General features: G+C 37.3%; 1 protein-coding gene across 3 annotated transcripts; it reads left to right on the top strand.

Annotated features, from left to right (window-relative positions):
* Positions 1–116,253: 116,253 nt before the first annotated feature.
* TRPC6 (transient receptor potential cation channel subfamily C member 6) lies at positions 116,254–236,155 on the top strand. 3 transcript variants are annotated; one of them, XM_004283348.4, is made up of 13 exons: positions 116,256–116,848; positions 182,242–183,016; positions 204,817–205,002; positions 206,890–207,054; positions 212,791–213,007; positions 218,954–219,187; positions 221,677–221,941; positions 223,181–223,376; positions 224,177–224,380; positions 226,031–226,105; positions 233,416–233,499; positions 234,964–235,039; positions 235,737–236,155. In XM_004283348.4, exons 1-13 carry the CDS (start codon positions 116,679–116,681, stop codon positions 235,886–235,888), a joined length of 2,799 nt encoding a protein of 932 aa, XP_004283396.1. In that variant the 5' UTR covers positions 116,256–116,678; the 3' UTR covers positions 235,889–236,155. The 3 variants fall into 3 exon arrangements, with proteins under 3 accessions (XP_033267980.1, XP_033267981.1, XP_004283396.1); XM_033412089.2 differs by lacking the exons at positions 233,416–233,499; positions 234,964–235,039; positions 235,737–236,155 and adding an exon at positions 231,631–233,391 and having other exon boundaries at positions 116,254–116,848; XM_033412090.2 differs by lacking the exons at positions 233,416–233,499; positions 234,964–235,039; positions 235,737–236,155 and adding an exon at positions 226,801–227,518 and having other exon boundaries at positions 116,254–116,848.
* Positions 236,156–288,358: the final 52,203 nt, after the last annotated feature.

Below are 288,358 nucleotides of genomic sequence, written 5' to 3'. Positions count from 1 at the left end.
ACAACAACAAAACCCCCAAAAAGTTAGTAGAAGAAAAAAAATCATAAAGATCAGAGCAGAAATAAACGAAATAGAAACAAAGAAAACAATAGCAAAGATCAATAAAACTCATAGCTGGTTCTTTGAGAAGATAAACAAAATTGATAAACCTTTAGCCAGACTCATCAAGAAAAGGAGGGAGAGCACTCAAATCCATGAAATTAGGAATGAAGAAGGAGAAGTTACAACAGATGCCACAGTAATAGAAAGGGTCATAAGAGACTACTACAAGCAACTATATGCCAATGAAATGGACAACCTGGAAGAAATGGACAAATTCTTAGAAAGGTACAACCTTCCCAGACTGAACAAGAAAGAAATAGAAAATATGAACAGACAAATCACAAGTAATGAAATTGAAACTGTGATTCAAAATCTTCCAACAAACAAAGGTCCAGGACCAGATGGCTTCACAGGTGAATTCTATCAAACATTTAGAGAAGAGCTAACTCCCATCCTTCTCAAACTCTTCCAAAGATTGCATAGGAAGGAACACACCTAAACTCATTTTATGAGGACACCATCACTCTGATACCAAAACCAGAGAAACCAAAGAAAGTCTCCACAAAATACTAGCAAACCAAATGCAACAACACATTAAATGGATCATACACCATTAAATGGATCAAGTGGGATTTATCCCAGGGATGAAAGGATCCTTCAATATTCGCATATCAATCAATGTGATACATCATATTAACAAACTGAAGAGTAAAAACGATATGATCGTCACAATAGATGAAGAAAAAGCTGTTTCTCCCTCTGCTATATTTTGGAAGAGTTTGAGAAGTTTAGGTGTTAGCTCTTCTCTAAATGTTTGAAAGAATTTGTCTGTGAAGCCATCTGGTCCTGGGATTTTGTTTGTTGGAAGATTTTTAATCACAGTTTCAATTTCAGTGCTTCTGATTGGTCTGTTTATATTTTCTATTTCTTCCTGGTTCAGTCTTGGAAGATTGTGCTTTTCTAAGAATTTGTGCATTTCTTCCAGGTTGTCCGTTTCATCGGCATATAGTTGCTTGTAGTAATTTCTCCTGATCCTTTGTATTTCTGCCTTGTCAGTTGTTACTTCTTTTTCATCTCTAATTCTATTGATTTGATGAGTCTGGCTAATTCTTTTTTTCTTGATGAGTCTGGCTAACGGTTTATGAATTTTATTTATCTTCTCAAAGAACCAGCTTTTTGTTTTATTGAACTTTGCTATCGTTTCCTTCATTTCTTTTTCATTTATTTCTGATCTGATCTTTATTATTTCTTTCCTTCTGCTAACTTTTGGGGGTTTTTTTGTTCTTCTTTCTCTAATTGCTTTAGGTGTAAGGTTAGGTTGTTTATTCGAGGTGTTTCTTGTTTCTTGAGGTAGGATTGTTTTGCTATAATCTTCTCTCTTAGAACTGCTTTTGTTGCATCCCATAGGTTTTGGGTTGTCATTGTCGTTTGTTTCTAGGCATTTTTTGATTTCCTCTTTCATTTCTTCAGTGACCTCTTGGTTATTTAGTAGTGTATTGTTTAGCCTCCATGTGTTTGTATTTTTTACAGATTTTTTTCCTGTAATTGTTATCTAGTCTCATACTGTAGTGGTCAGAAAAGAGACTTGATATGATTTCAGTTTTCTTATATTTACCAAGCCTTGATTTGTGGCCCAAGGTGTGATCTATCCTGGAGAATGTTCCATGAGCACTTGAGAAGAAAATGTATTCTGTTGTTTTTGATGGAATGTCCTATAAATATGAATTAAGTCCATCTTGTTTAATGTACCACTTAAAGCTTCTGTTTCCTTATTTATTCTCATTCTGGATATCTCCATTGGTGAATGTGGGGTGTTAAAGTCCCCTACTATGATTGTGTTACTGTCAATTTCCCCTTTTATGGCTGTTAGCATTTGCTTTATGAATTGAGGTGCTCCTATGTTGGGTGCATAAATATTTACATTTTTTATATCTTCTTCTTTGATTGATCCCTTGATCATTATGTAGTGTCCTTCTTTGTCTCTTGTAATAGTCTTTATTTTAAAGTCTTTTTTGTCTGACATGAGAATTGCTACTCCAGCTTTCTTTTGATTTCCAATTTGCATGGAGTATCTTTTTCCATCCCCTCACTTTCAGTCTGTATGTGTCCCTATGTCTGAAGTGGGTCTCTTGTAGACCACATATATACAGGTCTTGTTTTTGTATCCATTCAGCCAATCTATGTCTTTTGGTGGGAGCATTTAGTCCATTTACATTTAATATAGTTATCAATAGGTATATTCCTATTACCATTTTCTTAATTGTTTGGGGTTTGTTATCGTAAGCCTTTTCCTTCTCTTGTTTCCTGCCTAGAGTAGTTCCTTTAGCATTTGTTGTAAAGCTTGTTTGATGGTGCTGTATTCTCTTAGCTTTTGCTTGTTTGGAAAGATTTTAATTTTCTGTCTAATCTGAATGAGATCCTTGCTGGATAGAGTAATCTCGGTTGTAGGTTTTTCCCTTTCTTCACTTTAAATATGTCCTGCCACTCCCTTCTGGCTTGCAGAGTTTCTGCTGAAAGGTCAGCTGCTAACCTTATGGAGATTCCCTTGTATATTTGTTGCTTTTCCCTTGTTGCTTTTAATATGCTTTCTTTGTATTTAATTTTTGATAGTTTGATTAATATGTATCTTGGCATGTTTCTCCATGGATTTATCCTGTATGGGACTCTCTGTGCTTTCTGGACTTGATTGACTGTTTTCTTTCCTATATTAGGGAAATTTTCAACTATAATCTCTTAAAAATATTTCTCAGTTGTTTTTTTTTTTCTCTTCTTCTTCTGGGACCCCTATAATTTGAACATTGGTACATTTAATGTTGTTCCAGAGATCTCTGAGACTGTCCTCAGTTCTTTTCATTCTTTTTTCTTTATTCTGCTCTGTGGTAGTTATTTCCACTATTTTATCTTCCAGGTCACTTATCTGTTCTTCTGTCTCTGTTATTCTGCTATTGATTCCTTCTAGAAAAATTTTAATTTTATTTATTGTGTTTTTCATCATTGTTTGCTCTTTCATTCTTCTAGGTCCTTGTTTAACGTTTCTTATATTTTCCATTCTATTTGCAAGATTTTGGATCATCTTTATTATCATTACTCTGAATTCTGAATTCAGAAATTATCTAAGGCCAGGATAAGAATGACTGTAAAAAAGAAGGTGAAGAATTTCTGAAGTTTACACAGAGTAAATTCATGTTCCCAATAGCCAGACTGAAGAAAACTCATAATGTATCTGGCATTGGGTTAAATGCTCATTAAGCATTTTTACCTCAGTAATATCCAAATAACCCTTAGACTTAAGATTCCTTTGGTTCCACCTAACAAACCTTAATAGCAACGTTGACATTTGTTTGTTTCCAAATAATTTTACTGGGTTCCAGAAGAATACTAAAAATATTTCAAGAAATAAAAAAATTTCACACCTAAAAATGTAAAACTCATAGGGTCTGCCATTCAGTAAAAACAAATATTTGTTATGCAGAGAAGCAGGAAAATAGAATCCATAATGAGAAGAAAATGAGCTCAATAAAAATAGACCCAGAAATGATGCAGACAGTAGAATTATTAGATAAGGACATTAAAGCGCCTATTACAAAACACTATATCAAAAAAGGTAGAGCAAAGCATAGCATGTTAATGAAAGGCATAGAAGATACACCCCTCCAAATGACAAAAAAAAATCCCTTCTGGCAATGACACATACAATAGCTAAGAAGAAAAATATACTGGGCAATATTAATAGCAGATTAGACAATTCAGAAGAAAAAGCTAGTGAATTTCAAGTCATAGTGGTAGAAATCATCTCAGATTAAACAGAGAAAGAAAAAAGACTAAAAATAAATGAAGAAGAGCAACAAGAAACTGTGGGATAACATTAAGCTGCCTAAGATATGTGTAACTAGGGAACTCCAGGAGAGAAGAATTTGGGGAGTGGCAATAAAAAACAACAGAAGAGATAGTGGCTGAAATTTTTCAAAATTTGTGTAAACTATAAACACATAGATCGTCAAAACTCAGCAAACCACAAACATAGGAAACTTGAAGAAAAAACACCAAGATACATCATAATAAATTGATTAAAGCTGGTAATAAAAAGAAACTCTTAAAAACAGCCAGAAGAAAAAAGACACATTATAAAAGAAAGAAAAAAGATAAAAAGACAGCTGACTTCTCATCAGAAACCAGGCCATCAAGGACACATTTGATCAATATCTTTAAAGGTGTGAGGGGAATTAAACTGTCACACATTGGATCAATATCTTTAAAGATGTGAAGGGAATTAATCTGTCAACTTAGTATTCTATCCTCAGCAAAAATAACCTCTAAAAAATGAGGGTGAAATAAAGCCTTTTTCAGAAATACAAAAAGTACAACAATTTAACACCAGCAGACCTGCACTATAAGAATATCCTTCAGGCAAAGTGAAATGATGCCAGATGGTAATCTGAATCTACACACAGAACTGAAGAGTGCTGATAATGGTAAATATATGAGTAAATAAAAGAGACTTTTCATTATTTAAAAAATAACTTTAAAGATATTTTAACTGTTTAAAGCAAAATTGTAACAATGTATTGTAGATTTATAACACATATAGAAGTAGAATGACAGTAGCACAAAGGTCAGAACTGGTGAAATGGAAGTAAACTGCTACAAGATATCTATACTATAGTTAAAATAGAATAATATCACTTGATAGTAGACTGATAATTTGAAGGTATATACTATTACCCCTACAGAGACCACTTTTAAAAAAAAAGGAGTATCTAACAAGGTAATAAATAAACTAAAATGTAATATATTAATTTTCTATTATGTGTAACAATTATCACAAATTTAACAGGTTAAACAACATGTATTTATTATCTCAGCTTCTGTGGGTCAGGACTCCAGGCATGGCTTAGCTTGGTCCTTTGCTGAGGATCTCATGTGGCTGAAATTCAAAGGTTTGTCTTGGATTCATTCTAGTCTGGAGGTATGAGTAGGGAAGATCTGTTTCCAAGCTCATGCAGGCTATAAGCAGAATTAATTTTATTGTGTTTGCATGACTGAGGTCTTTTTTTATTGTTGTTGTTGCTAGTAAACAGTCAGGGACTACTCTCAACTCCTAGGGCTGCCCTCAGGTCTTTGCTATGTTGTCCTCACTAGCCATCCCATATCATGGGAACTTAAGTCATCAAGGTCAGCAGGAGAATCTCTGACTTCTAATCTCCCTTTTCAAGGAAGGACTGGACTCTTTTTAAAAGGTTCACCAAGGATAATATCCTTTTAGATTAGCTCAAAGTCAACTGATCAGGGGACTTAATTACAGAAAAATTTCTTCATCTTTGCCATATAATGTAACCTAATAATTGGAGTAAAATTCCATCATATTCACAAGTCCTGTCCAATTCAAGGGTAGAGGAATAGACAGGGTGTATAAACCAGGGATAACAATCTTGGAAGACATCTTAGAATTGTGCCTGCCACATGGAACAATAAAGAAGACTTAAAAAAAAAGTACATGGTTAACTTTTGGGCTTCCCTGGTGGTGCAGTGGTTGAGAGTCCGCCTGCTGATGCAGGGGACACGGGTTCGTGACCCGGTCTGTGAAGATCCCACATGCTGCAGAGTGGCTGGGCCCGTGAGCCATGGCTGCTGAGCCTGCGTGTCCGGAGCCTGTGCTCTGCAATGGGAGAAGCCACAACAGTGAGAGGCCCATGTACCACAAAAAAAAAAAAAAAAAGAAGACTCAACAAATGTTAAAGAGGGCAGAAAAAGGAAAAAGTGAACACAGAAGAGTTGGGACAAATGTAAAGCAAAGAGCAAGATAGTAGATTTAAATTGAATAATATGATTTAATAATCATATTAAATTTAAATGGTCTAAACACCAAAATTAAATGGCAGAGACTTTTAGGTTGGATAAAGAAACTGGCAGGCTATGTGCTGTCTATAAGAAACCCATTTAAAATATAAACACACAAATAGATCAAAAGTAAAAGAATAGAAAAAGATAAACCATCCTAAGACTAAGCAAAAGGAAAGCTGGACTGGCTATATTTATAACAAAGTCAATTTCAGAATCTTACTAACAATAAATAAGGTCTATTGAAAATGATTAAAGGGTAACTTCATCCAGGGGACATAGCAGTCTTAATTGTTTCTATGTTAATAACAAACTTTTAAAATACATAAAGCAACAATGTTCTAACTGAAAGGAGAAATAGATTCCAAATGTAGCTGAAGAATCAACACCCATATCTCAACAAATAGTACAAATAAAAAGAATTCAGTAAACGAACAGAAGCCTTGAACAACACTACTGATCAGTGTGACCTAATTGACATTTTAGAAACATGCTAACCAGTAACAGCAGGATACTGAATAGTATCCAGTATACTGGATAATTACTTGTGGATGGCTGTCTTATGAATTGTAGTATGTTTCTCAGCATCCTTGGCCTTTACCCACTGAATGCTAACAGTACATTTCCCTCAGTTATAACAAGCAAAAATGTCTCCAGGCTTTGTCAAATATTCTCTCAGGGGCAAAATCACCTCCAGTTGAAAGTCCCTGATTTAGGAGTTAGTTCTATCATGAAATGTATATTTAGGGGAAAAAATGGCTAGCTAGTTTTCTGATGAAGGCAGCTCCTGGATCACAGTTTTCACACACTGTCTTGATAAAATTAGTGGGGATTCAAGAATTTATTAGCAGTCTTCTCATTTTCATTTCAAAATGTGGGCTTGGGCTTTGGTTTATTCATGAATCTTCATTAATATGTTAGTTAGAAATTGACAAATGGTGAATCAGCACTCCTAGTTTTGTGCCATTATTCATCCATATAATTTAACAAGTGTTAATAAAAGTAATTTCTATCAGCTAGTCACTGTTCTAGCATTGGGAATGTATTAAAGAACAAATTAATGCTCTTGCCTTAATAGAACTCACATTCTGGTAGAGGAATAAAACAATAAATAGACAAGCAAACAAACATACAGTGTGTTACATGGTCATAGAACTATGGAGATAAAACAGGATAAGAAAGACAAGGAGTAGGGAAAGTGTTCAGGGATAGTGAATGTAGTAAAATGACAGCTGAGCAGAGGACCTGAAAGAAATAAGAAAATGAGTAATGTAATGTGTTTCCATTTCAAGTAGAAGGACAAATAATTGCAAAGACCTTGAGGCAAAGCTTGCTTTGCTAGGAAGAGCAATGAGATTGGTGTAGAAGAAGCAAAGTGAGTCAGAGAGTGGCAAAGGTGGTTAGAGGAGTAGCAGAGGGGCTAGATCTCAAACAGCCTCTAGGTCACTGTAAGGATTTTTCCTTTGAGTGAAATGGAAAGCCATTTGAAAGTTTTCAGTGAGACACTACAAATATTGTAAAAGAATCATTTTGTTGGCTAGGTTGAGCCTAGACTGTATGGGAACAAGGTGAGAAGCTGAAAGACCAGTTAGGAGACTGTTGTAATATTCCAGGTGAGTCATGATGGTGACTCTGACCACAGTGGAAGCAAGGAGGATGGTAAGAAGTGTTGGATTTTGGAGTTTTTTTAGAGACCCAGCAAAAAGGATTTCTTGTCAAGATGTGGGGTATGAAAAAAGGAGAGGAGTCAAGGATAACTGAGAATTTTAGCCTGTGAAATGGGAAGAATTGAGCTGGAGCTATCATTTACTGATGTAGGGAAGATGGCAGAATGATCATGCATTTGGAGACAGGTTAAATTTGAGATGCCTTTTAGGAATTTATGTGAAAATGTCATGAGCCCCTGGCTACAATAATTTGGAATTTAAAAAAGAAGTCTGATCCAGAGAGGTAAATTTGAGAGTCATCAATGTTTAGCTGATATTTTATTATTTATTTTCCAGTTTTATTGAGTTATAATTGACATAAAATGTATTCATTTGTGTATAACATAATGACTTGATATATACATATATTGCAAAATGATCACCACAATAAGTTGAGTTAACATCTATCACCTCACATAGTTACTTTTTTTTTTTTTTTGAGGTACGCAGGCCTCTCACTGTTGTGGCCTCTTCTGTTGTGGAGCACAGGCTCCAGACGCACAGGCTCAGTGGCCATGGCTCACAGGCCTAGCTGCTCCACGGCATGTGGGACCTTCCAGACCTGGGCACGAACCCATGTCCCCTGCATCGGCAGGCGGACTCTCAACCACTGTGCCACCAGGGAAGCCCCATAGTTACATTTTTTTTCCTATGATGACAACTTTAAAAATCTACTCTCTTAGCAACTTTCAAATGTACAATACAGGATTGTTAATTAAAGTCATCATGCTGTATAGTACATGTCCAGAACTTATCTTACAACTGGAAGTTTGTACATTTTGACTACCTTCACCCATTTCTCCCATCATCACCACCCCAACCCCCCATCTCTGGCAACAGCTAATCTGTTCTCTGTTCCTATGAGTTTGGTTTTTATAGGTTCCACATATACATGAGAGCATACAGTATTTGTCTGAATTATTTCACTTAGAATAATGCCCTCAATGTCTATACATGTTGTCAAATATTATAATATTTACTTTTTTAATGCCTGAACAATATCTGTATATACTACATCCTTATTCATCCATCAGTAGGCACTTAGGTTTTTTCCATGTCTTGGTTATTGTTAATAATGCTGCAATGAACATGGGAGTGCAGATATCTCTTTGAGATAGGGATTTTGTTTTCTTTAGCTAAACACCCAAAAGTGGGATTGTTAGATCTTATGGTAGTTCCATTTTTGATTTTTTGAGGAACCTCCATTCTGTTTTCCATAGTGGCTGATATTTACATTTTCAACAGCAGTGTACAAGGGTTCCCTTTTACCCACAACTTTCTCAACACTTACCTCTTAAGTGTTGATGACAGTCATTCTAACAGGTGTGAGGTGGTATCTCATTGTGGTTTTGATTTTCATTTTTAATAGTTCATATTTTAAAAGCCTTTAAACTGGTTATTTTAAAACTATAAGGGGATGGGTATAGGTAGAGAAGTCAAGAGGCCCTAGGGATGAGCCCTGGGCCAGGTCAATACATAAAGGTTGGATTGATGAGTATACTGTTTTACTATTACTGATGAAACAAATTACCACAAATTTAGTGGCTTAAAAAACACTAATTTATTCTTTTATAGTTCTGGAGATGTGAAATGTAAAATCAAGGTTTCATCAGGGCTTCAAATGGCATTCTTTTTGGAGGTTGCAGGGGAGAGTCTGTTTCCTTGCCATTTTTTTTTTTTATCTTCTAAAGGTCATCTGCTTTTCTTGGCTCACCCTTCTTTGCATTACTCCAACCTTTTGCTTCCATCATCACATCACTTACTACTGACTCTGATCCTCCTGTTTCTCTTATAAGAACCCTTGTGATTACATTGGACCCACTTGGATAATCCAGGATAATCTCTCTGCCTCAAGATCCTTAACTCAATCACATCAACAAAGCCCTTTTAACCATGTATGGTAACATAGTCATAGGTTCCCACTGTTAGGACATGGTTACCTTTGAGGAACCAATATTCAACTTCCCACAAGTAGGAACCAGAAGATAAAGTCAAAGGAAGCATCATCTTGTGAGGTAGACAGAGAACAGAGGAATGTGTTCTGGAATGAGGTGAAGACAGTTCTTCAAGGAGAAAGGAATGATCACTCTGTTATATGCACTCATTGATCCAGGAAAATGCAGATGAGAATTGACTTTTAGATTTAACCTAATGGAAATCATTGCTGACACTGACAAGAACTACGTTAGTGGAAATGTGGAGGATGAAAGCCTGACTGGAGTAGAATCAGAAGACGGAGCAGGCCCAGCTTCATGGGTATAAGATCTGTACAGTCCCTTAAGGCCCCACTCTTAGATGAGTCTCACATTTGGATTAATGTTCTACTGTCACTGTCTGGTAATTCTTAATTTTGAAAAAGGGGTCCTCACATTTTCATTTTGCACTGAACACAGCAAATTATGTAGCTGATCCTGCAATGGATGAAAAAGAATTGGAAACAGTGGTTATGGATAAATCTGTCAAGGAATTTTATGGAAATGAGGTCAGAAAAATGGAGCCAGAGGAGGAAGTGGAGTCAAGGGAGAATTTTTAAACTTAAGATGGCTGCTTTCTAGTTTGGTGCATCTTATGTAACAACAGAGTTAGGGCTGATCAGGAATGATTGTCCCTATTGCCAGATGTCCCACATGTGGTTTTAGCTGAGTTTACAGCATGATTTCATGGATCCCTGCATAGGAAAACACACCTATGCTTCCTCGGCTCACCATCATTATTTTTCCATTGGGTTGGTGGTTTCATGCAGGAAGGATCAAAACCTTATAAAATTAAACTCCAACATATCTTCTTAATCTATCAAGCTCATGTCACTCTGAACTCTGGTATATGAGATTAATTTTCCAGGCTTTGTTCTTCACAGAGCCATGGTCTTCTAGAAGCATTTGCAAATTGACTTTTATCAGGATTTGCTCTAGCATCTTCCCAGGCATACCAGTTAATCTGACTCAGGGCCAGAGTCATTGATTGCTGTCCTCAGGAAAGACACACTGTTGGCATTTGTCCAAGATTCAGGCATTGTTTCCCCCTATGCATCATAGTCACTGGAAATAAATTTCACTGTGAAGGCCTGATGACCACACTTAACAAATAACCATCCAAAGAGCTTACACTAAGCAGCCAAACCTATCAACTCTCCCTTCTACCAAGTAAGTAAAGGCCTTATGAAGCAATCTAACCTTGATCATTATAGATTGGAAGTTTTCAGAAATCCCCAAGATGAATGCTATTGAAACTATTAACTGGAAAAGAAAAACTGCCAGTTTTTCAAACCATCTTTAATACTTATCTACAATTATTTTACTTATTGGAGCAAATTATCTTTTGTATAACAGCTTCAATTTTGCCCAGGGATAATTCTTCAATGAACTCCATATTAGCAATTTATAAAATTTAAATAAAATAGTGCCATCTTATATTCGGAAGTTTCCAATTTATACAGGACTTCCTTTTCTTTCCCCTTAAATTGACAGCATTACAGTGCTTCCCCTAGGTATTTATTCAATTAGTTCCTGAAAGTTTGCAGGTGACAAGGGCAGACGGATGAAACAGTGGACAGATGGATGGAAGGACAGGTGTCAGGATAATTTTAAAAAACACTTTACTCTTATTAATTGTTTCCTTTAAAATTTTTAATTGAAGTATAGTTGACATACAATATTACATGTTTCAGTAGCATAAAAGTGATTTGAGGATTACATAAATTACAAATTGATCATCATGACAAGTCTAGTAACCATCTGTCACCATACAAAATTATTACAAAGTATAGTATTGTTGACTATATTGTCTATACAGTGCATTGCATCCTCATGACTTATTTATTTCATAACTGGAAGTTTGTACTCTTGATCTTCCTATCTATTTCGCCCAACCCACTTCCATGCTTCCCTCTGGCAAGCACCAGTTTGTTCTCTGTATCTATGAATCTGTTTCTATTTTGTTTTGTGTGTTTGTTTGGATTTTTAGATTCCACATGAAAGTAAAATTATATGGTATTTATCTTTTTCTGTCTGACTTATTTCACTTAACATAATACCCTTCAGATCCATTGATGTTGCAAATGGCAAGATTTAATTCCATTTTTTAATGCCTGAGTAATGTTCCATTTTATACATATACCACATCTTCTTTATCCATTAATCTATCAATGAACACTTAGGTTGCTTTCATTTCTTGGCTATTGTAAATAATGCTGCAATAAATATAGGGGTGCTTCCATTTCATGGCTATTGTAAATAATGCTGCAATAAACATAGGGATGCATATATGCTTTTGAATTAGTGATTTTAATTTTCTTCAGCTAAAAACACAGGAGTGGAATTGCTTGATCATATGATAGTTCTCTTTTTTTTGAGGAATCTCCATATGCTTTCCATAGTAGCTGCACCAATTTACATTCCCACCAACAGTGCATAAAGTTTCCCTTTTCTCCACATCCTTGCCAACACTTTTTATTTGTGGCCTTTTTGATTATAGCCATTCTGAGAGGTGTGAGGTGATAGCTCATGAGGGTTTGTTTTACATTTCCCTGATGATTAGTAATGTCGAGCATCTTTTCATGTGCTGGTTGGCCATCTGTATGTCTCCTTCAGAAAAATATTTATTAATTTTCTCTGCCTATTTTTTTTTTGTTTGTTTTGTTTTGTTTGTTTGTTTTGCGGTACACGGGCCTCTCACTGCTGCGGCCTCTCCTGTTGCGGAGCACAGGCTCCGGACGCGCAGGCTCAGCGGTCATGGCTCACGGGCCCAGCCGCTCCATGGCATGTGGGTTCTTCCCAGACGGGGGCACGAATCCATGTCCCCTGCATCGGCAGGCGGACTCTCAGCCACTGTGCCACCAGGGAAGCCCTCTGCCTATTTTTAAATCAAGTTTTTTTTTTTTTTTTTGATTTTGAGTTGTGTGAATTCTTTATATATATTGGATATTAACCCCTTATTAGATTTATCATTTGAAAATATCTTCTCTCCCATTCAGTAGGCTGCCTTTTTGTTTTGTTGAGAGTTTCCTTTTTTGGCAAAAACTTTTTAGTTTGATGTAGACTCATTTGTTACCCTTGCCTGGGGAAGATAGAACCAAAAACACATAACTAAGTTTGTTGTCAAAGAGTATACCACCTATACTAGAATTCTTATGCTTTCAGGTCTTACATTTGAATCTTTAATCCATTTTGAGTTTACTTTTGTATATGGTGTAAGAAAGTGGTCCAGTTTCATTCTTTTGCATGTAGCTGTCCAGTTTTCCTAACCCCATTTATTGAAGAGACTATATTTTCCCCATTGTATATTCTTGACTCCTTTGTTGTAAATTAATTGACCATATAAGTATAAGTTTATTTCTGGGCTCTCTATTCTGTTCTATTGATCTATGTTTTTGTGTCAATACTTTACAGTTTTGATTACTGTTGCTCAGCAGTGTAATTTTAAATCAAGGAGTGTGGTACCTCCAGCTTTGTTCTTCTTTCTCAAAATTGCTTTAGCTGTTTGGGGTCTTTTGTTTTTCCACACAAATTTTAGAATTATTTGTTCTAGTACTGTGAAAATGCCATTGGCATTTTGATATGGATTGCATTGTTCCATAGATTACCTTGGTTAGTATGGTCACTTTAACAGTATTAATTCTTCTAATCCATGAGCATTATATATCTTTCCATTTGTTTGGTCATCTTCAATTTATTTCATCAACGATGAATAGTTTTCAGTGTATAGGTCTTTCACCTCCTTGGTTAAATTTATTCATAGTATTTTATTCTTTTAATGCAATTGTAAATGGGGTTGTTAGTTTCTTTTTCTGATAGTTTATTAATGTGTAGATATGCATCAGATTTCTGTTATATTGATTTTGTACGCTGTGACTTGAATACATTTATTAATGTGTTCTAATAGATTTTGAACTCTTTAGGGTTTTCTATAAATAGTATCATGTCATCTGCAAATAATGACAGTTTTACTTCTTCCCTTCCAATTTATATACATGCCTTTATCTCTTTTTCTTGTCTAATTGCTGTGGTTATGACTTCCAATACTCCTCATGTTTTGCTTTTTCCAAAATTTTTCATGTAGTTGATTTCTAGTCTCATACTGTTGTGGTGGGAAAAGATGCTTGACAAGATTTCTATCTTGTAAAATTTATTGAGACTTGTTTTGTGGCTTAGCATGTGATTTATCCTGGAGAATGTTTCATGTGCACTTGAAAATAATGTGTGTTCTGCTGCTTTTGGATTGAATGTTCTATATATATCTATTAAACTTATCTGATCTAATGTGTTGTGGTTACCATGGGTTCATATATAAAAACCTATTTATATAGCAGTCTATTTTAAGTTAAAGTTCACTTACATTCAAATGCATTCTAAAAGCACTACATTTTTATTTCCCTGCACCATGTTTTATGTTTTGACGTCATATTTTATGTCTTTTTACTTTTTGTATCACTTAATTATTTTACATATACATAATTTTACTACTTTTGTCTTTTGACCTTCATACTAGCTTTATAGGTAGTTGATCTTTACTATATGTTTGCCTTAACCAGTGAGATATTTTCTTTCATAATATTCTTGTTTTAAAAAACCTCTGTTTAAAGAAATCTCTTTAACATGCCTTGTAAGGTGCCAAATTTCTTTCAGCTTATGCTTTTTATCTCTCTTTCAATTCTGAATGATAGCCTTGCCAGGCAGAGTATTATTGTTTGTAATTTTTTTTTTCATTCAGCACTTTGAAAGTATTATGCAATTCCTTATGGCCTATAAAGTTTCTACTGAAACATCAGCTGATAGTCTTATAGGGGTTTCTTCATATGTAACTAAAAATTTTTTCTTGCTGCTTTGAAGTCTGTCTCTTTAACTTTTGACATATTAATTATAATGTGTCTTGTTGTGTGTCTCTTTGTTTTCATCTTGTTTGGGACTCTCTGTGCTTCCTGTACTTGAATATCTGTTTCCCTTGGCAGACTGGAGAATTTTTAGTCATTATTTCTTCAAATAGATTCTCTGTCTCTTCTCTCTCTCTTCTTCTGGGATGCCCCTATAATTCAAATGTTAGTATGCTTGATGTTCCAGAGGGCACTGAAACTTTCATCATTTTCTTGACTGTTTTTTTCTTTTGCTGTTCTGATTGTGTGGTTTTCACTACTCTCTCTTCTAGATAGCTGAACTGTTAATCTGTCTCCTCTCTGGTGTATTTTTTATTTCAGTTATTGTATTTTCATTTATGACTGACTTTTTATATTTTCTCTCTCTTTGTTGAAGTTCTTACTGGGGTCATCCATTCTTCTGAGTTTGGTGAGCATATTTAAGACTTTTAATTTGATTTTTTTCTAATAACTTGCTTATATTTGTTACATTTAGTTCTTTTTAGGATGTTTGTCTTTTTCTTTCATTTGGAAGGTATCCCTTTGTCTCCTAATTTTGTGTAACTGTGTTTGTTTCTATGTAATGAGTATATCAGCTATGTCTCCCAGTTTTAAAAGAGTGGCCTCAGGTAGAAGGTGTCTGTGAAGCCCAGAGGCAAAATTCCCACCCTGTTCACCAGAGTCAGGTGCTCCAGGGGTATCCCCAGTGTGGGCTGCATGCACACTCCTATTGTAGTTGTGTTGCAATTGCTGTGAGTGTGCTTTGCGGAAGCATTGGCTCCCAGGCTGGCTGGCTGCAAGGCCCAATTGCAACTGCTATGAACACTTTGCTGGGTGGGGCTGGTTCCTGGTCCAGCTGTGTATGAGGTCAGCCATGGTTGCTGTGTGTGTGCTGGTGTGTGGGGCTGGCCCCTTGGAGTGGGAACCACTTTGGAGGCAAGTAGTGCTGGCAAACACCACTTGCCATGTGAGGCCAAGTTGGACCCCTAGGAGCTCCAGAGCGGTGCCAGTGTCAGCTGGATTTGCCTGCTGGGTAGGGTGGGGTGGAAACTATTTTGGAAGAGCTGGCTGGGCAGGTCACATGGTGTTAGGTAGGTTGATTGAGAGTGACAGAAATAGTATCTGCACTGGGCCAGCTAGGTGGAAGGAAAGTTTAAGAAAATTGGTGCCCACCAGCATTTCCTACCCTGGAGAAAAATTCCAACAGATCCCTGTTCCTCTGGCTCATGCCCTAATATTAGTCAATGAATCTTCTTTTTGAATGGCCCAGGTGCTTTTCAAGCTGCTGTCTCTTTTCTGGGACTCAGAGTGAGTGAGTTTGTACAGACTCACTCCCTTCAAGAGTGGGAATCTTGGTTTCCCACAGCCTTCTGGGTCTCCTGGATGTAAGTCTGCTGGTTTTCAGAGCCAGACATTACAGGAGTTCATTTTCCTGGTATAAGTTCCCTTGTCTTGGGAACCCAATGTGGGACTTGAACCATTAACTCCTCTGGGGGGAACTCCATGGTTGTGAAATCATTCCCACTTGTGAGTTGCTGCATCAAGGGTGTGGGTTCTGACTAGACCACATCTTTGCCCCTCCTACATCTCTTGATCTGGCCTTCTCTTTATATCTTTAGTTGTATAAAATCTGTTCTGCTAATCTTCAAGTCATTCTCAGAGATATTTAATCTATATGTAGTTGTAGTTTTGATGTGTCCACAGGAAGAAGTGAGCTCAGGATCTTCTTACTGTGCCACCTTGATCTGGACCTGGTCTCAAGAAAATTGGATCAGACTTTTCATTGATCTACTCAGTTGTTCCTTACCAATTATATACAGTAACACAAGGTTAGAAAATATAATTCTTGCAAGCAAGCTGCTTACATTTTAATTAGAGAGACAGATAAATGGACAAGAAATGCCCACATATTGTGGGAGGTAGAATGTAATCAAAGCCTGAGACTTTGGGATCCTTCCTTTCCTTCCTAGCTTTTCTTAATCTTAAGTCTCTTCATGGTGCTCAGACTTCTCTCCTTGGTTTACTTTCTTTCTCTTATATTTTCCATCCTTACCACCCTTCCATCTACACTTACCTGCTTCCATATTTATTCTTAATTGATAACAAACCATTCCTAATATGTGAGTAAATGAATAGGCTGCCCTTCTTACACAACATTGCTAAAAATTTTAAGTTTAGTTATGATTCTAAAGAGGTATTTTCTTCTCCAACTTTCACTTAAAAATAAACTTTGAGTGACAACTCCAGACATTTTACTAGGCAAATGTGGCACCCTAAAAAAAATCATAGTCATCTAGGGCCAATTAATATCTGCTTTGGGGGAATATACAATTTATAATAATTTCTTAACTTATATAAGATTTTGAAGTTTCATGAATGTTTTCAGGTATGATTTATCATTTGATATTTATATCAAGCTTATAAAAACTAATTCATTTTAATTTATAGATGAGGAAGCAAAGGACCAGGCCAGAGTCACACAGCTAGTAAATAATAGAATTTCAACCACATCTACTTGCAATTTTCAAATCTAGTGCTTTTTCCAAGATTTTTACTGCTTCTCCAATTCCAAAGGCCAGGTTTCTGAAAGTGCTAGTATTTGACTTGAGTGAAAGGAACGAAGGAAGAAAGAAAGAAAGTAATGTAGGGAAGGAGTGAAAAGAAGAGTGAAGGGAGGAAGGAGAGAAAAGAAGAAAGGAAAGAGTGAAGAAAGGAAGGAAGGAAAGAAGAAGAGAGGGAAATGAAGGAAGAAAAGAGGAAGGAAAGAAGGTAATATAATGTAAGAATATCAATTAAGGTACAGGCGGGAGTTGAGTCAGCCGACTGAAGATGCCCTATGTCAAGTGTGGTACCCAAGAGGATGTAAGTTTTTTCCATAGACTCTTCTCTTATTGCTTTTCCCAGCAGCAAGTCAAAAGTAAGAGAATTCAGTAAGTTAAAATAGATGGCTAAGTACAGAATTTCCCTTGTCATATTGAAGCTTGAGTTAATAAATTAGAAAAGTAACAGCTGTAGAGGCATCTGTAGTTTCATAAGTTTAAGATCTCTAAAGCAGTACGGCATATTTATCAGATGATTAGCTAGGTAGAGACTTTATAAAAGATTACCTCTCTGCTGTTTGATGATCTTTGATTAAGGTAGAACAGCTTTAGTTCTGAAAGATAAAATTAACTTAAAGTAGGCTTAATATATTATTCATATCTATAAAAAGAACAGATCAGAGGTAGAAAAATTTAGTGATTTGGGTACTATAAGGAAGCTATTTTTTTTAACATCTTTATTGGGGTATAATTGCTTTACAATGGTGTGTCAGTTTCTGCTTTATAACAAAGCGAATCAGTTATACATATACATATGTTCCCATATCTCTTCCCTCTTGCGTCTCCCTCCCTCCCACCCTCCCCATCCCACCCCTCCAGGCTGTCACAAAGCACCGAGCCAATATCCCTGTGCCATGCGGCTGCTTCCCACTAGCTATCTACCCTACTACGTTTGTTAGTGTGTATATGTCCATGACTCTCTCGCGCCCTGTCACAGCTCACCCTTCCCCCTCCCCGTAACCTCAAGTCCGTTCTCTAGGAGGTGTGCGTCTTTATTCCTGCCTTACCCTTAGGTTCTTCATGACATTTTTCTTTTCTTAAATTCCATATATATGTGTTAGCATACGGTATTTGTCTTTTTCTTTCTGACTTACTTCACTCTGTATGACAGACTCTAGGTCTATCCACCTCATTACAAATAGCTCAATTTCGTTTCTTTTTATGGCTGAGTAATATTCCATTGTATATAGGTGCCACATCTTCTTTATCCATTCATCCGATGATGGGCACTTAGGTTGTTTCCATCTCCGGGCAATGGTAAATAGAGCTGCAATGAACATTTTGGTACATGACTCTTTTTGAATTTTGGTTTTCTCAGGGTATATGCCCAGTAGTGGGATTGCTGGGTCATATGGTAGTTCTATTTGTAGTTTTTTAAGGAACCTCCATACTGTTCTCCATAGTGGCTGAACCAATTCACATTCACACCAGCAGTGCAAGAGTGTTCCCTTTTCTCACACCCTCTCCAGCATTTATTGTTTCTAGATTTTTTGATGATGGCCATTCTGACTGGTGTGAGATGATATCTCATTGTAGTTCTGATTTGCATTTCTCTAATGATTAATGATGTTGAGCATTCTTTCATGTGTTTGTTGGCAGTCTGTATATCTTCTTTGGAGAAATGTCTATTTAGGTCTTCTGCCCATTTTTGGATTGGGTTGTTTGTTTTTTTGTTATTGAGCTGCATGAGCTGCTTGTAAATTTTGGAGATTAATCCTTTGTCGGTTGCTTAATTTGCAAATATTTTCTCCCATTCTGAGAGTTGTCTTTTGGTCTTGTTTATGGTTTCCTTTGCTGTGCAAAAGCTTTGAAGTTTCATTAGGTCCCATTTGTTTATTTTTGTTTTTATTTCCATTACTCTAGGAGGTGGGTCAGAAAGGATCTTGCTGTGATTTATGTCATAGAGTGTTCTGCCTATGTTTTCCTCTAAGAGTTTGATAGTTTCTGGTCTTATATTTAGGTCTTTAATCCATTTTGATCTTATTTTTGTGTATGGTGTTAGGGAGTGATCTAATCTCATACTTTTACATGTACCTGTCCAGTTTTCCCAGCACCACTTATTGAAGAGGCTGTCCTTTCTCCACTGTACATTCCTGCCACCTTTATCAAAGATAAGGTGTCCATATGTGCATGGGTTTATCTCTGGACTTTCTATCCTGTTCCATTGATCTATCTTTCTGTTTTTGTGCCAGTACCATACCGTCTTGATAACTATAGCTTTGTAGTATAGTCTGAAGTCAGGGAGCCTGATTCCTCCAGTTCCCTCTTTCGTTCTCAAGATTGCTTTGGCTATTTGGGGTCTTTTGTGTTTCCATACAAATTGCAAAATTTTTTGTTCTAGTTCTGTGAAAAATGCCAGTGGTAGTTTGATAGGGATTGCATTGAATCTATAGATTGCTTTGGGTAGTAGAGTCAATTTCACAATGTTGATTCTTCCAATCCAAGAACATGGTATATCTCTCCATCTATTTGTATCATCTTTAATTTCTTTCATCAGTGTCTTATAATTTTCTGCATACGGGTCTTTTGTCACCTTAGGTAGGTTTATTCCTAGATATTTTATTCTTTTTGTTGCAATGGTAAATGGGTGTGTTTTCTTGATTTCACTTTCAGATTTTTCATCATTAGTATATAGGAATGCCAGAGATTTCTGTGCATTAATTTTGTATCCTGCTACTTTACCAAATTCATTGATTAGCTCTAGTAGTTTTCTGGTAGCATCTTTAGGGTTCTCTATGTATAGGATCATGTCATCTGCAAACAGTGACAGCTTTACTTCTTCTTTTCCGATTTGGATTCCTTTTATTTCCTTTTCTTCTCTGATTGCTGTGGCTAAAACTTCCAAAACTATGTTGAATAAGAGTGCTGAGAGTGGGCAACCTTGTCTTGTTCCTGATCTTTGTGGAAATGCTTTCAGTTTTTCACCATTGAGGATGATGTTGGCTGTGGGTGTGTCATATATGGCCTTTATTATGTTGAGGAAAGTTCCCTCTATGCCTACTTTATGCAGGGTTTTTATCATAAATTGGTGTTGAATTTTGTCAAAAGCTTTCTCTGCATCTATTGAGATGATCATATGGTTTTTCTCCTTCAATTTGTTAATATGGTTTATCACATTGATAGATTTGCGTATATTGAAGAATCCTTGCATTCCTGGAATAAACCCCACTTGATCATGGTGTATGATCCTTTTAAGGTGCTGTTGGATTCTGTTTGCTAGTATTTTGTTGAGGATTTTTGCATCTATGTTCATCAGTGATATTGGCCTGTAGTTTTCTTTCTTTGTGACATCCTTGTCTGGTTTTGGTGTCAAGGTGATGGTGGCTTCTTAGAAGGAGTTTGGGAGTGTTCCTCCCTCTGCTATATTTTGAAAGAGCTTGAGAAGGATAGGTGTTAGCTCTTCTCTAAATGTTTGATAGAATTCGCCTGTGAAGCCATCTGGTCCTGGGCTTTTGTTTGTTGGAAGATTTTTAATCACAGTTTCAATTTCAGTGCTTGTGATTGGTCTGTTCATATTTTCTATTTCTTCCTGATTCAGTCTTGGCAGGTTGTGCATTTCTAAGAATTTGTCCATTTCCTCCTGATTGTCCATTTTATTGGCATAGAGTTGCTTGTAGTAATCTGTCATGATCTCTTTTATTTCTGCAGTGTCAGTTGTTACCTCTCCTTTTTCATTTCTAATTCTATTGATTTGAGTCTTCTCCCTTTTTTTCTTGATGAGTCTGGCTAGTGGTTTATCTATTTTGTTTATCTTCTCAAAGAACCAGCTTTTAGTTTTATTGATCTTTGCTATTGTTTCCTTCATTTCTTTTTCATTTATTTCTGATCTGATCTTTATGATTTCTTTCCTTCTGCTAGCTTTGGGGTTTTTTCCGTTCTTCTTTCTCTAGTTGCTTGAGGTGCAAGGTTAGGTTGTTTATTTGAGATGTTTCCTGCTTCTTAAGGTGGGCTTGTATTGTTACAAACTTCCCCCTTAGAACTGCTTTTGCTGCATCCCATAGGTTTTGGGCCATTGTGTCTCCATTGTCATTTGTTTCTAGGTATTTTTTGATTTCCTCTTTGATTTCTTCAGTGATCACTTCATTATTAAGTAGTGTATTGTTTAGCCTCCATGTGTTTGTATTTTTTACAGATCTTTTCCTGTAATTGATATCTAGTCTCATGGCGTTGTGGTCAGAAAAGATACTTGATACAATTTCAATTTTCTTAAATTTACCAAGGCTTGATTTGTGACCCAAGATATGATCTATCCTGGAGAACGTTCTATGGGCACTTGAGAAAAATGTGTATTCTGTTGTTTTTGGATGGAGTGTCCTATAAATATCAATTAAGTCCATCTTGTTTAATGTATCAATTAAAGCTTGTGTTTCCTTATTTATTTTCATTTTGGATGATCTGTCCATGGGTGAAAGTGGAGTGTTTAAGTCCCCTACTATGAATGTGTTACTGTCGATTTCCCCTTTTATGGCTGTTAGTATTTGCCTTATGTATTGAGGTGCTTCTATGTTGGGTGCATAAATATTTACAATTATTATATCTTCTTCTTGGATCGATCCCTTGATCATTATGTAGTGTCCTTCTTTGTCTCTTTTAATAGTCCTTATTTTAAAGTCTATTTTTTCTGATATGAGAATTGCTACTCCAGCTTTCTTTTGGTTTCCATTTGCATGGAATATCTTTTTCCATCCCCTTACTTTCAGTCTGTATGTGTCTCTAGGTCTGAAGTGGGTCTCTTGTAGACAGCATATATAAGGGTCTTGTTTTTGTATCCATTCAGCTAATCTGTGTCTTTTGGTGGGAGCATTTAGTCCATTTACATTTAGGGTAATTATCGATATGTATGTTCCTATTCCCATTTTCTAAATTGTTTTGGGTTCGTTATTATAGGTCTTTTCCTTCTCTTGTGTTTCTTGTCTAGAGAAGATCCTTTAGCATTTGTTGTAAAGCTGGTTTGGTGGTGCTGAACTCTCTCAGCTTTTGCTTGTCTGTAAAGGTTTTAATTTCTCCATCAAATCTGAATGAGATCCTTGCTGCTTAGAGTAGTCTTGGCTGCAGGTTTTTCTCCTTCATCACTTTCAGTATGTCCTGCCACTCCCTTCTGGCTTGTAGGGTTTGTGCTGAGAGATCAGCTGTTAACCTTATGGGGATTCCCTTATGTGTTATTTGTTGTTTTTCCCTTGCTGCTTTTAATATGCTTTCTTTGTATTTAATTTTTGACAGTTTGATTAATATGTGTCTTGGCATGTTGCTCCTTGTATTTATCCTGTATGGGACTCTCTGTGCTTCCTGGACTTGATTAAGTATTTCCTTTCCCATATTAGGGAAGTTTTCAACTATAATCTCTTCAAATATTTTCTCAGTCCCTTTCTTTTTCTCTTCTTCTTCTGGAACCCCTATAATTCAAATGTTGGTGCGTTTAATGTTGTCCCAGAGGTCTCTGAGACTGTCCTCAGTTCTTTTCATTCTTTTTTCTTTATTCTGCTCTGCAGTAGTTATTTCCACTATTTTATCTTCCAGGTCACTTATCCGTTCTTCTGCCTCAGTTATTCTGCGATTGATCCCATCTAGAGTACTTTTAATTTCATTTATTGTGTTGTTCATCGTTGCTTGTTTCATCTTTAGTTCTTCTAGGTCCTTGTTAACTGATTCTTGCATTTTGTCCATTCTATTGTCCATTCTATCTCCAAGATTTCGGATCAACCTTACTATCATTATTCTGAATTCTTTTTCAGGTAGACTGCCTATTTCCTCTTCATTTGTTAGGTCTGGTGCATTTTTATCTTGCTCCTTTATCTGCTGTGTGTTTTTCTGTCTTCTCATTTTGCTTATCTTACTGTGCTTGGGGTCTCCTTTTTGCAGGCTGCAGGTTCGTAGTTCCTGCTGTTTTTGATGTCTGTCTCCAGTGGCTAAGGTTGGTTCAGTGGGTTGTGTAGGCTTCCTGGTGGAGGGGACTAGTGCCTGTGTTGTGGTGGATGAGGCTGGATCTTGTCTCTCTAGTGGGCAGGTTCACGTCTGGTGGTGTGTTTTGGGGTGTCTGTGCCCTTATTATGATTTTAGGCAGCCTCTCTGCTAATGGGTGGGGTTGTGTTCCTGTTTTGCTAGTTGTTTGGCATAGGTTCTCCAGCACTGTGGCTTGCTGGTCGTTGAGTGAAGCTGGGTGCTGGTGTTAAGATGGAGGTCTCTGGGAGATTTTCGCCGTTTGATATTATGTGGAGCTGGGAGGTCTCTTGTTGACCAGTGTCCTGAAGTTGGCTCTCCTACCTCAGAGGCAGAGCCCTGCCTCCTGGCTGGAGCACCAAGAGCTTTTCATCCACACGGCTCAGGATAAAAGGGAGAAAAAGTAAAGGGAATTAGTAGAAGTATGAGGAAAGAAAGAAGGAAAGGAGGGTAGGAAGGAAGGAAGAAAGAAAGAAAGAAGCAAAGAAGGAAAGAAGGCAAGAAGGAAAGAAAGGAGGGAGGGAGGGAGGGAGGAAGGAAGGAAGGAGGGAAAGAAGGAAAAAAGACAGAAAGAAAGAATATACAGTAAAAATAAAATAAAGTATAATAAAGTTATTGAATTTAAAAATTCTTATTTAGAAAAAAAAAAGGGACGGATAGAACCTTAGGACAAATGTTGGAAGCAAAGCTATACAGACAAAATCTTACACATAAGCATACACATACACCCTCACTAAAAGAGGTAAATGGAGAAAAATCATAAATCTTGCTGTCAGAGACCACCTCCTCAATTTGGGATGATTCGTTGTCTAAAGGAGGGAAGGAAGGAAGGAAAGAAAGAAAGAAAGAAAGAAGGTAAAGTATAATAACGTTATTAAAATTAATTGATTATTAAGAAAAAAAATTAAAAAAAAAAAACATGGACGGATAGAACCCTAGGACAAACGGTGGAAGCAAGACTATACAGACAAGATCTCACACAGAAGCATACACATACACATTCACAAAAAGAGGAAAAGGGAAAAAATCATAGGTCTTCCTCCTAAAGTCCACTTCCTTAATTTGGGATGATTGGTTGTCTATTCAGGTATTCCACAGATGCAGGGTATATCAAGTTGATTGTGGACCTTTAATCCGCTGTTTCTGAGGCTGCTGGGAGAGATTTCCCTTTCTCTTCTTTGTTCTCACAGCTCCCAGGGCTCAGCTTTGGATTTGGCCCTGCCACTGCGTGTAGGTCGGTGGAGGGCGTCTGTTTTTTGCTCAGACAGGACGGGGTTAAAAGAGCCGCTGATTGGGGGCTCTGGCGCACTCAGGCCGGCGGGGAGGGAGGGGCACGGAGTGCGGGGCGGGCCTGCGGTGGCAAAGGCCGGCGTGACTTTGCACTAGCCTGAGGCGCGCTGTGCGTTCTCCCGGGGAAGTTGTCCCTGGATCCCGGGAACCTGGCAGTGGCGGGCTGCACAGGCTCCGCGGAAGAGGGGTGTGGAGAGTGACCTGGGCTCGCACACAGGCCCCTCGGTGGCGGCAGCAGCAGCCCTAGCGTCTCCCGCCCGTCTCTGGGGTCCGCGCTTTTAGCCGCGGCTCGCGCCCGTCTCCGGAGTTCCCTCAAGCAGCGTTCTTAAACCCCTCTCCTCACGCACCAGGAAACAAAGAGGGAAGAAAAAGTCTCTTGCCTCTTCCGCGGGTGCAGACTTTTCCCCGGACTCTCTCCCGGCTAGCCGTGGTGCACTAACCCCTTCAGGCTATGTTCAAGCCGCCAACCCCAGTCCTCTCCCTGCGCTCCGTCCGAAACCGAAACCCGAGCCTCAGAGCCTCAGCTCGCAGCCCCGCCCACCCCGGCGGGTGAGCAGACAAGCCTCTCGGACTGGTGAGTGCCAGTCGGCACCGATCCTCTGTGCGGGAATCTCCCCGCTTTGCCCTCCGCACGCGTTGCTGTGCACTCCTCCGCGGCTCCGAAGCTCCCCCCTCCGCCCCCCGCAGTCTCTGCCCACGAAGGGGCTTCCTAGTGTGTGCAAACTTTTCCTCCTTCACAGCTCCCTCCCACTGGTGCAGGTGCCGTCCCTATTCTTTTGTCTCTGTTTTTTCTTTTTTTTTCTTTTGCCCTACCCAGGTACGTGGGGAGTTTCTTGCCTTTTGGGAGGTCTGAGGTCTTCTGCCAGCGTTCAGTAGGTGTTCTGTAGGAGTTGTTCCACGTGTAGATGTATTTCAGGTGTATCTGTGGGGAGGAAGGTGATCTCCGCGTCTTACTCTTCCGCCATCTTCCTAGATCCCTAAAGCCAGGAAGCTATTTTTGATTAAACCCGCCCCCACTAGTATCTCTCCTTTCTTGTTTTCCATATTAATTATTGAATCTACTTTATAGATTTCATCATTTTGCTTGTAGTTTACTGTGGTAATCTTATTTCCCTTCTGGATATTTATCTTGCTATCAGTGACATGTCAAATACTTTTTAAAATGAATTCCTGATAATATTTAGCAGAATAATTGCATAAAGAAATTCAGAAGTACCCATTTTAATTAAAATAGCTTGAAAATTTTATCAAACGGATAACTTTCTTTAAGAAAAAATCAAATAAAATCTCCTACTTTATTCTCTTTCTTATATAAGGAGATGATTTCAAATAAAGCTATCCACAAGAGTTGTCTTCAACCATCTCATCTTCTTCATAGAATGCTGCATACAGTGAAATCTCTTTAAACTAATATTGCTATTTCAAATAATTAGAACCTAGAAAAGGTGTGATTCTTAGTTAATTTTCCCTACAGTTCTTTAATAAAAATATTTTTTTTAAATGTATAGATCAAGGAAGGTATATTTCATATTGGTACAATACTGAATCTTACAAACCATGGATATGGTACCTCTTTCCATTTATTAAGTCTTCTCTAATTTCTCTCATGTCTAGTAGTTTTGTTTGTAGAGAGTTTGCACATCTCGTGTTAAATTTATTCTGGGTATTTGATGTATTTTAAAGCTATTTTAAAACTTATAAGTATACAGTTTTTATTTTCCAAATTTTGCTTATATTTAGAAATAAATTTGATGTTTATTTTAATATTGTGTACAGAAACATTGCTGAAATTACCAATTAATTTTACTAGTTTTCCTAAATTATATCATACACAAACAATGACAATTTTTTCCTTCTATTCCAATACTTTTCCTATTTATTTATTTAACCCCAATGCAGTGGCCAAGATCCCCAGAAAAATGATGAATCGTGGTGGTGATAGTGACATTCTTATCTCATTCATCTCAAAGGGCAGCTTTCAATAGTTAACCATTAAATGGGATGTTTGCTAGGGGTTTTGTTGGTATCTTTTATCAAATTGAGGAAGTTTCCTTCTATCTCTAGCTGCTAAGAGTTTTTTTATCATGATAAGGTATTGGACTTTATCAAATACCTTTTATGAATCTATTTTTAAAAATATTTTATTGAAGTATAGTTGATTTACAATGTTGTATTAGTTTCAGGTATACAGCAAAGTGAATCAGTTATACATATACATATAGCCATTCTTTTTCAGATTTCTTTTCCCCATAAAAATATTGATAATTTAAATCTACTTAAGTCTAAGTTTGTATTATTTTTTCTTGAATTTTCGTCAATATATTTTCTTGAAATATGTTTTGGATATGGTCAGCATTGCTGTCAGGCTAAGAAAATTAAGCAAAATGTTCTTTTCCTCCAAAGTGGTATATTCTCTTCATAATAAGTTACAATGTGTGGAATAGTTATTGTACTTCATAGTGATAAAGAAACTAGTGACTTGAATGGTCATACTTCCTCTTAAAATGAGAAAATTTAGTCAAGTAATATTTAATCATCTTGCTGATACCTTAAATGTATGGGAAATGTCCACTGTAGGAAAGCAATACTTTGAACATTTACATTTTTCATATATTTTTATGAAAATAGAAGCTTAAAAGAAAATTTATCAACTTGGATTTAATTCTAGATCCAAGTTGATAAACAGACACATATTTCAGGTGTAACTTGGAACCACTGAAAGGAATAGTTGCGTTTGTCCAAAAACATCTGAAATAATTAACTTAGTTATTTATTTTTTCAACATTGTCTTGTCCAAAATTATTTATCATTGCTTTGCTTTCAAGATGTTTCTTTTTCTGTCCTAAGAGAAAGAAAACATCATTCTGTACAATGCACCTAATACATTACACAAGCATACAATGTAAACATTTTTAGCATTTCTCCATTTTAGGCAACCTATCTTTCTAAGGCTAATTTATCTTATAAGCTGAAGAGTACATTCATTTTAACCCGGTAAGGTTTCCACTCTAGGTAGAAATACTGGATCATAAATTTAAAAATTATTAGCTATCAGAACATTTTTAAAAATCAAACTTCTGTTTAGCATTAGTTCAGTGGACCAAGAGGTAAGAGCTATGGGCTTCTGTTCTCCACACCCTGTGGTGTGACATGATGACAGTGTGACCTGGTTACCTGATTTCACTAAGACATGAAGCCTCTTCCTGTACCTGTGACCATGACATCACAGTTCCATCCTCCATCTCTTGTTTGTTCTCATTGTGATTAGTCCAACATGCTTTCAAGACAGCTCTCTTAAATTCAACCCAAACTACCAGACTACATAAAGTGTATCTTGTGTCTTAAACAATTTAATCTGCTGAATAAACAGCGGGTAAATTTTATCCTTGTGCCTGGATGAAATCTTTGTCTCAGGCAGGCCCAATACTGTTCTGGAACCTTGAGGTAGTGTCAGTAACCCTGGGTGAAGAGTTCTGGGGTCAGAAAACTGTGTGTTATTCTCTGGCACCTCACATGGGCATGCAGCTTCTTTTGTGCTGTTGTGTCTTGGTGAAAACGTTAATGTTAACATCCTGTTTCACTGCTTCACCACAGCTGTCAGGACTGATAAAGGTGACAAACTAGAGCAGGTGGGTAATGAGAGGTAGAGAGTTTCAGCTTCATGTGCTCCTTGAATCTTGAATTTGACTTAGAGGTTCTTTTTGACTCTGCTTCAAACCCCAGCTTCTTCTCAGTCCATGACTCTCTTCCTATTTCCCTGAATTCCATTTTACTTTTCCACTGTGGTGCAGGGCAGGTACCAGTTGTATTCTCTGGATAGCCAAAACAATTGACTCAATTTTTATTTTATTGTATTAAAATTTTTTCTTTCAATTTTCAGATTCAATATATTCTATGTTCCTAGCTGTTTGGGAAATCAAAGGCTCTTAAGACACGGACTATGCCCTTCAGATTCTTACAATGTAGTTTGTCTATTTATTCAACACAACTTTGCCAGATGTTTTATTGAAGAGTAATATATTTATATGAGAAAACACAAAATATGACATAATTTAAGTCATAAAATATTTGGTACTCTTGTCAGTGGCTATGGAAGATGAGTGAGAAGAGTGTAATGTAATGGAAAGAGCACACTATCTAGCCTAAAACTTTGTTAATGAAAGAATGATCCACATGGATCAGCAATGCCGGTGCTACCAGGAGCTTGTTAGAAATGCAGACTCTCAGAACCCAACCTATACTTACCAAATTAGAATCTGCATCTTAACAAATCTTCAATTAAGCTTGGAAAAGCACTGCTCAAGAACAATTGAATTAATTATTACTTACATGTTTAGTCTATAATATATTTTCTTCCAAACTGTGAAACCCTGAATTTTTTTTCTTTTTTAAATTTTTTATTTTTTAAAATTTTTACTCAAGTATAGTTGATTTACAATGTTGTGTTAATTTCTGCTGTATAGTAAAGTGATTCAGTTATATCTATATATACATTCTTTTTTTTTTTTATCTTTATTGGAGTATAATTGCTTTACAATGGTATGTTAGTTTCAGCTTCACAACAAAATGAATCAGTTATATATATACATATGTTCCCATATCTCTTCCTGCTTGCGTCTCCCTCCCTCCCACACTCCCTATCCCACTCCTCCAGGCGGTCACAAAGCACCGAGCTGATCTCCCTGTGCTATGCGGCTGCTTCCCACTAGCTATCTACCTTACGTTTGGTAGTGTATATATGTCCATGCCTCTCTCTCGCTTTGTCACCGTTTACCCTTCCCCCTCCCCATAGCCTCAAGTCCATTCTCTAGTAAGTCTGTGTCTTTATTCCTGTTTCACCCCTAGGTTTTTCATGACATTTTTTTTCTTAAATTCCATATATATGTGTTAGCATACGGTATTTGTCTCTCTCTTTCTGACTTACTTCACTCTGTATGACAGACTCTAGGTCTATCCACCTCATTATAAATGGCTCAATTTCATCTCTTTTTATATATACATTCTTTTTTTAATATTCTTTTCCATTATGGTTTATCACAGGATATTGAATATAGTTCTCTGTGCTACACAATAGGACCTTGTTGTTTATCCTTTCTAGATATAATAGTTTACATCTGCTAACCCCAATCTCCCACTCCATCCCTCCCCCAACCCCCTCCCTGTTGGCAACCATATGTCTGTGAGTCTGTTTCTGTTTCATAGATAGGTTCATTTGTGTCATTTTTTAGATTCCACATATAAGTGATATCATATGGTATTTGTCTTTCTCTTTCTGACTTACTTCCTTTAATACGATAATCTCTAGTTGTATCCATGTTGCTGCAAATGACATTATTTCATTCTTTTTTATAGCTGAGTAGTATTCCATGGTACAATATATATGTACCACATCTTCTTTATCCATTCATCTGTTGATAGACATTTAGGTTATTTCCATGTCTTGGATATTGTGAATAGTGCTGCTATGAACATAGGGGTGCATGTTTCCAAATGATCATGAGTATTGACATACTAAAGAGGTTGGTAGTAATGCAGGGGTGGCTTTGTTGAATTTTGTTTACACTATATTTTGCTTTCACAATGACTTTATTTATGTGTATGCAAGCATGTGCACATACACACACACAGAGAGATATATTTTTTCTGGGCTCTTAGGCCCACTGCTAAAAGCAGTAGTATGGAGTATCCATAATTACCATGTTTTTTGCATTAGATGTTATGGGAGATGAAAAGGTAAATAACATAGTCTCTTGACCCAGGGAAGAAGTCTTGTGGAGAAAAGATCTACCAGACATATGAATAAATAAATAAATGCAATGTTAGAGGAACAATAAAAAAGATGACATTAAAAATACTCCATGGATCTTGCATTTTAAAATCAATTCTACTAAGATATCATTTATATACAATAAAATGCAACCATTTTTAAAAAAGAACACTTGGATTTAAGTCTTTTTGGAGCCACTTATAAGTGAGCACAAATACCTCTCTGATGGCAATGATTAATATCAGTTTCACAGGCTCATAATAAGGTTAAATTGAAGATAATGCATGTGAAACCCCTTATAAATTATCAAGTAATACACACATCAAAGTTATCTGTATTTTCAGCAAAAGTTTTCATGGAAGTGTATAACTTTCACGATAATCTGTGTAATAAGCATGCAATCTGAATATCTCTTTTGGTCCCTGGCTTCTACTTAGCTAAACTTTCTCTCTCTCTCATAAGGACACATTATTTTTTTTTTGCAGTACGCAGGCCTCTGTCGGCACCTCTCATGTTGCAGAACACAGGCTCTGGACGCGCAGGCTCAGCGGCCATGGCTCACGGGCCTAGCCGCTCCGTGGCATGTGGGATCTTCCCAGACCGGGGCACGAACCTGTGTCCCCTGCATCGTCAGGTGGACTCTCAACCACTGCACCACCAGGGGAGCCCATAAGGACACATTTTTTAAACTACATTCCTGGGTTCTTTTCTGAGGTGTTTTTACTTCTGTTTTTGTTTTTTCCACTTTAGAACTCCTGAGCCATTCTACTTCTCCTGGAAGAGTCAGTAAGATCTTCTTTTAAAAAAACCCTTTATCAATTAAGACTTAACAATTAACTATTATCATTAATATAGACAATTATTTAATATAAAAAAATCATACTCAAAAGTGATCACATACTTAAGCTCAGGAAATAGAAGTAATCTCTCACAAAATATATGGGATTCTAATTTGTTAGAAATTCAGAAGCATGTGGAGATTTAATTTTTGTAATATTAATCTTGTATCCCATTGGAATGTTGGTACGAGGCAAACAATATCTGATTCAGTCTGCCAAGCTATTCCCCCTCCACTCCTCACTACATAATGTACTTCAAAGACACAAAACATTAACAATTCATACCATCACTTACAACTAAGATTGATGGTTAACCCAGTTCCAAAATATGGAGCAATTTCCTACTAACCACAAGGCTTAGAGGTCAGAATTAAGAGTTACAATTGCTGACCAAAGTATTTTTCCTTTCAAATAGTTTATTTCCAAAGAATCACATACAGAATATTTAAGGATTAACATACCAGTTTTTCTAGTTATTTGTTGCTTTTGGTAGGGTGGAAAGATGGAGGAAGAGGCAAAGACTGCCACGTTACAATGTGTTTGAGACAAGCTTGTAGTTGACACAATTTCTAGTTGAAAAAAATATTTTAAATTCAGATAATTAAGTTTCATGTCAAAAAGTTTATTGTAGTTGTAAATATTAAAATGACAACTAGTTCACATATTTTGTCTTCGTCTGGGACATAGTGGGGGTAATTGATATACTTAGAACTTGTACTTCTTAAAAAATTAGAGACATAATGCTCATTGTTATCATTCATGCCCCCCCCAAATATAACTTGTGGGAAAACATTGACTCACAAGCTGCTTTATTATCTAGAATTTATTCACTGTTTATTAACTCAAAAGGAAGTGAGTGCATCCCCATTGCCTCTGACTTTTTCTATGACATTTATGTTATCTAGTTATTATGACATAAAAAGCAACTATGTTCATATTATATAATGCATTTGATTGGGGTGACATTGTTAGGTGCTATCTATGTTTATTAAGTCATCTGCAATTTTTTCAATACCACTAAGTGATAGGTGAGGGCTAGCAAATTGGATTACTCATATTTGGAGAATCAAAGGATATATTTAATGTTTAATTTTTCTTAAGAGACATGTTTATTTAATCTAAATGTTATCCAATGACTTTCATAATTGCTTCCAAGATTTTTCTCTCTTTGGAACCTGAAATTTTACAACTATGTTAATTAATAACAATGTTTTGCAGTTCTGTGGCACCTTTTTGTCTGAGAATCTCAGTGTTTACTTAATGTTCATCATATCTTTGGGGAGATGTGATTCTGTGATGTTTTCTTTTCTACTTTTTTCTTTTTAAATACAAATAGTGCATTAATTCAAAGTCCCCACATTTTGTCCAGTAATTCATTTGTGTGGTACATTGTGCAAATAAAAAGAGGATCTCACTCAGCTGTTGTTCTCAGGGAGCCTGAATGGGCCCTAATTACTATCCTGCTTGTATTTGGTGAAGGTGCAACTGGAGTCATTAGTAAGCATGCAAAAGCATTTCATAGGCTTCTTGGAGGTAAAGATCATGCTTTTACCTTCTTTTATTTTTCACATCATAGGTATAACCAAAGTCACTGTGAACTCCAAATATACACATTCTACAGGATAATGGAATGATAAATTTGTAGGCTAAGATGAACTACAGTCATGCAGAACTTTGAGAACTACAGATTAAGGCTAGATTCCTTGTGTTAGCAACCTATTGTTGCATAAAAAATTACCACAAATGCAGAGGCTTCAAACAACACACATTTATTATCTTATAACATCTGTGGGTACAAAGTTTTGGGACAACTTAACTGAGTTCTCTGCTTAGTATCTCAAAAAACTTCAACCAAAGTGTTAGCTGGGCTATGTTCACATCTGGAGGCTGACGGGGGATAAATTCACTTCCAAGCTTACTCATGTTGTCAAAAGATTTCATTTCCTTTTGGTTGTAGGACTGAGGACCCTGGCTAGTTGCTGGCTGTTGGATGGAGATCACTTCCAGAACCTAGAGACCACTCTCAGCTCCTTGCCAGGTGGGCCTTCCAATATGGCCACTTCTTCAAAGTTAGCTAGGAAACAGACTCTGGAGTGAATCTACTAACAAGGCACAGTCTTATAAATGTAATACAAACATAGGAGTGACATCCCTTCACCTTTGCCATTTTCTACTAGGTAGAAGCAAGTGAAAGGCTTTTCCCACACTCAATGGAAGACAATTGCACAAGGCCATGAGCATGAGGAGGTGGGGATTATAAGGACCACTGTAGAGTCTGCTCACACTACTCTTTAACCTGCCTATATTGACTGAGATTAGGGAAAGCTGCAGATATTGGGAAAGCTAAGTTAATAGTTACTAAAGCAAAATAGAACTTTATTTTTCTCTCATGTGTAAAAAGAGGAAGATAAATCCAGAAGAAGGCATGTCATGACTGATATGGCAGTCCCTCCTGTTCATCTCGGGCCTATACTCTCTCTTTGTCCTGTGCAATTTTTAATATATCTTTCAGTCACAGCTTCTAGTCTTAAGGTCACCTCATGGTTCAGTATGGTTATTGATACTTATAATCATCACCAGCATAAAGGAGTAAAAGTAGATGGAAAAAATGTTCAACCAGCTGAAACAATTCCCATAGCCTTCCTGTATAGTCCACAAAATAGTCCATCAATTTGGACAAACCTTACATATAGCTGAGGGTTACATATAGCTTAGTTACACAAAGCTGAAAGGGAGGTTGAAAAATGTAGTCTTTAAATGAAGCTACTGTTGCCCCAATTAAATCAGGGTTCTTTTACTAAAGAATAAAATAAGCATAGTTATCAGGTAGTAACTTGCTATTTCTGCCATGCTGGCATTGAAAGCTCCTTATAAGCTTGCCCTGACAAAATGTTGAACCTCACTGTCCAGTACTAACCTGTTATGGAAACCATGCACCTGGGTCTGCATTCAGCCACCACTAGACAGAGAAACTATGTTGATCTCTTCCTGTGCTAGTCCAGGTGTCTTCACCATGGAATGTTCCATACATTGACTCTCCCATCCTTGCCAGAGTTCCTGCATTGGTAACATGTGCAGTGAATCAATCAATAGTGCTTGGGCTGTGCTTTGTTTTGACTAATTCCATCCTTCATCTTCAACCCTTGGATCCCAAAGCTCTTGAGTTGGAATCCTGGCCTAGTGCCTGCCTCCTTTCTACTGTGTGATTTATTGTCTGCTCTGGAATCTGCATCATTGTGCACTGGCTTCATTTCAGGACACAGATCACTTCCTTTTGTGCCAGGTCCTTGTTTGGGTGAGTCATGTTCTCCATTCCCATGCTCTTCGTTACCATGCTATTCTGTCAGCTACAGCTGGGACTCACCCGAGTGTCTGCCATGTCTCATTGTCTGGGTATAGTTCACAGTTTATCTACCTGCAGCCTCAGCCTGCCACTCCTACAGCAATAATCCATGCCATGCCAGAGGTTGAACAGCTGGCAGTACTAGCCTAGGTGTGCGGTAGGTACTTGGTAAATATTTGAAATGGGTTTAATGAGTACTACATTTTAGGAGAAGATTCTTTGATCTTACTAATGCCAGCTTCCCTCACAAACTCAGGTTATGCTTTTTTCTTCTCCAAGAATATTCCAGTACAAGTCTAAAACCATTTAGGTCTCAGTCAATGGTCTTGGGACCTAACTTTGTCAATTCCCCAAATAATTTGGGTGGGAATCTCAATGAGTGGTGAAGTATTGGAGGTGGTAGTGTTTAGCGCTTTGAGTCCCCAGGAATATGGCTGCTGAGGTTGTGATTGTCAGGACAAAGGGAAGGGAAATCAGAATTCTGTTGAGCTGCCTGGGTCTGCTGCCCAACCTTTTCATTTCCCGTTGTCGCCTCAAATCTCCTTTCTTCTTACTCTTCTACCACTGTTACTGGAGATCCTACAAATGTTTTACTCCCGTCGAATTTCACTCTGTTATATGATTGCCTTAGTTTATCCCACTCTCCAAGTTCATCTCCCTGCCCCAATGTCTGACCCACATTGACCCATAGGTTTCTAGTATGAAATTGCAAGTATAGTGGCAAAAAATCTCACCCTCTCCACTCAAAACAGTTAGGACATCACAGTCTCAGTTTTAATTCACACTACAAATATTTATGAAACCTTGCCTTGTATAAGACACTGTTCTTGGGGTTTGGGAGACAAGGCTGAATGAAAGAATGTCTTAATCTCAAGTCATTTATGATCTAGAGAAAGACAGAAACAATGAACAGGGAAATGAATGGACAGACAGGAAAACATCACGTAATGATAAATGCATTGCAGGGAATTAAAATAAGCTATTGTATTAGTGAGTGACTTAGGTTTAAATAGTTAAGAAAGACCTCTGAAAAATTAAAATGTATGTTGGGAGAGACCTTCAAGATGACAGAGGAGTAAGATGGGGAGATCACCTTCCTCCCCACAAATAAATCAGAAATACATCTACATGAGGAACAACTCCTACAGAACACCTACTGAACACTGGCAGAAGACTTCAGACTTCCCAAAATATATATATATTTTTTTCCTTTTGCTCTTTTTGTGAGTGTGTGCTTCTTTGGGTGATTTTGCCTGTATAGCTTTGCTTTTACCATTTGTCCTAGGATTCTGTCTGTCCTTTTTTTTTTATAGTATAGTTTTTAGTGCTTGTTATCATTGGTGGATTTGTTTTTTGGTTTCGTTGCTCTCTTCTTTCTTTCTGTCTTATTTTTTTCCTTTTTTTTTTTTTTTGCGGTACACAGACCTCTCACTTTTGTGGCCTCTGCTGTTGTGGAGCACAGGTTCTGGACGTGCAGGCTCAGCGGCCATGGCTCACGGACCCAGCCACCCCGCAGCATGTGGCATCTTCCCAGATCAGGGCACGAACCCGTGTCCTCTGCATCAGCAGGCGGACTCTCAACCACTGTGCCACCAGGGAAGCCCTTTATTTTCCTTTTTTTTTTATAACTTTTTAATTTTTAATAATTTTTTCTTACTTTAATAACTTTCTTTTTTCTTTCTTTCTTTCTTTCTTTCTTTTTCTTTCTTTCTTTCTTTCTTTTCTTTCTTTCTTTCTTTCTTTCTTTCTTTCTTTCTTTCTTTCTTTCTTTCTTTCTTTCTTTCTTTCTTTCTTTCTTTCTTTTTCTTTCTCCCTTTTCTTCTGAGCCATCTGGCTGACAGGATCTTGGTGCTCAGGCCGGGTGTCAGACCTGTGCCTCTGAGGTGGGAGAGCTGAGTTAGGGACATTGGTCCACCAGAGACCTCCTGGCTCCATGTAATATAGAAAGGCAAAAGCTCTCCCAGAGATCTCCATCTCAATGCTAAGACCCAGCCCCACTCAACGACCAGCAAGCTACAGTGCTGGACACCCCATGCCAAACAGCTAACAAGACAGGAACACAACCCCACCCATTAGCAGAGAGGCTGCCTATAATCTTAATAAGGTCACAGACACCCCAAAACACACCACTGGACGCAGTTCTGCCCACCAGAAAGACTAGATCCAGCCTAATCCAACACAACACAGGCACCAGTCCCCTCTACCAGGAAGCCTACACAACCCACTGAATCAAACTTAGCCACTGGGGGCAGACACCAAAAACAACGAGAACTACAAACATGCAGCCTGCAAAAAGGAGACCACAAACACAGTATGTTAAGCAAAATGAGAAGAAAGAGAAACAGACAGCAGATGAAGAAGCAAGGTAAAAACCCACCAGACCAAACAAATGAGGAGGAAATAGGCAGTCTACCTGAAAAAGAATTCAGAGTAATGAAAGTAAAGATGATCCAAAATCTTGGAAATAGAATGGAGAAAATATAAAAAAAAAATTTAACAAGGACCTAGAAGAACTAAAGAGCAAACAAACTATGATAAACAACACAATAAATGAAGTTAAAAATTCTCTAGAAGGAATCAATTGCAGAATAACTGAGGAAAAAGAACGTATAAGTGACCTGGAAGATAAAATAGTGGAAATAATTACTGTAGAGGAGAATAAAGAAAAAAGAATGAACTGAGGACAGTCTCAGAGACCTCTGGGACAACATTAAATGCACCAACATTCAAATTAAAGGGGTCCCAGAAGAAGAAGAGAAAAAGAAAGTGACTGAGAAATACTCTGAAGAGATTATAGTTGAAAACTTCCCGAATATGGGAAAGGAAATAGTCAATCAAGTCCAGGAAGTGCAGAGAGTTCCACACAGGATAAATCCAAGGAGAAATAAGCCAAGACACATTTCAATCAAACCATCAACAATTAATCACAAAGAAAAAAATATTAAAAGCAGCAAGGGAAAAGCAACAAATAACATACAAGGGAATCCCCATAAGGTCAACAGCTGATCTTTCAGCAGAAACTCTGCAAGCCAGAAGGGACTGGCAGGACATATTTAAAGTGATGAAAGGGAAAAACCTACAATCAACATTACACTACCCAGCAAGGATCTCATTCAGATTAGACAGAGAAATTAAAAGATTTACAGGCAAGCAAAAGCTAAGAGAATACAGCACTACCAAACCAGCTTTACAACAAATGCTAAAGGAACTTCTCTAGAAAGGAAACACAAGAGAAGGAAAAGACTTCCAATAACAAACCCAAAACAATTAAGAAAATGGTAATAGGAACATACATATTGATAACTACCTTAAATGTAAATGGATTAAATGCTCCCACCAAAAGACATAGACTGGCTAAATGGATACAAAAATAAGACCTGTATATATGTGGTCTACAAGAGACCCACTTCAGACCTAGGGACGCATACAGACTGAAAGTGAGGGGATGGAAAAAGATACTCCATGCAAATGGAAATCAAAAGAAAGCTGGAGTAGCAATTCTCATATCAGACAAAAAAGACTTTAAAATAAAGACTATTACAAGAGACAAAGAAGGACACTACATAATGATCAAGGGATCAATCCAAGAAGATATAACAGTTGTAAATATTTATGCATCCCACATAGGAACACCTCAATTCATAAGGCAAATGCTAACATCCATAAAAGGGGAAATCAACAGTATTACTAACATAGTTGGGGACTTTAACACCCCACTTTCACCAATGGAGAGATCATCCAGAATGAGAAAAAATAAGGAAACACAAGCTTTAAGTGATACATTAAACAAGATGGAGTTAATTGATATTTATAGGACATTCCATCAAAAAACAACAGAATACAATTTCTTCACAAGTGCTCATGGAACATTCTGCTGGATAGATCACACCTTGAGTCACAAATCAAGCCTTGGTAAATTTAAGAAAACTGAAATTGTATCAAGTCTCTTTTCCGACCACAATGCTGTGAGACTAGATATCAATTACAGGAAAAAAATCTGTAAAAATTACAAACACATGGAGGCTAAACAATACACTACTAAATAACCAAGAGGTCACTGAAGAAATGAAAGAGGAAATCAAAAAATGCCTAGAAACAAACGACAATGACAACATGACAACCCAAAACCTATGGGATGCAGCAAAAGCATTTCTAAGAGAGAAGATTATAGCAAAATAATCCTACCTCAAGAAACACCTCGGAAAAGCAACCTAACCTTACACCTAAAGCAATTAGAGAAAGAAGAACAACAAAAAGACCCCCAAAAGTTAGCAGAAGGAAAGAAATAATAAAGATCAGATCAGAAATAAATGAAAAAGAAATGAAGGAAACGATAGCAAAGTTCAATAAAACAAAAAGCTGGTTCTTTGAGAAGATAAATAAAATTCATAAACCATTAGCCAGACTCATCAAGAAAAAAGAATTAGCTAGACTCATCAAATTAATAGAATTAGAAATGAAAAAGGAGAAGTAACAACTGACAAGGCAGAAATACAGAGGATCAGGAAAGATTACCACAAGCAACTATATGCCAGTAAAATGGACAACCTGGAAGAAATGCACAAATTCTTAGAAAAGCACAATCTTCCAAGATTGGACCAGGAAGAAATAGAAAATATAAACAGACCAATCAGAAGCACTGAAATTGAAACTGTGATTAAAAATCTTCCAACAAACAAAAGCCCAGGACCAGATGGCTTCACAGGCGAATTCTATCAAACGTTTAGAGAAGAGCTAACACGTAACCTTCTCAAACTATTCCAAAATATAGCAGAGGGAGGAACACTCCCAAACTCATTCTATGAGGCCACCATCACCTTGATACCAAAACAGACAAAGATGTCACAAAGAAATAAATCTATAGGCCAATATCACTGATGAACATAGATGCAAAGTTCCTCAACAAAATGCTAACAAACAGAATCCAACAGCACATTAAAAGGATCATACACCATGATCAAGTGAGGTTTATCCCAGGAATGCAAGGATTCTTCAATGTACACAAATCAATCAATGTGATAAATCATATTAACAAATTGAAGGAGAAAATCCATATGATTATCTCAATAGATGCAGAAAAGCTTTTGAGAAAATTCAAAACCCATTTATGATAAAAACCCTCCACAAAATAGGCATAGAAGGAACTTTCCTCAACATGATAAAGGCCATATATGACAAACCTACAGCCAACATCGTTTTCAATGGTTAAAAACTGAAACCATTTCCTCCAAGATTAGTAACAAGACAAGGTTGCCCACTCTCACCACTCTTATTCAACATAGTTTTGGAAGTTTTAGCCACAGCAATCAGAGAAGAAAAAGAAATAAAAGGAATCCGAATCAGAAAAGAAGAAGTAAAGCTGTCACTTTTTGCAGATGATATGATACTATACATAGAGAATCCTAAAGATGCTACCAGAAAACTACTAGAGCTAATCAATGAACTTGTTAAAGTAGCAGGATACAAAATTAATGCACAGAAATCTCCTGCATTCCTATACACTAAGGATGAAAAATCTGAAAGAGAAATTAAGGAAATACTCCCATTTATCATTGCAAGAAAAAGAATATAATATCTAGGAATAAACCTACCTAAGGTGACAAAAGACCTGTATGCAGAAAATTATAAGACACTGATGAAAGAAATTAAAGATGATACAAATAGATGGAGAGATATACCATGTTCTTGGATTGGAAGAATCAACATTGTGAAAATGACTATACTACCCAAAGCAATCTACTGATTCACTGCCATCTCTATCAAACTACCAATGGCATTTTCCACAGAGCTAGAACAAAATATTTCATAATTTGTATGGAAACACAAAAGATCCTGAAGAGCTAAAAAAATCTTGAGAATGGAAAATGGAGCTGGAGGAATCAGGCTCCTGGACATCAGGCTATACTACAAAGCTGTAGTAATCAAGACAGTATGGTACTGGCACAAAAACAGAAATATAGATGAATGGAACAGGATAGAAAGCCCAGAGATAAATCCATGCACATATGGTCACCTTATTTTTGATAAAGGAGGCAAGAATATACAATGGGGAAAAGACAGCTTCTTCAATAAGTGGGGCTGGGAAAATTAGACAACTACATGTAAAAGAATGAAGTTAGAACATTCCCTAACATCATATACAAAAAGAAACTCAAAATGGATTAAAGACCTAAATGTAAGGCCAGACACTATAAAACTCTTAGAGGAAAACATAAGCAGAACACCCTATGACATGGACCTAATGAAACTTCAAAGTTTTTGCACAGTAAAGGAAACCATAAACAAGATGAAAAGACAACCCTCAGAATGGGAGAAAATATCTGCAAGTGAAACAACTGACAAAGGATTAATCTCCAAAATATACAAGCAGCTCAATATCAAAAAAACAAACAACCCAATCCAAAAATGGGCAGAAGACCTAAATTGACATTTCTCCAAAGAAGATACACAGATTCCCAACAAACACATGAAAGGATGCACAACATCACTAATCATTAGAGAAATGCAACTCAAAACTGCAACAAGGTGTCACCTCACACCAGTCAGAATGGTCATCATCAAAAATTCTACAAACAATAAATGCTGGAGAGGGTGTGGAGAAAAGGAAACCCTCTTGCACCGTTGGTGGGAATATAAATTGATACAGCCACTCTGGAGAACAGTATGGAGTTTCCTTAAAAAATTTACAATAGAACTACCATACAACCCAGCAATCCCACTACTGGGCATATATCCTGAGAAAACCATAATTCAAAAAGAGTCATGTACCACAATGTTCATTGCAGCAGTATTTACAATAGCCAGGACATGGAAGCAACCTAAGTGTCCATCAACAGATGAATGGATAAAGAAGATGTGGCACATATATACAATGGAATATTACTCAGCCATAAAAAGAAATGAAATTGAGTTTTTTGTAGTGAGGTGGATGGACCTAGAGTCTGTCATACAGAGTGAAGTAAGTCAGAAAGAGAAAAACAAATACTGTATGCTAACACATATATATGGAATCTAAAAAAAAAAAAATCGTTCTGAAGAATGTAGGGGCTGGACAGGAATAAAGATGCAGACGTAGAGAATGGACTTGAGGACATGGGGAAGGGGAAGGGGAAGCTGAGATGAAGTGAGAGTGGCATGGACATATATACACTACCAAATATAAAATAGATAGCTAGTGGGAAGCAGCCACATTGCCCAGGGAGATCAGCTCGGTGATTTGTGACCACTTAGAGGGGTGGTTTAGGGAGGTTCGGAGGGAGAAACAATAGGGAGGAGATATGGGGATATAATATGTATAGTTGATTCACTTTGTTATAAATCAGAAACTAACACACCATTGTAAAGTAATTATACTCCAATAAAGATGTAAAAGAAAATAAAATATATACCAGTAATTATTTACAATAGAGAAGATATAGAAACAATCTGTCTGTTAACAGATGAATGGATTAAAAAAGTGTGGTATATATACAATGAAATAATATTCAGGCTTAAAAAGAAAGAAATCTTGCCCATTTTAACAACATGGAAGAAACTGGAGGGCATTATGCTAAGTGAAATGAGCAGACAGAGAAAGACAAATACTGTATGGTTTCATGTATATGTGGAATTTATCTTTTAAAAAAGTCAAACTCATAGAAACAGAACAGAATGGAGGTTGCTAGGGTTTGAGGGTGTGGTTGAAATAGGGAGAGCCTGGTCACAGTTTATAAACTTTCATTTATAAAATGAATAAATTATAAGATTTTAAGACAAAGAGAAAACTGTATGTGTGTTTGAATGTACGTACAAGTTTATACAGCAAAATGTTTATAATCACAGCCTCTAGGTGGTGAGGTTAAGGGTCATCTTTAAAAATTTGCTCTTCATGTGTTTTCTGGCTTTTTTCTTGCACTGTGTAAGATGTTTCCTACAATAAGAAAATAAAAGCAATACAAGTACATCATAAAATAGAGAAAAAGGAATACAGACAGGCTGCTTCTAAGCATTTCCTTTCTGCAGATAAATGCTGATGACCTTCACCATCACAGGGAGGAGCTGCTCTTACACTTATTTTGAGGCATCTAGATTAAGTACTACCTAAGACTAGATTTATTAGCAGTCCATCTGAACAAGATGGAGCCATGTGCAGTTTATAGTTTCAGGAAAAAGACACTTCAGACCAGCTAATGTGAGAAGAAAGTAACAGGCCACTGAAGATGTCTGCTTGTCACTGAGATAAAAATTCCTTCCCCAGTTACTTCTCTTTTGCCAGCTGTGCTAGGTGACCCAGTGCTTTGCTCATGAGACTTTCCATGTTCAATGGATTGTGGTGGAACAACAATTCACCCATGCAAAAAGCAGTTGTATGTTTCCAAAGAGGAGGATTATGCAAGTTCAAGAGAAAAATGAATTCTTATATTGTGCTGATCTCTTTTTTATATACATGCATATATTATAAGTATGCTCAATTTACTAAATAGTTATTATTATGAAGACATAATACTCCTTGCTGATTCTGAAAGAGGGAACCAGGCAAATTATTATATGAGTACATTTATCACATTTTTCCATTTTATTATACTTCTGGATAATTAATATTCTTCCTAGAACTGCAGTCAGTATGTACTGAAATACAATACACATTGTACTAAAATAACAATTTATAATTTTTTTCAATAAACAGAGATTCATTTCTATGTGTGTTACAAGCTACTTACTTCTTGAAGTTGGATCCAAAGCCCTTAGAGTAAGAATGTACCTTAGAAATCATCTTGTTCCAGTAGTGGCAGAGGCGCTTATCTCAGGAATTTGAGAATATCAAAAAGCAGGAAAAAAAACTGTAAAGTATATAACCCTTAAAGCAGGAAAACTTCACTGGATGGGATGTACTTTAATAAGGCTTTTTCTCTGAGGGAAGTCTCTAGTCTGAAAGGCACAAAGCAGCTGGAAATAAGCAGAAGGCTATTTTGTTACTGACTAGAGATACCCGAGGATAGAGTTGAGGGCTGACAGAGGGGCTGGGAACTGAGTGAGGGAATCCTGGTAAGAAGCAAACCACAGAAGGAAGAGCCTCAAAATCTGTGTATAAATTCCCCTCAAATCCCCTAACATAGGGGAGATGCTCAGGTGCCCTACAAAAAGTAACAGTGGAAAGGTTGAAAGAAATGTCAGTTGCTGCCCTCCACTGTGGAGACAGAGTTTAGAATTTGAGTCTGGCCATGTTGGAGGGCTTGGTAAACTCAGGCTATTCATGGAAACCCCACAAGTTTCATGACATTGGAGTAAAGACTATGTGCCAGATCTAAAGAGTTCACCCTAGGTCTGAGCATAAACCATGAGACCCACTCCCAAACGTATAAAACAAAGCCTCCACAAGCTTGATGTAATCAGCCAGTAATGTAACTGCCTGTTAGAACAAAAATAAACACCATCCAGAGGATGATAACAGAATCTAGAGTCTGTATCACCCACAATGCCTAGTACATATTAAAAATTAGTAGGTATGCAAAGAAACAGGAAAATGTGATGCATTGGTCAAGAGGAAAATGAGCCAAAAGAAACCAACCCTGATGACATAGATGTTTAAACTAGCAGACAAGAATTTTAAAGTGGCTCTTATAACTATGCAAACTAGAAGTTATCTATTTATTGTTTCTCAGTCCCAATTCTACCTTTCTTTGCCCTGCTTTGTGATATTGGAGCTAGAGTCTGTAAACATTTCTCTTTTGCCAGCTGGCACAGTGAAAAGCTTTGTTAAGAAAAGGTACTGAATGGGTCACTGCAGGAGGTAGAGGCTTCTCTTCCTGGTTATGGTATGCTTTTAACTTTTTAAAATTCTGGTTCCTGCTGCATGAGGCAGCCAGTAGAATGTGTGACACCCAGAAGGTGGCTTTCCCATGAGTTTTAGCAGCACCTCAGCAGGGAGCTTCCCACTTGTCTCTCCACTGGGCTGGCATCCCAGCAGGTAATTTCTTGCTTGCCTGAAATACATCATGAACTTTCCTGCCATTCAGTGGTCCAAAGACACACTCAATCTAATGATATATGAATCTCGGTTTTGTAGATGAAAGTGACTTATTCCCTATTTGTGCCTCAGCCTTAGCGGCAGTGGCTGCTCCCTATGTAGGTTATTTATATATTCTTTAGAATTCTTTTTATCTCTCAGTAGTTAATTCCCTGGAACTAGTTAATAATTCTTTTTATTATATTTTTCCTATTCAAATTATTGGTGTGTTTTCTACCTCCCGACTGGACCCTGAACTACAAAATATATTCAAAGTCCACACAAAATTGCCTAAAAATATGTTCAAAATGAATAGGATATCTCAGTAGAGTTTCTAGAACTAAAAAAATAAACTGACTAAAATATAAAATAGCTATAATAAATAATTAATGTATAAAATATCTATAATAAAAATTTATGGCATGGACATATTAACAGATTGAACATGACAAAATAATGTCTGAATTTAAAAATTGAATAATGTCTATATATTTCTCTGATGTACTTAAAAAACAGAGAATGAAAAAAAAAGTGACAGAGCTTTAGGGACCTGTGGAATACTGTCACAAAAATACAATATACATATAATTGTAGTCTCAGAAAGAGAGGAGAAAGGGAAAATTGGACAGAAAAATATTAAAAAAAAATAATGGCTGAAAAGTTCCCAATTTGGGAAAGCATATAAATCTATAGATTCAAGGAGTTCAGCAAACTCTAAAGTAGTTAAATATATATGATATCATTCTTAAGCATATCATTGTCAAATTGCTGAAATTTAATTATAGAAGCTCTTGAAATCAGACAAAGAAAAATGATAATTATATAAAGAGTACCAGTAATGTGAATGGCTGCTGTCCTCTCATCAGAACTAATGAAGACCAGAACACAGGAAACATCTTTAAAGTACTGAAAGAAGAAAAAAAAGTCAGCTCTGAATTCCTTCAGTAAAATATACTTCAAAAATATATAAAGATAAGTCGAAACAGATAAGAATTTTCTTAGGAAAAAAACAAAACAAAACTGAAAATTCTTCACCAGCAGCCCAGCACTACAAGGGGTACTAAAGAAATTTCTTTAGAAGAAAGTTATGCTACATGGAAAATCATGTTTACAGTTGGGAATGAAGAGCACTAGAAATTTTAAATATGTGGGTAAATGCAATAGAAACTGATTTTTCTCTTAATTTTTGTAAAGTACATACAATCAAGTAAAATAAAACAAAATTTATAATACATGCAGATATAAGATATATGAAAACAATAACACAAAGGAGATAGTGAACAGAATTACAATGTTTCAACATTCTTACATTTAAAAAAAAGCAGTACAATTTTAATTCTAAGTTAATGTGACAAGTTAAAATTGCCTAGTGTAATCCCTAGAGGTACAATTTTAAAAGAAGAGAGAGGTATACCTAAATAGTCAGAAGGAATTAAAATGCAATAATACAACTAGTAAATTAATCTTAAATAAGGAATGGAAGGGGAGAAAGCAGAGAGGCAAATATTGTAAAAAGGTAGACAAGCACAACCATGTAAACAATTATATTAACTGTAAATTAACTAAGCACTCCAGTTAAAAGGCAGAAGTTATCAGATTGCAGATTGCTTATCTTCAAAAAAAAGTAATATCTGACTTGTAGTAAATGTAAAAAGACAAGCATGTAGACTAAATGGGTTGGGAAAATATACCATTCAAAAAGTAAGTATATGAAAGCTGGTGTGACTATCTAAATATCAGCAAAGCAGACTTTAACACAAGGAATATTAACAAAGTGCATTTCATAATGATAAAAGAAAAACATATATGATTACATATATGATGTCAACAGGCAGACATCATATACATAAACACACACAGAAACACACATATAAAAAGAAGAGTTTCAAAATACATGAAGCAAAACTGACAGAACTAAAAGGGGGTATAGACAAATCCAAAATCAAAGTGGGGTATTGTACCACCCCCCTCTAATTAATAGGAGAACTGGATAATAGAACAGTAAGAATGTAGAATGTATTTAACAACATAATCAACCATCTTGACCAACTGACATTTTTAGACCAACTGATAGTTATAGAATAACTGAACAATACACATCCTTTCAGGTACACATAAAATGTACATCAGGATAGATTATATGTTGGACCATAAAAAAGTTCTCAATTAGCTAAAATTTATTGAATCTTACAGAGGATGTTCTTTGAGAAAAGTAAAATTAAATTAGAAATCAATAAAAATTAAATTATGGAAAAGGTCAATTATGGAGAAATTAGCAATAAATTTTGAAATATCCTATGGGTCAAAGAAAAAGAAACACTAGGAGAAATTAAAAATATTCCAACTTAAAGATAATAAAAGCAATATATAAAAATTGTTAGATGCAGCTAAAATTGCATTGAGTGAATTTTATAACTTTAAATGCTTATATCAGTCATTTTAAACTTGCTTTTTTAACCTTCCAAATTAAAAAGCTTCAAAAGATGTGCAAATTAAAAACCAATCAATCAGTAGAAAACAGATACACACATACATAAAATTAGCAAAACCTAATGTCCATCCTTTGAAGGGATTAATACATATTTTAAAAACCTAGTTTAGTTATATCAAGAAAGAAAGAAAAAAGAGAGAAAAACATATATCTCCTCTTTAATTCCTGGTATTAACAACTTAACTACCAATGTCACAGACCTAAAAAAGTAATGGAGGGACTAGCATAAATCACTATAACTTTGACAATAAATTGGATACTTTATTGAATTAGAAGAATTTCTTGGGAAAAAAAACTTTTCAAAATAGACACAAGATGAAACAGAAAATATGAACTATATTGTGGAGGTATAAATTATGGTACTTGACAAATTGGAAGGAGAGAGTAGTGAGTAAGAAGGAGGAATCAAACAGGATACCAGAGCCATTGACTCAAGCAGTTGTGTAGATTATAATGACATTTATTGTGAAGGAAGAGACTAGAGGAGAAATTGATTTTCTAGGGAAGTAGGAGCATGTATGATATGAGTTCAGCTTTGAACATATTAAGTGTGAGATTTCCCAAAAAATATACAAATAGGCAATTGTATATATAAGTTTGGAATACAGAGGAGAGGGTTGAGTGAGAATTGTAAACATGAGTGGAAATTAAAGCCACGGAAACAATATATTACCTAAAGAGGTAGTGGAATAGAGAAGATGGCTTAGGCTGGAGACCTGTGAACAACGCTTAGAGATAACAGGGGAGGAGTCTATAAAAGAGATAAAGAAAAAATAATCAGCAGATATGAAGAAAACCTAGAGTATAAAATCATAAAAACAAGGAGAGGATAGTGCTGAATTTTGTTTAATGCCTTTTCTGAATCTATTGACAAGATCATCAAAATAATTCTCCTTTGTATTGTTTCATGTGGTTAATAACATTTATTAAGATTTTAATGTTAAGCCAACTTGCATTCCTAGGGAATAACCATACTCAGTCACAATGGCTTTTTTTTTTTTAATATTAATGGGTTTTATTTGATAATGTTTGGTTAAGGATTTTTGCATCCGTATTCATTGTTCATGGTAGATATTGTTCTGTACTTTTCTTCTGTTGTCATGTATCTGGCAAGTTTTGTTATCAGTGTCATACTAGCACCGTAAAACCAGTTGAACAATGTGGCCTCATCCTGTTGTCTGAAATAATTTGTATAATATTAATACTCTTTCTTAGGTGTTTGATACATTTGAAACATCTAGGCCTATAGTTTTTTTCTTTGTTGGGAATTTTGATTAAAAAACATTCAGCATCAGATAGATATTAGGTTATCTCATAGTTTCTGTTGGCAGAAATATTGGTATGACTTAACTGGATGTCTCTGGCTCAAGTTCTGTCATGAAGTTATAGTTAGGCTGTTGACCAGGGTTACAGTCATTTCAGGACTTGACTGGAGCTGAAGGATTCACCTCTAAATCACTGATGGGGTTGTTGGTAAGCCTCAGTTCCTCATCGGCTGTTGGCAAGTTCCTTGTCACATGAACCTCTCAGGCTGCTTGAGTGTCCTCACAAGTGTTACCTAGCTTCCCCCAGAGCGAGCAATCCAAGAGACAGCAAGAGTGCACAAAAGAATTCCCAAGATGAGAGTCAGAGGCTTTTTGTAACCGAATCCCAGAACTGATATACCATCACTTCTGTTATATTCTATTCATTAGAAACAATTCACAAAGCCCTGCCCAAACGTAAGGGGAGGGGATCACACAAGGGCATGAATACCAAGAGGTGGGGATAATTGGAGGCCATTTTAGAAGTTGCCCACAATACTCATCATTTCACTCAGTAGTCGGCCTTAATCTTTAGGTGGCAGGTAGCCCTGAGTTCTGGGCAGTGAGGCGAATAATGCCCACAAATTTGTGTCATCGTTAAAGATGTCAGTAATGCTGATTAAGTGCCACCTCTGAAACAAACCTTATAATATACATCACTATAGAGTCATTACAGTTCAAGTGTTATTATAAATTTGGAAACACATTTAAATCATGGGCATAATCAAATTTGAGCCCAAAACTAACTTGTACTATCTAAATTCTTATACTGAAATAGATCTTCAAAGGCTTTAGAATGCATACAGGGATTATTTTTAAAAATCGCCTGACTATATGTTTACAAACAGGAGCTGTGAAAATACTTCTTGGAAAATAAACAAATTAAAGTAGAATATTTTGAATATGTACATAACTCACATTCCTTATCCTAATATTAGATATTAATAAAGAAAATGCTAATTCAATTTTTTTCTCAAAGAAATCAACTTTCTAAGCTAGTATCAGCTTAGTCAGTACTTAATAGATATTCAGTGTCAGCATCTTAGGTCTTAAATAAAGCCACTAAAATAAATACTCATGCCCTATTAATTTCATATTCAATGTCTGGGAATACTTTTAGTGAAGGATTAGATTACATAAGCAATGAGGTATGCTAGAAGTTCACAGTACAATGATAAAATTTGGAGTAAATAAGGAGAAGTCGACAGGGCGGGAACAATCAGAAATCAAGCCCATTTGTGTCCACCTGGTGGGGTGGGATAAGGAGGGTAGGAGGGAGACACAAGAGGGAGGGGATATGGGGATATATGTATAGTTGATTCACTTTGTTATACAGCAGAAACTAACACACCATTGTAAAGCAATTATACTCCAATAAAGATGTTTTTAAAAAAAAAAGAAAGAAAGAAATCAAGCTCAAATAAGTCATCACAAATTCAACTTATTTCTTGATTGGTCATGGACATCCAAGCCTGGGGTGCTGAATGGGGCAAGTTATGGCATTAGAAGTATGTGTGGAGTACTGCGCATGTCATTGCCAGATAGCAAGTTGGGTCATTCAGTGGAGGAGACCAGTGAGTGAGAATAGACAAGGTCTAGCCTTGGTGTCCTATACCTTCTGTAATGAATCTTTCTCAGACTTATTTGCTGGCCCCTTCTCTTTGGCTTAAACACAACTGTAATGCTTCAGGGCTGTGTTCTCTCTAGCCTCTGATTAACGTGGGGAATCTGTGTGTTCCTGGGTTGGTCTTCAGTGATGTTGGGTGAGGGATGATCATCCCTTGCACAAATAAGATCACTCTTGACTATATATGTATCTTCACTTTCTTAATATTGTCTTTTCATGAGCTCAAGCTATTAAAATTTAACTTAATAGAATATATCAAAATTTCTTTTAAAGTTAATTCTTTTTCTGTCATCTCTAAGAAATATTTGCCTATCCCCAAGGTCATAAAAACATTCTTTTTTGTCCCTTAGGGCTTTATAAATTTTACTAGTCTTCTTAAAGGAAAAAACTTTTGGCTTTATTGATGTTCATTTGTCTTCTATTTCATTCAATTCTTATTTTATCATTTTCTTCTTTCTAATTTCTTTGAATGTTATAGTTTTCCTTCTATCTTCATGAGATGAATATTTAGATCATGCATGCTAAGAGTTTCTTCTTGTCTGATAAGTTGCACTTAAGGCTATAAAATTTCCTCTAAGCACAGCTGTAGCTTAAGTCATGAGTTTTTCTTATTATCTATGTTTTTCTCGAATGTCAGTCCATTCTTATCTTTTAACGCCTGTATGGTTTTGATTGAATGACAGCCTCTGTGTGTAAAAATATCAAGAAAACATTTGAGGCTCTGGTAATGGTGTATTCACCCAGAAAGGATTTACTTTTTCTTCTAGCAGTCTGTTACATTAATGGCAGACCACTTTAATTCAATCAGGGATTAAGCTGATTTGAGGCTAGAATTTTGGCTCCGTGAGGGCTCAGATTATATCCAGTGTACTCTTACTCCTGTGGTACATAGTTCTTTATGTGTCTCCTCTAAGCCAAAAGTGTTCAGCAGCAACTCCCCACCTTGACAAGCCCTGAACTCCATTGATTTTTTTTCCCTTCACAGTCAGACCATTGAGAGCTTAAGCAATGCTTGTTTATCTCTATGCTGCCACTTGAGAACTGGCAAAATACCTAGAGGAGACCATCAGTATGAAGGTTTGGTTTACCTCTCCTTGCTACATTGGTCTTTGATACCTCGGCCACTCAGTGTTGATTGTTTTATTAGCATTCTTATGCCCTCAAACATATATTTTATCCACCTTTGTTAGTTGTTCTTATCTTTAAGATTAGTCTGATAATCTACCATATGCCAAAGCAGGATTCTCTACCAGTCTTCTGCAGAACAGCCAAAATAATGTTTTCAAATCATGGATCAGATCAGATCACTTTTCTAACTAAAGCCTTTTGAAAGCTTTTCAGGACACTTAGAATAAAACTCAAACACCTTACCGTAATCAACAAGACCTCACATGATCTGGCCCCTACATACCATGTATTCTCTTCTAACACTGTCTTCATCTTTTACTGTGTCTCACCTATCATGGTCATCTTTCTGTTCTCAAACACACCAAACTCCTACCTGTCTTGGAATTTTTTGTTCTTTTTTTTTTTTTTAACATCTTTATTGGGGTATAATTGCTCTACAATGGTGTGTTAGTTTCTGCTTTATAACAAAGTGAATCAGTTATACATATACATATGTTCCCATATCTCTTCCCTCCTGCGTCTTTTGTTCTTTTTGCCTGAACACTTCTACTCAAGAGGGTCACACGGATGATACCTCCTGTTATCCAGGACTCCACTCAAATGTCATCTCATCAAAAAGTCCCTTCCTTGACCAGCCAGGGCTATACAGTACAGTTCAAGGGGACATTATTCACATCATGGTCTGCTCAATGGCACTGGAGTTGAGCAGTGCACAGGCTGGTGCAGCGTTGTACATCCATCATGAATCACCCTGTCTAAAATTGCTCTCTACCATGCTTGAGCACAGAACTTTATCATTACCTGAAATAATGTTATTTATTCATTTACTTTATAGAATGTGTAGTTGCATGCTGCCACTCTTATCCCAAGAAGGCAGCGTCCTTGCCTTATTTTTCACTGCTATATTCACTGAGTTTAAACCTGGAACGTGGTTTGGCACTTCATATATATTTGTGTAATGAATACAGGTGGTAGGAGTGTCTTCATGCTGATCATAGGTTATAGATCTTGTCCCCCAGGTCTCGTTTGCTCTGCTCCTATAGGGGCTCAGTGGCTTACACTGGTTTCTTATAACAGATGCTAGGTGCTTAATACATATTTTTTGAATACAATTATTTTAAAGATTCATTAATTAAGATGGTATAGTATTCATGCAAGGATAGGTAAACAGAAATATAGAGCACAAGAATGCAGACAATTTCAAAAATTTTTATGTAATGAGAAACAAAATGAATGTTTTGTCAATTAATGGTACTGGAGAAATGGTAAATTCATATGGAAAAAAGTGATCCTTTACCCTCTAACTTACACCATACATAAAAATTTATTTTAGATGGGACATAAACTTTAATGTGAAAACAAGCTGTAGAATTCCTTGAGGAAAACAAGAGAATAGCTTTAAGACTTGGGGTATACAAAGATTTCCTAAACAGAAAACTAAAACACTAGGCATAAGAGAAAAATAATAAATTAGACACTATCAAAATTAAAAATCTACTAATCAAAAAACATCATTAAGAAAGTGAAAAGGCGGACTTCCCTGGTGGCACAGTGGTTAAGAATCCGCCTGCCAATTCTGGGGACACGTGTTCAAGCACTGGTCCGGGAAGATTGCACATGCCGCGGAGCAACTAAGCCCATGCGCCACAACTACTGAAGCCTGCATGCCTAGAGCCCATGCTCAGCAACAAGAGAAGCCACTGGAATGAGAAACCTACACACTGCCTTGAAGAGCAGCCCCCACTCGCCGCAACTAGAGAAAGCCCATGCACAGCAACGAAGACCCAATGCAGCCATAAATAAATTAATTAATTAAAAAAAAAAGAAAGAAAGTGAAAAGGCAAGACATAGGCTGGGAGTAGATATTCATAATTCATAAATCTGACAAGATCTTGTATCAAGACTATATAAGGAAAAATAAAGACAACCCTATTTTTTAAACACAAGCAAAATAAAATATCTCCAAAGCTGGTAAATGTATAAAAAGGTGATCAGCATAATTCATCATCAGGGAAATGTAAATTAAAACTGTAATATACCACCACACATTCTCCCAAAGGACTAAAATTTAAATGGCTGACAATACCAAGTGTACTTCCAAGAATTTTGAGCAGATAGAAAGCTTTTTAAAAAAATAATAGCCCAAACTGGAAACAATCCGAAATGGAGAATGGATAATGGTGTGAATACACTATAAACAGTTGACATATGCCACATCATAGAAGAATGTTAAAACATTTTGTTGAGTGAAAGAAGTCAAAAGAGTACATAGTATGTGATTTCTTTTGTACGAGAGTCAAGAACAGACAAAAATGATCTGTTAGGATTGATTGGGAAGGTACATAGGCAGTGATGAAAATGTTCTACATATATATATATATTTTTAAATTGGAGTGGTGGTTACATGAATGCCTACATAAGAAAAATTCATTGAACTATACAATTAAGAGTTGTGCGTTTTACTGCATGTAAATTATAGTTCATTAATAATTAGACTAAATAAAAAAGAGAAAATATGTATTGAATTGAGAAAAAGGAAATTGTTTACTACATAAAAAGTGCTCAACAAAGGCTGTAATATATTTTTCCTTTGGAACCACATCTCAGTTGATTTTAAGCACTTATTATTGCTGCATGTTGCTTTAAAGTAATGACATATGCTAAAGTAACATCATTTATATTCAGAATTTTGAGCCAAAATTTTAAACTCTTTTTAACTGAAGGAAGAAGGAAGCCATGATTTCTACCCTACAAACAACAGAAATTGTCCTAATGTCAGACTGTTGCAAATAGACTACACCATACTGTGGACAGCAGTTATGAACCTATAATAACAGCAAGGTGACCTTCCCTCTGGTTCTATGAGATAAACAGCTTAACATCCTAATAAGTTACACAAATACTTAGCAGCAAAAATGGGACATATTTATAAACCATGTTTTGTACATTTCACATATTTCCTTTTATGGTTTTCAAATTCTGTCATTTTCCTTCTCTCTGTACCTCTCATACTGACCCCCTACTTTTTAATTCTTAAGAGTTACACCATCATTCAAGACCTTGAACATTTCTCAGGGAGAGTGAAGATGATATAATAAAGAAGCATGATGACACTTTCTCCAATTATTATTTGATTTTACTTTTAATAATGGCATCCACAGATTCAGGGGCTTCTGCCGGGCCCAACTAAGCATATTATGACCCATGGTATTTAAACCAATTTCCCACTTTATTCTCCATCTTCATCAGGTGTCCTCCTTTAAGCCTTCATAATATTTTTGTCCCAACTCTTTTCTCCATCATTTTTCTCATAATCCCCTTTACAATTCAAGATAATGACTTCCTACTGCATTTTTTACTGGTGCCTTTCACTTAGCCTTTCTGGATTTGTATAGTATTCTGTGTTTAATATGTACCTACTGTCTTAAGATATGGTATAAATACAGGGTTACCTAATGTTCTGGATATTTCTGTTTGCTTTTCCATGTCTGCTCTCCAGCTTTGCCACTGGGCTCTGTGCCTTAGGAGACTGACTACTTTAACTGTATCACTCATATTCCTTCACTCTCTAGATTCTGGTTGGATTTTGCAGGTGACTTTTTTTGGCCATATATTAGTAAACAGGAATAGAGAGAAATGGGGGTATTTGTTCTGGGGGTATTATAGTGACTGCATTCCTTTATCTAAGGCCATGGTTATTGTCATATGACGCCTCTCCCACAACTATAAATTTTGCTGAGTTCTTTTAAAAGCTACCTCTCCTTACCCCTTCAAGCCAAAGGAGGGTAGAAGCATCCTGTGATTTCTAGTCCCAGGATTCTTCACCACTCCTTATGAGTTCCAGGACTTGCCTAAAACTCTTAAATAATTTTTTCATAAAAGTCTCTTTCCTTTCTTTTGGTGTGCTATCTCCCAAGACCGTGATTAATCTGTTTAATGTAAAACAAAAGAAAATGAGACTTGAATATGTGACCATCTCAGAAAACATGAGTTGTTTTCCTAAGTTTTAAAATAATTTATCTCTATTGCATTTCTAGAAGATGTGTATAGAGTGCAGCAGCAGCCTGGCAGCCTCATGGAACTCTGTCTAGCCTTTTTTTTTTTTTCCCCCGTTGCGGAGCACAGGCTCCGGACGCACAGGCTCAGCGGCCATGGCTCCGCGGCATGTGGGATCCGGACAGGGGTACGAACCTGCATCCCCTGCATCGGCAGGCGGACTCTCAACCACTGAGCCACCAGGGAAGCCCTAGCCTTTTTTTAAAAATGAGATTTACCTAGCTTGCAGCTTTGGGCTCCAGGTTCACTGGAGATTTGAATCACAGAGCCATGAAATCAGAACCAGAAGGGACTTCAGCTATCATCTAATAAAATACGATTTTTCAACCATATTAATTGGAAGCAGGTCGGATCCTAGGCTGTGGAACTAATGGAGGAGCTGAGCATATAAGATTTCAACATCCCTTGCAATGTTGAAATTTGCATGAGCAGCTCCCCTTTTGTCTGTCTTGCAGCTTGAGCTTTTATAAGTAGTTGGGTTTGAAATATGTCATTTAAGGTCAAATCCCTGAACACAAATATGGAAATAGTAAATAATATCTAGGATTATCTAATGATTACCATATATTGGGATAACTGCTTTACATTCATTATGCCATTTAATTATGACTACATTTCCCCCCCACACACACACCCCCTGAACAAAAAAAGTAAAGAAAGCTCACTCCAGACTGTGGGGATTTTACTGAATATGAGTATATAACTCTATGCTGTAATGTTTGGCCCTTTCAGTTGACAACTGTCAAGAGGTTAAGAATATGAAAAGGTACATACTGAGATATCCCAAGATGTCTCTAAAGCTTACTCACTGGAAATATTTTATTTCTCTAATTAAATTCATCCCTGAAACAGTATCCCTAGTTGAATTTTCTTCACAGTGAACTGACTTGTGATGAGGGTTTGCTTTCAATTAACATTTACTGAACATTCACTGAATATCCTCTATGTGTCAGATACTGTTCTTTCAGTGATAGAAAGATGAACAAGGCCAAGCCCTCAAAGAGTTCACAAATGTGAATAGCAACAAAGTGACCATGTGAATATGAAGTGTTATTCACATGAGCTAGGTCAACTGTAGCTCCTGAAGGACCCTTGGAAACCACCTAGTCCATCCTGCTCATTTTATACATTAAACCCAACTCTAAATGATGTCTGCAGTTCCCATGTCTTCTGAATTCATGGGCTCTTTAGTTTAATGTTAAAATTTAAATGGCTACAAGTCCTCATTCCTTGTATTGAAGGACTAGTGTGTCTTGCCAAATGTATACAATTTGTCAGGGATTTAAATTTTTATGGGTCCATTCCACTCCTATGTTTTTAAGAATGCTTGGTCTTATTCAAGTCTTTCTTTCTGCAATCATTCAGTCCTCTGTCTCTGAGATGTTCAAGAGATGGAGCATAGTTCCTCGTCTTTGATGTCTCTGAAGCATCACCCACACAAGGTTGTCAGCAGTTTTGAGTGTAAGGGAGTGGCACACTGCAGCATACCAAATCACATAAAATTTAATATTTAACATTATGGTTCATAAAAGTCACTCGGGCATTCCCTATGTGAGGAATCATGTGGAAGAAATAGTGTAATGAGCTAGTACTTGAAGAACAATAGGATTTATACATTTAAAAACTGGGGAGAAGGGCATTCCCTTCTCTAGAGGAAATGTTAGAAACAAAGGTAAGAATAGGGAGTGGGACATGAACAATGATCTTTCATGAAAACAACTTTCCGGATTGTCCACCACTATTCCTTCACATACGCTCTTAATCTGGCCACAAAAGAGGTTTTCACTGGCTTAGGGATAGTGGTTTGGCTAAATTGAGGATGCATGTATGAGTACTGTGGATGAAACTTGGGCAAGGTAGTTTGGGGGAAAATAAAGGAGAACTAGCCAAATTTAATTTTATTGTATTTGTTAGCTAGATGAAGGTTTTTTTGAACAGTGGAGTGTCATGACTAAGCCTGGCCTGTCCGGAGATTAATCTGGGGAATCTGGGATAATATGTGTGGTGAACTACAATGTGGAGAGGGTGAAGGGGGAAGCTAGTCATGGTAAACAATGGGATGTGCCCCAAAATTGGGGAAATGCTGCTGGGAGTGTTGTTCATAGACAGCCTTCAGTTGTCCAGCTTGCCATGGATTGGCTCAGCTACCTTGGCCAAGGTCAGGCCGCTAGCAGGATCAACTCCTATCCAATAACTACTTATGCAGGACTATAAAGGCTTGCATATCTTGTCCCAACTTGGTACAACTCAGAAGAGTCATCTTGGCTTCTGAGCTTCCCAAGGGGTAGGTGCTGAGCTCAGGCTGTTCTTGGACCTGACTGTTGCTTTACTTCTCTCTCTGTCCACTCCTGCTTCCTTCTTGTCCCTTCCACAGGTATTGATCCCAAGGAAAATTCTTAATAAATATCCTGTATCCTAAACTCCATCTCAGAGCCTGTTGTCCAGGGAAAACAATCTGTGACATTACTCAGGATATGATTACACTACTAGTCTAGATGACAGGCAATAAAGACATAAATTAGTGTCATTTGGAATAGAAAGGTCAGACATAAAGAAGTCAGCTCATCCATTGAATGGTTTTGCTATCATGTAGACATCACTGGGGATTCTGTAATTAGGATTCACTAGGACCAAATATATGTGACTGCAAAAATGATTCAGCCTAGTCCATCCAAAGTATATGTGAAAACATAATGAGTGAATAAATCAACATGTGAAACAGATGTGGCAAGTTCATTTATAGTTCCATGGATAGAGTGGGACCAGAAATACAGATTCTACTGTTTGGAGGGCTATAGTAATAAGACACAGAGAAGCTGACTGGCTGTCTTTGTTCTCGAATCTGATCCTGCTGTACTTGTATATACAAAAACTGTGATGAGTAAAGCAGTGCAGAACATTTTCAATGAGATATTTACTATGCTACAATTGCAAGTCCCATGAATGCTAATCAGGGATTTGAGATACCCTAAATAGGTGCATCTTATCACAGTCCACTGCCAGCTGGGAAACCTGAAATTGCCTTTTTTCCCAATTAAGTCACAAGCTTTATAAAAAGGTACACTGAAGCATCACCTAACCAGATCCAAATATTTGTAAGTGTGAAGCATCCAGGATTTTTTTTTTAAATCAACACTTTTATTTTATGATCTAGTTAAAAATAAAGCAAGATGATAAACAGAATTTACAGTAAATGAGCTTGTTCTGTTGTAATGTGTTTCTTCCTACTAAAGGTCGAGAGTAAATAAAACCTGACTAATTTTAAATATTTTAGTTGGGCACCAGCTAACTGGCTTTTTATCCTATTAAGGAAAGATAGTTCAGAGGATAGCATAATTTCTACACTGGTAGAGGCAGCTTTCTACCCTGAGTATGTCCATACCTCAGACATAATAGTTCTTAAAATATACTTAATACCCAAAAGAAATTCATTTTTGCTCAAGATGTTATCATCAAGGCCATGTTTATTAATTTCAAAAATATTTACTGAGTACTAAACATGTACCAAATACCATGCTAAACAGGGGGATTTAAGTTTATGAAAGAATAAAATCAGCTAAGAAGAGAGGGAGGAGGAAGGAGATGAGGAAGGAGGAAAAAAGAGAGAATGTCTAAAAAGAAGTAATTTTTGACAGTTTCAATGTTTCTGAGGGTTCAAATACAGTAAGAACCAAAAAGCACCCATTAGATTTGATACCTGGCTCATTATAAGTAACTTTTGAAAATTGGTTTCTGCAGTGAAGAGGCCAGAGTGTAGTGGTTTCATATTAAGGAAGAAAGTGAACACAGCAGGTTCTGAATAGCTTTCAGAGAACTTGGTGTAAAGCAAAGGAAAATGCTGGGGGTGACTTGGGGAGAGGAATCAATGTAGAGGAAGAAGATTTTTTCAGATGTGAGAGAACTGATCTATGCTGAGAGGAAAGAGCTATTAGAGAGGAAAATTTGGAAAATACAGGAGAGAGACAAGATAAATGATGAAGTGAGATCCCCCAGGAGGCCACCTGGGATAGGACTTTGAGGACAAGTGTTGGGATCAGGTTTGGACAACAACGGTAATAATAACAATGATGGTGACTATTAAGTATCGATCACTGCATGACACACCTGCCTCAGTATTACATATTATTTACTCTTCCCCTCAAAGCATTGTCAGATGTGTATAATTATTACTCCAGTTTTATAGCTGAGGAAAGTGAGACACAAAGAGGAGAGTGTAGATGCAGATGAGTTTTTAGTTGGGAGAAAGATATCAAGGTATTTATTGCTTGTAGACCTCACTTTGGTCCTAGAAAGCAGAAGCCAAGGAAATCTGCTGAGAATGAGGAGGAAGCTTACACAGTAAAAGACTGGAGTTGGATTTTGAAGGTTGGAAATAGTTGTGAAGGGGCTGAGAGTGAGCTCTACCTAGAAATCACAGGAAGCTCCCTGAGCAGAAATAGCTGAGGTTCAAGATCACAGATTTTCACTATTTGCAATTAATTTAGCTGTGAAACATTGGCTCCTAGAAGCCGAGGAGGTGAACATTTAGCATTGACACCAGGATCACAGTCTTTATCTGCACCACTAAGAACTTATAACATCGTGGAGGACATCAGTGTGCACATGCTAGCCCATAGAATACTCCATCATCAACGTTCCTTGACCCTCTCTATTCCAATTGCATTCCTGGCCACTTCATTTCATCCACTCACCCCATGGACGTTTCATGAAGTTTATTATGAAGCTTATTCACACAATATATCTACTGGCACCTCATTACTTCCAATAACTTAAATTCCCTATCTTCCCCCAAGCTATATGATTCTTCTTATCTCATTCTGTTCCCAGGTTTAATCATTTTATTAATTCATTGATGCCCTTCCAAGCTACTGCCTCCTACCTCCTTGCACATGCTCCTCCCTCTGTCTAGTATATACTTTTTTCTATATATATTTTTTTGCCTGACAAAAGCTGTTCCATATCAGCTTTTCCAGGAAGCCCTCCAAGTCCCCTCATCCCTAAGTTTATTTTTTAGTTATGTGTCTCCCCCTATGCTCCTTCCCAGCTCTGCACAACTCCTCACATCCTGCAAAGTGATGATTAGTTTATTTTCTGGTCTCCCATACAACTAAATGATCAGGCTCTTGAAGCCTGGGATTGTATTTTTGTTTAATGTCTGTATGCATGTAACCTTGCATAGTGACTTATAGTTTATTAAGTAATTCCTTAATAAACTCTTGAAAGATATAATCAGTTTCTTTTTCTTTTCTTTTTCTTTTTTTTTTTTTTTTTGCGGTATGCGGGCCTCTCACTGTTGTGGCCTCTCCCGTTGCGGAGCACAGGCTCCGGACGCACAGGCTCAGCGGCCATGGCTCATGGGCCTAGTCGCTCTGTGGCATGTGGGATCCTCCCAGACCAGGGCACGAACCCGTGTCCCCTGCATCGGCAGGCGGACTCTCAACCACTGCACCACCAGGGAAGCCCCAGACACCCATTCTTTTTGTAAGAATTTAATAAAACTGATTAATATACCAATTTTTAGTAACCTATACCAGTATTCAGACTCTTGATGCTGTGTTAATCCTTTTATTTGTGATTTCTTAAACAGTGATACATCACATGCAATTCCTGAGAAAGTATCTCAATATTAACATCAGTGATGATAGCACTGGACTGACAAAGTTATTATACTTCAAGGAAAGTTTTATTTTGTTTTTGGTTTTGTTTTGTTTTGTTTTATGCACTGGGTATCCAGTGCATAGTCTGCCTGATTTACCTTGTGTGGAGTACCATATACAGAAACTAGATTATGGGTTCATTATAAACAAATATAACTCAGGAACAGCCATGTGGAAGAGATGCATTAGGACAAGGTATGGGGAAAGTGTGTGGAGCTTCCATGCCTTTCCCTAATATGCCACTCTCCCAGCACCTCCACTGGTTCACCAACCTGGAAGCTTGGAAAGAGTTTTTTAAAAGGGAATTATCTTTAAATTCCAAAGCTTTGTGCTAAGTTTTGCAATTACAGAGAAATTATCTGTGAGATCCAACAGGGCTCAGCCTCACTCTCTGCATTTCTTCTCTCTTGGTGTTGCTCTCACATCTATCCTCAATGGAGATGAAACATTGTTTTCACCATTGATAGAGCATTTGCTATTTAGAAATGGTGATAAATAGTTGGTCTTTAAAAGTTAAGTTTCACCTATTGAAGAGTTGTTTAGCATTTTTAAGAATAAGTAAGAGTATAGGAGTAACAACGTAGTACAAAAGTTTGAAGAAGTTTAGAATTGCATCATTTAAATCTGGAAGTTTATGTTGCAGTTCTCACCTGATACGTCACTGCCTTGCTCCATAACTGATCTAGGTACAGAGCTCACAGGGTGGTGGTCCTTTTGACAAAAGAACAATCTGATTCTAATGTCACTGAGCTGCCTGCAGATGTCACTCAGAGATAAGACCAATGGCTCTGCACCTGTCTTACTCTCCTCTCTCTGGACAACTGTTCTCTCAAATAAAGGGGAAGAGAACTAACATTTTGTTGTCTATTATGTACCTGACCTTCTTCTAATTTATTTTATGTTATCTCATCTCATCTCATCCTCACATAGTACTACAATGTAGGCATTCCCTAAAATTTATAGACATGGAAAATGGGGGCTACCTACATTAATTAGAAATAGTGAGACACTCTGAAAAGGGCACAAGCTTTGAGTTCAAGCATTGGCCTTAACCATTTCCCAGATATTATCTGAGGCAAACTATTTACTCTCTCCAATCCCCAGTTTTTTAATATGTAAATAATGATAATAAATATCTCTCTTAGAGCATGATTTTGAGAGTTAAGGTAACATATAAAGCACTTAGCACAGTGCTAGGAACATAGGTATTACTACACAGATATATATTATTATGTTAAATTATTTACAGTATAACTTCTGTATGTATCTATTGCAGGAAAATCAAATATCTCTGGCACTTATTAACCTGGTCTTGAGCAGGTCATTTAAGTTCTGCAAGTTTCTGCTTCCTTAGTTGTAAGATGGAGATAATGTAGCTATTATAAAGATACAATGAGATGACTTGTATAAGAGTATTTGCAATAATAATATTTTAGTGTTTTCCACTAAAATTACCATAACTTCTACCACTCCTTCTATACCTAGTACTCATATTTCTATAACCATGCCAAGAGCTTTCTCCACATGATTTCATTTAAAGCTCACAAAACCTTTGATATAATGACCTTTATTATCCAGTATTTACAGATGAAGAAATTAAAGCTTAGTGAGTTTAAATCACTTTCTCAAGGTAACAGAGCTATTAAGTGGTAGAGTAACTTGGGACGTAAAGGCACTTTACAAAGTAGTTTGCCAGTAGAGACATGACATGGCAGTAGAAGTTAATTGTATCATGTGACAGAATGTTTAATACTCTCAGCAAGTATTTGGGAATTTTCTCAAGAATTCATACTGAAGCTTCTTACCTCTGAATTAACAGGAGCTGTGGGCAGTTATGATTATCCCAACATAACTCACCCTGGAAGGATATAGGTCCACTGCTAAGGCAGTAGAGGAAAACTTCACATACATGCCCAGAGCAATGGGGGCTCAGACATTGATGGAGGCAGTGTTAGGCACTGGAAAGAGCCCTGACTTTGTTCCACACACAAATGGACTAGAAATCAGCTTTACTATATTGTGGCTTTAGAAAGTTAGCATTCTATACCTCATTTTTCACTGTCTATAAATTAAGAATGACTGTACATTAATGACTTCATTAACTTGATAGTACAAAGAGTGACTCATAAGCCAGAAGATTTGCAAGAAAATAACTAGAAGGTCAGGGCATGTCTGCAAACCTTCACCAGGTATACGTCATTAAAATAATTGTTCATTGGTGTGGCCCACCTTATAATCCAAATATCCATCTTGAACTGGAACTTGGTTCATGAAAGGTAGAAGAGCCAACATGAAGGGGGAAACCCATACAAATTGTAATCCGAGGAATGGGAACAATACATAGAAATACTGGTTACTTAATAACCCTCACAAATGAAATGTGTCCAATCTGTTAGGATGAAGCATTACCTGAAAATATTCCTTGTTTTTGTATGTGTGTGTGTGTGTGTGTGTATCATTTTTTTTCTGCTTCATTAATATATTGGTACTTACTAACCCAAATCATTCTGGCATGCCCTTACTGCCGCCTCACAGAGTGGAGTGCAGAAGAGAGAGCCTTTTGAGAAGGAGCCTTCAAACAATACTAGAATAGCACTCACTCCCCTTGTTCTGAGTCAGAGTTAACAAAGGAACAACACAATTCACATTTAGATCTGCCTAAGGGGGAAAAGTGCATTGACAATAAAGTGTTCAGGTATTTTCTATCTCTAACACAGAGACTCTTCACAATTTTTCAATAGTTTCCCATGCTGCTTACCACAGGAAAAGAATGTGTTTGTCCTACATCTGTTGTCACTGTGGCAGCTGTTTTCCACTGGGTAACGCTAGCCTCTTGTGTATTTTGCCCAGCATGAGTCAGGTTCTCAGGGCTTGACCACCTTGAGGCACTGACGAAATATTTTCTCTGGGCCTATGAAGCAGAGGTATTTTCTCAGAAGATGCAGCTTCCCCCCACACATTAGCCTACTCTTACACAGAGAGCATGCACATTTTGGACAGGAGAAATAAATGTACTTGGAGAACTTCTTGGACCCTAAGGTTAGCATGTAAATGCCCAGAAATTTATAAGAAAATGTACTCTTAAAAGAAATCCATTTTGTGGCCCTAGGCAGGCCATGGGAAAGGTGACCTATGTCAGTACTTCCCATCATCCCTCCTGTGACCTTGTTCCTGCTTCTTGATTCCTCAGATCTGTGTAAACCTGACTGAATCCCAGTGTTGCAAGACAACTTCATAGCATAAATTCAAAATTCACCTGAATATTTTAGTCTGACTTAATAATTTTCCAACTCTAGAAGTAAGTGAACACTGAACACACTCAATGCACACATGTCCACGCTACATCTCAGGACAGGAGATGACCATCTGGATGAATTAGTGAAGACTTCTGTTTATGGAGCATTTCATAAGTTCAAATTCAGATGAGCACAAAGTAGACAGCATACTCATGGAAGCTCAGTTAGACACATTTTTCTCTTAAACACTGTCCCTCACTTATTAGTTTTCTTCTATCGGCTTGAGTTCACTTGTGTAAAATTCACTTTGAATTTACTTGCATAAAAACATGAGTAAAATACAACTTTTTGAAGACTCCCTAGAGGATACAGAAGAGGTTTACCTTACAAATCCCACAGTCAACAATTTAGAAGAAAAGACAACTGAAAGAAAGAAAGACTTTTTTCAAGTTCTTTCTTAGCCAGGGATCCTGGGACTAGAGGAAAGGGAGTGTTTTCTCTCTTTTCTTCAAGTAGCATCACTGACACCTCACTGATGCTTGTTTCCTTCCTTTCAGATTTTCCCTTGGGAATTTGAAATATTCCAGCCCTTTTGGAGGATTTCTTTGTCTCACCTCAAGAAACTTATAAGCAGATTGGCCTTGCTGTGTGAGAGATTCTTATACTAGGTCCTAAGGGACAAATTGCATTATTATTTATTATGTAACAATATGAAGAATATTCTTATTGTCATGTGATTGTGCAGTAACATTATGCTATAGAGTGAGGAAGTGTTTTTTTTTAATATTTAGGACAATTAAAAATAAAGATAAACCACAGACTTCTATTATTTATAGATTAGAGATCTATCTAGAAATAGTACTCTATACTCTTCTGTGGAATAACTGGTTAATTATAATCAATAATTGAAAAATTATTTAAATATCTAGTACACAATGTCATAATCAATTATCAATAGTGATTCTGAAAAGAAAAAATTACAATAGTTGTTAGTCTATGTTTTGGAAAAAAATTTAGCTGTACTGTATTTGAGAATGTTTCTCAGACAGAAGACATTTGATTAAGGTTAATCTATTTTGGCACTGGGATCACACCTTACATGTGGTCATATAAATGGTATAAATGGGATGGATGCTTGATAAGTTAGCATCCAACTGGGAAAAGAGAAACACTTTATCGCTTTCAAATAGATTACATTTAATACAAGAAATTGGTTATACAGGGGTAGAAGTGATTTTTTTAAAAAAAGCCAATAGGAGGTGCTGAGGCAACTTAGAGATTAGCAACAGCAGGAAGATAACAGAGAAATGATTCCAGACTCTAAAAGCAAGGGCTGTTTGGAAATTGCCAGAAGAAGATAGGAGTTACTGGTTGAGGCAGAAAACACAGCTTTTTAAGATCTTGAACTCTAGTGAAGATCTATCTGCTGCCAAATACCATAAGAAGAAGAGCGAGAGGGAGGGAAAACAACACCCTGGCTTATCCCTTCCTTCTGTCATCCTTTCTTCTACCAATGACACCAACTAGTCAAAATTACCATGAAACCAGAGGGAAGAGGTGCTAGGAAATGTAGCTCCCCATAACACAGAGTACAGGAAGGAAAAGGTAGGAAGTTAATCTAAGAGAAAATGGAGTGTTGACCTGCATTAATTCTATTTTGATAATCTGCATTTGTGCTAAGAGGAGGCTAATAAGGCATAAATTTTGTGAAAAGCATTTAGAGGGGACATAGACATTAACTTTTTCCATTGTCCTTCATCACTCTACCATGCTCTTCTTCATCACACCCATCCTTACTCTTTTACTTCCTTTCTTAAAGAAAAGCTGTCCTTACTTAATCCAAGTTTCATAAATCTAACTGCACTCAGATGCTGTATTACCATAATATATTTCATCTATTAATTCATGGATCCTCCTCTAACACCCTTCTCTCCCCCATTCTCCCACCTCTCTCTCTCTCACTTTTTCTTTTCAGCCAAGACTGTAAATATTTATACACACAACATCAGATAACTTAAACATACAAAGCAAATACTAACAGAACTGAAAGGAAAAGTAAACAAAAATACAATAATAGTAGGGGACTTCAATACTCCATTACATTAGATAGATCATCCAGACAGAAAACCCTAAGGAAACAGTGGATTTGAACAACACTATAGACAAAATGGGTCTAACAGACATAAACAAACATTCCATTCAACAGCGCCAAAATACACATTCTTCTCAAGTACACACAGAACATTCTCCAGGATAGACCACATGTAGAGTTTCAAAACAAATCTTAGCGAATTAAGAAGATTGAAATCATATTGTATCTTTTCTGATCACAGTGGAATGAAACTAGAAGTCAATAACGGGGAAAACTAGAAAATTCACAAACACCTGGAAATTGAACAACATGTTCCTGAAAAGCCAGTGTGTCAAAGAAGAAATCAAAAGGGGAATCTGAAAGTACCCTGAGACAGACAACAAAACAAAACAAAATAAAACATATCAAAACTTATGGTATGCAGCAAAAGTAGTTCTGAGAGGGAAATTTATAATGACAAATGCCTATATTAAGAAAAAGAAAGATATGAAATAAACAGCTTAACTTTATGCCTCATGGAATTAAAAAAGAACAAAGTAAGCCCACACTTAGCAGAAGGAAAGAAATAATAAAGAGTAGAGCAGAAATCAGTGAAATAGAAAATAGTGAAAGAATAAGAAAAAATCAAATTAAGCTTTTTTTTAAGATCAACAAAATTGACAAAATCTTAGCTAAACTACCCAAGAAAAAAAAGAGAAAGGACTCAGATAAAAGTAATAAAGAAAAAGGAGACATTACATTTGACACACAAAAATCAAAGGCTCATAGGAGGCTACACTGAACAATTATATGCCAACAAATTGGACAGAAGAAATGAATAAATTCCTAGAAATATACAGCATACCAAGTCTGAATCATGAATAAACAGAAAATCTAAACAGATTAATAATGAGTAAGGAGATTGAATCAGTAATCAAAACCCTCCCCCAAAATAAAAGCCAGTATCTGATGGTTTCGCTGGTGAATTCTAACAGATATTTAAAGAAGAATTAACTGAAATCCTTCTCAATTCTTCCAAAAAAATTAAAGAGGATGGAACACTCCCAAATTAATTATTATAAGACCAGATTACCATGATATAAAAGCAAAGATAAGGACACTACAGTAAAAACAACAAGAACCAAAGTCCTGTAACCCTGATGAATACAGATGCAAGTTACAAACCTATAACTCTGATGAATACAGATGCAAAAATTCCTAAGAAAATACTAAGAAACTGAATTTGACAGCACATTAAAAGGGTCATTCACTATAACCAAGACGAATTTATCCCTGGGATGAAAGGATGGTTCACTAACACAAATCAATAAATGTGATACCCAACATTAATAGAATGAAGGATAAAAATAATAGGTTCTCTCAATAGGCACAGAAAAAACTGTTTGACAGAAAGCAATACCTTTTCATGATAAAAACTCTCAACAAATTTGGTGTACAAGGAACACACCTCAATGTAATAAAGGTCATATATGATGATCCCACAGCTAATATCATATTCAATAGTGAAAAAATTAAAAGCTCTTCCTCCAAGATCAGAAACAAGACAAGGGTGTGCACTTTCACCACAACTATTCAACCTAGTATGGAAGTCCTAGACAGAGAAATTAAGCAAATAAATACATACATACAATTAGGTTAAAAAAAAATAAAAGGTATCCAAATAGGAAAGGAAGAAGTAAAATTGTCCTTGTTTGCAGATGACCTGATCTTGTATATAGAAAACACTAAATATTCCACCAGAAAAATTTTAGAACCAGAAATGTTAAGCAAATTCAGTGAACTTGCAGAATACAAAGTGAACATATAAAAATCAGTTTCATTTCTGTACACTAACCACAAACAACCTGAAGAAGAAATAAAGAAAATGATTCCATTTATAATAGCATCAAAAGAATAAAATACTCAGGAATAAATGTAACCAAGGAAATAAAAGATCTGTACAATCTTATCTGTAATATACTGATGAAAAAATTGAAGAATACACAAATAAATGGAAAGATAGCCCAGGTTCCTGGATTAGAAGAATTAATATTGTTAAAAAGTCCATACTACCCAAAGTGATCTACAGATCCAATCTAATAGTGAACAAAATGGCAGTTTTCACAGATATTTTAAAAATCATAAAATTCATATGGAAATACAGAGGATCCCAAATAGCCAAAGCTATCCTGAGAAAGAAGAACAAAGCTGGAATCATCACACTTCCTGATCTCAAACTACAGTGCAAAGCTATAATGATCAAAACAATATGGTACTGGCATAAAAATAGATACATAACCAAAAGAACAGTATTGGGAGATCAGAAATAAATCCATCCATACATGGTGAACTAATGTTTGACAAGGGAGCCAAGAATACTCAATATTAAAAAGACTCTTTTTAATAAATGGTATTGGGAAACTGGATATTCACATGCAAAAGAATGGAACTGGACCCCTATATCTTTCACCACAAAATTGAATTCTAAATGGATTAAAGACTTAAATGTAAGACCTGAAACTGTAAAACTCCTAGAAGAAAATGTAGGGAAGAAGATTCTTTCTTTCTTTCTTTTTTTAGGGAACACAATATTTTATTACTCAGATTCTATCTTTTTTTTTTTTTTTGCTGTGCCACGTGGTTTGTGGGATCTTACTTCCCTGACAAGCGATCAGAGGTCCCCTGCAGTGGAAGCATGCAGTCCTAACCACTGGACCACCAGGGATTCCCTGGAAGAAGTTTCCTGACTTTGGTTGTGGCAATGACACTTCAGATATAACGCTAAAGCAAAAATAAACAAGAAGATAGCAAAGATCAATAAAACTAAGAGCTGGTTCTTAGAGAAGCTAAACAAAATTGATAAGCCATTAGCCAGACTAACAAAGAAAAAAAGGGAGAAGACTCAAAAAACAGAATTAGAAATGAAAAAGGAGAAGTAACAACAGACAAGGCAGAAATACAAAGGATCAGGAGAGATTACTACAAGCAACTATATGCCAATAAAATGGAAAACCTAGAAGAAATAGACAAATTCTTAGAAAAGAAAAACCTTCCAAGACTGAACCAGGAATAAATAGAAAATATAAACAGACCAATTGCAAGCACTGAAATTGAAACTGTGATTAAAAATCTTCCAACAAATAAAAGCTCAAGAGCAGGTGGATTCACAGGCGAGTTCTACAAAATATTTAGAGAAGAGCTAACATCCATCCTTCTCAAACTATTCTAACATATAGCAGAGGGAGGAACACTCCCAAACTCATTCTATGAGGCCACGTTCATCCTGATACCAAAACCAGACAATGATGTCACACACACACAAAAAAAAACTACAAGCCAATATCACTGATGAACATAGATGCAAAAATCCTCAACAAAATACTAGTAAACAGAATCCAACAGCACATTAAAAGAATCATACACCATGATCAAGTGGGGTTTGTCCCAGGAATGCAAGGATTATTCAATATATGGAAATCAATCAATGTGATACACCATATTAACAAACTGAAGGATAAAAACCATATGATCATCTCAATAGATGCAGGAAAAGCTTTCAACATCCATTTATGATAAAAACTCTCCAGAAATTAGGCATAGAGGGAGCTTACCTCAACATAATAAAGGCATATATGACAAACCCACAGCCAACATCACTCTCAATGGTGAAACACTGAAACCATTTCCTGTAAGATTAGGAACAAGACAAGGTTGCCCACTCTCACTGCTATTATTCAAATGTAGTTTTAGAAGTTTTAGTCACAGCAATCAGAGAAGAAAAAGAAATAAAAGGAATCCAAATTGGAAAAGAAGTAAAACTGTCACTGTTTGCAGATGACATGATACTATACATAGAGAATCTTAAAGATGCCACCAGAAAACTACTAGAGCTAATCAATGAATTAGAGCTAATCACAGGAATCTCTTGCATTCCTATACACTAAGGATGAAAAATCTGAGAGAAATTAAGGAAACACTCCCATTTACCATTGCAACAAAAAGAATGAAATACCTAGGAAGAAACCTACCTAGGGAGACAAAAGACCTGTATGCAGAAAACTATAAGACACTGGTGAAAGAAATTTAAGATGATACAAACAGATGGAGAGATATACTATGCTCTTGTATTGGAAGAATCAATATTGTGAAAATGACTATACCGCCCAAAGAAATCTACAGATTCAATGCAATACTTATATTACCAATGGCATTTTTCACAGAACTAGAACAAAAAATTTCACAATTTGTGTGGAAACACAAAAGACCTCAAATTGCTAAAGCAATCTTGAGAAAGAAAAACGGAGCTGGAGGAATCAGGGTCCCAGACTTCAGACTATACTACAAAGCTACAGTAATCAAGACAATGTGGTACTGGCACAAAAACAGAAATATAGATCAATGGAACAGGAGAGAAAGCCCAGAGATAAACCCACGCACATATGGTCACCTTATCTTTGATAAAGGGGGCAAGAATATACAATGGAGAAAAGACAGCCTCATCAATAAGTGGGGCTGTGAAAACTGGACAGCTACATGTAAAAGAATGAAATTAGAATACTTCCTAACACCATACACAAAAATAAGCTCAAAATGGATTAAAGATCTAAATGTAAGGCCAGACAATATAAGACTCTTAGAGGAAAACATAGGCAGAACACTCTGTGACATAAATCACAGCAAGATTCTTTTTGACCCACCTCCTAGGGAAATAGAAATAAAAACAAAAATAAACAAAGGGAACCTATTGAAACTTAAAAGCTTTTGCACAGCAAAGGAAACCATAAACAAGATGAAAAGACAACCCTCAGAATGGGAGAAAATATTTGCAAATGAAGCAACTGACAAAGGATTAATCTCCAAAATATACAAGCAGCTCATGCAGCTCAATATCAAAAAACCAAACAACTCAATCCAAAAATGGGAAGAAGACCTAAACAGAAATTTCTCCAAAGAAGATATACAGATTGCCAACAAACACATGAAAGGATGCTCAACATCGTTAATCATTAGAGAAATGCAAATCAAAACAACCGTGAGATATCCCCCCACACCAGTCAGAATGGCCATCATCAAAAAAATCTAGAAACAATAAATGCTGGAGAGGGTGTGGAGAAAAGGGAACCCCCTTGCACTGTTGGTGGGAATGTAAATTGATACAGCCACTATGGGAACAGTATGGAGGTTCCTTAAGAAACTAAAAATAGATCTACCATATGACCCAGCAATCCCACTACTGGGCATATACGCTGAGCAAACCATAATTCAAAAAGAGTCATGTACCACAATGTTCATTGCAGCAGTATTTACAATAGCCAGGACATGGAAACAACCTAAGTGTCCATCAACAGATGAATGGATAAAGAATATGTGGCACATATATACAATGGAATATTACTCAGCCATAAAAAGAAATGAAATTGAGTTATTTGTAGTGAGGTGGATGGACCTAGAGTCTGTCATACAGAGTGAAGTAAGTCAGAAAGAGAAAAACAAATACTGTGTGCTAACACATATATATGGAATCTAAAAAAAAAAAAATGGTTCTGATGAACATAGAGTTAGGACAGGAATAAAGATACAGACTTAGAGAATGGACTTGAGGACACAGGGAGGGGAAAGTGTAAGCTGGGACGAAGTGAGAGAGTTGCATTGACAAATATACATTACCAAATGTAAAATAGATTGCTAGTGGGAAACAGCTGCATAGCACAGGGAGATAAGCTCGGTGCTTTGTGACCACCTAGAGGGGTGGGATAGGGAGGGTGGGAGGGAGATGCAAGGGAGAGAGGATATGGGAATATATGTTTATGTATAGCTGATTCACTTTGTTATACAGCAGAAACTAACACAACATTGTAAAGCAATTATACTCCAATAAAGAGGTTAAAAAATAAAATAAATAAATAAATACAATTTCACTGGAGATTGCAAACCTCCCCATTGAGGGAGAGATCCTGTCTCAGTCAGTTTACTAGTGAATGTTGAAAGAGGAGGAGAAAAAAATCGTTCTCCTCTAGATAGTAATGGTTAAAGAAAAAGGAACATAAGAGACATTTTTATGCTTATTTCATTTTAATGTGGTGATTCTGCCTTTGTCAATGGACTTTTTGGACTTTCCCTCATTTCACAAGAAAAGACATACTTCCTCCTAACTTCCTGAAAGTAAAGGTTATGGAATGTTCTAGAATGCTTATTCTAACTTTCTTCATGTGCCAAAGAAAACATAAATTATTTCTTTATTGATCTTGGCAGGAACACGGGAATAGCACCGCCCCCCCAACCGTCTCTACATTTATGATTCTCAAAATGTAGTGTGCAGAAATACAACCATGAAAGTTTATTAAAATGCAAATATTCTCATTCTGAGAATTCTCATTCAGTATTTGTGAATGAAACATGCTGAAGTCCAGGAATATGCATTTTTAGTAAGCTTTTCTCTGGATTGTTTTTCAGATGGTCCTTGGATTCCACTTTGAGAAACACTCAACATAGTGTCAAGCACCTGTACATAAATTTATAAATTCAAAGAAATAATAAACTCAGAAATAGCTTCAGAAAATAAAAATAAACAAGTTGGACCGCATCAAACTAAAAAGCTTTTACACAGCAAAAGAAACAACAAACTGAAAGGCCATCTATGGGACAAGGTATCCACTAACCATGTATCTGAAAAGAGATTAATGCCTAACACATATTAGAAGTTCACACAACTCAATATAATAACAAAAGAAAAATAATTAATTCTATTACAGATCTGAATTGGCAAAGAGTCTATGGGCAAAGGACCTGAATAGGCTCTTTTCCAGAGAAGACATACAAATGTCCAATAAGTACATGAAAAGTTGCTCAACATCAGTACTCATCAGGGAAATGCAAATCAAAACCACAATGAACTATCACCTCATGCTTGTTAGAAAGGGTATAGTAAAAAAGACAAGAGATAACAAGTGTGAAGAAAAGAGAACTTTTGTGCACTGTTGGTGGGAATGTAAATTGGTACAGCCATCATGGAAAACAGTATGCAGGTTCCCTGCAAAGTTAAAAATAGAACTACCAATATGAGCCAGCAATTCCACTACTGCGTATATATCTGCAATTATATGGAATCACCATTTCAAAGGGATATCTGTACCCCCATGTTCATTGCAGCATTATTCATAATAGTCAAGACATGGAAACAACCTAAGTGTCCATCATAGATAAATGTATAAAGAAGAGGTCATATATGTATACAATAGAATATTATTTTGCCATGAGAAAGAAGGAAATCCTGTCATTTGCAACAAAATGTATGGACCCTGAGGGCATTATAATAAGTAAAATAAGTCATACAGAGAAAGACAAATACTGTATGATCTCACTGTTATGTGGAATCTAAAAAAAGCTGCACATGTAGAAACAGAGAGTAAAATGGTGATTTCTAGGGACTGAGGGGTGAGGGAAATGAAGAGATTTAGGTCAAACAGCACAAACTTTCAGTTATAAGATGAATAAGTTCCTGGGATAAAAGATACAGCCTGGTGACTATAGTTAATAATACTGTATTGTATATTTGAAAGTTGCTATGAGACTAAAGCTTAAATGTTCTCATCATAATAAAAGCAACAGTGACAAAATGGTAATATGTAAGATAAAGAATGTGTTAACAAACTTTTGTGCTAAATATTCTGCTATATATGTGTGTGTATTAAATCATCACATTGTACACCTTACACAATATTATATGTCAATTATATTTCAATAAGCCAGGAGAAAAATAATTTTGCTGCTGAATTTGCTTTTATTGGCCTCTCTCTCCTTCATATTCTCTCTTTACTTGTAGCTGTGAAGCCAGTTCCTCTAAGTTTTCCTCTTTCTTCTGAAATGGGCAAAGGATAAATTTATTATCTTGATGGGAAGGAGACAAGAAGAGGAAGGCAAGGCCAAGTGGGGAAAATAATGGACTTTCTTTCTTGGAAAGAAGTCAGAAGGTAGGTCCCAACAACTCCAGTAATCTCTCAGGGCAAATCTTCTATTTTGTTCCAACTAAATGGATGCTAGTAACTATGAGATTCCTTGGAAATATGCAACATTTCCCTTGAAAAAGAAAGAAAATCTAATAAAAGGTCATATAGTTCCCAGTAGAGTGGATGCTGTCAGCCCCTAGCCTCAGGCCCAGCTACAAATCAGATACCATATGCAAGCTGTGCTCATAATGCGATGAAGCTGAGCTGGGTGTAATGTCACCCCTAGCAGTGGTTGTAAATTACTCAATTACTCAATCAGCATTATCGAGTCTTGTATAGCATTATGTCAAATGGCTAAAATATTGGGAGGAATTAAGTTCTTTGGTGTGAGTTTTAGTAACACTAACAATTGGCCACTCCCATGGAAGATAGTCTGTCCAATCTTTTGGGTTGCAGAATTTCTTCCTCTCTGCTAGGTCACTGGACTCGGCCAGTCATCTTGTACTGTACTTAAGCCAGCTGGCTGGGACTTGCATTCTTTTCTCATTCCTGCTGAGCTTTGTTTCTTTGGGCTCAGCTCTGTTATGAGTATTCAATGGTTCATCTCAGAAAGACATTATCCAGGGCATGTCTCTGCCATCTGGTTGCTATGTTTTTCTCTGCTCTGCCTTCCTAAAATCAAAACTTTCCTTTGTTTCTTGAACTTGAGGCTTTGCTACTTGATGAGAATCCTGGTAGTCACCTTTTCCTAGGGTCAAAAATTTCTAACCCTGGTGGTGTCTCCTCACTTCTGCTAATTCTTTCCTCCCTCATATGTCTTCCTTGGAAGAGAGAACATGGATGGGAGCAAGCAACCGAAATAGTTAAAGCATGCTCTTAGAAGACAGGTTTTCTGTGGCTGGAAACTGCTTATATAATTACTCAATAATTATTATCGAGTCTCTACTCACACTGTTCCCAACTGTGCCAAATATCTAGGAAGGAGACATAGGAAGGATACACATAGACCCAGACTCTAAAGAGTTTATGATCTAATTGAACAGATGTATAAACAAGTAATTAAACCTTAGTTCCAACCTGAACTCTGTCACTAACGGTGTGACTTTGAGACTTAAATAGATAAAGCACTTGTCTTTCCTATAGTATATGAATATAAATACATGGAGCAGGAATTGGAGCCCCAGAGAAGCTGCCCTTACCACTGGAGAAGGAGCCCTTGACACAGAGAGAGGGAAAAAAATACCCTGGTTTCTCCCTTCATTCTGTCCCCCAATCTTCAGGGAATGTCTCCCATTAGCTGAATCCTGCTGGAAGCCAGTTTACTCAGAACTGGGAAGTGAAGGTGGAAAAGTTTATCCTCCATTCCCTCACTCTCCCTTCAATAAAGCCAGGGAAAAAGATTTAAGGGCAAGCATGACATTGGCACAAGCACTTGCTGTAGGTGTAGTGTGTTGGGTGGGGTGGGGAGTAGGGTTAGGGATGTGTAGTGTATATGTGCTGGAGACAGAGGTGACACTGGTGGGGGACAGAAGTGCATGTGGGGGCCCTAGGAAGAGTAAGTCTAGGACAGTAGCCAGTGATCATGTTTAAGAAAACCAGATTGAAGTGATGGCAATAGGGAGTCATTGCTGATTACTGAGCGAGAGCAGCGACAAGATGTGTGATGTAGTGTCCAAGCCAGGGCCTTGCAAACACTGGTGACATTTAGAGCCAAATAGGTTTAGTACTTAAAATTTAAGTGGTGGCTAGTCTCAATAATCTACCTGCAGGTCTATCTGGGTAGTAAGAAATGGAAACCCATACTTTTTAAAAAAAGGATTCTGATTTTGTAGAGCAGTTTAAGTTCAAAACCTCATACTTTTCATGGCAATAGTTTAGGAATGCAAAGGAGACTCTCTCAAGAGTGTTCCTGATTTAGTCATAATTAAAATATACCTGAATTTACTCGGTAAATATAAGACAGGATTAAATGATTATTTACAGAAATTTTTACATGGCTGCTTTGAAAATTTATAGTATCATAAAATTCAGCTCTATTTCTAATGAATTTTCTTAGCTGTCTCTATGTAATATAAATCTGGCTATCTCAAATGATGGATCATGAAGCAGAAAAACCTGTGTGTTTCTTCCCACACAGTAAATTGGTAGCGGTGAGGTTCATACTAAAGAGTTTCTGGACTACTCTACAATGTTGTTTCCTTCCCATTTATCTTGCTTGCCCACTGGGCGCTGAGCTCCTCTGGGGCAAGATGTATCTTATTTTCTGATGCCCAGGACTTAGTGCAATGTCTGGCACACAGTAGGGTCCAAGTGCACATTTGACAATTTGCTCTCATTTAATCAACTGCAGAATATTCTTACCAATGAGGTCGCAAGAGGATACTGTTTCTGTCTCTTCTGTTTCTCTAAGGAATTGTCCAAATGGGACTTGAAGTAGTGCTTCTGACAAAGGGTGGACTCATTTTCCCCTCTCATGCCCTCTGATCTGTATTCAGATTTCCTCCGTACCATGTAAAACTAGTCTCTACTCATGCGAAATTAGCTTCTCTGACTTCAGCATTCACATTTGTGACCTCCCCATAGCTACATTCAGAGAGCTGTGAAGGTGAAAGAAAATCACATAGCTGGAAGTGAACAATGATGATTAAGCACTTACTATGAGCCTGGCACTGTCAGCCATTAATCTGCTAGAACACGAACTTATTCCCAGTGGGGTAAAACTTTGGACTGCTTTCCAGGTGATATGGAAGCCTCACTGAATTTGAAGCTACAGAGTTAACTTCAAGGAAGTTGGCTAGGTGTACTATAGCTGTTGAGCTAAGTATATGAGCACCACATGCATTCAACAATTCTTTTCTTCTATTTATTTGCCATGGCACAAAGTCCTACTGGTTCTTCCTCTGAAATATGCCTTACATTTCATCCCTTCTATCTATTCCCTTTGATACCATAGGCTCTCAACCCCATGCTGTATTACTGCAATAATTTCATTATCTCTTCAACATCTATATTTCTGTCCTTCCATTTCCATACATGCCTGCTAGATTTATCTTTCTGAATAATCTGCTGTAAATCTTACTTTGATTAGAATTGTGGTTATAAAGTTTAGGATTTCCAAGAGTGTTTCCAAGCAGTCTCAAAAATAGAACAAAATAAAAGCTAAAAACAAGTTTTCCCTTTTTTTGTGTGGTACGTGGGCTTCTCACTGTTGTGGCCTCTCCCGTTGCAGAGCACAGGCTCCGGACGCGCAGGCTCAGCGGCCATGGCTCACGGGCCCAGCCACTCCGCGGCATGTGGGATCCTCCCGGACCGGGGCACGAACCCATGTCCCCTGCATCAGCAGGCGGACTCTCAACCACTGCGCCACCAGGGAAGCCCTTTACTTTTTTATTTAACATTTTAATACAATGATTTTGAAAATAACAGTATAGACATCTTTCAGAATATAGGATATTACATCAATTTGGTAGTTTTTGTTTGATATAAAATGCATTAGTGCTCATATTTTTCTCTCCTGACTGAGATCATTAAAAAATTTACCATAGACCAGTATTCAAAAACACTAAAATATACGTGTCCTTTAACAAGTGTTTTGAACCAAAGGCAATCTCTAAAACCAACTCTAGTAAATAGTCGAGGAATTTGGGGGCTGGGAAGGCAGGATAAAGAAAGGGAATAATTTCTCCCATAAACTCCATTGAACTAGTCTTTTTCCCTTCCTATTTCCTCCCCACCTCTCTAACCTAAGTGACTGTCCCATTGTGCCACTCACTCCCTGGAAGATTTCCATCCATCATTATCCCTGATCACATACACCCTGCCTCACTCATCACTTAGACTGGGGTAAACAAAGATGGAAAGGCCACGTATCCCAGATCATGAACTTTAGATTCGAGTAACTCTGTGTTAGAAATCTCAGGTCTACAGCTTAACTGTATGACAGGAAAGTTTCTTAAAATATCAGGGTAAAAATGCCTAGTACACATGGTTCTTGATATATCAAAATTGCTCAATAATTTGTAGCTCATATTATAACTATTTTAGGACATGAGAACAGGAATCAAAAAGGTGAAAATATTGTTTCAAAGCTGTTTGTAGGTGCTTAGTCATGAACAAAAAATAATTAAAGATTCTGAGTCACCTTCTTTATTTTCTTTCTCTTGAGCCATTTTGTTGTTACTTTGTCTATTTTGTACAGAGCAGAAACTGTATTTCCTCTCACCAATATGCAGAGAATGAGTTCTGATTTTTCCTAACATCTATGTTAGTTGTCACAAGAGCTCTGACTTATTAATGGAATATGTCACATTATTTCAGAGAAACAAAAATTAACTTAAAATTCGCCCTTAACTGTTAATTCCATATATATATATATATATATATATATATATATATATATATGGCAAATCAAGGAGGATGGGAGCAGACAAATCCAGGAAATAAGGATCACAGGACTGCTGGGGGAACGTCCAATAAATCCTCAGAGGGAGGCTCAAAGGAAAGAGGTGCTGCTTAAGCAGAATAGTAAAGGTCACCCTTGCTTATTTTTGCTGTTTCAGGGAGAGAAGAAGCAGACTTAAATATATTCAAGGGATTAAAACAGAATGAAGTTGAGACTGTCTGGGTTATCTGACTGCTGGACTTTTTTAGTTCCACTGCATTCTAAATAGAGTCCATCTGTGCAAAGTGTTGAAAACACACACTGAGAAAGCAGAGGACATGGAACCACAAAGATGCCGTGGAAAACAAACCAAATTTAAGAGAGCTGAGATGCAGGGTTTATGTCCTTGAATATGTAAATATCACCTGTAAATGTCATAAAACAAGGTACATCCTGAGCTGGCACCTTATGAAAGTTAGTTTAACTCTCTTCCCGAAAAATCTGTGAATATGTGGACTTTTAAAACAAAATCTAAGAAAGCAAACATTACATTGAAACATAGCACCAAATTTCTATTTTATTTTATTTTAAAAAGTTTTATTGGAATATAGTTGCTTTACAATTTTGTGTTAGTTTCTATTGTACAGCAAAGTGAATCATCTATACCTATACATATATCCCCTCTCTTTTGGATTTCCTTCCCATTTAGGTCACCACAGAGCACTGAGTAGAGTGCCCTCTGCTATACAGTAGGTTCTCGTTAGTTATCTATTTTATACATAGTATCAATAGTGTATATATGTCAATCCCAATCTCCCAATTCATCCCACTCCCCCCTTTCCCCCTTGGTATCCATACTATTGTTCTCTACATCTGTGTCTTTATTTCTGCTTTGTAAATAAGGTGGTCTATACCAATTTTTTCAGATTCCATATATATGCGTTAATATACGATATTTGGTTTTCTCTTTCTGACTTACTTCACTCTGTATGACAGTCTCTAAGACCATCCATGTCTCTACAAATACCCAATTTCGTCTCTTTTTATGGCTGAGTAATACTCCATTGTATATACATGCCACATCTTCTTTATCCATTCCTCTGTTGATGGACATTTAAGTTGTTTCCATGTCCTGGCTATTGTAAAGAGTGCTGCAATGAACACTGGGGTGCATGTGTCTTTTTATTTTTTCGGTACGCAGGCCTCTCACTGCTGTGGCATCTCCCGCTGCAGAGCACAGGCTCCGGACACACAGGCTCAGCGGCCATGGCTCACGGGCCCAGCCGCTCCGTGGCATGTGGGATCCTCCTGGACCGGGGCACAAACCCGTGTCCCCTGCATCGGCAGGCGGACTCTCAACCACTGTGCCACCAGGAAAGCACCCATGTGTCTTTTTAAATTACGGTTTTCTCAGGGTATATGCCCAGTAGTGGGATTGCTGGGTCATATGGTAGTTCTATTTTTAGTTTTTAAAGGAACCTCCATACTGTTCTCCATAGTGGCTGTATCAATTTGCATTCCCACCAACAGTGCAAGAAGGTTCCCTTTTCTCCCCATCCTCTCAAGCATTTATTGTTTGTAGACTTTTTTTTTAACATCTTTATTGGGGTATAATTGCTTTACAATGGTGTGTTAGTTTCTGCTTTATAACAAAGTGAATCAGTTATACATATACATATGTTCCCATATGTCTTCCCTCTTGCATCTCTCTCCCTCCCACCCTCCCTATCCCACCCCTCCAGGCGGTCACAAAGCACCGAGCCAATATCCCTGTGCCATGCGGCTGCTTCCCACTAGCTATCTACCTTACTACGTTTGTTAGTGTGTATATGTCCATGCCACTCTCTCACTTTGTCACAGCTTACACTTCCCCCTCCCCATATCCTCAAGTCCATTCTCTAGTAGGTCTGTGTCTTTATTCATGTTTTACCCCTAGGTTCTTCATGACATTTTTTTTTCTTAAATTCCATATATATGTGTTAGCATACAGTATTTGTCTTTTTCTTTCTGACTTACTTCACTCTGTATGACAGACTCTAGGTCTATCCACCTCATTACAAATAGCTCAATTTCGTTTCTTTTTATGGCTGAGTAATATTCCATTGTATATATGTGCCACATCTTCTTTATCCATTCATCCGATGATGGGCATTTAGGTTGTTTCCATCTCCGGGCTATTGTAAATAGAGCTGCAATGAACATTTTGGTACATGACTCTTTTTGAATTGTGGTTTTCTCAGGGTATATACCCAGTAGTGGGATTGCTGGGTCATATGGTAGTTCTATTTGTAGTTTTTTAAGGAAACGCCATACTGTTCTCCATAGTGGCTGAACCAATTCACATTCACACCAGCAGTGCAAGAGTGTTCCCTTTTCTCCACACCCTCTCCAGCATTTATTGTTTCTAGATTTTTTGATGATGGCCATTCTGACTGGTGTGAGATGATATCTCATTGTAGTTTTGATTTGCATTTCTCTAATGATTAATGATGTTGAGCATTCTTTCACGTGTTTGTTGGCAATCTATATATCTTCTTTGGAGAAATGTCTATTTAGGTCTTCTGCCCATTTTTGGATTAGGTTGTTTGTTTTTTTGTTATTGAGCTGCATGAGCTGCTTGTAAATTCTGGAGATTAATCCTTTGTCAGCTGCTTCATTTGCAAATATTTTCTCCCATTCTGAGGGTTGTCTTTTGGTCTTGTTTATGGTTTCCTTTGCTGTGCAAAAACTTTGAAGTTTCATTAGGTCCCATTTGTTTATTTTTGTTTTTATTTCCATTACTCTAGGAGGTGGGTCAGAAAGGATCTTGCTGTGATTTATGTCACAGAGTGTTCTGCCTATGTTTTCCTCTAAGAATTTGATAGTTTCTGGCCTTACATTTAGGTCTTTAACCACTTTGAGATTATTTTTGTGTATGGTGTTAGGGAGTGATCTAATCTCATACTTTTACATATACCTGTCCAGTTTTCCCAGCACCACTTATTGAAGAGGCTGTCCTTTCTCCTCTGTACATTCCTGCCACCTTTATCAAAGATAAGGTGTCCATATGTGCATGGGTTTATCTCTGGGCTTTCTATCCTGTTCCATTGATCTATCCATTGATCTATCTTTCTGTTTTTGTGCCAGCACCATACTGTCTTGATTACTGTAGCTTTGTAGTATAGTCTGAAGTCAGGGAGCCTGATTCCTCAAGATTGCCTTGGCTATTCGGGGTCTTTAGTGTTTCCATACAAATTGCGAAATTTTTTGTTCTAGTTCTGTGAAAAAGGCCAGTGGTAGTTTGATAGGGATTGCATTGAATCTGTAGATTGCTTTGCGTAGTAGAGTCATTATCCCAATGTTGATTCTTCCAATCCAAAAACATGGTATATCTCTCCATCTATTTGTATCATCTTTAATTTCTTTCATCGGTGTCTTATAATTTTCTGCATACAGGTCTTTTGTCTCCTTAGGTAGGTTTATTCCTAGATATTTTATTCTTTTTGTTGCAATGGTAAATGGGAGTGTTTTCTTGATTTCACTTTCAGATTTTTCATCATTAGTATATAGGAATGCCAGATATTTCTGTGCATTAATTTTGTATCCTGCTACTTTACCAAATTCATTGATTAGCTCTAGTAGTTTTCTGGTAGCATCTTTAGGATTCTCTATGTATAGTATCATGTCATCTGCAAACAGTGACAGCTTTACTACTTCTTTTCTGATTTGGATTCCTTTTATTTCCTTTTCTTCACTGATTGCTGTGGCTAAAACTTCCAAAACTATGTTGAATAAGAGTGGTGAGAGTGGGCAACCTTGTCTTGTTCCTGATCTTAGTGGAAATGCTTTCAGTTTTTCACCATTGAGGATGATGTTGGCTGTGGGCTTGTCATATATGGCCTTTATTATGTTGAGGAAAGTTCCCTCTATGCCTACTTTCTGCAGGGTTTTTATCATAAATGGGTGTTGAATTTTGTCAAAAGCTTTCTCTGCATCTATTGAGATGATCATATGGTTTTTCTCCTTCAATTTGTTAATATGGTTTATCACATTGATAGATTCGAATGTTGGTAAGTTTAATGTTGTCCCAGAGGTCTCTGAGACTGTCCTCAGTTCTTTTCATTATTTTTTTTTTATTCTGCTCTGCAGTAGTTATTTCCACTATTTTATCTTCCAGGTCACTTATCCATTCTTCTGCCTCAGTTATTCTGCTATTGATCCCTTCTAGAGTATTTTTAATTTCATTTATTGTGTGGTTCATCGTTGCTTGTTTCATCTTTAGTTCTTCTAGGTCCTTGTTAAATGTTTCTTGCATTTTGTCTATTCTATTTCCAAGGTTTTAGATCATCTTTACTATCATTATTCTGAATTCTTTTTCAGGTAGACTGCCTATTTCCTCTTCATTTGTTAGGTCTGGTGGGTTTTTATCTTGCTCATTCATCTGCTGTGTGTTTTTCTGTCTTCTAATTTTGCTTATCTTACTGTGCTTGCAGACAAGCAAAAGCTGAGAGAGTTCAGCACCAGCAAACTAGCTTTAGAACAAATGCTAAAGGACCTTCTGTAGGCAAGAAACACAAGAGAAGGAAAAGAACCACAATAACAAACCCAAAAGAATTAAGAAAATGGGAATAGGAACATACATAGAGATAATTACCTTAAATGTAAATGGATTAAATGCTCCCACCAAAAGACACAGACTGGCTGAATGGATACAAAAACAAGACCCATATATATGCTGTCTACAAGATACCCACTTCAGACCTAGAGACACATACAGACTGAAACTGAGGGGATGGAAAAAGATATTCCATGCAAATGGAAACCAAAAGAAAGCTGGAGTAGCAATTCTCATATCAGACAAAATAGACTTTAAAATAAAGACTATTAGAAGAGACAAAGAAGGATACTACATAATGATCAAGGGATTGATCCAATAAGAATCTATAACAATTGTAAATATTTATGCACCCAACATAGGAGCACCTCAGTACATAAGGCAAATACTAACAGCCATAAAAGGGGAAATCGACAGTAACACATTAATAGTAGGGAACTTTAACACCCCACTTTCACCAATGGACAGATCATCCAAAATGAAAATAAATAATGAAACACAAGCTTTAATTGATACATTAAACAAGATGGACTTAATTGATATTTATAGGACACTCCATCCAAAAACAACAGAATACACAGTTTTCTCAAGTGCTCATGGAATATTCTCCAGGATAGATCATATCTTGGGTCACAAATCAAGCCTTGGTAAATTTAAGAAAATTGAAACTGTATCAAGTGTCTTTTCTGACTGCAACGCCATGAGACTAGATATCAATTACAGGAAAAGATCTGTAAAAAATACAAACACATGGAGGCTAAACAATACACTACTTAATAATGAAGTGATCACTGAAGAAATCAAAGAGAAAATAAAAAATACCTAGAAACAAATGACAGTGGAGACACAACGACCGAAAACCTATGGGATGCAGAAAAGCAGTTCTAAGGGGGAAGTTTATAGCAATACAAGCCCACCTTAAGGAACAGGAAACATCTCGAATAAACAACCTAACCTTGCACCTCAAGCAATTAGAGAAAGAAGAACAAAAAGAAACCCCAAAGTTAGCAGAAGGAAAGAAATCATAAAGATCAGATCAGAAATAAATGAAAAAGAAATGCAGGAAACGATAGCAAAGATAAATAAAACTAAAAGCTGGTTCTTTGAGAAGATAAACAAAATTGATAAACCACTAGCCAGACTCATCAAGAAAAAAAAGGGAGAAGACTCAAGTCAATAGAATTAGAAACGAAAAAGGAGAAGTAACAACTGACACTGCAGAAATACAAAAGATCATGAGAGATTACTGCAAGCAACTCTATGCCAATAAAATGGACAATCTGGAAGAAATGGACAAATTCTTAGAAATGCACAACGTGCCAAGACTGAATCAGGAAGAAATAGAAATATGAACAGACCAATCACAAGCACTGAAATTGGAACTGTGATTAAAAATCTTCCAACAGACAAAAGCCCAGGACCAGATGGCTTCACAGGCAAATTCTATCAAACATTTAGAGAAGAGCTAACACCTATCCTTCTCAAACTCTTCCAAAATATAGCAGAGGGAGGAACACTCCCAATATCATTCTACGAGGCCACCATCACCCTGATACCAATACCAGACAAGGATGTCACAAAGAAAGAAAACACAGGCCAATATCACTGATGAGCATAGATGCAAAAATCCTCAACAAAATACTAGCAAACGGAGTCCAACAGCACATTAAAAGGATCATACACCATGATCAGGTGGGGTTTATTCCAGGAATGCAAGGATCCTTCAATATATGCAAACCAATGAATGTGATACATCATATTAACAAAATGAAGGAGAAAAACCATATGATCATCTCAATAGATGCAGAGAAAGCTTTTGACAAAATTCAGCACCCATTTATGATAAAAACCCTGCAGAAAGTAGGCATAGAGGGAACTTTCCTCAACATAATAAAGGCCATATATGACACACCCACAGCCAACATCGTCCTCAATGGTGAAAAACTGAAAGCATTTCCACAAAGATCAGGAACAAGACAAGGTTGCCCACTCTCATCACTCTTATTCAACATAGTTTTGGAAGTTTTAGCCACAGCAGTCAGAGAAGAAAAAGAAATAAAAGGAATCCAAATCGGAAAAGAAGTAGTAAAGCTGTCACTGTTTGCAGATGACATGATACTATACATAGAGAATCCTAAAGATGCTACCAGAAAACTACTAGAGCTAATCAATGAATTTGGTAAAGTAGCAGGATACAAAATTAATGCACAGAAATCTCTGGCACTCCTATACACTAATGATGAAAAATCTGAAAGTGAAATCAAGAAAACATTTCCATTTACCATTGCAACAAAAATAATAAAATATCTGGGAATAAACCTACCTAAGGAGACAAAAGACCTGTATGCAGAAAATTATAAGACACTGATGAAAGAAATTAAAGATGATACAAGTAGGTGGAGAGATATACCATGTTCTTGGATAGGAAGAATCAACATTGTGAAAATGACTCTACTACGCAAAGCAATCTACAGATTCAATGCAATTCCTATCAAACAACCACTGGCATTTTTCACAGAACTAGAACAAAAAATTTCACCATTTTTATGGAAACTCAAAAGACCCCAAATTGCCAAAGCAGTCTTGAGAACGAAAAACGGAGCTGGAGGAATCAGGCTCCCTGACTTCAGACAATACTACAAGCTATAGTAATCAAGACAGTATGGTACTGGCACAAAAACAGAAATATAGATCAAAGGAACAGGATAGAAAGCCCAGAGATAAACCCACACACATATGGTCCCCTTATCTTTGATAAAGGAGGCAGGAATGTACAGTGGAGAAAGAACAGCCTCTTCATTAAGTGGTGCTGGGAAAACTGGACAGGTACATTTAAAAGTACGAGATTAGAACCCTCACAAAAATAAGACCCATACACAAAAATAAGCTCAAAATGGATTAAAGACCTAAATGTAAGGCCAGAAACTATCAAACTCTTAGAGGAAAACATAGGCATAACACTCTATGACATAAATCACAACAAGATCCTTTCTGACCCACCTCCTAGAGAAATGGAAATAAAAACAAAAATAAACAAATGGGACCTAATGAAACTTAAAAGCTTCTGCACAGCAAAGGAAACCATAAACAAGACGAAAAGACAACCGTCAGAAAGGGGGAAAATATTTGGAAATGAAGCAACTGACAAAGGATTAATCTCCAAAATTTACAAGCAGCTCATGCAACTCAATAATAAGAAAAACAAACAACCCAATCCAAAAATGGACAGAAGACCTAAATAGACATTTCTCCAAAGAAGATATACAGACTGCCAACAAACACACGAAAGAATGTTCAACATCATTAATCATTAGAGAAATGCAAATCAAAACTACAATGAGATATCATCTCACACCGGTCGGAATGAACATCATCAAAAAATGTAGAAACAATAAATGCTGGAGAGGGTGTGCAGAAAAGGGAACACTCTTGCACTGCTGGTGGGAATGTGAATTGGTACAGCCACTATGGAGAACAGTATGGAGGTTCCTTAAAAAACAAAAATAGAACTACCATATGACCCAGCAGTCCCATTACTGGGCATATACCCTGAGAAAACCGTAATTCAAAATGAGTCATGTACCAAAATGTTCATTGCAGCTCTATTTACAATAGCCAGAAGATGGAAACAACCCAAGTGTCCATCATCAGATGAATGGATAAATAAGATGTGGCACATATATACAATGGAATATTACTTAGCCATAAAAGGAAATGAAATTGAGTTATTTATAGTGAGGTGATGGACCTAGAGTCTCTCATACAGAGTGAAGTAAGTCAGAAAGAGAAAGACAAATACCGTATGCTAACACACATATATATGGAATCTAAGAAAAATAAAAATGTCATGAAGAACCTAGGGGTAAGACAGGAATAAAGACACAGACCTACGAGAGAATGGACTTGAGGATATGGGGAGGGGGAAGTGTAAGCTGTGACAAAGTGAGAGAGTGGCATGGACATATATACCGTACCAAACGTAAAATAGATAGCCAGTGGGAAGCAGCGGCATAGCACAGGGATATCAACTCGGTGCTTTGTGACCACCTAGAGGGGTGGGATAGGGAAGGTGGGAGGGAGGGAGACGAAAGAGGGAAGAGATATGGGGACATATGTATATGTATAACTGATTCACTTTGTTATAAAGCAGGAACTAACTCACCATTGTAAAGCAATTATACTCCAATAAAGATGTAAAAAAAAAAAAAAAAGAAATTTACAATTTGTATGGAAACAAAAAAGACCTCGAATAGCAAAAGCAATCTTTTTTTTTTTTAACATCTTTATTGGGGTATAATTGCTTTACAATGGTGTGTTAGTTTCTGCAGCAAAAGCAATCTTTAGAAAAAAAAAAAAAAACGACAAAAAAAAAACGGAGCTGGTGGAATCAGGCTCCCTGACTTCAGACTGTACTACAGGGCTGCAGTAATCAAGACAGTATGGTACTGGCACAAAAACAGAAATATAGATCAATGGAACAGGATAGAAAGCCCAGAGATAAACCCATGCATCTATGGTCACCTAATCTATGACAAAGGAAGCCAGAATATACAGTGGAGCAAAGACAGCCTCTTCAATAAGTGGTGCTGGGAAAACTGGACAGCTACATGTAAAAGAACGAAATTAGAACACTCCCTAACACCATACACAAAAATAACTCAAAATGGATTAAGGACCTAAATGTCAGGCCAGACACTGTAAAACTCTTAGAGGAAAACATAGGCAAATTGCTATTTTAAATCTATATTTTAGAGTCAAGAAGCTTTATCTAATAGAGTACTGATTTGTCCAATATCTAACCTGAGATATTTACATAATAGTATGTTTCTTTAAATGTATGTGTCCCATACATTATCAAAGTGACTGACAGTGAAGACTGGAATATGTGAGAAATACTGGTGGGTCATTCCCTCACCCAGGAGAAAAGTTGCAAAGTGTGAAAAACAAGTCTTAGGAGAAAGAGCTGGAGTGAAGGCAAAGAGAGACAATCACTTAGATCAGATAATTAGCTGAACTGAGATAGCTCATACTTATGACCTTTACTCTCCTGGAACTCTAGGTCATTTGGGTAAACAGTGGGATCCTAGGTCAAACCTGGTAAGAATGGAAGTGAGGGACTACAACTAGAAGAGGAACACAGAACTGTGAGCAGCTTAGAACACTGCACTGGAAACAAGTGAATGTTAAGCCCTCAAGGTAGTTGTGGGTGATGCAGAAAGGTAAGATGGGATTAGAAAGCATTTGTGATGTGCTTAGATCTACCCTGGATGGTTCCCCCTGGTGACTTGAAAGTACCATTACAGCATCTTCTCCATCATCTTCTGTTACTGATAGAGGAGTCACCTCACCAGACACTCATCCCTGCCTATGAGCCACTCAGGGCCATCCTTAAATCTTTTCCATCTCAAATCTTAACATATATCATCATGCTAAGATTTAGTTATGAAAAGAATGGATAAGAAAAACCTAAGCTAGAGGACTACAAAATGAAAATTTGTTGGAAAATTTCTGTGACATTTCTGTATTAGTAAAATGGGAATTTGAGGCTGTTGTTAAGGTAGGTTAGACCACTGAATTTCCTCTTACAGTGTATATGTAAAGGAAAATTAGGTTTTAAACATTTTTGTTTGGTAGTTGGTTTAATTATCAATTTCATTTTGCTCAAAAGGGCAATATAAAGGTAAGAATGACTTCTGGAAAACATTCTTAGCTTAGATCATACCATTTTAGAGTTATAAGGCTCTTAGAAATAAAGTAATCCAACATTTTAATTTTGTAGTGGAGAGAGAGAAGGCCCCAAAAGATGAAAGAGACTTAAACAAAGTCATAAAACCCATTCATTTATTCCTATTTTAATGGCCTATAATCTGCCAAGTATGTGTACCAGATAATGACAAAGAACACAGGTATTCTCTGCCCTACCTCAGTGGCCTTACTACTAAACTCCACGTTCTGGGTACACCTTGAAGGCCCTAGATCCTCCTGGTTACACCATCTTCTTCAGAGGAAAATGGTGCCAGGTTGTTCTTAATGTATAAAGAATCAACTAATTGCAATCTGCCTGCCTGGCTATTGGATTAAGTCAAAGGAAATCTATATCAGGTGGCACAGTCCAATTTGAAATGCCTGGACACTATCAAATTTGTTCTTCGGCAACGATAGATACTAGAAAAAAATAGGTGGATAGTGCAAGCTTTGTTGACCAGTTTGGAGAGCACTACACTCAGATTGGCTAAATGGAGATAAGGAGATTCCCTGATTTTGTCCCCGTAGTGAACGCAAGGTGAAACAATAATATACTATTGTCTGAAGGTACCACAGTTTATTTATCCATTCACTTACTGAAGTACATCTTGATTGCTTCTAAGTTTTGATAATTATGAAAAAACATGCACGTACAGGTTTTTGTGTGAACATAATTTTTCAACTTCTTTGGGTAAATGCCAAGGAGGAGGATTGCTGTATCACATGGTAAAATGTTTTTAAATTTGCATTTCCTTGATGACATATGATGTGGAGTACCTTTTCAGAGGCAAATGCTTATTTTCCATTTGTATATATTCTTGGGTGAGGTGTCTGTCTGTTAAGGTTTTTGGGTCATTTTTAAATTGGGCTATTTGTTTAAAAGTTGTTCGAGTTGGGCTTCCCTGGTGGTTCAGTGGTTGGGAGTCCGCCTGCCGATGCAGGGGACACGGCTTCGTGCCCCGGTCCGGGAGGATCCCACATGCCGCGGAGCGGCTAGGCCCGTGAGCCATGGCCGCTGAGCCTGCGCGTCTGGATCCTGTGCTCCGCAATGGGAGAGGCCACAGCTGTGAGAGGCCTGCGTACTGCAAAAAATTTTAAAAAAACAAAACAAAAAAAACAGTTCTTCGAGTTTTTCGGATAACAGTCCTTTATCAAATATGTCTTTTACAAATATTTTCCCCCAGTTTGTGGCTTGTCTTTTTATTCTTTTGATGATGTCTTTTGCAGAGCAGAGATTTTAAATTTTCATGAAGTCCAGCATATCAATTTTTTCTTTCATAGATCATGACATTGATGTTATATCTAAAAATTCATCACCAAACTCAAGGTCATCTAGATTTTCTCGTGCTATTTTCTATGAGTTTTATAGGTTTGTATTTTATATTTAGGTCTGTGATTCATTTAATTTTCATGCAGAATGAAAATTTTTGTTTAGATTTATTATCTTTTTTCATGCAGATGTCTAGTTGTTCCAGCAGCATCTGTTGAGAAGAACTTCTTTTCTCCATTGCTTTTGCCCCTTTGTCAAAGATCAACTGACTACATTAATATAAATCTATTTCTAGACTCCCTATTCTGTTCCATTGATCTATTTGTCAATTCTCTCATGATTACCATACTGTCTTGATTGTTACAGCTTTATAGTAAGTTTTGAAGTTGGGTAATATCAGTCCTCGAACTTTGTTCTTATCCTTCAATATTGATTTGGTTATTCTGAGTTTTTGCCTCTCTATATAAACTTTAGAATGTTTGCTGATAACCATAAAATAGCTTGCTGAGTTTTTCATTAGGATTGCATTGAATTTATAGATCAAGTTGGGAAGAAATGACATTTTGACACTATTGAGTCTTCCTATCCATGAGCATGGAGTATTTCTCCATTTATTTAGTTCTTTGATATCTTTAGTCAGTGCTTTGTAGTTTTCCTCATATAAATCTTGTACATATTTTGTTAGATTTATATCTAAGTATTTTTTTGAGGTGTGCTATTGTAAATGGTATTAGTTTCTTAACTTCAAATTTCACTTGTTCATTGCTGGTATACAGGAAAACGATTTTTGTATATTAACCTTGTATCCTGTAACCTTGCTCTAATTGTTTATTAACTACAAGTTTTGTGGTCAGTTCTTTGAGATTTTCTTCATAGATGACCATGTCATCTGCAAACAAAGACAGTTTTATTTCTCATCTTTATACCTTTTATTTCCTTTTGTTGTTTTATTGCATTAACTGGGACCTCAAAGTGATGTTGAAACGCATGGTGAGAGGGGATATCCTTGTCTTGTTCCTGATCTTAGTGGGAAAGATGTAATATTTTTCTACCATTAAGTATGATGTTAGCTGTAGGTTTTTTTGTAGATATTCTTTAACAAGTTGAGAAAGTTTCCCTCTATTCCTAGTTTACTGAAAGTTTTTATCCTGAATGGATATTGGTTTTTCTCAAATGCTTCTGCATCTATTAATGTGATCAAAAAATTTTTCTTTGTTAGCCAGTTTATGTGTTGAAATTACACTAATGATTTTGAATGTTGAACCAGTCTTGGATACCCTGGATAAATCCCACTTAGTCCTAGTGTATAATTCTTTTCATATATTGTTGAAATCAAGTTGGTAATATTTTGAGGATTTTTTTGTATCTATGTTCATGAGAGTTTGCTCTGTAGTTTTTTTTTCTTGAAATATCTTTGGTTTTTTCTACAATCTTCTGAAAGAGATTGTAGAGAATTGGTATAATTCATTTATGAAGTGTTTGATAGAATTCAACAGTGACCTATCTTGGCCTGTATATTTTGTTTAGGAAGGTTACTTATTACTTATTAAATTTCTTTATTAGATATAGGCCTATACATACTATCTATTTCTTCTCATATGAATTTTGGAAAATTGTGTCTTTCAAGGTTATCTACATTATCAAATTCATGGGCATAGAGTTATTTACAGTAGTTTTTTTTTTTTAGGTTGATAATATAACATTTACTAAAATAATGCTATGGGTTAATAGAAAAAAACAAGGACTCAAAGATTTAAAATGCAAGCTATGTAGAATCCCAACTAAAACCCAAAAGTATCTAATGTGTTCATACATTAGTTAACTAAAAGCCCAAGAAAGACAAGACACCCAATATAATAAAACACTCCAAAATGATTGGCATTTTTCAGTTAACAAAATTGTGGAGTTTTCATTTTTTATCCTTAATCAAGAAAAAAAATCCTTTTGAATGTTATATGACACATATAAAACTGGATAGAAAATATAAATGTGGAATAATGGATGTAAATAAATTATGTTGCATGTTTCTTATAGGCTATAGCTTGGTTATAGTACATACATAGCATGAAATTACTAAGATAATAAAGAATAGACAAAAATACATGTGAGCTGTATGGTAACATACAAGCAACACTCCATCTACACATTCTAAAAAATTACATAATACTGTCAGAAAAAATGTTCATAGTATTTTTTGATTATTCTTTTAATGTCCATGGGATCAGCAGTGATGTTCTCCCTTACATTTTATTTTTCTTTTCTTTTTTTTATTAAAATATAATTGACTTACAATATTATATTAGTTTTGGTGTACAACGTAGAGAGTCAATGTTTTTATAGAATATACTCTCTTTAAAGTTATTATAAAATATTGGTTATATACTCTGTGCTGTACAATATATCCTTGTATCTTATTTTATACATAGTATTTTGTATTTTTAATTCCCTACCTCTATTTTGCCCCTCCCCATCCCTCTCCCCACTGGTACCTACTAGTTTTTGCTCTGTGAGTCTGCTTCTGTTTTGTTATATTCATTCCTTTCTTATATTTTTTAGATACCATAAAAGTGATAACATACAGTATTGTCTTTCACCGTCTGACTTATTTCACTAAGCTTAATACCCTCTAGGTCCATCCACGTTGTTGCAAATAACAAAATTTCATCTTTTAAAAAATGACTAAGTAGTATTCAATTTTATATATACATACATATATATATCTGTGTGTATATATATATATATATATATATATATAATTTCTTCTTTATCCATTTATCTATAGATGGACACCTAGGTTACTTCCTTACCTTGGCCATTGTAAATAACACTGTGATGAACATTGGGGTGCATGTTTCTTTTCAAATTTTTGTTTTTGTTTTCTTCAGATATATACCAAGGAGTGGAATTGCTGAACTCTATGGTAGTTCTATTTTTAGTTCTTTGAGAAACCTCCGTACTGTTTTCCATAGTGGCTGCATCAATTTACATTCCCACCAACAGTGTACGAGGGTTCACTTTTCTCAGCATCCTCTCCAACATTTGTTATTTGTTCTTTTTGATGATAGCCATTCTGACAGGTATGAGGTGATATCTCATTGTGGTTTTGATTTGCATTTCCCTGATAATTAGCAAGGTTGAATATCTTTTTCATGATGATTATTTTTTATTGATTCATAGTTGCTGTACAATATTCTGCAAGTTATAGGTGTACAATATAGACATTCACAATTTTTAAACATTATACTCTATTTATAGTTATTATAAAATATTGGCTATATTCCCCCAGGTATACAGTATATCCCCGTAGCGTACTTTTACTTAGTAGTTTGTACCTCTTAATCCCCTATGCCTATATTTTTCCTCCCCCATCTCTCTCCCTGATGATAACCATGTTTGTTCTCTATATCTGTGAGTCTGCTTCTTTTGTGTTTATTCGATAGTTTGTTGTATGTTTTAGATTCCACATATAAATGATATCATACATTATTTGTCTTTCTCTGTCTTATGTCACATAATGCCCTCCAAGTCTATCAAGGTTGAACATGCTTTCATGTTGCAGTTGGCCATCTGTATAACTTCTTGAAAAATGTTTATTGTGGTTTTCTGCACATTTTTTAATCAAATTGTTTGGTTTTTTTGAAAATGGAGTTGTATGAACTCTTTACATATTTGGATATTAACCCCTATCAGACATAACATTTCCAAAAATTTTCTCCCATTCAGTAGGTTGTCTTTTCATTTTATCAATCGTTTCCTCTGGTGTGCAAAAGGATTTAAGTTTAACTATGATCCTTTTGTTTATTTTTACTTTTGTTTCCTTTGTCTGAGAAGACAGATCAGAAAATATTGCTATGACTTATGACAAAGAGTGTTCTGCCTATGTTTTCTTCTAAGAGTTTTATGGTTCCTGGTCTTACGTTTATGTCTTTAACCCATTTTGAGCTTACTTTTGTATATGGTGTCAGAAAATGTTCTAATTTCACTTTTTTACATGTAACTGTCAAGTTTTCCAAGCATCACTTATTGAAGAGACTGTTTTTCCCCATTGTATATTTTTGCATTCTTGTCACAGTTTATTTGACCATAAGTGCATGGATTCATTTCTGGGATCTCTGTTCTGATATAGTGACCTTTGTGTTTGTTTCTATGTCAGTACCATATGGGTTTGATTGCGTAGATTTATAGTCTGAAGCCAAGAAGCTAGATACATCCAGCTTTGTTCTTTTTTCTCAAGTTTGCTTTGGCTACTCAGGGACTTTTGTGGAGCCATATAAATTTTAGAATTATTTCTTCTAGTTCTGTGAAAAATGTCATGAATATTTTGATAGGGATGCATTAAATCTGTGATTGATTTGGGCAGTATGTACATTTAAAAAATATTAATTCTTCCATGAGCACAGGATATCTTTCCATTTATTTGCATCGCTTCCAGTTTCCTTCATCAATGTTTATAATTTTCAGAGTATAGGTCTTTCACTCTGTGGTTAAGTTTATTCCTAGGTATTTTATTCTTTTTGTCGTAATTCTAAATGGGATTTTTTTCTTACTTTCTCTTTCTGATAGTTCATTATTAGTGTATAGAAAAGCAGCAGATTTCTGTATAGTAATTTTGTATCCTGCAGTTTACTAAATTCATTTATTAGTTCTAATCATTTTTTAGTGGCAACTTTAGGGTTTTCTGTATATAGTATCATGTCATCTGCAAATACTGATAGTTTTACTTTTTCCCTTCTAATTTGGATGTCTTTTATTTCTTTTTATTATCTGATTGCTGTGGCTAAAACTTTCAATACTATGTTAAACAGAATTGGTGAGAGTGAGCATCTTTGTCTTGTTCTTGAATTTATCGGGAAGCCTTTCAACTTTTCACTGTTGAGTATGAAGTTGGCTGTGGGTTTGTCATAAATGGCTTTTATTATGTTGACATATGTTCCCTTTATAGCCACTCTGATGATAGTTTTTTATCATGAATGGATGTTGAATTTTGTTAAATGCTTTTTCCGTGTCTATTGAGATAATCATGTGATTTTTATCCCTCCTTTGTTAATGTGGTGTATCACGTTTATTCATTTGCAGATATTGAACTACTCTGCATCCCTGGAATAAATCTTACTAGATCATGGTGTATGATCCTTTCTATAGGTTGTTGAATAGAATTTGCTAATAATCCATTGAAGATTTTTGCATCTATGTTCATCAGAGATATTGCCCTTATAATATTCTTTTTTTGTAGTGCCTTTGTCTGTTTTTTTGGTATCAGGGTAACTGTAGCCTCATAGAATGAATTTGGGAGTGTTCCCTCCTCTTCAATTTTTTGGAATAGTTTGGGAAGAATAGGTATTACCTCTTCTTCGTATGTTTAGTAGAATTCTCCTTTGAAGCTGTGCAGTCCTGGGCTTTTGCTTGCTGGAATTTTAAAAATTACTGATTTGTTTCACTACTGGTGATTGGTCTGTTCATATTATCTATTTTTTCCTGACTCAGTTTTGAAGATTTTAGTTTTATAGGAATTTATCCATCTTTTCTAGATTGTCCAATTTGTTGACCTATAACTATTTTTAGTATTCTCTCATGAGTTTTTGTATCTCTGTGGTATCAGTTGTAATTTCTTTTATTTCATTTCTTATTTTGTTAATTTGAATCCTCTCTTTTTTTCTTGATGAGTCTGGACAGATGCTTATCAATTTTGTTTTTCTTTTCTAAAAACCAGTTCTTGGTTTCCTTAATCCCTTTCTTTCTTTCTTTTTCTTTCTTTCTTTCTTTCTTTCTTTCTTTCTTTCTTTCTTTCTTTCTTTCTTTCTTTCATCTTTCTTTCTTTCTTTCTTTCTTTCTTTCTTTCTTTCTTTCTTTCTTTCTTTCTTTCTTTCTTTCTTTCTTTCTTTTGGGGGGGCTCTATTTTATCTATTTCTGCTTCAATATGCATTATTTCCTTACTTCTGCTGACTGTGTTTGTTATTCTTTTTCTAATTCCTTTACATGGTAGGATAGAGTGTTTATTTGAGATTTTCCTTGTTTCTTGACGTAGGCTTGTATTGCTATGAACTTCCCTCTTAGAATTGCTTTTGTGCATCCCAATGATTTTGGAAAGTTATGTTTTTATTTTCATTTGTTTTGAGGTATTTTCTGATTTTCTCTTTGATTTCTTTATTGACCCATTTTTTTTTTAATAGCATGGTATTTAGTCTCCACACATTTGTGTTTTCCCCATTTTTCTTTCAGTAATTAATTTCTACCGTTTCATACCATTTCATACCATTGTGGTTGGAAAAGATGTTTAAATAATTTCTGTCCTCTTAAATTTGTTGAGGCTTGTTTTGCAGCCCAGCATGTGATCTATCTGGGAGAATGTTCTATGTGCACTTGAAAAGAATGTGCATTTTCCTGTTTTGGGGTGGAATGTCCTGTAGATATCTGTTAAGTCCAACTGGTCTAACATGTCATTTAAGACCATTCTTTTCTTATTAATTTTCTGTCTGAATGATCTGCCCATTGATGTAAATGGGGTGTTGAAGTCCTCTACTATTATTTTATTATTGTCAGTTTCTACCTTTATGTCTGTTAATATTTCCTTTATATATTTAGGAGCTCCTATAATAGGTGCATATATGTTAACAAATGTTATATCATCTTTTTGTATTAATTCCTTTATCATTATATAATGCCCTTCTTTGTCTTTTGTTATAGACTTTGTTTTAAAGTTTACATTGTCAGATATGAGTATTGCTACCTATGCTTTCTTGTCATTTACATTTGAATGAAATATCATTTTCTATCCCCTCACTTTCAGTCTGTACGTCACTTAGACAGCTGTCATTTCCTTCTAGTGTATTTTTCATTTCAGTTATTGTATTCTTCACCTGTTTGGTTCTTCTAATTTCTCACTCTGTTCATCTAATCTTCTCTTTAGTTCTTTGAACATCTTTATGATCCTAACCTCGAACTCTTTTTGGAGTAGAAACACTTAACTCTACTTAGCTCTTCTTTTGGGGCTGTCTTATTCTTTTGTTTGGAACATATTCATCTCTTGCCTCATTTTGCCTAAATTGTTGTTTGTAATTTCTATGTATTTGGTAAGTTTGTTATGTTTCATGATCTTGGAGAAGTGGCCTTTTGTAGGAGATATTCTATGTGTCCCACCAGTGCACTCCCTTCTGGTCACCAGGGCTATATGCTCTAGGAGTGCCCTCTACTTGTGCTGCATATTTCCTCCTGTTTTGTGAGGCTGACTGTTGGTGGTCTGGCTGGCATGGCCGGCCCCCAGTCTGGTTGGTTGCCAGGCCTTGTCTTGTGCAGAGACTGCTGGCCACTGATGGGAAGGTCCAGGTTATGAGGTTGCTCGCTGTGGGGCCCTGGGTGTTCTCAGGGCTAGTGCTGGCCTACTGGGACAAAGCTGGTTTATGGAGTGGGTGGTTGTGGACCTGGTGATCCAGTTTCAACCTGCTGGTGGGAAAGGGCAGTCCCTAACACAGTTGGCTGCAGAGTCTGCGGTGTCCCCAAACTGGTGCATACTGTCTGGTGGGTGAGGCTGATCCTGAGGCTAGTGTCAGTGCACTGCTGTGCAGAGCAGTCTGGGGGTCTCTGACTGCAGGGCCCTGGGGGGTCTCATGCACTAGTGCCAGTGTGCTGGTGTGTGGGGCCAGGTTCTGGGCCTTCTGGTGGACAGGGCAGTGTCCCAGGTTTGCTGTGGGTCCATGGGTTCTGAAGGCAGTAGCCCTGTTGGTGGGTAGGACCGTGTCTCTGCCCAGCTAGTTACTTGGACTGTGGTGTCACAGTACTGGTGGGCATCCGAGTAATAGACAGGCTGGTGGATGGTGCTGGGTCTCAATGCTAATAAGCTATCAGGAAGATTCCAAAATGGTACCTGTCAGCACCAGGGTCCACGTGGTAGAACAAGCTCACCCAAATGGTTGATCAGTGTCAATGTCCCCATGGTGAGCTCCAGTTGTCTCTTGACTCTCTGGGAGACTCTCCAATATCAGTAGGTGGGTCTGACCCAGGCTCCTTTCAAATTATTTCTTCTTCCTAGATCATGTGAGATTTTGTGTGTGCCCATTAAGAGTAGAGTCTCTGTCCCCCACAGTCCTCTGGCTCTCCTGAAAGGAAGCACCAATGGGCTTCAATGTTAAATGTTTTGGACGTTCATCTTTCTGGTGCAGGACCCCTAGGCTGGTGAACCCAGTGTGCAGGTTGGACCCCTTGCTCCTTGGGCAGAACCTCTATAATTGTAATTATCCTCCCATTTGTGGGTTGCCCACAGGGGGTATGGGTCTTGACTATATGCATCTCTGCTCCTCTTACTGTCTCATTGTGGTTCTTTATATTTTTAGTTGTAGAAGATCTTTTCTGCTATTCTTCCAGTTTTTCTCATCAATAAACCCTTCTCTAAATATTTGATATAATTTGCCAGTGAAGCTATCTGGTCCTGGGCTTTTGTTTGTTGGAAGATTTTAAATCACAATTTTAATTTCAGTGCTTGTGATTGGTCTGTTCATATTTTCTATTTCTTCCTGGTTCAGTTTTGGGAGATTGTACCTTTCTAAGAATTTGTCCATTTCTTCTAGGTTGTCCATTTTATTCCATATAGTTGCCTGTAGTAGTCTCTTATAATCCTTTGTATTTCTGTGGTGTCCATTGTAACTTCTTTTTCATTTCTAATTTTATTGATTTGAGCCCTCTCCCTTTTTTTCTTGATGAGTTTGGCTAAAGGTTTATCAATTTCATTTATCTTTTCAAAGAAACAGCTTTTAGTTTCATTGATCATTTTTATTATTTTCTTTGTTTCTATTTCATTTATTTCTGTTCTGATCTTTATGATTTCTTTCCTTCTACTAACTTTGGGTTTTGTTTGTTCTTCTTTCTTTAGTTGCTTTAGGTGTAAGGTTAGGTTGCTCATTTGGGATTTTTTCTTGTTTTATGTGGTAAGATTGTATTGCTATGAACTTCCATCTTAGAATTGCTTTTGCTATGTCCCATAGGTTTTGGATTGGTATGCTTTTATTTTCATTTGTCTCTAGGTATTTTTTGATTTCCTCTTTGATTTCTTCAGTGATCCATTGGTTGTTTAGTAACATATTGTTTAGCCTCCATGTGTCCATGTTTTACAGTTATTTTCTTGTAGTTTATTTCTAATCCACACCCTCTTTTTAAACATTTCTTACAAGGCAATTCTACTGCTAAAAAATTCCCTCAATTTTTGTTTGAGAAACTCTTCATTCTCCTTCGCTTTTTTTTTTTTTACATCTTTATTGGAGTATAATTGCTCTACAATGGTGTGTTAGTTTCTGCTTTTTAACAAAGTGAATCAGTTATACACATACATATGTTCCCATATCTTTTCCCTCTGCGTCTCCCTCCCTCCCACCCTACCTATCCCACCCCTCTAGGTGGTCACAAACCACCTAGCTGATCTCCTTGTGCTATGCGGCTGCTTCCCACTAGCTATCTATTTTACATTTGGTAGTGTACATATGTCCATGCCACTCTCTCGCTTTGTCACAGCTTACCCTTCCCCCTCCCCATATCCTCAAGTCCATTCTCTAGTAGGTCTGTGTCTTTATTCCTGTCTTACCCCTAGGTTCTTCATGACATTTTTTCCCCCTTAACTTCCATATATGTTAGCATATGGTATTTGTCTTTCTCTTTCTGACTTACTTCACTCTGTATGACAGACTCTAGGTCCATCCACCTCATTACAAATAGCTCAATTTCATTTCTTTTTATGGCTGAGTAAAATTCCATTATATATATATATATATATATATATATATATATATATATAAACTCTTCATTCTCCTTTGCTCTTGAAGGATAATTACACAGGGTACAGAATTCTAGATTGGTAGTTTTCTTCTCTCAATACTTTCCATATTTCACTCCACTCTTTTCTTGCTTGCATGATTTCTGAGGAGCTGGATATAGTTTTTATCTTTGTTCCTCTATAGATAAGGTAGTTTTTCCTCTGGCTCCTTTCTGTATTTTTAATTTATCTTTGATTTTCTGTAATACAAAAATCATATGACTAGATGTTGGGGTTTTTGTTTATTTGTTTGCATTTATCCTACTTGTTGTTCTCTGCAATTCCTGAATATGTAGTTTGATGTCTGACATTAATTTGGGGAAATTTTCAGTTGTTATTCTTTTAGATATTTCTTCTTTTTCTTCTGATATTCCAATACCACATATGTTACACTTTTTGTAATTGTCCCATAGTTCTTGCATATTCTGTTCTGACTTTTTTCAGTCTCTTTTCTCTTTGCTTTTCATTTTTTGGAGGTTCCTACTGAGATATGTTTAAGCACAGAGATTCTTTCCTCTGCTGTTTTCAGTTTACTAATAAGCCCATCAAAGGCATTCTTAATTTCTACTCTGGTGTTTTTGATCTCTAGCATTTCTTTCTGGTTCTTTCTTAGAATTTCTATCTCTCTGCTTATGTTGCCATATTGAAGCTGAATCTGGCCTCTGTACCACTGAATTAAATCTCAGAGAAAGAGTTTTGGGTGAAGTAGAAAATAATAATTTTATTGCTTTGCCAGGCAAAGGGGGCCACAACAGACTAATGTCCTCAAAATTGTATGTCCCAACCTGGAGGGGATAGTGAAAAGTTTTATAGGAATGGTTCAAAGAGGGCACTATCAGCTTGTGGATATTATTTTGATTGGCTGGTTGTGAGGTAAATGGGAGTCAGCATCATCGTGCTTGAGGGGCGCATACTGTTAATTTCACCCACCTGATGGGGGTTTCAGTATCTGCAAAACAGCTCTAAGATATTGTTATGTATATCCCTTGATGGGGAACCAGGACCTTGCCCCAAGGCTGCACTATTGTTTCCCTTGACTGTTTCCTTGTTTCCACATTCCCTTCCTTTCCTAATTAGCAATGGTTTGAACCTACTCCTTGGAACTCAGGGATGGCCATGGAGGCTGAATGAAGACTCTTTTCTGTAATCAAGAAATGGGGGACACAGAAAGGCTTTTGTACCCAGGAGCCCCACATGGTCCTGTTCAGTATCAATATTGCCTTATATTTATCCATTAGAGCCCTTAGCATAGTAAGCATATTTATTTCCTGGTCTGATAATTCCAATATCCCTGTCATATCTGAGTCTGGTTCTGATGCTTGCTCTGTCCCTTTAAACTTTTTTATTGTCTGTTAGTATGTCTTGCAATTTTTTTTCTTCATAGCTGGACATAGTGTACTGGGTAAGTAGAATGGTTGTAAGTAAGCCTTCAGCAATGTAGTGGTGAGATGTGGGGGAAGAGGGGAAGTGTTCTACAGTCCTGTCATTAGGTCTGAGTCTTTTAGTGAGCCTTTACCTCTGGAATGTGAACTTCACACAGGCTTCTCAGTTCTCCTCACTTCTTAGGCTTTCCATCCCCCCACTCAGGTGAGACAGGGATACCATATTCCAGTTCACTCCAGTCATCTCCCATATAGAGGCTAGAGGAGGTTGGAGTTGAGTATTTCCTTTTTTCCACATGGAAGACTAGATCCAACTGGAGTCAAGTATTTCCCTTCCCCCAGGTCAGTTAGGCTCTGATAAATCACCAGCAGATTAAACTCTGGTTAACTAGTTTCTCCTGAGGTCAGACCTTATTAAGAAGAAAAGAATGCTCTGGAATATTTAAAAAATGGTTTCCTTTCCACTTCCTCTGCAGGAAGCACTGGGGGGGTTTCTTCCATATTTACCGTGAGAACCTGATAGAGTTTCAGAAGGTAAAATTCACAAAAGTGTGGGGGCTTCCCAGTGATTGGCTTTCCTGAAGCTTGAATCTTGGATTTGAGAGGGTGATCAGGGATATCCAGACAAATAAAATTTAAAAGAATTTTTCCAAAACTGAACAAAACCAGGTTCTTAGTCTAACTTACAGATGTTTAATATACTCACAGAGTTTACATCCCTGTCTATTTCCACTACATATAGCAGGAGGCAGTAATCACCCTGGAGAGGGCCCACTGGAGGAAATGTTGTGTTATAAAAATAAACTTTCCACCTTTTTATTTTCTCAGTAACTGACAGAAACTGAGTTATCTTTGGAACATAAAGCCTTTTAAAATGTATTTCAGGAATATTTTGGTATCATTCAGCTGGGAAAAAACAAATTTTCTCTCTCCATATTTCCCTCCAATTCCCAGGGGGCTTCTAGGGCAGAATCACAGACTAAAAATAACTTAGACTAATTTAGGTTCTGTTAGGCAAGCTATTCATCCTGTTGTGCATAGCTGCTTTTTTTTTTTCCTTTTTGAACATTTAGTCATTCCATTAATGTTATGAAAGCATCTATGTGGTATGAACAAGACTGCTGTACATATTGAGTCACTTCCTTGAAAGTAATGCTCAGAATTCAACTTTTGTTGAGCATCTATATTTGTCTTTCCAACTGCATTTTGTTACACACTGTTACCACATTATAACCACAAATCCTTTATCATCTGCCTAGTTACTGAACAACATATTCAATTATGCAAACAAGTACATTCTCAACATCTAAATATTTTGGTTGTAACTGAAGAAAATTAAACAGTTTTATACATTTCCCTTTCTTTAATTTCTGGGTTTCATAGGTCACTGTATATTGAGTATTTGTGTCTAGATGTTTCTGTAGTTTTTCCCTGCACATATAAAGTTTATTTGAGTGAAGATACTTTCTTCATTTCTTCCTTGCACACTGTGATCATTATTCATTAATGTTTCATCCATGCTTAGGTTTCTTACTCATTATATCTTTCAAATTCTTCCTTGAAATTTTCTTCAATTTATCTAAAATATGTCTATCTCTATTTCTTCATATGGCTTTTTATGAACATCAGTTTGTGATTCTTTCAGTGTGTAGAATAGCTGTAAAGACTAATGGCAGGTGTGTACTTTCCATGGTTAAGTACTTTCTGGTTATGCACTCTCTTAACCATGTTTTAAGTTAATTATTCCATCTTTCAGCAACTTCTAAGTCTTGCCTCACTTCATCACCCTTGTCACCAACAAGTGTCAAGTTCCAGGGTGCCTTATATTTTGCTAAATTAATAAAGGGTAAAGTGGCTGAATTGATAAGACCCAAGGCATATTTTTAATGTGGCAAATAATCCTTGAGTACTAATAACATGCCAGGCATTATTATCAGGGCACTAAGAATTCATCAGTAAAGTAGAAAAGTCCCTGTACTCAAGGATCTCATAATCCAGTCAGGGAGACAGCCAATGAACAAATTAGCATTAGCTATAAAGAAAATTGGGAAAACAGGATAGAGAGTGATGTTCTGAATTTCTTTTTCATTGGATACACATTTTTAACTTCGATATTCAGGGAGGGCTTCTCTGATGAGGTAACAATTAAGCAGAAACATGAATGAAGGCAAGGAGTCAGCTGTGTAGGTATCTACAAGAAGGAGCATTTCAGATGGAGGGAGCAGGATGGCCAAAGGCTGGAAGGCAGAAGTGCTCTTGGCATGTTTGAAGAAGAACCAAGAAAGGAAGTGGAAATGCAGAACCACATTGGCCAGTCTCTGAAGTGATCATATCTGCTAATACTTCCTTGCCAAAGCAAGTAATACAGCCAACCTCAGAATCAAAGGATGAGAAAATTGACTCTGTCTCTTTAGCAGGAGAAATTACAAAGGTACATGGCAAAGGGCATAGACAGAAAAATGGATGAAAAATTGACATTATCAGGCTACATGGCAAAGGGCATAGACAGAAAAATGGATGAAAAATTGACATTATCAGGCTTCCCTGGCAGCGCAGTGGTTGAGAGTCCACCTGCCGATGCAGGGGACATGGGTTCGTGCCCCAGTCTGGGAAGATCCCACATGCTGCAGAGCGGCTGGGCCCGTGAGCCATGGCCGCTGAGCCTGTGCATCCGGAGCCTGTGCTCCGCAACGGGAGAGGCCACAAAAGTGAGAGGCCCACGTACCACAAAAAAAAAAAAAAAAAAAAAAAAAAAAATTGACATTATCTTAGGTAATCTTTACTCACACCCCTAATTATTCATTTAGAGTTAAAAAAAAAACAGGAATTAAGAGATGAATGATCTCTTGAGTGTTTTCCTTTAAATTACTAATACACCAAATAGCTTGTTTGATTTTTTAATATTAAATCCTCCTTACATTCTTAGGATAAAGTCAGTTTGTTCATGATGTACATGATATTTATGTATTTATGTTTTTGGTTTGCTTATATGTGTTTGGGCTTCTGGATGGACTTCTGGAGATACAATGCATAATAAGTGAGATTGGCCTGTAATTTTCTTTCTTACATTGCCCAGTTTGTTTTGATATTAAGACTATGTTGGTCCTATGAAAGTAATTGGAAAGTACCCTGTGTATAAGTTGGTTTCAGATTGGACTCATTGTTTCTTGAAATGTTTGGTAGAATTTTCCTATGAAGTCATTTGGTACTGTTTTCTTTATGGGACAGTTTTAAATGCTGATTCAATTCTTTAATACTATAGGACTAGTAAGAGTTCCTATTTCTTCTTGTGTTAGTTTTTTTTGTTTTGTTTTGTTTCATTTTGTTTTCTGCGGTACGCGGGCCTCTCACTCTTGTGGCCTCTCCCGTTGCGGAGCACAGGCTCCGGACGCGCAGGCTCAGCGGCCATGGCTCATGGGCCCAGCCGCTCCGCGGCATGTGGGATCTTCCTGGACCAGGGCACGAACCCGTGTCCCCTGCATCAGCAGGCGGACTCTCAACCACTGTGCCACCAGGGAAGCCCCTTGTGTTAGTTTTGATAAGTTGTATTTTTCAAGGATTTTGTAGCTTTCATATGGTTATAACTTTGTTAATAATATTTTTTTCCATTAGTGTCTGTAGGAGGTACAGTGATATTCCCTTTTACAATTCTGGAATTTCTTTTTTTGCCCTTTCTCTCCTTTCTTGATAAGTCTTGCATTATGTTTATCAATTTTATTAACTTTAAAAAGATTGGACTTTTTATTTTATATTTACATTGAATTTTTTCCCTTTATTTTCTGATCTCATTTATTTCCTTCTACTTTCTTTGGGATCATTTTGCTTCTGTTTTTATTACACCTTCGGATGGGTGCTTCAATCATTAATTTTTCATCACTCTCCTTTTGTCATATATGAATTTAAAGCTGAATTATCCTCTAAATGTTGCCTTAGCTTCATCTCTTAAACTATGAAATGTATTTGTGTTAGTAAGATAGGATGGGCTATTAATCCAAAAATCAGTGTCTCAGCATAGTGAAGATTTATTTTTCACTCATGTATGAGTCTAATGTGGGTCAAGTAGATCTCATGGGCCAGTCTCCAGGTAGTCACTGAAAAACCCAGGCTCCTTCCATCTTAACATATGCCAACCAAAACTCCTGCTCTGAGAGAGTCACTATGGACGAGAATTTAAGAGTAAGAGGGATTTATGGTTAGGTATTGAAGTGTCATACATAATTCCCACCTCTGTTCCATTGGTTAGTGTTCTAGTTACTGAAGCTGCATAACAAACTACCCCAAAACTTAGTAGCATGAAATCACCATTTTATTACGTTTACAGATTCTGTGGGTCAGGTATTCCCACAGGGTACATCAGGAATAGCTTGTCTCTGTTCCACAAAGTCTGGGGCCTCAGTTGGTAAAACTTGATGGCTGGGAGTCACTTCAAGGCTCAGGACTGAAATCATGGCTGTCTCCATGCATATGTCTGGGTGTTGATGCTGGTTGTCATCTGGGACTTTCAGCCAGAATACCTGCCTCTAGCCCTTCTACGTGGTCTGTGTTCTTCACAGCATGAAGGTCTCAAGGTATCTGGACTTCCAGTAGGGTCACTCCAAAGGCAAGTGACCCAAGAGAGTTAAGTGGAAACAGAAAGGCCTTTTCTTACCTTGCCTTGGAAGTTACTCATCATTGTTTTTGCTGCAGTCTAATGGTTATAAGTGAGTCATTAAAGTTTTTCCCAATTCAAGGGGAGGGGGCATAGGCCCCATATATCAATTGGAATAGTGTCAATTAATGTATAGAAATGTTTAGAACCCCCTCATAGTCAGTTACATGGCCCTTAAGTACAGAAGAATCTGACAAGTGTTACTTTCTTACATGCTCAGAAAGAGGAAAATGAAACAGAGTTTTGTGAATATATCACAAGTAGATGCAGCAGGATATTTTATCGTTTATTAAAAAAACCATTATGAGCTCCTCTTTGACCAATATTTTAATATTTCAGGTATGTTTATAAAGGGTATATTCTACAGTCTGGGCAGGGGTTAGCAATTTTTTTCTCTGAAGAGCCAAATAGTAAATATTTTAGGCTCTGTGGGCCACATATGGTCTTTGTAACAAATTTTTCTTTATTTTTTCACAATTCTTTTAAAGTGCAAAAACCATTTTTAGCTCAAATTTCATTCAAAAACAGGTCACAGGCAGAATTTGGCCCAGTTTGCTGGCCCCTGCTCCAGTTCATTGCTCTATATATGACTATTAGGTCAAGTTTGCCAATTGTGTTCAACTCATATCTTTCAATAAAGAAAGATTTCCCACGTCAAACATCAGAAGAGGCATGTTAAAATCTCTGAGATTGTGGATTTATTTCTATTTGTAGGTCTATTAGTTTTTGCTTTATACATTTTGAGGCTTTATAGTTGAGAATTGTTATATAAGCAATTTCTGCTTAACATCAGTAATATGCCCATGGAAAAATGACATTATATGCAAAAACACGAATGGGAGCCAATTTATCATTATTTTAATGGAAAAAAACTATAACGCATCTATGTCAATGGCAAACTCTCAACCAATTTCCTAAAATGTTACTAAAACATAGTAAAAAACTTATTTGTAACTATCTATATGGCTATAAGCTAACATGTTAGGCTACAAAATGTTCAAGACACTACGTCCTAATCACCAAAAAACTAATTTATTTGTTAACCAATATCTGCTTTGTATGAAGTAACAGTCTCTTTTAGCACCAATAATACCTCAGATAAACATTGTCTTTGTTGACACTCTGATTGCTTTTCAAAACATCTACTTTTATAGCACAAAAATAATGTTACAGATCAATATCTCTTGTGAATATTGGTGTAAAAATCCTAAATAAAATATTAGCAAGCAAAATTCTGCACCATATTTAGAACATAATATATAATGATCAAGTGGAATTTATTCTGGTACTGCAAGAATTGTTCAGTATTAAGATATCCATTAATATAATGGACCACATTAATACATCTCAGGATAAAAGTCATATGATTATCTCCATAGTTATTTGGAAAGCCTCTTCTTAAAAAAATGCAAAAACTCAAGAAAATAGAAATTAGTGGACATTTCTTTAGCATGTGCACATGCACGCACACAAGCACACATTTGTATGTATTTGTATTTAATCTACATTACTACTGACAATGTACTTGTGGTGTTAACCAATGTAATTAGATAACAGGAAACAACTAGAGTAATAGAAATTGGAAAAAAATAGAAAATCTATCTCTAGTTCAAATGATATGGTGATATTCCTAGAAAATGTGAAAGAATTAGTGATAAACTGAAACAATAAAAGAATTCAGTAAAGTATCAGGATATAAAATTAACCTAGAAATCAGTGGACTTCATGTAAGCAAAAATAACTGTTTAAATAGTGTAATGGAAGATAAAACATATTCAAAATAGGTTGATAAAATTTTAAAATGGGATTGTGTTTAGAAAGAAATGTGTAAAAATTATATGAAGAAAACTTTAAAACAATTCTACAAGACACAAAAATAGATACGAGCAAATAAAAAGGCTTTCCTTGTATTTGAATATAACTTAGAGTCATAAAGATGTCAGTTTTGCTTAAATTAATTTATAATTGTAATGTGATCCCAATAAAAATATCAACAAATATTTTTTTCTGGAGTCAGAAAAGTTGATACCAAAGTTCATATGGAAAAATAAGCATACAGGAATAGCTAGGAAAACAAAGAAAAGAAAAGCTAAGAGAATGAACTAGTCTTATGATATATTAAAATATACTATAAATCCTCTGTAGTTAAAATAGTTTGTAACTTGCATATGAATAAACAAACATTAATGGAATAGAATAGCACGTCTGGAAATAGACCCAAGTACACAGGAAAATTTGATATATGATAAAGATGGTATCTAAAATCACTGGGACACTAGTGAAGTTTTTACTAAATGGTGCTGCAATAAGTGGATAGCCATGTGGAAGAATATAAAAGTAAATCCATATCTCATACCATACATGACAATAAACTCCAAAATGGACCAGATATTTCAGTATAAAAATAAAGTCATTCAGGTACTAGAAAGGGTAACTTCCTCTACACCCATACAATCTAACTGTCTCAAATCCCAGATTTGATAAGATTTAAAGAAGTTGTACCACTGCCTTCTGGCCCTCTAGGGAGAAATCACTGTTTAACTGAACTGTTGTTTCCCTGTGTATAACATATCATTTTCCACTGGCTTCTTTCAAGATTGTCTCCTCGTCTTTGGTTTTTAGCAGTTAAGCTATGATGTGCCTACTTCTATACTGCAAATGAAATTCCTATCAGACTCAAACCTCCCGTATGTAACAACTATTAACTCTGGACAAAATACAAAAATATACAAAGGCACTTCAGAGTGAATGAATAACTCAGGATTTTTTTGAGAGTGAAAATTTGAAAGAAGAGGATCACACACAGCAAGTTTTCCCCTTGTACAGCTTTTATCTGAGAAAAGGCCAAAACAGCCACCAAGTAGGGTGGGTAAACCTCCAAGACTGTGGAACACAGAATAGAATTCAGGGCAATCTCAGCCGCTGGGAAGTCAGGGGAGAGCCCTGAAGTAGAGAGCCAGTGTGGGGTAATTTTCAAATTATGTGAGGGAACTCTAGCCAAGTCTTTGCCTGGCCCTTTAGCTATGCATACACGGAGCAGATTCAAAGTAACAACCACATATAAAAGAATTGAATTGAGATTTGAGTTGCCAGCCAGGAGAAATTGTTTGCAATTTAATTTTGATCAAATAAATTGCTTTCAAAACAAAAATATCAGACTTTTTCCAGAGTCTCCAAAACATAATATTCGCACTTTCCAGGATACAATCAAAATTGATTAACAAATAATGAACCAGGAAAATGTGACCCATTTTTAAGGGAAAAGATAATGAATAGAGATGATCCAGATGCTGGAATTAGTAGGCAAGGATTTAAAAGGAGCTGCTGTAACTGTGTGCAGTGAAGTAAAAAGAAATATTGATGGAAATACAATAGAATAACAAAATATCTGAAGTTTTAAAATCATTGGATGGTTTTAATAGCAGAATTGAGATGACAGAGGAAAAGAGCAGAGAACTTAAAGATAGACCAATAGAATATATCTTATCTGAAGAAGAATAAGAAAAAGATTGAAAGAAAATAAACTTCAGGGATCTGTGGGACAATATTGAGTGGGACATATGTGTATTTGGAGTCACAGGAGAGGAGAGGAGAGGATGGGACAGAAAAAAGTATTTAAACATATAATTGCCTATATTTTATCAAAGTTTAGTGAGGCACAGTTTTTTAGATTCAAGAAACTGCGTTTGCTTTTGATCCTGCTTCTAGGAATTTACCCTAAAAATGTACCTCCAACAATATGAAAATACTTATGTATAGTTATTCATTATGGCATCATTAATAATTACAAATCTCAGATACAGTCTTAATATCAATACACTGGATATTATTTGAACAAATTATGAATAACTTTCACCAAGTGAGAGCCAATTTTTCTTAAAGGGCCAGATAGTAATTTTTGGCTCATACTGTCTCTGTTTCAACTACTTACCTCTGTGGTTGTAGAAGTCATAAACAGTGTATAAGCAAATGTGCATGGCTGTGTGTCAATAAAACTTCATTTACAAAAACAGATAGACGGTAGGATCAGATTTTGCCAGGGGGTTCACAGTTTGTCAACCCCTGATTTACATAATGGAGTACTGTGCGCTTATTTAAAAAAAAACCAAAAAACTGACTCTCTATAAACACATGGAGTAATTTTAAAGAGGCCAAATAAAAAGGGCCTAATCAAGGGCCATTCAAGTATTAAAATAAATAATGACAATAATGGATTATAACACTTTTAATAAAATACATACCCATGAGTTTACGGAAATGAATGAATGGTAAGGAAAGAAAACATCCTTCTTACAGTAGAATGCCAACAAATGAATATGGAAGGAATGATGGTATTAGAGATATCATTATTTTGTAACCATCATAGTAATAATTAATTCAGACAAGAATCATCAATGGATGCTAAAACTAGTGGATATAAAGTTTGGTAAGGAACAAGGTATTTATTTTCATAGACCCAATGTTATCACCCTATAAATGACTTATTAATCACAAAGGGAAAATAATAACTTCACAGTAGAATCCAGGAGAATACCATCTTAACCAAGTGATCAAGGTTAACATCACCAATAATGGACAAAATGATATCATATGCTTCCTGATGTGCTGCACCAAGGAGAGCATAATATCACTTTTGTGGTATTCCTACCCATCAATCTAATGATGAAGAAGTGTCAGATGAACCGAAATTGGGGGGCATTTCACAAAATAACTGACCTGTACTTTCAAAATACCAACTTCAGGGTGAAGACAAGCTGAGAAACTGTTCCAGATGAAAGGAGACCAAAGAGACATGGCATGTGAATCCAATGTATGAACCTGGACTGGGCCCTAGACCAAAAAAAGAAAACTGCCAAAAAGGACAATCTTGGAACAATTTGCAAAATCAGATTAAGTTCTGGAGATTATATAAGAGAATTGTATAATGTTAAATTGATAGCTGTACCTGAATATCCTTGTTCTTAGAAAATTCACATTGAGGTATTTCGGGATAGAAGGGAATGAGGTCTTCAGCTTACTATCCAATAGGTTAGAAAAAATGTTATCTGTGTATAGAGATGATGATATACCAAGTATGGAATATAAATAAAAATATAACAATTAGTGAATTTGGATGAAGGGTATATGTCAGTTCCTTCTACTTTCTATAAACTTTTCTGTAAGTTTTTATTTGAATTATTTCAAAATGAAAATTTTAAAAGAAAGAAGTAACACATCAAGCTACCATCTTCCCACAGCAGGAGGTTCTCAATAAAACTTCCTACTTCTACGTATTTGTGATTTTCGATGTTCCACCAATTGTATTTGAAATATAACTCAATGAAATGCACATAATTTTGTTAAAACTGTTGTTTTTAGTTTGATATGTAAATATTAATTTATCACTTAGAGATAGTGTCCAAAAATGTATTGAGAACTAGGTACTTTCTATAAAGTTTGGGTATTGAAGGAAATTGGAAAATTATTAATAGGGGGGTGCTTTGTGTGGTATGACCATATTTTCTAACAAATTAAATATTTTGTCACTATGAAGTTCGAAAACTCAGGAGTTTCTCCAGTGAAATCTGAAACTGGCCCCCCATACACAGAAGGCAAGGAGAGACTGAAGAAAGAGCAGACCACTCCAGATTGGTATGTGGCAGGATTAATAACCAAGGCTTGTCTTGGGCAGCTGCAAGAGATGAGTAGATCTCTGCATCCACCTGCCGGAATCTTAAAAGTTTATATATAGATCTTAACTGGGCCCAGTCATGTATACAGTCCAGATGATCTCAACAACACATGGTCTCTCAAGGTTGTGTCCTTGAAACAGGTCCCACTGTGAGTATTTCCATACATTGCAAGGACAGGGGAGGGTGTAGGAGTCTCTGATTGCTCAGGTGCAGCTTGAGGGTCAACTGGGAGTCATGTCCTCTTGATGACCTCCTCTAACAGAAGTAACCCTTTTTATTTCTGTCACCAAAATTATAATTAGAAGCGGGGTGATTCTGTAAACAAAACAAGACAAACAAACTAAACTAAAATATGTGGCATTTTCTCAGATGCCAGGTGATGACAGACAAGGAATCTGTTATCAAATGCAGGAAAGAGGGCAGTTCAAGAGTTACTGGTGTTATGTGGTAGGAAAAAATGGCAAAACCTGTCACCTTCAATTACTTGGAAGACAGACAATGTACCTAGTGAGGTTTTAATTGTAAAGAAGAATTGAAAAAAACTAATGTTCATAGCAAATGTTGGTTGCTGTTGGCTGCGTTTGGCAATTTTATATAAGAAAGAGATGATCTCTACATAGTATTGGAAAGTTTGCAAGCAAAATTGAAAGAGAATAGAGAGTCCTGAAATGCAGAGACCTGTAAGGTTGAAGAGGCTGTTGGTTTTCATCCCCAAACAGTAAACTATAAAACTGTGAAATTATTTGAGCCCCAAAGGCCTATAAATCTCAGTCTTAACATCAAGGATCAAATCCTTGATGCTTGATCCTTGGCTATTGCTAGTAGATAGGAAAAACTACTGAAATTTCTATACTTGCCTTTGTAATACAACAATGTTCCAAACACATTTCTTACTCTGCAGTTCTAATAATTTTCAGCTAAAAATCTTGAAATTTTTACAGTAGGCAATTATATCACCTGTAAACTAATAGCTTTATGTTCTTTTTCAAACTTTTCCCTCTTATTTATCATGTTTTGTTTAGCTTATTATAGAAGTTCTTAGCTAATAATTATTAGTAATGATTGTAACATCTTTATCTTATTCCTTACATTGATGAAAGCATCTCTGGTATTTCTCCATGTTGGTTTTATGTGAAATAGATCTTCGTCACCATGTTAAAGACATGCCTTTTTACTAAGCTTTTTTGAAAAAAATAATAAATCAGGAAAAGATATTGAGTTTTATCAATTGTGCATTTTGGATCCACTGAGATGATAATAAGTTTTCGAATTTCAGCCTTTTTCTTAAAGGATCTTAGAGATCATTTAATTTGCCACAAATACATTCATTTATTTTATAGCATATGTAAAAAACTGAGGTCTAGGCTGCATTTGAATGTGTTGAGTGATAGGAAACTAACTACTTATAAAGTAATTCCATCCATTTTTGATATGTCTCCATCTACTAGGCCTGGGTGACACTAATCCACAGATCAGCAGTCTTCTTAACAGTCTTCTGACTACTTACAAATCATTCCTCCATTACTCAGTCCATATTTTTCAGTCTTGCTGACAAATATATTATACGATTCTCTTGGCCAATAGTTTACTGAAAGTATTCTAATAATTCTATTAAAAGAGAGATTAATTCAGTCGAACATGATTTGTTCTGAGACCATGGTAATCACAACTGCTTAAAAAATACCCATACAATAATGTTAGAATTTTGGATAGTTATGTTAAGCTCAAATCAAACAAAATATTAAAATAGGTTGCTACTTTAATTTTACTGTTTCTAATATTTAACATAGTAAAATTTTAATATCTGCAGTAGAGGTTTAAATGTAATTATTAAAACCCCTTTACTTAAAAAATTAAGCAATTGAGGTTCAAAGATCTGATATCACCTGCAACTATTTCACTCAGGCCAGAATTTACAGAGGTCATTTATTTATAGAAGATCAAGCCTTCTGAAGCTTCTAGGGTGTTTTTGTTTTTTTCCCTGTGGATTCTACATGCATTAGAATTCAGGGCTCTGGGTCTCCATGTTTTGAATTATCCACATGATTTTCTGACTAAACTGTTGTTTGTAGCTGTTGGCCAGCTAACCCCAAACTGCATTTCCCAGAAAAGCTGTTGTGTCAGTGCCTTCCCATCAACAATAGCACCTCATAAACTGCAGCTGCCCAAAGTCTTCAACGTAACACCTTCTTCTTGAGTCATTTGGTAACTAATAATGTTTTCTCAACCTTTTGTCCCTGCTGCCAGTAGCAATATCATTTTCTTTCCCTTTGGGCTCTTAGCCTGAGAACTTCTAGAGGGCAATTCTTTTTCTTGACTTTCAAAATACTGTGTTATATCAAAATCAATCAATCAAACAAACTGCAGGTATGTATAATGAGGTAAAAGTCATCTCTTAATGGCATCCCTCCCTTTCCACATAGAGACACACAGCCTACCTTCATCTCCATATCTTGGACCTACAACTTGGTGTTCTTTTTTTTTCTTAATAACATAAACATACTACATAAACATAACAAAATTTCATGGCAATTTTTTTAGCTTGTGAAAACTATACTTTCTTTACTCATCCAACTATTTTTTACTTTTTTAACTTCATTCACCAATTTTCTTCATTACTCCAGATCTACTCAGCAATGCCTCACTTGATTAAAAAATATATTAACTGTCTGGGTTGTCTTTGTTTCACTGTTTTTTTTTAACATAATTGAAGAGATGAAACTTCATAGATAAGCATAAAATGAAGAAAATTAGAGATTGAGGCGTACTTAGTAATTATATATCTGCTTACTGATTAGTAAAGGAGGCATAGAGAGATTAGATGTCCTCTCTCAAATCGTACAGCTTCAGTTAGGGGAATGGTTAGAACAAGGCTTTCAGCCTTCCAATCTAATGCTGTTTCCACTTCCTCATATCATTAAACTCTTTCAGAATCCTCTAATCCTTTGTACACCACTTTCTCCCTCTTGGGAAAATGTCCCTAGGATTTATTGGTCCTGTACTAACTATATTTAAGAAACAGAGAAAAGCATGTCTTATCTTGCAAAGTGATAAATTGATATCACATTATAAGTTTACTGTAATAATTTTTTCAGTGTGAAGGTTGCTACCTGAGAATGAAAAACTTCATTTTTTGAAATGAAACACTTCATGAAACACTTCAACTAACACCACTGGTCTTTTCTAACTTTTCTTTAACTCATAGAATTTGAAATGTCAAAAAACATTTGAATATTACCTTCCCCACTAAATTGTTTACTATACTTGATGTTCCCAAACAGATTACTTTGGCACTATTTAAATTAAACATTTATTAACTAACTCATTCAAGCATCAAAGCTACTGAGTTCTTACAGATGGCAACTGCCACAGACAAATTTCACTATGTATAATTATTAGGCAAAAGTAAGAATTTTAAACCATGACTCCACATGATGGGAAATCAAAGGAGACTCTTTTTTTTTTAAAAATAAATTTATTTATTTATTTTTGGCTGTGTTGGGTCTTCGTTTCTGTGAGAGGGCTTTCTCCAGTTGCGGAGGGCTGGGGCCACTCTTCATCGCGGTGTGCGGGCCTCTCACTGTCACGGCCTCTCCCATTGCGGAGCACAGGCTCCAGAGCGCAGGCTCAGTAGTTGTGGCTCACGGGCTTAGTTGCTCCGCGGCATGTGGGATCTTCCCAGACCAGGGCTCGAACCCGTGTCCCCTGCATTGGCAGGTAGATTCTCAACCACTGCGCCACCAGGGAAGCCCCAAGGAGGAGATTCTTAAATCACGAATAATGTACTTCACAATGATGGTGATTAGTTTTTCAGGTTAAATGTTCTTTTAGTGGCCAAGACTGTTTTCCTATCTTTTCTGTACTGCGTCCATCCATCTGTTCATTCACTCATTCCACATACCAGTGACAAATACAGACCCAGGCCCTCAGAATACAACAGTTCCTGTCCTCTCTGAGCTTTAGTTCTTAGTGTACTGGCAGAGTCAAAAACACTAAATTTGTGACCTCTTTTCTCCTCCATCAAGTTCACTGCTTTCACACTTCCAACATCCATTTTATTGTCCACCTATTTATGGGAAGCAAAAGTACCATTGTCAACAGAATTTCAGACTGTCTGGCTTTCTTCAATCCTATTGCAACCAGTTTCTGATCTTTTCATGTCTGGCTCCTTGCCCTGTCCATCTCCACTTAACTAGCACCTGCCTGGAAAGGCCTCTTTTAACCTCCTAATAATCTTAAGTAGTCAGTCTCCAGTTACTATCACATCAACCTGTCTTATTTTTATTGTAGCCTTTTTCTCTGATACTTTCTCGTTTGCTCGTTTAATCTCTGTCTCCTTCTCTTCCAGGAAGGCAGACAGGCACCTTATCTGGCTAGTTTGCCTCTGAATCCTAAAATGGTGCTTGGCACACAATTGGGATCAACTAAATATTTGTTGAACGAATGGATTCCTAAATGACAACTACTTGAACTACTACAGATAGTGATTCATCCTTGTTGAGTTTCTTTTACTTTGCACATGTATGAAGATTAAATCTGAATTTAAAACTGTCTTAAAATTAAAAACAGTTCGGAAATGTGGGAAACATCTGGCAGAGAGATAATTCTGGCATTTGCAATGATGGAAGGAAAGTTTTTCTCTGAAGTAAGCAGGTTGGTGGCCTCTATTGGTATCATCGGAAAATGCCTATTTTTGTTGATTTGCTCAGGAACTGGGAACATTTGGCATTGGGAACACAGAATGTTGTTCATTTTAAAGTGAAGAGTTATAACTTCGGGGGTTGGGAGTGGGAGAGAAAATGTCCTAAGAAATGAAGGCAGACAGGAGAAAGGAGAGGCTTCTGTCTCTTTTAAAAAAGAGTTCTTTGAGTCTTACTTAAGAGAAGCTTCCTAGAAAGTTCTTAATTTGTATGGTTTCTAAATAAGCAAACTCTTAGGGCCCCCCCCCCCCAAAAAAAGTGCATGTGTGGCTCCACCTACTTTAGGTTCATCTTGGCCCTGAAAGTTGTGGCTACACGACAGGCTTTTTCTGGAACGTCGTTCCGATCCCTTTAAAGGTGGAATCATGACGGAGGATGCGGGGGAAGAAGGCGGGAGCCGACGGCTGAAGAGTCTCGGTTGACATAGTAACTCTTCAGCTCTGTCTCCCTTGCTCTCAGCTCTCAGGTTCCGCTGCCACCCGCCGCCCCGCCTGCGCTCGCTCGGTCCGGGAGCCCCAGCCGCCTCCCCGGACGCACCCCAGAAAAGGTCCCCTTTGCGACCCGCTGCGTGGTGACTTCTCCCCGGGCCAGCGGGTGAGCCGCTCGCGGAGCTCATCTCTCAGGGCGTCTGCCCTCCTCGCCTCACCCTCACCCCCTGAGCACCAGTCTGCCGCGGGCCAGTCCGGCAGGTGACGCGGACCCCTCCGCACCGGGTCCCCGCTGGAACTGCCGAGGCGCCTCCCCCAGGAGCTGGATCCCGGCCAGTCGGGCGTTCCCGCCATGAACCAGAGCTCAGCATTCGGGCCCGGGAGGGGAGGCTCTCCCGGGGTGGCTACCCGGGCCCGCGCGCGGCGCAACGAGAGCCAAGACTATCTGCTCATGGACTCGGAGGTGGGAGACGACGGCTGGCCGCAGCCCCCCCTGCCTCCCTACGGCTACTACCCTTGCTTGTGAGTGCGGGCGCTGCGGGCAGGCCGGGGGCGCTGCAGGCGGGAGGTGTGCGCTCGCCGGAGAAGACCCGGGGCTCCGCGCGCGTCTCCGCACGCGTCTGCCTTCCCAGGGCCGCGCGAGCCGGGCTGAGACCCGAGTGAGAGGAGGGCGCGCGCGGATCTAAGGTTTGCTCCGGGCGAGCACGCACGGGTAGGTTTGCCCGAGAGAGTGAGACCGTGGGGTACCGACGCCACTACAGGTGATAGGTGTATGTCGGTTTCTTTAGTCCCAAGTAATCGGGAGCCCTCAAAGAGACCCTGTGTCGCTGCGCCAAAGGCATGGTCTGGGCGGGGGACTGATTCAAATTTGCGTCCCCAGTGACTCTTAGCATCTGTGGGAGGGATGACCAGAACTCTCGGTCCTGGGCGCAGCTCGGCGCTTCTGCCAGGGGAACTCGAGAACCCGCGCGCCCGCCCTCTAAACACTCCCCACCGTTGCCCTTAAGGGGGCGCGCACAGGTCCTCAGCTACCAGACGGCAGCAAAGTTCGAAGGGGCGCGTGGGAGGGGGTGCACTTACCCCAGGCATCCTCTCCCCAGCCTCCGGTTCTCCGAGTTAAATAGGAGAAATAGAACCTCTAGGCTTTCCCACCCATAGCGCGAAACTTTTACCAAGGGCGTACGGGGGAGGCGAGCCTGTTACAGGTGCGGGCCGGAAATTGATAATTGTAGAAGCTGAAGAAGGTCGTCTGCTGTGGACCCTGAGTGACTACGAGATATTATTTAAGAATCTGGAGTTTCTTTTTTGGCGGGGGATGGGTGGCAGGGGCAAGCAGAGGACGGAATGAGGAAGTCTCCCCTCCCCCACACGCCTGGGACCACAAGTGCAGCTGGCAGATAGTGTGTCTGCCTCTTTGCTCCTTTAGTTGATTGGGCAGTATGGTTTCTTGACATGTCACATCCATCTGCATGCGGTTTCCCAAGGAAAGCAGTTCTCAGTAGCAGTTCTGTTAGCAGCTGTAGAGGGGTGTGTGTGTGTGTGTGTGTGTGTGTGTGTGTGTGTGTGTGTGTCTCACTCTCGGGGGATGGGGGGCAGGATGGATGGGTGCACCTTCAGATCATTGGTCAGGGCTGCCCAGAGTCAAGGCTTGCTGTAGATCCCTTTCCCAATAAGAACTGAGCCCCGGGAAATGGTGCATCTAATTTTTCCCCTAGATAAAAGAAAAAAAAATTGGAACTGGTTCCATTCATCTACGTGCTGTATGGTTTGAAAGCATTTACTGTTACTTACTTTTTTCTTTTTAAAAAAATTAAGATATATTTCACATTTCATAAAATATATCTATTTAAGTTGTACAGTTCAGTGGTGTTTAGTATATGCACAGAGTTGGGGACCATCACCACTATGTTATTCCAGGACATCACCCTCAAAAGAAATCTTGTACTTGAAGTTAAATTAGAAAATATTTCTGTGTCTTTTACTACAGAACTTCTCAAATTTTAATGGCATATGAATTACTTATGGAGCTTGTTAAAGTGCAGATTCTGATTCAGTAGGGTCTAAGTGCAGCCCAAATTTCTGCCTTTCTAACAATCTCTGAGAAGATGTAGAGGCTGCTGGTCTGTGGAGCATACTTTGAGTAGCGAGGAGATATATGCCAAGAAAAAATAAAAATAAATAAATAATTTCTGGATATTCTGAACGCAGCTACTTTCAAATTTGCTTTAAGGGTATCTTTGAAACATAGATGGACTTTTTCATTGACTTAGACTTAAGATCTACCCTTAAGCCTGAGGGTTATGTTTGGTAATGTTACCTGTGGGTAAGTTAAGCAACTTATAAAAGCTATATTGCTTTTTAAAAATTAGACTGCTCCATAGACAAAATCTTTTTTTTTCTCTCTTTATCACCTAATCATTCTATAGTCACTTGTTACTGTGTGGGGAAAATAATTTGATTTTAAACACTGTGGCTATATGTTAGTAGTGAGACAGACTAAATAAAACAATAATTGCAAGTTGTCCTGAAAAGTTTCCCCAATGCTTTCTTCAAATGTGGTTTACTGCCTTATTGATTTATCTAGTTTTTACATCATCTACTATTTAGAGAGTAAGTATTTTTCTCCCTTCGTTCAGGAATCCTAGATCACTCTTAATGGATAGGCCTTGGCAGTAGAGAGATGAACAGAAATATTTTAATGTGCTTCAATTCTTATTGAGCACCCCCTGTCATGTCAGAGGTATGATAGTAAATTTAAGAGTGAGCCATGTTTCTAAGTAAGACTTTGGTCTTGTCCAAGTCTATTATTTCCAAAAGGTTCTTAGTTACTTTTCATCACTATTTACTCTGGCAAGGTTTTAATTTTTTCCAGTTAAATAATCAAGTAACTGAAAAATTTTAACCAGTAAACAATAGTATTTCACACCTGTGATGTATGAGAAAGAATGAAAGAAAATTATTTCCCTCCTGGGCTTCCCTGGCGGCGCAGTGGTTGAAAGTCTGCCTGCCAATGCAGGGGACACGGGTTCATGCCCCAGTCCGGGTAGGCCCATGAGCCATGGCCACTAAGCCTGCGCGTCCGGAGCCTGTGCTCCGCAACAGGAAAGGCCACATCAGTGAGAGGCCCACGTACCGCAAAAAATAAATAAATAAATAAATAAAAATAAAAAAATTATTTCCCTCTGTTAGAGAGTACAAATAGGAGCTTCTATATGCTTTTGACTTGCAATTTAAACAATTGTTTGTATATTTTCCTAGAGTGAGAGGCATAATATTTGTGAAAGTGGCAATCACTAGTATACTTTAGATATGGGTACTGCCATTATCTCAGATCACTGAGATTTTTTCCCTTGTAAGATAACAGATTTTTGCAAATTATCAATTCTGTGGGATAAGTTCTATGACTCTTGCTAAAATATTGTCATAGTTCACTTATGTAGAATGATTTATATATATATTTATGAGGCTTTTACTACTGAAAATTTTGGCAAATTATCTTGTTTGAGAGAAATTAAGTATTCTCAGAACTTAAGTGTAAGAAGTAACATTTTGAAGTGGTGCTTAGAAGAAAAAGATTCAAATTCTCCCTTTTTTCAACTTCTAATTGGAAATCAATTAATACAATATATTTTGATCAGTTTGTAATCATGGTTAGCAAGAAATGTCCATGTCCAAGGAGGATCCCAGGAGTTAGAGAGTTCCTTCATTTAGAACTTAAAAATGTCTCTAGTCCATCCCTTCTGAACATGGAGAAGAATTCTGGACATAAAAAATGTTAAGTGTTTCTAAATTCTCAAGATCTGAAATAGTCCAACTGAAATTTCTGCTTGGAAAAGACTAATTATGAATAATGAAACAAACTGTAAACTAAAGCTCTGGCAAAACAATAGACTGAGATATTCTAAAAAAAATTACGGTTACAAACACCTAGCAGTACTGGATAAAATAATCTAAATGATTTTAACGTGGTACCCAATTTTGCAAAAAATAAAAGGGATTACCATTTGCCAAAAGCAAAGAAGTTAAAAGACAGAGTATAGCCTGAGAAACGATGCTGTGGTTACCCCAGTGATTATGGATCTGGGTGACCAGGAGGTTGGAGTCTAATGTCCATGTGAGATGGAGAAAAGCTAAGGCCTTGGTTCCAGATGAGGCAGTGTTGGAACTGAGACATCCCTGTCCGCTGCATAAAACCAGGACCCTTATTTTAGTGAAAAGTTAGACTAGCATAATATGCCATCAGCACGGAGTGAGAACAAGAAACTTTGTTAGTAAGAGGAAAAGGAACCTTCCCCTAAGAATTTCATTCTTTGGGCCTGAACATCATGTGACTCTATTTTTGCTTTTGTTTTTTACACTACCTAACTGACCTAGAAATCTTCAAGTTGAAAAATACTCCGGCTCCTAGAAGAGTAAAACAGAAAGGCATTCTGAAAGTGTAGTACCAACTATCTAGACTGCCAAGGATTTTCAGGAAAACAGCAATCCCTGCTAAAGATATGCTCACTATAATACATAACGAAACACACAAGGAAACAATCAACTAAGAACAAAAGTTAGCAGTCAGTACAGTCCATGAGGGAGAGTTAACATGAGACATAACAGCAGTATTGGATCCTTAATAACTTGAGATAATATAGCAACATGAAAGAGAATATATAAAATGGGTATGTATAAAATGTTGACAGTATAAAAAGAAGTTAAACCCTAACAAAGAATGACTTATTTTTAAAAAACAAATAGAAAACCTGTAAGTGAAAAATATAATTTTGAAATGAAAACTCAATGGAAAGATTAAAAATGCAGATTAGCCATGGTATAATCGATGATAATACCTAGAATGCAGAGACATAAATAAATGGAAAATATAAACATTATTGAGCTAAGAAACACGAAGGTGGGAGTTCCAGAAGGAGAAAATAGAGAGAATGAGGGAGAGGCAACATTTGAATAGATAATGGATGATAATTTTCCAGAAGTGATTCATTCTCATGTTTATGAAGTACAAGAATACTAGTGTGATACAGAAAAATAAACCCATTTAAATGTATTGTATTGAAATTGAAGAACACTAAAGATAAGAAATATAAAAATGAACCAAAATATAAGAGATTCAAATGAGTGAGTTTTAAAATTTAGAATAAGAAAACATACTCATAGTGTATTTTGATACCCAGTGTATTGATACCCAGTGTATTTTGATGTGTAGCTTATAAGAACTATGGTTTTTCTTTTACATGAAGCATTGTTTACTCTCTAGTTATTAATGTAGTTTTTAATACAAAGTCAGTGCTCCATTGCTGGTAGTATCTCTTTAAACATGGATATGGACAAAAAGGGATTCCAAGGGTCATTAAATCATGGTCTCAGGAGAAACCCAAAGAGATTCTTAATTGTATACTTTAATTCATATTATGAAACAAAAGTGACCTTTTAAAAAATGTTTTAATGGGTCATGGATCTTTTTAAATTTTTATTGACCTCAGGATGGTTTTGGATGAAACCCATCTATGAGCTCTAGGACCCAGACTTTGAACTCTTGATTTAAGAGAGGTAACCTAAGGTCAGAGACCACAGATAAATAGATTTCCCCAACATAGCCTTCTTTTCTCCAGGCAAAATAAAATATGCTTGAATTTATTTATGTATTAAAAGGGAATGAAAAATTCAGACTGCAGGATAGAAAATGTTTTCTGACATTAACTGCTGATAGAGTACACGAATCCCTTGAAAAAGTTTAGGATTGACGTTAGAGTATGGACTCAAGCCTATGAATCACATTACATTTTTATGTGCTTGTTATCCCTCCATTATTTTTGCCTCCCTATGTCTGATAAATATGTCTATTCAAACATCCGTTTTACTTTTTGCTCACAAATCTCTTTCTACCAGACTGTATGCCTCTAGTCCTTCATTTCTCTACTCTTAACATAGAATCTAGCAAAGAGAAGGTGTAAATTAATTTATTCCTCAACAAAGACATTATCCTCTCATCAGTATTTATTCTAATAAGGAATAATGTGGTGCCAGCTCTTTTTGTAAAATAACATCTGAGTCCTTTAAGGAAGACAGAAGAGTGAATGTCCACATAGAAGGAGATACCCAGATCTTATATTCCGGCTGCCTGTCCACTTAGATTCACCTTCTTCTGGGGGATCTGTCACTAATTACTATGCCACTACCATGCTGCTCGCCTTTTAGCTCTAGCCCCAGACTCTCCCCTTCAAGTTCCTTCTGCTCACCTGAGATGAGGCTGTATCTTTATCAGTACTTGTCAAATGCTTAGGAATAACCAAAGATAATTAACATACAGAGAAAAACTCCTGGCTGGCTATAACTGTCTTTCAGCTCATTTGTGGAGTCTCCTAAGGACTGACCCCTGCCTAACCCCAAGTTTTATCCAACTGGCAGAGAGTATTCTTCCCTCTCCTCCTCAGACCATCCACAGACAATCTAGCCCTTAATAGTCAGTGTTCCATAAATTGGGAGATTGGGACTAACATATACACACTACTATATATAAAATAGATAACTAATAATAATCTGCTGTATAGCACAGGGAACTCTACTCAATACTCTCTAATGGCCTACATGGGAAAAGAATCTTAAAGAAGAAGAGTAGATATATGTATATGTATAACTGATTCACCTTGCTGTACACCTGAAACTAGCATGACATTATAAATCAACTATACTCCAATAAAAATCTTAAAAAAAATTAAAAAAAAAAAAAGTCAGTCTTAGCCCAGATGGACAAAGGAATACCACCCTCCTCCCTTTATCCAGAGTAAGATATGCCTCTCAAACTCCATTTCTTTTCCTAGGATCTCCTTCTTTCCTGGATCATTGACATTAGGTATGTCTACTCTTTTAAGCAGAGATCCTACCACCTACCCACACAGGTATGGCTTCACTCTCTGACCCATAGGGGCAGTTACCTTAGAACACAGCCACTCAGCAGCAGTATAAGGGATTTCCAAGTAAAATCAAGGACTCATTTCCTTATAAGAACACATTTATCAAATGAAAAATAAAATCAATCAAATAGAGTATGTGTGATATCATGATTTCTTATGATATCACAAACATATGTAGTGGTTTAGAATTCAGAGGGAATCCTAGTATCTATTATGTCCTTTGAAAGAAATAGCATCTATAACCATGAAGCAAAGACTTGGACCTTGGTTAAGGGTATGCAGTTTGGAAGCTGCTGTGCTAGCCGGAGAAAAACAAGTGTAAAAATCACCTTTGGATCCGCTTTCCCTTCTTCATTTAGGAATCAACAACTCCTCCAGCTGCCATTTGGATTAATGGTGTGTCTCTCTTTTTTTTTTTTAATATACCACATATTCTTTATCCATTCATCTACATTTTTTCTTAACATCTTTATTGGAGTATAATTGCTATACAATGGTGTGTTAGTTTCTGCTTTACAACAAAGTGACTCAGTTATACATATACATATGTTCCCATATCTCTTCCCTCTTGTGTCTCCCTCCCACCCACCCTCCCTATCCTACCCCTCTAGGTGGTCACAAACCACCTAGCTGATCTGTCTTTTAATTGACCACTTTGAAGTTCTGTGTTCTGCATGACAGAAACCATCTATTTTGTTTCTAAACCTCCCCTGGCTTGAAGTAATCAACATCTGCTGATAACAATTTATTATAATGAAACATCTTTTTTAGAGGTCCAACACCGTAGGTTGTGGAGTTATTTCCAGATGTGCTGAAATGCCCACATTTATTCTGTAACATAATGTTTGTTTACCTCTAGGAAGACATTGCATAACTTTTTTTCTCTAGACAGTTATGTTCCTTGAGTTACAAGAGGTAAGTTGACTTCATAAGGCAATTCATCTTTGCCTCTTAGAGAGTAAATCATAAAAGGAAAACATTTTCTTGAGTCCATTCTTGTTTTTCTCCCTCTTTCATAAAAAATGCTGAATGTAAGTGGAACCAGTTGGAAAAAATTACCGTTTGTGATTGCTCTTTGTTTAGGAAGCTTCTGCTGGCTTTCAGGACATGAAGTGCTCATCTCTATGTCAAATTTCAATTAAACTTTGGCATCTAAAACTTGGTATGCTGTTTAAGACCCTTAAGATATTGGAATGGATTGAATCACATTTCTTATAGAATGTCCTTTTGGAGCAGCATATAGAAATGAATGTCACAAATACCGAAACAACACGTTAGTTGCAGTCTAACTATTCTCACCCTAATTCAGGTAACTCAGCCAGAACAAAGAGGAGCAGGGGTACTGACTAGAGTTATTTACAGGTCAGGGCGAGTTGCTGTTTCTGTAGAGGACTAATCTAAAGTATTTGTGTATATTTTGGGGGACTAACATTTTTTGAATACCTACTCTGTAGCATGTCCTCTTCTAGTTGTCATACAAATGTAATTTGCTCTTCGGAGCAGCCACCTGGATATTTTTAATGTCTATTTTATAAATGACCATGCTGAAGTTTAGAAACATTGAGCAATATTTAGAAAGTTACACAGCTGGAAAGTTGTTGTCAAGTGGACAAAAACCAATACATTTTAGGTAACGCAGGCTGGAACGCATAAACAGAAGGGCTGGCAGGTTGCACAGAGTCCCCTAATCTCCAGGCATCCCATATAATCATGCCTGTGCCCGGCACAGCTGGATACGTGATGGGTGTCCTCTTGGAGAGCACACTCACTTCCTTCTCCTCTATCTTTTCATAGGTACTTGAGAAGCCACAGGTTGGCTCTGATCTACGGCACCAAGATTCCTGAGCTGTGCTCCTTTTATCTAAGTTATTCTCTGGTGAGGGAAGAAGACAGGAAGAAAGGTTATAATAGCAGTAATATGTGTGTTTCACTTCTACCTCTTCTTTCTATTGAAATCTTAGTCATCCGTGAAGATCAAGCTTTATATTCCACTAATTCATTAATCTGTTTATTCATTCATCTTTGTTGACTTATATGATTTTGTCACATAATAATAAAAATAACAACTAGATTTATTAGGGATTTCTATGTGCTAGGCCCTCTAAGTGCTTTATATGTACCTCATTTAATACTCCCAGCAAATCTCTGTTTTACTGATGTTTTAATAAGAAAGAAAAAAGTAAAAATATACCACAGCAAAGAGAGGTTAAGTGATTTGCCAGGGATTACACAGCCAGAAGTTGACAGAAATGAGAAGAAAGAAAGGAAAGAAAGAAAGATCCTATCACTTATCTAGACACAGTGAAACTAGATTTTGAAAAACTGTCAATCTTTGTCACCAAAGGAAGACTGTGAATGCATCAAAACTAAGTAATCTGTAAAGTACTTACTAATTTTAGCAATGGTCCACAAGCTGATCATGACTCTTTTAAGATTACAAAAGAGGAAGCTTTCTTTTACTCTTGATTTCTATCATGTGGATGAAATTGCTTCTTTGCTATGAAACAGGTTGTATTAGAAAAACTGACCTGACTCAAATGGTAGTGTGAAACTGGATTTCATTGCAGGATTTGCATACTTTGTAAAGCATTTTACATATCTGAAAGTATATATTGCTAGAAATCAATTACAGCATGGATAGTTATGTTAAGATTGATTGCCTTTTCAAGGCAGATTTCACGTTTCAGTTACAGAAACTCTGGTTGCAGCACAAAGAACATTTTGTCCTGACATGTATGGGTCAGCACAAAACCCTTGCACAAAACTGGGAAGAGTTCTCTTCATGGGAATTACTAACAAGATTATCTTGAGAATTATAATAGGATTTGGAAATGACATGATTTCTAAAACTCTTTTAAAGATTCTTTTAGGCAGTTTAAACTGTTAGAGATAAAACTTATTTTTATTATTACTATGTTAAACTCTCTGAAACAGAATTTTGCATTGAATAGGTTGAAGGGTGGCAGTAGTTGCTATGAAAAGCTGATTCCTGGGCACTGTAAGAATCTTCTCTTCTCCCCAGTAAAATGTTTTCTGCAGGACCCCTTTTCTTGGAGCGGCATTCAGGGCCAGACACTGTATTTCGTCTTGAAGAAAACATTAATTTCTTTCAACAAATATTTGTTTAGCTCCTTTGATGTGCTTAGCACCGTATTTGGGAATCACTGTTACTGTATTTCATAGAGTCCAAGGTTGTATCAATTTTAACCTGTCCTGATGTTTTATATGCCTTTGAAAAACAAGAAAAAAAGTACTGTATCAATTATATTATACCTTAGATTTTTATATTATAGCTATTGAAATAGATCTTTATACTTAATTAAGTGTAGGTTTGGGTCACATATAACTCTTACACACATATGGAAAAAAAAAGTCTAAACAAAATAAATTTAGTTAAGGTATTCCTAAAGCTTCTTCATATTCAGAGATGAACTTTCCTGAGTCATTTTCAACTCAAAATATTTGATATCTATGTTTCTCCACACGGTCTTGTCCTTTGTGCCAAGAAGACATTGGTGATGCAGCATTTCTTTAAAGAATCCAAAGAACCATGATAGACCAAAAGCTTTCGGTGCTAGGCAGTTAAACTGACTTTGCAATTACATAGAGCTAGACTATTTTGACTTAGCAGTTCCTGAATGTTGCTGAACAAATCTGATTCGCCATCGTTCCCCATGTACGATCCACTCTCCCCAATACACATATGCACATACACACATGTATTTGTTTCTTAGGCTTGAAAGGAATCCTTAGCTACTGTTTCCAGGATTTATTTTCAAGCCACTGTCATCCATTCTGAAACTTTGGAGCCATTGCTTTTAATGCTTGTACATGCACTGCTAAAGATAAACTGTCATGATAATGACTGACACCAAGTGGCAGCACTGATAAGACATGTTCTATTCCAGAGAAGTTAAAGTGGGAGAATTATGTATCCTAGAATCAATGAAATTTGGTGTTTGGTGTGCTAGAGTCAGGGTAAATGAAAGAGGAGGTGAGATATGAAAGATTACAAGGGAGACAATACACTTTATTATCTGTCCGGAATTTGAACTTTATTCTCTGACTTTAAGACACAGATAAGACTATGCCAGTCTTTTGCCTTATTTATATTAGCTTATTTGATCATCACAGCAAACTTGTGTGATGGGTAATATTGTTTCTACTTGTAAATGAGGAAGCAAGTTCAGAAAGGTTAAGAATTGTCTAAGAATTTATGGCTCTCAAAAATCTGAGCCTGTACTTAAACTCCTATTTGACTGTTTTGTTTGTTTGCATTTGACCCTCACTGTCTGAACTTCTTCCCCTCACTGGAATGGCAGCTCCTTGAGGGCGGGGATACAGTCTATAAACTAGCATTTGGTAGGGACTCAATAAATGTTTGCTGGATGAATACAATGTCTTCCTTATACAAAGTGGAAGGCCAGTAGATTGGCCTTATCTCTAAAATTCTTTTCTCTTTGGGCTTCATACAGTTTTGTGAGACTTTGCCTTTAGGATACCATGTTTTCATCTTAGCCTTTTCAGAAATACTACAGTATTGGAGTTTTGTATTGTTGCAGCTTAGGTCATTTAATGAATTCTAAGAGCTTTGTGATATATCTGCTTGATCCCTAAAATTGTGCTTGTCAAATATTTTTAAATAATCCTGCAAACAAGAAAATATAAATATAAACCATTTATTTTTTTATATTGTGTTGATAGAACACTCATGGAGATTAGTCTTTTTTGTTTTTACTAAAATGGCAACAGGAAAGGTTCTTGTCTTTTTATTTAAATTAAGTTGAAAAAGTTTGTGAAAACTGAACTTCCTGTGACCAAAGCTCATTACATCCCGAGAAGTCTTAAATACTTATATGAAATAATCCAACTTAAAATTGAGAAAGCGAGAAAAGAATGGTTAAGTAAAAATGATTTTAAAATTACATGTTAATGATATTGTAACTTTGATTTGGATCACATTGTGCAGGGCAAAACTTACACATTTAGTTGATTTTCATGGTAATCTGTCTTCTAGAAATTAGATCAATTATTCTCAAATTGTATTGCAATCCACCTCATGCTCAGACTTAGGCATTATCCTCACTTTCTTACATGCAAGAATTTGATATACCCTCACTAGAAAATTGCAGTGAGATATTACTAAAGGAATAGTGTTGCACATCGACTGATGTAAACACAGAAAAAATCAGCAGCCTCTTGTCTAAACATGTACACCAGATGATGGGGATTAAAAAATGTTTTTATCAGTGGGTTGAGAATCTGGCTATATATTAGAATTACCTGGATAATTTTTAAAAATGTAGATTCCCTAATAATTACGAGAGTTCAAATAAATCAGTATTTCTGGGGGTTAGGGCCTAGGAATAATATTTTTAAAAAAATTTCCCTAGTTGATTCTAATATGTAGTCAGGTTTAGAAACTTATTGTTTCAGCTACTTTAGATTCACTATGAAAACCAGAGTTAGGAACTAAACCTAATTTCAATCAAGAAAACCATTACAGTGTATTCATCCATGCAAAAATGTGAGACTGAAAATCATTTTTCCGGCTTCCTTGGTGGCGCAGTGGTTGAGGGTCCATCTGCTGATGCAGGGGACGCGGGTTCATGCCCCGGTCCGGGAGGATCCCGCATGCCGCGGAGCGGCTGGTCCCGTGAGCCATGGCCACTGGGCCTGCGCGTCCAGAACCTGTGCTCCACAACGGGAGAGGCCACGGCAGTGAGAGGCCCACGTACCCCCCCCCCCAAAAAAAAAAAAAAGAAATTCATTTTTCTACCTAAGATCCAATGATTAGTTATTATCAGATAAATTGAAAAATAGTATATTTTAATTCAGCAAATTCTCATCAAATACCTGCTATACACAAGATGCTATTCTTGATATATTTTAGGAGCATAAGTGATGAGATAGGAGATATGCTTGATAAGATGTCAGGAGAGTAACATGTTGTTTTATGAGAAAAACTACCTTTCCAGTTTGTTTCTTAAATCAAAACATGATGCAATAATTTTATATTTAAATTAGAGGAGAAAGTAATTTATTTGAATTTTATTTTTATCTTAATGTTGACCTTCTTTCTGATTTGAATTATCTGTATTTTCAGAAAATATAGAGGAAGTTTGTCCTTTTTAAATCATCCAAGATTTTATGGGGTAAAATTTTCCAAAAGGGTGAAAATTTTGCTATTGAAGAAGCTTATTATCACTTAACTGGATTTCTTTTTCTGAATATTATGAGGTTTTGTAAAACTTTCTTGAAATTCTGCCTCCTGTGGAAAAGATAATCTTGATGGTCATCCTGTTTCAAAACAACTAGATTCTGCATAAAATATAATTTATATTTCTGTGCTTGTAGGAAGCAAGGGAAATCTTAACCCAACCCCTGTATGCAAACACGAACATGCACAAGTCATAGGCTTCTATCAGAGTAGCAGTGAACTCTCTTGAAAGGTGGAATTCCATAAATAAGGTGCTAATGTCAGCATCGTGGTTAGGAGACTCTGCCTTGGACCTGGTAATCCTCAATTAATCCTGGTCCTCTGGGTTCTCTACAAATTGGTAATCTTTAATTGTGAGTATATATTTAATTTACCTTAGATACACAAGAAAACAGCCATCCTGAGTGGGAGTCAACAGAAATAGCAAGCAAGATATAAAATCCTTAAGGACTTCAATATAAGGATTAAAGTTAAGAACATAAAATTACTTTGTTTGAACTGTATAAAGACATAAAGATGAAATCCCAAAAGAGAACAAGCACAAGAAAACTATCAAAAATGAGCAAGCATATTTCTAAAAAAATTTTATTGGGATATAGTTGATTTACAGTGTTGTGTTAGTTTGAAGTAGGTGTACAGAAAAATGAATCTGTTATATGTATACATATATTGACTTTTTTAAGATTCTTTTCCCATATAGGCCATTAAAGAGTATTCAGTAGAGTCCCTGTGCTATATAGTAGGTCCTTATTAATAATCTATTTTATATATAATAGTGTGTATTGATCAATCCCAATCTTCCAGTTTATCCTTCCCCCTTTGCCCCGTGGTAACCATAAGTTTATTTTCTGTATCTGTAACTCTGTTTCTGTTTTGTAGATAAATTCATTTATAACCTTTTTTTAGATTTCACATATAAGTGATATCATATGATATTTGTCTTTCTCTGAGCAAGTGTATTGAAAAAAATGACAAGACAACAATACAGCTTTCAGGAAAAAAAAAAAAAAACTATTGAAAGAAAAGTATCAATGGACCAGAGTTATTCATGGAAGATTAAGTGCAGCTAGTAAGAGAATTTATAATTTGGGAGACAGATATTAAAAAGTTTCTCAAAATGTAATACAGAAAGATAAGAAATGTTAAATGTGAGAGAGGTTAAGAGATATAGAGGCTAGAATTGGAAAGACCAGTTTACATATATTCAAAGAACCATAAGCAAAGAAGAAAGGGAATGTAGTTAAGAAACAATTAGAAAAATAATGGCTAAGTTTTTTGCAGAATTGATGAAAGATATGAAGCTACAGAGAAAGGAGCCACAACACATATGAAATAAGATAAATAAAAAGAAATTCACACCTAGATACAAGGAACTGCAACTACATTATAAAAAATTTATTTAAAAAGATCTTATAAGCAGCCAGAGAGAAAAATACAGATTATGTACCAAAGAAAGAGAATTTTCTTCCAGCAAACATCTCAACAGTAAGAATGGAAAGCAGAAGATAAGAGAATTATATATCCAAAATCATATTAATATTCTGTACTCAGAAACAGCCCCTTTCAAGAAAGAGTTTAAAATAAAGACATTTTCAGGGAAAAAAATATAAGAAGAATTTATTACCAACACACTTACATGAAAATAACTTGTAAAGGATATACCGTACTTCAGAAAGATGGAAACTTATCCTAGGAGAATGGTCTGTGATATTAAAGGAATGAGAGCAATGAAATTGATAAACACGTAGATAACATTAAATAATCATTCTCCTATAATATAGTTATGTCTAATTTGTGTTTTTAAAAAAGGACAGAACTAAAGTACTGAACAGTTTCATGTAAACTGGGAGAGAATTTTCAGACTTAAAAAATTCTAGAGTCCTTATGTTGCTTGGGAAGGGGTGGGGCTTAAATTAACTACATTGTAAAATTTCAAAGGAAGTCCATACAAGAATAAAAATAGAGTATATAACGGTACAAATCGGAGAGGGAAAATAAAAAGAAAGAGGAAAATGAATGGACAGAGAACTGGAAAAAAAAAAAAAAAACAAGAAAAAAGCCACCTAGAAAAGAAAAATAGGATAAATTCAAAGCAAAAGTAAGATGGTAGAAACAAGTTCATATGTATCTGTTAAGATAATAAATATAAACTGACTAAATTCACCAGGAAAAATTCCCAGAGATTTAGAGAATAGATTTTTCTTAATCTAGTTATTTTTCATTTAAATATGAGACATACCTGAAAAATAAGGACATGGAACACTGGGAATCAAGACAGGAACAAAGATGTATCTGGCAACACAAAGAGAAATATTGGTAGGTATAATAACATCAAACGAAACAAATGTTTTAAAACAAAAATCATTAGTAGGGAAATAGAGGCAACAACAAAATAATAAAAGATATAATTCACCTTGCAGGTATTGAAGTTAAAAATTTGCATACCCATCATAATGTAGCCTTAAAAATATAAAAGTGAAAATCAAAGGAACTGTAAGAACAACACTGACAAATCTGTCATCATAGTGAGAAATCTCAATTTTTGATAGGTTGAGCAAATAAAAACATTTAAATAAGGAAAACTTGAAAGTAAAATTATCAAATATTATTTATTGGACATATATGGGACCTGGCTGTTTAAATAATATCCACTATTTCTCAAGCACATGTGAAACATTAAAATTTGTTGAGATAACTTTATGGTCTAACACATATAAATGTTACTAAAGAATATATATCTCATAGAAAGACTATCTGATCATGATACATTTGAATTAGAGATGAGTAACAAAAATAAACTGTTGCCATCAACTTGAAAATGTATATATATAAATATATATATATATATAATATATATATATACACACACACTCATACATGCACACTTCATGGAGCAAAGAAGAAATCATAATAAAAATTTTAAAATACTTTGAAATAAACTACAATGAAAATAGCAAATTGTAATAGTGGCAGTAGGATTGGTGCTTAACCTTAAATGTTTAAATTAGAGGAAACAAAAGCTAGCAAATATTTTTATTTTGATAATGTTATTTTTTTGTGTGTTTATTCTCTTCTGTGCTCTCTCTTTTCATAATTGAACACTTAGCTAATGAATAAAATTAATCTAGTTATTTTTCATTTAAATATGAGAGATACCTGAAAAATAAGGACATGGAATAAAATTGAAAAACAATAAAATAGTGGAGATCAACAAATCCAGAAGTTTATTATTTTCAAAAACTAAGAAAGTAGAAAAGGCTGGTGAGACTTATCCAGAAAAGAGAATTCACAGATAAACAATATTAAGCATGAAAAATAGATATATTCACAGGTACCTGAAAGATTGTAAAAAGTGATAATATGGAATGATAGAACATAATAACAGTTATCAGAAGTTGAAAAGGTATGATAATAGGCCAAATTTATGCCAACAATTTGAAAATTTAAGGCACAATGTTCAATTTTTAGAATAATAGAACATATCAAAATTGACTCAAGAAGATTATATAAAAATCTTCTCATAAAAGACACGCTCAGAGAGTTTTATAAATAAAACAAATTTCCTAAGGATAGATCACTTCAATCTCACACAAACTCTTATAGGGAAACCACTGTAACCATGATACACAGTCCAAAACGAGTATAAGGAAAGAAAGTTATGACAATTTGATTCATCAGCATAAATGTAAAACTTTCTAAACAAAATATTAGTAAACCAAACCCAGCGGTTTAATTCTAAGTAAATAATCTATTTAATTCATCAGATCAATAAATTGAAGGAGAAAAGATAAGATATATGATCATCTCAATGAGAAGTGAAAAAGCATTTGATGAATTTCAGTATTAATTCATAACAAAGCTCAATAAAATAGGAATATCCCCACATTTACATGAAAATATTCTGACACATTTCTTTTAAAATTCAAGAGCAAGACATTGATAACCACATCACTGCTTCTATACTGTGTCCTGGAACCTTAATAAGCACAGAAGAAAAGAGAAAGAAATAAAAATGATAGGCTTATAAAGGAAGAAATAAAACTGCCATTATTATATAAGTATTGTAGCATTATTTATAACAGCCAAATCAACCTACGTGTTCATCAATGAATGAATGGATAATGAAGATGTGGTGTATATGTTTAATGGAATATTATTTAGCAGGATAAAGAAAGAAATCCTGTCATTTGCAACAAGAGGACCTTGAGGGCACTATGCTAAGTAAAATAAGTCAGGGAAAGACAAATATTGTACTGGTATCACTTATATGTGGACTCTAAAAAAAAAAATCAAATTTATAGAAACAGAGTAGAAAAGAGGTTGCCAGAGGATAGAGGGTGGGGAAATAGGCAGAGGTTGGTTAAAGGGTACAAACTTTCAGCTATAAGATGAAAAAAGTCTGAGTCTGAGAATCCAGTGTAACATGGTGACTATAGTTGATAACATTGTATTGTATAATTGAAATTTGCTAAGAAAATAGAATTTAAATATTTTCATCAAAATAAAGTAAAGATAAATATGTAAATATTCACATATGGATATGTTAATTGGATATGTTAATTAACTAGATGAGGGGAATCCCTTCACAATACATATGTATATCAAATCATCACGGTGTACACTTTAAATATCCTATAATTTTATATGTCAGTTATACCACAATAAAGCTGAAATAACAACAACAAAAAACCCCTGCCATTATTAGCATAAGATTGTCTGCATAGTAAAGCCCCCAAATTCTGCAGACACATATTACAAATAATAAGAGAGTTTAACACATTGTTCTAAGATCAACATATAAAATCAACTACATTCATTTATATTAGCAATGGGCTGTTAGAAATTACAAAAATTACTATTCACTGAAAAAAACAATACTTAAGACATCAGTAATAAATCTAGCCAAAAATGTGTATGCTTTAATGGAATAAAATTTAAAATTATACCGAAAGATAAAAGGTTGTTCATGTAAATGCAAATATACTAAACCATCTTCACACATATTAAAACTTGATATTTTAATGATGTCAGCTTTTTCCCAAATTAATCTATAAATTAACTGTAATTTCAATGAAAATTGCAAGATTTTTTCTTTCCAGAAGATTGACAAGTTGATTCTAATATTTATACATATGTGCAAATAACCAAATTATAGCCAATGTCCTGAAGAAGAATCATCTGGAGGGACTTATCAAATATCAGAATACATATTAAGGTTTTAATAATTAAGCTGGTATGACATTGCTGTGATAATAGACTAATTGATTGAATTAAATTTATATGAAAGAGGTGGCTGGGCAGATCAATGAGGAGAAAGCTGATTTTTCATTAAATAGTGATAGAGAAATTGGATATCCATATGGGGGTAAAAAAGCAGAAATTGGATCTCTACCTCACGTCCTACAACAAAAATCCACTACAGATGAATTTTTAGAAGCAAAACATCTGTCTTTGTTTTCTTCTAAAAATTTTAATGACTTGGGGTAGAAAAAGATTCTTATGGCACACAAAAAAATCACAAAACATAAATCATAAAATTAATAAATTTAATCTATAAAAATTAAGAAACTCTGCTTACCAAAATATACCATAAATGGAAAGGAAGACAAGATTACAGACTGGAAAAAGCTACTGACAGCATATAATATACATGACAATATATAAATTCTCTAAAAAATGGGCAAAGACATACACAGCTTTCTCACAGCAGCAGAAACACAAATGACCAATAATCATCCTTAGTCATATTAATAATCTGGAAAATGCCAGAACAATCACAAAGAGATACCATTTGACATCCACTAAATTGGCAAAAAGTAAATGAGCTCGATAATATTAAGTACCTATGATGATGTAGATCAATGAAACCCTATACCCAGCGTGTAGGAGTATACATCAAAGGGAAGCAACCTTGTTAGAAAAAGAATTTGGCAAAACTTAGTAAAGGTGAAGATGAGAATACCATATAACCCAACAATTTCACTCTTTGGCATATACCTAAAGCAGTGGTCTTAATGTTGTTCAGGTTGGTTACCCTAAAAGAATGTTAACATCTGAAAGTTTTCATCATATGTAATTGCCAGTATATTGTGAAATTAATGTTTATAATTAAAATGGATCCATTACTTTTAAAATTGTATTTTTATCACCATTAATTTAAAAATATATATGTTCTTGTCACCATCAATTTAAAAATATATAGGTTCTTTAATTAAAAATTGTTACTTCCTTTTACTTGAAATCATACTTTTACATAACAACTATCATGTCACAACATATTTTTTGAAGGCTTTTTATTGATGATCCTATAAAAGTTTCCTGAAACAAAAGAAAATCTATGTAAAATTTTTAAATTATAAAAGTTATTCTGAGTTATTATTACAATTAATAATTACAACAACAACAATAATAGCTAACACAGACAGCATTTCCTATGTGCCAGGTACAATTCTAAACATTTTTTACGTATATTAACATATATAATTTTAATTTAATTTACAGTTTTTATGTATATCATTTAATGCTTACAATAATCATAAAAGGAACTTATCATCTGCACTTTACAGATGAGGAATTTGAGGCACAGAGAGATTAAGTAACTCTCTCAAGATTTCACAGTTAGTTAAGTCTTGGGTTCAGGATTGGATTCTAGACATTTTGGCTCCAGTTTTCAGATTTTTTTTTGATCAAAACTTCATATATTTTGATCAGTACTATTACAGTTTATTTTTTCTTTACTAACGACTAGAAATGCATCTTCTAAAAAGATGAATGGGGACTCTTTCGTTGCCCTAATTAAAAAAGGCTTAGTTTGAACTTGGGGACATTTATTTAATGTTCAAGAAGCCTTTACACCTTAGGGCAATGCCAAGAATGAATGAGAGTTGTGCTTTTCCTTTGCAAAGTGAGAGAGGGGAGATTGTGGAATGAGCGGTGGGAATGATGAATCAATATGACTAATTGACTACAAGAGTATTCCGAGGGAAATCTAAGGGAAGTTTTAGAAAAGAGTACATATAGATATGGAGGATTTGAAAATAGATTTCAGTAAAACTATTTCTGTCCTTGCACCTTTTGCAAAGTTGTTGTGTGCTCCATGGGTAGGGGTGCTCCAGTTTAAAGACAGAAACCCTAGAGCAGGGCTTCTCAAAGTGCATGCCCAGCATCACCCTGCAACTTGTTAGGAATCCAGATCATCAGGCCTTACTCCAGACTGACTGAATCAGAAACTGAGGGTGGAGTCCAGCAGCCCGTGTGGTTTTTATTTTTATTTTTTTAATGTGCAGCCTGACTTTGGACCGTTGTTCTAATTGCCATAGACTCTACACAGCTCTCAGGGCATGATGCTATTTTGTGCTATCGTTATGGTTTCACCCAGTTGAAAGCATCACCATTGTAAGATAAAGTCCAATTTTAAAGATCTTAAAATGTAAAAGAAATGGGTGTCTTTGATTGAATGAAGTATTGCCTTGACTTGCCTTGCCAGAAGGTTTGTCCTATGTGAAGGAAAGAATTGTGGCTTCCTCCCCACTGTGTTCCTCTCACCCTTCAGTACTTAGTTATGTGGGAGGTGTTGAGTAAAGACTTGCTGAGTGCACATCAACATTAGGCTGCTTCGTTTATTAAATGTTCTCTGGGTTCTTACTTTTCTTTTCCCTTTTCTGCCCGTACAAGAGCCTCATCCTGAGGAAATAGTAGATGCTCAATAAACATTTGTGGATTCATTGACCAATTATGAAAGGAGCTGTAGGCTGGTGTCAGGAATTGGAGTCAAGTAGGAATTGAGAATTTGGTGGTGTCTTTACTATGGAAGAAGGGAAATAGCCACTGCTTCTATTCCTGGACAGTGAGAAAGGGGACAGTATCCTTTGCTGTGAGAAATATGGGGTTAGAGTCAAGAGAGAAGTCTCTGATTAACCAGTATTTGTCTCTGCATTATCTGAACTCATGCTGTTTGACTTTTTTCCCCTTGTATCTTCACTAGTGTATAATCTCAGTGAATGTGAGACTTGGAGACCCTTTCTACTATATTCCTAGTACCTAGAATGGCACCTCTCTCAAAGCAGACAATCAATCAATATGTTTCGAATAAACAATTGAATAATGTGTCAACTGAGATTTACTAAAGCCTGAAAGGAGTTTTGATGTGTGGAAATTTTTTACAAAATTATTGTTTTAATTTTATTAATTTACGTTGAGTTGCAAAATTTAAACCCTAGTGTTTCTCAAGCTTTTGTTTTTAAAAATATTTATTTTATTGTTATAATTGACATATAATATTATATTAGCTTCAAGTGTACAACATGATTTGATAAGTATATATATTGCAAAAGGATCACAGTAAGTCTAGTTAACATCCATCACTACAGTTACAAATCTTTTTTTCTTAAAAATCTATTTTTTTTAGCAACTTTCAAAAATATAATACAGTATTATTGACTATAGTCACCGTGCTGTACATCACATCCCCAGGACCTATTTATTTTAGAACTGGAAGTTGGTGCCTTTTGATCCACTTCACCCATTTGCCCACCCCTCACCCCCCTCCAGTGGCAACCACCCGTCTGTTCTCTGTCGCTATGAATTTGGTTTTCGTTTTTGTTTTTTGATTCCACTTATAAGTGCAGTAGCCTGTGTTTTAACAAGCTCTGCAGGTGATTCTAATACATGCTATATTTTGAGAGCTACTACCGAACAGAAAATTTTACCCATGTGCCCCAGAATATACATACAGGAATGTTTGAAACATTGTTTCTAATATTGAACAATTATGCAACATTACTGAGAAGAAATTGTAGGCTGCCTGTAGGCCTGCCAAGTTTGAAAACAAATTAACAGCAGAGGGTATTAGCAGAGCGGAACCACTCAACTTCCCTCACATTAGATTCCTGATGGGGGTGCTGGGTGCAGGGGAGTTCCTTGGACCCTGGCAGTGTGAGCATGGATAGACATTCTCCATTTCTATAGCTCCATTCAGTAAACAGTTTATGTTTGCCCTCTATTCTCAAGCCAGGCCACCTTTTCCTTACTCTAAATGTACAAGTAGAAAGTGGAGTAAAGAAGGTAAATACTTAATATGAACCTAGCAGGGCATCCCTAGGCAAAAGCGTGAAGAGGCCTGATCTGCTCTCACCTTCGCTCTCCATCTTCTCCACGCTCACCTCCTCCTAGGCTGTGCTTCGCTTACGCTTACTCAGTTATGCCAGAATCTGTCTCTCCTCCCATCCTGTCCTCTCTCCTCCTCCCTCCAGCTTCATTTCCATATATCTCATCTTCACCAACCTCCCTCCATTCATATTTGACTTTTAAAATTCATTAATTCAACAAATGTATGGTGAACACCTGTTATGCAGTGGACTGTGTACTAGGAACAAGAAATTTAAAAGGTGAACGAGACATACATGATGCTGGATTATGGAGTTGAGATTTTACTTATGAAGATAACCAATTATCAGCTTTAAAATTCTGTAATGTTTTCCTACCAAAAGTCTAATCACCCTTCCATTCTCCTTATAATTAATTTTCCTGATACATCCGCCCCCTCCTGTAGGCACATTTGGACGAACAGAGGCATCATAGTATCCTCCGCATTTCATACAGCATCTGGTCCAGATGAAACCCTCACTCCATGTTTAACGACTGCTTGACTCAACGTGTTCTTGTCCTTATTCCATTCCATTCTCTTATTCCATTCCAGTCTCTGTTGTACTACTATTATTATTATCAGTTTCTAACACAGCACTGTGGAATAGAACTTTCTGCAGTGGTGGAAGAGTTCTATATCTGCCCTGTCCAATATGTCAGCCACTGGTATTGAGGTCTTGAAATGTGATTAGTGCAACTGAGAAACTGAATTTTTAGCTTTATTTAATTTTAGTTAATTTGAATTAAAACTTAAATTGCTACATGTGGCTAGAGGCTACCATATTGGACAGTGCTGCTCCAACACCTTTACACAGGCTAGTTTTCCAGATTCCTGGCTGAGGGCACTTTAATGAAAAACATACTATGGGGGAGGCATTGTCTTAAGCATTTTACACCTCTTAGTTCATTTAAACCTCACTATAACCCTATGAGGTAGGGTTTATTGGACATCCTTGCAGTCTAAGATGACACGTTTAAAATAAAATTCTCTCATAATGATGACTTGAATCGTGCCACTCAGTGGGAGAATCAACAGAACATGTAGGATCTTATTTGGAATTGACCTTCTTTAATTTTGTTCCTATTTATTTTTAAATTTTCTTTTGTTTCCTTGGAAAGATAATCTCAGGTTTAAGCAAGTTTTACATGTTGCTTTGTTGTCATAAGACTGAATGTGTACACAAAAAGGTGGTTTTTTTGTTTACATAGATTTTTTTATGAAGTTATTATCGATGTGACCTTTTCACATCGATGTGACCTTTTCACTTGACCTTTTCAAGTGGAGTCTTTTATCATAAATACCCAGAAGGCACAGCCTATTTTTATTTTTCCTCTGAGCCACCTCAGATGCTCAGCACATCCCAGCCCATCCTCTCCTTGCCTCTCCTTCAGGACCCACACCTACTCCCCCCGCTACACCCATGGTCACACAGCATACCTTGAAGGCTCCAACTGCACCAAATTTACCTCTCCCAGAGACCACACCTCCACCCACTGTTATCCCTGTATAGATTAGGAAATATAAGCCGACATGTCTAAAGTAACTTTCCCAAAGTCACACATAGGTAATTGTCAGACCTGGGATTCAAACCCAAGCAGTCTGACTCCAGAATCTATATTCTAAATTCTTACTCTCTACCCTCAAGTAAGATATTTTTAATACCCACTTCCAATATCATAATCCAAAGAGTCAAAAACAAGGACAAAGGCACATTTCTTACTACATTTCAACTCAAAATAGTAGGTAGCTACCTACATACGGGTATGAATTGCATTATTTTATTATGCAAACTAGAATTTTTGGTAGGAATATCTGGGACAAAATTTAAGCCACTTATTCTAAAATTTCAGGTTGTACAGAAAGAAGCATTTTCATGAAAGGAGTAAAAAGGAAAGAGAACAGAGAAAGAATTTTAAAACACATGATTTGCAAAGGGATTTACCCTGGCAACATTTTGGGCCTCAGGATGAAGTCATAGCTTCTTGAATTTAGGGAGTGCCCCAAAATGACCATTACTAAATATATGACGGCTCATTCACATCCTAACAAGTCCCTTGAAATTGGGTGATCTCCCCTGGTTTCTTCCCTTCCTCTTTGTACCTTTTCCTTTTTCAGTTCTTTATTTTTAAATTTCTTACTTTTCTTCCTCTTCCATGACCTGACCTATCCATTTTCAGGAGGGTTAGAGGAGAAAGAGAAATCAGAATTAGGAACCACTCATAGTCCAAGCAGATTTGGAATTTTACATCTCAAGATGTTTATGTCACCACAGGTTCACTTCACTCATCTTGGCAACTGAGGCCATATTTTTGTGGTGTTATGGTATATCTTAGACATTTGTGAGGTGTGCCCCAAGCAACTCAGTAATAACGAGAGTTAAAGGACCAACATCTCAAAGGAATTTGCTTTTTTTTTTTAATTAAATTTTAAGGGACTTAAGGTAATCCCTAGAACCCCCTGGTATTGACATGCCTTTTCATATGTTTTCCTGAGTGGAAGAGAGAGAGGAGTGAGGCTTCTGTATAACCCAGGCTGTACCATCTATATCCAGTCCAAGGAAGCTTCTCTCCCTTTTGATATCCACCAGCTCAGATGTAGAGTGGAAGGATAAAGGGGTGAGAGCCACTGATTTCGAATGTACTCAAGAGTCTGCATGAAAGTTAAAAGAAAAAAAAGGGGGTGGTCGTTCTGAGTAAATAAAAGAGTTGGCATGAAGCTCATGCATATCATTTATGAGTGCTCATCTGAACCTAAATGAAAGACATATTGAATGTATTTGTAATGAGTTTGATCCTTTACTTTTAGCCTATGGTGTATCAGAAACAACAAATGAGAAGGGGGAGACAGCACTTGAGACTTCTTACTTTTCTGTCAATTACTTTCAATTTGCCTAACAGATTTAATATCAAAAAAGATGAGTTACTCAAATAGAATATTATTAGTGTAGGAGGAAAAGTCCCACTTATAGCATTGATATTTTATTGGCAGCATGGTTTAATCGTTGACATTTATAATGCTATCCTTGAGTCATCAAAAGAAACTTAAATTGAGCATTCTGAACATAATTTAAGAAAGGGGAGATGTATGCAATGCATTTTAGAAAGATTTTAAATCTAACATAATTAACAAAAATGTTCATGCTATAAGACGTGGGTGTAAACTGTAATGTTCCCTTATGTGGATTAGTTTGTTGATGCCAATCAAATGCAATCTGAGACCTTACTATGGGACAACTCGATATACTGGCTTCTACAGACTGACTTCCTCCCTCCTTCTCCAACATCATCTCTCCTCACCTTCTTCCCAATTCTTGTGCTGTCACAATAAATGTACTGATACTTTTGACTGCTGTGCCTTTCTTTAGACTATTCACTCTGCCTAAATTACCCTTATCTCCTTTTTTATCAGGCACACCCCTTCAAAGTCTCCTTCCCTGAACAGTCCTCTCCACCCCAGGCTGGAATTGCTTCACCTCAGAGCTCTTGTCGTGTTCTGAGCAGATCTCTTTCATTCCTTTTACAATACCATAGTTCAGTGATTCATTCCTGCATCTGCTGTATGGGACTTTTGGATATTCAAGGGCAGGGGCTAGGGCTTAGTTATTACTTGCTAGCTGCAGAACAGTGTGTCATATACAATATCTAAAAATATCTGAGGCATGGAAGGCTGGTTGAATGAATCAATCTTGCCAACTCAAATGTCTAGGCAAGTCATGAAAAGAAATAAAGCAAGTAAAGGCTGGGGGTGTTGGGGATGTAGTGACCTTGAGAAGATGCCCTATGTAAAAATGGCAGTCTCCACTTAGCCCTGGTCAATTGCTACCATGAGGCACTAGAGGTCTGTGTTCCTAAATCATCTGGTTTTTAAAGAGAAGCCAGAAGTAAGATTTTATATGTGAAATGTCCTGGTTTTTAAAACATCAAATGGTCCAAAATGACTATAGATCAGATCTAACTCCCAGACTGACAATTTTTAAAGATTTAGAATGAATAAAAGGTCAGTTTCCATGAAACCTTAATTAGAGGTTGAATAAATTTTGCTTGCTAATATACCACTATAATGAAACCTACCACTCTATTGATCAAAAAAAAAAAAAGAATGTTATTATATCTTGGTGGCATATAGGTTTTAATTTTTATTTCTCAACTTGGACTTACAGATGTTACTTTTCCACAAGATGGCTAGATGTTGCTTTGAAAAAAACTGTAAAAAAGAGTGAACTGATGCTTTTAGAGAAATAAATCTTGAAAAATCACTGTAATAAAAATACCTTCAAATTATCAAGAAATTCTGTTAACTCCCTGGTAAAAAACAGTTCACCTTTACTTAAAGGTATATTCATGATATTATGATTATTAAGTTTTATTTACTCTGTTAAAATATATAAAGATAATTTCATGGAAAACCACTCTCTAGGGAATAACTGGGATAGTGCTCCTCAAAGTTTTATGAATAAAATTTTATTTATACAAAATTTTCAACATTTTATATCCCCAACCACAGGAAAAAAAAAGGCTGGTTCTCATAGAAATCTGGTACAGCCCACTGGAAGCACAAATATTCTTTGACATCTGTTTTACATTAAAAGTTTGCATCTTATTCCATAATGTTCCCATGTTTATCTGAAAATAGCTTTCTACCACCCGTTCTTCCAAAAGGATGTAATATGTTTATCTATAGCTTTGTGTGCTGCTAGGTCTTGTCACATGCTCAGTGGTACTCATACAGGATGGGGGAAAGCCAGTGATTCATTCACATCAGTGACTATGAACAAAAAAAGTCAACTCAACCCCTTCCCAATGAGCAAATACACTGAGCACACAGGAACTTCCTAGACAGGAAAAGGTAGCTAGGGGAGCCAAGAGGAAGCCTTTTTAAAATAATAGAATAAAAGGGAGGTCCCTTTCGGCATGGTGAAAGAGTAGGATGCAATATGGCAATTTTGAAGAGAGAGGTATTTGGAATGGAAGAAATAAGATGGAGCCGCCCATATGTTCCATGACCAGTTGACACCAAGCATAAAGCATCCTGCTTTGAAGAATAGGTGAAGAAAGCTGATATCACCAACAAGAGAGTCAGTTGTATCACCTAGTGAATACACACTCCACGTCCATAACCAGTCACAGAGAAAGAATTCGAAAGCCTGAACTCTCCTGTCCTCTGTGGTATCTCTACAGCCTAGCACAGGGCTTGTCACAGTGAGGGCTCAGTGAATATCAGGTCACACTGTGCTAGCACTGAAAATCATAAGCAGTAGGAAACGAGAGGAGGTAAACACTAATGCAGCCTAAAGCAGCTAAATATGTGGAATAGAATCTTTGTGGCCTGTTTTAAGACTGAAGTACAGAGAACAAGACAAACTTAGGACAGAGAGGCAACAGAGCAGGGCTAGTGCCCACACCTAGGGTAAAGAAATAGGACTGGGATCTCTTGAGGGAATATCCAATTCTGATAGCTGGGCCAGCTGCTATCTGAGCTTGGAGATTAAAATACATTTCTTTAATTTTTAGTAAGTAATTTTTTTGATTGGTTGTATTTCATTTTGGTTTTAAATTTTTCATCACTGTTTGGGTGAGACCAAAAAAGGATGCAGTGAGACAAATAACTTGTCTTTCTTGTTGCCTGGCCCTGGGCAGCTACCAGCTGAAATTGACCAGGGCACAGAGGTTACTGTAGAGGTCAGTTTCTCTCCTTGTAGCCAGGAAGACCCCCATATACCCAATCCATATATATGTCATACTTAGAATCATACAGGCATGGGAAACATGAAGGATTCCAGCATACTCAGGCTGTTGCTTATTCTCTTAATAGGTTAACTTTCCATTGTTGCTCAACTTTCAGATAAACTTAGGTGTCTAGTTAATATGTTAAGCGTAAAATAAATACAAATGAAAGTTTAAAAGCATGAATATATGCAAATCAAAACTTTTTTTGTACAGCTTCTCTGAAACTGACCCCTCAATAATAATAAAAAAGAAAGTAAAAAGGAACAATTTCCACTTTCAGTTCTTCCTGTTAAAATGACAGTACATGGTCTCATACATCCTTTCCATTGCATATACTGGTCTGTCTGCCTGAGATACAAGCTGTCTTCCTTCCTCTTCACTTAGCGAACCTCTTTCCATCTTATCAATGTACTTTAAAATCACCTCCCTGTGAATTCAGCTCCAACTCAGGCTGAGTTCAGTGTGTCTGTTTCTGTATTTTCATATTTATTATATAAACTTCTAGTGTAGCATTTAAAGCAAATATGAAAAATGCTCACATGAACATTTTTCCCACTGAAGTATGAATACTTACAACAGCTTCCAGGACAGAGCAGAAGTTTACAAAATACTTCTTGTTTGCAAGTGTCTTATTTTCCTTTGTGTACATCCTTTTACTATGGGCTTTGCATTTGGAACATGACAAATGTTAAGTGAATTTCTGTGGAGAGAATGAAGTATGGGTGTATTTACTCTTCTAGAACTAACTATGGGAGCCAAAGAAGACATGAATACAATAAAGGAACTTTTTGATACATATATAATAGAATATTTTATAATTCTTAGCGGACTTGATACAATGTATGCTGAGATCTTAGCAGGAGAGCTGTTTGAGAAGGGAAGAAAGCCGGAAACTATTAGGAACACGGTCTAGGTTGACTCTAAAGTTTTGATTAGAAGTCTCGATTACAATGTCCAAAGGCATGGGACCAAAATTACTTGGTTTAGGTGAACATCGGCATCCAAAAGGATCTGTTCTAACAGGTGGGCAAGGCAGCAGGAGTCAACTGGTAGTGAGACATTTAGATTCATCCTATGGTGTCATCTTAATTATTATTTTTTTAATTTATGTATTTATTTATTTTATTTTTGGCTGCATTGGGTCTTCGTTGCTGCATGCTGGCTTTCGCTAGTCGCTGCCAACGGGGGCTACTCTTCGTTGCAGCGCTCGGGCTTCTCATTGCCGTGGCTTCTCTTGTTGCGGAGCATGGGCTCTAGACGTGCCTGCTTCAGTAGTTGTGGCATGTGGGCTCAGTAGTTGTGACTCACGGACTCTAGAGTGCAGGCTCAGCAGTTGTGGCGCATGGGCTTAGTTGCTCCGCGGCATGTGGGATCTTCCCAGACCAGGGCTCGACCCCCTGTCCCCTGCATTGGCAGGCAGATTCTTAACCACTGTGCCACCAGGGAAGTACCTTAATTATTTTTTATTCATCCAATTGAAATGAGATACCAAATCTAAAAAAGATTCAAGGAGAGGATTACAAAGCCTAGTTGGGGAGAAACAAGAACAAAAAAAGGCTGTATCAGGGTTGGCAAATGTGGAATAGGTTATAGGGAAGAGTATACCTCAGGGGAAATTTGGTTTCTGTACCAGGCCTGTTTCAATTCCTAACTTCACAGGCTAGAGTAATTGTACTGGTCAAGACTAGCTCAGGTTCATGGTCTTGAGCACCAGCTGCTGAGCCAGGCATGGAAAGAAGGGGCTAACTGCCTCGTTTTTTTATTACTCCACCCCATAGCTCTTATCTTACTTCCCATTAATACCCTACTTCCTGTTTTCTGCAAAAACAGACTTTAAGGAAGCTTCTCTTTTCACATTAACTGAATACAACTTAGTTTCTTCTCCGTTTTCAGGGGAAAAAATGATTTCCCAGTCCTGATATTTTCATTTCATTTCTGCCACTTGAAGCAGAAAACCACACTGGATAAAGTCCAACAATATTTGTAACTATCATTCTTGTTCATGCAATAACGTTTACACATATGTTTTTCTAGGCACTGCCTAGAACTCAGAATTAGACCTGACCCTCATTTATTGGGGAAAGATAAATACTCAGTACTAATACAACATAATAATGTAGGAATTGTAGAGGAAATATGCAGTTTGAGACATAAGCAATTAGACAGAATTTTTAAAAATTGAGTAATCTGATAGCTAAGACAATTTCTTTTAGAATTTGTGGTTGGAGTATTGACCACTGCTCTCTTTTTGTTTGGGGCAACAAATAAACAAACTTAAATGGAAAGAAGAGAAGAAGTCTCAAAAGCAAAACTTGAAGTTTCTGGCTCACTGCCTCAGTTTCTGTTTTGTGCCAGAATGTATTGACTAAAGTTTTATTATTTCGTCCAAATGTTTCCTGGACCATTTTTGTTCTTGATATATAAACCACCAAGACAGAAGGTGACAAAAATATTTAGAGCTAAGTAATTTTGGAAAATTCTGCCTCATGCAGCTTTATTATTATTTTTTCAAATATAGGTCATGTTGTGTTTCAAATATGGGTTATGTTGATTTCTCTTTATCATCTATTTCTTTTGTCTCTTACAGCAAGGGGTAGCTAGCTGCACATTGGAAAATGTGCAGTGAGTGGCCCTGGCTTCCTTTAGTTAAAGACAATCAAAACCAGCTAAGTCCTGCAAATATTTTATAAATTGTAAGTAAATTGCATGATCTTACTGATGTCTAGTACTGCGAAGGGTCTGAGATTTTACTTCACTTGCAGACTTACAATGTAGCCTCTCATAGCTGCATGGATACTGGTAGAAGACACAAACCTCCTGGGTCTGAGATAAAGGACAGTTTATTACCCTAGCAGTAACAGTGGCCAGAGTATTCACATTTTCGGATTGGTTCCCCAAGCTGCAGTTTCCACAGGGAGACATGTGAGGTCGAGATGGTGCTGTACTCACAGTGAGTTGCATTACAAGAGAGAAACTCTGAGCTTAGGGAACCTAAATCTTTTGAAATGGACAATAACCATGACTGCCGTTGTGCTCTGGAGAAGGACACCATTTCTGTCTTCCAAGGCTCTTTGCTGTTCTAGCATCCTTGGAGTTATAGTTTAGAGCAAAGGACAATCATTGCCTCACACATAAAATATGTAGAAACTCTAGACTTATCTGTGAATAATTGGATTTTAGGAGCTTTTTTGAGTCAATAATTGGTAGAGACAATATATTGGGGGAAAAGGTGATTTTAAAATTATTTATAACTACAGAAAAAAATTGCAGACATGACTATATGAGGAAGTAGTGAAAAGCAATTTAACTTAGGTTTGAAAATGTCAGGTTTTTCTAAATGTTATTTCTCAGGAGAGCAATTTAAATAACATTACTCATTTTTCAGTATGAGAAGTTATGCTCCCCAAAGAAAAATAGTTTAAATGGTCAAATCTAACATATTTTAGGCTTTCTTTTTGACGAACTGTTTATAAAAATTTTTTTATTAAGATTGTCACCCTAAATTGGCCATAAATATAGTTTACTCTAATGCTTTAAAGTTTGTCATGCTTAATGAGTGCCAATTCATGATATTCAGTTAGTCCTTTTAATTCATTTAGTAGTTTCACTGAATGTATTTACTGATTAAATGTTAAATACTCATTTCTAGGACGTTTAAAATTGAACTATTTTTTATAGAAGTATGTTGACTTGAAAATATGTTCTTATATCGAGAAGCTATTTTCTGATTACTAAAGTACAGAAGCATTTTCTCCAAGAAAACTAGACTAGAGAACCTGACTACTTTGTCCTAAATACTTACATATTTATAGTCATATAACTGCTCTTAATGAAAATGATTGTTTTAACTTTGGCTAATGCAGCACCAAAAATTAAGTGTTTCATTTTTAAATCACATGGTTCAATTTCTTTTTAATATTACAATCCAATAAAATGTAGGAATCATCTCTTATCCCACAACAATGTTAAGTGAACCTAGTGAACACATAATTTAGCCTGTGTATTATTTTTTAAATAAAAATGAAACATCAACATGGAATATTAAAAAGTACTACATTTGGTCCAAATATATTTTTCTAAATTTTAAAAGTTTATACCACCTGCTCTGCATGTATCACATACATTTTTAGTTAATCTGTTTGTGTTTTATGATGTATCACCTTATAAAGTCTCTAAGAAACATTTATATAAACAATAATATAGTATTCAACTGCCCTTTGTCATTTTTTAATTAGTGCTTATGGCATATATTATAAATTTAGCAATTGAAAGTAATTTTTCTTTTTGTTGCTTAAAAACACTACTCTGTGTTTTAGGGTTATAAAAATTATTATCATTAGTTGCACAAATATTTTCATAACAGCATTAATAGAAATCAAATTAAAATTAAGAAAAAAGTATCAATACATCTGAACTCTAACAAATCAAAATATAATTCTTTTAGTTACCTTCATGTACCTATGCATATATATGTATCATTTTCCACCATAGTATATAACTCTGAACTTTCTAACTGTAATTAGTATTATACCAATTTTTTCACATGTATAATATATATTTTTTATAATAGTTATGTTGAAAGTCACATAAAATTCTGCTGAGGAACTTTTTTATTAAAGAATTAATTATTATATGATTAATTATTTCCTTATTGTTGGACACTTGTAAGTTGATTCTAAATTTTTGTTCTTATGCATAGTGTTTTGAAAACCATCCAACATAGCATATTTTTTTCCTTTAGACTTTTTTTTTAGGCTAAATTCCAAGAAGGAGAATTCTAAAGCACAAAAACTTAATATATGTTCATGATTCTTAGACCATATTATTAAATTATTTTCCAAAAAGATTTTTCCAATTTCCGTGTCATCAGTAAAAAGGGACGATACAAATTTCACTTCAGTCGTATACTTTTGGTGATATCATTCTTTTTATTTCTAATTTAGTATATGAAAAATAATACCTCATTTTAGTTTTAATTTGCTTTTATTTATTAGTTGATTGACTGTTTTTCCAAATTTGCTTGGTTTGTAGTATTTTATAATGTGTGAATTGTATTTCTGTGATGAATATTGTCTATGTATTTATTATAGTCATTATTATTCTCCTCAAAATTTTATATAAGCTCTTTTCAAAATATAGTAACTAACCCTTTGCTGTTTTATTCAGTATAGGGTTTTTCTTTCTACCACTTTCTTTTTACTGAGTTTATTTTATTATAAACATTTAAAACTTTCTTTTCATTATGGTCTCTTCTATTTCATCAAAGTTTATTAACATAATATCTGATAAATATTAAATTCCTTTTTATTGTCCTTTTTTGCTATTTTCTTGGGTTTGTTTTTATTTAGTAAACTAAATAAAACTCATGGAAATATTTTTTCACATATAAGTTTTTTAGTTATATGGTATTATTATATGAAATGTAAGTAATATAATTATTTTTCCTTATAGCTGATTTATTATCCTCACATAATTTCTTTTTCAGAAAACTAAATTTTTTGCTGTGGTAAAATACATATAACATAAAACTTACTGTCTTTAACATTTTAAAGTGTACAGTTGAGTGGTATTAAGTACATTCATATTGTAGTGCAACCACCAAACATTCCAGAAGTCTTTTGATCTTGCAAAACTGAATTTCTGTATCCTTTAGAAAATAACTCCCATGACTCCCTCCCCCCAGTCCCTGGCAACAATCTATTTTCTTTCTTCCTTTTCTTTTTTTTTTTTTTGTAATCTCCCATTTTTCTCCACTCTCCAGCCTCTGGTAAATCAACATTCCACTCTCTCTAACTATGCATTCAGCTTTTTAAAATAATATGTTCCACATATAAGTGGGAACATGGATTTTGTCTTTTTGTGTCTGAATTATTTCACTTAGGATAATGCCCTCAAAGTTTATCCACATTGTTGCAAATGACAAGATTCTGTTCTTTATTAAGTGTGAATACTATTCCTCTCTCTCTCTCTCTCTCTCTCTCTCTCTCTCTCTCTCTCTCTCTATATATATATATATATATATATATATATGTCTTTATTCATTTGTCTGTCAATGGACATTTAGTTTGTTTCCATATTTTGGTTATTTTGAATAATGCTGTAATGAACATGGGAATGCAGATATCTATTCAAGATATTGATTTTATATTCTTTGGATATATATCCAGAAGTGGGATTGCTGGATCATACGGTTTTTCTACTTTTAATTTTTTGAGGAACCTTCATACTGAATTTCCTATGGCTGTACCAATTTTCATTCCCATCAGCAATGTACAAGAGTTCCCTTTTCTTCATATCCTTGAGAACTTTGTAAACTTCTGACTTTTTAGTAATAGCCATCCTGACAGGTGTGAGGTGATATCTTATTATGGTTTTGATTTGCCTTTCCCTGATGAGTAATGATGTTAAGCATCTTTTCATATACCTGTTGGCCATTTGTATGTTTTCTGTGGGAAAATGTCTACTCAGGTCCTTTGACCTTTTTTTGTGTGTGTGTGTGGTATGCAGGCCTCTCACTGTTGTGGCCTCTCCCGTTGCAGAGCACAGGCTCTGGACGCGCAGGCTCAGTGGCCATGGCTCATGGGCCCAGCCGCTCCGCAGCATGTGGGATCTTCCCGGACCAGGGTACAAACCCGTGTCCCCTGCATCGTCAGGTGGACTCTCAACCACTGCGCCATCAGGGAAGCCCCTTTGACCATTTTTTAATCAGATTGTTTTTTCCCCTTCTATTTAGCTGTAAGAGTTCCTTATATTTTTTGGATGTTATACTCTTATCAAATAGATCACTCAAATATTTTGTACCATTCAGTAGGTTGCCTTTTCATTTTGTTAACTGTTTACCATACAGAAAGTTTTTTGTTTGACATAGTCCTATTTGTTTATTTTTGCTATTGTTACCTGCTCTTTTGTTGTCAGATCTAAAGAGTCCTTGCCAAAGCAAATGTCAGGGAGCATTTCCCCTATGTGTCTTTTTAGGACTTTATTTCTCAGGTCTTATGATTAAGTCTTTAACCATTTTGAGTTGATTTTTGTGCCATAAGATAAGGGTCCAGTTTCATTATTTGCATGTAAGACAGTAGTCCAATTTTCCCAACACCATTTATTAAAGAGACTGTTCTTCCCCCCATTATGTGTTCTTGGCGGCTTTGTCAAAAATTTCATGACTGTATACTGTGGGTTTATTTCTGGAGCCTCTGTTCTGTTCCATTGATCTATGAGTCTTTTTTTTTTTTAATTCAAATACTATACTGTTTTTTTTTAAATTTTTTTAACATTTTTATTGGAGTATAATTACGTTACAATGTTGTGTTGGTTTCTGCTGTATAACAAAGTGAATCAGCTATGTATACATATATCCCCATATCCCCTCCCTCTTGCAACTCCCTCCCACCCTCCCTACCCCACCCCTCTAGGTGGTCACAAAGCACCAAGCTAGTCTCCCTGTGCTATGCAGCTGCTTCCCACTAGCTATCTATTTTACTTTTGGTAGTGTATATATGTCAATTCTACTCTCTCACTTTGTCCCAGCATACACTTACCCTAAACTTCCCCCTCCCTGTGTCCTCAAGTCCATTCTCTACATCCGAGTCTTTATTCCTGTCGTGCCCACAGGTTCATCAGAACCCTTTTTTTTTTTTTTTAGATTCCATATATGTGTTAGCATGTGGTATCTGTTTTTCTCTTTCCAACTTACTTCACTCTGTATGACAGACTCTAGGTCCATCCATCTCACTACAAATAACTGAATTTCGTTTCTTTTTATGGCTGAGTAATATTGCACTGTATATATGTGCCACATCTTCTTTATCCATTCATCTGTTGTTGGGCACTTAGATTGCTTCCATGTCCTGGCTATTGTAAATAGTGCTGCAATGAACACTGTGGAACATGCTTCTTTTTGAATTATGGTTTGCTCAGGGTATATGCCCAGTAGTGGGATTGCTGCATCATCTGGTAGTTCTATTTTAAGCTTTTTAAGGAACCTCCATACTGTTCTCCATAGTGGCTGTATCACTTTACATTCCCACCAACAGTGCAAGAGGATTCCCTTTTCTCCACACCCTCTCTAGTATTTACTGTTTGGATTCAGTGATATTGGCCTGTAGTTTTCCTTTTTATGACATCTTTGGTTTTGGTATCAGGGTGATGGTGGCCTCGTAGAGTGAGTTTGGGAGTGTTCCTCCCACTGCTATATTTTGGAAGAGTTTGAGAAGGATAGGTGTTAGCTCTTCTCTAAATGTTTGATAGAATTTACCTGTGAAGCCATCTTGTCCTGGGCTTTTGATTCTTGGAAGATTTTAATCACAGTTTCAATTTCAGTGTTTGTGACTGATCTGTGTATATTTTCTATTTCTTCCTGGCTCAGTGTCTGAAGGTTGTGCTTTTCTAAGAATATGCCCATCTCTTCCAGGTTGTCCATTTTATTGGCATATAGTTGCTTGTAGTGGTCTCTCATGATCCTTTGTATTTCTGCACTGTCAGTTGCTACTTCTACTTTTTCATTTCTAATTCTGTTGATTTGAGTCTTCTCCCTTTTTTCCTTGATGAGTCTAGCTAATGGTTTATCAATTTTGTTTATCTTCTCAAAGAACCAGCTTTTAGTTTTATTGATCTTTGCTATTGTTTCTTTCATTTCTTTTTCATTGATATCTGATCTGATCTTTATGATTTCTTTCCTTCTGCTAACTTTGGGGTTTCTTTGTTCTTCTTTCTCTAATTGCTTTAGGTGTAAGGTTAGGTTGTTTACTTGAGATGATTCTTGTTTCTTGATGTAGGATTGTATTGCTATAAACTTCCATCTTAGAACTGCTTTTGTTGCATCCCATAGGTTTTGGTTGTCATGTTTTCATTGTCATAAATTTACCAGGACTTGATTTGTGACCAAAGGTATGACCTATCCTGGAGAATATTCCATGAGCACTTGAGAAGAAAGTGAATTCTGTTGTTTTTGGATGGAATGTCCTATAGATATCAATTAAGTCCATCTTGTTTAATGTATCATTTAAAGTTTGTGTTTCCTTATGTATTTTCATTTCGGATTATCTGTCCATTGGTGAAAGTGGGGTGTTAAAGTCCCCTACTATGATTGTGGTACTGTTGATTTCCCCTTTTATGGCTGTTAGTATTTGCCTTATGAATTGAGGTGCTGCTATGTTGGGTGCCTAAATATTTACAGTTGCTATATCTTCTTCGTGGAATGATCCCTTGATCATTATGTAATGTCCTTCTTTGTCTCTTATAATAGTCTTTATTTTAAAGTCTATTTTGTCTGATATGAGAATTGCTACTCCAGCTTTCTTTTGATTTCCATTTGCATGGAGTATCTTTCTCCATCCCCTCACTTTCAGTCTGTATGTGCCCCTAGGTGTGAAGTGGGTCTCTTGTAGACAGTATATATATGGGTCTTGTTTCTGTATCCATTCAGCCAGTCTGTGTCTTTTGGTTGGAGCACTTAATCCATTTACATTTAAGGTAATTATCTCTATGTATATTCCTATTACCATTTTCTTAATTGTTTTGGGTTTGTTATTGTAGGTCATTTCCTTCTATTGTGTTTCCTGCCTAGAGAAGTTCCTTTAGCATTTGTTGTAAGGCTGGTTTGGTGGTGCTGAATTCTCTTAACTTTTGCATGTCTGTAAAGGTTTTAATTTCTCCTTTAATCTGTATGAAATCGTTGCTGGGTGGAGTAATGTTCATTGTAGGTTTTTCCCTTTCATCACTTTAAATATATCCTGCCACTCTCTTCTGGCTTGCAGAGTTTCTGCTGAAAGATCAGCTGTTAACCTTATGGGGATTCCCTTGTATGTTTGTATTTATTTGTTGCTTTTCCCTTGCTGCTTTTAATTTTTTTTCTTTGTGATTAATTGTTGATAGTTTGATTAATATGTGTCTTGGCATGTTTCTCCTTGGATTTATCCTGATGGGACTCTATGCACTTCCTGGATTTGGTTGACTATTTTCTTTCCCATATTAGGGAAGTTTTCCACTATAATCTCTTCAAATATTTTCTCAGACCCTTTTTTTTTTTCTCTTCTTCTTCTGGGACCCATATAATTCGAATATTGGTGCATTTAATGTTGTCCCAGAGGTCTCTGAGACTGTCCTCAAGTTTTTTCATTCTTTTTTCTTTATTCTGCTTTGCAGTAGTTATTTCCACTATTTTACCTTTATCTTATCACTTATCCATTTTTCTGCCTCAGTTGTTCTGCTATTGATACCTTCTAGAGAGTTTTTAATTTCATTTATTGTGTTGTTCATCATTGTTTGTTTGCTCTTTAGTTCTTTCAGGTCCTTGTTAAACTTTTCTTGTATTTTCTCCATTCTATTTCCAATATTTTAGATCATCTTTACTATCATTACTCTGAATTCTTGTTTTTCAGGTAGATTGCCTATTTCCAATTCATTTGTTTGGTCTGGTGGGTTTTTACCTTGCTCCTTCATCTGCTGAATATTTCTCTGTCTTCTCATTTCACTTAACTTACTGTGTTTAAGGTCTCCTTTTCTCAGGCTGTAGGTTCATAGTTCCCATTGTTTTTGGTGTCTGCCCTAAGTGAGTAAGGTTGGTTCAGTGGGTTGTGTAGGCTTCCTAGTGGAGGGTACTGGTGCCTGTGTTCTGGTGGGTGGGGCTGGATCTTGTCTTTCTGGTGGGCAGGGTTGTGTCTGGTAGTGTGTTTTGGGGTGTCTGTGAACTTATTATGATTTTAGGCAGCCTCTCTGCTAATGGGTGGGGTTGTGTTCCTGTCTTGCTACTTGTTTGGCATGGGGTGTCCAACACTGGAGCTTGCTGGTTGTTGGGTGGAGTTGGGTCTCAGTGTTGACATGGAGATCTCTGGGAGAGCTTCGCCAATTGATATTATGTGGGGTCAGGAATTCTCTGGTGGTCCAATGTCCTGAACTCAGCTCTCCCACCTCAGAGGCTCAGGCCTGACACCAGGCTGGAATACCAAGACCCTGTCAGCCACACGACTCATAAGTAAAGGGAGAAAAAAAGAAAGAAAAAAATAATAAATTAAAAAAAATTTTTAATTACTAAAAAAAATAATAATAATAACAAAAAGTGACCAACCAAACCAATAAACAAATCCACCAATGATAACAAGCGCTAAACACTAAACTAAGATAAAAATCCAAAACATATCAGTTCCAGACAACTGTAGACAACTGTAGACAATTGTAGACCCCAAGTGTGCAATTGCTCCCAAAGTCCACTGCCTCAGTTTTGGGATGCTTTGTTGTCTGTTCAGGTATTCCACAGATGCAGCGTACATTAAGTTGATTGTGGGGATTTAATCTGCTGTTCCTGAGGCTGCATGGAGAAATTTCCCTTTCTCTTCTTTATTCTCACAGCTTCTGGAGTTCAGCTTTGGTTTTTGTCTCACCTCTGCATGTAGGTCACCCTCAGCCATCTGTTCCCATCCAGACAGGCTGGGGTTAAAGCAGCGGCTGATTAGCAGGCTCTGGCTCATTAAGGCTGGGGGCGGGGAAGGAGGGGTACAGTAGTTATAATTGGAATGCAGGGTGAGCCTGTGGTGGCAGAGGCCAGCGAGATGTTGCAACAGTCTGAGGCACGCTGTGTGTTCTCCCGGGGAAGTTGTCCCTGGATCACGGGACCCTGGCAGTGGCGTGCCTCACAGGCTCCTGGAGGGGAGTGTGGATAGTGACCTGTGCTTTCACACAGGATTCTTGGTGGCTGCAGCATCAGCGTTAGCGTTTCATGCCCATCTCTGGGGTCCAAGCTGATAGCCGTGGCTTGTGTCCATCTCTGAAGCTTGTTTAGGCAGTATTCTGCCTTCTGTGGGCAGATGGGGAAGGAGTCCCCTCTCTTCACGGACCCCAAAATAATGGTCTCTTGCCTCTTAGGCAGGTCCAGACTTTTTCCTGGACTCCTTCCTGGCTAACTGTGGTGCACTAGCACCCCTTCAGGCTGTGTTCTTGCAGCCAACCCCAGTCCTCTCCCTGGGATCTGACCTCCGAAGCTGGAACCTCAGCTCCCAGCCCTCACCTGCCCCTGTGGGTGAGCAGACAAGCCTCTTGGGCTGGTGAGTGCTGGTTGGCACTGATCCTCTGTGCAGGAATTTCTCTGCTTTGCCCTCTGCACCCCTGTTGCTGTGCTCTCCTCCATGGCTCCAAACCTTCCCTCCCCTGCCCAACCCCCATCTCTGCCAGTGAAGGGGCTTCCTAGTGTGTGGAAACTTTTCCTCCTTCACAGCCTCCTCCCAGAGGTGCAGGTCCCATCCCTATTCTTTTGTCTCTGTTTTTCTTTTTTTTGTTTTGCCCTACCCAGGTACGTGGGTATTTTCTTGCCTTTTGGGAAGTCTGAGGTCTCCTGCCAGCGTTTAGTGGATGTTCTGTAGGAGTTGTTCCACATGTAGATGTATTTTTGATGTATTTGTGGGGAGGAAGGTGATCTCTACGTCTTACTCCTCCACCATCTGGAACATTCCCCCGAAATACTATACTGTTTTGATTGCTATAGCTTTGTAATACAGTTTGAAATCAGGAAGTGTGATGTCTACAGATTTGCTCTTCTTGCTCAAGATTGCTTTGGCAACTTGGGGCCTTTTTGGATTCCACACAAATTTTAGGATTTTTTTTTATATTTCTGTGAAAAATGCTACTGGAATTTTGATAGAGATTGCACTGAATCTGTGGATTGCTTTGGTTGTATAGAGATTTTAATAATATTAATTCTCTTAATTTATGAACATGGAATGCCTTTCTATTTATTTGTGTCATCTTCAATTTCTTTTATCAACATTTCATAGTTTTCAGTGTATAGCTCTTTCACTTCCTTGGTTAAATTTATTCCTAAGTATTTTTTTATGCTATTGCAAATGGACTTGATTTTTTAAATTTCTTCTTCAGATAGTTTGTTGTTACTGTATAGAAATGTAACTTATTTTTCTATATTGATTTTGTATCCTGCAACTTAACTGAATTCACTTATTAGTCCTAACAGTTTTTTAGTGGAGTATTTAGGGTTTTCTATATATAAGATTATGTTTAGCTTGACTAAGGAAAAAAGGGAAGACTCAAGCAAATAAAATCAGAAATAAAAGAGAAGACATTACAACTGATACCACAGAAATACAATGGATCATAAGATACTACTATGAATGATTATATGCCAACAAATTAGATAACTCAGAAGAAATGGATCAATTCCCAGAAACATATAACCTACCTAGTCTGAATCATGCAGAAATGGAAAATCTGAATATGCCAATAACAAGTAAGGGGATTGATCTAGTAATCAAAAATTCCCCAACAAAGAAAAGTCCAAGAGTAAATGGCTTCACTGATGAGTTCCACTGAATATTTAAAGAGTTGATAGCAACCCTTCTTGAACTCTTCAAAAAAATTGAAGGTGAAGGAACATTTCCAAGCTCACATTTTGAGGCTAAATTACCCTGATACCAAAGGCAGACAAAGCCACTGTAAGGAAAGAAAATTTGCAGGCCACTATCTTGATGAATGTTAATGCAAAAATACTCAACAAAATATTAGCAAACTGAATCAACAGCATAGCACATTAAAAAGATTATACACCATGATCAAGTGGGATTTATCCCTGAGATGCACTGATGGTTGAACATATGCAAATCAATAAATGTGATACACCACATTAACAAAATGAAGGGTAAAAATTATCAGATCATCTCAATAGAAGCAGAAAAAACATTTGACAAAATTCAACACCCATAATAAAAATTCTCAAAAAGTTAGGTATAGAAGGAATGTACCTCAACATAATAAAAACCATATATAACAAGCCCATGGTAACATCATACTCAACGGTGCAAAGCTGAAAGCTTTTCCTTTAAGATCAGGAAAAAGACAAGACTCTTACCACTTCTATTCAGAATAGTTCTGGAAGTCCTAGCCAAAGCAATCAGGCAAGAAAAAGAAATTAAAAAGCATCCAAATTGGAAAGGAAGAAGTAAAATGGCCTCACAGAATTTAATGTAATTTCAATAAATAATTCCTTTATTTTATTATTCCTTTGATTTTGTAATATATCCTTCTTTTTTCATCAAACTGTTGAATACTCTGAGTGTATTTCTAGGCTTCACATTCTGTTCATTTTACACAGAGATTAATTTTGCATCTTACTCACTCTCTAGTCACTTCAGGAGATTAAAGCAGACGTATGTAGTATTCAGTTCCTCCTGGTAGTAGGCCTTACTCTTTATCTGAACATCACATCATCTTTTTTAAAGAAAACTAGTTTTCCTTTAATAAAAAAGTGATATTTGAGTAGGAAATAAATTAGAAAATATAGAAAGGTAATAAGGAAAACTTTAAATCTCACTGCATAAGCCCTACCCTCAGTACTACTCCCCAGAGTTACCAACTGATATTTCCTTGCATGTCCTTTCAGAAAATGTCTATACATATGCAGCCCTGTGTATATATATTCTTTTTATGAAGCAAAATCAGATTATTTCTTCATACTTTTCTACACTATGATTTTTTTTTACTCAACAGTATATGCATTTTGTAGAATCTTGCATTTTATTTTTTTTAAGATATGGATTTTTTAATAATAGTAACTTTTTAAAAAATTTATTTATTTGGTTGCACTGGGTCTTAGTTGCAGCAGACAGGCTCCTTAGTTGTGTCTCACGGGCTCCTTAGTTGTGGCTCACTGGCTCCTTAGTTGCAACATGTGGGCCCCTTAGTAGCAGCAGGCAGGCTCCTTAGTTGTGGCATGCATGTGGGATCTAGTTCCCTGACCAGGGATCGAACTTGGGCCCCCTGTACTGGAAGCGTGGCGTCTTATCCACTGCACCACCAGGGAAGTCCCGAATCTTGCATTTTAGTAACTACATATAGATTTATTCCATTCTTTCTAGTAGCTGCACTGTATTCCATTGTATAGAAATAATTTCTAAAAAGTTTTTAATAGTTCTTTTATCTCAGTCTTCTTTTTATAAATAAGCATGATTGTTTATGAATGCAGCAATGGGAGGGTATGGAGTTTGCTGTCACATAAGATTGAAGTCTAATTTTGGTTAAATGGCTTGTTTTCTCCTTGGACAAAGTACTTAACCTTTTTAAATCTCACTTTCCTCATCTGTGACATTAGTATAATATGTATATTTTTAGGCTGTTGGGAAGATTAAATGAGGTAGTAAATGTTTAATGCCTAGTATATAGTACATGAAGAGAAGAAAGGAGAAAACTCTATTTAGAAAGCCTACTTTGTTGAAGTTCACTTGGTTTCTGGTTGGTTTTATAGAAATCCTATTTTAGCCCCATTACTGAAACAATAGATTCAAAGTATATGGCGAGACTTCTGTGCTCTGAACAGCCTTAAGGAATCTTCAAGTCATAATTGGCATTTCCTAGAGACAGTTTACATGTGATAAGTATGTGTGAATATATTTGAATGTTGTATATTTATTGCCATAACAGTTCTGATGTTGAAATTGGTTGGTAGTCTCATTTGAGTGCCCCTTAGTTTGCTTTATAGTCATGAATATCACAAATTAATAAATAGGAGGAGAGAGGCAGCAGGCTAGGAGAATATTGCGCCTATTGAGACCAAAGAAAATATAACTGTGTAAAATATACCTGTTCCATTCTCCATGTCCCTGTGTTAGTCTTTGTCTGGCCTTTGTGCTGTCTCTTAGGACACAAGTCTGAAACACTCACAGGAAGATTACCACCTGGATGTCTTTTAGGAAAGCCTGTCTTCTATACAAGGTTTCTGGTAACTCACTGCTTTCTAAATTACAGACAGGAGAGACATTCTTAAGACTAAGCTATAACAGTAATTGATAGCTGCCTGGGGGTATGCTTGGCATAACCTGCAGGGATCATAAATTCTCCTTAGTTTGAACCAAGGAGGCTTTGGGGATTTCTAAATCAGGTACTAGAATTCTGAAAAATTTTCTTGACAGCAGAGTTTTTTTCTCTGCCATTCATCCTGTGCACACTTTGGAGAACTTGAGCTGCTCTGTTATTTCCCATATCAAAAAAGGAAAATTTTACTCTGGTAGTTTATGAGCGCCTAGGAATCTTAGGCCTTGCCTTGCTCCTAGTATAAATATACTTTGGGGATATTGAGAACCCTGGGTATAAAAGGCCTTTGTCTCTTTCTGTGGTGTCCCTTTACCTGGGACCACAGCCTTGAGACTCTATCTTATTTTTCTTCTCTTATTTATTCATTCAACCATTTATTTATTTATCAACACTTTCCCACTCACAATTGTAACCCAGTGTATAGATACAAGTTTCTTCCTTTTTTTTTTTTTTTTTTTTTTTTTTGCGGTACGCAGGCCTCTTACTGTTGTGACCTCTCCCGTTGTGGAACACAGGCTCCGGACGCACAGGCTCAGTGGCCATGGCTCACGGGCCCAGCCGCTCCGCGGCATGTGGGATCTTCCCGGACCGGGGCACGAACCCGCATCTGCAGGCGGACTCTCAACCACTGCACCACCAGGGAAGCCCCAAGTTTCTTCCTTTTAAGACTACATTTTAATGGGGAAACCTGACAAATACATAAGTTAAGCAAATAAAGTAATTTTAAAGAGTGGTAAATATTACTTTAGGAAAATAAAGTTGTGCAGTGGGACATAATATGATAGGCTGTAGAGCTTCCTTAGCTAGGCTGTGCAAGGAAGTAATGTCTGAGGAGCAGAGAGCTACATGTAAATCTGGGGGGAAGTTCATTCCATGTAGACTAGAGAGACCCCGAAACAGGAATGGGCCTGGCATATTCCAGGAACAGCAATGGCAACAAAGCCAGTGTCCCTGGAGCAGAATAGAAAATAGGGAGAAGAGTGAGCCATATATAATCAGACTGCTAGTTACCTATTTGATTTTTTTCCTAATCTGCCTTGGGAAAGAGTTTAACACTATTTGATTGCATTGGGAAACTATTGGAGTTTGTTTGTTTGTCTTTTACCAAAACAAGTATACTGTCTGATTTTATATTTTGAGAAAATATTTGGACCTCTGTGTAAGAGGCAAGAATGGATGCAAAAGAGCAGTTATGGAGTTATTGTGGAATATCAGGGAAGTGGCGATGGAGGCTTAGACCAGGATTTTAGGAGTAGAAACATTGATATGTATTAGGTTCCAAATATATTTTGGAGGCAGAACCACTGAAAACTTTATTGATATATAGGTATTAGATGTAGGGGAAAGACAGAGATTAAGGACTACTCTAAGTTTTCTGGCCTAAGGTCGATGGTGGGACCATTTGCTGAGTTAAGGAAAATTGGGAAACAGGAAAAAATGGGATATAAGAGTACCATTTTGGTCATATTAAATTTTAAATGAGTATTAGGCATCATGAAGTGGGATCAATGGCCTCAGGGAGGAGGCTAGATCTGGGTATATTGATTTGACGTTTAAAGCCAGATACTGGTTGAGCTCTTCTAAGAAGTGAGTGGAAATACAGGAGAGAAAGGGAACCAGAACAAGGACCCTGGATATTATAACATTTAGAGGTCAGGCAGAGGAGGAGGGGTTGAAAAGGAGAAGCTAGTATGATAGGAGAAGAACATGGGAATTTGGTATCTCAGGAACCTAGAGAAAATAAATCTTTTAAGAAGGTGAAATACTTGCTTGTGTCTTTGATGCCGGAACAACAAGCAGGATGAGTATAGATGAATTGACTTTGAATTTTCACAGTAGAAGTCAATAACCACCTTGGTGAAAAGTGTTCAATTCAGTAGTTAAATACAAAATCCTGATTAGAATAAGTTGAGGAGAGTATAAGGTCGAGAGGATGGAGATAATAGGTCTATTCAAAACTTTTGAAAACTTTTGCTACCTGGGGGTAACTTTTTTAAACCAAACATCCAGTGCCCTCTTCTTGCCTCTTCTTTCCCACATTAACCTGTTGAAAATACAGTAAATGCCTCCTGTTCTGACCCTAATCGGACTAGTAGTTAACAGCTTAATTGGAAGAGTGGATTGAATAAGAGAATTATGAAAAATGCATAAAGTTAAAACACATCAGGATTGACTCACCAGTATTTTGATGCTGTGCTCTTATATTGCTAGTCATATTTCCTTCCCCAGTTTAAGTACAATGATGTATAAAATACTACACAACCTTGTACCTATACAATATGTTTTGAAATTGTGACCTTTTTCATCCCTTCAGCCTTTGTGTGTACCGTGAAATAGTGTAACTCATTAGAAACGTGACCTAATTAAAAAATGTACATTTCCTATACTTTGGGAGATAAGCCTATCTAATAAAATCATCTTTTGATATCAGAACATTCTAGAAAGAATTTTTATATACAAACAAAAGACAATTTAGGAATAACACATCTGGAAAAATCCATTCAGTAAAAAATAACTGTGGTTATTGATGTTGACTTTAAGAGGAGAAAGGGAAACTAAGATATATAATATTTTTTTGAAAGTTAAAAAGTATATATCATATATAAACTTCTAAGGACAGAAAATATACCATAGTTAACTTATGTTCAGTGTTTAATACAATTTCACATGGAAGTTAGCACTCAAAACTTTTATGGGGATGATAGTGGTCCTCTCTCCATTGGAGGAAACAATTCCATTATTTAGAGGTGTCTGCATTATCCCCATGAGTAGTCATTGTTCAAAGGAAAGCTGCAGAATGGGAGGAAGAGAGATTTATATTTACGCTTTTTCATTAATATTGATATATATTAAACACTCTCCACGTCCCAGAAATTGTATGAGGGCCTGGGGAAAAAATGGTTCTTGTCCTCTTGGAACTTACATTCTACTGTGTGATGAAAATACATTGTGATAAGCACCCTACAATGCAGGTAGTGAGCACAAAGGGCTATGGAGCACAGAAGAGAAGTAGCTGCTCCTATCCTAGGGGATCAGGAAAGGCTTTCCTGATGTGTTCCTTAGTCCCCATTCCTGCTACCTTACTTTAGGTCACCATTGTCTTACACCCAACTTTTAGCCATAGTCTCCTAACTGGTCATCCTGCCTCCTGTCCCTTGCTTCTGTCCACTCTAAATCTAATTTAGAAGCTTTCAGTGTCTCCACATCACCCTTGGGATTAAGTCCAAACACAGCATTATGTCTCAAAAAGTCTTTCTTGGTTGGGATGCCATTTTCCTTCCATCCTAATCTCTAGCTATCCTGTTACACTTGACCCTCAAGTGTAACTAAACTACCTTGAGTTCCAAGGTCATGTTATGTTCATGCTCATCATCTGCCCCTTGTGCATGTACTTCCTCTTTCTAGAACATTCTCTTCTCCCTTACTGCACCTGTACCTGGCTAATTCATTCTCGTTGTTTAGGTTTCAGCTCAGATGTATTCATCCAAACCAGAAATATTAGTGTCATCCTTCTCTCTTCCCTTTATCTTGTCCTTTCCACTTAATCAATCATCAAATCCTAAAAATTCTAAGACTAAGCATCTTTGCTGTGGATTATTTAAATTTTTTTCCTACTTATTAAAAAACCCCTGCAATGTTGGTATTCTTACTCCCCTGGTGAAACTGAAGCTAAAAGGGATTAAGTTACCAATTCAGGATCACACATTTAATAGGTCACAAACCTGGGATGCAAGTCAAATTCCATCTGACTCCAAAGCCGAAATGCTCTACCACATTGCCTTTCCACTACTTTTCCAGACTAATGACCATTATGTCTTTGTTCCAAAAATGTTATTACTTTGAGATGTTTAATTTCATTTTGTTTAATTGTTTCTTTCATGGTTATATAAAGTGAGTGGCTAACAAAATTGGGCACTAGACTTTTACTTTATATTTCTAAGGGATAGAAAGTGAGCAATAATTGGAAAGTGAATGAAGCAGGTGTGTTCATTTTAAATCAAAAAAAAGAAATTATTTAAAAAGTATTTCAGGCTGATGTCACTTCATATGTGGAATCTAACAAAGTTGAATACACAGAGGCATAGAGTAAAATGGAGGTTACCAGGGACAGGGAGCGGGGAGAAATGGGGAGATGTTGGTCAAAAGGTACAAAGTTGCAGTTATGTAAGATGAACAGGCTAGACATCTCATATACAGCATGATAATTATAGTTAATAATTCTGTATTGAATATGGAAAATTTGCTAAGAGAGTAATTTCAGGTCCCTTACCCTCACAAAAAAGGTAACTATGTGAATAAATGGATATGTTAATTAGCTTGACTGTAGTAATGATTTTGCTATGTATACATATATCAAATCATCATATTGTAAACCTTCAGTATAATCAATTTTTATTAAAAAATAAATAAATAATAATCAGGCAAAAATGTGATTATAGTTATGAATCTGCTATTACAAATAAAAAATTTAAAAATATTGCAAGTGAACTATAGGAAATTCTACCACCCACCCATAGATAACGATTGTTATCAAATTTTGCTGTATTTTATAAAGGTCATATTTATAACACTATACTCACATATACTTCTTGCTACTCACTGTTTTGGGAAATGGGGAATATTGAAATGAAAGACCCAGTCTTGAAATCAAAGCTCTTACAATATGGTAGAATTACTTTTTGACTTAAATATATTCAGATCTAAAGGATAAAAAAAGGTCTGGCAGACACTGAAGTTCCCATCTCTTGGTAAATTCACCTGAGTCCCTTGACGAGCCCACAGTCCCAAATTTGTAAAAGTAAGACTACAGTAAAGATAAAAAGTAATACAAATGAGAGTCTACTTTTAGATTGGAGAAGTGCTAATGAACCAATTGGAGGCAGGCAGTTGGCTATCACTTAGTAATCTCACGTTGACTTTGGCAAGGACAGAGCCTGTCTAGCTTAGAGAGATAGCTTCCAAATTAGCCATTATAATTTTAGAACCACAAAGGAATACAGGGGCACAGAAGTGAGAGAGGAAAGAATGTTTTCCTCAAATTTTGACATGGGAGGGGCAGAAAATTTCATGTGGAATCACTGTATCCACTTTTAATCTTTTAATAATCAGAAAAATTTTAAACAACTTTTTTTTCTATTTATCTATACATGACAAATAATCATTGCAAGCAGAGCAGAGTATTCAAGTAGTGATTAGATACATTTTTATGTCAAATGAATAGGTATGGTCTTTTTCAATTTGTTCTGTTTCAATTTCAGCCAGAGATAAGTATTTGTGAAGTGAACAACTGTCTAACCTAAGGGGAAATATGGAACGTTTGATTTTCTACTCTCTACTGAAGATTGAAATTGGTTTTATCACAGAGTTAGTCTCCAAAGATTAGTGGAATCTATGTTTATTTCTGGTACTGTTGATTTAAAATATTTCAGAATAAAGACAAAAGAACAGAAAATTCCAGGTAATGGAAGACAAGGGCCACTGCCTAGCTTCTAGTCTTCTAATATATCTTACAAACAGTAAGGAACAAGAAAGGGTAAATAAAATTTCACAGAAACCATGCCCATGGTATAACTTGAAAACAGAGAATGATCAAACTTCAAAATAACAGTAATAAGAAAAAGGAAAAAAACCTACTAAGTCCTAGTGCGAGATCTCATCTTCCTGACTCTCCTCCTCTACCCTGGCTTGCTTTGGTGCAAGCAAGGACAGACCAAGAAAAACTACAGGGAAGAGAGAAGAAGAAGGCTAGTGAATACTCTCTCATTGATCTATAACTACTGTCAGAAATACTAAGCCGACCCTAAGTCTGAAAAATACTAAAAAAGTACCCTGGTAGATCAGAGCCTGAACTATAGGTAAAGGACTATAGGGAATGTATGGTTTCAAAGAGCATTCTTCAAAATGTGTACCATCTGCGGGAAAGGTAAAAATGATGTGAAAAGCCCCCTTTGGTTATTAGGTAGTGAAAGATAAAAGAAGTGAAAAAGAAGCTTCACTTCAAATTTCTGGTTATCTATTGTCTGTCCTGGAAGACAATAGATAACCAGAAATTTGGAGGATATACAATCTCATCTCCCACCACCAAAATAGCAACAATCCACTAACCTATCTGAGCTTTGAAATACTGACAGAGAGGGTGCAATTGAACTAGGAATCTTGTACAACAAAAAAAGGAACAGAAAATAGTTCCAGTTGTCCTGCATCCTTACCAAAACATGGTATGATCATTCTCTTTAATTTTAGCCATCCTAATACGTATGCAATTGTATCTTATAAAGGTTATCCTTTGCATTCCTTTAATGGCTAATAATATTGAGCATTTTTTCCTATGCTTATTTGTCATTGATATTTATTTTTTGATGATTTCAAATCTGTCAAATCTTTGCTTATTTTTAAGTGGGTTCTTTGTTTTATTGGATTCTTTCTTGCCTTTTTAATTAAATTTTTATTATTGAATTTTGAAAGTTCTTTATATATTCTGGATGTAAGTCCTTTATTAGGTAGGTAATTTGCAAGCATTTTCTCCCAGTCAGTGGCTTTCCTTTTAATTCTCTTAACATTGTCTTTCAAAAAGTGAAAGTTCTTCATCTTGATGAAGACTAGTTTACCATTTTTTTTAAATTCATGTATCATTATTTTGGTATCATATCTAAAATCCTTTGCTATTCCAGGTTGTCAAATTTATAGGCATAAGGTAGTTCATAATAGTCTCCTATTATCCTTTTAAATCTGTAGACTCTGTAATGATGTCATGTTTTTCATTCTTGACATTGATAATTTGTGTTTTCTATCTTTTTTGTTTCTAATCTGCTAGAGCTTTATAGATTGCATTGATTTCCTAAAAAAAAAAAAAACCCCTCTATATAATGCTGTCACTGAAGCTACACCAAACAATTTCTTATAGGCAGTCAATCCAGGTTATATCTACTCATGCTTTCATCCATTCAGCAGACATCTACTGAGAATTTACTAGGTGCATTGAGAATACATTAGGAAAAAGACCCTATACCTTTATAGAATCTACATTCTTGTGAGAGAGGCAGACAGTAAACAAGATAAATAATTAAAACACAGATGTTGTGATATGTGGTAAGATGAAAAAAAAGCAGGGAATGTTAGAGATTAGGATTTTACCTTTAAATAGTAGCCAGGTAAGGCCTCAATGAGAAGGTGAAGACCTGAAGAAACTGGGGGTGTGTACTCAGATACCAGGGGCAGAGTTTCCAGGCAGAGGGTAGAAGTGCAAAAGCGCCAGCACACTTGGTACATAAAGGAAGAACAAGGAGGTCAGTATGGCTGCAGAAAAAGGATTGAGTGGGGTTGGGTTCCAATACAGGGTGGATACGGAGAACCAATACAAAGTCAGATTGTGCTGGGCCTTCCTTATAGGTCATGGTAAGGACTCTGCTTTTGTTTTGAGACAGGGAGCCTTTGTAGGGTTTTGAGATGAGAGGTGATACAATCTAACTAACATTTTAAAAGTATTACTTTGCTATGTGGTAAGAATAGTCTTTCTTGGATGGTGGTGATTGCAAAGAGGCACGGAAGCAGGATCGAAACTATAGCAATAATCTAGACGAAAAGGCCTGGGCTAGGATGGGAGCATAACACCGGGATTTTTTTTTTCTTGAGTAACTAGAAGATTGGAGTGCCATTAACTGAGATGGGGAACAAGATAAGAGAAGCAGTTTGGGAGAAAACATCATATTGTTGAATGTTTTCCCTCAGTTTTCACCTGATTTCAGGTTATTCTGCTTAGTCTGTATCCTCAAAGCTGTTGAAAATGAAGATAAATATTCGACTTATTTAAAATAAAGAGAATCAAATTAGTATTAACTGTAATGGTCCTTAGAGATTGCTTTAAAAGCAAGAAAATAGAAGACCAGAGAGGAAAACTGATGCTTTTCTCTGAGTTGAATTTATGGTAAACATTGGAGTGACCCAGTTGGCTCAGTGCCACAGTAATATCAATGAGTGAATTTACTCATGGATTTTATTACTACTCTGGGCTTCAGCGAAGAAATGAAGATTATAGACTCAGCCAACTCTTTGGCCTTTCCTGCTTTGACCTGGCCACAATCTATATGGGAATAAATTTAGCACCAGCTATGGAAATATCTGAGGAACAATAGTTGTTTGTTAAATTTGATCTTTATCATAAGAAAGTTCCTCTTAACAGGACCAGAAACTAATTTCCTTTAAATAACTAATTTATTTCAAGGTAATAGCATCTTGGAGTGAAAATGAGTCAACAGTTCAGGGTTATAAGAAGCTATTTAACATTGGGCAAGTTACTTTGGGCCTCAATTTTCTCATATAGAAGGTAACTATATAATTTTTTAAAATAATTTATATATATTCCCTCTTATAGAAAAATTTAAGGCAGATACGTGAAAAGTAAGAAAGTTGAAAGAGACAATTTCTAAGTGCTGTTCTGATACTTTCAGTCTGTGATCCTACTATTATTGCCTTGGTAGGTGAAGTGAAAGTGATGCAGAAATGTATCCCATACATTCAGACATTTAAGTAACTTACATTCACTAAGTGACTGATGGCAATAATAATCATAGAATAGGATGCTTAGAGAGACTGTGACCCTTGGGCAGGATTCTCAATTATAAACGTTCTAGCAGAGCAATATAATGCAGTTAATAAGAAATGGTTTGAGTTATAACTATAGGAACTGAAGCTCATTATTACCATAAAAGAAGAATTGTAAGTTAAGAATAACTTCTCTGTAGAATCGTAGACCCTTATTTTTTGTTCACGTGATACCAAAGCCTCCAGAAGTTAGTCAGCTAGGTTTGCTTTGTGTTGTATCAAAGCAATGACTTTACTGGTTTCACTGAGTTTGTTTTTTCCTTTTCCCCTTACTTTAGCAAAGTCATATAACTTTTATAGCTCAAGTTGTCTTGAAAGTCCCATTTTAACTAGAAGCTCATTGACCATGCCTCTAAAAGTTGAATATAGCTGAAAATGGAGATAGACACATTCCATCCTTGGCTCAGCATAACTAGTAGCTTTACATCTAGTACGGCTAGTTTCGCTACGTAACTTCCAGTGTAATTCAGTGTTTTGTTCTTGTGAAATTGGTTTTTAAAGATACAGACAAAAGAAGAGATGAAGTGAAGACTTGGCTGATAACCTACATCTAGAGGACTTATGGAATAAGTAGGAAAAGGGCGAGCCCCTCTCCTCTCTGAGGTGATTTGCCTTGACCTTCTCCTACAGAATAACTGTAGTATTGTCACGAGCAGCAGAAGGCTGGCCAGATGCCTTGCCAGATGTCTGGCCAGATGCTGCAGCTCTGGTGAGCCCCGTGTTTCCTAGGACTCCAGGCGATCCACCACTGCCTAACCTACAGGGGCCCTTGTCAACTGTCAGGGAAGCTGGAGCCAGACAGTGAACCACAGACTCTGCTCTTCTTGTCATATCATAGGAGCCTTCCCCCAATAGTGTAACAGTGGCAATATTTCCTTTTCCTTATTCTTCCAGGTTTGTGCTAAGTACTTAATTTTTCCAAACTGATCTATATTATTTAGGGCATATAAAGATGGAAAAGCTATAGCAATAAAGTTGAGGACGTTTAACCCAAAAGCTAGGTGGTGGTGTAGTGGTCACTTGTTGGAGTTCAGGGGGAGATAGTACTAATTCAAAATGGGCACACAGAGGTTTCCAAAGTTATCAGTGATCTAATTCTTAGAGGACAGATGGGGGGCAGGGTTGGTAAATGGTGTTAATTTTATTATTAAACTTAAATCGTAGCTCTTTTCAGCATGTATGTTTCACAGTAATAAAAATAAGATTTAAAAAATGAGATACAATATCTGCAAAGCTAAGTTTACAATCTTGCTTTACTATTTGTTACTAGTATGAACTCAAGGAGTGTTCTATAGATCATAACTAGTTCTAGGTACTGTAGAGAATTCATAAACATTTTCTTAATGTACTCAGTCTTAGCTTTTTTTTTTCAGCTGTATTAAAAATATAACAACAACAGAAACAACACTTTTCCCTATGCATACCATTTCTGATCCCCACTGATCACCGAACATTTCTTCATGTGTAAAGTGGAAGTAACAAAGCCAACTTTACCAACTGCAGTGAAAATTAAATAAAATAACATCTATAAAGTGACTGACACATAATAAACCCCAGTAGTTGTCGGTTCTCATCCTCCCAGTTCTAGTCAAATTAATATAAAATATATGTTCATAAGTGTTTTTCCAATAATTGTATTTATATTATTTTGTTTTTTGTTGAGAGATAATTGACATAACATTGTATTAATTTTAGCTGTACAACTTAATGATTTTACATTCGTATGTATTGCAAAATAATCACCACAATAAGTTTAGTTAACATCCATCACCACATATAGTTACAGATATTTTTTTCTTGTGATGATATTTTTTTTGCGGTACGTGGGCCTCTCACTGTTGTGGCCTGTCCCGTTGAGGAGCACAGGCTCCGGATGCACAGGCTCAGTGGCCATGGCTCACGGGCCCAGCCACTCCGCGTCATGTGGGATCTTCCCGGACCGGGGCACTGAACCCGTGTCCCCTGCATGGGCAGGCAGACTCTCAACCACTGCGCCACCAGGGAAGCCCGATGATGACTCTCAAGATCCACTCCCTTAGCAACTTTCAATTATCTTATAACTGGTAGTTTGTACCTTTGGCGCCCTTCACCCATTTTGACCCCACTCCCTACCCGCTGCCTCTGGCAACCACCCATCTGTTCTCTGTGTCTATGAGTTCAGGTTTTTTGTTGTTTTGTTGTGCTTTGTTTAGATGCCACATATAAGTGAGATTGTACAGTGTTTTTTTTTTTTTCTCTGTCTGACTTATTTTACTTAGCATAATGCCCTTGGTGCCCACCCATGTTTTTGCAAATAGCAGGTTTTCCTTTTTTTTTTAACAGCTGAATAATGTTTCATTGTATATATATACATCACATTTTATTTATCCATTCATCCATCTATGGATACTAAAGTTGTTCCCATGTCTTGGCTGTTGTAAATAATGTTGCAATGAACATGGGGGGACGCAGGTATCTTTTTGAAATACTGATTTCATTTTCTTTGAATACATACCCAAATGGGATTACTGAATCATATGGTAGTTCTATTTTTAATTTTTTGAGGAACTTCCATACTGTTTTCCATAGCAGCTGCACCAATTTACATTCCTACCAACATTGCACATGTGTTTTAATTTTATTTATATAAATTTTATAAAATTTTATTTATAAAGCTAGAAAAATTATAGTAACTATATAGTGAACTTACAACTTTACTTGACACAATTGGCATGCTCAAAATCAAACTCTAGCAAGTTGCCATGTTTCATTCTCACTGAGGGTGGACAAGTATATTTGAATTTATTACAAGTAAAAATTATTTTAAAATACAGTAGAATAGTAATAAAAATCAAGACTATTTATTGAGCACTTATTATTATCAAGTAGTAAATGCTTTACATTATCTTTACCTCAATGAGAATAATAAGTACAAACTACATAAGATTGTTAAGCTTCCTTAAGACTTGCAGAGCACTTAGTATTATGCAAGGGCTATAACTGTTATTTCCAAATAAAATACATACATTATTATAATCCTCCCACAAATCCTGTGAAATAGGGTCATTATTATCCTTATTTTGGAGGAAGCCAGGGAGTCAAAAAATGGGCACATCAGAACCTGAATCCATGTTGGGTTACTCAAGCATTTGTGCTTTAAACCACTGTGAATCTGAAGCATTTGATGAAAATTTACTAATTTGGTCACAGGATGAGGAAAAAAATGTGTAGCTTTACAAAGTCTGATGTTGCTATACTAGGAATGGTATAAAGGACAAAGTTATATAGATTAGTTTTGAAAGTCATTGAGGCAACATTTACTATTTATGATGATTTCTAACACTTTGCCCTATATTTCAAAGGAACCAGCCTATTTAAAAGAGAGCATTGTGGATTATTGGAAGATCTTAGCTGTATCAAGTGAGTATATAAAAATTGGTTGATTTAGCCTTGTGACCATTCTAATATTCAGACATAAAATTATTTTATCCCACAGATTCATGAGCTAAAACCTGATGTGTTGTTAATTAGATTACATCCTTCTGGGTAGGAGAAATCCTAAATGAATACACTGTCATTTTGTAGGAAGTGAAGCAGATGTGGTTACACCTACAGAGTAGTCTGTCTACCTTCCCCTCAACTGCCTGAATGATGCAGGGACATTATGAAGAGTCACCCTTACTTGGTAAATAAAGGGTACACTTTTCAAAATTTGACTCTCTGACAGCACAGGAAGCTTGTGTAGTATGGTTGTTATACATTTGATCATTGATGATAAATGATATTCTAATTGTATAGTAAAACATAAGTTCTTGATATGGAATAAAATGGGTTGGGAAACTCCTAAAAATGTGACAAAACAGAATGCTCTCCATTAATTTTTCTTTTCATCCTTTTTTATTTCTATTACTTATTCATTCACTTGTAGATTCATAGACATTTTGTGCCTGGCTTGTGCTTGGCACTAGAAATTGAAGACGGATTTGGGTTTTAAGAGCACATGTAAGGGGGACTTCCCTGGCAGCCCAGTGGTTAAGACTTCACCTTCCAATGCAGGGGGTGAGGGTTCGATCCCTGGTTGGGGAACTAAGATCCCATATGCCTCACAGCCAAAAAACCAAAACGTAAAACAGAAGCAATATTGTATGAATTCAATAAAGACTTTAAAAATAGTCCACATCAAAAAAATCTTAAAAAAAAAAAAAAGAGCTCATGTATACGAGAAGGGTAAGGGAAATACACAATCAAGGGATGAAGATAAAAGAATAGAACATAGTTTAAGAACAGTGTGAGCAAGAATGAAGTACAGAATATTTTAAAGATTAAACAAAAAAAACTCAGGCAATGAAAATGGCTTGTTAACCATGTTTACATACAGAGCAAGGAGAAAAACAAGGAACGGTCAATCTGTTATTTTAGGCACATGGTACAAATTTAAGAGATTGCATTGGGGAAAGGAAAGCCATTTAATGACTGCTTACCTTCCACCTTGTTTATTAAGCAGAACATCTTCAAACTGGAAAGCTTTGAACAATTATAGTTAAGAAGGGTTTGAAGTCCATAAGAGATGAGGCATCGAACTGCCTTAAGCTGAATGTCATGAGTCACCAATTTCATAGTAACCCTGCAAAGTAACTACTATTCCCCACCCCCCATCCACCCATTTAATAGCTAAGGAATCTGATGCTCAGAGAGATGATATAGCTAGTAAATGACAGAGTCCAGATTCCCAACAAAGTTCTTCTTTCTTCAAAGCAATGTTCTTCCCAGTATTTGGCATAGCTCCCCAGAGTTGCCTCAAGTCCAGATCCCTAAAGACTCAGTTCTCAGGAACCATAAATTTGTTCTTAATTTTCCTAAACTTGTGAACTTGAATTATGTAAGCTCCAAATGCCTCAGAACAAAACCCCTTGAGCTGGAGACCCAATAGTTGAGTTCTGAAGCTTGAATCTCCTAAAATGGAATCTTTAGCTTGTTGGGAGTTACCTAAATTTTCACCTTTCTGCCCTAAGGTATAAATGCTATGTGTTGAACTGAGGTCAACAATGGAACCCAGACCTCAGCTTCTAAACCCCGAGCCCTCAATTTTCAGTTAACCTGAGCCGGGAATAAGAAGTCCCTTGGGGGAGGGAACTCCTGTACATTCCCACCATAATGGACATCTTTCCATTTTCTCTAGACTACTGACTTATACAAACAAGTATGGTTCTCTTTGCCTGGAGTGTTTTTCTCCTCTTCCATCCCTTCTGCTAACTTTTCCTTCTTTCTTACAAGAAGGGAAATGTCTTCAGAAGGCTTTCCCTGACCAACAGGTTGAGTTGAAAACTCCTTGTTATTCATTTATATGGCACATCATACCTTTTCTTTAATAACATGCATCACCCTCTAATCTTCTGTTTACTTTTCTCTTTTTTCTGCCATGCCTTAAGTGTCTTTCCTTGCTGTGTCCCCCATGTGCCTAGCATAGTGCCTGGAAGTGCAAATATTTGAACTGATGAGTGAGTGATCTGTTAAGATCCTGATGGTGGATGTGAGGTGCGATAGTGGTATCTAAAATTGTGCTGAATCAGCAGCAAAGAAAGGCATTCCATAATTTTGTTTTCTAAATAAATTAAACTATGTGCTGCATCCTTTAGTCATCTTTCTCTATAGTTGTACTCTCTTATACATTCCAGGTGCATATAGACTTAAACCCACATTATGAGTGGTTGGATCTAGCCCTGGAGGTAGAGATTGAGAGCATGTTCCAGATCTATTATTGCAGTCTAGCACTGTTATCTCCAGCAGTCAGCAGCTTCAGCCTGTGCTGAACACACAATCTAAACAATTCTGAATGTTTCTATATCAAATTACCCACTTTCTCATCCTCAGAATCAGAGTTGTTCCTCCTAAGCCTAAATTGGATGGATGATTCTTAGTTAAAGGCTCATTTTTTAAAATAATGGACTGCCTGAAATTGAATGTGGGTATCTTTCCTGACAGATAGATTATAGAGGGAAAATTAAGCTCAGAAAGGTGAGAACTGATGATGCATCAGTGACTCATAATAAAAGATTAAACACATCATTTTCTCTATGCATATGTTTTCGTCAGTGATTTCTGAAGGATATAATCATGGCAAAGTCAAATTCACCTAGAGAGTATGTGTTGGGTGTTGTTGGCTTCGCTCTCATGGTCCACTCTCCACCCTTTGCACACTCTCCTCTGCCTGGCAGGTTGGCATCAATGCAGACTGTGTAGACGGTATCAGTGGGCTCCTTTGTCCCCAGCCCTTGGGTTGGGTACAGCCCATGGGAGAGCCCCTCCATCATATCAGAGGGCAGGAGAGTGAGGTCAGGGTATCAATTCCACTGGCTCTCTCCTGGTGGGTTGGCTGTTACCCTCAACCAAAGGTCAGAAATGCTGTCAAGTGGCCCTTGCCTTACAGTTACCCTGTTTAACTGCTTGTAACTTCTTCTTCCTTTTGCCCCTTCAGGCTGAAGCCTACACTGTCCTAGACCGGGTACTGTAGGGCACCATGTTGGATTTCACAAACTTCTGCCAACACATTCCTAGAGTCTCTTCATTAAAGTTGTCAGATTGCCTAATTTAAGTATTTTGTCTTTTTTCTGCCTGGAATCTGTCTTATACAGAAGTTATTGTTGAACAGGATAATATGCTTGTATAATACACAGGACTATGATGGCTGTTGATAATAGAAGCAAAAGGTTTAAACCTGTTTCTTTGATGAGATAATTGGGGTATATCTTGCTTGTATTAGACATAAACTTTTTTATATTTCCAAGAGTACTCTGTCAAAATAGATCAAAATAAATGCATGTGCCCAGAGATCTACAAAAGAGCATTTCAAAGAAGGATGACATGACACATGAAATAAACCACAAGCTGAAGGCTGAAAAGAAACAATGACATTTCAGACTTAGTTGTTTTACAAAAAGTAAAGTTTCTATAACTGTTCCATTATTTACTCATGTTTTCATTTTCTCATATAGTTTGGTTTCTACTTTGTACAAGTGAGATGCCAACTGGTGATAAAAATAAACAAACAAAAATATATAACATGCACAAGACATTTTTCAGTCACACTTTTGCTGGTTCCCAACTGAAAGCGACAGACAGTTCAGGTTTCTATCATTTTGCTTCTCAAAGTAATAAGGCAGTGTTGTGATGTAGTGTGACTGATCAAATAGAACGTTAGTATTTGATGAAATGAGGGGAGTCCATGGGGAAAATCGAAGCTAACTGAATCGAAATAAAGAACTGTTACTTTGAAAAATATCTGGAGGTTAAAGGGATTTGGTAATGCATTGTGAAGATGGGTGTGAAGGTGGGTGGTTATGCTCTATGCGCAGTGTCAAGGATAGACAGAGCAATAGAGGTGAGAGAATATTAGTTTTACCTTTAAGGACAAGAAAATCACTTCTGGATCAAAGACAAGTCACAAGGATGCCATTTAAAAAATATGCCTTTCAATTTTCTTCATTCGCTATTGACCTTGATGCTTATTTGAAATGAATGCAAACTATTATATGTACTCCAGGACACATTGTGGTTAAACCTTCATGTTGTGTTCCTTTTTTTTTTTTTTTGTAGGGTTGTATGTCGTGGTGATTTGCTTTTGGCTTAATAGAGGGCAAACAGGCTTTGATTTTTTTTTTTTTTTTTTTTTTTTTGCGGTATGTGGGCCTCTCACTGTTGTGGCCTTTCCCGTTGCAGAGCACAGGCTCCGGACGCGCAGGCTCAGAGGCCATGGCTCACGGGCCCAGCCGCTCCGTGGCATGTGGGATTTTCCCGGACCGGGTCATGAACCCGTGTCCCTTGCATTGGCAGGCGGACTCTCAACCACTGTGCCACCAGGGAAGCCCAGTCTTTGATTTTTATTCCTTTGACAAGAGGGACTCATGCATTTGAAGTTATGTACAGAGCACTTGCAGTGTGCCTTTCTACTAAGTGCTGGGAATCCAGTGGTGAATAAGACAAAGTAGTCCTTGCTCTCGTGGGAAAAAGGAAAACCACTCTGATTGTGTATTGCTCCCTCAACCCCAGAGGAAGGACCAGGAATGTGTGGCTAGAGATTAAGTAGAGTAAAAACAATCTCATTGTTATAAAATTAGAATAAAATTACTTTTATCATTTATCCTCCTAAAGTAGTATGCAAAATTGCTAGTTGTGTTTGTTGTTAATCTCTAAATATCTACGTCTAATTTTTCCCATGGATAATTGTGCATGTAATTTTTCCCATGGATAATTGTGCATGTAATAAAATATACATTCTAGAATTTTCTTAATTTTCACCTTCCTAGGATACATCTAAAAGTCTACTCCTGTGGCTCTTCCATGCTGCCTGGAATAGTTACATGCCATTTATGTTTCAACACTTCTGCTTTAGTAGAATTGTGCTTTATTTAAATATTTCAAGGATTTTTGAAGCAAAAAATAAAAGTGAAGCTAGATACTAATATAGAGCTTAGTTTGTATAGGAGCAGTTCTATTTGATAAAAGTGCATCATATTTGAACAGGATGTAGAGGAAATTACTGCACATGCTCTGGCCTCAAGCACACAGTCCATTTGACTCAAAAGGTAATTCACATTGCTGGCACTTTCAGTAGAGATGGATTATTCCACCTCTCACTATCTGGAAATAGGATATATCCTTAGGATTAGTGCCTTGCCAGTATAGAACTTGCCATTATTCAAATTAATAACATTAAAATCATAAATCATTATTTTAAAAGTTTAGAATTAAAAAATGTCACAACTCAGTCTTATTCTACCTCAATGTAAATTTAGAGGTGTTATATGAACAAATAAAACTTTGGAAACTAGGTTAAAAATTGAGATATGAGGGGCTTCCTTGGTGGCGCAGTGGTTGAGAGTCCGCCTGCTGATGCAGGGGACACGGGTTCGTGCCCCAGTCCGGGAGGATCCCTCATGCCGCGGAGCGGCTGGGCCCATGAGCCATGGCCACTGAACCTGCGCGTCCGGAACCTGTGCTCCACAACTGGAGAGGCCACAACAGTGAGAGGCCCGTGTACCAAAAAAAAAAAAAAAAAAAAACAACAAAAAATTGAAATATGAGTAAAGTTGCTAATCATAATTTTTCTTTCTATAAAAAGACAAAAACCACTTATATCAATTACCATCACAGTCCTTGGCTTTTCGTGTTTTCTAATTGAATGACAGCTGAAAAATTATAAAGTCAGTGTCCTTCTTCTTCATATAAACGCATATTCCTATGGCTGTAAAAATGATGAAATCCAAATTTAAGTGCTTTCCACATTCATAATTTCAATTGACCCTAGAAGTAATCCTGTAAATTAGGCTGGTATAATTATTTCTCTCAAACTTATGGGGGAAAAAAGAACAAAAAAGAGGCTTGATCCTTCGTCTTTTGGTACTTGGCATTATTTTGTGTCCTCTTTTTTTAGTTACACAAAAACCTTTCTTGTGCTACCAGTACTTTCATCTCACTTTTATAAATCCCCTGATCCTAGCTCTTTTCTCCTTTAATTTTACAGGTTTTCATTTTCAAAGCATTAACCATGTTCAACAGATACGTCCCCTCCCTCTAATCTTTGAACTTCCTCTTGTCTACAACAGAAACTATGGAAAGTAATTTATACAGAAGACAAGAGAGGAAGTGAAAGGCTAACGAGGTTATTAGAAGTCAGAAAAGTGACTGAAAAAGGGAAGAAGGTTCAGAATTTCAGAAGGAAATGATGGATGGTTGCTCATGCAACAAATCTTGGTGACTTCTTATCTCTTTCACTTCATCCATCCTGTTAACTCAGAAATAATGCTGCTCTTCTAGAAACTCGCTTCTATGTCAAGAGTCACCTTTTGCCAAAATCAACATTAGACGCTGGCTGATTCTTGTAGGAGAAAATTACATTCTCTTTGTAAAGACATTAGAAATAATATTTATTTTTTTAAATGGAAAAGAATATCTCCTAAGGATCACTAGTTATTTGAGGAAAAACTTTTTTTTTTTTTTTTTTTTTTTTGCAATACACGGGCCTCTCACTGTTGTGGCCTCTCCCGTTGCAGATCACAGGCTCCGGACGCGCAGGCTCAGAGGCCATGGCTCACGGGCTCAGCCGCTCCACGGCAGGTGGGATCTTCCCAGACTGGGGCACGAACCCGTGTCCCCTGCATCGGCAGGCGGACTCTCAACCACTGCGCCACCAGGGAAGCCCTGAGGAATAACTTTAATATAAAGTATTAAACAAACATAAAAATATAAAATATAAAAACAAACATAAGAAAAGTGACTTAGGAATAAATTCTCTGAAGTGTTCTGATCTGTGTTAGAGTTTTTATCACTGATGTCCCCAGAATTAGATAAGATACTGTGTCTTTGAAAGCAGAAAAGATCTTATAAACAGAAACATTTGAAGAATAAAAGATGTTCTTAAAAATTAAAAATGTAATAGCAGAAAAAAATTTTCAAAAGATATTAGAGGATAAAGTTGAAGAAATATTTCAGAGTACAATGCAAAAAGATAAACCATTGGAAAATTGAAGAGAAAAGATAAAAAAGTAAAAGGATATTCCAGAATGTCCAACATCCAAAACAAAGGAGTTCCAGAAACAAGGAACACTGTAAGCAAGAATCAAAACTATCGGAGAAATAAATCAAAAATATTCTTCAGAAAAGAAGGACATGTTTTTCCACATTAAAAGTTTTACTGAGTGCCTAGAACTATAGAGGAAAAGAGATTCCCTTCAATAACAAAGATCATGTAACTGTAGGGCACCAGAGAGAAAGAGAATTTCTAGAATCATACTCCTTGATAACAACTAACAAAAACTAGAATCTAACAGAACCAGACTTTCAAAATTATTGTCATCCTAGAATTCTCTACCCAGCCAAGCTACCAATTAAGTTTGCAGGTAAGACAAAGTCATTTTTAGACATGCAACATTTCAAGAAATTTATTTCCTATGCCTGCTTTCTCAGTCAGCTCCTGGAGGATGTACTCCATCCTCCAGGGAGTAAACTAAAAAAGAGGAAGATCTGGGATACAGACAGTAAGGAACCCAACACAACAGCAAAGCAAACAGAATCCTTGGAATGATGCTAAAAGGAAGATTCAAAGACAACAAATATTCACCAACTGGTGATAGCAACTGGTCCAGATGAGCAGATCAGAAGGTGAAAGGGAGATTCTTCAAGAAGCTAAAATTGAAAAAAAACACATAGTATGTTGAATGTATTAAAAGAAGATTTATACTGAAGGAGATTAATTTTGTTGAATTTCATAAATACGTAGAACATTAAGCATATGAATACAGAAAGATGATTTTTAAAGACTGGGTTGCAGGACACAGGGAAGCTGTACCAGAAAAGACACCACAGTATAGTATATACTACTTGTCATAGCTATAGCTAGCACCTGCATTGTCATAATGTAAATAGCTACCTAACAAAAGTTATGATATAACTATACTGGAATGATAAGGGACCATGAAGCATGTGTGTGTGTGTGTGTGTGTGTGTGTGTGTGTGTGTATGAGAGAGAGAGAGAGAAGGATGTGAAGGTAAGGTGGGAGATTGTGAAAGTGAGCTAAATACTCAACTTTCATAATGGGAAGTCTGTAGATAATACCAAATCTGAAAAAGCAAGAAATAGCAATGTTATGAAGTTATATGGATGTAAGGATTTAAATTATAAAATAACCAGCTAAAATAGTTGAAATGTATTTCCTCTGGGGATCAGGATATGGAGAAGGTGAAGAATAAGGGACTGCTGTTTTTTGTAACAAGCTTTTAGAGTCTGTAAACACGCACATGCATAACTTGGGTACAATTTAAAATGGAATTGGAAACAAAACAATAGCTATAGAAAGCAAAATAGATATATAAATCATTCTCTTATTACTTAATAAAAGCTATGGACACATTATCTAAAGATCTATCTTAAAAATTACTAGTATTATAGCATATGTTTGGCTATGGCCCTTAATGTCATTTTTTAAAAATTTACGTAGTTGTCAGTAAAACATTAGCCTGATTAGTTTTGAAGAGGCCATGGCTGGCTAAAGGGTTCACTGCTGAACGAAAGTCTATGAAAAAGTTTTGTGAATATGGCAGCAGACTCTTGAAGCTCCTTGGAGAGCCACAATCTATTTCTGAGTTGCTGACATTTTGCTAACTTCTTTGGGCATCACACTGCCATTGTCAACATTGCCTGGAGCTTTGGTATAAAGATGGATAAGGGTTAGTATGGAAAGAAAATTAGTTTCTCTTAGCCTGGCCACATCGGAGGGGAAGATGGCTTATGGGGTCTTTGGATCTATTTAAATTCTCTTTATATGGGGAAGTTTGTGACAGTCTTTGAAGAGGGATGGCTTTTAGAACATTTATAAAGAGAAGAAGCATCTATGACGTTAATCATCAATCACACCTTTCTTCTTTTCAGGCTCCCCTTTAACCTGGCTCTTCTGTATTCTGCAGGAACTTGTCCTTTTTGGGTTTCCAGTTAGTGATAGTGACAAAGCTTCAGCCCTTCAAACTCAAAAACACCTTAAGACATAAAGTTATGAATCACTAGGGAAAAAAATCCTCATTGTAGCATTTCGATCAGAGGAGGAATCACTGTTTCTTATCACAGAACGAAAGCTGACATTGAAGGCTGGCCTCCTTTTTGACCACGGTCTCCATCACAGACTCATTCCTTCCCACTTACCACCTGGATCACAACTTTCTCAAGTTACCAGTGATTTTTAGAACAATGCCTACCAGAGTCCAATACATTAATTGTCCTTGTTAATGAAACCTACGCTGTGGCAGTTGATCCCTCTGCTGGAGAAAGCTCTCTACCTATACCTGACCTCATCACACTCTCCCCAAACACACTGTCACCTGACTCCTGCTATCCTTCCATTTTCAGCATGTCACTTTCTCCCAGAAGGTAGGTTAGATGCCCCTGCTATAAGTTTATCATGACAATTAAACAGCTGATAACCAGGTAATGTGCTAATTGCCCATTTCTCCCTTTGAACTACAAGATTTTTAAGGACAGAAAGGTTTCTTTCTTTTTTTTTTTTTTACCATTGCTTTTTTCCAGACCTTATATAATGCCTGGCCCTGGCATAGGAGGGACTCAATAAATATATGTTGACTTGAATGGATTTGCTATTTTCCTACTTATTTTTTATATTTTTACACTCTATGTCATAACGGTGACATTTTGGGTCTTTCTTATATCTATAATATCTGCGATTGAAAAACACACATTAATCTCTGTGTGCATGGCACAGAGAGACTATGGGAATTGCCAGAATCTCCACCCCAAATTAAAATGTCAAAATCTGCAAAGTGCTTGGCTTTCTAAAAAGAGGACTTCTTGGAATCCATTAACAAATAAATGCATCTTCATTTGTATTATAGCTGGTCTAGAGATGATGAGACAACATCTAATATACTTGAGGATTGCATTAGATGAATGGTAGGTCATTTTACACACTAAGATGCTCTTAATATGATTTGTTCACAATCTTTCTATTTTATTACAGCCGGGGCACCGACAATAGACTGACCCACCGGCGGCAGACAGTTCTCCGTGAGAAGGGGAGAAGGTTAGCTAACCGAGGACCAGCATACATGTTTAATGATCACTCAACAAACCTGTCTATCGAGGAGGAACGCTTTTTAGATGCAGCTGAATATGGCAACATCCCAGTGGTAAGGAAGATGTTAGAAGAATGCCTCTCACTCAATGTTAACTGTGTGGATTACATGGGCCAGAATGCCCTGCAGCTGGCGGTGGCCAATGAACATCTGGAAATTACAGAACTTCTTCTCAAGAAAGAAAATCTGTCTCGTGTTGGGGATGCCTTACTTTTAGCTATTAGTAAAGGTTATGTTCGGATTGTGGAAGCCATTCTCAGTCATCCAGCTTTTGCTGAAGGCAAGCGGTTAGCAACCAGCCCCAGTCAGTCTGAACTCCAGCAAGATGATTTTTATGCCTATGATGAAGACGGAACACGGTTCTCCCATGATGTGACTCCAATCGTTCTGGCCGCCCACTGCCAGGAATATGAAATTGTGCACACCCTCTTGCGGAAGGGTGCTCGGATTGAACGGCCTCATGACTATTTCTGCAAGTGCAGCGAATGCAACCAGAAACAGAAGCATGACTCCTTCAGCCATTCCAGATCTAGAATTAATGCCTACAAAGGCCTGGCAAGCCCAGCTTACCTGTCATTGTCTAGTGAAGATCCAGTCATGACAGCTTTAGAGCTTAGCAATGAGCTGGCAGTGCTGGCCAACATTGAGAAAGAGTTCAAGGTAGGTCTTTAAGAGTCGAAGTCAAGGTATATTTACAAGCTTCCACTAGGTACTCACACCCTGTTAGGTATCGTAGACAGTAGGCAATTTTACATGTTTTTTTTGCCAACAAGATCATTATTATATAGAGTAAAAGTTGTGATCACTGCCATTTGGAGATGATCTACTATACACTAGACATTTTGCATTTATTATGTCTAATTCTTATCACAACCTTGAGAAGATCTTAGTTCCTTTTCAGATGCAGAAATGGAGGCATAGAAAGGTTAAGTAAGGCCCAAGATCCACAACTGGTAAAATGACAGAGGTGGGATCAGAATCCATGGATGCTGATCTCTAAAACCCAGATTCTGTCTCCTGTAAAACACTGTTTCTATATTCAGAGCATGGTGATAGCTGCTGTTGAGGTCAGAAAGATGAATATGATAAAGGAAGTCGTAGTTTGACTTGAGAGACAGATGCATGCATGCATAAATATGGTATAAAGAGAAATGAAACTACTAGGTAGGGCTATAAGCTGTGTGCTGTAGCAGTTCAGAGAAAGCAGTATTTAATTCACATTAGGTGTCGGGGAAGTTACATGTAAAATGGTGTTTCAGCTGTATATGGCAGAATGAGTAGCATTTTGGAAGGCAGAGAATGAGGGAGAAGATATTTTAGGCCAAGGTAACATCCAAAACAAAAGCTTGTAGATATGGAAGAAGTAGTCGCTTCGAGGGAAGTTTGAGCAGTCTCTGAATAAAAGGTAAGTGGAGAGATACCGTATCAGATGCTGCCATTTTCCCCATGGTTTGTGCTACATCTGGAAAGGGTGAAAGTTCAGATTCCTAGTCTAAGGTCAACACCTACACACATACACCTTTAAATTCCCTCCACAGGTTATCTGACCTGTCTTACAGTGTTCATCACGTTCTGCTGTACATTACTGTTATTTAGGGTGAGGTTTTCTCATTACTCAGCTATACACTGCTTGGAATCAGGCCTGATTCATCAAATACAGTATTACACAAAGATAAATATTGGTTTTATTTTCTCTGTTCTCTATGCTATGAGAAAGCATGTCTCTACATTCCACACTTTGGGGGTCTCTCCTGTGCAGTTTCTTGGTGCCTCTGTCATTGAAGGAACACTGTTAAACCCAGCATGGTATGTCATGTGTCCATCTATCCTTGGGTCCTATCCATCCAGGCAGGGAGGGGGAGGTAAATGGTGACTGGAACCTTTCAATGGCCCCCAGGGTGGAGGATGCTGCTTTTCCTTTAGCTACCTGGCAGCTGAGGGTACAGGACAAGCAAATGATCGCTTACAATCCTGTCTCAGTCTTTCCTACTTCTCACTTTACTCCCATGGCTCAGTGAGTCAGAGAGCTATGCAATCTTCAATTAGAGAAGTTTCTTCAAAATCTGATTAATATTATTTTAAAATTTGTATTTAATTTTTTTGAAATTTCACTGCTTAGGTTTCAACATCTCTGTTTCTGCAATTGTATCTTTGTTTACACACTTCTCTAGACCACAGAAGAATATTACATTCTTAATTCATTCGTTCACTTGCTTACATCTTTTGAGCCCATGTTTGTACCAAATATTGTACTGGGGAGAGTTGAGAAGGGAGGATGGAGATGTAGCACGAACACAAAGACAATTCAGTCAGTAATCCTGCCCTCAATTAGTTTGTAATCTAATAGGAGAGGAAAGACCTGTGTGTAGGAACTATAATATAAGGCATGACCTTGTAGAGTGAGGGGGCGGGCAGGTGGGCCAAAGGTGAGAAGAATCACATCTAACCAGAATGTGAATTTTTCACTGTCCCTAAATGCATTGCATAATGTAAGAGCCCCTTTAGGATTAAGAGGATTTAAGGATCTGGACGTTCCTTTATTTGTTCACCACACATTGTTTCTGCTCAGGTGGTGCAAGGTACATGGATCAGGCACTTTCCCTCCATTCATACTTTCTCTGTGTAGTTCCACTCTCTTTAGCAGCTACCTAGAGCCTCTACTCAGGCTTACTGTCTGCTTAATGCCCTGCCTCTGTGAAGGTTTGAAGGCAAAGAAAAAACAAATCTCTCTGAAAACACATATCTCTTTAATAGTATTTTATCCCTAATATCTTTTAAAAATTCTTTGCAAATATTACATTAGTTTACTGTTAAAAGAGGATAGCAGTTCAGAAAAATGTTTTTAAAAGTATATCCTAGAGCTCGACAATCAGCAGTTTTTCTAATTAGAAATTTGACTCCAAAAGTTCTTGTATTACACAAGGAGAAAGGCCAGTTCTTGACTTTTTTAAAAAAGTCTTTGGCAAATACAAAATAAAAAAGCACAAGGTTTTCTTTCTCACCAGACAGAACACTCTAAAACAAATATTTCATTCTCCAGCCTAGTTGGGTCCACAGAGGCAAGAACAGCCTCATATGAGGATGAGCTGCCATTGCCTTTGTGTGTAAACTCAGGGAAAACACATCCTCCATCCACCACCATCCATGGTGTTGTGATGCTAAACCTGTTCCCAGCAGCCCAGCCTCAGTTTACAACAGGATGGGACCTGACAGGGCTAAAGAGATTGGTGTCTCTGGTGAGATTTCTTGCTAAGTCTGCTGCTCTACTCTTCAAAAGTAACTTCTCTTTTCTTACTTTAAAAGGATACAGTTGATCCTTGAACAAAATGGGTTTGAAGAGTGCGGGTTCACTTATATGTGGATTATTTTCACTAAATATAGACTACAGTACTACACAATCCCAGGTTGGTTGAATCCATGAATGTGGAACTGTGGATACCGAGGGTCCACTGGAGAGTTACATGCAGGTTTTCAACTGCGCAGAGGTTGGGTGCTCCTAACCTCTGCTTTGTTCAGAGTATATGGTCATGTTAGAAAATAATAATATAAAAATGAAGAAAAGTTTAAAAATCATTTCTATTTTGCCACCAAGAAATAAACACTGATACTGCAAACACGCCAGCACATATCCTTCTATTTGTATTTTTAGTAGTCAAGTCCCTTAGAGTCTCAGGGAACAAAGATTGCAGAGTCTGGACCACCTGAGGCCTGGGATGCCTCACAGGGACCTGAGAGATTGTACTGGCCACAGGCAATCCTTTCTGCTCATGGTCTTCAAATTCTTTTGCTTCTTTTTCACCTGAAAGACATTTGAAAAATTCTGTGCTCATGTGCACGTTTTAAAATTGGCATCTAAATATTTTTATTTTTAAGTTTAAATATTTTTAAAAGATATAATTTCTGCATAGTGTAAATATTGACATTTAAAAATAGAACTCTTAGTGCTCCTTCAGATGTATCTAGGGGCCTTTAAGTGCTGTGATTTTATGTATAACATCACCTATTTTAAAAATAAGTAAACAACCTCCTTTTTTTTTTTTTTAAACATCTTTATTGGAGTATAACTGCTTTACAATGGTGTGTTAGTTTCTGCTGTATAACAAAGTGAATCAGCTATATGTATACATACATCCCCATATATCCTCTCCCTCTTGCGTCTCCCTCCCCCAGAGTAACTGTTAATTCAGAGCCAGGCTGTGGAGTCTTCCTTGAGGGTTGTTATAGCTTGTAATTGGTCTGTTCATATTTTCTATTTCTTCCTGAGTCAGTCTTGGCAGGTTGTGCCTTTCTAAGAATTTGTCCATTTCTTCCAGGTTGTCCATTTTATTGGCATAGAGTTGCTTGTAGTAATCTCTCATGATCTTTTGTATTTCTGCAGTGTCAGTTGTTACTTCTCCTTTTTCATTTCTAATTCTATTGATTTGAGTCTTCTCCCTTTTTTTCTTGATGAGTCTGGCTAATGGTTTATCAATTTTGTTTATCCTTTCAAAGAACCAGCTTTTAGTTTTATTGATCTTTGCTATCGTTTCCTTCATTTCTTTTTCATTTATTTCTGATCTGATTTTTATGATTTCTTTCCTCCTGCTAACTTTGGGGGTTTTTTGTTCTTCTTTCTCTAATTGCTTTAGGTGCAAGGTTAGGTTGTTTATTCGAGATGTTTCCTGTTTCTTAAGGTAAGATTGTATTGCTATAAACTTCCCTCTTAGAACTGCTTTTGCTGCATCCCATAGATTTTGAGTCGTCATGTCTCCATTGTCATTTGTTTCTAGGTATTTTTTGATTTCCTCTTTGATTTCTTCAGTGATCACTTCGTTATTAAGTAGTGTATTGTTTAGCCTCCATGTGTTTGTATTTTTTACAGATCTTCTCCTGTAATTGATATCGAGTCTCATAGCGTTGTGGTCGGAAAAGATATTTGATATGATTTCAATTTTCTTAAATTTACCAAGGCTTGATTTGTGACCCAAGATATGATCTATCCTGGAGAATGTTCCATGAGCACTTGAGAAAAATGTGTATTCTGTTGTTTTTGGATGGAATGTCCTATAAATATCAATTAACTCCATCTCGTTTAATGTATCATTTAAAGCTTGTGTTTCATTATTTATTTTCATTTTGGATGATCTGTCCATTGGTGAAAGTGGGGTGTTAAAGTCCCCTACTATGAATGTGTTACTGTCGATTTCCCCTTTTATGGTTGTCAGTATTTGCCTTATGTATTGAGGTGCACCTATGTTGGGTGCATAAATATTTACAATTGTTATATCTTCCTCTTGGATCGATCCCTTGATCATTATGTAGTGTCCTTCTTTGTCTCTTCTAATAGTCTTTATTTTAAAGTCTATTTTGTCTGATATGAGAATTGCTACTCCAGCTTTCTTTTGGTTTCCATTTGCATGAAATACCTTTTTCCATCCCCTTACTTTCAGTCTGTATGTGTCTCTAGGTCTGAAATGGGTCTCTTGTAGACAGCAAATATATGGGTCTTGTTTTTGTATCCATTCAGCCAATCTGTGTCTTTTGGTGGGAGCATTTAGTCCATTTACATTTAAGGTAATTATCGATATGTCTGTTCCTATTCCCATTTTCTTAATTGTTTTGGGTTCGTTATTGTAGGTCTTTTCCTTCTTTTGTGTTTCTTGCCTAGAGAAGTTCCTTTAGCAGTTGTTGTAGAGCTGGTTTGGTGGTGCTGAACTCTCTCAGCTTTTGCTTGTCTATAAAGGTTTTAATTTCTCCATCAAATCTGAATGAGATCCTTGCTGGGTAGAGTAATCTTGGTTGCAGGTTTTTCTCCTTCAACACTTTCAATATGTCCTGCCACTCCCTTCTGGCTTGCAGAGTTTCTGCTGAAAGATCAGCTGTTAACCTTATGGGGATTCCCTTGTGTGTTATTTGTTGTTTTTCCCTTGCTGCTTTTAATATGTTTTCTTTGTATTTAATTTTTGACAGTTTGATTAATATGTGTCTTGGCATATTTCTCCTTGGATTTATCCTGTATGGGACTCTCTGTGCTTCCTGGACTTGATTAACTATTTCCTTTCCCATATTAGGGAAGTTTTCAACTATAATCTCTTCAAATATTTTCTCAGTCCCTTTCTTTTTCTCTTCTTCTTCTGGAACCCCTATAATTCGAATGTTGGTGCGTTTAATGTTGTCCCAGAGGTCTCTGAGACTGTCCTCAATTCTTTTCATTCTTTTTTCTTTATTTTGCTCTGCAGTAGTTATTTCCACTATTTTATCTTCCAGGTCACTTATCCGTTCTTCTGCCTCAGTTATTCTGCTATTGATCCCATCTAGAGTACTTTTAATTTCATTTATTGTGTTGTTCATCATTGCTTGTTTCATCTTTAGTTCTTCTAGGTCCTTGTTAACTGATTCTTGCATTTTGTCCATTCTATTGTCCATTCTATCTCCAAGATTTCGGATCAACCTTACTATCATTATTCTGAATTCTTTTTCAGGTAGACTGCCTATTTCCTCTTCATTTGTTAGGTCTGGTAGGTTTTTATCTTGCTCCTTCATCTGCTGTGTGTTTTTCTGTCTTTTCATTTTGCTTATCTTACTGTGTTTGGGGTCTCCTTTTTTGCAGGCTGAAGGTTCGTAGTTCCTGTTGTTTTTTGTGTCTGTCCCCAGTGGCTAAGGTTGGTTCAGTGGGTTGTGTAGGCTTCCTGGTGGAGGGTACTAGTGCCTGTGTTCTGGTGGATGAGGCTGGATCTTGTCTTTCTGGTGGGCAGGTCCACGTCTGGTTGTATGTTTTGGGGTGTCTGTGGCCTTATTATGATTTTAGGCAGCCTCTCTGCTAATGGGTGGGGTTGTGTTCCTGTCTTGCTAGTTGTTTGGCATAGGATGTCCAGCACTGTAGCTTGCTGGTCGTTGAGTGAAGCTGGGTGCTGGCGTTGAGATGGAGATCTCTCGGAGATTTTTGCTGTTTGATATTATGTGCAGCTGGGAGGCCTCTTGTGGACCAGTGTCCTGAAGTTGGCTCTCCCACCTCAGAGGCACAGCACTGACTCCTGGCTGCAGCACCAAGAGCCTTTCATCCACAGGGCTCCTTAATTTGGGATGATTCGTTGTCTATTCAGGTATTCCACAGATGCAGGGTATATCAAATTGATTGTGGAGCTTTAATCCGCTGCTTCTGAGGCTGCTGGGAGAGATTTCCCTTTCTCTTCTTTGTTCTCACAGTTCCCAGGGGCTCAGCTTTGGATTTGGCCCCGCCTGTGCGTGTAGGTCGCCGGAGGGCGTCTGTTCTTTGCTCAGACAGGACGGGGTTAAAGGAGCCGCTGATTTGGAGGCTCTGGCTCACTCAGGCCGCAGGGTAGGGAGGGTCACGGAGTGTGGGGCGGGCCTGCAGCGGCAGAGGCCGGCGTGACGTTGCAGCCTGAGGCGCGCCGTGCGTTCTCCCGGGGGAGTTGTCCCTGGATCCCGGGACCCTGTCAGTGGCGGGCTGCACAGGCTCCCCGGAAGGGCGTGTGGCTAGTGACCTGTGTTCGCACACAGGCCTCCTGGTGGCGGCAGCAGCGGCCTTAGCGTCTCATGTCTGTCTCTGGGCTCCGCACTTTTAGCCACGGCTCGCGCCCGTCCCTGGAGCTCTCTCAAGCAGCGTTCTTAATCCCCTCTCCTCGTGCACCAGGAAACAAAGAGGGACGCAAAAGTCTCTTGCCTCTTCGGCAGGTCCAGACTTTTCCCGGACTCTCTTCCGGCTAGCCGCGGTGCACTAACGCCCTGCAGGCTGTGTTCACGCCGCCAACCTCAGTCCTCTCCCGGCGCTCCGACAAAAGCCGGAGCCTCAGCTCCCAGTCCCGCCCGCCCCGGCGGGCGAGCAGACAAGCCTCTCGGCTGGTGAGTGCCGGTCGGCCCGATCCTCTGCGCTGGAATCTCTCCGCTTTGCCCTCCGCACCCCTGTTGCTGTGCTCTCTTCCGCGGATCCCAAGCTCCCCCACTCCGCCTCCCGAAGTCTCCACCCGCGAAGGGGCTTCCTAGTGTGTGGACAGTTTTCCTCCTTCACAGCTCTCTCCCGCTGGTGCAGGACCCGTCCCTATCCTTTTGTCTCTGTTTAGTTTTTTCTTTTGCCCTAACCAGGTACGTGGGGGGTTCCTTGCCTTTTGGGAGGTCTGAGGTCTTCTGCCAGCGTTCAGTAGGTGCTCCGTAGGAGTTGTTCCACGCGTAGATGTATTTCTGGTGTATCTGTGGGGAGGAAGGTGATCTCCGCGTCTTACTCTTCCGCCATCTTCCCGGAAGTCTTCCTCCTTTTTAACATTCAGAATAGCTACATCTTTCCTTTTCTCCTTGAGCTTGTATTTCCAGTCCAATTTCCTCCACAAATATGATTCCTGATGTAATAGCTTTTTATTGTGTAAATTCCTTTATAGATCACCCAATTACATATATATTATATATATATGATATATATTATATAACACATATTAGCAGTATATTTGATCAAAACTACATAAGTTGAACATAATATTTCAAAATAACAAATATGTACAAATTTTGAAAAGTAAATTTTAAATATATGACACAGTTCTTATTGGAAATGAATTTTTAATGGGATTAATCATGTCCATACTTTTGTTATATATTTAGTGAAAGAAAAAGTTATAGCCTGCTAAAATAACTTGATTTGTCAGCTATCATATTATTTTAGTTTTTGTTAATAGGATATATAAATTAATAAAATTAAATATAAATTATTTTATGTAATAAAATTAAAAGAGCTGACTGTAGTTGGAATAACTATTTCTTGATGTGATTTGATAACTGCCTTACTGAATTATCCACAATGAATCTGAAAAAAATCACATAAAAGTTTTATCTATGTGTTTTAGCCAATATCCTATGAAAATTTTGAGTCCTGGAAACCATTCCAAATCACATTAAAAGAAATCATCCTCCCAACGTTTGCTGCCTTGCCCATTTGAGATGTCTTTCCTTTAAGCTAATAATACATCCAAAAGCTGAGTATTAATAATTTAAAAGAATCACATTTAAGTACATGAAGTGATTTTTGTATTCAGTATTTCCTACTGATACCTTCTTTGCCATCCTCTTATTCAAGAAGGATGCATTCTTTGACAGTTGTTGAAGAATGAAGAGGCAAAGTACATTAAGCAAAAATTATCATTGTTCCTATCACTACACTGCACCATACATCTAAATTTAGAACATCCCAACATGAACCAGCATGTTGTATTTCTATCATTAAACTTCATCTTCAACAGGAATGTGTATTAGGGCAGGAAAATACAGGAAGCCCCTCAGGTCTATGGTACCTGGGTTAATTATTAAAGGGGAATTCTCCATTGTTTGCTACATGGGTGAGTGAGAGTGGGGAATTATTTTGTAAAGGGGTGAAAGATCTATTTTCAAGGAAATCAGTTTTAGGAAAGTTGAAGATCTGGAAATGTATTCCCTTAAAACTATCAGTGTTCTCTGGCCGCTTGGAAAGTCTTCACATATCTCTGTTTGGGGCTTCCCTGGTGGCACAGTGGTTGAGAGTCCGCCTGCCAATGCAGGCGACACGGGTTCGTGCCCCGGTCCGGGAAGATCCCACATGCCGCGGAGCGGCTGGGCCCGTAAGCCATGGCCACTGAGCCTGTGCGTCCGGAGCCTGTGCTCCGCAACAGGAGAGGCCACAACAGTGAGGGGCCTGCGTACCACAAAAAAACAAACAAACAAAAAAAACATATCTCTGTTTGAAGGCAACTAATCTATTTTATGAGAGTTAGAGAATGATAACTTTCACAAAGATTTTGTGAACTCCAATATATAGCTTCTCTAAGCTCCTCCTAAATTCTCCTTTTCCATAATTAACCCATAGTCCTTTAACAAAAGAGGCCAGAGTAGTTGCTACTGAATTCCTCAGGCAATTGTAGTCTTGCACCTTGAATCTTCTAAACCGAACAAATTGCACTCATTACCCGTATCATCAGGTCTGGAGCTGGCTCCGTGTGGGGGTGACAACCAGACCACAGCAGAGAAATCTAACAATTAGATGGAACCACAGGAATAAGAAGAAAACCCATAGGTCTGAGGGATTTCAGGTCTTCAAAGTGAATGGGGGAGAAACCAGATTTAAAAGTTTTCACCCATTCAAGTTTAATTTTTATACTGAATTATTTTTAAAATAAATTTATTTGTTTATTTATTTTTGGCTGTGTTGGGTCTTCATTGCTGTGCACGGGCTTCCTCTAGTTGCAGCGAGCAGGGGCTACTCTTTGTTGTGGTGCGCGGGCTTCTCATTGCAGTGGCTTCTTTTGTAGAGCACGGGCTCTAGGCGTGCGGGCTTCAGTAGTTGTGGCTCGTGGGTTCAGTAGTTGTGGCTCACGGGCTCTAGAGTGCAGGCAAGTGGTTGTGGCGCACGGACTTAGTTGCTCCGTGGCATGTGGGATCTTCCCGAGACAGGGCTTGAACCCATGTCCCCTGCATTGGCAGGCGGATTCTCAACACTTGCGCCACCAGGGGAGTCCTATATTAAATTTTTATAAATAAGTTTTTGCTTTGGTAGCAAGAGACCTCAGCCACCTTAAACTTAAAACTTGGGCTAAACCTAATTTTGGCAACAAATACCAGATCGATTAAAAAAACACACACAGAATTTTGACTGTTTTTGATCCTGGTGAAGCAGAGCATAACTCCTGGTTTTTCTCCTTGACTCAAGACTAAGAATTATCATAAAGACAAGGAGATCAGTACCAGGGGTGCTTTTTCAGCAAATTCATTCTCCCAAATTCAGAACTTCCTTTTAGTATATCAATATGTACCTATGACTTATGTCTCTAAACCCTTTTTTGAATATATTTATATTTTAGGTTGTTTGTGGTAATAAAAAGGATTTCCTTTAATTACCCTAAAATTACCCCCTCTATACATCAGAGTTTGCCCTCTTCCCTGTCATTCTAGATAAGCAGCTTTTCTGAAGCTTTTCCAGATCCTTCATGTCTTCCTGCGGGGTGTGTATCTAAACAGGCACATGGCCCTCCAGATGCCTCTGCCACTGACTTTGAGGAAAGGGAAGACACTATGCTGTGTCCATTTTTAAACTGTTGCTATGTTCTGGCGTTCAAAATGTTCAAAAATTCCTGGCATTTTTGAAAAAGAAATACCCTCTAAGAAACTGACTGAGTTGAAAAGCAGTTTTTGTTAGCAGAAAGGCAGTGTGACTGTTATTAGACCTTAGCAGGGTGACAAAGGTGTCACTTGCATGCTAAATAGCCTACAGAAGCACAGGGCAGGGATCCAGACCAAAGGGGAAGGAGGAAATGGACCACTGTTGAGCTTCATGAATCATTCTAAGTGATTTACACTCTAACTTTATGATATAGCAGCGTTTAAGTTCTCCATAATTAGGAGAAATTATCAAAAGGCCAGAAAATAAAGTAGCCCTTCAAGATCATAGTTGTTAAGTAGCAGAGCAAAAATTCAAACACAGGTATGTTTTATACCCAGTCATGCTCCTTTCTTTATATGACACAACAAAAGTTTTGATTACCTGCTGTGTGCCGCCCACTGTGCTGGAAACTCAAAGGTGAGTAAGATACAGTCTTTGTTCTGAAGGATATTTGATTCTATTCAAGAGAGACAGATACATGAACAAATGCAGTTAAGTATATGAGTCTGTTTGTTCTTGTCTTTGAATTTCCGATCAGTTTAAATAGATGGGCAGGAAAAATCCATTCTGGCAAAATTTTAGATCTAAGGCAAGTCAACAGTTAGGGATGGAAGTTACGTTCAACAGTAACAGTAACAGAGACCTTAGCCCCTGAAGCACCTGTTTACCTTCATTGCTGCTCTTCAATCTTCCTGGCTTCAATGGGACCTGAGAATTTCTATGCGAAGGAAAGGATAAAACCTGTTTATCAAACACTCTATTAAGTTAAATAAGTATCCACTGCTGTGGCAACAATCTAAATAAAAGTCAGTAGCGTCTGACAAACCTAGGAAAATGTCTGTCTTCAATTCTTGTTTGAAAATGTATCTCATCTCTTTTTACTTTTTCTTTAGAGTAGTGTCTGATTACCTTTTATGTCCCTCACAACCCCACATATTAGGTGCTATAAAAATGCTTGTTAATCATCCTCACATCAGCTGTGACAGGGTTCAATGATCAATGTGCCATTGAGTGACAATTATTCTGAAAAGCCTTAGAGTTACTTATGGTCCCAAGAAGCAGGACTGGTTAACTCGATCACTAGATAGATAATGATACTCTGTACTTTCTTTACTCTTTAGGAACATAATCTCATTTTACCAAACTCCCATCTTAGTAAGACTGCTGTATCTATCACAGCACTAGTTGCTGATTGCTTGCTGAACATTTGTAGAATATTTGTTGAAAGAATGAATGAATGAATAATCATTTTATTTTCAGTACATTCAAGTGATACCCAATGTTGATGAAAATAATCTGTAAACAATCTACAATAGGAATAGAAAAGAGTTTTATTTGAGGACTATAGCCTGGAAGACAGCCTCTCAGATAACTCTGAGGAACTGATCTGAAAAAGCATGGTTTTCAGCACAGTTTTATATGTTGTCAGAACAAAGAACATTAAACAAGTCAGGGATATGTTCCTTCAAGGTTTGGAAAAAAAAAAAAACACAGATTAGCATGTACACAGCAAGTCAGTATGGCCTTGGCACCTGGAAAGGGAGTCTTATCATCGAAGGAGAAACAGCATTGGCCTCCCAGGAAGAGAGGCATTTAATCGTTACTTTTAACATGGATATTCTTTACTTCTGGTCAATGTGCGCTTTACTTAATAATTAAAGCAGGTGTAAAATGTATGTTTGACAGGCCACAAACAGGCAATTTTAGCTGGCATAAAATTCAAGTTAACTCATGTATAAGCTAGAATGACTTACCCATACCTCAGTATGTGGAAATATCTTTTACCCCCAGGAATCCCATAATGGTTTTATTATTTTTTAGCACAATTTTGTGCCTAGGTACTGAGACTACTTGGATATTGTTTATGAAATGATGAAAACAGCAACAATAACAATTGCCATTGATTCATCCCAACCCTGGGCCTGGAAGTGGCATTTGTTATCTCATATAATCTTCACAGTAACCCTAGGAAGTAGGTACTTACATTACCCTGTTTTACACATGAGAATTCTGAGGCTTTAAGGGATTAAGTAATTTGCCCAAAGTCATGCAGCTAGTAAGTGTTTGCACCTATTTTCAAATCCAGGTCTGCTCTTCTCCAAAACCCACAGGGTTGATTAGTGAGAATTAAGGCATGCATTTTCCCCCACCCTCTTGATTTCTATAAAGCAAATGTTATTCTATGTATAGATCCAGACATTAAAATTACACACCATAACATATCTTCTACTATGTAAAATCCAACTAAGATGACCCTTTGACAGGGTGCTTTTAACAGGGTATTTCATGTCTATTAATCTCTAAACTCTGTTCTATTAACCCACTATCAGTCATCTCTTTATAACTCAAAGGTTAATAGGCAAGCACCCACTTCTAATTTATTAATGTATGGTGTGGGTGTGTGAGCCAAAGGCCGAATTAAATCAACCGTTAGCTTCACTTTTTCAAAAAACCAAAATCACAGTGCTGTGTCTGGCTAATGAACTGCCAACATCTCATTTTAAGTGAGTTTACATTTCAATTTGAGAAAACTTAAAATATGAAAATATTTGTAAATGGATTCCCAAGGTAAAAAAAACATGCAATTCTAAAAGCAGTCTTATTCTTTATTTTATTTTTTAATTGTTGGTTTTTGTTTTGTTTTGTTTTTGCTTGGAATATGTCTTGAGAATTAGCAGTGAATTGGAAACAATTTTTTAAGTCAAGATATGAAACAGCACAGAGCTCCTGTCCTTTACTTTTTCAGTCCATGTGGTTTCTACTAAAAATGTTACTCTACACTTGAAGGGTCATACCCTCCTTTGAAATATCTAATTTCACCTGAGCTTTTTTGGAATTCGAGAGAGTACTGGTTTTGAGTCTTACATTTTTATCTCCAAAAGGACTAAAGATACATCTAGAATTGAGCACTATAAACAAGAAAGCCTAGATGCATTAAACTCCATAGGTACTTACAAATGTCAAGAAATGGCCTGTTTTCAGATCTTGCCTTTGATGATATAAATAAAATAATTATGTTTTATCAAATGCTTGCTATGTGCTTTGCAATGTGTGATTTCTTTAACAATTACTCTCACTAAACCTTAGTTTTCTCATCTGTAAAATGAAAATAATAGTAGCACCTACCTCATAGAGTGATTTGAAGCTACCTAAGATCACATGGCTAAAAAACAGAAGAGCTGGGATTAGATTACAGGTATATCTAACCTTAAAAGCCCAAGCTCCTAACCACTATAATATGGAATAGTGGGCATGGACAGCATATGTATGGATGCTTCCACACCTCAAAGTTCTTCCCCATGACCTTAATTGACTATTTCATGACAGGGGTAGAGCTGTTTCCTTGTGACCTTATTTATACTATCTGACCAGATACCTGTTTAGAAGTAGTTTGAGCCATTCTCAGTTAAGACAGAATTTGTTTTATTAATTTTCTTTTATAGAATCTGTTTGAACCTACAGTTAGCAAAGTGAAACTTGGCATGATTTACGGGGAGGAGCCCAGGAAGGTGCTTTGCAAATACCCAAGTTGAAGCTGTTTTCCATTTAGCCGCTCCGCAAATATTACCTATTGATTCACATCCAGAGCCTCTCATATTTCTCCAACATCTTTCTCTCTTGATCCCTGCAAGGAATCTTTTTTTTTTAACATCTTTATTGGAGTATAATTGCTTTACAATGTTGTGTTAGTTTCTGCTGTACAACAAAGTAAATCAGCTATATGTATACATATATCCCCATATCCTCTCCTGCTGGAGACTCCCTACCACCCTCCCTATCCCATCACTCTAGGTCATCACAAAACACCGAGCTGATCTCCTGTGCTAAGCAGCAGCTTACCCCGAACCGTCCATTTTACATTTGGTAGTGTATATATGTCAATACTACTCTCTCACTTCATCCCAGCTTCCCCTTCCCCCTGACCGTGTTCTCAACTCTGTTCTCTACGTCTGTGTCTTTATTCCTGCCCTGCCACTGGTTTCATCAGTACCGTTTTTTTTAAGATTCCATATATACGCATTAACATATGGTATTTGTTTTTCTTTTTCTGACTTACTTCACTCTGTATGACAGACTCTAGGTCCATCCACCTCATTACAAATAACTCAATTTCTTTTCTTTTTATGGCTGAGTAATATTCCGTTGTATATATGTGCCACATTTTCTTTATCCATTCATTTGTCAATGGACACTTAGGTTGCTTCCATATCCTGGCTATTGTAAATAGTGCTGCAATGAACATTGTAGTACATGACACTTTTTGAATTATGGTTTTCTCAGGGTATATGCCCAGTAGTGGGATTGCTGGGTCATATGTTAGTTCTACTTTTAGTTTCTTAAGGAACCTCCATACGGTTCCCATAGTGGCTGTATCAATTTACATTCCCACCAACAGTGCAAGAGGGTTCCCTTTTCTCCACACCCTCTCCAGCATTTATTATTTCCAGATATTTTGATGATGGCCATTCTGACTGGTATGAGGTGATACCTCATTGTAGTTTTGATTTGCATTTCTCTAATGATTAGTGATGTTGAGCATCATTTCATGCGTTTGTTGTCCATCTGTATGTCTTCTTTGGAGAAATGTCTATTTAGGTTTTCTGCCTATTTTTGGATTGGGTTGTGTGTTTTTTTGATATTGAACTGCATGAGCTGCTTGTATATTTTGAAGATTAATCCTTTGTCAGTTACTTCATTTGAAAGTATTTTCTCGCATTCTGAGGGTTGTCTTTTCATCTTGTTTATGGTTTCCTTTGCTGTGCAATAGCTTTTAAGTTTCATTAGGTCCCATTTGTTTATTTTTGGTTTTATTTCCATTACTCTAGGAAGTGCATCAAACAGGATCTTGCTGTGATTTATGTCATAGAGTGTTATGCCTATATTTTTCTCTAAGAGTTTTATAGTGTCTTGCCTTACATTTAGGTCTTTAATCCATTTTGAGTTTATTTTTGTGTATGCTGTTAGGAAGTGTTCTAATTTCATTCTTTTACATGTAGCTGTCCAGTTTTCCCAGCATCACTTATTGAAGAGGCTGTCTTTTCTCCATTGTTTATTCTTGCCTCCTTTGTCAAAGATAAGGTGACCATAGGTGCATGGGTTTATTTATGAGCTTTCTATCCTGTTCCATTGATCTATATTTCTGTTTTGGTGACAGTACCATAATGTCTTGATTACTGTAGCTTTGTAGTATAGTCTGAAGTCAGGGAGCCTGATTCCTCCAGCTCCATTTTTCTTTCTCAAGATTGCTTTGGCTCTTCAGGGTCTTTTCTGTTTCCATACAAATTGTAAAATTTCTTGTTGTAGTTCTATGAAAAATGCCATTGGTAGTTTGATAGGGATTGTATTGAATTTGTTGATTGCTTCGGGTAGTATAATCATTTTCACAATGTTGATTCTTCCAATCCAAGAACATGGTATATCTCTCCATCTGTTTGTATCATCTTTGATTTCTTTCATCAGTGTCTTATAGTTTTCTGCATACAGGTCTTTTGCCTCCTTAGGTAGGTTTATTCCTAGGTATTTTAATTTTTTTGTTGTTGCAATGGTAAATGGGAGTGTTTCCTTAATTTCTCTTTCTGATTTTTTTGTTTTTAGTGTATAGGTATGCAAGAGATTTCTGTGCATTAATTTTGTATCCTGCTACTTTAACAAATTCATTGATTAGCTCTAGTAGTTTTCTGATAGCATCTTCAGGATTCTCTATGTATAGTATCATGTCATCTGCAAACAGTGACAGTTTTACTTCTTTTCTGATTTGGATTCCTTTTATTTCTTTTTCTTCTCTGATTGCTGTGGCTAAAGCTTCCAAAACTATGTTGAATAATAGCAGTGATAGTGGGCACCCTTGTCTTGTTCCTGATCTTAGTGGAAATGGTTTCAGTTTTTCACCATTGAGAATGATGTTGGCTGTGGGTTTAATGTGTCATTTAAAACTTGTGTTTCCTTGGGCTTCCCTGGTGGCGCAGTGGTTGAGAGTCCACCTGCTGATGCAGGAGACATGGGTTCGTGCCCCAGTCTGGGAAGATCTCACATGCTGCGGAGCGGCTGCGCCCGTGAGCCATGGCCGCTGGGCCTGCACGTCCGGAGCCTGTACTCCGCAACGGGAGAGGCCACAACAGTGAGAGGCCCGCGTACAGCAAAAAGAAAAAAAAACAAAATAAAAAAAACTTGTGTTTCCTTATTTATTTTCATTTGGGTTGATCTGTCTGTTGGTGTAAGTGGGATGTTAAATCCACTACTATTATTGTCTTACTGTTGATTTCCCCTTTTGGTTGTATTGATTTCCCCTTTTATGGTTGTTAGCATTTCCCTTATGTATTGAGGTGCTCCTATGTTGGATGCATAAATATTTACAATTGTTATATCTTCTTCTTGGATTGATCTCTTGATCATTATGTAGTGTCCTTCCTTGTCTCTTAAAATAGTCTTTATTTTAGAGTCAGTTTTTCTGATATGAATCTTGCTACTCCAACTTTCTTTTGATTTCCATTTGCATGGAATATCTTTTTCCATCCCCTCACTTTCAGTCTGTATGTGTCCCTAGATCTGAAGTGGGTCTCTTGTAGACCGCATATATGCAGGTCTTGTTTTTGTATCCATTCAGTCAGTCTGTGTCTTTTGGTTGGAGCATTTAATTCATTTACATTTAAGGTAATATTTGATATGTATGTTTCTATTACCATTTTCTTAATTGTTTTGAGTTTGTTTTTATAGGTCTTTTTCTTGTCTTTTGTTTCCTTCCTAGAGAAGTTCTTTTAGCATTTGTTGTAAAGCTGGTTTGGTGGTGCTGAATTCTCTTAACTTTTGCTTGTCTGTGAAGTTTTTGATTTCTCTGTCAAATCTGAATGAGATCCTTGCTGGGTAGAGTAATTTTTGTTGTAGTTTTTTTCCCCTTCATCACTTTAAATATATCTTGCCACTCCCTTCTGGCTTGCTGAGTTTCTGCTGAAAGATCCGCTGTTAACCTTATGGAGATTCCCTTGTATGTTATTTCTTGCTTTTCCCTTGCTGCTTTTAATATTTTTTCTTTGTGTTTAATTTTTGTTAGTTTGATCAATATGAGTCTTGACATGTTTCTCCTTGGGTTTATCCTGTATGAGACTCTCTGCACTTCCTGAACTTGATTGACTATTTCCTTTCCCATGTTAGGTAAGTTTTCAACTAAAATCTCTTCAAATATTTTCTCAGACCCTTTCTTTTTCTCTTTTTCTGGGATGCCTATAATTCGAATGTTGGTTCACTTAACATTGTCCCAGAAGTCTCTGAGACTGTCCTCCATTCTTTTCATTCCTTTTTCTTTATTCTGCTCTGTGGCAGTTATTTCCACCATTCTATCTTACAGCTCATTTATCCGTTCTCCTGCCTCAGTTATGCTATTGATTCTGTCTAGAGTATTTTTAATTTTAGCTATTGTGTTGTTCATTACTGTTTGTTTGCTCTTTAGTTCTTCTAGGTCCTTGTTAAACATTTCTTGTATTTTCTCTATTCTATTTCCAAGATCATCTTTACTATCATTACTCTGAGTTCTTTTTCAGGTAGTCTGCTGATTTCTTCTTCATTTTTTTGATCTTGTGGGTTTTTATCTTGCTCCTTTGCCTGCAAGATATTTCTCTGTCTTCTCATTTTGTCTGATTTACAGTATTTGAGGTCTCCTTTCCCTAGGCTGCAGGTTCATAGTTCCTCTTCCTGCTTTTCTCTTCCCGCAGTGGAGAGGTTGGTCCAGTGGCTTGTGTAGGCTTCCTGATGGGAGGGACTGGTACCTGTGTTCTGGTGGGTGGAGCTGAGTCTTTCCCTCTGCTGAGCAGGGCTATGTCAGGTGGTGTGTTTTGGGGTGTCTGTGACCTTAGTATGACTTTAGGTAATCTGTGTGCTGATGGGTGGGTTTGTGTTCCTGTCTTTTTTGTTGTTTTGTATGAAGCATACAGTGCTGGGAACTGCTGGCATTTGGGTGGAACAGGGTCTTGGATTCAGACAGAGGCCTCCGTGAGAGCTCTTGGCGATTAATCTTCCCTGGGGCCAGGAATTCTCTAGTGGTCCAGCTTCCTGGACTCACTGCTCCCACCCCAAAGCCTCAGACCCAACTTCCAGTCGAGGAACCAAGACCCTGCAAGTCACTCATTCCCACAATAAAGGGGATTTAAAAAAAGAAAGACTACCAAAACCCCAGACAAATGGTAAAAAGTAAAATCAAACAAAAACAGAAGCAAGGAAACACACACACATACAAAAGAAATAAAAATAGAACCAAATAAAACAAAAAGCAAAGAACAACCAGACAAATAGAGGAACTCAAAGGCAAAATCAAACAATTAGGATCAAAACTAACAAAACCACAAAATCAAAGCAGTGTGCCAACTGAAGAATAAAGTAAGGAAACAGAACCGATAAAAAGGATTAAAAAATAATAATAAAATAAAAATGGAAAAAACACAAGACAACAGAAAAGCAAAGTAGAAATGGAAATATTTTTAAAATAAATAATATATTAAGGAAAAAGAAGAAGAATAAAAATAAGGGAAAAGAACACAGAACAACAGAAAAGCAAAGTAAAAATAGAAATATATATTTAAGAAAGTTATAAAACATGAAGATCCCAAAAGACTAAATTAAAAAAAAAAACTAAAACAATAACAACAAACAAAAAAAGAAAAAAAAAGAAACAAACAAAAAAGCCAGAACCAACAACAGAATGAATGAAAACATGATAAAATTCTTAGTAATAATTATGTTTCCCTGGGGTCTCCACTGTAAGTGTCCTTGCACATGCAGTGAGACACAGCCCACCTCTGCCTCTCCAAGAGGCCCTCCTCTGCCTCTGGGCTGGTCTCTGGACCTGCTGTGGGCCCTGTGGGAACCACTCAGACTCTGATTGGGCCCAATTCCTCAGTGTGCTTGCCCCCAAAGTCCACAGCTGCCAGAGCTAGACTGTTTTCATTTGTGGGAACACTCATTGTCTACTCAGATATTCCATAGACACAGGGTCTACCTAGCTGATCACGGGGATTTAATCTGCAGCTTGAACAGCTGATGGAAAGATTTTTGATCTTCTTCCTTAGTCACCCTGTTCCTGAGGTTCAGCTTTGGTTTTATCCCCACCTCTCCCTGTGGTCCACCCACAGGAGTCTGGTCCTGAGGCTGCCTTGGAGCTCTTGGGTCTGCCCCTGTGAGGACGGGGTGCAGAGGTGGTATGGCTGCTTGGATCACAGGACCCCTGGTGGCACCAAATGCACAGGGAAGCTGGTGGCCACGGGCACAAGAGATATGGCCCAGTGAGGGCCTTTTCTGGTGCTCAGCATAAGGCGTGTGAGGGTCAGCCCTGAGAAGGCTTCTTTTATTGGTGCCGGTGTGTGGGGAGAGAGAGGTTACAGTAGCGGCTCCTCCCCCTGCAATAGCGCCCTGTTTCCATGGCAGTCCAGTCTTCCTCCATAGGCATTCCCTGCTGCGGATTTCCTCCCTCCCGTCCCCTCAGTTTGTCTCCCCACAGCCAACAGCAGTTCTCGCTCCAGGTCTATTCTCCAATCCCCACAATCCAGCTCCCAGCCCCCTTGAACACCTGTGAACACACATCCCAGTCTGGGGCACATAGGGCTGTGGTACAGACCACCTGTATATTTCTCACTGTGTCCCATCTGCTGTAGATCGGCCGCTTCACCCTCTTCTGACAGCCTCAAATGCTTTTCCCTTCTGTCCCAATTGATTTCCCTGTTGGAGTGGGGGTTTCCCTGAATTCGGGAATCTCTCCTCTGCTTCAGCTCCCTTGCCCCGAGGTGCATGTCCCATCCCACTTCCTCTCCTCCTCCTTCTCCCTCCTTTTTTTCATCCTACCCAGTTATTCAGGGATCTTTATAGTCCCTTCTGGTGTTGAAGGTTTTCTGCTAGTTTTCAGCTGGTATTCTGTGAGAATTGTTGCATCTATAGGTGTATTCCTGATGCATCGTGGGGAGAGATGAACTGCATGTCCTCCTACTCCTCTGCTATCTTAACTCCCCCTGCAAGGAATCTTTTTATCCTACAACACAATGGTGGCTTCAAGATGGAGGAGACAACCAATTCTGAACCTACAAAGCTGGCTTTAAGAGTAAACTCTGCCATGGAGGCAGTGACCTCAAGGGACCTTAGTTTTGTTTTGTTTTGTTTTTCGGTATGCGGGCCTCTCACTGTTGTGGCCTCTCCTGTTGTGGAGCACAGGCTCCGGACATGCAGGCTCAGCGACCATGGCTCATGGGCCCAGCCACTCCGCGACATGTGGGATCCTCACGGACCGGGGCATGAACTCGTGTCCCCTGCATGGGCAGGCGGACTCTCAACCACTGCGCCACCAGGGAAGCCCGGGACCTTAGTTTTTTGATGTGCAAAATGGGACTAGTATTTCCCTGGCTTGCCTCCCAGTTCTTCATAGATCAAAATAGAGAAGCATTCTACAAAAAGACAAAGTGGCATAATTCTTACAGGCAAAGGGTTTAGAGCAAAACAGGGTTACATTTAAAGCCTCATTTTGATACTTGGTGGCTGCATGATCTTGAACATATTATTTAACCTAAGGGATCAAGGCAACTGTGAAGATTAAATGATATGATCCACTTGGAATGCAACAAGTTCTAACTAATAGGTTTTCTTTATTAACATTGGGTTATAAATGGCCTTATTTCAATGTAAGAGAATAAAGAGGAAGGAAATATCAAAGACCTGAATGAATGCATGGTGTATGTAAGTTCAAAATGAGTTTTTGGTGTTTAAATATGATCTGTACTCTCTAAATCCTCCCAAAATACCATTAGTTCATCAGCAGTAAATTACAGTGAAAGCATTTTCATTAAATTTCCTTTTCTCCAAAGAAGAATCTCAATTTGCAGACTTTATATTAGATCTTGTCTTTTGACCCTGTGTTTGGTACATAAAATTCCTCGGTAACAATTTAGTAAATAGATAAGTGATATATGTTTGCTTTTGTCTAGCAAATATATATTATATGCCTAGCTGATGAAGTTATGAACATAAGAGATATAGGTACGCAACATAGTATGAGCATGCTGTGGGAAATGTTGCTTACTTTATATTTCTCCTGAATCAGTAGATGAGTTTGGCACAGTGCAGTACTTTTTGATAACTTTGGTTATGTTTTAGACAAATTTCCTCTTTCAGAATATAAAGAAAATCTTTATTGTGCTAAGATATTTCAGAGATCGCTCAGCAGAACAGCAATTGAAGATGTTAAAAGAATAGTAAACCTAAAAATAGAGTTTTTTTCCTCTACAGACCATCAAATCACTGATAAATTCTGCAGCATAACATAGTAAAATTTGCTACTTCTACATTATTGTTTTTTGCTTTGCTTTGTCTTTCCTAGAATGACTACAAAAAACTGTCAATGCAGTGCAAAGATTTTGTTGTTGGACTCCTCGATCTGTGCAGAAATACCGAAGAAGTAGAGGCCATTCTGAATGGGGATGTTGAAATACACCACAGTGGTGGAGATCACTGTCGTCCAAATCTCAGCCGTTTAAAACTTGCCATTAAATATGACGTAAAAAAAGTAAGGTCAGGCCTGAAGCCCCTTTTACATTATTTCAGTTTTTATTGGTGCTAAATCAGGATGAAGGGTTGGCATAATTAGATTGAGCTGGTTTTTTCTAATTAATTGCACTAGGTAGGTTCTCTAACAATTCTAAGTGCCTGGTTGTGAGGCATTTAACCTACACTAATGCCAGTCTTTAAAACCTAGACTTGTTTATGCAGTGATTGACACTTTCTTTTACTTAACTAATGATACAAAAATGACTTTGTGTGTTCAAACTACAAGGCATTTGTTATAGGATAGGAACATCATTATTTAAGACCCAACTCGGTTTTCCCATTTGTTAATATATTCCAATTCCAGACCAATGACTTCTATTCCTTCTTTAGAGCATTTGAATCTCCTTCATCTTTATTTGTGGAGTATTTTTATTTCTGTCTTCATGTGGTGCCCCCTATCCTTGACTGCTTTCTTAGGTTATGTAAGATATCTTTAAAAAAACAGTTTTTAAAGGTAGGTTTTCTAATAAAAGTAACACAGACTTATGGTAAGCTTTCAAACAATATAGACATTCCATCTTTCTATCTTCTCAATTCTTAATGGAGAGTGGTTAATCAATATTATATTTCTCTCCATAAATTTATACCTTGGACATCTTCACATATCAGTAAATAAACATCCACTTAATCTTTTCAAAGGCTGCATATCGTTATGTTTATTTATATTGTTATGTTCATTTAGTCAGTTTACTATTTAAGGATGTTTATTATTTTCTTTATTTTTTTTGTTATTTCAAAACATTTGCTAAATTTCCCTTCAAAAAATGTACACCAGTTTACACATGTCAACAGTATGTGAGAGGGATTATTTCTTCCACTCATAATGGGTATTATTATTTTTTTATTTTTTAAAAATAGATCTTTATTGGAGTATAATTACTTCACAATACTGTGTTAGTTTCTGTTGCACAACAAAGCGAATCAGCCATATGCATACACATGTCCCCATATCCCCTCCCCCTTGAGCCTCCCTCCCATCCTCCCTATCCCACCCCTCTAGGTCATCGCAAAGCACCGAGCCGATCCCCCTGTGCTACATAATGGGTATTATTAAACCTTACCATTCTGAGAAGACAAACATTGTATCTTGATTTAATTATCTTCCAGGTTAACCATCCTTAAGAAACATTTTTAGTTCCTTTATATAACCTGTCCTTTGTCTAATTTTTAATATTCTTTACCAATTGTTATTTTGAGTTGTTGCTTTTTGTATATTAAATAATGCAGCTCTCTGTCATATGTAGGGTTCATTTGTAAGCAATAAACATGTAAGAATAAAAAATTCTGAAAAATTAAGAGTGAAATTTAATTATAAAGTTTTCTTAATTGAAAGAGTTTATGGTGCAGGAATAAAAAGAAATATCAGTAGAATAGAATAGGCAGTCCAGAAAAAGACCCATATGCAAATGGGAGCCTAGTATAAAATAAGTTTAGCATTTTAGGTCAGTGCAGAAAAGGTCATATACTTTAAAAAAAAAGTATTTAGACATCTGATCTAGCAGGATCTTTATATCACTCCTAGATGGAAAAAACATATAATCATAAAAGTCCTTTTGTAAAATATTGATGAATCATTTTCCAATATTAAATTTCCAAAATTTGTTTGTGCTTTGAAAGAAAACCCATTAGTCATAAAGCAAAAGTTGGAATCTTTGAATTTATGTAATACATATTAGAACCCCCTGCCATCTTGCTTAATACCTGCCCGCTAGATATTTTACATTTGTTCTTTAATTCTAACAATATTTTTCATGGGCAAGAACAGAACATAATATTAGAATGCAAGAAAAGAGTTTATGCTGAATCTTTAAGCAAGCTGTTAAATGTTTTGTCACTCCCCTGCTAGTTTGTAGCTCATCCAAACTGTCAACAGCAGCTTCTGTCCATATGGTATGAGAACCTTTCCGGTTTGCGGCAGCAGACCACGGCAGTCAAGTTTCTTGTGGTCCTCGCCGTTGCCATCGGACTGCCTTTCCTGGCTCTCATTTACTGGTTTGCTCCATGCAGCAAGGTATGTCTGTGAAGCTTGCACCTCTGTTATCTCCTAGTAGTGTATCTGGTTTATATATCAGAGCCAGTTAAGCAAAGAAAATTCTATTTCCCAAATAAAAATTTCAGGGAAGTCAGAGTTGGGTTTAAATAATCTTATTGTTTTTAATATTATAAAAATAACATATATTTGCTATAAGAAATAATGAAAGCAATGGAAAGAGAAAATTCACCTGTAATATTACCACTGTTAATATGCAAAAGAAAAACTCAGTATATTTCCTATTTGTCTTCTCTCTAGTTACACCTATGCATATATTTTTACATTTTTGATGAGGTATGCATTGAGCAGATATCTCAGATAACACCCTAAAAGAACATGTTTTCTTTTGTTATTTCTCCTCTGGCAAACTTTGAGATGAAAGTTTTTGTTTTGTATTTATTTTAGCGAATATGACCAGATAAATCTTAATATAAATAAAAGGCAATTGTGTAAATATTACTATAATGCTTGTTTCAATGAAGACTATTTGTTTTAAGGACAGAATACATTGTAACCTGACAACAAAGATAGCCTGTTTTTTTGGTTTTTTTTGTTTTTGGCAAACTCTGCCCAGGATTTGATGAAACTAATTTGTTCAGATGGACCTAGCCTTTCATTAGTGTGACAGAAGAAGTTTGGAAAATGTTGACCTGTCATTCTGTTAACAGGCATAGAGATTTGTCTGCCCTGCATTGCCAACAATCTTATTCTGCATGTTTTTGAAGCCACATTTCTGGAATTGTCAAAGTTTCAACTCTTAGAGTCAGACTGAAATAACTCTAAAGCTATGTGGCTGAAATGTCTGCTGGACCATCTATTTATGTGCCATGTCGATATGCCAGTTGAATCACTTGCTGTTGTTACATCTGGGCATGACTCATTTTCAAATATTTGTAACATGTGGGTGCAAAGACATATATCACCATTACCTACATATTTTCTTCTTATTATTACTTAGTCATATATTTGGTGCTTTAACCTTACAGGAATGTTATTAAGTGGCTTATGGTAGGAAGCTGGTGCAAAGCCTTACATAGTGGGAACTTCATAATTACTTCCATTGATGATGATAGGAACTGCTGGAAACTTGGCATTTTCTCCTGAGGGTAAAATCTGTCGTTATAAATGTTTTTCCCTTAAATATATAAGGCCAAAAGTTGGCCTTATATATTTATAAATAAATTATAAAGGAGGAAAATAAAATGAAAATAGTGATATTTACTAGAATTAGAAATTTATAGCATGGATTTTTTTCTAGAAAGTTAAGATTTTTCTTTTCTTCCCTTTTTCATAGGAATGACAGATTCCACTTTGAAAAAAGAATTAATTCTCCTTACTAGAACATAAGCTACATCTATGTATGTAGTCTCTGTTCTGCTTCTACTTCAGAGATTTAACCTGAATTAAAAGTGGGGGGGGGGAAAGTGGGGGGGGTTCGGAATTATCCTTGTTATTACTCTGTGATCAGTTAAATTATAATCTCTCTTCTAAGGTGAATAATTGTGCCTCCCCATATCCAGTGAGTTCAAAAGCATAATGCCTTCCAGAGTGTTTGGTGTTTTGACAGACTAGTTTTGGCAGTCCTTAGAGTTGCACATTTCTTAAATTTTGATTGAATCCTAATTAACCTGATTTCCTTCACTATTTCTTCTTTCCTGGCCATGTTTCTTTCTGGTATGTTTTCCACCCTCGTTTATGAACCCTGAGGCAAATAATCAAATTAAAAGGACACTGTCAAGGACACTGTATTTTTTTTCATATGTAAAATCTATTTTACTGTTATTTAATGTTTGAAGCATGATGATAAAATCTATTTTACATTTTTCCCTTTGGTAATATATATAAATATTATTTACAGTTTAGAGAATTGATTTTTTTAAACAGGGGGGAGATTGCTCAAGCTATATTGATGCTTTTATTTAAAATATTATTTAAAATATTAAAAAATTCCAAAGCATCCATGAAAATTAAGCGAGATCAAATTGCAGGCATATGCACCTTGACAGAGTCCTTGTTTCTATTTAAAGTTTGGTTTTCTTTCCTCAAGTCTGCTCTTTTCTTCAAGAAATTCTTTTTGTCCTTACTTGTTCTCTTTTTCCACCATAACCCAAATGTGTTTTATACTCATTATAGTAAAAATAGGTCATGCTGTGATTTCAAATCATTTTGGCTTAAGCTATCTTCAACATTTTCTGCTACTATTGGTATTTGATAGTTATTTGATCATCAGTAAATACTTAAAAAGAGTATGATATAATATTTAAAAGCAGGTATTTCTTTCAGTGCTTACTTTCAGTCATTTTTCCAGGTACATCAGTTTTTCACCTTGTTCAATTTTTCTTTACAGTTATTTTTTAGAAATCTGTTTACGTCACAGAATATATAGATGACAAATTTTACTAAAATGAATAACTCATTTCAGTTCCTGAAGTCCATTGAGTGATACCAGAATCTCCTTTAGTTTAAAGAGAAACACAACTCTCAGTGATTTGTAATAAGAAATAGAAGATATGATTATCCAAACACACCACTTTAGTTTCCTGTCAACCATCTTTTTGTTTATGTGTTTGTTTTTTTAAATTTTATTTATGTATTATTATTTTTTAAACATCTTTATTGGTGTATAATTGCTTTACAATGGTGTGTTAGTTTCTGCTTTATAACAAAGTGAATCAGCTATACATATATTCCCATATATCCTCCCTCTTGTGTCTCCCTCCCACCCTCCCTATCCCACCCCTCTAGGTGGTCACAAAGCACCGAGCTGATCTCCCTGTGCTATGCGGCTGCTTCCCACTAGCTATGTATTTTACGTTTGGTAGTATATATTTACTAAGCAACAAAAGTACCTGGTTTGATTCTCTTCTCTCCCTTCCGAATAAAATAAAGGAGTCATATTGTGTAAGAACCAGGAACCCAGGGAAGAAGGAAGGTGAGGCAGGTCAGGAGTGAGGGGCAGATCAGATACCATGCCCTGAATAACTGAACGTTGACTTTAGATGTGTCCAGACAGCTGAACTCAAGTTCCAGACCTCTCAAGCTTGAGGCACACTCTAATGTGCATAGCTTTATTCTCACCTCGTTTTATGTCTCCAGCCTTTTCTCGTCTCCTTCTCCTATTTTAATTTGTGCTCTCTTGAGTTTTTCGTAATTCTGTATTTTGAAGGCCGCCTCTGATTCTCTCCTGAACAAAACAGGGAATAAATAAGTTTTCCATAGATTTTACTACTAATAGTCAATGCCCCAATCCCAGTTTTCCACAACAGTCAAATAAACTGAGAACTTTAAAAAATTGGTTTATAATAATAGCTCTTTTCACCAGGAAGATATTGAACCTTGCAATAAATGATTAAATAAATCTTGTACACTTGATTAAATCTTATATAAAACATGATTAAATAGCCATGATTACAATAAATTGCATATAAAGCAAATGTAGAATTAAAATTGTATATGTGGCACACCATAGAAAAAGAAATTAAAGTCGCATTAATGTTCAGTTTTTAATAGTCCATATTTTTTTAGAAAACATTGCTAAGGACAATAGGCAAGAGAAAAATCAAGCCTACTTTCTCTCCCATTTGTTTTAACTCTATTTGAGAGTTCTATTTAAACAAGATCTTAAAAAAACACAGAAAGTACTCTTTGATTCAATCTAATGAGCATTTACTTATGGAAGTATGGTTTTTGGACAACGTTTTTACAGCAACCTTTTACAAAGTAACCTTGGATTGGGCCTGCAATATATCTAACTGTATAGATCCATTGGCTTAAAACTAGATAGATAGAGCAGTTGATCTATTGATCTAGATAAACACACACACACACACACACACACACACACGCATGCATGCACGCACATACACACCCTGATATTCTGCCTGACCTAAGATTCTAAATATCAAGAGAGAAGGGACTAAACTATGTGATTCATCCTAGCTCTAACTTTTATGATTTTGAAAACCATATAGACAGATAAAGTGTGTAGGAACAGAGAACATTGATTGCATTCCTTCCATTATAGCATTTAGCTTTTTAAAATCTTAGAACCGTTTGTTCTCTAAGAATTTACATATATATGTACTTCAATGAGAAAATATGAACTTGTTTTGTAAACCAAATAGAAACATTAACTCAAACAAGTATGCCTGGGTTCAGATTCCAGCTCTACCACTTATAAGCTGTGTGACCTTTAAGCTAGTTTCTGGACCTCACTTCCTCAGTTTCTTCATCCATAAAATGGGCATTTCAGCAGCATATACCGCTTTGTATTGTAATTATATCATGGAATTAACAGGGTAAAGCACTTAAAACAGTACATAAAAGTACTGGCCAAGTGTTGGTGGTATTATTATTAATTTTTACATTTTTCTGTAATAATAAACTCGTTTGAAAAGCTGTCGAAAGCTATTGGCCCTCTCCTAAGAAAAAATTCTTGCATACTTGTATTTGAGTTTTGTTAACCATTACAGGGGATACACAGAGCCCTTGAGACACATCCTGGGCACACACCATCCCTCTGCCCCAGCTAGGATTCGTGCATCTCAGATGGAAATGATTCCTGTACTATAGATGCACAAGAACTTTTATTGTCTCCGTATTTCATATGAAGAATCTGACTTTCACATAATTTAGGAAATTCACTCATTGCTACTCAGCTAATGAGGGAATGAAACTGGAACCTGAACCTAAAATGTGTTGGTTATGTGACCAGAGAGGTATGTAATTGCCAATCTGCATTTCTTACCACACTGATGCAATTCTAGCCAAAAAACCCCACAAAACTTTTTTTTAAACCTTTTCCCGAAGCCTATGAACAGCAAATATAAAGTGATTTCCAATAGGCTTCTGCAAATATAAAAAACGGTTTGAAGACCCTACAGCCACCCTTACAAACTGCTCACATTGAGTCCCTGTTTCCAGCCTCTGCACCTGAGACCCACCCCCTACTTGGTTTCTGTCGCCTGGGCCAGCTCCAGTGAATTCACCCATTCTTCCTCAAAACTCCCTTCCCAACGCGAGACCAAATGTTTTAACCTTTTGCTCCTATCCTATATTTAAAGATTTAGAGACGTTAAAAAAAAAAAAAAGACACTTGGACTTTTTTCAATCCAGTGTCATTCCAGGACATCTTTCCAGTACATGATGGGAACTGCCTTGCTGTCCTGTCCTGGGCTGGGAGTTCTCTTCTTGGTACTCCTGACTCTTACTCCATTTACAGCATCACTTGAAGCCTGATTTGCACCCATGTCAGTGAAATGCACATGAGGACAACAAGCAGACAAACATCAACCAAGGGTGTATACACTGTAAAGCAGATTCAGGTTAATATTTTCATTGCTGCTTCCTCAATACTTCACACCCACTAAATTAGTTTTCTTTTTATGAGTAATGGTGATACTATGCTCTGCCTTTTGTCATTATTATATTCATAAAATATTTTGTCAGTAATATCTTAAGAACTTAAATATCATTTAATAGAAATTAATTTATTTAACTATCAATCCAGAATATCAGCATATGTAGCTGAGCAACATGACCAAAATTTTATATCAGCATAAGGAATTATTTTTCTATTATTAGTTATATAAAGGTACATAATTATCTTAGGAGAAGATTGGAGTGCACAGATATTTATTCTTGTGTATACGCATGTGTGTTTTACAAAATGTACAGAACAAAGCTAAGATTTTCTTTTGGTGTGTGTTGTGGCAGATGGGGAAGATAATGCGTGGCCCATTCATGAAGTTTGTAGCACATGCAGCCTCCTTCACCATTTTTCTGGGGCTACTAGTCATGAATGCAGCTGACAGATTTGAAGGCACCAAACTCCTTCCTAATGAAACCAGCACAGATAATGCAAAACAGCTGTTCAGGATGAAAACCTCCTGCTTCTCATGGATGGAGATGCTCATTATTTCCTGGGTAATAGGTAAAGACTGATTTTTCCGTCATCACTTATTTTTACAGCCTTAGCAGTAGGACTGAATGACACTGATTCCTTCACACATCAGTTATACAGATGTATACAGCATGATACAATGCTCCACATAGCATGTTTTTTTGTTGTTGTTTTTAAAGCACAGTTATCTTGGGTTCATTATCAGTACCACAGTCTTCTCACATGTCACATGCTTTTTAGATTTCTAAGAAAAACTCAGGAAGAAAATGAACAGGATAGTATGAATCAAACCCTGCCAGTGACGAAAAACTGCCATTCATGTTTTAGGAGAGCTGTGACTTCAAGTTTAAAAATAACCATATGATTTTATGTTGCAATTTAATAGGAACTGAAGGTAGTAGCCACTCACATCTATTGAACATTTGTTATGCACCAAGAACTGTTCAAATCACTTTACATACATCATATCACACACTCTGTTTGTGCCTTAGTGGTCCAATCTGTCATATAATAATGTCTACACTACAGCATTAATGTGAAGATTAAGTAATTTGCTTTAGATCTCCCAGATGTTAAGTGAAACAGAGGGAATGTGGTCTTAATTACTATGCTATTTATCTTTAGAATCACTCATCCATATGGCTTGTCATTAAATATAATGCAAATGAAAGATATTTCAATTGGATATTTATGAATGAATAAAGTCAGTAGCTATTACCTACCTAATAGCTGTCTAACAAAGTGCCCTCATTAGATAATGAGGATACTGAAGTGAATGAAATGCCGTCTTTATAGTCAAGGAAGTTAAGTCTGGGGGGAGGGGACAGGTCAATAAGTAAGTCAATAAAGAAAACCTATGTGACACATACTGTAACTGAGGAGCTATTAGGGTGTTGTGAACACACATGGATTGGGCATCTAAATCTGAATTGGGTGGGGTGTGAATGGGGCGAAGGAGGCCTCCCTGAACAGTATGTTCAATCTGAAACTTTGAAGATAAGGACATGTTAATCCTACAGAGTGTTTATGGGGAGTAAGGACACTACGAGGCATGGATGCAAAATGTTAGATGCAAAGGTGTGACTTCATGTATAGTCACGGCCTTATGAAGATTGCTGAAACTTTATCCACAGCCTGGCTTCTCCCAGGGGTTGCAAAGGTCGACAGCTGACACCTCATTTGCAAAGTCATGTGTTAGGTCCAGCTATAATGCAGGTTCACTTATGGATGTGGGTGATGGGAGATAAGGGTGGTGACATGGCCAGAGGATGATTTTCAGCTGTTGGTGATGTGATCCATCACATTTTAGAAAGATCACAGTGGTTGTGAGGTAGAGGGTGGCTTTGGGGAGGAGTGAGTGTGGAGGCTGAGAGACAATTGAGGTGATCCCTGTGAGGAACATGGTGCCAGAAGTCAGGGCGTGGGGAAAGGAGTTGAGAGCTTCTTAAAAGATACGCTTCAAAGAACTTGGTGATGTATTGTACATGGAAAGGGAGAACTGTGGATTCTGCCTTGGATTACTAGGTAATTACTAGGTAATTACTAGACTGCAAGTCTCTAGGAGGAAGAATATAGAGGGAAGATCATGCTTGAGACTGGGAGAATGAAAAGCTGGTAGGTAAGTTTGGGTTGTGATTGACTTTGAAGTGCCCATGGGATTTCCAGTTGAAGATGTCCACTAAAATGCAACCCCTGGGAGAAGCCAGGCTGTGGATAAAGTTTCAGCAATCTTCATAAGGCCCTGACTATGCATGAAGTCACCTAGGGTGTAATGTGGAGAGTGTCATGAGAAGAAGGCCCAAGGAATCTTCATACAAAACCATTGGTAGCCCATAAGCTTGGTTCTCTTCCAGTGATCTGGAGAAGCATCTGCAGTCAGTTTTATATCACTTATAGGGCAGGGGATGTCTTCTTGGCTTCCTCATACTGGGGCTGATAGGATGATCCATTGAAATACTACAAAGCACTATACAAATTACCATATGATCGTTTTAAATGCATATGAGGTAATTCAACAGCATTGAGAGTTATTCAAAACTTCTGAATCTCTTCATTTCCTGGAAATGTTCCAAGGAGAAATATAGTGTCTTAACATGTGAATTGCATCACTAAAGTAAACCTTAGATAAAGAAGAGTTTGATTTTCCACTTTTTCTTTTCGAATTTAATTGATATTTACCTTATAACATAATGCTATAAGAAATAAATTACATTTCACTTTGAATATTTGATTTAAAATAAGAATAATCATTTGGACATTGCCTTTACCTCAAGCTAAGAGCCTATATGTTATAGGTTTTGTTTTATGTTAGTATGTTTAAAGTACATATTACAGCACTTGGCACATAGGAAACGTTTAATAAATTTCAGATAACTATGATTACTATTAAACTCTTCATTAAGAGTTCATGTGTTTTATATGGAAGTGCTATTTCCTACTGAAAACATATTAAGCAAGATATAACACTTCAGTTCAAGATTAAACTTTGAAAACATTAAATTTTATGTAAGAGGATTAAATACAATGAATGCGCATTTTATTCTTTATCAAAAATAATTGACTCTCCTCATACTAATATTTTAATATAAACATTGGAAGTTTTTCCTTTTTCACTTGGAAACCTAAACCAAGAATGTTAACTTTTAATTTTATGAATAAAAGCCATTTCCTTGGAACAACTGGCTGGATAACCTTTACGGTTGAGATTCAGAGATGATCTCAGAGCATTCATTTAAAGGGAAGACAAGGAACAACTCAGAATGGACAGCTGATACTTTGTAGCATATGTTAGACTCCTGGTTCAATTTCTGACACTGGTATTTATTTTTCTTTTTGAAGTTATTCTTGAAAGACAGTTGCTGTACTTTCTGGAAATATTAATAAGAAGTCGACTAGTTAGGTCAAGATGCTAGTTGGCTTGAGGGAAAAGACTGACATTATTGGTCACAGAAAGCAAATTTATATAATTTTTAGTAGACAAAATGTTGAAAGGCTGGATGATGGAATTGACATTCCAGGAGATCTTGACAAGGCTGAAGGGCAAGCTGAAACCAATGAGAAGTGTAGCAGGAACACAGGGAGGGGGGAGACACGCTTGATGACGCTTCACCTAAGGAGCACTTTTTAACTTAACATCCAGTGTGAGCTGCTGAGGAAGCAAATGCAATGCTGGGTTGACCCTTCAACAGAAGGAGAGGACTGCAGGCAAGGGCCGTAATTACATTCCTGCTCCACACTCTGGCCACATCCCATCTGCAGGCAATTGGCAAACTAGGGAGCATCACAAATTGAAAGCAACCAGAAAAGGGAGTGGCTCTTCCAGGGAACAGCACTTGTGGGAACTGCGGAAGCTTACTCTGGAGGGTGGAGGTAGGGCAGAACCCTGGGATTGTGGAACCTGAAGTTTAGTTATTTGGAGGGCCCCATTTAGAGAAAAAGAAGACAAAACAGAGCCCTAGGAGGAGCCTGGGCAGATAAGACATCTTGAAGTTTAAATTTTATTAGCTTTGTGGGAAACCTGCCTCTGCTGTAGAAGCATAGATTTAATGAGTGTGCAGGTGTTTGTGCTTTGTTTTATTCTGTTTTGCTTTAAGAAATTTAAAGGCAGAGAGAGCAGACTCATTCTCTTCTCTCAAGGGCAGAATTAGCACTAACAGGTCCACAGTGAAGGGATGCTTCCTAAAAAGTCAACAATGGGATGAGCTGTCTTCAGAAGTAGTCATTCAGGACGAATTCAAGAAGAGGCTCAACCCTGTGGAGAAGTCCCCTGCTTGCTGGAGAAGTTGGACTAGATGGGGGATTTCAATCTATGCTTGGCAGCTCCTGGGGGTCCACAGGGGAAATAAGACGGGAACTCTTCCTTCAAACAGAAGAGTTCGCTCTATCTATTTTATTTTTTAAGCTTTGGTGAGATATCATTTTTTACCAAAAACTGTACATCTTAAAGAGAGAGAAGATGGAGAAGTGGGAGGAAGAAGGAGAGAAGTTTTGAAAACAACTAAACAATATGAATTTAAACCGCCCTTTAATTCCTATTCTTCAGTTACTCTAAACTACCCTTTTGTCCTATTGAGGAAGCTGGCAGGAATCCAGGGACCACAAAAAAAGGCTGCCCTCAGATTTTTTTCACCCCTGCTCATAGTTGTGTGCATGCATGTATGTGTTCATGAGTGTACACATGTAGTGTGTCCTGTTTTAAATCTGATCCACTAAAGTATATATGAATTCAATTCTAGTCTCCTCTGAATTTTGAATAATTCCAAATAAGTAAGTTGTGGGCTACAGTGAATGATCATTTTGAGAAAAGCACATAGTAAGCTGTTAGAAGAGTGGAGACCATGGCTTTTGCAAACCCCTGAAGGGCTCTACAGTCATTCACATGGCAGGTTGTGATAAAGGTTCATGACAAATGTGGGGACTTGGGGAAGGTGCTTGGTAGGAGAAAGGGGAGAAGATTAATTTCAACTAGGGGAACATGGAGACTTGTTGATGGAGGTAGCCTTTGATGGATTGTTGGAGTTTGGCTTGTATTTCTCCAGATGGCTCTAGGAGGAGGTGGGACATCAGAGCATAGGGATCTAAAGATAATAGGGGTAAAGTAACTTCTTTTTAATAAAGCACGATTTTTCAGATGAAAAAAGAAAATGTGCCAGACATAGGAAATTTTAAATAGTAAATGCTCAATCAATGTTAGTTATTTTTTCAAGTGCCAGGCACTGTGCTGAGCATTTTACATGTGTTATTTAAGTCTCATAACAAACCTGTGAAGTAGGTACAAACTACTATCATCCCCATTTTCCAAATTGAGTTTTAGAAAGTTTAAATAAGTTGCCAAGGATTACACAGCTAATAAGTGGAAGAGCAAAGTCTCAAATCTGCGGCAGTCTAATTCCAAAACCTATGCTCCTTCCTGAGTACCACATTAAGTTTTGGAGCGAATATGCAACATTATTAATAATTCCACCATCAAGAGACAACTACTATTAATATGTTCCTGTAATTACTTCTAGTCTTTTACTATGCTTGTTTGAAACATAAAGTCATACAATATATAACATTTTTTACTTAGCATGCTTGAATGTTTATGACATAAACATTTTTCAATGTGTATTAGTCCAGGTCCTCCAAGAAGCATATGCAAGACAGGATTTAACGTGCAACAATTTTATTAAGGAAATTCTACGTGAGAGAAAATGGGAGAGAACTGAAGAGAGCTGCAAGGGCTGTAAGACTGGGATGCAAGTCTTATCTTGAGGGAAGGAAAGTAGGGTAGAAGTATCCTAGATCTCTATCCAGTGTAAAGAAAGTTTAACAAGGCTTAACAAAGGATTTCCGTCAGGAAATCCTTGAGCCAAAGTCAGCCATCAAAGGAGTCCCATGTCTCTGAAGAAGGACTGCCCTCAGTCACTACTGGGGAGCAGCCCATGGGAAGCATGGCCTTAGGGCAAAAGTGGCAGTAGTTTTCAGAATGCTGTAGCTGAGGCCCATGGCCAATTAAATTCCTGTAGTTGGAGGTCTGGGAGGTACACTCCTGTGGCCACTATCCCATGGTAATTAAAATATCATATGAAATGGCTGCATAATATCCCATATGTAGAAGTCCCATGGTTACTTCTATTTTGAGTGTGTGAATGTGGGTGTGTTTGTATGGTTTGATTGTTATAAAGAACCCTACACTGAACATCTTATTAATGTATTTTTATGTATAGAATTAATGGATCAAATCATGTTTGATCCATTGAATCAAACATTGAATGCCCTTGATGAAATTTGTCACATTGCTATAAGGTAATGCACTGATATTGTTGGACTCTAGGATTTGTGGGGACAAGATAATTATGGCTGGATGGGTGGGATGAAGCCAAATTTTGAAGGGTTTTGAATATCAGCCTGAGATCTTTCAAATTTATTTTGTTTTATTGAAGAGCTAAGGCTGGAATGAAGTTGGATTGATATTTTAACCTCTTTCTAATACAGGCATGATATGGACTGAATGTAAAGAAATTTGGACTCAAGGCCCCAAGGAGTACTTGTTTGAGTTGTGGAATATGCTTGATTTTGGAATGTTGGCAATCTTTGCAGCATCATTCATTGCAAGATTCATGGCATTTTGGCATGCTTCCAAAGCCCAGAGCATTATTGATGCAAATGATACTTTGAAGGATTTGACAAAAGTCACATTGGGAGACAATGTGAAATACTACAATTTGGGTGAGTTTATAGGACACAGTCAATGTAAGTTTATAAAATGCAGAATTTTCTTATAAAAGTACACATCAGTAACAGTTTGATTACTACTCAGCTCTCATAAAATTGTTGGTCAGTTTCCAGCTTCTTTAGAGTATCTGTATCTGAAGAAGCATGCTTTCTACCTCTTCCCTTGATATTTCTTCTGGCTGGAAACCTCTTTTTTTTTTTTTTTTTTCCTTTTTGGAAACCTCTTTTAATCACAAGAATCATCTCACTTTATCTCTGGGATTAATTGGCTAACCACCAAACTTCATTGAGAATGCCTGTATTATGTCTTGGATTTATTTTTTTCCTCTTGTCCATTAAAAATAGTATACATTTAAGTACTATTTCCATTTAAGGCATATAAACTATTTGAAAGCAAAGGAATCATTGGAGGCTCTAGAGGGCCCCCAATAAATAACACCACTTTTTCTCACCCAGTCTTTGAAACTAGATGAGAGATAAAACCAAAAGCTAACACGGAGGCCAGATCATCACCTCTAATAATGACAAAGTTCAGGGTGGATGACATAATTCTGAGTTTATTAGCCAGCCGGCTCAGTAATATTGAACCTCAGGCTTAGGCAGATGTATGGACAGGGCAGTCTTCCTCAAACAGGGGTATGGCTGCAAGTGTCTGATCATGTGAGATTCCCCCATGGAAGACCAGAGGAAAATTCTCAAGAAAAAAGAGGGCAGAGCTGAACCAAGTATGCTCAGTTTCCACCCCAGTTTAGTAATCAGATAAGTCATTCCACCTCCCCAGGAGGAAAGTGACTAAGTGATAGAAATAGATTCAGTTATTTACTTAGGGAAAATCTCTCCTTGTAGAAACCTAGAGTGGGGAAAACAGATTCTCTTTGAATACTTATTTCAAATCCTCTGTTAAGATGTCAGTTAACAGTCAATTGACATCTCTATGGGTTTTACTGGCTATGTCACATAAGGATTTCTTTTTTATTATTTCTTTTCAATATTTCTTTTAATATTTAATTAACAACTTTTAGTGCATAATGTAAGGCTTTTATATATTGTACAGCACAGGGAATGTAGCCGTTATTTTATAACAAAAATTTTTATTATATGGAATTTTAAAGTCAGAACTATCTATTTATATATTGTACTTATATTCAAAGTGCTATAAAAAAGGAAAGTGCTTTTATTAGTTTACTGTATCCTTTCCTGATTCCACTTCTCAGCAAATAAGCAAATACAAATTTATAATTATATTTTTCCTCTTTCCTACACACTGCTTTTCTTCATAATGGTTTCTTAATTAGGTTTTTGATGACCTGATGTAATAATGCCAGAAGAACTCATAAGTGAATAATTACTACATTTTTATGATAAAAATAGACTTGAGTGACCAATATAAATTACTTTAGTAAGTTTAAATAACTCCAAAAGCCCCAAATTACATTATAGTGTAATTACAGTTTAAAATTAAATAATGATATCATGTATTTAGAGCCTTCTTTTCTTTTATTGTAGTTTAAGATTAAATAGTAAATGCTATCATTTAGTTAGTGCCAAGCAGTTTCTAAACACTGAATGTATGTTGACTTACTGGATTCTCACAACAGATGACAGAGGTAGAAGCAGTATTATCCCATTTTTAAAGAGGGGAAAATAAAACTAAGATAAGTAATTTGTACCAGTTCTTCCAGCTGACTTTAGATAGATAGATAGATAGATAGATAGATAGACAGGTAGGTATTGGAATTTTTATATATGCTGAGTCCACAGTTTGTACTTTTTTTTTTTTAACATTTTTATTGGAGTATAATTGCTTTACAGTGTGTTAGTTTCTGCTTCATAACAAAGTGAATCAGTTATACATATACATATATGATATGTATATATGTATATGATATGTATATCATATATATGTATATCATATATGTATATGTATATACATATATCACCATATCCCCTCCCTCTTGCGTCTCCCTGCCTCCCACACTCCCTATCCCACCCTTCTAGCTGGTCACAAATCACCGAGCTGATCTCCCTGTGCTATGCGGCTGCTTCCCACTAGCTATCTATTTTACATTTGGTAGTGTATATATGTGCATATATACACTACCACTCTCTCACTTTGTCCCAGCTTACCCTTCGCCTTTCCCGTGTCCTCAAGTCCATTCTCTAGTAGGTCTGCGTCTTTATTCCTGTCTTGCCCCTAGGTTCTTCATGACCATTTTTTTTTTTTTTTTTAGATTCAATATATATGTGTACTCTTAACCATTATGCTATACCCTATGGAATACTTCCAGCAAACCAGGGGCATAATTTTCTCAGTAAATTCAGAAACTCAAATACACCTGACACTTAAAGAAGCCCTTTAAGATAAAAGACTTCCGTCAGGAACGGGATTGCTAATGTAATTTTATTTCTACCCCAGAAAAGAAGTTACCTAAGTAAAATACTTAAATAAACTCACCATAACTCTTGTCTTTCCTTTCTCCTAGCCAGGATAAAGTGGGACCCCTCTGATCCTCAAATTATATCTGAAGGTCTTTATGCAATTGCTGTAGTTTTAAGTTTCTCCAGAATAGCCTACATTTTACCAGCAAATGAAAGCTTTGGACCTCTGCAGATATCACTTGGAAGAACAGTGAAAGACATCTTCAAGTTCATGGTCATATTCATCATGGTGTTTGTGGCCTTTATGATTGGAATGTTCAACCTCTATTCCTACTACATTGGTGCAAAGCAAAACGAAGCCTTCACAACGTATGTGCTTTCAGATATTTTGATCATGGAGATCATCGATTAAATAAATGTTAGCTTAACAGTGTTCATATGCATCCATGGCATAAATAATGTTTTGGTAAAGACTTCATCTCCCGTTACTCTTTAGCAAAATGAGAGGATTTTAAAATGGGTTGGAAGAACTCAATAATGTAGGCAACCTCTGTAATATTAAGTAATTATAGCTAACATTTTTAAGGCTAGGAACTACCTCACACACATCATTTTATTATCTCTGTTTCAGAAGAAAGAAAGGAGACTGAAGTTCAGAAAAGTTAAATGATGTGCTGAACACTGCATAGCTGCTAATAGATAGAAAAGCCAGGACATAGTCCCTTGTCCACTATAACATCTGTGCTCTTCACTGCTGTGTCCTTCTGCTTACTACAGACTCCTGGGATGCTGACTATGAGAACAGCTGCTTCCTAATTCAATTTGTTGGATCTTATCACTGAGACAATCCAATTTATCAATAGTGACAAGAGTTTTAACTTATGTTCACCATAGACACATGTTTTTTATAAAGTGTGTTTGGAATACATTATTCAAATGTTAGGTATTCAGTGTTACAATAAGTATTGACTGAAGCATAACCTATTACCCATATTCCTGTAAAGTTCAGTTTATGAGAGAAGTTAAACCACCTGGGCTAAGCAGAGGGGCTTAGTTTAAGGTCAATAATTATGCTTAAAGCATTGAAATTCCTATGTAAGACATGTCAGTGATTTTGGTAACATCGACTGTATTTATATTGTCATATTTTCCTTGAGACACCTTTAAGACACATACTATTGTAATCTTTTTATTGGAAATTATTGGAAGTATAGATGAGCAGGAAACCCAAAAGGACTCTAACAGATAGCATTATCTTTTATTAAGTAATACATTTAACACTTCCATTGCCACAACTATGGATTATTTAAATGTTAATATCTGTGGTTATGTAATTATGCTGGCATTTACTGAGTGCTTATTATGTTCCAGATAGTGAGCTATGTGCTTCATATACACAATATTTCCTCATCCTTGCAACATTCCTAGAAATAAATAGTTATTGTACCCATTTTATAGAAAAGAAAAATGAGGCTCAGGGAAGTAAAGAGTTTTCTCATGAATATCTAATAATTTTCAAAGACACTAAATCAACTCACTTTTATTATGGTACCATTTTTGTTTATTTGTACACTTTATCATTTCCTTTCTCTCCTTCTTTTTCACCAGAGTGGAAGAGAGTTTTAAGACACTGTTTTGGGCTATATTTGGACTTTCCGAAGTGAAATCAGTGGTCATCAACTATAATCACAAATTCATTGAAAACATCGGTTATGTTCTTTATGGAGTCTATAATGTTACAATGGTTATTGTTTTGCTAAATATGTTAATTGCAATGATCAACAGTTCATTCCAGGAAATTGAGGTATAATCTCTATACATTTGTATACTATGTGCTGCATGTTTTAACTATTCCAGGGATCAACTCAGCATTGGTGGCGACAGTATAGACTGCTTTCCATCTGTTCTTTCCCTTTTTACATACTTCTTTATATACTATATATACTGTAGAGAATATCTATATTTTTGTATACTTTATATACAGGAATCTAGAAAATTTTAATGTTTTGCTTCCAAACAAAATATCTATGGTTGTGGTGGGATAGTAAGGCGTAAGGATGAGAAATGATGTGTGATTTGTTATTATTATTTACAAACTCTTTAGAAATACTATATCAGCATGAATTTATACTTTATTTTAAAAATTATTGCTTCCGAATACCACTATTCTCCAAATCTTGTTTTGAGTGATGTTCAGAATTGACCCTTTCTCAAACTCAGAGTGACAGTGTACATCTTTATTCCAGAAATCTTGGTCTGTCTCCCAAATTAATCAAAGTAGTGATCTGTTGCAAAATAAAAAAGTGAATAATTTTTCATAGTGTTTTCTCGAATGTAGGAAAATGCATTTATATCTTTCAATGTATTTATAAACACATGCAAGTTTTGAGATCTATAGATCTATAAGCCTGATAAAATTTTAGGCAGATTTAGGAAAGAGTGTGTGAATTGTACCTTAACATTTTTGAAAAAATCTTGGAGTGGTCTTTGGGGCCTGAGAGTGTTGTAGGCATCATTACTTCCATCTAGTCACGCAATGTTAGAAGCATCCCAGTAATTCTTTTTACGCATTTCCTTGCTGAACTGTCATATGTATTTGTATAGGATGATGCTGATGTGGAGTGGAAATTTGCGAGGGCCAAACTTTGGTTTTCCTACTTTGAGGAAGGAAGAACTCTTCCTGTTCCCTTCAACCTGGTGCCAAGTCCAAAGTCCCTGTTTTATCTCCTACTGAGGCTTAAAAAATGGATTTCTGAGCTGTTCCAGGGCCATAAAAAAGGTTTCCAGGAGGATGTGGAAATGAACAAGGTGATTTGACTTGATAATTTAAAATTATATTTTTAAATGCTGAGATCATTATAACCACTGTGCCACATCCCTTTATAAAGAAGCAGTCTGTGATGACATGTCCATCCATTCCCAAATGTAGTCACTTAGCTCAGAGCAGTCCTTTGGCTTGTGTCTGTTTATTAGGAGAACACTGGGCATTTCTGCTTAAAAATATAAGAAAAATTCATGAAATGTAACTAAAATAATGTACTACATTATCTGGAGTGGGTACTGAAAGGGAGAGCTATTCTGGGCCCCATTTTTGCTGTTGTGGCTACATGTCCCTCACTTCACCTTCAATTTATACAGCTAGGTATAATTATATACTTCAATTTATACAGCTTCCATTTTTTGCATGTTCAATTTATACAGCTAGCTGATTATGACTTGGGGGAATCTGACAGACAAGTAAGTCCTACATTGAAAAGTTCAGAAATCAATTGATCACATGTAATATGGGAGACCAGGTTTGGCGTTAAGTAGTTCAGGAAAGAGAGACTAATTGGAAACAGTAATCCCATGAGGCAGTACCATCTTAAGAAGCCATGAAAGAGAAGAGGTCTAGTGCTTAGATGAAGGAGTAGAACAATCACAGTGGGTTTAGAAAAGTGTGGAGCATGTGGAATGCTGTGTGGAATGCATGGGGGTGGGGAGGTTACTCTCAGCAGGGAACTCTGCAGGGGACAGAACTCTATATCCAGAAGGAGCACTGAGGGACTAGATGCCTCCAGAGGAGGAGGGCCAGGAAGGGAACAGGTGTGGATATGGTGTCATATTATGGGGACGTGAAGGAGCTGGCTGCTTCCAATTCCCAATTTTAATGAGGAAGCACATTTAATTTTCTCTTCAAAAATAGGAAGAGAGGCAATGGGCAAAAATTGCAAATAGTTCATTTTTAGTTCTATGTAAATAAAATTTGTAACAACAAGATCTGCCCAATGGAGTGGTGGGCTGTCCTGTGAAATAGTGAGCTCCCTATCATTGCAGGTAATCAATAAATGTTGGCTGACCAACATTAGGAATTTATAGGTTTTCCTACACTGGTGAGCAACTGAGCCAAATGATTGTAAAAGTTCCTTGCAGCTATAAGATTCTATTATTGAATGATTTGCTACTTACTACGTGAGATTCTCAAGTTAAGCTCCCAGAGCTCCAATTTCCTCAACTGTAATATGGGAATAAAAATTGCATCTACATCATGAAAATCAAATCAGATAAATATGTAAAAGTGCTTTGAGAATTCTAAAGCCCTCTTTAAATGTATTATCATTATTTTGTATAGGAATTTTGGAAAAATATGCCATCTTTGGTGCTCTCCCAAATGTATAACTTACAGAACTCAGTGTGTTGAGTGGCAAAAATTTCCCTCACTTTACTTAATGTTATTAAGTGTGTAGTTTACAGGTGTGATTAGAGCTGCAACCCAAGACAATTCAGTCTCCAAAAGGAAGTGTCCAAGTACTCACCAAAGGGAAGACCTGAATAAGAATATGTTTCTCTCATTGAAACTTGCTGGAGAATTGGACCAGATGGCTTTTAGAATATGGAATAAAGAAAGAGTGAAATTCGTTTTATAATTCCCAATGTAAAATTAGTGATTGTACCTATTTTACTCTCTATCTTTAAAAGAGAAATGAAGAAAAGAAATTTGGAATTCTGGGAAGTCATGAAGACCTTTCAAAATTATCACTTGACAAAAGACAGGTAAGATCACATTTGAAAATATGAAACCACGAGTAGGTTCAGGCTTTCTACTCAGAGAAAAGGACAGATGTTCAGAAGCAATTTCAAGAAACAGTAGACATATTAAAGAATTAACAATTTAACAATGCTCAAAGAATCTGTTATTGAGAAGTAAAAATAAGCCTGTGTCCTGTTAATCAGCAAAAAGAATTACATGGCTGTTTAAGACAGATAGTAAACAAGTATACTGGGGTACTTATGGGTGATGGAATATAGAAATTGTGATGTAAAGAAGGGAAAATTGAAACAATAGGGACCTGATGGAGATATAATTAACTTAATTCTCGGCAGCTCAGGTGGAGATTATGCACACCTAACAGAGCTGAATTATTTGTCAGTAATCGAGAAGCTGTCACAAAAAGGCACCCTGAGAATTTAATGGCTCCTGTCATCAGCCCAGTTTATAATGAGCAATGTACCCTGGAGCTGCATCAGCTCCGTAATTTGGAGCGGCAAAATCCCTGATGCTGAGGACTTTTGCTTCATTCTGGCAGCAGGCACATAGTAGGGATACAATAAATGCATGTTGCTGAGGGAAATTTTGAGTGAATTCATTAGGAGAAGGCAGTGTATCCGGTGGGACTAGCATTCAGTTGCACATATCATGGTGTTTTCAACAAGACAGTTGTTTTTCCCCCTCTCATTTAACTCTCCAGAGTTGGCAGTACAGGACTGTTGCCAGGAGTGAGTCTCTCTGATTCTCCTGGATTTTTTTGTCATAGTCAGATGCAAGATGACACCTTCACCTCCAGACATCTCACCCACTTTTCAGGCATGAAGAAGGAATGGGGCAAAGGAAAAGTGGGCCCCTAGCTGAATCACCCTCAGAGATGCCTCCCAACAATTTCTGTTATTATATCTCATTAGCCAGAACTCTGCTACAGGGCCACCCCATGGGACACAAATGCCAAGGAGGGATGCTATTTTGTTTTGTTTTTAAGCCAAGTATGTTTCCTCCTCCAACAAAATAGGAATACTCTTATGTATTGATATAGTATTGATATAGCCAGATCATTGAACCAAGTAGTCAGAAGATTGGGATCTCATCTTATCTCTGCCCCTTTAGCAATTCGTTTGACTTCTCTGAACCTTAATTTCCTCATCTACAAGATAGGAATGATCAAGTTGTACAGCCCATCACACAAAATCGTTGAGAGGATTCAGTTGATGCTTTGTAAATCACAAACACTATTATACAAATAGTGAAGTACTTGTTATAAAGAAGCAGCTTTTTGTTATTTGGTTATGAATAACTCAATAAAATTTTTCAAAAATAGGTCAGTGTGAGTTGGATTTTATAGTTTTCCAGTAAGAAATTACTTGTGCTGAAAGTATGATGAATGCATGAAAACAATAAAGCGTTGGACAAATATGAGAAAAATTCAAGGGGGATCAACATGGCTTTTTTCTTTACGATAGAAACTATAGTGTCTTTCAAATCAAATAATTTTATTTTCTTTAGAGTTTCTCAAAAAATGTGGAAACTTAAAATTTGTTTTAATCGTCTGGAAAATACATTTTATATTTTTTAAACATAGCTTGGATTACTCTACACTTTCCGATAGCATATATTTCAATCCCAGGCGAAAGCAAATTCTTTAACAGCAATACGAAGCCTCTGGTATCTGATCACAGTGGTAGATCGATGAAATGTTGATTCCAATGTCAGCTGAACCTTCTAGAGACCCTTTTGAGAGACTGTTTATTGTGGCAGCCATGGAAATGTACGGCTCATGTTTTCTTTCGAGAGAGCCTGCTTCAAGGAGTTCGGTCAGCTGACAGCCTCCAGCTGCAGCATCTTTGGGGTCCCCTCAGCTTTCCTGCCATGGCCATGCTCTTTAGGTCCCGGATAGTTCAAGCCAACACAGGACCTCTCTTGGGGCATTCTGCACCGCAGCTCCCCGTTGGGCTGGCTGACTTTCCCAAACAATCTTATTACCTTTCCCTCTTTCCCAGGTGAGCTGTGCCTCACAGTCTGGGAGCTTTTTATGCCTTCTGCTGCCACTTCCCATTATCTTTCACAGGCATAATTCTGAATACATCTCATATTTCTCACTTTGTCTTGGCATTTGATTCCTAGAGGGCCAAATCAACACAAGTGTCTATTTTCCCTTACCATTTAAGCTTGTGGTGACCAAAACTGAGGCATATTTCACATAGCTTGCTTTTGCTTGATACATTAACTATATTCCTGAGAAAATGTTTTTTAAAGCAACCATTTATAGTTCCAATCAGTTTTGCCTGTTGCTGTGTGTTTTCCCTAACCCATTTGCATGGCTTTTGTTCATTCTTTTTCATAAAGTCTATGTCTAAAATGGCACAGTTAAGTTTCTATTTTGCTGGGGTCTTCTTTCTTGGCTCCTTGAAAGTTAAAGTGGTTAGGTCGCACAAACCTTCCTTCACATCTGCTTCCTTCACATCTGCTCCACGGACACTATATAAATCAGTCAGATGAGCCATATAAAAATACTTTTTAGCATATCTATTTATTATCTTTAATCATCTCCTTCAGCTCCGAGAATCACTGACTTTGGTGGTTAGCATTAGCTTTTCGGACATATAGTCTGAAAGGACAGCATACATTAATATTCAGTCTCTGCCATACTGTATTACATGTGTAAACCTGAAAATGCCAAATAACTTCTTGAATATTTGCTCTGTTCTAGCTCTAGAACAGATCCCCTTCAAGCAGTCAGTTTCAGAGCAGGTTTTACATGCCATGGACCATAGGCAAGTATGGAGCGTAGATGTTATTTTAGGATTTGGGGTCCATTCTGTACTGGATTGAATGAGATGTGGAGATTTTTTTGTTTTATCAGTTACATATCCAGGAACTATGTCCTTTAGCTTCTAATTAGGTCAGGGGCTTTCTTTTTAGTCATCTGATGAACCAGTTATATAATGTAGTGGTTCCAATTTGTTACTATCACCAGGGTCACTTCAACAGATGAATTTGTACAAATTACCCATCCTCTTCTCCAGGTCTATAGAGTTAAAATCTCTGGCCATTGGGCCTGGAAATGTGCATTTTAATAAGTACTTAGGAGATTCTAATGCTTATCTGGGTATGGGAATCACTGAGTATTTCATTCCCTGGATGACTTAGTCATGGACATGAGCACATCAGTAAAAAGCAATATTCAGCAAAGTGTCTCCAAAAGAAATAGAGCAGATTAAAACTAACCATGAAATAGGCCTAAAGCCACATAGTAGATAATTATCCTTCTGTACAATAATAATAGCTGTTGACACTTGTACAACATCTACTATGTCAAGCTACTCATTCTACACACCTTATCTCTTTAATCCTCATATTAACTCTAGAAGGTAGGTAATATTATTTTCCCTATTTTATACATGAGAAACCTTAGGTTAACAGAGGTGAAATGACTTGCTCAAAGTCCCACTTCAGACACATGACAGAGCCAGAATTCAAATCCATATCTGTTTGATTTCAAGCAAGAGCTTTTACTAGCACTGTACCACATGGTTTCATGTCATATGTGCACCCCCTGCTGACTGATCATATTTCCTCTTCATTTTCAGTTCATTGCTTTGATCCCTGCCTCAGACCCCTCAACGTGGGGAATGGGAGACTGACTCCTAGTACTATGTCCAACAACATAAAAAATTCCCAAGCCTGAGGCTTACTTGTTATTCTTAATGAATAACAAACAAGTTATTTAGTGTTCCTCACTCTAATCCTACAATGAAGCTGCAGCAAGATAAGAAATGCTAATATCAAACTAATTACTAGGATTAAAAAAGAAAAGAAACATAAAGAATGCAGGAAATGCGGCAGAAGGTATGGGGAAAAAAAGGACAGGCAGTGCTTTATTCAGAATCAGAGTATGTATTTGCATTAGACAGGAAGAAAGCTTATTACACCCAGTCCTTCCTGCTTCTACTCAACAAGCCCCTTTCCCACTACCATCACATTATGCGTCAGTGCCATCTATAAATGTCCGAATCACTAAGGTTTAAATGCTATTCATATTGCCAACTGAATTCCCTTGACTTCCCAGTCTATTTTAGTAGCTGTACATCAAAACAAATATAAACTAGAATTTTCTGCCACCAAGTGGTAATAATGCTTCTTTGCACCATTGGGTAAGTTTCTTCTTACATATTACTCCTTTGTGTTATTAAATTTTTAAACATGTATTTGTTGAATACCTACTATATATCAGAAACTGTTTAGAAATTTTTGCTAAATAAATGTTATATTTGCATCCAAATTCATACTTCAGATTTAGAGCAGAACTCTTCACATAAAAGTGATCCAAATGAATTTGTAACTGTTTAGTCATATACCATTTAACTATACTAGTGGTTCCCACTGAGAGGTAATTTTGATTCCACACTACCAGCAGTCCAGGGTGCATTTGTAATACCTGGAGACTTTTTTGGTTGTCACAACTAGAGAGGGGAACTGTTATTGGCATCTAGGGTGTCAAGGCCATGGGTGCTGGCAAACATTGTACCATGTACTGGAAGCCCCTGACAATAAAGAATTACCCAGCCCAAAGTGTCAAAAATGTTGCAGTTGAGAAATCCCAGACTCTACCCATTGGGTGCATGCAAAGAGGAGCTGTGTGTTATAAAACTGTATGACACACTGTAGCTGCAGTTATTGACACGTCAAGATCTACAATCCGGAAAATCTACAATTACACCCATTCTCAAATGAACAGAAAACTGTTTTCTGGCTTTCCTGGTACTGTTACCTCTTCTGTGTCATCCAGGGTATTAATTTGTAAGTCATCTGCCTCAGACCTTAAAACCATGTTTCAGATTTATCTTTCCCGTGTGGTTGAGCTGCAGCCAATTGGTTCACGAACCTGTATTGTACACGTCTTGTATAGCAAGTTGTTCAGAAACCAGGTGAACTCTATTAGTGACCCGAAAGCACTTCTCCCTTCATTCATTCACCAACCAACTTTTGAGCACTTACCATCTGCTGGACAGCGATGGCTCTTAAGGCACTGAGATAAACTAAACAAAGTCCCTCCTTCTGTAGAGCCCAGGAGGATGTAGACAATAACCATGTAAACAAGCCAGTGAATAAAGTAATTAGCAATTGTGAAGCATGTTTTGAAGGGTACAAAAGGCCTAGCTTGCTCAAGATCTATTTTCATGGGGTAGGCAGAGAAAGCCATTTGAGGAGCTTATGTGTTGAGCTAAACTCCAGAAGATCAGACAAAGCAAGTCAGACAGGCAAAGAGCCAGGAAAAGAGTGTTTCAGGAATTGGGAATAACAAACCTTAAATTAGAAAAGAGCAAATGAAAAAAAGCCTGCATAGTGTTCATATAATATTAAATTTACAAAAAAGGATGATTGCCATAGGCATGGTGGGTTGTGGAGCTGCCTTAATTTGGAATGACCGGCACGAGTATTAAGGTCCACACGTTCATCTCTAAAAAACTCTCAAAGAAGTATAATTTTTCACTTTCTTTTTTCCATGAACACCATTTGGATGTGTTAGTGGCCTCTAACAAAAGAAGGAGACATCAAATTAATGATTTGCCACCATGAGGCTGTGCATTCATGAAGAGATGGACGTGATGCACACAAAGATTCCCTTTGCCTGGATCCTTTCGCTCTGGTTATGAACCTGTCCTCACCCTCCATGCTTTATCATAAAAACTAAGGGATGGAAGTGATGACTCTGGTCATCATGTTTAATGATGTCTTTAAAGCATAAATCATAGTTTGAAATCCAGGAATCATATCTAATATATTAAATATCATTATATTTTATAATATTATAAAAATAAATGATTATGTAATTTGAAAATAAACATTAAAATATTATTAAAATATGTTGAAGTTTGCATTTGTTTCACAAATTCATAAATTAGTAGGACTTGAAGGACTGTAGAGGTCAACTAGGGCATTCCCTTCACTGTCAGAAGAGATTGTAGGGTTTCAGCTTCTCACCTAGTATCCCACAGCTAACTTGTGGCAGAGCCAGATTTGAGTTTTCAGGTTTCTGTCAAGTGCTCTTCTACAGAACCCAAGCTGCCTCTGGTTAATTTGGTCAATTGTAAAATTTTATCTTAATTTTTTAAAAGTTAATATAAAGTTAAAAAAAATACGGACATTTTGCTGACATTATTAGAGAGGGTGAAATAAAAGGCAAATAGCTACATGGAAAAGGATGCTATCGAAACAATATCTTCACAATGAATATGAATCTTGTCAGCCTTGCCATACTTTTCCCATTATTATAACTCAGCTAGATCATAGTTATTTATGTTATTCATTAAATACTCAGAACATAGCACAGCACCTTACATATAGAGGTCACTCACACATACCTGTTTAATGGATGAATGTGTGCATAGCTGCTTGAATTCAGCATGTGGCCACTTAAAGCATCAATGCATTGAAGTCAAGGATTTTAATTGAGTCTCATTGAGCTTTACCTGTAGCAACTTAGATGTCATTGGGAAATATAAATCATGGCTGTCTTAGTAGATAGTCTTGAAGTTTCTTCTCCCCTGAAAAAGAGTTTTGCACCCCCAAAAATGTATATTTGGAGATGCTGTGTTTTGCTCAATTTCTCCTACTTATTTCTTTGTAAAACCACTTTTTTCCCTTTAGAAAATGCCTTAAAGAGGTTTTTAATCATCCTCTTGTCATGTTAATATGGTACTTTACCACCTCTCTTGCAGATTACTTTCCTTGTTATTTTCCTATTCAAGCAAATGTATTATTTGAAAAGTGCTGCCCAGATAGGATACTATATATATCCTAAAATTCAAATGGTTTATTAGTGCTTTCTTGGCACCTGAATCTTATCCTACAACAAAGTCTTACCCTGGTGTTTCTTCAGGAGTCTTATCACAGTCTCTACTGCAGGTGTGGATGGTGTGGTCAATCATGCTGGACTGTGGATCCCTCATCAATGGACTTCTGAAATCACCACCGTTATTTTCTCAACTTGTTTGCCTCTTCCTCCACCAAGGGTGTATCTGTGGGAATGTTAAAACATGACTCTCATGACAAAATGATTGATAGCCACAAAGTCTAAGAGTGTCCTCAGACAACCTCTAATAGACACTGAGAGGCTGAACACACCTGAAGTGTCTATGATTTGTCTTGGAAGACAGAATATTAAGCAAATTAAGTTAAAATGGCACTATATATATAGAAAAGATTATTTATATATATGAGACTTAGTTCACATATATAACAATGAGATAAATATCATCACACTGAAAAAAAATTAAATGATAATCAATTTCTAATTCTTTTCAAAATACAGTTTGGACATAGTAAACAATCAAGCTTAAGAAGTTCAGAAGATTTCCAGTTAAACAGTTTCAGTAATCCTCCAAGACAATATCAGGTAAGCATTAATTTTTAAAGAAATAAGACTAGTTATTTGTAATATTTAGAAACTCAAACTATGTGATTATTTAAGTGAAAATGAACTGTTATGATATTTTTCTTAATATCAAAATAATACACTAATTCAAAAAAATATTTATTGAGTAACTACCACGTACCATGCACTTTCTAAGTACTAGAGCTATAGAAGCGAACGAAATAGATGAAGTCTTGCCATCATGGAACTTAGAGCTTACACGTTTATTGTGAAAAGCCTATCTTACTAATGTGAATTCTCCATTGTTGTTCTTTTCCAAGTTGTTTGGGTTATTCTGTTTCTTTGCCTTTCCATATAAATTTTAGAATTGATTGTGTATTCCAAAACTGTGACTGTGTTGAATCTATAGATCGATTTGAGTAGAATTGTTGTCCTAACTATATAAAGTCTTCCAATACATGAACACAGACAAAAAAAAAAAGTCTATCTTACAAAAAACATAAAGAAGAGAGTAAAAAACCCCACCACTGAGAAGTAAAGACTACTTACTGTTCGTGAATATTCTTCCAGATGATTATATGTATGTATATAATTTTACATATAGTTTAATATTATTATAGAAATGTATATGTAATATTATATAAATGAGTTAACAAGATTTATATAATGAATAATAGTTTTTCACTTCACAAAACACATATTCATATTAATTTTAATGGATGTACTATATTCCTTTGTACAAATAAATAATCCTCTATTGATGGACATTTAAGAGTTTTTTTTTTTTCACTATTGTAAGTAGACTACTATGAACATACTTGTCCATGTACTTAATTACATCATTAGGATAAGTTCTTGAAAGTGGGATTTGACTATCATTTAGTTTAAGGTTTAGGTAGCAAGATTTGGTTTAGCTATATATCCACCCAGGACTTCCTGCATACTTGCTGAGCCTCTTACTTTTTATGAAAAGTACATAGTAAAAGCAATATCCTCATGGTGGAAGCTCAAGTGCTAGAGAAATATTATTACATTGAAGCTAGCCATTCCTAAATTATTAACAAGTATAAAATCAAAACTGGCTCCATTTCTTTGTAATGGAGGGGAAAAGCCATAAATGAGGGCACATTTGCTTAACTTTCCATTTCCACGTGCAGAAGTGCACACCTCTGACCTGCCCAGCTGTTAAGGCTGTGTCTTGTTCTAACACTTTCAAGTAAAATACAAGCAATGAAGGATTAGATGTTTGCTCTGAACTTATTCTTTTCTCAAGAATTAACTTTTCAGTCATTAGTCCTGGTGATGTGAAAATTACTTTTAAAATCTGGAGATAGTATGCATCCCCTACCAGATAAATCATCTTAATCTTTCATAGCTATCATTTCTGAAGTGCTTACTAAAGAGAGAAAAAATCAGACACTTATTCCAAATGAGTGATTTATCATGAACGTAAAACTAAGATGGATTTCTCTTTTCTCTGTCTAGAAAATAATGAAGAGGCTCATTAAAAGATATGTATTACAAGCCCAGATAGATAAGGAGAGTGATGAAGTGAATGAAGGTGAGTTGAACACAGGGACAAGTCAGCCCCTGAGCATAAGCCAGGACCTGGGGCCTGAGGCAGAGCTGAGGGAGAGCTGGAGAGATGGGCGTGGGAAGGGTGAGCTTCAACAGGAGAAGACAGGATCTCGCCAACCATCAGTATTGCTACACACTGGGGAAATAGGCTATGTCTCCGCAGTTGGGGGCAGATGACACTTGCTAAATATGTAACTACAGTCATCTCTTGGTATTTGTGGGAGGTTGTTTCCAGGACCTGTGTGGATACCAAAATCCATGGGTGCCCAAGTCCCTTATATAAAATGAAGTAACTACTACAGTCTACCCTCCGCCTCCGCACACCTAATACCCGAGGAGAGCGAACAGTGTTATATCCGTGGGGGGCTTGGAGGGAGAAGGAAGTGGTTGGGAATAGTAAGGGTCCATTGCCCCCAAACCCTGTAACATTTGCCACCAGTGTTTCCCTTCCACTGACTTCAGGAGGACGACGTTGTAAGTTTTCTCTATAATCTTTTCACTAACCAAAATACTGAGCTGAGAAAATAGAAACCTGCCCCCATTAAAAAGTGATTTCCTTTGAAGGGATTCAAAATACAGGTGTGTGTGGCATTAAGGCTCATTTCAATCTATCCCAGAATCACTAGTTTCTCTGCATTACGTATTTACAATTGACTTCTTATCACTCTTGTTTTGCAAAGGGGAGCTGAAGGAAATTAAACAGGACATCTCAAGTCTCCGCTATGAACTTCTTGAAGAAAAAACTCAAAATTCAGAAGACTTGGCAGAACTTATTAGAAAACTTGGGGAGAAATTATCAATGAAACCAAATCAAGAGGAAAGCAATAGATAATGCAAAGTCTTTCTTTAAAATTCATATTTATTTGTCCACTTGAAGCCATGTTATTTTCTGATTTATTTTTTTAACTGGCAATATGACCAGCTTTTAGAGAAGAAAATGTTCAAAGATAACTTGGGTCATCCTATTATTTGGAACTCTACTATTTAATATTTTTGATGATTAAATTTCATTATTCAGGCTAAAGTTTGCAGATTATGATGAAAATTATTCCCAGTTGTTTGGTGCTTGTTGTGTAAACTGCTTTCTTGGGTACAACTATTGTGATGATGTGATTGCCATGTAGTGTTTGCCTGGGAATCATTTTAGCTGGCAGGGCAGACATACCATATTGTGGTATTTCCCTGATGGAGATATCAGGTACCTTCTTGCCTGCTCTATGGATCCCTTGCTGGTGACTTCCAGACTTGAAATCTAGAAAAAAATAATCTCTTGCCATTTAGAGAATACTGTTTAATCATCTACCCTTCTTAGCCCCCACAGAATATGATTGATAATATCTGCAAAATGGGGTTAAATCTTTCCTAAATTTTCTGATTCATCTCTTTGAAAATGTTACACTTACCAGTGAAAAAGTGTTTCCTTCACTGAACTCTGGAAACATAGTTCAGTTCTGTGTGTGTGTGTGTGTGTGTGTATGTGTGTTTGCACATGTGCATGTGAAATACTTGTCCTATTTTCTTTTGCAGCCAATACAGATACTCAAAAGCTCTTTATATTATACTTTTTATTGTACAATGTACAATTTTTTATTTTATTGAAAAATTATTGGCCAAATAAGAACACTTTATTGGAGAAGTATGAAAGCCACAAACAATTATCGTTATTTGCTTCAATTATAGCACAATTTTTGTGCCATTTCCAAGGGGCTTTACAGGTGAATTCCTATGTTTGGCCTCAAATGTAAAGCAAAAAACGTGTTGAGGGAACTTGCAAATACTTAGTATGTCCTACCCTCCTCTCAAAATATATAAAACAGGAATCTGAATTCATGAGCATTTACCAAGAGGTTGCTATTACTTACTGATGATATGAGGCCATATCTAAAACAACTAAAAGAAAGAAATGAAGGTTCACTATTCAGCTACCCAAAGACTGTCAACATTTGGATGATGCTGAGCATTGACTGGAAGTGCTGCTTTAAATTCAAGCAAATTTTAAATTTCATTTTAAAGATAAAATGGTCACAGGGGCTTCCCTGGTGGCACAGTGGTTGAGAGTCCGCCTGCCCATGCAGGGGACACGGGTTCGTGCCCCAGTCCGGGAAGATTCCACGTGCCACGGAGCGGCTGGGCCCGTGAGTCATGGCCGCTGAGCCTGCACGTCTGGAGCCTGTGCTCTGCAACGGGAGAGGCCGCAACAGTGAGAGGCCCACGTACCGCAAAAAAAAAAAAAAAAAAGATAAAATGGTTACAGAGAATCTATTTAGCCCCAACTTTGATTTAGTTTACATCAAAAAGCCTTTATGTAACCAGATCAGAAAATATAGCTGAGATTTGTGATTTTGTGTTTGGTTATTACTTATTGAGAAATTATTTAGTGATACAGAAAAGGTCTGTTTTCAAATGTTTTGTGACAACATTTGAATCAGAAATTTTAAAAATCAACCTCAAAACCAAATGCACTATCTGCAAATTAAAACAATCTAAATGCATAAAGCTTGTGTGTCATGCCATGCAAGAGACTGGCCTCCAAGCCACTATGACAGCAAATGGGCTTGACTCCAGAAGATTCTGGAAAAGGTATTTAGACGTCTCAGTGTCTTTTAAGTTGGGTTGACTTGACAAGATGTAAGTTTTAGGAAATGCAACAGGCATGACAATGAGTTCCTCAGTAAAAGACACTGCCATCAAGGGCCACCTGTTATTGTTCAAAATTAAATGTCCTGAAGTCAACACATTTTCCTTGAAGTGCAGCTGAATTGGCATCTCTTCTAATTTCCTTTTAATTGGAAGATGAAAAGACAACTCAAGCATATTTTAAGAAAGGCTTTAAAAATTCCAGCAAGAACTTAATTCAAGGCATATTGGCAAAGGATTGTCAAAGCACAATGATCCTTCAAATATCTCAAGACCACTGGCTTTAAATCCTGTATTCATGTTGCAGTAAGCTTAATCTTTTAAAATTAGGTGGTTAAGAAATTTAAATGTGTTTATCCAAACTGCTGTCTCTCATATTTCTCCTCTGTGGTTTGGTGCTTTCTGGAAGTTTGGGTACCATAAGGAGGACAGAACAATGATATCTGGCACTCTGACCATACAGCTACTCCCTGAGGCGCCAAGCCCTGCCCACTCCTCATGGCAGACCATCCACCAAAGAACAAAATGAAGCCCCTGGTTTTGTACATCGCTGCCTAGTTTGACTCTCTGCTGTTCTCATTACTCTGAGACTGAGAAATAACACAAATTCAATATGATTTTACTAGGAATATAAAATGAATCACCAGAATCTAGTCTGCTTAAAACTTTGCCAGGGATTAAAAGGAATAAAAAATGTGTCTGACCTCAAGGAATCTGCAACAAAGTAAAGAAATAAGACTTAATACAACTATAAGAAGTGTTTATTGAGCACTTACCATGTGCCATGCACTGTGATAAATGCTTTCCATGCTCTATATAATTTAATCTAACTTAATGCTTACAACATCTATATGAGGTAACTATTGTTACTATCCTCATTTTAGAAATGAGAAAACAGAGACTTTTAGTGGCTAAGTAACTTGCACATAGAGCAAGTGTCAGAACCAGGAACAAAACCTAGGCCTGCCTCTCAGCAGAGGCCTCACATTTACCTTGGATCTTGAACAGCTATTTTGGAGTGTGGTTGTCTCATTGTGAAGCTTATATTTCAACCTCTAGGTGAGGAAAAATGGGCTGTATCTGAAAAGCCAAAATTCCATTCTATACCCAGTCCAGAGATACGCAATCATGTTAATCAAGAAAGGCTAGGGGTAAAAAGAATACTTGGCTTCAAAATGATTGCAGATACAAAAAAGAATAAAAGATGGAGATTTATATTAAGAGGTGGGGATAGTGTGAGCAAGGCCAAGAGTTGGGCATGAGTGTGGGACACTAAGGGAGAAATAGTGAATTCAGTGGCTGTGACTTGGTGAGAACAGATTGACTTTATTTGGACAATCTCTGCCACCCATCCAGCACTATTCCAGTATTAATCTTATCACTATGTGAATAGTAAAAGAAAACCAAAAACTAAAATTTTACTTAAAATGGAGAGACTATACAGTAGTATTTGCCAAATAGGCAGCTGACCTACGAGTGCCCCAATAGAATCACTGTCAGGACCAATTTCCAGCTTTGGGCCAAGGGTTTTCTCTAAGTGCCACATTCTAAATATGGCCTGCATCTATTCTGATTCTAACAAGCAGATACAGCTTCCTTCTTCACTCTGAAACCGTCTGTCGTCATTGTGTGCCAGGCAGGGTTTATGAAAGCCATGGCAGCTGTCCCCGCAGCTCTGTTGAGTGGTGCTGGGTGGGAGGTCCTACACTGTAGTTAGAGTCTCTGCCCTTCAGTGCAGAGGGTGCAGGTTGAATCACTGGAGAACAAAAACAGATGTGAGTTCCTGACCCAGACCTCTGTGTTGTACTCTGGAAACTTACCTGAGAAAGTTAACCAGAGGCTGTGTAGGAGCACAGCTCGGCACCCTACCACTGGCAGAAGTTGAAAATTCAGCCAAACATCTGTTACCATACACAACATTGACTTATATCCTGAGTCTTTACTTTTATGTATGACTAGCTGAGGTTAGAGATACACCACAAACTCTATGAAAGACCCAGGTAATTAAGGCAAATGTATTGTTTTTCTTGAATCACTAGAATGATTGCTTGAAGTTTCTTCTTCACTCTATTTACAGCAACAACTGTAAATGTTTCTATGGAAACTTTTAAAAATACTTCTCCAGGATGAATATGATAACACCTATTCACAAGTCACAAAAGCTTTCATTTTGGAATCAATTTTTGTAGAAATTTTGTACCACTGAGTAAATAGCTAGAGACACTGACCAACTGTATGATAGGCTTTTTTTATATTAGTGCCACTTGATAGATAATTTATCCAGTGTAAGTGAATCATAGGGATATTGATTCATGTTTTTCAAACTCTTTGAAAATGACAGATCAAATAGCCCACATAGTCAATGGTAAGGGGAGTTCTACATACTAAGGAGATTACATAAGTCACAGTACTAAAAATTAGTTTTTCAGATTCATCATAGTCATAGTACTCTCTAAGTATAATGTTATCGAAGGCACTGAAGTAAAAACCAAGAGAAAATAGGTATGTCCAGAATCTCAGAATGCTTTACCTTTCTTCTTTTTCTAATGCCCACTCTGAAAGCCATTGTCCACTGATAAACTGTAGGAACAGTGTGTAAAAAGTAGGCAGACAGGCATGTCCTCTAGTAAATGCACAGAACATTACTTTTTTTCCTAAATCATTAGAGGAAGCCTTGATGATGACATTTGAGAAGTGAGTCTTGAACTTCACTGCCCTGCCTTTTTGTCCTCATCATTGTTCATGAAAATAGACTTTCATAGCACCACAAGAACAGACTCAGAATAAATTAAGTTTACTAATTATCATGTCTGAGACTAAAAGTACTATGGTAATGCTCTGCTTTTGCCTTAACCTTTCCAGTATTTTGTGATTCAGTCATCTGACATTTACCTTTCACTCTTCCTCAGAAAATATACTCTCAGACTAGTTGTAAAAGGTCAAATTTCAGTGTTACCTTATATTTCAAAAAATGTTAACATGTCATATCGTCACTACTATTAATATGTAGAAGAATATATGTACACACTATACATATATATAGTTTGTCATTATATTTAGTCTATAACCATATAACACATATATAGTATATGCATGTTATGTATATATATACACACATATATGTGTATATATATATGATCAAAGACATTTTTCAAAGCATAGTAATGATCTTAGAAAAAAACATTATGCTTACAAATCTGGATTTTATTTGTTTCTTTTCTCACTTGTCCTTTTCTTTCTTTTTTCATTTCAATGATTTCAACCTTTTTTCCTAGTCTCTATATGTTTTCTACCTCTTCTACTGAGTTCTTTTCAGTCTAGTAGCTCAGAGTATAGGATCTAGAGCCAGAAAATATGGGCTTGAATCCCAGCTCTGACAATTACCAGCTGTGCATTTTTCACTAAGTTGTTTAACCTTTCTGGGTCTCATTATCCAAATTCCACAGATTAAAAAAAAAGCTAACATCATCTCCTGCATAAAATTTCTGTGAGGATGAAATGGGTTAATACCTCTTAGACTCAGAAAATCATACTTGGCACATACAAGCATTCAGTTAATGTTAGCAACTGTGGAGAAAGGATATGGCTCTCAAATTCCTTTTTCTACCCTGTCTTAAATCTCTCCCTCTTAAACCTCATAAAATCTTATGACATTTAAGTTTCAACTCGTGTTTCTCTGATTGGTTGATATACAGTGTCTGGAGCATTGTGCTGAGAAGGAATCTGAGGCTCCTGTGGAGAAAAGGAGGAAAGAGAGATATAGAGACAATTAAAAATGCTTGCCATGCACATGGGAAGTTGGCCCTCATGCCACGTATTTGCCATCCTTGAAAAAAAGGAATCATATATGAACAATATTTAGGAAAATTTCAAGGCACATTTGTTACTTTTCACTGTAATAATTTTGTTATCATTTTAAAATAATATCATAAGATGGTTTAGGGCAGGTACCATATTAAATTCCACTCATAGAACTTTTATTTAAAACCTATTATATTCATTGCAATGTGCTGTGTACCAGTGCCAATAACAGTACTAGAAACAGAATACAGAACTGACTTATAATCAGTAGTTCCATGAGGCCTATTTTAACTTGTTCATCCTAGAGAGCTATACAACACTTGGGAAGAAATTCTTCAGCATCCACAAAGTAGGAAATGAAGCCTGGACTCATTTGTGTTAGGTTTAGTTTACTTGCTAGGGTTTGTGGTTTCATCTCATTTCTTAGAGGACATACCAAACCCATGTAAGGAAATCTTGGCATTCCTGATTGATTTCTACCTCCTTCTTGGAGGGTAAGCAACATGACTCATTCACTTCATACTTTTGTTTAATAAGATAGTTATCCTTTGGCTCCAGAAGTAGTAGGCAGTAATGAATTGATCATATGCCAGCTTTTTACTTATTAATTCATTTATGGGTCTAGCCTATTGAGTTTTCTCAAAGACGTGATTCAGTCATCTTTCACGATTGACTAAGAGGATACTGTTAATCCTCGGCTGTGTCATTAGTTCACTCAGCGTTTAGCCTCATTAATAAGGAGGAACAGACTGTCATAGTTTGTTGCTTCTCCCTGATGCTGTCCATTCTGAAGCCCAGTTACTTTTCCTCACAAACCCCTAACTCAGGTCTCTAATTACCACCTGGAATATGTTTGAGTTTTTCTCTCTTAAACCGATGACATCTGGCTGATGGCTTAAGAGCTTGGTAGGCTTTATAAAGATAACCTTGGTGTGAGGAGTGGTCAAAGGCTAGAGCGTTTTGAACGTCCATCCTTCAGGACAAATCAGAAGGCCTGAAGTATTGTCTGTGCTTGGAAATATCATTTAATATGTTACAGGATCAGCACATTTAGAAAAAAACAACTTTATTCTCTAAGCAATCTGGGCTGAGGTTGTGGCATTATGGGAGAATAAAGATTTTTCCAGCAATCCACTACTACCTATTGTTAGAGAATCTGGACGTTAATTGTAGCCTCTCTGCAGCTGACTGTAACTCGTTCCTCCTCCTCCTCCAAGCAGGCGCCAGGCCTGCAGTCTGCTAGTATTTTACAATATATCATGAAAATTGCAAATATACTAATATCAAATGCATTATCATAAATTAAAATAATACTATATTCAGTGTGCTTTGACCTGTGCTTTACAAGAGAAGTATCTAATGCTATTGATACTTTCATTCCAGTGATTTTTATGCATCTCCATGCCCGGTGCAGCACCTGGGATGTTGTGGGTGTCAGCAATAGGGGTTTATTCAGTCATTTCACTTAAAATTCAAACAACAGCCAGGACACAGTTTCTGTCCTCAAGGAGTTCTTAGTCAGACACAGGAGTCAGTCACGTCGCCTGATCGATGCCATGAAAGCCCCCAGGAGGAGCATCAGGGTGTAGGGGGGAAGTGGAGTTCTTTATTTCAGGTCAGAGAGGCTTCTGGTTGGAAGTAGCATACATTTCAGACAAGCCTGCATTAGGCTGAAGCATTGCTCCTTTTACCCTCTGGGAACAGCGGTATTGGAAGTACATCTGTGGCTTGGCACGCTGCTTGTCTTTATGTAGCCTGTCTTAAAGAACGTTCCCCAGAAGCAGACTTGGAATGAAGCAATGCTTCCAGGCCCAGGACCAACTGATGAAGAGTTGGAGAAAGCAGGACAGGGAAGAAGAAATCCACACAACCGTCTGATGCAGGCAAAACCCTGCTAAGGGTAACTTCAGCCTGGCCCTGCAGAGGAATTCTGAAGTTCTGCCTCTGGACTTTCATGCCCTGGCCCAGCAGTCCTTTGCTTAAGGGCTGCCCCAGGGGGATGCAAACTCCCAGGCATTTAATATATAATATAAACCTTCAGTGGCCCAAGGGCAGCCCCTCCAGAGAACACGTCACGTACAGGCATTTAGAAGCAAAAGCACACAGATGTCAGGAGGAGATGCGCTCTAAAGAGGTCTGCTGGCATCTGTAGAAGCACTGACCGTGTCCACTCCACTCCCAATGTACAGTGCCAAGGACGGTATTCTTTGTAACTATAGATTGTGTCAGAATTCTAAAATGCTACTTGGTTTTCTATGGATCTTTGGAAATTTGAGAAATAGTATCTGTTTTTGAGTCTGCAGAGGAGATGGTTAAGATCTTCTTGAAATCAAGGAGATTCTGGGTTACTTGTACTTGGTGGTTTAACCCCAAGTGTGTACCCTCCAGAAACAGGGCTGTTTCCACAGGTGGCTGCTTACTTCATTAAACTAAATAAGTGTTGAGAGTTACACATATATCCTGGACCAACATACCTCATGACGCAACTAGGTCCTTCAAATTGCCCACCAGTTGGTATTCCTTTAAGTAGAGGTATAGTATGTTCCTCTGAAATGTAATTTTAATAAGGGTGATACATTAACTAATTATGATCAGCAAAATGAATGAATTTATCTAGACCTCTAGAGAATGAGACCCAGAATTGGTAACTTTAGATGTAGGTGGGTCCAAGAAAAAATCCAGAATATGGGGCCATTCAATTAGACACTTTACAACCAAGAATATCATAGCAGTGTCCCTGGCTTAAGGCACAGCAGAAATGTAATAGAAGGCTGTGGAGAATGCAGGAGCCAAGGGCAGCCTTTACAAAATGCATCAAAGAGCAGCAATGACTAATTTTTCCCTCGCGTGGACTACTTCACCATATTCATGATGCTATTGCCGCCAAAGAAGACTTTGCATAACCCTTCGAGAACCATAACCCAAGGATTTATGTCACAGGCACTTTCAGTGTTCCCAGCACATACTGGGTGCTCAAAAAATATTTTCTGAATGAATACATTTGTTGGATGAATGTGTTTGGTGCCACTTGATACCCCAACGGGGCTTGCTATACCTCGGGAGAAGAAAAATAGAACAGGCTTTAGGCAGAGAAAACTCCTGAGGGAGACCTGTTTAAGAATTGCTGGCCAAACACTTTGACATGAGACCCCCAGTAACCTCCTGCTGGCTCGGTCAGCAGTGCGGTCTAGTGAGGGACACAGATCTCTAACGCTGCGAGGCTCTCTCTGTCTGGCCACCATAGGGATCTACCCATAGACCAAGAGAGAGAACACACAAATCTGCCTTGACTTGGGCTCTTTGTTTCCCCACTTTTTGAGGACTGTATTCTGGTCCCAACCTTCTGGGTATCACCTTTCATCCACACCAGAAGAGAGATTAGAGTTGAGAAGAAGTCTGCCTGGGTGACACCGTGCAATCAGAATTGCCAGGGAGAAAGGGGCAGAGGGAAGCAGGCTTTATCTCTGCCACCTTGGTTTCCTTTATCATCAGATGAGGGGAGTAATCCTTGCTATACACTTGACATCCTGAGATTAACGTGAGGTGCCAAAAAAAAGTGATGTCTCTAAAGTTTTTAAAAATTTCTCCACAGAGCAAGACAGCTACCCTGAACAGAAAGTCAGTGATGGCATTCTACCCCTTAAGGGTTTCCATATGCTTGGAATAATTGAGACTCTTCTACCAAAATCTCATTGACAACTAATGGGAAGAGAGCAAATATCAACCCAGTCTTTGACTGGTTGGTGGTAATTACCACCAACCAGGTAATTACCACCTGGAAGGTGGTAATCTGTGGGTACATGGAATCCTGTGACTTTGACTTTTACCTCTCAGAATTTCTTTCATTCTCTCTCTCTTTTTTTTTTTAATTAATTTATTTATTTTTGGCTGTGTTGGGTCTTCATTTCTGTGCGAGGGCTTTCTCCAGCTGCGGTGAGCGGGGGCCACTCTTCATCGCGGTGCATGGACTTCTTACTATTGCGGCCTCTCGTGTTGCGGAGCACAGGCTCCAGACACGCAGGCTCAGTAGCTGTGGCTCACTGGCCCAGTTGCTCCACAGCATGTGGGATCCTCCCAGACCAGGGCTCGAACCCATGTCCCCTGCGTTGGCAGGCAGACTCTCAATCACTGCGCCACCAGGGAAGCCCCTCATTCTCTTTTTTAAAAAATTGAGATATAATTGACATGTAACATTATGTTAGTTTCAGGTATACAATATAATAATTCTATATTTGTGTATATTGTAAAGTGATCACCACGATAAGTCTAATTAACATCCATCACCACAGTTACAATTTTTTTCTTGTGACAAGAACTTTCAAGATCCACTCTCTTAGCAACTTTCGAATATACAATGCAGTATTATTAACTATAATTACCATGTTGTACATTATATCAAACTTGGGCCTTTTTTGTTCCCATTATACCTGGCTGCTAGCCAAACCACAAGGTATTCTATCCAGACCTGGGAGGTCACACTGACACAGTTCAGGCAGGCTGGCGACAGGATGTGTGAGGAACCGGGCAGGATGGCCCCAGCCTGCTGGTGCCAATGTGTGGCAGTGTGGTTCAGAGAAACACACAGAGCTTCAGAGACAGATCTGGAGGGAGACCCCATGCTGCCACTTACCACCCCCCGTGTGAGCTTGGACTAACGTTGAACTTTTCTGAGGCTCATTTTCCTCAGCTGTTTAACAATGCCTTCCTCATGAGGTCAACGTGAGGATTAAATAAGAATATGTGCAAGAAGCACTTCATCTTTGAGGATCTTACAATTGAGCATCTCTGTCAGACATTGGGTGATACAATCCTCAGACATCTTTTACCCCTCGTCTTCCCAGACACCCAAATCACTTTTTGAATAATTGAAGTAGAGTTGATTTACAATGTTGTGTCAGTTTCAGGTGTACAGCAAAGTGATTCAGTTATACATACATATATATCTATTTTTTCAGATTCTTTTCCCTTATAGTTTATTAAAAATATTGAGTATATTTCCCTGTGCTATACAGTAGGTCCTTGTTGGTTATCCATTTTACATATAGTAGTGTGTATATGTTAATCCCAAACTCCTAACTTATCCGTCTTCCCCATTTCCCTTTTGGTAACCATGTGTTTTCTATGTCTGTGGGTCTATTTCTGTTTTGTAAATAAGTTCATTTGTATTGTTATTTTAGATTCCACATGTAAATGATGTCATATGATATTTGGCTTTCTTTGTCTGACTTACTTCCCTTAGTATGATAATCTCTAGGTTCATCCATGTTGCTGCAAATGGCATTGTTTCATTCTTTTTTATGGCTGAGTAATATTCCACTGTATAAACATACCACATCTTCTTTATCCATTTATCTGTTGAAGGACATTTAGGTGACCCGACTCACTTTTGAGATACCTGTAAAATAATCCCAGGACAAGCCTCAAGGTATGCACCTGGGCCAATAAAGACCAGGCTAAGATGTGTGCTGACCTTTGCCAGGTAGTTGGGGGAGGGGAGTGGTCCAGAGGCACATCAAGGCCCACATGCCCCCTTCTCGTCTGTAGGCCTTGGTTCATCTGGATCTGAAGTTTCCCCTCCAAACTTCACACATAATTTACCTTCAATATATGGCTGCTCTTCCTGATAGAGACAACAGTTTCATTCTGGGCTTTGTTTTCTCATACCACTGGGGTCCCAATGGCAGGGGCTTAATTATTGGCACCCCCAATCTTATGACTATTCCTCAAAGTTACCCCCCCCACAGACCGAAGGCCTCTACTGCTGAGTCTTAAACACATTGGCACACGGAAACCCCACTGGATCAGAAGCCCCACCTCGACACTCCTGTGTGAGCCCCTTGTGCTCAGGACTCTTGAGTCCCTTGAGTTTCTGTGCCCCACCCAAGACACGGTGCTGAGAACGGCAAGTCCAACATTAATTTCCTGTGGAACAAATATGCACTGCGCGCTCATGTGTACGAGGCACCACTCTGGATGGTGAAGTGCACAGGAAACCTCTGCCTCCTCATGGAACCTACGTTCAGAAAGGCATAGTAGACTAGAAGCAGAATAAATAAGTGAAGCACACATTGTGTAAAAGGGTGACATGTGCTATGAAGAAAAATAAAGAGGTGAGGGAGTTGCAATTGAAGGGTAAGCTGGGACAAAGTGAGAGAGTGGCATGGGCATATATACACTACCAAATGTAAAACAGATAGCTAGTGGGAAGCAGCCGCATAGCACAGGAAGATCAGATTGGTGATTTGTGTCCAGCTAGAGGGGTGGGATAGGGAGGGTGGGAGGGAGACGCAAGAGGGAGGGGATATGGGGATATATGTATACATATAGCTGATTCACTTTGTTATACAGCAGAATCTAACATACCACTGTAAAGTAATTATACTCCAATAAAGATGTTAAAAATTAATAAATAAGTAGAGTGGCTGGAAAAGGTCTCATGAGAAAAGACCAGAAGGAGGCAAGGGAGGGGATTTAGCAGATGTGTGAGGAGAACATTCTCGTGGGCGAACCTGAGAGCAAAGACGCTGAGACAGGAGCGTGTCTGGTGTGTTTGGGGAACAGCGAGGAGGGGAGTGGGGTTGACACAGAGGGACGGAGGGGAAAGCAAGAGAAGATGAGGGCAGACAGGAAACAAGTGCTGGCCCGGTTGCTGGCCTTGAAGCCAGAGATGGCAGAGACTTTTATTCTGAGTGGCATCGGAAACCGTAGCAAGATCTTCAATCAGTGAAAGCAACATTCTTCCCCAGTTATCTCTCTGGGGTCTGATTCTTACCCTCATTTCTAGAAGCTGAGCCCTGTCTCTTCATCTCACATTGCCATCATCTCACGAATGGCAGGTTGGTGAGGAGATGCTGGGAACATCAGAACTGGCTGGGTCAGAGTCCACCTGGTGACGTTCTCTGCACACCTTTGCTCTTGACATACCTGCAGGAAATGAACTGGGTCAATCACATCCCTCTATATACTCTCTCTGATTACAGCTTATACATGCAGGCTTCCAGCTGAATCTTTCTCTCCTTTCCCCCATCCTTTCCCCATAATTTCCTTGAAATGGGCTATTTTGGCCTTACCATGTCATGAAACTGGCACCAGTCTCAGGGCTTTCTAAATATCTGCTAGAAGCTGATGACAGATGCCAAGCTGCCTGGTGATTAGTGGGAAGATTCTGTATCCCCCTCTCTGCCCATTTCTATCAAGAAATTATAATAAAAGTAACATAACGCTTGCCTCAAGAATTATAGGTTAAGAGGAGAACAGATAAAGGAAAGAAGGAAGGAAGGAAGGAAGGAAGGAAGGAAGAGAGGGAGGGAGGGAGGGAGGGAAGAGGGAAGGAGAGAGAGAGAGAGAGAGAGAGAGAAAGATCTCATCAACTTGTTTCTTCATGAAATTGACTGACTTGAGCCAGTATTTCAGAACAAGATGCGCTTGGTTACTCAGGGGCCAGTATGAGCCATATATCCAGGTCACCCTCCAGTATCACTCTCTGGCTGAGGAAGAGTGATGCTGTGGTTCTTCAGTTAGCTGGCCTGGCTTGAGGACCAGCATGTCTTCCAGCTTCTGAAGCAGGCTGCCCGGCAGCCCAGAGCACTGTGCTGGCTCCGTAGCTTTTCCAAGGTCCCTGGTGGCCTCTAATAGCCCTGCTTATAACCATGGCCTTTGAGAAGGGGCCCTGAAGACTGTCTGAAGAGGGAATGCAATTATGGCCTCGACTTATATCAGGGTCACACACAATTTTCTCCATCATATTATCTTCCCCAATAATGTGTGGGACTCTGCTGTGATATTTGAGTTTTGCAAGTAAATGTGTTCAAATATAACATGAAGAAAATCTAAAATTATAAAGATTTTTAAATGATAACATTTTTATTTTATAGTTTGAGATTTTATAATTTATGAATCCTTATTATTTGTAGAAGATTTAGTAAGATTAGTCAGCAGCAGTTGTCATCTAGGAAACACACATCAATGCCAGATTCTGTGCTACATCTCTCCCTGCTGTCTCATGCAATCTTCAGATAACCCTATGAAGGAGATATTATTGTTTTATCAGAGATGAGAACATTCAAGCTCAGTTAAATCACTTAATTTGCCCAAAACCATGCAGCATTAACGGTACCTCATATTAATGTGGTAGAGTCAGGACTTAAATACAGGTCTGAAAACTACAGTGCTGTGGAAGCAGTGAAGGTGTTGGGAATTAAAATGCCTGCGATTCGTAGAGCTGTGGTGGCTTCTCTGGACAGAGGGTGGTTTGCGAGTGTTTAATGGTGTTGCACAGTGGGTGTAACAGTGTTGCACAAATGGAAGGATGTATCTCAGCTCCCACTTCAGTCCCCATTCCACTTGCTATCACAGCCCATGGAGAACACTACTCCTGAGGGGGACTGTGACAGTAGAAGTCTGCAGAGCCCCCCATCACAGCGACAACTCCTGCTCTGCACTGCCGTGTCCCGAGATCACAAAAACAAAATACTTACTTTGGTTGGTTCCAAAGGTCCAAAAATATGAAGCTAACATACAAAGAATGGTTTAGCTGCTTACCCAATTAGAATTCTCTTCCATTCCCTTATCATATGGGTTAAAACAAACCCTAGCTCTACAGTAGGAAGAACTTGGAGCCTGAGTTCTGCAACTGCTGAAAGAGATACACAGAAGGTTCTAATGAGTATACAGGCCAAGCTGTGTTTAATTCTCTTAGCAGAGCATTTAACTCCATGCTAAATAAAGATGACTAAAAGATTTATTAAGAATCCCTATGTCCCTCTGGTCATTTTTATATATTTGGATCCTATCTGACTATTAAAGTCAAATTTCTGATACCCAGAGTAAGAACAAATAGGTGAGCCCTTGGAGAGTACCTGTTTAATGTGTACTATTTTTCTCTGGGTGTGCTTCATGTGATATCTTACACATTTGCTTATTTTAATCTTCACATCAGCGCTCATATTGAGGTTTAGAGAAAAAAGGAGCTAACATTTTTCTGGCTTGAGACCATGATACTAATCCCAGATCTTTTGATGCCAAGGCTGGTACTTTATGCATGCATTTTCCATAACAATAAAAGAAGAGACTATCTCCAAAAGGAAGAGTGTTGAAGCAATCTTCAGACGCTGGTCAAGTTGCTCCTGTCCATCAGCAGCGAAGTTAGGCAAAGAAGAACAAATTGTCTTTTAATTTACCAGGCAAGGAGAGCAGCAGAAAGCATCCTGAAAAATGTCAGCCACTAGAGGGTGCCATTGCCCTTCTGTGTGCATGTGGTAAAGCACTCCTAGGATGCTTGCCCTGCCTGCCTTCAGGAAGAGGTCCAGGTGAGAGGTCCCCAAACTTCTGAGGATATATATATATATATATATATATATATATATAATGAGGATATACGCCCCTGCATCTTCTTTCCTCAAAATTCAAGAGATCAAAAAGAAAATTTTCCTTTAAGCAAGTAGGGAGTTGCACTTTATGGATACAGATAATTTGATGTCTTTGAAACTGTCTTCAGATTTTTTAACTCACTAAAAAATATTTTTAAATGGCTAAATGAGGCCCAGGAGGGAAACAATAACTCCTATTGTCTTTCTTGAAATAACTTTAATTTCCTCTTTTAGGCAGAAAGGATTAGTTTGTAAATAATCAGCTTTTCCTAGTTCTGTCAGGAGAGCCAGAGAGTTTAAACTTTGACAGAGAATGATCTCTAACCTTATTCCTCAACCACCACCAATTCTGAATTCTCATCCAGCCATTTTACTGGGCATGGGAGTAAAACAGTGGACAATACAGGGACTTCTGTCAACAATGAGCACTTAATAACTGCTGGTCGAACAAATGATTGACTGACTCAAATCTCTGCTTAAATACCACCAACAGTAACAAGGTGATGGAAACCTTCCCCAGCTACCCCTCCTGCCATGATCTTGAGCTGCCTGCCTTATACCTATCAGTAGTGAGCATGTTGAAGATCAAGCATAGATGACGTTTAAATTTGTCCTTTTCCTATCCATGGTTACAGACACAACTTACGCTCCTGGTAGATGCTTTATAAATACCTGATGAGTTGAATAAGTAGGAGCTGGCTCTAATTGGGAGTGCTAGATGAAACTGAGCCCTGGAAAACTGAAGATGGAATAGTTTAAGTGGGAGAGAGTAATGGTAAAATCTGCTGTGTGTAATCACCTCCCATCAATAGCAGTGGCTGTCCCCTACCTTAATTAACTTAGAAAAAGAAATAGCTCGGCCCAGAGGCCGTCTTGCAGGGATGCTATGAGAGGATGAGAGAGATAGGAGAAGCACAGTAAAGATGCCCTAATGGGTTTTCCACATCTAGGTTGATTGACTGTTGAGAAAAGAAAGAACAGCTTGTACTATTCTGGGTAGCATGAGCACTGTAATTTGTGACAGCTATAGGTCATGTATCTATTTTTCTGTCTGACAAGGACAAGAAGCAGCTGGTGGGTGGTACAAACCAAGATTGGCTTGTTCAGGCTGTAAACTATGGAGATAGAGCCTTGGTTTTCGATCTGAGCTATACAGGAGATAGAGCGTGTGGTTAATGCTTGCATGTCTGTGCAAACAGAGTTAACAGATTTCTGGCTGCAGGTGGGGAAATGAAGCTTAATGATTCTAAGAGCTCTGTCCCTAATTTCCTTCTGAGCATGAAAAGAAAGTCAGTTTTATACCTGTCTCTCCCCTCTCCACTCCCATCTTCAATTCAATTAAGTCTAACAAACATCAACGGAGCTCTTACACCTCACACCATGCTGGGCACTGAGGCAGTGAGGTGAGTGTGGCCTGCTCCCTGCACCTCCAGAACTAGTTTTATACAGAAGGCAGGCAAGTGATCATATAGAGTAGTAATCGTGACAATAGGTCAATGCATAAAAACTACAAGATGCAGTACAGAGAAGGGAGCGATTTATTCTATTGCTATAGATAAGGAGAATTGTAGAAAACTTCTGAGTTCGTGGATATGAGAACATCATACTAAGGAATGAGAATGGCTTTCCAGCACATAATCCTAACATTCCCCTCCTGTAAACTGATTAGAGAAGAGCTGAGAGGTGAAAGGACTCATCTAGATAGCTGTAGGTTCCTTCCAGCACGCCCCAACTGCCACCCTCCCTTCCGTGCCAAGGGGTGAGCCTCCTTACTTGGGCTGTTCCATTGGCAGCTGCTCCACTCAAGCTCCCAGGACGATGCCATTAGGGTCTGTGCCCCCAACTTTATTTCATTTCTTGATTTTTTTTCTCCTACAAAATTGTGATCTTCATTTTATCTCCTTTAGACGATAAGAGAAAAATTCTGGCAAATGCATTCAGCTAGAGTGTTCTTGTCTTTTACAAGCCAGACGTGCCAACATTTCCCTCAAGAAAAGGGTATTGTCAAGATCCATGAAGTTAAGCCACAGGGTGAATGCATGTAATTAAATCCGGTAGTTTAGAGGGTCAGGCACACAGGGTTTCCTGACATCTTCTAGTTGTTCTTTACATGCCCATTAAGTCTGTCCTCATTTCCCCTTAACCCTCCTCTCACAGACCCTCTCCCTGCCTGCCTGTGATACCTCAACAAAGTCCTCCTCATATAAACTGTCAAATTTTGACAAAACTAAAACAGTTTAGTCAAAGTTTGATGTCCTTTATTCAATGGAAACAGTCCATGGGTTGGGGAAGTACATTGCTCACAAGCAGTGGAGCATTCTGCCCGAGGGATTTGGGGCAAAAGTGAGTTTTAACAAGAGTTAGAAGCAGCAACATAGAAACAGGGCATAACTGGCTAGAAGGTCAAGGTCAAGGCAAGCGGGTCCTATTTTCTAGGGAAAGGTAAAGTAGCTAAAGCTGAGTTGGAGGATTGCAATTGGTGTTGTTAGGTTTCCTTGACAAGTGTTTCCCATAAGTGCAGGCTGATGTAGGTTTAGATTTGTGATCTGGGCTGGGTCACTGGGATGGCCTCCATCTTGAGGTCTTGATGTATGAATTAATATTATCGACATCTGACACTTCTCCAGGAAAAAAAAAAATGGCAAAGTGGAAAGTCCTGATGTCCTCTTGTTATAGGAGTGTCAACGTATTCACTTTGGGACACTGATGCAGAATAAGCAATGTAAGGATGGAAAACAAGTCTGTGTATCTGGAAAAAAAATCTCATGTTCTTGGAATAAATCCATGCCCTCAGATTCTTAATGGAAGAGAGTAATAAATCCATAAATAAAAATATAAATTGAAGTAAATTCTCCATGTTAAATGAAGAAAATTCAAGGAGATTTTTAAAGAAATTACCTGTAACAACTGGAATATTCCACTGTGCAGCAGCAAGTGCCTTTACATTTGAGGACAGTCCCCTGAAGCCACATGGAGCCTCAAGATTGTCAGAAAACCAAAAAACATCCCCACAAGGGTATTCCTCTCTAATCCTAGGATTTGCTGTATCAGCCAAGCACTTGAGTCCTTTCCATTTGATTTAGGCAGTTTTCTCTACTTGAGTCTTTCATGCTCATCTATGTGGCAATGACACACTTCTCTCCTCCAGAGAGGAGTTGGCAAAAGGGTTCATTCTGAAGCAATTCAGGTTATGTTTAGGCTGCAGCACATATCAGGAAGCCTCTGAACATATATGCATCCTGGAGGAGTTTGCTAAGCATTGGATGGGGATGTCCAACAGGTTTAAAGACAAACCACAACTTAGGAGGCCTTCAGACCAAAGGGCAGTGTGGACTCATGACTGTTATGGTGTGTCAGGTAAACAGGAACCTTTTATTTAGCCAAAGCTTGGAAGTTTTAGTGTTGTCAAAGGAGATATCCAGGGACACAATCCGCTCCCCTTCATTACCAAATGAATTCACACTGTGACCTGTTTTTCTCAGCCACCATGAGTTTGTCTTCTGATGAGACTCAGTTGAACCTGGGAAAAAGGAACTAAAACCATTAACTGTACACCTCATAGTCTGGATCTGGCAACACTTAAAGTTGAAGGCAGGGCCTAGATTTAAACCCTCATGTTGCCAGAGATGCATCCAGGACATTAAAATCAATTTTTTTCCAGTCTTAGCAACCTAAATGTCCATTGACAGATGAATGGAAAAGAAGATGTGGCACATATATACAATGGAATATTACTCAGCCATAAAAAAGGTAAAATAGATAGCTAGTAGGAAGCAGTCGCATAGCACAGGGAGACCAGCTCTGTGCTTTGCGACGACCTAGAGGGGTGGGATGGGGAGGATGGCAGGGAGGCTCAAGAGGGAGGGGATATGGGGACATGTGTATGCATATGGCTGATTCACTTTGTTGTACAACAGAAACTAACACAGCACTGTGAAGCAGTTTTACTCCAATACAGATACATAAAGAAAAACCAAATTGTTTCCAGTCTTAATGGCTCCGGCTGCAGGAAGCTCCACGGGAGGAGCAGCAGGGATCAGGCCTATTCCACTTGAGACTGGGACCCCAAGGCTTTACTCATTAGACAGAGGACAGCAGCCTACATCCTTTTCATCACTCCACCTTGAATTTTGCACATGTCAGGCCCTGAGGCATTCCCTGTGGAAAGTTACCCTGCAAACGTCAGGATGGACTCTGGGGGTTTTGTGGTAAATAATTTTGGCAAATGTTAACTATTTTATTCCCTCCTGAAGAGTCACAATATTCTTGGTCATTTTAAAGACATCAGAAATTCTGAAGTCAAAACATTTTCATTTTTTTTTGTATTCCTTTACATATTTTTTAGTCCAGCATTTTCAAAATTTCTTTAACCATTGTTAAAAGATAAACTGAGGCATATTGAACACCTTAAGAGTTTATTTGAGGAAAATCAATTTATAACAGGCAGCTCCAAGCTGAAGTGGTTAGGAGTACTCCAATAGGAGCTAGAAGAAAGACTTATAAAGTGAAGAAGTAAAAAACAAATTACTGATTATCTATGGCTTAAATCCCAGTTGGCTGTTTGTGATCGGCTGTCCTTAGGTATCAGCTCCTTAATCTTCAGGCCGTTACAGGCTTAGATTTGGTTTGCTTGCATAGGTCACCATGATGTTAGAGCCACCTCAATCTAATGGCCTTCAGGTTTAATTAATTTAACACCATGGAACCCTTTTTTTTTTTTGCGGTACGCGGGCCTCTCACTGTTGTGGCCTCTCCCGTTGCGGAGCACAGGCTCCGGACATGCAGGCTCAGCGGCCATGGCTCACGGGCCCAGCCGCTCCGCGGCATGTGGGATCTTCCCAGACCGGGGCACGAACCCGTGTCCCCTGCATCGGCAGGCGGACTCTCAACCACTGCGCCACCAGGGAAGCCCCATGGAACGCTTTTTGCAGAACAATTATTAGCATCTCAAGAAATGAGTGTTCGGCAATACACCTTTCTATTTTTTTTTTTAATTTTAATTTTATTTTTTAACATCTTTATTGGAGTATAATTGCTTTACATTGTTGTGTTAGTTGCTACTGTATAACAAAGTGAATCAGCTATACGTATACATACATCCCCATATCCCCTCCCTCTTGCATCTCCTTCCCACCTTCCCTATCCCACCCCTGTAGGTGGTCACAAAGCAACAAGTTGATCTCCCTGTGCTATGCAGCTGCTTCCCACTAGCTACATTTTACATTTGGTAGTGTATATATGTCAATGTCACTCTCTCACTTCATCTCAGCTTACCCTTCCCCCTCCCCATGTCCTCAGGTCCATTCTCTACATCTGCGTTTTTACTCCTGTCCTGCCCCTAGGTTCTTCAGAACCTTTTTTTTTTAGATTCCATATATATGTGTTAACATACGGTATTTGTTTTTCTCTCTCTGACTTCACTCTGTATGACAGACTCTAGGTCCATCCACCTCACTACAAATAACTCAATTTCATTTCTTTTTATGGCTGAGTAATATTCCATTGTATATATGTGCCACATCTTCTTTATCCATCTGTCGATGGACACTTAGGTTGCTTCCATGTTCTGCCTACTGTAAATAGTGCCACAATGAACAAAAAAGGCACACCAAAGTGGCAAGCACCTCACACAGCAAGTTAACATGGTACAGAGCTACCTGCAGGTGAGGAAGGATATGAATATTTGTATAAATCCATGCTCTCAGAGCCTCAGGGAATACTGTGATGTAGGCAGTCAATACTGGCCAGGTGATTCCTTGCTTACAAGTGAGGGTGTACTTGGTGGAAGTGATTGTTAATTTCAGCTCAAAGCAAAGGTTATTTGCAGAGGGAGGACTCCAACATTTAGGTAGTTCCATCAGACCTGTCAGATCACAAAAGCCCTGGGCAGGGTGGATCCTGAAACCTTATCAGAACCACACGATGATTCGCCTCGGGTGGGCCACATGTGGAACAGGGCTTGTGGCTCCCGCATGGGCCACCTACAATACTATGAAGAATAAGAGTAAAGGGAGGGAGGGGGAGACCACACAGACTAAGATCAGCAGTTTTCCTTTCACTTTAATGATCACCAGTTACAGCTGATTTGGAATGGGAGCCCTGAGCATAAACTGAAGGCCTCTGGCCTGGGAGAACTGAGTTGGGCTCTCATTCTTCAAGCCCTGCTGTAGTTAAAATTTATAGCTCTGCTGTGGACGGGAGTAGCCTTAGGAAATAGAATTCCTAGTCTGAGAGTATAGGGATAGCTTGGGGACAAACAACACATTACTTGAGATTGTTTATCAGAGATTTGGGGAAAATATCCAAGAGAAAAAAATTCCTCAAGAAAAACAAGCCCTGATGGAGTTTCTCTTTCTGGCTTTTTTCCTCATAGACTAATACCAAAGGCTCCTGTGTTAGTTTGGACCCTCCTAAAAGCGGACTCAAGACAAGATTGGATGCATAGGAGACTTACTGTAAGGATAAAGGGGAGAGAAAGTGAGAAGGTGGGCAGAGACGGGCACCAGTGAGGGAAAGGGGGCAAGAAGGACAGTCCAGGCGGGTGGGAAGAGATTCATTGGACCTGGAATGCATGTGTCTTCACTGCACTAGCCACCTTCTCCTTGTCCTGTCTGATGAGCTCATAGTCACTGATCAGGTTTACCAGGCAGCTGAGCTTGGGGCACACTGCAGTCTGTCCCAGGATCCGTCTTGTTTCTGCAGAGGCCAGCCTATGACTTAAATGGAGACATGACAGGGACCATGAGCTCTGCATCTTGAGGTGCCATTCCTCCCAGGATGAACTATATCAATCAGCATCTGAAATTTGGCTTAGGTCTGGGAACTGAGCACAGAATTTTGACTTTGTATTGGGATAGCTGTCTTCAGCCTCATGCTCCTCCATTCTTCCTTTTTCTGGCTGTAGGTTTTTATGGCTCCCTTTTTGGCTGCTGTCCATTTTGCTCCTGGGAACGGTATGCTCAATTAACCATCTACAAAACTCCCTGAAGGTCAAGCCCTCCTGACTTCCCTCTCTACCTGCCAGTTATTATGGTAATTATGGTCTCCTGGCTTCTGGCAGTTAAGTGCTAAGGGCTGCCACCTAACATCTAATACCTCAAGGTTCCGTCATCCCCATGGACACTAACAAGGCCAGCTCTGTCAGCTCTGTAGCACTGGCCTGCAGAGGAGAGCTCCCACTAAACTGCTGTCCTTGTCATCAGTACATTCCTGATGGCCTTGGTGAATGGTGTGTCCTCTGGACCTTCCTGCAAAACAGAATTCTGCTGGCTCTTCTGCCCTCACAGAATATATCCATGCTGGCATGTCCACATCCCTCAGCCCCTTTATTCCTTCCTCTGCTGTCTTCCAGGACTCAGGCATTTGCACTTTACTCAAACTGGGCCATCAATTTCTCTAGGTTTCCAATAGTCACCCTAGTAGTGAATTTGCCTCATCCCCTAGGGTCCTTGTCAGGGTGGTGTTAAATCCAGTGTCTTGAGAAATTTCCCCCAAGTCAATGAATTCTTGCTTATCCACTCTTTCATTCCATCACCCTTGATCAAATACCCTCAGAATACAGTAGTGGTACAGGCTAGCCAGTTTTTGTGGCTCCTCCTAGTATATAGTCTCTTCCTTCTCTTATCAGATCCAGCATATCTTCAACTGGTTATCAGTCTGGATCACAGGAGATAAAGTAGGAGTAGCTCTTATGTGGGGAGGGTGCCTCTTGCATTGTTGGGAAGAAGTCTCTGCTGCATCTTCCAGTATAGGGGAAAGTGTTAGCTCTTACTAGGGAAGGGTAGCTACCTGCTACAAGCTCTGAGGATTGGCAAGGGGGCTGTGGTGTGTGTACAGAGCCAACATTCTCATACTCATTGTCGTACTTCTCGATGCCCTCATACCATTTTTCAGGGTCCCAAGTTTTCTCAACCTTTTCCAAGCTTTCTCACCCTTTTCCAAGCTTTCTCACCATTTTTTACATCTTAGGAGCTCCAACTTCAAAATTCAGATCACTGGTCAGCTACTCAACTGTGTCAGCTTTCCCACTGCAGGAGATAAGGTTTTAAAGAAGCCCTCTGGCTCTCACACATAGCCTTTAAATGCTTGTTAAAGGTCCTCAGTTTTTCATTATCCTTGCATAAGACATCACTATAGTTTAGCAGTCACTGACCAACTTCTCTGTCCCCCAGACATTGCACCTCCCAAATTTTTCAAAAACTTGAACTGTGTACCTGCAGTGATGCCCCCCTCCATGGGGGAGTTTCTCCAGGTCATGATTTGTGAAATCTTTAGCATCTGAGAGGACACCTTGTGCCAGAGACTACCCATGCACTATATACACCACTCAGGTTGGCATCCTCCCTGGGCAATGAGCAAGCCAGTCCCAAATTGCCATCTTACTGCCTTTTTCTTGGATCACTCCAGGCTCCACTTGTGTTAGTTCAGTTCCTGTAAGAAGCAGGTATCAAGATGAGATTTGATTTAGTGAAGGAGATGTCAATTAAGAATTAAGGGAACAACACCAGAGAAGGCAGGGAGAGCCTTTAGGCCATGGTACAGGTCTTAAACCTGTGAAGACAAGGAGGTTTTGAGAAAGTGAAAGGAACTGAGTAATAAGAGTCTCAGACCACAGCCCAGTTCTATGAAAATTTCAGCCAGTTGGAAGTTCCCAAGCAAAGCCACACGCTAAAAGAGTCTCTGTTTTGCAGGAATAATCCTTCATTAGTTCTTTGACTACACTCATCTATTAGCTGGGAAGAACCCACGGGAAGCATGGTCCTAGCATGCCACCCAGAAGAGCAGCAGCTGAGGCCACCCGTCAATTATGCTCTCTGAAGCAAGAGATCTGAGCGTCATATTTTCATGGCACCACAACCTCCCTGATACAGTGTGGCTGTCCTCAAGACCTACCTGTCATTGAGGTGGTGTTCTGGAGGAGTCTGTCCACACCTTAAAGAGGCCTATTCTGTAGACACATATTATCCCTGTGACTGACTCCTACCTAAACTGAAGGATGAAATAGCGCCTCTTTTCTGTTAAAATTTAACAGAAAAGTAGAAACCAGAAAATGAAGAAGGGCTAAGTCGGTGTTAGCCAGAGAGACTGCAACAACCAACAGAGAGAGGACTGCAACAGCCCCCAACATGATTTAGGGAAGGACAAATGTTGTCTGCCCTTACTCTGCCTTGCATAGCTTGGGAGTTAGAGCTTTAAAAAGAGAGGAAGGGCTTCCCTGGTGGTGCAGTGGTTGAGAGCCTGCCTGCCGCTGCAGGGGACACGGTTTCGTACCCCGGTCCGGGAGGATCCCACATGCCGCGGAGAGGCTGGGCCCGTGAGCCATGGCTGCTGAGCCTGCGCGTCCGGAGCCTGTGCTCCGCAACGGGAGAGGCCACAACAGTGAGAGGCCTGCGTACCACACACAAAAAAAAATAAAATAAAGAGAGAGAGAGGGAAAGGAAATATCCCAGAGGCAGGTCATTCTTCTTCTGGTCTCACCCAAGCTGAGAGTGCAAGAGCCTCCCTCCTCCAACTCCACCCAACTGACTAACAAGAGGAACAGAGGAGATCAGATTAATCTTCACTAGGAGATTTGAGTTTTAAACTTGATAGACTTTTTAGTTTAATATATATGTTAAAAAAATAAAAAACCCTAAAGCAAACACATGACGTAACTCAAGAGATCAAGAATCATCAATATCTTTTAAGCCTTCTATGGGTTTACCACTCCATACTGTGTCCTTTTTCTTTTTTTTTTTAATATCTTTATTGGAGTATATTTGCTTTACATTGTTGTGTTAGTTTCTGCTGTATAACAAAGTGAATCATCTATATGTACACATATATCCCCATATCCCCTCCCTCTTGCGTCTCCCCCCCACCCTTCTAGGTGGTCACAAAACAACGAACTGACCTCCCTGTGCTATGCAGCTGCTTCTCACTAGCTATCTATTTTATATTTGGTAGTGTATATATGTCCATGCCACTCTCTCACTTCATCCCAGCTTACCCTTCCCCCTCCCCATGTCCTCAAGTCCATTCTCTACATCTGCATCTTTATTCCTGTCCTGCCCCTAGGTTCTTCAGAACCTTTTTTTTTTTTTTAGATTCCATATATATGTGTTAGCATATGGTATTTGTTTTTCTCCTTCTGACTTACTTCACTCTGTATGGCAGTCTCTAGGTCCATCCACCTCACTACAAATAACTCAATTTCCTTTCTTTTTATGACTGAGTAATATTCCATTGTATATATGTGCCACATTTTCTTTATCCATTCATCTGTTGATGGACACTTAGTTTGCTAAACTTGATAGACTTTTAATAGACAAAAATTACCTGGGGTTAAAGAATCTGCCCAATATGTCATGAAAGACCCTGCTCCTGAGCAGGAAGTGTTGATATTGACCACCAGCAGTGAATGGAGAAAATTAAAACCATTTCAAGGTTATGTGCCTCCAAATTGAGACAGTCCGACAAACTAATTATAAGAATTTGAAGTTCTCCTCACGGCCATGAGGAGACATAAAATTTTTTAAAGGAAGAGGATCAATTGATCATATTCACATTTAGATGGATCACTTGGCACAATGTGAAGAATGGGTTGTAGGTGAGTATGTCTGTGTGTGGGCAAATGGCAGGGGGAGAGCATTTGGAAATCAAGCTAGAAGGAGGCAGAGCAACTAGAAGGTGGAATAGTGTTGGTGGAAATAGAGACAAGAGATGAATTTTGCAAAGTGAATTGAATTAAAAGTCCTTTGTAGTTAACTGGATATTGGGGGTGGGGAGAGGTGGAACAATCAGAATAATTTCCATGTTTCCAGCTTGAGCAACTGGGTGGATGGCACTGCCATTTACCTAGATGAGGAACATGGGAAATAGCATGTTTGAGGACAAGATAATGATTTTATTTGCAGACGTGCTGATTTGAGGTATTTATAGGAAAGTCAAATGAAAGATAATGTTCAGTAAGCAGCTGTAAATAATGATCTGGACTTCAAGAGGAAAGAGTAGGATTTGGGTGGGAGATAGAGACTTTAGAGTCATCAGCTTATATATAACAGTTTAAACAATTGACATGAATAAGAATAACCAGAAAGAGTAAGAAAGTAAGAGGTACCTGAACAGAATCCTAATGGTGCCAATACTGAAAAGAGTGGACAGTAAAAAAGAAGGTTAAAAGAAAACGCTAATAAGGAGTGTAAGAGAGTCAGGACATGCTGTTTCTAAGAGAAGAGATGGTTTCAAGAAGGGGGAAGGAGTGGTTATCACTTTCAATATGTGGTCATGTGCCATTTGAATGTAAAAGTGACTTTGGGTTTAGCAAGAAGAAAATCATTAGTGACCTTGATAGTTGTAGTTTCAATGGAGCTGAAGAAGCTGAGCCCAGATTACAGAGGGTTGATGAGTGCAAGGAAGCTGAAGAAGTGAAAACAGGTGTAGAAAACTACACTTTAGTAGCTAGAAGTTTATCATATTGGAAAGAGGATATTATTATTAAGATAGGAGACATTTAAACATATTTAAATGCTGTTAAGCCTCAAGTTGAAGAGATGAGAGAGATCACTAAAGCAAGAAACCAAGTTATCTGTGGAAATAAGAGGGCATGCAGGAGTACAGAGGAAGAGCTTACCCTTGGACAGGAAGGCAATACCTCTTTATTTAATGGTCAAGAAAGAGGAAGGATGCCAGTGTGGATTCCATAACTGTGTGAGTTTGGTGGGAGAGTATTTAAGGAGTTACTGTCTGTTGGCTCTTATTTTCTCTTTAAAATTGGAGATAAAGTTTTTATTCCCTAACCATTCTGTGCCTCCTGTCCCTTGATCATTATTTCCATGTTTGTCCTTTCCCAATATGTACATTGAATCCTTTATGATTTTGTATGGATTTCAAAAACAATGTTCCTTTTTTCTGGGGTGACTGTATAATTTATCTTCCAAACTAAGACACTTTGGAGAGTAAAAAGTAACAATAATTAAGCCAGGCAACAGATTTTAGGCTGGGTCCAAATTTGGATATAAGGTCAATCCTACCTATATACTCACTATTTTATTTATTTATTTAATTTTTTTTGCGGTACGCGGGCCTCTCACTGTTGTGGCCTCTCCTGTTCCGGAGCACAGGCTCCGGATGCGTGGGCTCAGCGGCCATGGCTCACAGGCCCAGCTGCTCTGTGCCTCGTGGGATCTTACCGGACTGGGGCACGAACCCATGTCCCCTGCATCGGCAGGCGGATTCTCAACCGCTGCACCACCAGGGAAGCCCAACTCACTATTTTAAAAGAACTTTTCCTAAACCTCCTTGACCTAACTAAATCATAGCTGTTCCCAGAAGGTACAATTCCTCTGAAGGCCTCTTCCATGAGGGCTGCATATTGTCTTATATTTTATAAAGGGGAAGGTCAGAGGTGTAGTCAGCATTCTCCTAATTCCTCAATGATGGTTTCATGATATAATTCAATTACTCCTTGAGGCTCACGTATCTGACTATAGTATCTTCTCATAATCTTGTCTGTTACTAACCAATCCTGTGGTTATAGATTAAAACTTGGTCTCGTCTGATATTGTTCCACTCAGAAATTGTAAATGTTGAAATTCCTTTGATAGTAATCACTTTTTACAATCCTCTCATAACTTTACAACTATTATAGCTTCTCTTCATCACCATGACTTAAAGTGTCTTAACAGAATAGACCATCTTCTCATCAGACTGATGGGTAAGGGCCCATGGAATATTCCATAAAAACTGACCAAACTTAAGGCACAAAAAAACCTCAATACATTCACCAAACTAGAAATTATCTGACCCAAATTCAATAAAATTAGAAAATAATTCCAAAGAAAAATATAAAAACAAAAAATTTCCATCAATTCAATTTTTATAATCTCTCCTAAATAAGAATTTCAAAGAAAATTTAAAAAAAACTAAAATTTCAGAATATTTAAGAGACACTAATAATGAATATACTATAGATAAAAATCTAGTAAATAACTCTTAATAAATGATGTCTCACCAACCCTCTTGATGGCACAGAGGACAACATCATATATGAAGAAATTTTGTTCTGAGAGTATCTTTACCATTTTATTTCTCTTGTCTTTTCCTTTTTTTAAGGCATGCACACAATTGTTATAAATTAACAACCAATATCTAAATATTGTATTTATGAGTTGTTTCAATTAGTGCAAAATTGTGGTTCTAATAAATGTATTATTTGTTCTTATATATTTATTTGTTTATGTTTATTTGTAATATACTTTGTATTTATTATTATATAGATATTTATACATTAATTGACAGAAGTTTTTATTTCACAGAGGTGAATAACAAAATGGTATACATATAGCTAGCTTGCAATTCCCTGGTGACATATGGTATTGAAAATCTTTTCATATGCTTCTTTGACATTGTCTATTTTCTTTAGGGTGGTGTCTGTTCATGTATTTTGCCCATTTTTAAAAATTAGATTGTTTATTTTCCTATCATTGAGTTTTAAGAGTTCTTTGTGTATTTTTGATACCAGTCCTTTACCAGATATGTATTTTGCAAATAATTTCTCACAGTCTGTGGTTTATCTTTTTATTCTCTTAGTGCTTTCATAGAACTGAAGTTTTTACTTTTAATAAAGTCTAATTTTGCAATTAAAAATATCTAGTAAATAAAATTAAATCTATGACCAGAAGAAAATTCATAGCTTTAAACATTGTATGTTTACATAATTTTTAATGATATAAGTATTTAACTAATGAAGCCAGAAAAGAGCAAAGAAATGAATCTATACAATTAGAAGAAAAGAAATAATGATAGACTCTTAGAAACTAACGAGTTAGAAAAGAGAAAAATAACCTCAGAGATCAAGATCTCCAAGGAGTAGGAGAATGTTAAGCTCACTTTCCCTCATGAACAGATAAAAAATACATCTATGTGTGAAATAATTGTCACTGAAAATAGACTGGACACTGGCAGAAAGACTCATACAATCAAAGCTGTAAAAAAGAGCTACATGGAATCAGGTAGGAAGGAAAGAGAAGCGATCAGGTTGGGACCTGTGTCCCTGTTGGGGGGGACACAGAGAATGAGGGGGATTACATGGGATTGCAGATCCTCCCTGGGCAGTGAGTGATTTGAACTACATATTGGGTGCCCCAACCCTGGGGATTGATGCCAGGAGGATGAGTATCCTTAACTGGTTTGAAAGCCAGTAGGACTGACAGTGGAGTTGTAAGAAAAGTGTGTGACTCCATGTATACACACTTGCTTACTCTCCAAACAAGGTGGCAGAAGCAGATTTAAATGCCTGGAACTCTGGCTGGTTTCCTGTGACTGCCCCAGGGCACCCAGGCCAAGCCAAGCACCCACTCTGGCACATCTAACTCCTGCACAGCTTCACACTAGTGCAAATGCTGCCGTTGCCAAGGAGAGTGTGCCATTGAGGGGTATGGAGCCGACTTGGACCTGGCACAGCCTCCAAACTGGATGAGGGCAGCCATTACATGCATTCATGGAGATGACAGATTGGGAGCAGTCTGGAGCACTAACTGGTGTGACGGTTCTGCCTTAGCACACACCCTGGCCCATACCGAGCAACCACTCTGGCCTCTCTCGCTTCAGTGCTGCTCCCCTCTGGGGCGAAGTTACCACTGATGGGATGGGGAAGAGAGCACACTTAGATGGACTAGAACTAGCTCAGACATGACCTCCAGGGCTTCTGCTCCAGCACTTTGTGACCCTAAGGTGGTGACAGCCACTGAGCATAGGAATAGCCCCAGCTCACATCAAGGTGATACCTGCCAACACACCCTGGGGGAATATGTGGCCCATGCTCACTTCAGATCCAGCTCTCCCACCAAAGACACTAGGCACATATAGACTGCATAAGGACACTTTCACACAAGGATACCCATCTAGACCAGGGTAACTCTTTCACCTAATTTCATAGACAGAGAGAAAGTTAAGCAAGATGAGAAAATGGAGGAAAATACAACTAATAAAACAAATAAATAATCTACCAGATAAAGAGTTCAAGGCATTAGTAATAAGAATGCTAATGGAACTAAGGAAAAGAATAGATAAACACAGTGAGAATTTTAACAAGGAACCAGAAAATATTAAAACAAATAAAAAGTCAGAGCTGAAGAATACAATAACTGAAATGAAAAACCACTAGAAGGAATGAACAGCAGATTAGATGATACATAAGAAAGCATAAGTGATCTGGAAGATAGAATAATGGAAATCACTCAATAAGAAGAGCAAAAAGGAAAACAAATTTTAAAAAATGATAATAGTTTATATGACCTCAGAGACAAAATCAAGCATACTAACATTCACATTATAGGGGGTCCCAGAAATAGATGAGAGAAAGAAAAGGGTCAAAAATGTATACGATGAAATTGTGGCTGAAAACTTCCTAAACCTGAAGGAGGAGACAGATATCCAAGAGTCCCAAACAAAAAGAATCCAGAGGAGTCAAGGCAGAGTAGGAGGACATGGAGTTCACATCTCCTAAAAACTAGGACACCTACCAGGCACAGGTGGGGGACATCCAACACCTAATGGGATGAGAAGAATCACTGTGTGACCAGGTAGGATGTGGAGGGGCAGAAGTGGGAGAGGAAAAGTGGAGGTGGAACAGGACTAGCACCCTGAGGAGCATCTGGGGGAGGGGAGGGGTTCCCATGATCAGAGGGGCCCACCCACAGAGTGGGGATTAGCAGAGATGGGGAGAGATATTTGGAGGATTGGAGGGGAATGAGGCTAGTGTCTCCCTTGCCCGCATGGGCCCCAGCAAGCCTGCTGGTGTCCCAGGCCTAAATCTCAGCCCTCTGGGGTCCCCTCCAGCCACACCAGTGCCCCTGAGGGGAAGTGGTTGGGGAGAAGGGTTCCCACACTTGGAGGGACCCATGCACAGAGTGGGGATTAGCGGGGATGGGGAGAAACCTTCAGAGGATTGAGGGATTGGAGGAGAATGTGACTAGCATTTCCCCTGCCCACTCAGACCCCAGTGAGTCTGCTGGGGTCCCAGGCATGAACCTCTGCCCTCCAGGTCCCCTCCATTGGCACTGAGCATAAGTCCTGCCCCCCACCACACAACCCCCCCAGGGCCTTTTCCAGCTGTGCAGGTCTTGAGCTTAGTACCTGTCCCTGGCTAAGCCCTCCCCCCACAAGCCTGCCCCCCAGGGCCTTTTCCAGCCTTTTTTTTTTTTTAATGTTTCAGTTCTGTCTTGCCTTGTTGTTGCTGTTTCATTTATATTTTTATTTTCTCCAATATATTTTTTATTTTCCTAATTTTACTTTACTGTTTATTCTTTGTTATTCTTCTGCTTTTTTATTTTTCTCCGTGCTGGGCAGTTTGTGGCATCTTGTTTCCAAGGCTGGCGTTTGGGACTGAAGTCCTATGGTGGGAGCTCGAAGTCCAAACCACTGGACTAACAGAGAACCTCAGAACCCAGGGAATATTCATTGGAGTGAGGTCTCGCAGAGGTCCTCAACTTAGCACCAAGACCTGGCTCCACCTCACTGCCTGCAAACTCCAGTGCTGGACACTTCAGGCCAAACAACCAGTAAGACATGAACATAGCCCCACCCATCAAAAAAAATGAGACAACAAAAAAAGATGTTACAGATGAAGGAACAAGGTAAAAACCTATAAGACCAAATAAATGAAGAGGAAATAGGCAACCTACCTGAAAAAGAATTCAGAATAATGGTAGTAAAGATGATCAAAAATCCCAGAAATTGAATGGAGGCCCAAGATCGAGAAAATACAAGAAATGTTTAACAAGGACTTAGAATAACTCAAGAACAAACAAACAGTGATAGAGAACACAATAACTAAAATGAAAAATACACTAGAAAGAATCAATAGCAGAATAATTGAAGCAGAAGAAAGAATAAGTGAGCTGGAAGAGAAGATGGTAGAAATAACTGCCAAGGAACAGAATAAAGGAAAAAGAATGAAAAGAAATGAAAACAGCAGCAGAGACCTCTGGGACAACATTAATTGCACCAATATTTGAATTATAGGGGTCCCAGAAGAAGAAGAGAAAGAAAAATGGTCTGAGAAAATATTTGAAGACTTTATAGTCAAAAATTTCCCTAACATCAGAAAGGAAATAGCCAATCAAGCCCAGGAAGCACAGAGAGTCCCATACAGGATAAACCCAAGAGAAACACACTGAGACAATATTAATCAAATTAACAAAAATTAAATAAAAATATTAAAAGCAGCAAGGGAAAAGAAACAAATAACATACAAGGGAATCCACATAAGGTTATTAGCTGCTCTTTCAGATAAAACTCTGCATGCCAGAAGGGAGTGGCAGGATATATTTAAAGTGATGAAGGGGAAAAACCTACAACAAACATTACTCTCCCCAGCAAGGCTCTCATTCAGATTTGACAGAGAAATCAAAAGCTTTACAGACAAGCAAAATCTAAGAGAATTCAACACCACCAGACCAGCTTTACAACAAATTCTAAAAGAACTTCTCTAGGCAAGAAACACAAGAGAAGAAAAAGACCTCTAAAAACAAACCCAAAACAATTAAGAAAATGGTAATAGGAACATACATAGAGATAATTACCTTAAATGAAAATGGATTAAACACTCCAACCAAAAGACACAGACTGGCTGAATGGATACAAAATAAGACCCATATATATGTTATCTACAAGACATCCACTTAGGACCAAGGAACACATACACACTGAAAGTAAGAGGATGGAAAAGATATTCCATGCAGATGGAAATCAAAAAAAAGCTGAAGTAGCAATATTCATGTCAGATAAAATAGACTTTGAAATAAAAACTCTCACAAGAGACAAGGAAGGACAGTACATAATGATCAAGTGATCAATCCAAGAAGAAGATATAACAATTGTAAATATTTATGCACCAACCATAGGAGCAAATCAATACATAAAACAAATGCTAACAGCCAGAAAAGGGGAAATTGACAGTAACACAATAATAGTGAGGAGCTTTAACACTCCACTTACACCAATGAACAGATCATCCTGACAGAAAATACATAAGGAAACAAAAGCTTTAAATGACAGAATAGACCAGATAGACTTCATTGATATTTATAGGACATTTCATCTGAAAGTTGCAGACTACACATTCTTCTCAAGTACACATGGAACATTCTCCAGGATAGCTCATATCTTGGGTCAAAAATCAAGCCTTGGAAAATGTAAGAAATCTGAAATCATATCAAACATCTTTTCCAACCACAACACTATGAGATTAGAAATCAATTACAGGGGAAAAAAAAGGAAAAAACACAAACACATGGAAGCTAAACAATATGCTACTAAATAACCAAGAGATCACTGAAGAAGTCAAAGAGGAAATAAAAAAAATACCTAGAAACAAATGACAATGAAAATATGACAACCCAGAACCTATGGAATACAGTAAAGGGGTTCTAAGAGGGAAGTCTAAGCAATACAGTCCTACCTCAAGAAACAAGAAAAATCTCAAATAAACAATCTAATCTTACACCTAAAGGAACTAGAGAAAGAAGAACAAACAATCCTAAAGTTAGTAGAAGGAAAGAAATCATAAAGATCAGAGCAGAAATAAAAACAAAGAAAACAATAGCAAAGATCAATAAAACTAAAAGCTGGTTCTTTCAGCAGATACACAAAATTGATAAACCTTTAGCCAGACTCATCAAGAAAAAAAGGAAGAGGGCTCAAATCAATAAAATTAGAAATGAAAAGGAGAAGTTACAATTGACACCACAGAAATACAAAAGATCATAGAGACTACTACAAGCAACGGTATGCCAAGAAAAAGGACAACCTGGAAGAAATGGACAAATTCTTAGAAAAGTACAAACTTCCAAGACTAAACCAGGAAGAAATAGAAAATATGAGCAGACCAATCACAAGTAATGAAATTGAAACTGTGGTTAAAATTTTCCAACAAACAAAAGTCCTGGACCAGATGACTTTACAGGTGAATTCTATCAAACATTTAGAGAAGAGCTAACACCTATCCTTCTCAAGCTCTTCCAAAAAACTACAGAGGCAGGAGCACTCCCAAACTCATTCTACAAGGCCAACATCACCCTGATACCAAAACCAGACAAAGATATCACAACAAAAGAAAATTACAGACCAATATCACTGATGAACATAGATGCAAAAATCCTCAAAAAAATACTAGAAAACTGAATCCAGAAAACATATTAAAATGGTTTGGGCTTCCCTGGTGGCACAGTGGTTGAGAGTCCGCCTGCCAATGCAGGGGACACGGGTTCATGCCCTGGTCCGGGGAGATCCCACATGCCGTGGAGCAGCTAGGCCCGTGATCCATGGCCGCTGAGCCTGTGCATCTGGAGCCTGTGCTCTGCAAAGGGAGAGGCCACAACAGTGAGAGGCCCGTGTAACACAAAAAAATAAATAAATAAAAATAAAAATGGTAATACACCATGATTAAGTGGGATTTATCACAAGGATGCAAAGTTTCTTCAATATACACAAATCAAACAATGTGATACACAATATTAACGAATCAATAAAAATCATATGATCATCTCAATAGATAAAGCTTTTAATAAAATTCAACAACAATTTATAATAAAAACTCTCCAGAAAGTGGGCATAGACGGAATCCACCTCTACACAATAAAGGCCATACATGAAAAACCCACAGCAAACATTATTCTCAGTGGTGAAAAACTGAAAGCATTTCCTCTAATATCAGGAACAAGACAAGGGTGCCCACTCTCACCACTATTATTCAACATAGTTTTGGAAGTCCTAGCCATGGCAATCAGAGAAGAAAAAGAAATAAAAGGAATCCAAACTGGCAAAGAAGAAGTAAAACTGACACTGTTTGCAGATGACATGATAGTATACATAGAAAATCCTAAAGATGCCACCAAAAACTACCAGAACTAATTAATGAATTTAATAAAGTTACAGGATACAAAATTAATACATAGAAATATCTTGCATTTCTATGCACTAACAGTGAAAAATCAGAAAGAAATTAAGGAAACGATCCCATTTACCATTGCAACAAAAAGAATAAAATACCTATGAATAAATCTACCTAAGGAAGCAAAATACCTATACGCAGAAAACTGTAAGATACTGATACAAAATCAAAGATGACAGAAACAGATGGAGAGATATACCATGTTCTTGGATTGGAAGAATCAATACTGTGAAAATGACTATAGTACCCAAAACAATCTACAGATTCAATGCAATCCCTATCAAATTACCAATGGCATTTTTTTCACAGAACTAGAACAAAAAATTTTACAATTTGTATGGAAACACAAAAGACTTCGAATAGCAAAAGCAATCTTGGGAAGCAAATATGGATCTGGAGGAATCAGGCTCCCTGATTTCAGTCCATACTACAAAGGTACAGAAATCAAGACAGTATTGTTGGCACAAAAACAGATATATAGATTAATGGAACAGGATAGAAAGCCCAGAGATAAACTTACACTCCTACAGTCACCTAATCTATGACAAAGGACACCAGAATATAAAATGGTGCAAAGATAGCCTCTTCAGTAAGTGCTGCTGGGAAAACTGGACAGCTACATGTAAGAGAATGAAATTAGAACACTCCTTAACACTATACACAAAAAATAAACTCAAAATGGATTAAAGACCTAAAGGTAAGACCAGACACTATGAAACTCTTAGAGGAAAACATAGTAAAGACGCTCTTTGACATAAATCACAGCAAGATCTTTTTGACCCACCTCCTAGAGTAATGAAAATTAAAACAATAATAAACAAATTGAACCTAAGTAAACTTAAAATCTTCTGCACAGCAAAGGAAACCATAAGCATGATGAAAAGACAACCCTCAGAATGGGAGAAAATATTTGCAAATGAAGCAACTGATAATAGATTAATCTCCAAAATATACAAACAGCTCATGCAGCTCAATATCAAAAAAACAAACAACCCAATCCAAAAATGGGCAGAAGACCTAAAAACACATTTCTCCAAAGATGACATACAGATGACCAACAAACACATGAAAGATGCTCAACATCACTAATATTAGACAAATGCAAATCAAAACTGCAATGAGGTATCACCTCACACTGGTCAGAATGGCCATCATAAAAAACCTACAAACAATAAATGCTGGAGAGGGTGTGGAGAAAAGGGAACCCTCATGCATTGTTGGTTGGAATGTAAACTGATACAGCCACTATGGAGAACAGTATGGAGGTTCCTTAAAAAACTTAAAATAGGGGCTTCCCTGGTGGCGCAGTGGTTGAGAGTCCGCCTGCTGATGCAGGGGACATGGGTTCGTGCCCCGGTCTGGGAAGATCCCACATGCCATGGAGCAGCTGGGCCCGTGAGCCATGGCTGCTGAGCCTGCGCGTCCGGAGCCTGTGCTCCAGAACGGGAGAAGCCACAACAGTGAGAGGCCCGCGTACCGCAAAAACAAACAAACAAACAAAAAAAAACTTAAAATAGGACTACCACATAACCCAGCAATCCTACTACTGGGCGTATACCTTGAGAAAACCATAATTCAAAAGGACCCAGTGTTCAATGCAGTACTATTTACAATAGCCAGGACATAGAAACAACCTAAATGTCCATCTACAGATGAATGGATAAAGAAGATGTGATACATATATACAATGAAATATTACTCAGCCATAAAAAGGAACGAAATTTGGTCATTTGTAGAGATGTGGGTGGACCTAGAGTCTGTCATACAGAGTGAAATAAGTCAGAAAGAGCAAAAGAAATACAGTATATTAATGCATATATGTGGAATCTAGAAAAATGTTACAGATGAACCTATTTGCAGGGCAGTAATAGAGACACAGACATAGAGAACAGACATGTGGCCACAGTGGGGGAAGAGGAAGGTGGGATGAATTGGGAGATTAGGATTGACATATATAAACTACCATGTGTAAAATAGACAGCTAGTGGGAATCTGCTGTATAGCACAGGGAGCTCAGATTGGTGCTCTGTAATAACCTAGGTGGGTGTGATGTGAGTGTGTGGGAGGGAGGTCCAGGAGGGAAGGGATATATGTGTACATATTGCTGATTCACTTCGCTTTACAGCAGAAACTAACACAACATTGTAAAGCAACTATACTCCAATAAAAAGAGAAGACTTCAAAGAGACCCTTTTCAAGACATATCATAATTAAAAGTAAAAGATAAACAGAGAATTCTAAAGGCAGCAAGAGAAACCAAATAGTTACATACAAGGCTAGCAGCAGACATTTTTGCAGAAACTTTGCAGGCCAGAAGGGAGTGGCATGATATATTAAATTGCTAAAAGGGAAAAAATCTGCAACCTGGGATAGTCTACACAGCAGAATTGAAGGAGAGATACAGAACACCTCAGAAAAGCAAAAACTAAGAGTTCATCAGTAATTAACCTATCCTAAAAGAAATGTTAAAAGCTCGTCTCTAAATTTAAAAGAAAAGGTTACATCAAGAAACAAGATTTATAGAAAAGGAAAAATCTACCTAGTAAAGGTAAATATACAGTAAATGCTGTCAATCCACCAATTAAATAAGCTAGTATAGGATTAAAAGAGTAAAATCAACTATAGCTAAAATAAACATTTAAGGGATAAACATGAAGATGTAAAATATGACATCAAAAATACAAAATGTGTGGGAGGGAACTAAAAACATGTATATCTTTTAGAATGTGTTTTAGCATAAATGACGATCAATTTAAAATAAGTAGATATAGTTATATGTAAACATATATGAACACAATAGTAATCACAAATCAAAAATCTACAATAGATATAGAGAAACTAGAGAGAATGAAACACGAGAATAACACACAAAAAATTATCAAACCACAAGGGAAGAAACTAAAAGAAGAAGAAAAGAACAGAGAAGAACTACTAAAACTAGCAGAAAACAAGTAACAAAATGGCATAAAGTACATACCTAACAATCACTTTAAATGTCAACAGAATAAATGCTCCAATCAAAAGACATAGGGTGGCTAATTAGGTTAAAAAAAAAAAAAACCAAAACAAGGCCAGTCTATATGCTTCTATGTTGCTTACAAGGGACTCAATCAGAGCTAAAGACACACAGAGACTGAAAGCGAGAGGATGGAAAAATATTTCATGCAAATGTAAATGACAAAAAAGCTGGGGTAGCAATCCTCATATCAGAAAAAGTAGACTTTAAAACAAAGTCTGTAAGACAAAGAAGGGCATTATATAATGATAAAGAGATCAATACAAGAGCAGTATATAATATTTGTTAACATATATACACCTAAAATAGGAGCACCTAAATATATAAAGGAAATACTAACAGACATAAAGGTAGAAATTGACAATAAGACATAATAGTAGAGGACTTTAATACCCCACTTAACATCAATGGACAGATCATTCAGACAGAATACCAATAAGGAAAGTGATCTTATGACAAATTAGACCAGTTGAACTTAACAGGTATCTACAGAACATTCCACCCCAAAACAGCAGAATACACATTCTTTTCAAGTGCACATAAAATGCTATCCATGTTAGACCACGTGCTATGGCACAAAAGAAGTCTCAACAAATTTAAAAGGACAGAAATTATATACAGCATTTTGTTCTGACCACAAGGGTATGAAACTAGTATTGGGCGGGGGGGGGGGGGGGAATGGGAAAATACAATCATGAAGAAAGTAAATAACATGCCATTAAAAAACCCATGACCAATGAAGAAATCAAAGAGAAAATCAGAAAATACCTCAAGAGAAATGAAAATGAAAAACACAACTTTCCCAAATCTAAGGGATGTAGGAAAAGCACTTCTAAGAGTAACATTTTTAGTGATACAGGCCTACCTCAAGAAACGAGAAAAATCACAAATAAACACCCTATTGTACCATCTAAAGGAATTAGAAAAAAGAAGAACAAACAAACCCAAAAATCAGAAGTAGGAAGAAAACAACAAAGATCGGAAAATAAATACATAAAATAGACATTAAAAAATGATAGAAAAGGTCCATAAAATCAAGAGATGTTTTTTGAAAAGATAAACAAAATTGATAAGCCTTTAGCCAGGCTCATTAAGGAAAAAAGAGAGAGGACCCAAATAAGCAAAGTAAGAAATAAAAGAGGAGAAATTACAACTGATACCACAAAAATAGAAATATGAACAGTTACATAAAAACAAATTGGACCACCTAGAAGACATGGATAAATTTGTAGAAACATACAGTCTTCCCAGATGGACTAGGAAGAAATAGACAATCTGAATAGACCAAATACTAGTAGTGAAACTGAGTTGGTAATCAAAAACTCCCAGCAAGCAAAAGTCCAGGACCAGATGGCTTAACAGGGGAATTCTGCCAAACATACAAAGAAGACCTAATACCTAAGCTTCTCAAACTATTCTAAAAACTTGAAGAGGAGAGAACACTCCCAAATTCATCCTACAAGGACACCATTACCCTGATACTGAAACCAGTCAAAGACACTACAAAAAAGAGAAAATTACAGGCCAATATCTCTGATGAATATAGAGGCAAAAATCTTCAACAACATATAAGCAAATCTAATTCAACAATATATTAAAAGGATCACACACCATGATCAAGTGGGATTTATTCCAGGGATCCAAGAATGGTTCATATATGCAAATCAGTCAATGTGATACACCACATCAATAAAAGAAAAGATAAAAATAACATGATCATCTCAGAAGCACAGAAAGCATTTGACAAAATTTAACATTCTTTCATGATGAAAACTCTCATGAAAGTTGGTATAGAGAGAACATATCTAAACAAAATAAAGGTATTTATGACAAACTTGCAGCTAACACCTTACTCAATGGTGAAAAGATAAAAGCTTTTCCAAATCCAAACTGGAAGAGAAGTAAATCTGTCACTATTTGCAGATGACATGATACTATATATAAAAAACCCTAAAAACATCAAAAAACTATTAGAACTAATAAATGAATTCAGTAAAGTTGCTGAATTCATTTATTAGTAATCAACGATTAATATACAGAAATCTGTTGTTTTTCTCTACATTAATAATGAACAATCCAAAAGGGAAAGTGGTAAAAACAATCCCATTGAAAACCACATCAAAAAGAATAAAATACCTAGGAATGAACTTAATCACAGAGGTGAAAGACCTATACTTTCAACATTATATGACACTGATAAAGGAAATTGAAGGTGATACAAAGAAATGGAAAAATATCTCGTGTTCATGGATTGGAAGAATTAATATTTTTAAATGTACATATTACTCAAAGTAATCTATAGATTTAATGCAATCCCTATCAAAGTATCTATGACACTTTTCACAGAAATAGAACAAGTACTCTTAAAATTGATATGGAACTACAAAAGACCCCAAATAGCCAAAGAAATCTTGAGAAAAAAGAATAAAACTGGAAGTATCATGCTCCCTGAATTCAGACTATACTGCAAAGCTTCAATAATCAAAACAGTACATTTGACACAAAAACAGATATATAGATCAGCGGAACAGAATAGAGAGCCCAGAAGTAAGCCCACATATTTATGGTCAATTAATCTATGACAAAGGAAGCAAGAATATACAATGGAAAAAGACAGTCAATTCAATAAGAGGTACTGGGAAAACTGGACAGCTACACGTAAAAGAATGAAATTAGAATATTTTCTCACACCATATACAAAAAATAGACTCAAAATGGATAAAAGCCCTACATGTAAGACTGGAAACCATAAAATTCCTAGAAGAAAACATAGGCAGAACACTGACATAAATCATAGCAATTTTTTTTAGACCTGTCTCCTAAGGCGAAGGAAACAAAAGCAAAAATAAACAAGTAAGACCTAATTAAACTTAAAAGCTTTTGTACAGCAAAGGAAACCATTGGGAAAATGGAAAGACAACATACTGCAGAGGAGAAAATATTCTCAAAAGATGTGACTGATAAGGGGTTAATATCCAAAATATGTAAACAGCTCATAAAACTCAATATCAAAAAAACAAACAACCTGATTAAAAAATAAGCCAAAGACTTGAATAGACATTTTTCCAAAGAAGACACAGAGAGAGTCAATAGGCGCATGAAAAGATGTTCAACATCCCTAATCATTAGAGACATGCAAATCAAAACCACAATGAGATATCACCTCACACCACCACAGAATGATATAGTCACATAATGACTATTATCAAAAAAATAAAAAATAAATTGTTGTTGAGAATGTGGAGAAAAGGGAACCTTTTAATTCCTGTTGGAATGTAAATTGGTGCAGTCACTATGTAAAACAGTGTCAAGGTTCCTCAAAAAACTAAAAACAAAACTACCATATGATCCAACAATTCCACTCATGGGTATATATTTGAGGAAAATGAAAACAACAGTTCAAAAAGATACATGCAACCCAATGTAATAGCAGAATTATTTACAATTGGCATGATATGGAAGCAGCCTAAGTGTCCATCAACAGACGAATGGATAAAGAAGATGTGATACACACAGACACACACACACACACACACACACACACACCCACACACACACACACACACACACACACCATGGAATATTACTCAGCCATAAAAAATGAAATGCTGCCATTTGCAACAATGTGGATTGGCCTGGAGGATATTATGCTAAGCAAAGTAAGTCAGACAGAGTAAGACAAATTCTGTATGTTATCACTTATATGTGGAATCTAAAAAATAAGCAATGAATGAATATAACAAAACAGAAACACATTCACAGATATAGAGGACAAACTAGTGGTTACCAGTGGTGAGAGGGAGGTGGGGGTGAGAGGATGTTCGGGCTAGGGGAATAAGAGGTACAAACTACTACGTATAGAATAAATAAGTTGCAATGATATATTGTACAGCACAGGAAATATAGTCAATATACTATAATAACTTTAAATAAAGTATAGTCTATAATTATACTGAATCAATATGTTGTACACCTAAAACTAATCTAATATTTTAAATCAACTATACTTCAATAAAAAAAGAAAAGAGGGCTTCCCTGGTGGCGCAGTGGTTGAGAGTCTGCCTGCCGATGCAGGGAACACGGGTTCGTGCCTTGGCCCGGGAAGATCCCATATGCCGCGGAGCGGCTGGGCTCGTGAGCCATGGCCACTGAGCCTGCGCATCCGGAGGCTGTGCTCCGCAGCGGGAGAGGCCACAACAGTGAGAGGCCTGCGTAACGCAAAAACAAAAACAAAAACAAAAAAAAAAAAAAAGAAAAGAAAAGAGGAAAACAATAGGATCACTAAAACATATATGATGTGTTTAAAGGTACACACATTAAAATATATGACCATAGCTAACCTAATTAGGAAAAAAAGAAGATTCAAAGACAAAAAGGTTGAACACTAAAAGAAAAAATGTATTCTATCAGAAATTATTGAGTACTTTGAAAAATATGGCAACAGATTTGAAGAGATAAATGAGATGTATAAATTCATAAGGAAATATGAATTATCTATCTCTGGTTATTTTGATAACACTTTGACTTCTTGCAAAGCATTGATCTGTTTAGGTTTTCTAAGAGTTAATTTCTCACAAAAGGCCTACATAGTCACTGAAGTGTTTTAAGCAGAGAGGTGAAGTGATCAGAATTGTATTTTAAGAGATTATTCCCTCCCTCCAACTGGGCCATTCCTTATTCTGAAGCCAGAGAGAATGTTGGCAGAACTCTACTCTGTGCTCTGTGGTGACCTAAATGGGAAGGAAATTCAAAAAAGAGGGGATATGTGTATATGTATAGCTGATTCACTTTGCTGTACAGCAGAAACTAACACTACATTGTACAGCAACTATACTCCAATAAAATTTAATTAAAAAAAAGAAAAGAAGCTATTGCAAAACACCAAAGAAGGATGTTGGTGGCTTTGACTGGGGTAGTGGCAGTGAAGTTAAAGAGATGTGCACAGATTCAAAAGGTATTGAGCGGAATCAACATGATTGGTGATTAAGTGGATGAAGGGGAGGAATGGGGATTGCACACAGCAAATTGATCATATTCATTCTTTCACTTGTCTCTTTCCCTTGATTGTCTTCATAGCCCCAATACCTAGCATAACGTCTATCACATAACAGATATTCTGTGAATTGCTCATTGGTTTACTCAACACATATTTATTCTCAAATAACACTCAAGAGATGCTGATCTATTTTCTGGGTGTTTCAACTTAGACAATAAGTGTTATAAAAATTATCTAGATGTAAAAATTGCTAAGGAAATAAAAAATTTTAATAAACAGACCATCACTCTTGATTTTCATTAAAAAGGACTGTAGTGAATGCATTATCAAAATTCTAAGAATTTGAAGAGTGTGGGTTGGCATTAGAGTGGCCATTTTCCACAGAAAAAGACTATCAACTTATGACCCTATTCACAAAGATAGTAGAGAACAACTTTTGGTTTGTCCATACATGATAAAACATAAGCCCATATGAATGAATTTGAAATGAAATCTGAGGTTTTAAAAGCATATTAGAAAGTACATAATAACTAAGCATATTGAAAATGCGATAGACTGTTATTCTGCCAGCATACAATAAGTCTCAACTTGTAGTCAAAATTCCCAAATATTCAAAATGTTATTTTTTTAATTTTCATAACTAAGAGCCTTTTCTGCTTGCCCCAGACAGGGTTCCTTGACTTCCCTTCCTCTATTACAGCACTTACATTACATAAAAATAATTGGATTTTTAGTCAGCCTACTTTCACTTGAGTTTGAACTTCCTAAGGACAGCAATAATGGCTTATTTATTTTTATGTCCTCATGGATAGTATTTAGCATACAATCAAGGTTTAATAAATATTGAATAAATGGAACTCTGCGTCAGTGCTCCCTCCAAAAAATATCTTTGGATTGTCAAAGAATGGATGAGTTGAGAGAGAGATGCAGTTTAAAAATGTTTCTGTTCTTTTTACCATGAGCTACTGCCAATTCAACACTTACTATTTCATGACTTAGTCTCCCAATTTCTTCTTTTTGTCCAGGGTTTCTTAGTCTCAGCACTGTAGACATTTGGGGCCAGGTAGTTCTTTGTTGCAGGGGGCTTCCCTGTGCATTACGGGTTGTCCAACAGCACGCTTGGCCTTACCCACTAGATGCCAATAGCTCTCTCCTCGTTGTCATCGTGAAAAATGTCTTCAGGGATTTCCCTGGCGTTCCACTGGTTAAGACTCCATACTTCCACTGCAGGGGACGTGGGTTCCATCCTTGGTGGGGGAACTAAGATTTCACATGCCGTGTGGTGCGACCAAAACAAAACAAAAAAATCTTCAGACACTGTTGATTGTTTCTTGTGAGGTAAAATCACCCTAGGTTGTGAACCACTGCTTGTATCTGACTGGGACTTTATGGTACAAAGCAGTAAGGAAAACAAAACAAAACAAAACAAATCCTTGTCTAAGGTCAGTTGGCATGTACAAAATTACATGACTCCAAAGTGAGAGAGCAAACCCAATCCTCAGTTGAGTTACAATGGGAATAAAGCCTACTCTAAACATTTGTGGTGGGAATTACATGTGATAAAATGTGTAAGAATGCCTGACATACTTTTCTTGGCTCATATTGGCCATGGGAATCACTTGTTGAATGTGAATGCTGATTGATGTAGGATGTCTTTAGAAAGAGGTGTAATTTAGCAAAAACTGGCAACAAAGTCATTTTGGGTTTGCTGTCAGCATGTTTGGCTGCTTTAGTGGTGTTTTTCACATTCCAGTGTTTCTAGTTTCCATCTTTTCTCACATGTCCACTCCAGTTGCTGCATTAGTAACCCATGCAGAAATCATGCTTGTCTACCAGTGTGCTTAGGTAAAACTCCTGCATACAGTGGGGGAGAGATGCCCGCTAGCAATTTAATTATTTCAGGATAGTTCATAATGTCAGCAATAACCTGGCTCCATTGGCATGTGAATGATGTTTTATTTGTAAAGTTTCCACTTAAAAATAAATTAAGACCAACATGACAGTCTTCATATTTAGAACAATTTCCAAAGGAAGGATTATATTATTTCTATCAACATTATTTATAGAACATTGTTGACATGCAAAATAAAAGGCTGAAATGGCCTATTTTTAGTATTTGGAATCCTCTCACCTCTTTATCTTATGTTACCATTTATAAAAAAATAAAATGATAGTTTTTAATAGAATTTTTATAGATTTTTTATAGAATTTTTTATAGAATTATTCACTTTAGTCAAATTTTAATTTAGTCATGCTCTATTAAAATTCATTTTGACATAGATGGAGCCTCACTATCACCAAAGTCAACATTTGACAAAAGTCATTACATGAATCTAAATACTGATTTTCTAAATTTTCTAGAATGCTTTAACTATCTTTAGTTTTGACTCTGACATAAAAATGGAATTAAGGAGAGGAATTAAACCTAACTCTACATGTGTTTATTGACAAATCATCTCATATCCAAATGTTTGCATTAATCAAATCTTAAACAAGGAGAAGCTTAAAAAAATACACAAGTGTGCAACATGGCATTTTCTAGAAACCTGAATAGAAAATATTTTCCCGAATGGGATATATAGCTTAAGTGGCAGATTCTGCCTTATTTCCTGGCCCAGACTTGAACATGTAAGGTCATGTTGTCCTGCAGAACAGGTCTCCATGGCCTTGGGTATACTTTCATTTTGCTATGGGAGAAGGAAAAAATAAAAAGAACTGTTTTCCTCTGCTTTCAGGCAGGGGCAGCTCATCTCTTGGCAAGCCTGCTGCATTCCTCGTGGCTTTGGAAGCAGCCCACACAGAGTCCTGGAAGTCTGACTACCCTGGGACTTCTCTGTATGAGAATCGTGTTTGAGACAGGGGCAGTACATAGTCTAAAAGACGGCTACCCGATCTTGCAAAGGTATCATCTGAATGATCAGGTCTTGACTCTACCACCAACCTACCCCCCAGTTCCCCAGCTCTCCACACCTGGCCTTGGTGCAGGTGCCTTAAAAATGTCTCCCTCTTCATTATTCAGGGCTGCCTTGGGGACTTTCCACAAGCCCTTCCTCTCCCAGTTCCACCACTTCTCCAGACACTGCTTCAGATCTAGTCCCTGCAGTCTAGCATCCCCATGACCATGACTTATCATGTCTCATGGCAACTCTTATAAAGAAACCTAATTTTCTTTTTCTGTATGCACAGGGACCACAGTTGCCTGTGATTGAGGATTTACTCCTCTGGAAGAATCCTAAAGGAACCATATAGGGGGGCTTACATGTTTAAGGCATATACCTTTCTTTGCAGGTAGTAAGAATCTAATACCTTGGTTTTACAGGCATCAGGACTCAAAGTTGTGTTCACATTCATCTAAGCTTAAAGGCAGAACCAAATACCATTCTTATTTTGGGATATAGTTTTGGAAAAAAACAGTGCTGTTCCTTGTCAATGCTGTCTGTGGTAACAATAAAGATGTCTGCACTAGGCATTCTGGGAAATGGCGAGATAGTCCCTTGTCAGCAGCTGGACTGAAGTTACTTACTGTGGCAGGACTGTTTAGTTGCAGCTGAAAGGAACTGGAAAGAATGATGAATCTGGAGACAGACTAGTAATAATAATTAATAACTCCATAGATCATGTTTTTTAATCCTCATATAATCCTTTAAAATAGGTATAACTATTATCCTTATTTTAACCAAAGCATAAAATAGTTAAGGAACTTACCTACTGTCTGACTAATACTTAATGGAGGCATGATTCAAGTGCAGCTCTGTGATTCCAGCATCTCTGTTCTCTGCCAACATGCTCTCATGCTCCACAGAACATAGATTCATAATAGTCCTAGTTTTGGAACTTAGCTGTGACTTCCTCTTGTTTACCTCAGTTCAAACTCTTAGAGGAAAACATAGGCAGAACACTCTATGACATAAATCACAGCAAGATCCTTTTTGACCCACCTCCTAGAGAAATGGAAATAAAAATAAAAATAAACAAATGGGACCTAATGAAACTTCAAAGCTTTTTCACAGCAAAGGAAACCATAAACAAGACCAAAAGACAACCCTCAGAATGGGAGAAAATATTTGCAAATGAAGCAACTGACAAAGGATTAATCTCCAAAATTTACAAGCAGCTCATGCAGCTCAATAACAAAAAAACAAACAACCCAATCCAAAAATAGGCAGAAGACCTAAATAGACATTTCTCCAAAGAAGATATACAGACTGCCAACAAACACATGAAAGAATGCTCAACATCATTAATCATTAGAGAAATGCAAATCAAAACTACAATGAGATATCATCTCACACCAGTCAGAATGGCCATCATAAAAAAATCTAGAAACAATAAATGCTGGAGGGGGTGTGGAGAAAAGGGAACACTCTTGCACTGTAAATGTAAATTGATACAGCCACTATGGAGAACAGTATGGAGGTCCCTTAAAAAACTACAAATACGGTGCTTCCCTGGTGGCGCAGTGGTTGAGAATCTGCCTGCTAATGCAGGGGACACGGGTTCGAGCCCTGGTCTGGGAAGATCCCACATGCCACAGAGCAACTAGGCCCGTGAGCTACAACTACTGAGCCTGCGCGTCTGGAGCCTGTGCTCCACAACAAGAGAGGCCGCGATAGTGAGAGGCCCGTGCACTGCGATGAAGAGTGGCCCCCGCTTGCTGCAACTACAGAAAGCCCTTGCACAGAAACGAAGACCCAACACAGCAGAAATAAATAAATTAATTAGTAGACTCCTACCCCCAACATCTTAAAAAAAAAAAAAAAACTACAAATAGATCTACCATATGACCCAGCAATGCCACTACTGGGCATATACCCTGAGAAAACCATAATTCAAAAAGAGTCATGTACCAAAATGTTCATTGCAGCTCTATTTACAATAGCCAGGACATGGAAGCAACCTAAGTGTCCATCATTGGATGAATGGATAAAGAAGATGTGGCACATATATACAATGGAATATTACTCAGCCATAAAAAGAAACGAAATTGAGTTATTTGTAGTGAGGTGGATGGACCTAGAGTCTGTCATACAGAGTGAAGTAAGTCAGAAAGAGAAAGACAAATACCGTATGCTAACACATAATATATGGAATCTAAGAAAAAAGAAAAATGTCATGAAGAACCTAAGGGTAAGACTGGAATAAAGACACAGACCTACTAAAGCATGGACTTGAGGATATGGGGAGGGGGAAGGGTAAGCTGTGACAAAGTGTGAGAGCGGCATGGACATATATACACTACCAAATATAAAATAGATAGCTAGTGGGAAGCAGCCGCATAGCACAGGCAGATCAGCTCTGTGCTTTGTGACCACCTAGAGGGCTTGGATAGGGAGGGTAGGAGGGAGGGAGATGCAAGAGGGAAGAGATATGGGGACATATGTATATGTATAACTGATTCACTTTGTTATAAAGCAGAAACTAACACACCATTGTAAAGCAATTATACTCCAATAAAGATGTTAAAAAATTTTTTAAAAAATGCCAGTATAAGTTAAAAAAAAAGTAAATGGTACAGCAACACTTATCTCAGAGGACCTTTGTGGAAATGACAGAGATAATGGACCTAGAAGTGAAAATATTTAGATTTTAGGATCTGTCACTGTTATAACAGGATGTGGTGCATTGTGGAACTTATGGTAATACTGTGGACTGACTTCCAAGAGATGCTTTTCATAACTGAATTTAAAGGAGTATGTCTCTATCTTTGTGCCCCGATTTTTTTGGAAACTCAGTTTGACTTACATCTTATGACCAAGTTGAGTTTCAAACAAAACACTTTGACCTGGGCTTTGCCAACCTGGATTAATTGTCAGGTTGTCACTCTGATCCTTAAAGAGCAAACAAAGATTGGGACAACATCTGGCATGCTTATCACGGGCAGTCATATGGTCAAAACAAACTTGGAGCTTCAGTCAAGGTTTGTACTTGCAGAAGAAAAACTAATGCTATTTAATAGCATTTCAAGAAACTGGATACTAACATATCCTGAAGGCTGCAAAAACTACTAGATACTGGAAATATTGGATAACCAAGGGAAATACAATGTAAAATAAGAGTGGTTGAAAAGAAATGATGAAGTTTGAGGGCTGGCCCATAGGAAAATCATGTGAATGCCACTTTATAAGCACAGAAGCATTCTCCTCCCCCAAATTTGTACAGTACAGATATCTTTTTCCCTGTTGGACCTATTTAGAAACTGTTTTCTCTTTATTTTCTTTCTCTGCCCCCATTTTATTATTTAAATCCCTTAAAGGAATTAATTCCAGGTTCTAATGTATTTTTGTTGTTGTTGTTTATTCTCTGGCCTCCTCTCGCTAGGATGTGAGCTACCTGTACAACAAACTGTGTTTTTTTTAACTCTGCCTGAGATTCTGTTATTGGAGAGTCCTTCTTTATTCTAAGTATCACTCTTTTAAACCTATCCTTCCTTTTTAAAAGGGGAAACCATTATGAAGGGAGGCCAGGGGTACTACTAGCATGAGTGATTTCTTCAGTTTCTCAGAGTATTTTACTTAAGTGTCTTGTAATGGAAGTAGAACTTGTTTCTAAGTCAAACTATTAAGTCATGTCAAATTTCAGCCTTGCCACTTCCTAGCTTTGTGATTGTAAGTGAGTTACATAGCACTCTGCAACTCAATTTAGTCCTAGATTTAACAGTAAAAATAATAACAACTTTGTAGACTATTTCATGTAATTCCTACAAGATACTGGAAGAAATGCATGTAGATCTGGGCTTGTTATACAGGAAACACTTGGTAAACTGTTTCCTGCCCTGTCACCACCTTTGTTCCCCAGGATTATTCAATTCCAATGTCTGGGAGATGGAAGGAAAAGGAAAGTAGGAAGCTAGAAGTGGCTATCACCTTAGGAATAGTCATGCCAGTTTTAACTAAATTTAGACAACATGTTCTCCCTTGGGTTATTACTCTAGCTATAGGCAGACTTCTCATGCTGGAGGGAGCAGTTAGTATTTAATTTAGAATTAACAGTAGTATTTAGGGACAATTAGCAGTTAGTATTTTTAAAATGATGGATCACTTTTTTTTTTTTTTTTTGTCTAGGGCTTTACACTATAGAGATGAATAAGGCAGAATTCCTTCCTTCAAGGAGATTCCAGTCTTGAGATAGCAATTCTTAAATTTCAGGTTTCACACAGGCTATACAAGGCTGCTTGTTTGTTTTTTACGGACATAGTAATCAGGAGGTAGCATCTGATTAAACCATGTTTCCTTCAGGTTTTCCAGATTAAATTTTCTCCCTTCACAGAGTGGAAAATTCTAGAGCCTCACCCCAAAGCTTGTACCAGTTTTGGAGAAGAGATCAAGCTCTTTCCTTAGGAAAATGCTGTTTCCTCCTGCTGCAGCCCTTCTTGCTGCTCCCTCCACCTCATGCCGAAGGGGCTTCCCGCCTGCCCCTTTGTCAAGGCAAGTCTACAAACCCCGCTCTCCATCTTCCCCACATAGCGGCAGCCTGACCCTTTCCAGACTTGAGAACTACACCACTTAACTCTCACTAAAACCAGCACAGTATCTGTGCTTTAAGAAATTCAGTCCTGTGGTAGGTAAGACAAAAATAGAAAACAAGGCACAGCCTGCCTTACAGGCAGCTCACATTCTAGTGAGAAGAGGCCAGAGAATAAACAATTAGAGCCCAGATTTACTTCCTTTGAGGCAGTTAAATAATTAAAAAGGGGCGGAGAAAGAAAATAAGGAGAAAACATTTTCTATAATAGGGCAGTCAGGAAAAAATGATATTTCAACTTAAAAAAAGCAAGTCATGCAAAGGGCTGGAGAAAGAGTAATTTTACCTGGGGAGCCAGTGGGTTTAAGGCCCTGAGGAAGAAAAAAGCTTGGTGCGTTTAGAGGAAACTGAAGGGATTGTGGGCAGCCCGAGAGAAGGACATTTCGGGGAGGAGGCTGAAAAGTGGTTTGAAAATGGAAACCAGGGGAGAGAGCATGTACCTCATAGCCCTCTTCCCCTTCTTCATGGAACAGACTAGATGAAGATATCCTCACGTGAACATCAGGACACCTGATTCTTGTCTTGAGGTTCAGTTTCAGAGGGGAAAGGATTACAGTGCCATCGGCCACATCAGTTTCCCCTGAACCTGCCAGAGGGCAGGTAGAATGAAATAAGCTGCCTTGACTCCTTACTCAATTCCCTGAAGGAGCCCCTTCATCTCAAAGACCTTGCCTGACCTCTTGAAAATGCTTTTCTGTTCAACCCACCAGGGTTTTGCCACAGCTCATACTAAGCCTAGGAACATTAGCGATAATACTGGAATGTTTTAGTGTTGGACAACTATTCACTAGTTTGGCTTAGAAGGAATATTGGAGTCTAATTTATTAGACTGAGGAGATTAAGGACCGTTTCTAGAGAGCTGTCAAGGAACCCAAGCTCTTCCTCTCCTCTACCTGAAGTTCTCTCCTCATGTCCATATGCCCCAATTTCCCCCATCTACTCTGTAATTGACTGCTCTTTGCAATGACCCAAATATGCCATCACTTGACAATTTTCAATAATCTACAATCCATTCCTACTGGCCACATTACTATCCAAACTCTTTCCCAAAAGAAAAAGATAATTTTAGCTTATGCTTGATGTTGGGATGGGAGTGGAGAGATGAATCATTAAAAAGAATCACACTAAGTTGTAAATAACTTACTGAGATTCCACTTCATACCTCCCAAAGATATTTCCATTTTTGGAGAACAGTCCAATACCTCACAAAATAATAATTCTCTGATGGTAAAATCCTAGAAAAGGTAACTTTGACTTTGTGTATATTAAACTTAGCTGAGTTCAATAAAAGATTAAGAACTACTGAAGAGATTTCAGACACTCATCTAAGTTTTGATTCCACTGTCTCACCTCATAATCACCAGTTCCAAATTTACATAAAACATTCTATTAGGTAAAGATGAATTTAATGAAATAAAATTAACTCTTAATCTAAATGCCCAGCTTGATTCTAGCAAATATCAAGCATATTTGTATAATTAGTGTAGAATTTATTTTGGAATGGTTTTTAAGCATTAGATGATGTGGGCCAATAAAAAGAAATGAAATTGAGTTATTTGTAGTGAGGTGGATAGACCTAGAGTCTGTCATACAGAGTGAAGTAAGTCAGAAAGAGAAAAACAAATATCATATGCTAACACGTATATATGGAATCTAAAAAAGAAAAACAAATGGTCATGAAGAACCTAGGGACAAGATGGGAATAAAGACGCAGACCTACTAGAGAGTGGACTTGAGGACACGGGGAGGGAGAAGGGTAAGCTGGGACAAAGTGAGAGAGTGGTAGTGTATATATGGACATATATACACTACCAAATGTAAAATAGATAGCTAGTGGGTAGCAGTCGCATAACACAGGGAGATCAGCTCGATGCTTTGTGACCAGCTAGAAGGGTGGCATAGGGAGGGTGGGAGGGAGGGAGATGCAAGAGGGAAGAGATATGGGGATATATGTATATGTATAACTGATTCACTTTGTTATAAAGCAGAAACTAACACACCACTGTAAAGCAATTATACTCCAATAAAAA

This window comes from Orcinus orca, chromosome 8 (genome assembly GCF_937001465.1).
Source record: "Orcinus orca chromosome 8, mOrcOrc1.1, whole genome shotgun sequence".
Classification (NCBI taxonomy): Eukaryota; Metazoa; Chordata; class Mammalia; order Artiodactyla; family Delphinidae; genus Orcinus; species Orcinus orca.
Note: the sequence above shows the minus strand (reverse complement) of the source record. Positions and strands in the feature narration are given on the sequence as shown.

Excerpts from the sequence above, each read along its gene's own strand:
- TRPC6 (XM_004283348.4), top strand. The coding sequence starts at position 116,679 with ATGAACCAGAGCTCAGCATTCGGGCCCGGGAGGGGAGGCTCTCCCGGG. Across the intron at positions 205,003-206,889 it reads TTAAATATGACGTAAAAAAA|TTTGTAGCTCATCCAAACTG; the intron begins GTAAGGTCAGGC and ends CTCCCCTGCTAG. Across the intron at positions 226,106-233,415 it reads TATCACTTGACAAAAGACAG|TTTGGACATAGTAAACAATC; the intron begins GTAAGATCACAT and ends TTCAAAATACAG.